The 270,680-nt window shown below is 53.4% G+C and overlaps 7 protein-coding genes and 1 non-coding gene across 10 annotated transcripts; 6 read left to right on the forward strand and 2 right to left on the reverse strand.

Annotated features, from left to right (window-relative positions):
* Positions 1 to 5,709: 5,709 nt before the first annotated feature.
* Positions 5,710 to 22,503, reverse strand: SERINC2 (serine incorporator 2). The gene is made up of 10 exons (XM_059488653.1): positions 22,386 to 22,503; positions 14,778 to 14,939; positions 13,389 to 13,576; positions 12,330 to 12,409; positions 11,294 to 11,431; positions 10,527 to 10,696; positions 10,349 to 10,439; positions 10,124 to 10,259; positions 8,114 to 8,329; positions 5,710 to 6,606 (listed from the first exon to the last, which is right to left on the reverse strand). The coding sequence occupies exons 1-10, from the start codon at positions 22,422 to 22,424 to the stop codon at positions 6,468 to 6,470; spliced, it is 1,359 nt and encodes a 452-aa protein (XP_059344636.1). The 5' UTR covers positions 22,425 to 22,503; the 3' UTR covers positions 5,710 to 6,467.
* Positions 22,504 to 37,256: 14,753 nt separating this feature from the next.
* LOC132083776 (cAMP-dependent protein kinase inhibitor beta-like) lies at positions 37,257 to 52,957 on the forward strand. Its single transcript, XM_059488660.1, has 5 exons — positions 37,257 to 37,447; positions 50,568 to 50,753; positions 51,798 to 51,902; positions 52,156 to 52,307; positions 52,849 to 52,957. The coding sequence occupies exons 4-5, from the start codon at positions 52,163 to 52,165 to the stop codon at positions 52,929 to 52,931; spliced, it is 228 nt and encodes a 75-aa protein (XP_059344643.1). The 5' UTR covers positions 37,257 to 37,447; positions 50,568 to 50,753; positions 51,798 to 51,902; positions 52,156 to 52,162; the 3' UTR covers positions 52,932 to 52,957.
* A 4,449-nt stretch (positions 52,958 to 57,406) lies between these two features.
* On the forward strand, positions 57,407 to 61,101 carry FABP3 (fatty acid binding protein 3). Its single transcript, XM_059488659.1, has 4 exons — positions 57,407 to 57,585; positions 58,300 to 58,472; positions 60,539 to 60,640; positions 60,815 to 61,101. The coding sequence occupies exons 1-4, from the start codon at positions 57,513 to 57,515 to the stop codon at positions 60,866 to 60,868; spliced, it is 402 nt and encodes a 133-aa protein (XP_059344642.1). The 5' UTR covers positions 57,407 to 57,512; the 3' UTR covers positions 60,869 to 61,101.
* A 704-nt stretch (positions 61,102 to 61,805) lies between these two features.
* ZCCHC17 (zinc finger CCHC-type containing 17) lies at positions 61,806 to 80,862 on the reverse strand. Of its 2 annotated transcripts, XM_059488656.1 has the most exons (9): positions 80,727 to 80,862; positions 80,455 to 80,563; positions 79,322 to 79,379; positions 77,713 to 77,813; positions 77,541 to 77,632; positions 74,669 to 74,769; positions 71,419 to 71,567; positions 62,304 to 62,475; positions 61,806 to 62,201 (listed from the first exon to the last, which is right to left on the reverse strand). In XM_059488656.1, exons 2-8 carry the CDS (start codon positions 80,494 to 80,496, stop codon positions 62,311 to 62,313), a joined length of 708 nt encoding a protein of 235 aa, XP_059344639.1. In that variant the 5' UTR covers positions 80,497 to 80,563; positions 80,727 to 80,862; the 3' UTR covers positions 61,806 to 62,201; positions 62,304 to 62,310. The 2 variants fall into 2 exon arrangements, with proteins under 2 accessions (XP_059344639.1, XP_059344638.1); XM_059488655.1 differs by having other exon boundaries at positions 61,806 to 62,475.
* A 273-nt stretch (positions 80,863 to 81,135) lies between these two features.
* On the forward strand, positions 81,136 to 98,529 carry SNRNP40 (small nuclear ribonucleoprotein U5 subunit 40). The gene is made up of 10 exons (XM_059488654.1): positions 81,136 to 81,357; positions 82,419 to 82,548; positions 83,841 to 83,934; positions 85,405 to 85,570; positions 86,771 to 86,893; positions 89,414 to 89,534; positions 90,477 to 90,559; positions 91,007 to 91,068; positions 94,796 to 94,899; positions 98,127 to 98,529. Exons 1-10 carry the CDS (start codon positions 81,136 to 81,138, stop codon positions 98,174 to 98,176), a joined length of 1,155 nt encoding a protein of 384 aa, XP_059344637.1. The 3' UTR covers positions 98,177 to 98,529.
* Positions 98,530 to 107,606: 9,077 nt separating this feature from the next.
* Positions 107,607 to 147,196, forward strand: NKAIN1 (sodium/potassium transporting ATPase interacting 1). Its single transcript, XM_059488658.1, has 7 exons — positions 107,607 to 107,660; positions 135,681 to 135,818; positions 136,380 to 136,460; positions 138,630 to 138,827; positions 141,331 to 141,391; positions 143,439 to 143,520; positions 147,010 to 147,196. Exons 1-7 carry the CDS (start codon positions 107,607 to 107,609, stop codon positions 147,017 to 147,019), a joined length of 624 nt encoding a protein of 207 aa, XP_059344641.1. The 3' UTR covers positions 147,020 to 147,196.
* Positions 147,197 to 164,034: 16,838 nt separating this feature from the next.
* On the forward strand, positions 164,035 to 265,861 carry PUM1 (pumilio RNA binding family member 1). Of its 2 annotated transcripts, none has more exons than XM_059488651.1 (22): positions 164,035 to 164,255; positions 168,508 to 168,881; positions 186,832 to 186,900; positions 195,702 to 195,810; positions 199,881 to 200,059; positions 202,555 to 202,721; positions 207,994 to 208,264; positions 216,015 to 216,108; positions 217,205 to 217,306; positions 226,328 to 226,479; positions 229,844 to 229,982; positions 231,347 to 231,490; positions 233,153 to 233,449; positions 240,263 to 240,499; positions 247,203 to 247,470; positions 249,392 to 249,521; positions 250,484 to 250,618; positions 252,011 to 252,148; positions 253,866 to 253,991; positions 255,573 to 255,694; positions 258,825 to 259,017; positions 264,002 to 265,861. In XM_059488651.1, the coding sequence occupies exons 2-22, from the start codon at positions 168,519 to 168,521 to the stop codon at positions 264,131 to 264,133; spliced, it is 3,567 nt and encodes a 1,188-aa protein (XP_059344634.1). In that variant the 5' UTR covers positions 164,035 to 164,255; positions 168,508 to 168,518; the 3' UTR covers positions 264,134 to 265,861. The 2 variants fall into 2 exon arrangements, with proteins under 2 accessions (XP_059344634.1, XP_059344635.1); XM_059488652.1 differs by having other exon boundaries at positions 250,484 to 250,612.
* LOC132083964 (small nucleolar RNA SNORD103/SNORD85) lies at positions 224,294 to 224,377 on the forward strand. Its single transcript, XR_009420022.1, has one exon. It is a non-coding gene; the product is annotated as a small nucleolar RNA SNORD103/SNORD85 (small nucleolar RNA).
* Positions 265,862 to 270,680: the final 4,819 nt, after the last annotated feature.

Genomic DNA, 270,680 nt, shown 5'->3' on the forward strand with positions numbered 1-270,680 from the left:
TTTTTTTTCTTTTTTTTTTTCCTCTCTGTCTTCCCATCCCTCCTTTGCTCTTCAAAGCGGTGCTGAAGGTAGAGACAGCAGCTCCGGGAGCAGTGGGAGGGCTGAGCCGTCAATCCCAGCCGCAGGGGGCTGCAGGTGAAGGTTGAGGTGTCCCCTGTGCAGGGCCGGGGGCTCCTTCTCAGTGCCCCCAAATCACCTTCAGCATCAGGGCTGGGTTTGGGGATGGAGCTGCCTCCGGGTGCTGCAGCTGGAGCGCCCCAGGGAGCGATTCCAGCCCCCGAGGGATCCCCAGGGAGCGATTCCAGCCCCTGAGGGATCCCCAGAGAGCGATTCCAGCCCCTGAGGGATCCCCAGAGAGCGATTCCAGCCCCCGAGGGATCCCCAGGGAGCGATTCCAACCCCTGAGGGATCCTCAGGGAGCCATTCCCGAGGGCAGGAGGGGCTGAGAGCGGGGCAGGGTCCCGGGGCACCCCCGGTGTCTCACAGGACCCACCCGCTTGGGGCAGGGGCTGCCGGATCCTACAGAACAGGGATGTTTGGGGCTGAGTGGGGCAGGGCCCTTTGCTCCCCACTGTAGGGGTGTTGTCCACTCCAAGGGGCGGTCCCTGTGTCCCCTCCGTGGGGTCCCTGTATCGCCCCCCTTACCGGGTTTTGTCCCCTCCGACGGGTCCCAGTGTCCCCTCCAAGAGGTCCCCGTGTCCCCTACCCACTGCAGGGTTTTGTCCCCTCCGAGGGGTCCCCGTGCCCCCTCCGAGGGGCCCCAATGTCCCCTCTGAGAAGTCCCTGTGTCCCCTCCCCACTGCAGGGGGGTTGTCCCCACGAGGGATCCCAGTGTCCCCTCCCAGAGGTCCCTGCGCCCCCCACCCCTGCAGGGTTTTGTCCTCTCCCCTTACAGGGTTTTGTCTCCTCCGAGGGGTCCCCGTGTCCACTCCCCACTGCAGGGAGGTTGTCCCCTCTAAGGGGTCCCAACGTCCCCTCCAAGTGTCCCTGTGTCCCCTTCGCGGGGACCCTGTGTCCCCTCCCCTTACAGGGATTTGTCCCCTCCGAGGGGTCCCCGTGTCCCCTTCGCGGGGTCCCTGTGCTCCCTTCCCTCCTGCAGGATTTTGTCCCCTCTGAGAGGTCCCTATGTCCCCTCTCCCTGCAGGGTTTTGCCCCCTCCGAGGGGTCTCCGTGTCCCCTCCACCCTGCAGGGGGGTTGCCCCCTCCAAGGGGTCCCAATGTCCCCTCTGAGACGTACCCGTGTCCCCTACCCGCTTCAGGGTTTTGTCCCCTCCCCCTGCAGGGTTTTGTCCCCTCCGAGAAGTCCCTGTGTCCCCCACCCCTGCAGGGTTTTGCCCCCTCCCTCTGCAGGATTTTATCCCCTCCAAGTGTCCCTGTGTCCCCTTCGCGAGGTCCCTCTGTCCCCTCCCCGCTTCAGGGTTTCGTGCCCTCCGTGGGGTCCCTGTGTCCCTTCCCCCTGCAGGGTTGTGCCCCCTCCCCTGCGGGGTTTTGTCCCCTCCAAGTGTCCCCGTGTCACCTCCCCGTGTTCCCTTCCCATTCAGGGTTTTGTCCCCTCCGAGGGTCCCTGTGTCCACTCCCCCTGAAGGATTTTGTCCCCTCCCCGTGTCCCCTCCCCGGGCAGGCTCAGCCCCATCATCACCCCCAGGAGCCCCCCCGGCTTCCTCCTCCCCTCAAACCCCTCCGGGCAGGGATTTTCCGGCCCATCCCACCCGTGCTTCCAACGCCAGCACCCGCAGCACCTTCAAGGAACATTTTGGGAATGAGAAAAGCCCCTGGAAATAAATCCCCCCACCCCAGGGGAGCAGCGCTCTCTTTGGGGGCTGGGCAAGGGCTCTGCTCCACAATTAATTAATTATCCATGCCCTGGGCTCCGTCTGGGAGGCATTAAGGGCTCCAGATGCGGATGGCGGAGCTCTGCGTGGCTCTGTAAACATGCTGCAAGTCCAATTTGGGTTTCCTCGGGTGCCTCATTTCAATGAATTATGTAAACGCTTTCCCCTCCTCTTTTGAGCGGGAGCCAGTCCGGCTGCTGCCCGATGTGTTAATCCCAGGAACGAAATAAAAAACAACGGAGGCCGTGCATTAAAGGGAATAAAAGATGCTGGGGAGCCCCTGGAAGCACCGGGATGGCCGGGGCCAGGGTGGCACCGCTGTCCCCAGACCTGGGTGGCACTGAGGGTCCTCCCTTCTCATGGTCCCGAAAGATTGGTGACCCCAGGAGGGTCCTGTGCCCAACCCTGGGATTAAATCCCGTTTAATTTGGGAACCCCGTGGTCACAGCCACCTTCTGTGAGTGCTGCTTGGCTTTTCCTGAGCTCCCCAAAGTCACCCCGAACCTCCCATCCATCCCTCTGGGGTGGCCCCCAGGGAGAGTAATTTGAGCAATTAAAGCAATCAAAGCCACCTGGGGAGATAATGGGGTTGTCCCCACTCTGATCCCACCCCAGGCTGGAGCTGTGGCTGTGGCAGGGACAGACAGGGAGGGGACCCAGCCCAGGGTGGCGTTTTCTGCTGAGCTGGAGGTGGCAGATGTTCACTGATGAATTATTCACCCGGAAAATTATCATGGAAATAGAAGGGGTTGGGTTGGAAGGGATCTTAAAGCTCAGCCAGTTTTATTCCTTGCCATGGCAGGGGCACCTCCCCAGTGCTCCAACACCATCCAGCCTGGCCTTGGGCACTGCCAGGGGCAGCCACAGCTGCTCTGGGCACCCTGGCACAGCCCAAACCTCTCTAACCAGGCCTTGCCAGCCTACAAACCCCCTGTGGCAAATGGCACTGGGGGCACCTGGAACCAGCCAGGCAATCATTCTTTCCTTTCCTTTCTCCATTGGCTGCAATGGGTTTTGGTGCTGGTTTCCATCCTTGGTTCAGGAATGTGAATGCCAGAGTGGTTTGGGTGGGAAGGGATCTTCAATGGCAGCTGATTGCAGCCCAGGGACACCTGCCACTGTGCCAGGTGCTGCCAGCCCCAATGCCCAGCCTGGCCTTGGGCACTGCCAGGGCTCCAGGGGCAGCCACAGCTGCTCTGGCAATTCCAGCCCAGCCCCTGCCCACCCTGCCAGGGAACAATTCCCAATTGCCAAGATCCCATCCAGCCCTGCCATTCCTCTGGCACTGGCAGCCATTCCCTGCCTCCTGTCCCTCCATCCTTGTCCCCAGTCCCTCTGCAGCTCTCCTGGAGCCCCTTCAGGCCCTGCAGGGGCTCTGAGCTCTGCCTGGAGCCTTCTCCTCTCCAGGGGAGCACCCCAGAAATGCAGCTGCTGCTGCTTGTGGGAATTCTCCCCTTTGGAGGTGACATCACCAGATAAAGGAAGTAGGAAGTTTTTAGTCCCTCATGGCTCCGTGCCTGTTCCCCTGTCCCAGATCTCTCGTGGTTCCTCCCTTTTCCATCAGCCCCATGATGCCCAGCCCTGGCTGAGGAACCCCTGGGGCAGTTCTAGGTGCCACCTCCAGGTGACATGGGACATCCCTGCAGCCTCTGCCTGACAGGCTGAGCTCAGGGTGGTGCCCAGGGAGCTGCTTCCCTCCCTCCTCCCCCTGCAGAACACAGCGTGTCTGGGCTCAGGCATGGATTGTAATTGCTGAGAGGCAAATGCAGAACAGCCACAGCCCTGTGGGGATTTCAGAACATTCCCAGAGAGGGAAATGGGGCTCGGACTGTGTGACCATGTTCACAGGGGTCTTAGGATGAGGGAAGAGAGAGGATCTGACTCCATGTTTCAGAAGGCTGATTTATTATTTTATGATATATATTATGTTAAAACTATACTAAAAGAATAGAAGAAGGGATTTCATCAGAAGGCTGGCTAAGCTAAGAATAGAATAAGAATGATAACAAAGGTTTGTGGCTCAGCTCTCTGTCCAAGCCAGCTGGGCTGTGATTGGCCATTAATTAGAAATAACCAACATGGACCAATCACAGATGCACCTGTTGCATTCAACAGCAGCAGATAACCATTGTTTGCATTTTGTTCCTGAGGCCTCCCAGCTCCTCAGGAGAAAAAATCCTAAGGAAAGGATTTTTCATAAAAGATGTCTGTGACAAGACTGCCCATGAGTCCCACTCACATCAGGCTTAGTTCTGGGGGATTTTGTGCCATCAATCCATCTTCTTTCTTTTCTCTTTCCTTTTTTTTTTTTTTTTTTAAAGATATTTTAACATATTCCCAAAATGCAGCCAGGAAGGCAAAAGCAGCCAGGCCTCCCCATGGCTGGAGCTCCTGGGGTGCCTTGCACAGCTCAGGATCACTGTGGGCAGAGAAATCCAGAGGGATGGCTCAGATGGCACCAGAACAACCTGCCCTGCTGGAATCCCAAACCCAGGGAAGGCACAGGCAGCACAGCCAGGGTCACCCCAGTGCCCTGCCTTGGTTTCCTGGTTTGTTTTGGGGTGCACAGAGCCTGGAATTGGGGTGGAACTGCCAGGGGCTTCCTGAAGAAAACAGAGCAAAGAACATTGACTATTCTCCTGGAAAGAAATTATGGAGGAAGGCATGATGGGGAAATAAATCTGGCAATCCCGTCCTTGCCAGAACCTTCCATGCAGGGACACAGGGGTGTAGGGTAAAGGGTGCAGGGTGAAAGGTACAGAGGGCAGGGTGTGGGGTGAGGGTTACAGGGAGCAGGATGGCATCACTGTATGCAGACTGGGAGTCCCTGGATGCTGGATGGGGTCACTTGGTGTAGGATGGGGCTGCTGGGTGAAGGCTGGGGTCACTGGGAGCAGACTGAGGGTCCCTGGGTGCAGGATGGTATCACTGGGGCCTGGATGGGATCCCTGGGTGCCAGATGGGGTCCCTGCATGCAGAATGGGGTCCCTGGTTGTAGGATGGAGTTACTGGGTGCAGGATGAGGTCACTGGGTGTACAATGAGGGTCCCTGGGTGCATGATGGGATCACAGGGAGCAGGATGGGGTCCCTGGTTGTAGGATGGAGTCACTGGGTGCACGATGGGGTCCCTGGGTGCCATATGGGGTTCACTGGGTGCACGCTGAGAGTCCCTGGGTGCAGCATGGGATCACAGGGAGCAGAATGGGGTCCCTGGTTGTAGGATGGAGTCACAGGGAGCAGGATGGAGTCACAGGGAGCAGGATGGGATCCCTGGGGGTCGGATCGGTGCCGGCTCGGTGCCGCTGTCGCTCCGCGGGCTCGCAGCGCCATCGCGCGGCTGGAGCCGCCCCGCTCGGGAACGGGAACGGGATGGGAATGGGAACAGGAACGGGATTGGAAATCAGAATGGGATTGGGGCGCAGCAGGACGGGCTGCACAGCCGGGGTCCCAGGGCTGCTTTGCACGGTGGGCAGCGGGCACTGCCCGGCCCGCGGCTCCCAGGGCAGCTCCCACCTGCACCAGTGCCCGCCCCTGCTGCCAGGGGCCACCCCTGCTCTGTGCCCCACACCGTGAGTGCCCCGCACGGAGCTCACCCCATCCCTGTGCCCATCCCCGGGCATGGTCTGCACACCGTGCTGGGCACCCCCCTTTGCTCACCACCACCCCGGCTCTGGGGGTGTCACAGGCTGGCAGTGGGATTCAGAGTTTCCATGCCCCAAAGCGATGCCAGCCCTGCCAGCTGTGCCCCCACCCTTTTAGTTTTAGTTTTAGTTTAAAACATCCCACTCCCTCCTCCTCCCGGGCACCCACCCACCAGGAAAGACTCCAAACGGACAAATCCAAATAAACTGTGTTTATTCCAAACGAGACTTTACTAACGAGGCAAAGAGCTGGGGCCAGGCCTGTGGGACCCTGTCCTGTGCCCCACAGAAGACAGGGAGCTGTGACACTGAGCTGTGTCCCACAGAGGACAGGGAGCTGTGACACTGAGCTGTGCCCAAGGAGCTGTGACACTGAGCTGTGCCCCACAGAGGACAGGGAGCTGTGACACTGAGCTGTGCCCTGCATGGACAGGGAGCTGTGACACTGAGCTGTGCCCAGGGAGCTGTGACACTGAGCTGTGCCCTGCAGAGGACAGGGAGCTGGGGCCACCACCAAGGCTGGCACACAGCAGGACCTGGCACACAGCAGGGCCTCTGCCCCAGCCACAAGTCTCTGGATTTGTTTGCCTCTTTGGGGACACAACACCGGCCAGGGCCTGGGTCCTGGGACCCCACCAGACCCCAGAGACCCCAAAAGGCACCAACAGGGACCCATCCCTGCAGCTGGGGAGAACCAAACCCTCCCAAGACAAGGCAGTGGTGTCTGCTGGGCAGAGAGGGTCTGGAGGCACTGCCCAAGGCACTACACAAACACGGAGATGCTGAGAGCTTTAAAACCACCCTCAGGTCTCTCCCAGCCCTTAATTTTCTCTGCTTGGCACTTCATCCCTTTCAAATTAAAACTAAAGAGCTGCAAGAAGGCACAACCCAGCACAGCAGCTCTGAGTGCAGAGCGGAGGCTGAGGCAGAGCTGGGGCTGTCCCCAGCCTCGAGGGACAGAGCCACGGTGGCAGCAGCACGGCCAGGGCCACCTCAGCTGAAGTCCCGGTCCGGCAGCAGCAGTGGAGCCACCAAGGTCCAGAGGTAGAGCAGGAGCCCGGCCCAGCTGGAGGAGATCTTCACCCACACGGCCGTCCAGGGGCTGCTCAGCACCTGCAGGCTCTCGTCCGGCCTGGAACAGCCACGGGAGGTGGCACCCATCACTGTGACACCCTGACGGTGCCACGGAGGGACGGGTGCCACCCCAGGGAACACCAGGATGCCCTGTGGCTGCTGCCACCCCTTGGTGTGACCCCACAGCTGCAGCCACCCCTTGGTGTGACCCCACAGCTGCAGCCACCCCTGGGTGTGACCCCAACACTGCAGCCACCCCTTGGTGTGACCCCACTGCTTCAGCCGCCCCTGGGTGTGACCCCAACACTGCAGCCACCCCTTGGTGTGACCCCAACACTGCAACCACCCCACTGTGTGACCCCACTGCTTCAGCCGCCCCTGGGTGTGATCCCAACACTGCAGCCACCCCAGGTGACCCCATTTCTGTAGCCACTCTGGGGTGTGATCCCATCACTACAGCCAGCCCTGGATGTGATCCCAACACTGTTGCCACCCCTGAGTGTGACCCCAACACTGCAGCCAGCCCAGGACTCTGACCTCATTGTTGCTGCCATCCCAAGTGACCCCACTGCTGCAGCCACTCCGGGGTGTGACCCCATCACTGCAGCCACCTGTGGGTGTGACCCCACTGCTTCAGCCACCCCATGGTGTGACCCCACTGCTGTGCCCCCCCCAGGTGTGACCCCATCACTTCAGCCACCCCTGGGTGTGACCCCACAACTGCTGCCACCCCACAGTGTGACCCCACAGCTGCAGCCACCCCAGGGCTCTGACCCCACTGCTGTGGCCACCCCAGGGTGTGACCCCAATACTGGAGCCATCCCATGGTGTGACCCCACAGCTGCAGGCAACCCAGGGTGTGACCCCACTACTGTGGCCACCCCACCGTGTAACCTCACTGCTTCAGCCACCAGGGGCTGTGACCCCACCACTGCAGCTATCCCAGGTGACTCCACTTCTGTAGCCACCCCAGGATGTGACCCCATTGCTGCAGCCATCCCTGGGTGTGACCCCAACACTGCAGCCACCCCAGGTGACCCCATCACGTCAGCCACTCCAGGACTCTGACCCCACTTCTGCAGCCACCCTGGGGTGTGACCCCATCACTTCAGCTACCCCGGGGTGTGACCCCAACACTGCAGTCACCTTGGAGCCGTGACCCCATTGCTTCAGCCACCCCTGGGTGTGACCCCACTTCTGTGACCACTCCGGGGTGTGACACCATAGCTGCAGCCATCCATGAGTGTGACCCCACTTCTGTGGCCACGCCGGGGTGTGACCCCACCACTGCAGCCACCCCATGGTGTGACCCCACTGCTTCAGCCCTCCCTGGGTGTGACCCCACCACTGCAGCCTCAGCCTCGGTCCCTGCTCCCCCTCCCAAGGGATCCCGGGCTGCAGCAGAGGACATTGGCAGGCCCAGGCACAACCCTAACAGTAATTAACGCCAATAAGGGAGCAGGTTCCTCACACACCTCAGCGGTGCCCAGCACACGGGCACAGCACCCGCGAGGAGGGGACCCGCAGGAACGGGAACAGCCCCGGGTGCCCACGGCCGCTCTCACCTGTACCAGTTGGTGAGGGTCATCATGATGTAGAGGGCGGCGAGCAGGAGGCACAGGTGGAAGAAGGTGTAGTTGTAGGAGACTCCGTCCTGCTCGTTGTCGTAGGCGCGGCGCACTCCGCCCTCCTCCGCCCCGCCCGGCCCGGCCCCGGCCCTGGCCCCGCTCTCCTCCGTCAGCATCAGCTTGTTCACCTGCGGGTGGTCCGAGGAGCGCAGGCTGCGGGCACAGCGGCAGCGGGGTCACCACCACCGCCCCCATGGCAGGGCTGCTCTCCCCGGGGCACTTTGGGGGGTGGAGGTGATAGTAAAATGTTTTAAAATTATAAAATTCGGGGAATTAGAAAGAAGCTAGACTTTGTGGGGCCCTGGAAAAATGTTAAAAATGGACTCTGAAAATGTTAGGCTTTAGTGTTTGCCAGATTGTGTGAAATTGCACCTGTGTAAGTAGTATATGATAAATTATATAATTGTTAGATGTGATGATTGTTTAGTAATTAAATATAATTATTGCTTAATCATAAGAAGAATCATGAGAAACTATGTTAGAAGTTTGAGGGGGACCACAAGGAGCCCATGCTTGGATGAAATCTATGTATACAATGGAACAATATAAGTTTAATAATTAACATGAAAGTTATATAACGATAGAACATAAAAACATGTTCATCCCAAACCCATATCGGAGTCAGATTTGGGTTTGTACCCCTGACACCCAGAGCTCTTCAATAAAAGCACCTGGATGTAATCATTCTCCTGATTATGTGTTTCTGAATGCTAACAGGCTGTGGGGAAACCATAAAAACTCTGCCTGTGGCCCTTCAGCAGCTCTGCAGCTCTCCTGGAGCCCCTTTGGGTATGGTACAGTCAGGGCAGTTTGGGGTAGGCAGGTTGTGGGGAACCCCAAAATCTCTGTCACCCTGGTCCAAAGCCTGTCACAGATGTCTTTTATTGGTCTCATGAGGTTGTTTCTAATTAATGGCCAATCACAGTCAGCTGGCTCAGACAGAGAGCCAAGCCACAAACCTTTGTTATCATTCTTTCCTTTTCTATTCTTAGCTAGTCTTCTGATAAAATCCTTTCTTCTATTCTTTTAGTATAGTTTTATTGTAATATATATCATAAAATAATAAATCAGCCTTCTGAAACATGGAGTCAGATCCTTGTCTCTTCCCTCACCCAAGAACCCCTGTGAACACTGTCACAAAAACCCCTCTCCAGCTCTCTCAGAACCCCTTTGGGCACTGAAGGCTAACTGGAACCATGTCCAGATCAACAAAGAGAATGAAGAGGGAGGTTTTGCCCCTGGGTAGAACAACCCCAGGCTCCAGTGTGGAATGAGAGCCACTCAGCTGGAAAAGAGCTCCAGGAAAGGCCCTGGGGGTGCTGCTGGGCACTGGGGGAACAGGAGGCAACAAATGTGAATGGCTGCAGAGGGTGAGAGTGTCCTGGGCTGTACAAGCAAGGCTCTGCCTGCAGGTTGAGGGAGGGCATCCAGTGATCTGCTCTGATAAGGCCACCCCATGGCAGGGGCTCTGTTCTCGGGGCCATCCCCAGGACAGGCAGAGCAATTTGGGGCTGTGGGGAAACCCTAAAGCTGTGACTGTGGTCAGGCCCGTGACCCTGCGGACAGGGATGGCTGGACAAAGAGCCTTGGTGACAAAAGCCCTGGTCCAAGGTGTGACCTTGCCCTAGTGGCCCCTCCCATGGCTCTGTGCTCATGGCTGGGGCTCAGGGCTGGGGCTGTTTGTGGGGCAGGGGGATGTGAGGGGCAGCAAGGACAAAAGCCATCAACCTGCAGCCCCTGCCAGCCTCCCCAGGGAGGCCGAGGGAGAACCAAAGTGCAGCCCCTGCCAGGAAAGTTCCTCCTGTGGGGCCTCCAGAGGCGCTGCCCAGCCCAGGGCACAAAGGCCTGGGTGCCTGTGGCCCTGCCAGCCCTGCCCAGCCCTTGGCCATCTGTCCTGCAGGCTGTGCCCCCTGTGGCTGCACACACGGACACAAACTAAGTGCTCACCTGATGAAGAGAGTGCAGAGGATGAAGATCACCAGCCCCACGATGCTCGGGGCATCCCACCAGGTTGTCAGGGGCTCGGTGGCCGTGGCTGAGCCAGTGCTGTTCCTCAGCAGCAGCGTGGGGTTACAGCGCTGGCCTGGGGGGGACACAGAGGGACAGACCCCAGTGCAGGGGGTGCTCCTGCCCCAACCAGCCCTCCCCAAAGCCCAGGCGGGTCTGGCTTACTCGGCACGTTGGCCAGGGCGGCCCAGGTGACGTAGATGGTGTAGAGGGTGATGAGGGATGCCTGCAGCAGCCCCGAGTGTGGCTGAGCCTCCTGCAAACACAACAGTGGGTGCTGGGGGTGCTCCTGTACCCCAGGGTGACATAGCCCCATTCCCCTGGGTGCCCCCCACTGCCTCACCTGGATTTTGGGGAGGATGGACACAACTGAGACGATGAGGCAGAGGATGAGGTTGATGCTGATGAAGGCCTTGCCCTCCGTGCAGCCCTCAGGCTTGGTGTAGTAGACGTAGAGCAGCACAATGGCTGTGATGGAGGCGGCGTAGAAGATGAAGGTGATGGTGCAGAGGGCTGGGGGAGGACACCAAAGAGACTGGAGCAGTGTCACAGACATATTTTATAAAAAATCCTTTCCTTAGGATTTTTCCTCCTGAGAAGCTGGAGGCCTCAGGAACAAAATGTAAACAATGATCATCTGCTGCTGTAGAATGCAACAGGTGCATCTGTGATTGGTCTCATGTGGTTGTTTCTAATTAATAGCCAATCACAGTCAGCTGGCTCAGACTCTCTGTCCAAGCCACAAACCTTTGTTATCATTCTTTCTTATTCTATTCTTAGCCAGCCTTCTGATGAAACCCTTTCTTCTATTCTTTTAGTATAGTTTTAACATAATATATATCATAAAATAAAAAATCAGCCTTCTGAAACATGGAGTCAGATCCTCGTCTCTTCCCTCATCCTAAGATCCCTGCGAACGAGGTCACAGAGCAGAGCCCCCGAGCCCTGGCCAGCTCAGCCTGACCCAGCCCTGGGATGAGCTGAGCCCCAGAACACGGGTGCCCACCAGACCCACAGGTACCCACCAGACCCACGGGTGCCCAGCAGACCCACGGGTACCCAGCAGACCCACGGGTACCCACCAGACCCACGGGTACCCACCAGACCCACCTGCGTACCAGCCCTTGGCGCTGCCCTCCTCCGCGTTGTGCAGCCACCGCTGGCTCCAGGAGTGCGCCAGGTCGATGAGCAGCACCAGCTGGATGAGGATGAACAGGAAGGAGCCGACCACACCGAAGTAAAACCAGACTTGAGGGGAGGAGAAAAACCATGGAAGAAGGTTTTGAATTAAGACCTTGGAATCGACAAGAGTTTTTCGAGCAATGGCTTGTAACTATTGTCAGGCGTAATTTATGCCCTTTCAACTGACTGGACTTTCACAGCATTAAATTGCTGTGTTGTAATATAGCAATGCTTAGTGCAAGCAAGAAAATGCTTTAAGCAGGTAATAAGCAGAAATATTATAATAAAGCTACAAAATGCAAGTAATAAACAACACAATTATGAACGTTTCTTTTTAGGTGAACAGAGAGGGGGAATTGTGGGAATCCACAAAATTAGGAGGGTTTTGGGAAAGCTGCAAAAGGCAGGCCTCAGAGACAGAAGAACTGTGATTAGAGCTAAGCAGCAGCCATGAGATAGGTTAGCAGAAAATTATTTAAACTGTAGAAAAGCAAGGACAAATAGAACAATGATCTGTGTATTAATGCTTGTCTAGAATAACTCTCTAAGCTACAGAAAAGTTTATCCAGCAAGATATTAGGAAGGTTGAAGCTTAATAATGGAGCTCTGTGCATTGCTTTAAGGCTTACAAGCAGGTATTGTATTTGAAAAAAGCAAGCATTGTTTTAACCAAAGGTACATGTACTTATGGTGATTGGATAGAACTACTGGCAATGTGCTTTTGCTTTGTGTGATTGGTCAAAAAACATATAAAGTAAGTTGTAACATTAAATTCTTGGTCTGCTGCCTGAGATTTGAGCTGCTGGCATCTTCCCATTGTCATAATCATATAATGAGACTGATGCTGGAAAATAAAACTCAAGGCACGCTCAAGGCACGTTCCACAGTAGCCCCATCCTGTTCATGATTTGTACAGAGCCCCCAGCCAGCGTCAGTGCCCAGCAGGGCGCGGGCAACTCCTCACCTGAGGTGAAGGTGCCGTCAGGGATGTAGAAGGCACCCACCGTGATCCCCACCAGCACCAGGAACTTGAAGAACCAGAAGCTGTGGGAGAAGAGAGGAGGCACAGTGTGCATGTGGCAGGGACAGGGATGGGGGTCCTGCCTGTCCCCACCCCAGGCTGTTGGACAGAAGTGGAAATAGGATGGGGGTGGAGAGGGTTGCTAGGGTTAGGAGTATGAACGTGTTTAGGACTAGTGAGAGGTCCATTACTTTCACCTGGATTTGCACCAAGGTGAGTGGCTCCAAAGACCATTGGATCACTATTATCCCTTGAAAGTAAGGAGATTGAGGTTTTATACTTGTTCCAGATTTCAATGCAAGATGTTTTCTATTACCATCTGTATGGCAGATTATATTTTGTCAAGTGGGCAGTTTGCCTTATCTCTCTCTATGAGTGACCACATTCACACCACCCTTGGAGGGGACATCTGCTGATAACAGCTATTGAATGTCCCTGCATGGCTGATAAGAACTACAGCATCCCACTGGGAGATGGGAGCCCAGAGGGAGGAGCCAAGCATTCCTACCCGGATAGAATCTGGAGATTCTGCAACACCAGCACGGCTTCTGCACTGCATTGCCCAGAGGAACAGCAGCTGCCTCTGCCCCTGGATCTTCAGAGGCAGAGACTGCACCTTTCTGCAGGATCCCTGCTCCAGCAGAACCAGCCCTGACACTGCAGGAGGGCTGAGCCACAATTCCAATGGCACTGCTGCCAACAGCCTGACCCACAGGGTGTCAGGTTGGGTTCTGACTCTGCCAGTGTTGTTCTACTGTACTGCATTGTTTATTTTATCCTTTTTTTTTTCTTCCCTATTAAAGAACTGTTATTTCCTGCTCCCATATTTTTTTTTGCCTGAGAGCCCCTTAATTTAAAATTTATAGCAATTTGGAGGGGTGGGGAGGGTTTACATTCTCCATTTCAGGGGAGGCTCCTGCCTTCCTCAGCAGACTCCTGTCTTTCCAAACCAAGACAATACTCAGACCCAAGAGTTACCCTTTGGTGTCCTCCCACACTCACCCGTTCTGCAGGGCAGCCCGTGGGTCCTTGCTGCTCCTCACGCACACCATGAGCACAGCAAAGAGGCAGAAGAAGGCGGCCATGGCGAAGCCCATGCGATACACGGCCTTGTGGCCCAGGAAGCTGCTGCAGTCCACCTTGGTCTGCACCCCCAGGACTGAGCCACTGCCTTCACAGAAACCAGGGAGCTGAAACAGGGATGGGAGTGTCAGCATCACCTCAGCACATCCTACGGGGAGTGATGGTTGTGGGAAGGTCTGGATGGAGATCTACTGCTTGGATTGGTGAAGCAGCCTCAGCTATGGCTGCCCCTGGACCTCTGGAACTGTCCCAGGCCTGGTTGGACAGTGTAGCCACATTTCTCTTCACAGAGAAAAGCAAGGCACAATTCTTCCCAAGAATATTTCTGGGTTTCACATTCTCTGAACCTCAGAGAAAGGAAAAACAATTCTTATCTCATTGATTGCTCCTGTGTTGTACACAAGTGGAATGCATTGTGGAAGATTGTTTACCTGAAGGGAATTGGTGATTGGATTCTGGTGTGAGTGTTGTGATTCACTGACCCATTGGTTCCAGGTGTGTGTGTGGGGACTGTCACTGACAGTCATGAGATTCTGTGCAATGGAGTTGAGTTGGGTGCTTGACAGATTCAGTTTAGTTGTATGCAATGTAATATAGATGCAATATAATATAGAATAATATAGTATAATAAAGTAATTAATTAGCCTTCTGATAAGATGGAGTCCTCCTCATCATTTCTCCCTTCATCAGGGCCAAATATATCTACAATAGGACAGGGCTTGGAGCAGCCTGGCACGGTGGAAGGTGTCCCTGCCCATGGCAGGGGGTGAAAGGTTTAAGGTTCCTTTCAACCCAAACCATTCTGTGATTCTACACTCACCATGAGCCCTGGTGCCACCAAGGATGGGTCAGACCATGACTGCTCCAATGCCACAGATAAAGCCACCCAGCTGGTCAGTGGAAAGCTGTCATGAACCAGCTCTTCCCTACAGCCCAGCTCAGCTGGCAGAGCTCTGCTCCTCCACCTGAAGTCCCTCCTCCCTGATGTGCACCCGTTGAACTCCAAAAAAAATAGTTGAACCTCAACGTTCATCCTCCAAGTCATCAGTTGAACCCCAAAAAATGGGATGTAGGAAACTTTCCAGGGAGACATCTGGGAAAACTAAAAATTGCATTAAATGATCCCACTGTGTTTCCCCTTGATGGAAAACTAGGGCTGATAATGGCTGCTCCCAGTGAGATGCTCAAAAAAAAAGGAACAAAAGCACATCATGACCCAAAAATTCCCTTTTTTGGTTCAGCCTCAAGTCCCCATCACAAGCTGGGTCGTTTCTTCCCAGGAGTTCCTGACCTCCAGGAGTTCTTTACCTTGTGCAACTCCTTCTCCACGCCCGGGATTATCATGATGATGGACACGAGGGTGCCGAGGAAGAGGAAGAAGGTGAAGAGGAGGCGGGAGATGGTGGAGTTCTTGGCCGAGGGGCAGCAGCCACAGAGCAGGCATGGGGCAGAGCCACAGAGACATGACACCTGCAAGGAGAACAGTGTTGAGGGGCAGAAACTGGCCCCAAAATCAGTTTGATCCTTATGGAGATCAGCCTGGGAATCCACACTGCTGCCTAGAGCTACTCACACCACAGCCCACAGGACCTCATGGAAATGGCACTAAATTCACCAAAAATGTTGCTGAAAACTGAAAGAACTGCAGGAACAACCAGCATGGAAAATGACACCCAGAGTCCGGCGACACCCTCATGTTTTTTGCTCCATCAAGGACCTGGTCAAAGCAAGCCCTGCCCTGCCTCCTTTTTGTACAAAAATGAGGTTTCCAACACAATTTCAGGCTGCCCTTTCAGTGAAATCCAGGATGGGAAGATATTGGTATCAGCACCATGGGGGAAGCAACTCATCCTGCCATCCTTCCCCTCTGCAAAGGCCACTTGACAGGTGGGGAAACTGAGGCACAGCAGCCCCAAGAGTCCCCTGGCACCCCAAATCCAGCACGGGCAGTGCTGCCAGGTGCACCCATTCCAGACACTCCCATTGCTGTGCCAGAGCAGGGAAATCCTGGCTGAGGACACCCAAAACATTGGTGGGAGTTTCCTGCGCAGGGACAGTGCAGGATAAACCTTGTTTCCTTGGAACAGCTCTTCCTCTCCTGGACTTCAGCACAGCAGGCAGGGGAAGGGCTCTGCTCTCTCCTCTGCTGAGGGATGTGCATGAGTTGTGTGTTTATTATTTGTGCTTCCAAATAAGGGCCTGTGCTCAGTGTTAATTAAAGATCGGTATTGACTCAAATATACGTTTCTCATTGTTGGAATCAGCGTAAAAAAATGGACATGGCAGAAAACAAAACCAGGTGTGGAGCTGCTCTGCGTGGCTCCCTCAGCACAAGTGACCACTTTGATGCCCCCAAATCACCAAAGGTGGCTTTGAATATTTTTTAAGCATAAGCACACCATTATTTGAGAAAAATCTACTCCTTCCTGACTTATTTCTCTTATCCCATGCCAGCCCCACATCCCTGCCCCGTTAACTGCTGTGTTGAGCTGATGGTACCCACAGGAGCTGGGGTGGGTGAGAGACCCAAGGGATCCCATGGAAATTCTCATCCTGCCTCTCCAGGAGCTGCTTAGAGGCATCACATCACGTTTTCAACTTGGAAGCATGAGAAAATGGCTTTCAATTAGAGATTGCTTCATTTCAGCCTCATTAAATGCAGCACGTGCACCAGAGTGCATTAAAATGCACCAGCGTTACTGCATTTCCCTTCCAATTAAAAAAATGCAGAGCAACAACAAAAATCCCTTTAAACGCAGAATTCCTGCATCATCTGATGCAGCAAAGCCCCTCAGTGCTCCATCCACACCTCCAGCTCCTCCTCCTTCAGTGCCAACTGAAACAAAAAGCACCAGTCCAAAAATCAGCAGATCTGGACAGGAAAATCAGGAGGTTTGGTGTTGTTTAGGAAGGTGTGGATTTGGGGGTTCAGACCATCCCATCCCATTCCCATGGCAGGTACACCTGCCACTGTGCCAGGTGCTGCCAGCCCCAATGCCCAGCCTGGCCTTGGGCACTGCCAGGGCTCCAGGGGCAGCCACAGCTGCTCTGGCAATTCCAGCCCAGCCCCTGCCCACCCTGCCAGGGAACAATTCCCAATTGCCAAGATCCCATCCAGCCCTGCCCTCTGGCACTGGCAGCCATTCCCTGCCTCCTGTCCCTCCATCCTTGTCCCCAGTCCCTCTGCAGCTCTCCTGGAGCCCCTTCAGGCCCTGCAAGGGCTCTGAGCTCTGCCTGGAGCCTTCTCCTCTCCAGGGCAGCACCCCCAGCTCTCCCAGCCTGGCTCCAGAGGGGCTCCAGCCCTGCAGCAGCTCCGTGGGCTCCTCTGGGCTCCCTCCAACAAGCACAAGGTTTTTGGGAGCCCACAGCATCCCTGGATGTTTGTTTTGCAGGATGACTCTCACACACCAAACTCCCTGTCTGTATCTCAGGTTTCATAGCTCTTGCAGCCGCTGAGGTAATGGGATACAGCATCTCCATCCCACTGCTCTGCTCCGTCACACGGGAATCCTCTGGATTCCTTTTGGGATCACTCCCTCAAAGCTCCTTCGCAGTGAAGCTGAGGAACCCTTTGTGCCCCACACTGACCCCTCCAGCTGCCCTGGCACTACTGATTCCAGTGTTTTTCTTTAAAAAACAATGGTTAACAGCACGGAACACACTCCCGGCAGTGCTGGGCACTCTGATTCTCCTTCCAAAGATTTTTAAAGCTGCCCCAAAATGCGAACGCGGTGAAGGGACAAAGAGCAGAATGGAAAAAGCCAGCGAGGGAAGTGGTTGCAGCAGCAGGAGAGAAGGGGGTTAATGAGGAAGTGTGGGTTTCAGCTGCTGGTGGATGATTAAACTCTCCGGTTTCACTGCTGACTTCCCCCTTGAGTGCAGCTCACCTCAGGCACGTCAGGGCTGCTCCCATCCCTCCTGCCCAGAGTGGGAGAGTGTGGAGAGAGTGGGACAAGGGACATGACACAAGGGCCCCAAATACACCATACAGTAACAGCACCCCAAAAATACTGAGACAGCAGCAACAACGGCACCCCAAATACACCCATACAGCAACAGCACCCCAAAAACAGCACCCAAAATTCACCTATACAAAAACAGCACCCCAAAAACAGCACCCTAAATACAGAGATAGCAACAGCACCCCAAATACACCCATACGGCAACAGCACCCCAAAAACAGCATCCCAAAAATACTGAGACAGCAACAGCATCCCAAAACCACCCATACAGCAACAGCATCCCAAAAACAGCACCCCAAATACACCCATACAGCAACAGCACCCCAAAACAGCACCCACAAATACACCCAAAAAACAGCACCCCAAATACACCCATACAGCAATAGCACCCCAAAAACAGTGTCCCAACAATTGCACCCCAATAACAGCACCCAAACTCTACCAGCCCAACTACACCAACACCAGCCCAACACAACTGATCAAACTACACGAGTCCAACACCACCATCCCAAAAATATCATCCAGCAACATCACCCCAAACCCACCAACCCAACAGCATCACCCCAACACCAATCCAAAAACAGCCACCTAACACCACACTAATGACACCAACCTACACCATCAGCACAATTACATCATCCCAACAACACAACAGCCCAACTACACCAACAGCAGATCAACTACAGCAACCCAACTACACCAATCCAACACACCAACCCAACTACACCTGCCCAACACCACGCCAACCACAGCCCAACTACACCGACACCAGACCAACAAGACTGACCAAGCTACACCAGTTCAACACCACCAGCCCAAAAACACCACCCCAATAACACCAAGCCAAATCACCAGCCCAACTACACCTGCCCAATTACATAATCCAAACTCTACCACCCCAACAAACCAACTACACCAACACCAGCCCAACACGACTGACCAAACTGCAACAAACACCAACCCAAAAACAGCCACCCAACATAACCCCAAGAACACTGACCCACACCACCAACCCCACTACACCATCCCAATTACATCATCCCAACAACAGCCCAACTACACCAGCCCAACATCACCCCAATAACTCCAACCCAGCTACACCACCCCAGCAATACCAACTCAAACACACCCACCCACCATCACCCCAAACCACCAAGCCACACCACCAACCCAACTACACCACCCTAACATGAACCCAACACAACCCACAAACTCCACCAGCCCAACATCAACTCAAAAACACCCACCCAACACCACCCCAACAACAGCAGCCCAACTACACCAACCAAACTACACCAGCCCAACAACATCACCCCAACAAATGCAACCCAAAAACACCCACCCAACATCACCCCAACAACGCTGACCCACAGCACCAACCACACTACACCACCTCAATTACATCATCCCAACAACAGCCCAATAACTCCAACCCAACACCAACCCAGCTACACCACCCCAACAATACCAACTCAAACACACCGACCCAACATCACCCCAAATCACCAAGCCACACCAACCCAACTACACCAACCAAACTACACCAGCCCAACATCACCCCAACAACTGCAATCCAAAACCACTCACCCAACAGCACTGACCCACAGCACCACCCCACTACAACCCAACTACACCACCTGAGTTACATCACCCCAACTACAGCACCCCAATTACACCACCCCATCTACACCATCCCAATAACGTCACCCCAATCACACCAACCCACTATAACCCAACTACACCATCTCAATTACACCACCTCACCACAACCCAATTATACCACACCACCACAACCCAACTACACCACCCCAATTACAGCACCCCATCTACACCATCCCAATTACACCATCCCAGTAACATTACCCCAATTACACCACCCCAACTATACCACCCCAGTTACATCACACCATCTACACCACCCCATCTACCCCACCACCACACCTTCAGCTGCCTTCATCCCAACAGTCCCAGGTACACCCAGAGTGAGTCAACCCAAAGCGATGCTGAGCAGCCAGTGTTTGTCTACTGCCAAATTAACGAGCAGCATGTCAATTAGCACCCATCCCACTTCATCCCATCCCCAGGTTAATCAGCACCAATCCCACCCCATCCACAGGTTAATCAATCAGCACCATCCCACCCCATCGCCACAGCCTGGGGAGCTGGTGGCCTTCCTGGCTGTCAGGTGGCCTTGGATTGGTGCCACCAGGTTGCGTGTCCCCAGGGGGTGTCTGAGGACTGCCCAAGGCTTTGCTCTGCCTGGGGCAGCCTTCTGCTGGTGACCCCAAGCCTGGCACCCAGAAAAGCAGCTCAGAATGACCTCACTGCTCATGGGCAGCCGTGGGCAAAGCCTGGAGAACCACAGGAGGCAGGGACAGAGAAATTCTCCTTTTGCGATTCAAGGTTTCACTCAGGAGCAGCTTGTAGTGGGAAAGCACTGAAGGAGGGGCTTGGCAATCTCGTGGTGCTGTGACTCAGGGGATGCAGGCAGAGCAGAAGGAGTTAGTCAGGATGTTCTTGTTAAAAATAACAATAAAAAAAAAAAAAAGGGCTGGGGGGATTGTTCAGTTTGGTTTGGGTTCTTTTCAGTGTTGTGGTTCTTCAGCTCAGACCGGTGCTAGAACAGCCCCACCAACCAGGCCCACTGGAAGGAACAACAAAATTAAACAAAAGCTTGTTAAAAGTGATTAGTTTTAATAATTACACAGACTAGGGGGAATGCTTCATTCAGTTTGGGGTTTTTTGTTCTTCAGCTCAGACCTGTACAAAACTAGCCCCTGCATCAACGACTTCCACAGGAAGGAACAGGAAAATTAAACCTATACAATGACTCTACTGTTACCACAGTCTGAGCCACAACAGTTTTTGGGGGAAAAAAAAACCAGAATTCATACAGAAACCTCTACAGGCCTGCTCTGGGGTAACTCCCTGCTTTCCCAACATCTGCTTTCCCAGTTCTCCATAAGGAGAAGCACAGGAAGGTGTTACAGAAGGGGGGCCTTGCAGACCCCCCTCCCACCCCTCATTTCCAAACATCCTGCTCGTTAAACCTCCAGCACTCAGAGGTCAGGTTACAAAACAGGTCCCATTCCCAGGTTTCCAGGCCAGCAGCTCCCAGGCTGGTTTCACAGCCCTGCCCTGGCACTGTGCCCACAGGTAAGGCAGTGCCAGGCCAGGAAGTGCTGCTGTGGGCAGGTGCCTGAGTCACCTGAACCACACACTCCACGTCACAAGGCACAGCACCCTGAACACACAGCCTGAGCCTTCCTTGGGCCGTGGCACCCCAAACACACAGCCTGAGCCTGCCCTGGGCCATGGCACCCCAAACACACAGCCTGAGCCTTCCTTGGGCCGTGGCACCCCAACACACAGCCTGAGCCTGCCCTGGGCCATGGTACCCCAAATCACACACTGTCTCCTGCCCTGGGCCATGGCACCCCAAACACACAGCCTGAGCCTCCCTTGGGCCATGGTACCCCAAGTCACACACTCCACACCTGCCCTGGGCCATGGCACCCCAAACACACAGCCTGAGCCTGTCCTGGGCCATGGCACCCCAAACACACAGCCTGAGCCTGCCCTGGGCCATGGCACCCCAAATTACACAGCCTGAGCCTGCCCTAGGCCATGGCACCCCAAACACACAGCCTGAGCCTGTCCTGGGCCATGGCACCCCAAACACACAGCCTGAGCCTGCCCTGGGCCATGGCACCCCAAACACACAGCCTGAGCCTGTCCTGGGCCATGGCACCCCAAACACACAGCCTGAGCCTCCCTTGGGCCATGGTACCCCAAGTCACACACTCCACACCTGCCCTGGGCCATGGCACCCCAAACACACAGCCTGAGCCTGTCCTGGGCCATGGCACCCCAAACACACAGCCTGAGCCTGCCCTGGGCCATGGCACCCCAAATTACACAGCCTGAGCCTGCCCTAGGCCATGGCACCCCAAACACACAGCCTGAGCCTGTCCTGGGCCATGGCACCCCAAACACACAGCCTGAGCCTGCCCTGGGCCATGGCACCCCAAATTACACAGCCTGAGCCTGCCCTAGGCCATGGCACCCCAAACACACAGCCTGAGCCTGTCCTGGGCCATGGCACCCCAAACACACAGCCTGAGCCTCCCTTGGGCCATGGTACCCCAAGTCACACACTCCACACCTGCCCTGGGCCATGGCACCCCAAACACACAGCCTGAGCCTGCCCTGGGCCATGGCACCCCAAACACACAGCCTGAGCCTGTCCTGGCACCCCACTCGCAGCCCCCTGCACCCCTGTCCCAGATCTTTCTCTTCCTCTATCCCCACTTTGGGGCTCCGCAGAGGAGCCAGGCAGGACCCCCAGCCTCTCATTGCATGGTGGGGCCAGGAGCCCCCACTCCTCCAGGGCCAGCAGGACATGGCTGCTCCGGTTTCCCACCTCCCCCAGGCATCCTGGGGTGCACCACCCACCCCATTCCCTCCCCATTCCCCTCACCACGGGCCCCAGAGCTCTCTGGAGTGAGCCCTCTGTGTCTCCCATGGATACCCCAGCTTTAGCGAGACCCCCTGCGCAAAGGATCCCCCACACCTCCCCAGCCACCGAGGAATGCACCCCCCTGAACCCCCCCATATCCAGGGGTGTAACCCCTGGCTGTGCCCCCTATCCCCCTTGTACACAGGGGAGTATCCTCCGGGTGTCCCCTCCATCCCCCTGGTTACACAAAGGTGCGTCCTGCCGGGGATCCCTCATAAGCCCTGTGTACACAGGGGTGCATCCCCCATGGATACCCTGCATGGCCCTCCCGACACCCCTTGGACCCTCCGCGCCCGGCTGTAGCGGGGCACAGACCCGGGGTGTCCCTCAGCCCCCTCAGCTCCCCCTGGACCCTGCTCCGCCCGCAGCCCGCGCAGGGCCGCGCCCGCCGCTGCGGCACCGGCACGGCTCCCCCCGCTCCAGGCGGGCACTCACGCAGCTGAGCAGGGAGCAGACCCCGAGACAGGCCCCCATGGTGCTGCCGCCGCTCCCGGTGCCGCTCCCGGCTCCCGGCTCCCTCCGCCGCCGCCGCCGCTGCCCTGGCTCCGCCCGGACCGGGAGCTCGGGCCGGCCGCGCCCGCTGCGCCTCCCCCGGGGCGGCCCCTACGGCGGCGGAGAGAGAGCGAGGGGGGGTTCGGGCCCCGTCCCGCCCGCAGGGGAGTGCCTCCATGGCTCCTGCATCCTCACTCCAGCGCCCTCTCCATCCTCTCCACAGCCCTCCCTGCCCTTTCATCCTCCTCCATCTCCCCTCAGTCCCCGTTACTGCCGAGGGGACCCCACCCCACCATGGGGACATCGCCAGGACTAGGGACATGGCCAGGAAACAGCCCGCGGGAAGGGGTCATGGAATTCCAGAAGGGTTTGGGTGGGAAGGGACCTGAAATCCCACCCAGTGCCACTCCAGAGACACCTGCCACTGTGCCAGGTGCTGCCAGCCCCAATGCCCAGCCTGGCCTTGGGCACTGCCAGGGCTCCAGGGGCAGCCACAGCTGCTCTGGCAATTCCAGCCCAGCCCCTGCCCACCCTGCCAGGGAACAATTCCCAATTGCCAAGATCCCATCCAGCCCTGCCATTCCTCTGGCACTGGCAGCCATTCCCTGCCTCCTGTCCCTCCATCCTTGTCCCCAGTCCCTCTCCAGCTCTCCTGGAGCCCCTTCAGGCCCTGCAGGCTGCCTGGAGCCTCAGGAAGTCCAACAAGCTGAAAGGACAAAGTTTTGGCCCTGGGGAGAACAATCCCAGGCTCCAGTGTGGAATGGGGTCACTCAGCTGGAAAAGAGCTCCAGGAAAGGCCCTGGGGGTGCTGCTGGGCCCTGGGGGCAGCCTGAGGCAGCAGCGAGTCCCTGCTGCAGAGGGTGAGAGTGTCCTGGGCTGGTCAGGCCGAGGGAGGGGATCCCGTGGTCAGCACTGGTAGGCCACCCCAGAGTGCTGTGTCCAGTTTTGGGCTCTCCAGAACAAGAGAGATGTTGGCATGCTGTAGAGACTCCAGCAAAGGCCATGAAGGTAATTCAGGGTCTGGAGTATCCCATGTGTGAGGGAAGGCTGGTAGGCTGGGCCTGATCGGCCTGGAGAGGGGTCTGGGGGATCTCGCCAATGTATAGGAACATCCACTGCTCACCCAAGGCCCTGGAGGAGTTTGTCAGGTTGGCTGAGCTTGGCTTCCCGTGATCTGTCATCCTTAATGTGCCCGGAAATGCTTCCCAGGATTAGCTCCAACACCTTCCTAGGGATCGAGGAGAGGCTGATGCCTGCACAGCTCCCTGGATCGTCCCTGCCCCTCTGGAGGGTGGTAGTGACATTTGGTTTCCTGCAGCCTTCCAGACTCCTCTCTCCATCCCCAGGAGCAGTGAAAGGTGGTGAGAGCGGCCTCACAATGCCACCAGTCCCTCCCTCAGCACTCAGGGCGTCCTAGCACGACTGAAATGGTTTCAGTTGCTGAAGCATGGCCTGATCTGAATCCTCTCCGATGGAGGATCTGCCTTCCTTGGTAAAGCCTTTCCCTGTGGGATTTCTGGATTCTCTGGAACCTGAGGATGAGGCTGGCAAGGGGCAAAGGCAGAATTCCTTTTCTCTGCCTCAGCCATTCCCCACTATTGGATTTGCAGGGAATGCCCTGACAAAGGCAGGAATGATGAGGAGGACTCCATGTTCTCAGAAGGCTAATTTATTACTTTATAATACTATAATTTATAACTTTAATTTATATTATTTAATATTTATATTGTAGTATTTAATTTAATTTGTATTTTAATTTATAACTTATTATTTATATTTTCATTTATAACTTTTTTTTATAATACTATATTATATTAAAGAATAATAAACTCTACTAAAGAATACAGAAAGGATACTTACACAAGGCTAAAAAGATAATAATGAAAACTCCTGACTCTCTCCAGAGTCCTGACACAGCTTGGCCCCAATTGGCCAAAGAGTGAAAACAACTCCCAGCAGAATCCAATGGAACAATCACCTGTGGGTAAACAATCTCCAAACACATTCCACATGAGCACAACACAGGAGAAGCAAATGAGATCAGAATTGTTTTCCTTTTCTCCGAGGCTTCTCAGGTTTCCAGGAGAAAAATCCTGGGCAAAGGGATTTTTCAGAGAATGTGAATGTCACACTCCACCTCATGGAGCAATGGATCTGTGTTTTACCTCATCTTGGCTTTTCCTCCTGCAGGAGCCCTTCTTGCTGAATTTTACACCAAAAATTCCAGCTCCAGCATTCCCAGCAGACCCAGCAGGGCCAGACCCGGGTTAAGGGGCTGAGGGTGGCACTGAGCAGGTTTTTCCTGCTCTTCCTGCCCAGCCAGAGCCTGGCATGACCTGCCAGGGCAGTGAGTGCTCTGCCGTGCATGATTCAGGGCTGGGATAAACCAGGAGGTGCCAGCCCACATCCAGAGCCTAAATTTAGACAGAGGAGAAAGTCCATGAGTGTGTGACAGCCGCAGCCTCGGGGGCACAGGGCTGGGGCCACATGTCATCTGTGTCCTTGAGGAAGAGAAGGGTGTCACACTTCTTCCTCCAGAGGTAAAGCTCCGGGGTTTGGCCCCTGATCAGCAGCTGGCACAAAGCAATGAAGGATTATCTGAGCCTTTGTGGGCTCCCAAAATCTGCTGGCAGGACACAGCCCTGCAACAGGAGAGGTCAGCACCCGAAAACTGCGCTCTGATCTCAGCTGCTCTCTGGTTTCTCCTTTCCGGAGGCGCTGGGTGGGTACATCCTGCCCCGGGCACGGGTCTGGCAGCTCCCGGGACACACGGGGCTGGCTCTGACACAGCCCCGGCACGGCTCGGGGGCTCTGGCAGCTCCTGCTGCTCCTGGCTGCGTGTCAGAGCCCTGTGACACCCGCAGCGGGAGTGTCCTTCAGTCCCTGTCCCCTCGGAAGGACGCGGTGGCCGCGCAGGTGTTTGTCCCCTCGCTCCCGCTGTCCTTGCAGGCACATGAGCTGGCTGGCACGCCCGGAGCCGGAATCCTTCCACGCACCCTGGAGGGACCAGTCCCTCCCCCGCCGCTGTCCCCTGGTCCCTTTGATGGTGCCAGCAGATGGCAGTGCCGGAGTGAGGCACGGCCGGACACCGGGACGGTCACCGCGCTCTGTCCCTGCCGCTCCCGGAGCGCCTGGCAGCGCTGTCCCCCACCAGAGGCCACCCGGCTGCCACCACCCCCAGCGTCAGCCCCTGTGACGGTGTGCACAGGGGTCCCAGGATGAGGGAAGAGACGAGGACCTGACTCCATGTTTCAGAAGGCTGATTTATTATTTTATGATATATATTACATTAAAACTATACTAAAAGAATAGAAGAAGGGATTTCCTCAGAAGGCTGGCTAAGAATAGAATATGAAGGAATGAATGATAACAAAGGTTTGTGGCTTGGACAGAGAGTCCGAGCCAGCTGACTGTGATTGGCCATGAATTACAAACATCCAACATGGGCCAATCACAGATGCACCTGTTGCATTCCTGTTGCAGCAGATAATCAATGTTTACATTTTGTTCCTGAGGCCTCCCAGCTTCTCAGGAGGAAAAATCCTAAAGAAAGAATTTTTCGTAAAAGATGTCTGTGACAAGCCCCCGGTGCCCCAGTGTCGATGTCCCCTCCCCGGGAGGGGCTCTGGGCAGCAAAGGCACCCTGGGCTGGGTGAGAGCAGCACTGTGACAGCCTGTGACAGCAGTGTCACAGGTGACAGAGCCGTGACGGGCCCAGTCTCACCTCATGCCTCAGGGAAATGTGGGGTGGCACCAGAGCTCAGGAACAGTGTTGGGGAGGATGAAACAGGAAAGCCTTATAAATGTGATTGCCTGGCAAAAGATTTTGAGAATATGGAAACTATAAGCGAGATTGAAATGAAAGCAAGCTTTGAGATCCCTCAGTTACTGAACAACTGGAAAACAATGGCATGGCCAGCTGAAGGTGATCCCCTTTGGATCAAACAATCCCCTCTGCTTGCAGACAGGCCCAAGGCTCAGAGCAGACCCTGCCAGCTTGGCAGAAGGGCCCAAAGAGGAGTTTTTAGGGTTTAAAATCTGGTAATGTAATGTGTGGGAATGTAATGATTCTTATAGGCTGTATGGAAATGCTGTAGGATTTGTATCTTGTACTAGATTGGTTAGTGAGAATGAGAATATTCAGCACAGAAGAAGATGCATGGTATTGTAATGGGAACCTCGCTTTCTTACCCCTTTTACTCTCTCACCCTCTCACCCTCTCTCCCCCTCTCTCTCTCAGCCTGCTCTGAGCTGTGGCTGGCAGCTCCCAGCAGGGCCCTGCACCCAGGCCCTTTGCAATAACCCACAAGTCCCCAGCCCTGGCTGCAGAGATCTCTGGTCTCTGTTTATCCTGATCATCCTACCCCCTGACACTACTACAGGACAGGGGGCTGCATTCAGCCATGCCTGCTGGGAGCATCCCTGGATCCAAGAAAACTCCTTTTTTTTCCCCTCTGCTTCTCCTGCATCCCTCAGCATCCCCCAGGCATCTTCCCCCCGGTGTGATTCATGAGGGCTCCCAAAACCTCAAATAAGGTTCATGAGGGCTCAGGTCCCCATTTCTGCCCCCATGGGGTTGTAGGGCTGGGGGAGCAGGGCCTGGAGCAGCCTGCCAGGGATGCCTGGAAAAACAAACCCTCTCATGTGACTGTATCTGGGACAATACCAGCTTAGCTGATGGTGCAGCCAGCAGGAATCCTGCTGCTCCCGAGCCCTGCTTGTCATGGATAAACCTATATTAGAGCAATTAATAATAATTAATCATTGGGACTGCATTTGAAGAAGCAGCTAAACCCAGAAATGCTCTCCAAAGCATTGGGCAGGCAGGGAAATGCAGCCAGGGCACAAGGAACAATTTTGGGGTGATGGGTTTGGGATGATGAACCCCTGCTCTGTGGGGCTGCCCTGCCTTTGGCATGCTGGGGGCTCTGGAGTGGCATTTAGGGCACACAGGACCCTCCCCCTCAGGGTCAGGCTGCAATCCCAGCCTTGGGGGTCCCCTCCCCATGCTGTGCTGCAAGGAGGGGCAGGAACGGAGCCCCCCAGGGGCCTTTGCTCACTCTGCTGCCCCCCCCCGGGGTCTGAAGCCCCCAGGTGAGAGTGGGGACAGGCACAAGGCCAGGCTGGCATGGGCAGGGTGGGTGCAAAGGGCTGAGATGGAAACACCCCCTGTCCCTGGCCCGAGGATGGCTCTGAGGCAGGCGGGGAATTGGTTTCCCACTAAGCTGCTGTGTGATAAACAGAGACACACACGGGAGAAACAGGCAACTGCTGGGCCTCTAATTACAGCCAGCCAGGGTGTTCAGGGTCACAGGAGCTGGGATTCACACCAGGGGAAATGAGGGGATGATTTTCAGGAGGAGCACTGCAGGAATCTGCAGAGCCTTCCCTGCTTGAGCTCCTTTGTTGTTCACTTCACCCACCAGGACCCTCCTGTCTTCCCAGCCCAGGACATCTTGTTGAGATTTTAGCTGACTAGAGATTAGAAAAGTACAAGGCTGTGGCTAGTTCCAAGTCCTGCACCTGCAAGATAGCGTGTCCTTGGGCCTAGCTAAGTATGATAACAAGTAGACAGAGAGCTGTGAGAAATAGAGAGTGTAAGCCCAAAAAATGAAGAAGAGTTGATGGTATAGTTTAACCAATAGATCGCTTGGCTTACAGAATATTCATAAACTTATTACTTGCTGTATAAGTGTCTGATGCTCTCTTCAATAAACGGAACTTGCTGATGTCTCATATTGAGCCCCGAGTTTTCCCTGCACCCAACAACATCTCAAATCCCAGAATCGTGGATAACAGAATATCCTGAGCTGGAAATCCACAAGGATCATCAATTCCAGCTCTGTTCCTGCCCAGACCCACAACAATCCCAGCCTGGAGCAGTGTCCAAAGGCTCCTGGAGCTCAGGCAGCCTCGGGGCTGTGCCCATTCCCTGGGGCACCAAGCCCTGCAGAGCCGCCCAGCACAGGAGCCTGATGGAGCCCCAAAAACCCCTCTGAGCCCTCTGACAGCCTTCCCACCCCCTGGCATTGCTCCGGGCAAACTCACTGAGCAACCATGGCCCTCTTCAAGGAACTTTTGCGGTTTGAGATGTCTCAAAGGCCACTGGGGTGACACAGAGGCTGAGGGGTTGTCACTAAACCTGTCCCTTCTCATGTGCTGGGGTCTTCTCCCCACAGCCCCTCCCATCCAGGGGGGTGAAGGGCTGGGAATGCTGTCCTTGAATCCTGTCACCCTGATCTTTTAAAAGATTTCTAAGCCTTCTGGTGTTTACAATCTTGTAATGAACTTTCTCACACCCTTTATGAAAATAATTTATTGTTTTGCATTCTTTTATGAAAGAGGAGAAATGTGATGGACTGTTGGTTTGTCCAGTGTCATTGGAGAGGTGGCACTGCCACCCTCCAATCCACTGTCACTTTTGGAAATCTATAAATGTTGGAGTCAGAAATTGAAATGTCCCTTTTACCTTGAAAAGAGCAGCGTGTCTGCATCGTGTTATTTGTGTCCTACAGTGACAGAATCCTGCTTTGTCCTGGGCTCCCAGACACAGGGACAGGCTGGGAAAGCCGCAGTGCCTCCCCGCTGAGCTCGGACAGATGCTGTTTGTCTTTCTGCTGGCGGTGCCCAGACGCCTGCCAGGTGATGGATGGCGGTGTCACAGCAGAGATTCTGGGCTGCCACAGCCACTGGGGCTCTCATGGGCTGGAAAATTTGGGGGATTACTCCACCATGAGATGATTTATTCCCCAAGGATCTGAGTCCCAGAGGTGGCGGGGTGGGGACCCTGCAGGAGGAAGCAGCAGGGTGAGACCTTGCTCTGAAGGTGTCCTTGGTCCACCTGACAGGAGGAGCTGCTTCTTCCCTTCCCTTCCCTTCCCTTCCCTTCCCTTCCCTTCCCTTCCCTTCCCTTCCCTTCCCTTCCCTTCCCTTCCCTTCCCTTCCCTTCCCTTCCCTTCCCTTCCCGCTCCTGCTTAGATCCTCAAGACCTGAGCCCCTCCATTTTCTTTCCTGGTGTCCAAAGCCACCCAAGTCACCCAAAGCCACCCAAAGCCACCCAAAGTCACCCAGAGTCACCCAATGTCACCCAACGTCACCCAATGGTCACCCAAAGCCACCCAACATCACCCAAAGCCACCCACAGCCACCCAACATCACCCAATGGTCACCCAAAGTGACCCAAAGCCACTCAGTGTCACCCAACATTGCCCCATATCACCCAAAGACACCCAAAGCCACTCAAAGCCACCCAAAGTCACCAGCCTTCCCCCAAGCTCCCTCCCCTGAGCCCCTCCCTACATTCCCCACGTCCCCTGGCTGACAGGACACCTCCATTGGGTGCACAGGGACCAGGGCAATGCCGTGGCGATGGAAATTTGGGAGAGCTTTGTGGGTTTTGAGCCTCTTCATCTGCAGCCTGAACGATTCTCCCTCTTGGAGAAGGGTTAATGAGCCATGGAGATCCAATTAGACTCCTCTGCTCGACCTTTCACCTCCTTCTTGCCAGTTAAAACCAAAAAGAGAAAATAAAAAGAAAACCCCACAAGTGGCGGCGTGCAGACAATTAGATCAGAGTCTACTTAATGAGCTCATGGATCCAGCAGGAACTGGTCAGGCAGGGAAATGCAGCCAGGGCACAAGGTACAATTTGGGGTGATGGGTTTGGGGTTGACAAACCCCTGCTCTGTGGGGCTGCCCTGCCTTTGGAATCATGGGGCTCTGGGGTGGCATTTAGGGCACACAGGACCCTTCCCCTCAGCCCCCAGCTGCAGTCAGGCCCATCCCAGCCTTGGGGATTAGGGGGTCCCCTCCCCACTGTTGAGGAAGGTGAAACAGGAAAGCCTTATAAATATGATTGTCTGGCAAAAGATTTTGAGAATATGGAAACTATAAGTGAGATTGAAATGAAAGCAAGCTTTGAGATCCCTCAGTTACTGAACAACTGGAAAACAATGACATGGCCAGCTGAAGGTGATCCCCTTTCGATCAAACAATCCCCTCTGCTTGCAGACAGGCCCAAGGCTCAGAGCAGACCCTGCCAGCTTGGCAGAAGGGCCCAAAGAGGAGTTTTTAGGGTTTAAAATGTAACCCAGTGTGGGAATGTAATGATTCTTCTAGGCTGTATGGAAATGCTGTAGGATTTGTATCTTGTACTAGATTGGTCAGTGAGAATGAGAATATTCAACAGAGAAGATGATTTATGGTATTGTAATGGGAACCTCGCTCTCTAACCCTTTTACTCTCTCATTCTCTCACCCTCTCTCCCCCTCTCTTCTCTCAGCCTGCTCTGAGCTGTGGCTGGCAGCTCCCAGCAGGGCCCTGCAATAAACCACAAGTTCCAGCCCTGGCTGCAGAGATCTCTGGTCTGTGTCCATCCTGACCATGCTACCCCCGATGCTCCTACACCCCACCCTGCGTCTGACAGAGCAGCAGGAGCCAAGCTGAGCCCATCCCCAGCCCTGTGCCTGCCCTGCAGAGCCTTTGTGGGGTGCAGATGATCCCCTGCATTTGGGGTTTGCTGCCTACACCCGATGGGCTCCCAGGGCTGTTCTTTGTTACCCACAGCAGTCAGCGGTGTTTCCCATCGTGTTTTTCCAGGATCAGGGATCCTAACCAGCTCCAGATGCTCCAGATGTGCAGGAGCACCAGGGTGGAAGCAGAACCCAGGGCGGGGAGAAGGGACTGAGAGCCGGCGGTCACCTGGGGCATTGCGGGGTGACAGATGCCACCAGCACGGGGTGACAGATGCCACTGGCGTGGGGCTGGCGCTGTCCCCCCGGTGCTGGCAGAGCCCCCCCGGCTCAGCCGAGCCCCACGTGGCCGCGCCGAGCAGATTTTGCTTGGCTGCCTGGGCTATATTTAGCCGCCTGTAAAAGGGGTTAGCGAGCAGCGCTGGAGCCAGTGGCACAGCTAAGAATGTCAACGTAAGAGCAGCCAGGGATAAAAAAAGCCCAGGCCGGGCGCTGGGAGCTTTGCACAAATCCCCGCGGCTGCGGGAGCTGGAGGAGGGCAGAGCTCATCTCCAGCACCACCCTGTCCCCACACCTGGAGGCTCCTCATGGTTTTTGGGACGGTTTGCAGCATCCCTGTGCTCAGCTGGGCTCTCAGGGGTCAGAATTGGACAGTCCAGGAGCAGGAATGTGGAGGAGTGAGTGCAGTGTCTGAAAACAAGCTGCAGCTTCTTCTTTCCCCGCTTCACTCTCTGCAACAAGGATTAAAGATGCAAAACTCATTATTCAGCATAAACAGAACAGACTGTTGGGGATAAAAGCATCATATAGCCAACCCAAGACTTTGGGTTTGGTGACACCCCCGAGCTCTGTCCCCTGTGTGCCCAGGCAGGAGGCACAAGGTGCTCCCCGAGCTGGGAGGTGTTTGTGAGGCTGCACATCCCCATCCAGGCATCTGCGAGTTACTGGAGCATGGAGAATGGATTTGAGCGCTCCTGGTTTTGCCCATGAACACATTTTTTTGGGGATGCTGCCTTTCTGCTCGGTTAACTCCAGCACACCTTTCCTCCCAACGCTCCCATCGCCGCCCTGATCTGGCCCCTTAAAGCAAGAACAGGGCAAATCCCATCACATCCCAGCTCTCCCCACAGCATCCCAGCTCTTCCTGCCTCATCCCAGCTCCTCCTAACCCCATCCCAGTTCTTCCCACCACACCCCAGCTCCTCCCACCCTATCCAAGTTCTTCCACCCCATCCCAGCTTTTCCCATCCCAGCTCTTCCTGCCTCATCCCAGCTCCTCCCAACCCCATCCTGGCCCTTCCTAGCCCTTTCCAGCTCCTCCCAGCTCTTCACATCCCATCCCAGCTGTTCCCAGCACATTCCAGCTTTTCCCACCCTATCCAAGTTCTTCCACTCCATCCCAGCTCCTCCCGTCCCAACTCTTCCTTCCCCATCCCAGCTCTTCCACCCCATCCCAGCTCTTCCTTCCCTATCCCAGATCATCCTGCCCCATCCCAGCTCCTCCCAGCCGCATCCCAGCTCTTCCCAGCACATCCCAGCTCTTCCAGCCCCATTCAAGTTCTTCCACCCCGTCTCAGCTCCTCCCACCCCATCCCAGCTCTATCTACCCCATCTCAGCTCTTCCCATCCCATCCCATCCCAGCCCCATCCCAGTTCTTCCCACCCCCTCCCAGCTCCTCCCAGCCCCATCCCAGCTCTTCCCACCCTATCCCACCCCATCCCAGCTCTTCCCACCCTATCCCACCCCATCCCAGCTCTTCCCACCCTATCCCACCCCATCCCAGCTCTTCCTGCCCCTCCCGTGCTGCTCTGAGCTGTCCTGACCTTGCCTGGGCTCGCTCCTGCCCGTGCAGCCCAGGCTGTGCCCAGAACTGTGGGATTCCAGCCAACCCCAGAGCCAATGCACAGGCGAGGTGCTTTCCTGAGCAAATTCCCAGAAATAATTTGCACGTTCTGCTGGTCCACCGGGGCAGGGGATGAATATTTTGGTGGCTGAGCCCCAAGAGAGGCACTTTGAGTCATTCAGTGCCCCTTTTTCCCCAGCTCCTGTGATGAGCTGGCAGCAGGATGAGCCTGGGGCTGGGTCGGGTCTGGCTCTGGGATCCACCTCACCTTTGGGTCAGGAGGGAGCCTCTGCTGCTGCAAAAACAGCAACAAATCATTCTTTTGGTTGAAATTTTCCATTCTGCCGGGGACAGCGAGGCTGCAGATGAGCAGCAAAGACCTGTGCAACTCACTGCAGATATTCCAGCTGCCCTGCCAGCCTGAACTAGGGGATAAATCAGGAAAAGCAGCTCGTGTGCTGTCCCCCAGCGGGGCAGGATGCTCTGGGCGGGGCTCACACTGAGGGGGGAGGATCTGCAGAAGCTCCCTGATGTCCTGGGGGCAGATGGAGCTGCAGAATCGCCGTGCCCTGTGAAGGACAGGGCGGAGCAGCACACGGGGATGCAGATGGCAGAGTCCTGGAGCACGGAGGGTGCCTGGGAAGGGCACTGCTGCAGTCTGACATGGCCAGACTCTGCTCAGTGTGACGCCCCAGCCTGCCTGGTGACAAATCCTCTCCCTGGGAGCTCTGTGCTGGCATTTTCCCTCTGCTTTGAAATCCTGCAGGCAAGGAAATGCTCTGGCTGCCTTTGCCCCCCAGATCTCACAGGCAGGAAGGTTTTCCCTGAGGCCTGAGGGTGTTTCCTGCAGGTCCATCCCTCAGGAGCCTCCTCCATCCCTCCAGGGTGGCCTCAGGGCCGTGTCCTGCTGCAGCTCATGGAAAGTCCCAGCCCCCAGCCAGGGAACAACTTGCAGGTCCCCAAACCCTGTGACCCACGTCCCAAAATAGCCCCTAAGGGAGGCACTGGCGCAGCCCCTGGGCTCAGGAGTGACCTTCCCTGCACGTCACCTTGTCCCCAGCAGGCACGCAGGGGCTCAGCTGTCACAGACATCTTTTATGGAAAATCCTTTCCTTAGGATTTTTCCTCCTGAGAAGCTGGGAGGCCTCAGGAACAAAATGTAAACAATGATTATCTGCTGCTGTGGGATGCAACAGGTGCATCTGTGATTGGTCTCATGTGGTTGTTTCTAATTAATGGCCAATCACAGTCAGCTGGCTCGGACTCTCTGTCTGAGACAGAAACCTTTATCATTCTTTCTTTTTCTATTCTTAGCCACCCTTCTGATGAAATCCTTTCTTCTATTCTTTGAGTATAGTTTTAATGTAATATATCTCATAAAATAATAAATCAGCCTTCTGAAACATGGAGTCAGATCCTCATCTCCTCCCTCATCCTCAGTCCCCTGTGAACACTGTCACACTCAGCGAGGCTGGAAATCACAAAGGTGCATCTAAAAGAGGAACAGCACAGGGCTGCTCTCCCCAGCAGTGACTTTTAGCCCAGATCAGAGCCCGCAGTGCAGGGCAGGGGAGTGGAGAACAGCTCTGCTCCCTCCCTGCTGCCTCCAGGAGCTGCCCCAGCCCTGCAGCAGCCCCAGGGTCCGTGGGGATCATTGACCATCCTGCCCCAGGGGCATAAAGCAGCTGGGCAGCAGCAGCAGCAGGAGGAGAATAGATTCTTCCAGACTGATGTTCTCCCAGTTCTGGATCCTGGGTTTTGGGGGAAATAGGATTTGGAGCAGAGCAGAGCAGGGAGCAGTCTGAGCCCATCCTTAGTGACTTCACATCCCTGATGGATCAATCAGGGCTCTCCCAAAGTTCAGGAGGGCACAAACGATTTTAGGCCCAGCTCATCCTTCTGGGAGCACCCTGGGCAGAAGATCCCAAGGTCTGCAAAGCCCCAGAGCAGCAGCTGGAGGAGCAGAGGGAGCACAGTGCAGCCAAGGGGCAGCACCAAGCACCACAGCCCTGCCCTGGGCCAGCTCCCAGTGGGAGCTGCCTGAGCAGGGAATCATTTTGGAATATTTTTTGAATATTTTTCCCTTCTCAGCCTCTGTCCTGGATCTCTGGGGTTTGTGCCCAAGTTCTGGGAGCTCCAGCTGGGTCTCTGGGCTGAATGCAGGAGGGTTGGGAGAGGTTATTCCATGTCAGCACCGCCCAGGCAGGATATGGAGGCACTGACACACCTCTGGTATGCCTCAGTTTCCCCAGCTCCCCCACCCCAGCCATCCCAAAGGATCACGGCAGGGGAATTGTTCAGCCTCGGATGAATGGATGCTCTGCCCTTCAGCTGTCCCGGGGCACAGCATCCACCAGGGACAGGGAGAACTCTCCAAGGTGCTCCGAAGCACAGCGGGCTCTCCTCCCGTCCCTTCTATGCCCGCATCATCCCCCCTCCCTCCCTCCGTCCCCTCAGCCCGCCACAGCGGTGTCACATCCGATCGGGTGCCAGGCAGGATAAACATCGCCGCTGCTCGGCCCGACACTGCTCCGGCGAGGGGAGACAGTCAAGGAGAAAGCGGAGCGCGAGCAGCTAAAAATAGCGGCTGGCGAAGGCTCCGCTCCCCGCCGGCCGCGCTGGAGCTGCCACAGCCCGGACCCGCCGTGAGCGGCCACCGCCACTGCCACCCGTGTCACCATACAGGGCATGGCACCGCCACCCGTGTCACCATCCTGACCGGGCACCGGCACCGCCACCCGTGTCACCATCCCGGGCATGGCACCGCCACCCCTGTCACCAACCTGACCGGGCACCGCCACTGCCACCCGTGTCACCAACCTGACCGGGCACCGCCACCACCACCCATTTCACCATCCCGGGCATGGCACCGCCACCCGTGTCACCAACCTGACTGGGCACCATCACCCCTGTCACCATCTCTGGCATGGCACCGCCACCCGTGTCCCCATCCCAGGCACGGCACCTCCACCCGTGTCCACACCCTGAGCGGGCACCGCCACCCATGTCACCATCCTGGGCATGGCACCTCCACCCGTGTCCGCACCCTGAGAGGGCACTGCCACCCGTGTCCCCACCGTGAGTGGCCACCTCCACCGGTGTCCCCACCATGAGCCGGCACTGCCACCCGTGTCGCCCCCCCGGGCCCTGCCACCCGTGTCCCCCTCCCCTGGCTGCCGGAGCCCCTGCCGAGGTTTTGGGGTTCGGGGGCACCAGATGCGAGCCCCGGCCGTGTCCTGGCGGCGCCTGTCGCTGTCCCCTGGCCCGCTGGTGACCGCGGGGCTCGGGGGAGCATCGCCCGTCCGGGGCAGCAGCACCGCTCCAGGGGAAGGGGCGGGATGGACACCGCGCTCCGGGCGTGAGCATCGCCCGTGGCCATCGGTGGCCAGAGGAGCTCGGCCAGAGACGGGAATTTGGGATCACGGCCCAGCCCCGCTCCTGCTGCGAGCAGCGTCCCCCTGCAGGGATGGGGACCCCATCACCAGCGGGGTCCCTCCCAAAGCACACCCCGCTCCCTCAGCCTCCTTAAGGGCCAGGAGGGACATTTGGAGCCTCTCACGCACCCCACGCGTTTCCCAGGGGCAGGGACGCCGATGGAAGCGCTGGGAGGGGGTCACTGCTCCTGGCTGGAATTCCAGGCGGTTTTAATTCCCGCTCTGCCTCCCGCACCTCTCTGCCCTGACCCAGGGGTTCTCACCCCCATCTCACACCCTCGGGGCTGGCCGTGTCCCCTGCTCAAGGTGGCACCGGAGTCAGGCCAGGAGCAGCTGGTGGCATCAGCTCCGTGCCCAGGCTGTGCCCAGCGGGGCCGTGCCGTGATCCGCTGCATTTCCAGCCGCAGTCAGGGTCTCCCAGCCCCCCGCCCCCTCCCCCACCCGCCACACGGGTGCAGCCACGGATTTTTTAATTCTTTTTCCCCCCCCCCCCCCAAAGATTGGGAGCCTGTCATTGATTCTGGCCGCACTAAATGGAGCTGTGTGGGTTGGGGTCAAATTGTCCCGGTGGGGGAGCTGAGCCCCCTCCACCCACCCCCATGGGGGGCTCTGGGGAGCCGAACCCAGAGGAAATCGGAGCGAAATTTCCCATTTCCCGAGCAGGGCTGGCGGCCACGCCGGGCTGGGGGTCCATGCGGAGCTGGGCACCCGAGGGATGTCACAGCGCTCCCTCCCTGCCGTGTGTGTGTGAGCGCGGGGGGACGCGGGGACACGGCAGCCCGGGGGGGGCGAGGGGCGGCCCCGGCGGCGGGGGGAGCGGGGGGGCGGCGGGCGGGGCCGCGCTGGGTCCCCCCCGCGCCGAGCGGGGGCCGGGCCGGGCGGGAGCGGCGGCGCTGGGCGGGCGGCGGCGGCGGCGGCTCGGCCCCGGTGCCCCAGGGCCGCCTGGAGCCGGAGGCGTCCCTGCGGCTGCTGCCGAGCGCAGAGCATCCTTCCCCCGGCGGCCGGGCTGGCACCGGCACCGATATCACCATCGGAACCGGCTCCGGCATCGCCACCGGCACCGGCATCACCACCGGCACTGACACCGGCATCAGCATCACCATCGGCACCGGCTCCGGCACCAGAATCGGCATCAACAGCGGCACCGGCATCGCCCCCGGCACCGACATCCCCATCGCCCCCGGCACCGGCGGCAGCATCACCTTCGGTGTCCCCGTCACCACCGGCCTCGGCACCGGGATCGCCGCCGGCACCAGGTGAGCGGCTGGGGACTGCTGGGTGCAGGTGACGAGGTGGCACCGAGGCTCTGGGCCTCCGTGGAGGGTGCCCTAGGCTCCCTGGGGTGAGGGATCTGGTGCCCACCCTGGGGTCTGGTGCCCACCCCTGAAAGGAGGTTCCCACCCCGGGCACCCCCCTGGGAAGGAGCAGAGGCCGGAGGGTCAGGGGTGGTGGTGGCCTCGGGGACAGATGGGGTTTTGGGGGGTGGAAGTTGGCAGCAGCTGCACTGGGGTTGGGGTGTCTCTCGAGGACTTGGGGTGTCTGTGCCGCCCTCCAGAGCCAGGGGGCTCAGGGGAGGATTTGGGGGGCAGTGCTGAGGCACCGAGCAAGGCTCGTCTGTTCCAGGGTGAGCACTGAGATAAGCCCATATGGTGGCATCTCTGTGGCAGCCTGGCACCCATCCCCTGCATGTCCTGGGCCACCGCTGCCCCTCCACCCTCCCCACGCCTTGTTCTCCTCTCAGCCACCGCTTCTACCCCACCCCAGCTCCAGCCTCAGCCCCCGGGTTGGAGCTTCCCAGGGGATTTGGGCCCGGGGAGCCCCCGGGGCTGAGCACCCCGAGCAGGGACAGGGACACGGCCACGCTCCTGTGGCGCTTCCCGGCGGGAGGAAAGGGCTTCCCCAGGGCCAGCCCCCCCTCCCCGCCCCGGGGCATCGCCTGGCAGATCGCCCCTGCAGATGCTTGGATCGGGTCCCTTTGGTCCCCGGAGCTGGCTGCTGTCCCCGGGCTGGTGGTGGTGCCACCGAGGAGGTGCCACAGGCAGGATGTCCCCTGCTCACCCCGACTGCTCCCAGCCCGTGACCTTGGGGTGTCCACCCCATCCTCGCTGTCACAAAGGGTCCCAGCCCCGCCACTGTCCCCTGTCCTCACCCTTCAGCTCAGCACCAATTTCCCCCAAAGCAGGAGATGGGGGAGGGGAAAGGTGGAGGCAGAGCCCGATCCTCACTTGGAACTGAGGGAATCCCAGCGTTTCTGCCCGGAATGGGATGCTGGAGGCAGAGTTGGGATGCTCTGGGGCTGCTTTGGGGGTTTGGCTGTGAGGATTCCTCGGGGTTCAGCTGCTGGGGCACCTGGAGGAGCCCTGGTGGTGCTCCAGACCTTGGGGGACCTGGAACCATGAACAGGAGGGGGACCCGGCCCTGCTCTGCCCTTGGCTCCTGGAACAGCAATTCCAGCTCCTGAAACAGCAATTTCAGCTCCTGGAAAGGAGAATTCCAGCTCCCTTGGCTCCTGGAATGGCAATTCCAGATCCTGGAATGGCAGCTCTAGATCCTGGAATGGCAATTCCAGCTCCCTTGGCTCCTGGAACAGCAGTTCCAGCTCCTAGAATGGCAATTCCAGCTCCTGGCTCAGCCCTGGCCCGTTGGGACTGGCTCTGCTCCATCCCAGATTTCCAGCCGTGCCTCTGATCCCAGAGCCCCTGCACGGATTTCTGCCCTCCTTGGCTGTTGGTGCCCTCCCTGCCAGCTCCCGGGGCTGGGGTTTTGTCACAGGGTGGTGGTGGCAGCTGGAGGCTCCTGGTGCTGCTCCCACCTCGGTGCAGGGAAACATCTGGATCACCGGGCTGGGGTTGCTGCCTCAGAGCTGGGTGCCCTGGAAGTTTCCCACCTCCCCTGGGCTGAGCTGCAGTGGGAAGGATCCACAGGCATCCAGGGGCTGGGAGAGCTGTGCCCAGGGCTCCCCAGACAGCCAGAGATCCCAGGGAAGCTCCAGCTCCTCTTCTCCCTGGAATTCTGGCTGCCTGCACTTATCCCGGTGCTCCAGCAGGGCTGGGAGCCTCCTCCATTCCCAGCTGGACCAGGGCGCTCTCCAGGGTCCTCCCCAGGTGCCACCAGGGGCAGATGGAGCAGAAGGAGCTCCTGCAGGGACATGAGGCCCCCATGGTGCCCGAGCTCCGGTGCCACCCAGCCCGTGGCACTCCCGGCATGGCACAGCCTGGGACGGGCTTGGTGGCACCCAGCTGGCTCCCTGTGACAGCCCACAGCTCCCTGGGTTTCCCCTGGCACCCATCCCGGTGCCACCCACGGCTCCACAGCCACAGAACCGGGGGTGTCCCCGTTCCATCCCTGGATGCTCCACCCGGGGCTGGGGCTGAAACCCCTCTGAGGGGAGGGAGCCTGAGCCTGGCCAGGAATGGAACTGCTGTGCATGTGGGTGACACCTTTATCGTGCTAAATTACCTGGTTGTGTTATGCAAAATTACAGTTTGTGGTGTGTCAGAGCAGGGAGCTGAGGGTTCTGCTGGGAGCTCCATTACCCAGGGCTCAATCACCCTAATTACCCTCATTAGATCCCTTCCTTCCCCACGGAGCTGCAGAGCTGCTGTTGGCTCCCCTGAGTCCCAGAGCAGGGATGGGTTATCCAGGTTAACCAGGCTGGGTTATCCCGGTTAACCAGGCTGGGTTAACCAGGTTAACCAGGCTGGGTTAACCAGGTTATCCAGGCTGGATTGTCCATGTTATCCAGGCTGGATTGTCCAGGCTGGGTTATCCAGGTTACCCAGGCTAGGTTAGCCAGGTTATCCAGGCTGGGTTAACGAAGTTATCCAGTGTGGGTTATCCAAGTTTACCAGGCTAGGTTAGCCAGGTTAACCAGGCTGGGTTAACCAGGTTATCCAGGCTGGATTATCCAGGTTGTCCAGGTTAACCAGGCTGGGTTAGCCAGGTTATCCAGGCTGGGTTAACCAGGCTGGGTTAACGAAGTTATCCAGTCTGGGTTATCCAAGTTTACCAGGCTAGGTTAGCCAGGTTAACCAGGCTGGATTGTCCAGGTTATCTAGGCTGGGTTATTCAGGCTGAGTTATCCAGGATGGGTTATGCAGGTTATCCAGGCTGGGTTGTCCAGGTTAACCAGGCTGGGTTATCCAGGTTAACCAGGCTGCATTATCCAGGCTGGGTTATCCAGGCTGGGTTATCCATGTTATCCAGGCTGGGTTACCCATGTTATTCAGGCTGGTTTGTCCAGGTTATCCAGGTTAACCAGGCTGGGTTAGCCATGTTATCCAGGCTGGGTTAACCAGGCTCCAGCTCCATCTCATGGGGCTGGGGTGGCTCCCACCCCCTCATGTCAAAGGGGCCGTGGTGTTTCTTCCTTGGACTCAAAAAGGAGCTGGATGCAGCTGATGGGACTGAGGAATGTGGGGAAGGGAAGCTCACCCAGCACCTTTGTAGGGTCTCTGATTGGCACCCAAACTCCCCAGCAGGAATTCCTGTGCTCCTCCCACCACTCCAGCTGATTACCTTTAATCAGTTAATTAAAGGGAATTAACTGATGAAGGTGGAGGATGGAATAGGAATAGCTCTGGAACAGGTCATGGCCTACAGGGTGGAGAACACTTGGCTGGGAGTGGCTGGAGCAGCTTTCCTTTCCTTTTTCCTTTTTCCTTTTTCCTTTTTCCTTTTTCCTTTTTCCTTTTTCCTTTTTCCTTTTTCCTTTCCTCCTCCAGAGACCCCAGTGCCCCCTGGCACAGGGACCTCACCCCTCAGAGCTCCCAGACCCTGCTCCATGTGCTGGGGAAAGCCAGAAATCCTCATTCTGAGCACAAAGAGATGGAAACATCCCCCAATGGAGAGCAGCAGTGATGTGTGCTGGGCTGGGGGCCTCAGGATGGGCAAGAGGAGCTGGGATTTGGCCATTCCCTCTCTGGGCAGCACAGCTGAGGTTCTCCAGGTTTTCCATGCCCTTCCCTGGAGGTTTGGGATGCAGGATGAAGCTGCAGTGTCAGCCCATGGCCTCGTGCCTCTGAGCCTTTGGTGCTTTGCTCTCTAATCAGGGCAGCTCAGGCCTGTCCAGGGCTGAATCCAGGTGCTCCAGAGGGAATCACACATCCAGCTCGGTTTCATCCCAGTGTGGGCTCGTGGGAGATGCTGAGCTCAGCAGGGCTGTGCCAGATTAAAATGCTGAGTCCTCTGGAGCGCTGCTCCTGGCCCAGCCCAGGCCTGCAGGATCCACAGGGGATTTTCTCTGGGGTCACTGCCCTGTGGGGAAACCAAGCCCTGGTGTGGGATGAGGTATGAGCACACCCAGTGTGGAAGCAGCTGGATTGTGATGGTGTTCACAGGGGTTCACGGATTGGGGAAGAGACGAGGATCTGACGCCATGTTTCAGAAGGCTGATTTATTATTTTATTATATATATTACATTAAAATTATACTAAAAGAATAGAAGAAAAGGTTTCATCAGAAGGCTGGCTAAGAATAGAATAGAATAGAATAGAATAGAATAGAATAGAATAGAATAGAATAGAATAGAATAGAATAGAATAGAATAGAATAGAATAGAATAATAACAAAGGTTTGTGGCTCGGCTCACTGTCCAAGCCAGCTGACTGTGGTTGGCCATTAATTAGAAACAACCACATGAGACCAATCACAGATGCACCTGTTGCATTCCACAGCAGCAGATAATCATTGTTTACATTTTGTTCCTGAGGCCTCCCAGCTTCTCAGGAGGAAAAATCCTAAGGAAAGGATTTTTCATAAAAGATGTCTGCGACACCGGATTTGGGTTGGCAGAATTTGGGTTTGCTCTGAGAAATTTAGGATTGAAATGTCTGGGAGCACAAGAGCTGGGTTCACTCCCACACTGGAGCAGGGCTTGCTCTGGTTTGTGTTTCCAGCACTAAAATCCGAAGGGACAGTTTATACAAACAGCCTGAAATCCCTTCTGGACAGACTCAGCTTGGATTTTAGGCACAGCTGAACTCTGCCATCCTCCCCGTGGGTGACAGCGAATCAGCAGAACCTCTGCTCTGCCGGCGGCTCCATCCCGGAGCAAACCCCTCCTTCCTCCCTGCACCCCGCCCTGCTGGGAGCCGGGAACCGCAGGGATGGAGATTACCGGGGTCCCATTTCAGAGCCCTTCCTTCTCCTTGCCTTCAGCAGGAATTTAGGTCTCAGTATCCCACAAGCCCAGCTGAGCCCCTGAAGAGAAGGGTTTGTGCTCTGCCTAGGCTGGTGTTAGCTGGGACACAGCTCAGGTTTTGTGTGGAAATAAAAATTCCGAGTGCTACAGCTGGAAAAAAAACCCTAAAAAATAAGTCATAGAATCCCTGGTTGGAAAGAACCTGAAAGTCCATCCAGTGCCACCCCTGCCATGGCAGGGACACCTCCCACTGTGCCAGGTGCTCCAGCCTGGCCTTGGGCACTGCCAGGGCTCCAGGGGCAGCCACAGCTGCTCTGGGCACCCTGGCACAGCCCAAACCTCTCTAACCAGGCCTTGCCAGCCTACAAACCCCCGGTGGCAAATGGCACTGGGGGCACCTGGAACCAGCCAGGCAATCATTCTTTCCTTTCCTTTCTCCATTTGCTGCAATGGGTTTTGGTGCTGGTTTCCATCCTTGATTGAGGAATGTGAATGCCAGAGTGGTTTGGGTGGGAAGGGATCTTCAATGGCAGCTGATTGCAGCCCAGGGACACCTGCCACTGTGCCAGGTGCTGCCAGCCCAATGCCCAGCCTGGCCTTGGGCACTGCCAGGGCTCCAGGGGCAGCCACAGCTGCTCTGGGTAGTGAGACCATGTATTGTGCAAAAGGAAGCAGAGGATGAAGGCTGATCTTTAAAAGGATCCCTGGGATCCAGGAGAGGCCTGGGTGGAATAATTCAGGGTTTGTGTGTGAGCAGGGGTGGGACTGAGCCTGAAGTTGGTCCTGCCCATCTGCAAGGCAGAGATGGGGACCAGGCAGGAAGCAGGGATGGGATGTGAGGGTGATGGAGGGGACAAAGAGACCCTTCAGCATCTCCCAAATCCTTGGGTGACCCAATCCAAGCACAAACAGGAGTGGTGGAGAAGAGGGAAAGCCACTCCAGCTGTGAGGATGAGTGTGCAAGAGCAAGAGGAAGGTCAGAGCTCAAGGCAGGACACAACAGGAGGGGGCTTAGAGGGTGATGGGGATTCCTCTGGAAGTGGAATTATCCCAACAAGGGGGATCTGCTGCTCCACAGAAAGGGAAGGAGTGGGAGCCATTTGTCCAAAGCCTTTGGAATGGGGAGGGTTTGCTGGGAAGGGAATCCTGGGGAAGAGCCAACCCTGAGGGTACCGGGATGTGCCAGAGCTTTGGGGAGCTGCCAGTGTCACCCCTGCTTAGAAACCCCACTGGAACAATTCCTCAGAGCTTTGGGAAAGAGCCAGGGAGGAAAAGAGCCAGAGGAAAACTGGGGGGACGCCAGTGGGAGACCTTGCTGGTGCTCCAAGCAGGATCCATGTTCACTTAGATACCTGACACTTCACTCCAGACCATCACTCCAAAGGTGCACAGCAAGATCCGAGCTGGCCCAAATTCCTGCCTGGCCCAAATTCCTGCCTGGCCCACCTGGAATCCTGGGGATTTAGGGATGAAAATGCCAGGCCATAGTTGGAGAGGTCCTGCTGCCCAGGGCAGGCAGGAGGGCGCCAGCATCCCATGGGAATCAGTCTGGAAGCTGCATCCCTGCCAGGAGGGACCATCATCCTCTCCAGACACTTCCCTGTGTGGAGCAAAACCTGTTCCAAAAGTTGTTCTGCACCTCTGTGTTCAATATTTGTCTTGGTTTGGAAAGACAGGAGTCTGCTGAGGAAGGCAGGAGAAATGGAAAATGTAAACCCTCCCCAACCCTCCAAATTGCTATAAATTTTAAGGAGCTCTCAGGCAAAAATATGGGAGCAGGAATAACAGTTCTTTAATAGGGAAAAGAAAAAAAATAAAAGGATGCAATAAACAATGCAGTGAACTAAACCAGCACTGGCAGAGTCAGAACCCAACCTGACACCCTGTGGGTCAGGCTGTTGGCAGCAGTGCCATTGGAATTGTGGCTCAGCCCTCCTGCAGTGTCAGGGCTGGTTCTGCTGGAGCAGGGATCCTGCAGAAAGGTGCAGTCTCTGCCTCTGAAGATCCAGGGGCAGAGGCAGCTGCTGTTCCTCTGGGCAATGCAGTGCAGAAGCCGTGCTGGTGTTGCAGAATCTCCAGATTCTATCCGGGTAGGAATGCTTGGCTCCTCCCTCTGGGCTCTCATCTCCCAATGGGATGCTGTAGTTCTTATCAGCCATGCAGGGACATTCCATAGCTGTTATCAGCAGGTGTCCCCTCCAAGGGAGGTGTGATTGTGGTCACTCAGAGAGAGAGATAAGGCAAACTGCCCACTTGACAAAGGTAATCTGCCATACAGATGGTAATGGAATACATGTTGCCTTGCAAAACGCTCATGCTCCCTGTGGGAGAGGAATCCAACATCCAGCCCTTCAGACACCCTCAGCTCCTGGCTGTGAAATTCCTGAGGAATTCCCAGGGCCCCATCCATCATGGAGAAACTCTGCCTGGTCGCCTTGCACAGATCCATGAGGATTTCACATAGGGACATGTAAATCCTCTTCCCACAGAGCCCTGCCCGGCACTGGAGGGTGGATCTAACCCCAAATCTGCCCCATTCCAACAGGATCATTCTAATCCATGAGGTGCCTCACCTTTATGGGAAGGCATTCCCTGATTCTGGCATGGCATTTATCCTTCTTCCCTCTCCCTGGGATCCTGAGCTGTCCCTGGCAGGTGACACAGCCCATTCCCACCTGGCTCAGCATCCCCAGGGCTCCAGCAGCCACTTCCCTGGAGAGGAGCTGAACCTGCTGCCTCCCTGGGGAGCTCCAGGCTCTCCAGATTTTATCCTGTGTTTAATTATTGCCATCTGCTCTCCCAGCTCCAGGGCTGCCTGCTGCCTCTCAGGCTCTGGTTGAGCCAAGCCCATTGGGTTTCCCTCCTGTGTGCACTCCTGGCTCATTTTCCTGGTGATGCTCCCATTCCCTTTTGACCTGGGGCATCTCTTTCCTTCCCATTCCACTCCATTTTACAGTTTCATCTCTCTAAATCCTTCCAATTTTTCATCCTGTTCATCAGCATTAAGGGGTTGCTGGTGGATTTTGATGGTTTGTTCCAGGCTGCAGCATTCCCAGCACAGATCCCATAAAATGTTGAATTAAACGAGCAGGAGGAACCCCCCAGAGAGAGGAAACCAAGATCATTAAATGCCCCAAAGCCCCTTCCAGAGGAGCTCCTGGCCCAATAACAACTCAGAAGCTGAAGAAGCAAATCCTTGTGGTTCAATGAATCCTCAGGATTCCTGTAACACCTCCCAGGCCCTGAATTCCTGGAGCATTCCTGGTTTGTTATTTCTGGTTTGGGGGAGAGTTCAGCCTGCTATCCCAGCACAGAAGTGTGTCCATGGTGGTTCCCATGCTCCAGGTGCAGTTTGGGGTCTCTGCCACCCCCAGCAACCCCAAAAATTTGTATTAGAGGGGACACACTGCTCCTGAGGGGATCATGGGTGTGTGTGACCCTGACCTGGGTTCCTGGTACTGCTCCAGCTCCAGGTGGGTCCTGTGGTGGTGTTTGAGGGTCCCAGGACGAGGGAAGAGATGGGAATCTTGACTCCATGTTTCAGAAGGCTGGTTTATTATTTTTTGATATGTATTATATTAAAAGAAAATTATATATTAAAACTATACTGAAAGAATAGAAGGAAGGAAAGGAAAGGAAAGGAAAGGAAAGGAAAGGAAAGGAAAGGAAAGGAAAGGAAAGGAAAGGAAAGGAAAGGAAAGGAAAGGAAAGGAAAGGAAAGGAAAGGAAAGGAAAGGAAAGGAAAGGAAAGGAAAGGAAAGGAAAGGAAAGGAAAGGAAAGGAAAGGAAAGGAAAGGAAAGGAAAGGAAAGGAAAGGAAAGGAAAGGAAAGGAAAGGAAAGGAAAGGAAAGGAAAGGAAAGGAAAGGAAAGGAAAGGAAAGGAAAGGAAAGGAAAGGAAAGGAAAGGAAAATCTTGCAACTGCTCACAGCCTCGACACAGGTGGCTGTCATTGGTCATCAAGTAAAACCAATTTCACATGCTGGGTAAATAATTCTCCAAATCACATTCCAAAGCAGCAAAACATGGAGAAGCTGAAGCTTCTCAGGAGAAAAGATCCTGGCAAAAGGATTTTTCATAAAATGTGTCTGTGACAGATTTCACCTTCCTCTGCCCCTTCAGCACCCTCCTGCCCTCCTGCAGGGCTCTGCTGTCCCAAGGAGCTCATCCATCCCTGGCCATCTCCTCCCTCCACCTCTCCCAGCACCTTCCCTGCCCATCTCCAGCGGGATAAGGTTTATTTCTGCCCTTCCCTCCTCTATCTCATTAGGGGCATTAAAGCAGGAGCCAGTGGCCCCGAGGACTTTCCATGTGACTCCAGGAGCGTTTTTAGGCTGAGACACTGCTAAGCCACCCAAAGTGTCCTTGCTTAGAGGGGGAAATCCTCCCTCACCAGGTTTATCCAGTGGGATTTGCCCCATTTGGGTTGGAATTGCCTGTGGGACCTGTATAGCTGTGCTATGAGGGCCCAATGAAGGAGGAATGATGAGGAGGACTCCATTGATATCAGAAGGCTAATTATTGCTGTATTATACTATATTATTCTATATCATATTATATTACATCTAAGCTGAATTTGCCAAGCACTCAACTCTGCACACACTGCACAGAATCTCGTGACTGTCACCCAACAGTCCCAACACTCACACACACACCTGGCCCTGACAGGCCAAGGAACCAAAACACCATCACTGTGGTTGAACAATTTCCATACTGCATTTTGCTTTTGCACAAATACAGGCACAACAAATGAGATAAGAATATTCTTGAGAAGAATTGTGCCTTGCTTTTCTTCTTGAAGAGAAATGTGGGGCTGCACACTTGGTCCTGACAGGCCAAAGACCAAAAACACCATCACTGTGGGTGAACAATCTCCATTTTGCATTCTGCTTTGGCACAAACACAGGCACAGCAAATGATAAGAATTGTGTTTTCTTTCTCTCAGAGAATGTGAAACCCAGAAATATTCTTGGGAAGAATTGTGCCTTGCTTTTCTCTGTGAGGAGAAATGTGGTGGTTACAGACCTGAGGTCGTAGCATGGGAAGGCGTTGGTGCTTGGCCTTTGTCCCCATGGCGCAGGGACAGCCCGGTGGGACAGCAGCGCTGCATCCCAGGAGAGCTCAGGGTGATGACAACGCCGGGTTTGGGTTCCCAGCCAGCCCCAGGGTCCTGGTCCCTGGTGGGGCTTTTCAGAGCAGGGTCTGATCCCATCCCCATGGCTGGGAGCCGCGAGAGGGGCTGGTACGGCCAGGGCTGGAGCTGGGCACTGCCGGGCTGGGCACTGCCAGGGTTAGGCACTGCCAGGCTGGGCACTGCCAGGGGTTGGGCACTGCCAGGCTGGGCACTGCCAGGCTGGGCACTGCCAGGGTTGGGCACTGCCAGGGTTGGGCACTGCCGGGCTGGGCACTGCCGGGCTGGGCACTGCCAGGGTTGGGCACTGCCAGGGTTGGGCACTCCAGGGCTGGGCACTGCCAGGCTGGGCACTGCTGGGCTGGGCACTCCAGGGCTGGGCACTCCAGGGTTGGGCACTGCCCGGGGCTGGGCACTGCCAGGGTTGGGCACTCCAGGGCTGGGGCACTCCAGGGTAGGGCACTGCCGGGCTGGGCACTGCCAGGGTTGGGCACTGCCAGGGTAGGGCACTGCCGGGCTGGGCACTGCCAGGGTTGGGCACTCCAGGGCTGGGCACTGCACAGGCTGGGCACTGCTGGGCTGGGCACTCCAGGGCTGGGCACTCCAGGGTTGGGCACTGCCGGGGCTGGGCACTGCCAGGGTTGGGCACTCCAGGGCTGGGCACTCCAGGGTAGGGCACTGCCGGGCTGGGGCACTGCCAGGCTGGGCACTGCTGGGCTGGGCACTCCAGGGCTGGGCACTCCAGGGTTGGGCACTGCCAGGGTTGGGCACTCCAGGGCTGGGCACTCCAGGGTTGGGCACTGCCGGGCTGGGCACTGCCAGGGTAGGGCACTGCCGGGCTGGGCACTGCCAGGGTTGGGCACTGCCAGGGTAGGGCACTGCCGGGCTGGGCACTGCCAGGGTTGGGCACTGCCAGGGTTGGGCACTCCAGGGCTGGGCACTCCAGGGCTTGGGCACTGCTGGGCTGGGCACTGCTGGGCTGGGCACTGCCAGGGCTGGGCACTGCTGGGCTGGGCACTGCCGGGCTGGGCACTGCTGGCAGGGCACTGCTGGGCTGGGCACTGCCAGGGCTGGGCACTGCCAGGGCTGGGCACTGCTGGGCTGGGCACTGCTGGCTGGGCACTGCCGGGCTGGGCACTCCCGGCTCCTGGCGTTGCAGGCGGCAACCGGGGGGAGCGGGGGGAGCTCTGATCCGGCCTGGGGCTGGGCTGGGGCAGGGAATGTGTGTGAGTGTGAGTGTGAACACGTGTGTGAGTGTGTGTGAGAACGTTGTGTGTGAGAACGTGTGTGTGTGTGTGTGTGTGTGTGTGTTAGAGTGTGTGTGAGTGTGAGTGTGAACACGTGTGTCTGAACGAGTGTGAGTGTGTGTGCACATGTGTTGTGTGAGTATGAACAACGTGTGTGTGCATGGGTGTGAACACATGGGGTGTGAGTGTGCGTGAGCCATGTGAGTGTGTGTGTGTGCGCACACGAGTGTGAACACGTGTATGAATGTGTGTGTGCACGTGTGTGTGAGCATGCATGACTGTGTATGAGTGTTCACAACGTGTGTGTGTGTGTGTGAGTGTGAACATGTGTGTGTGTGTGAGTGTATGTGTGTGTGAGGATGAACACGTGTGAGTGTGTGTGACTACATCTGTGAATGGTGTGTGTGTGTGTGTGTTGTGCGTGTGCGTGTGCGTGTGCGTGTGCGTGTGTGTACACGGCATCAGGGATCCGCAGGGCTCCACAGGGAATCTCGTCATCCTTCAGCCTGGAACCCCTGAGATCAGAGTCCGTCGTTCCCTCAGCACCCCCTGTCCCCAGGTGCCACATCCCTGTCGCTGCTCAGTCCCTCCCCTGTCCCCCAGGTGCCACATCCCTGTCGCTGCTCAGCTCCCTCCCCTGTCCCCAGGTGCCACATCCCTGTCGCTGCTCAGTCCCTCCCCTGTCCCCAGGTGCCACATCCCCTCGGTGGCTGCTCGGTCCCTCCTGGTGGCTCCTGCACAGCCCTTCCCGCGCAGGATTTCTCCCTGAAACACCCGGAGCCCCTGCAATGCGTGTGTCTCGTGTGCTCGTGTGCTCACACCGCCACCCACGGGTGTGTGATCCCCACATCCCGGGGACACGGCGGGGCACCCCGGGGATGGCACACGGGGACACGGCGGGGCACCCCGGGGATGGCACACGGGTCTCAGTGCCAGGCTCGGGCTGCCCCGGGTGCTGCTGTGGTGGCACAGGCGGTGGCCGGGGGGGGACGGGACCTTGAGCAGGTGGGGGCTGGGGACAAACTCTGGGACACGGAGGTGACACGGCTGTGGCACTGGGAGCCAGGAGGTGCCACACGAGCAGGCACGGTGACAGGGAGTGCCACACAGCGTGGCAGGGGTGTCACACTGCATCGATGTGCCAGGGAGTGTCACACTGTCACACAGACATGTCAGGGAGTGCCACATGTGCACAAAGTGTGACAGGGAATGTCACACACGCACACACCTGTATGGGCACATGGAACAGCCCAGCCAGAGGTGACACACACAGACACACACATCTGAGACAATGCACACACGTGTGACAATTCACACACCTATGACAATGCACATGACAGTGTACACACACGTGAAAATGTGACAATTCACACCTCTGACAATGCACACACCTGTGACAATTCACACACATGGCAATTCACACGTGTGACAGCTCACACACCTGTGACAACTCACACCTGTGACAATTCACACACGTGTGACAATTCAGAGCTGTGACAATGTACACACATGTAACAAATCATACACATGACAATTCCCACCTGTGACACTGCACACACATGACTGCACACACTTGTGACATTTCACACACCTGTGACAATTCACACCTGTGGCACTGCCCACACCCGTGCTGGAGCTGTGCAGGTGGCTCCAGAGGACAATGGCCGAGCAGGTGTAAAGGGAACCTTTGTCCCCATCCCTACCTCTGTCACTGCCAGCCCGGCCCCGTGCCTCAGTTTCCCCCTGAGCAGCACCCGGGTCCTGCCCCTCCTGGCACAGCCACCCCAGCACTGATCACTAATTAACGAATCACTAATCACCTCCCTGGTTAATCATTTATTTCTCTCTCTCTCCGCAGCTGTGGCCACTCCTCCCGTGCACACAGCGCCTGTGCCAAGGACCTTGGCCCGTCCTCCCTGCAGTGACTCCCAGCAGGAATTCCCAGTGATCCCCAGTGATTCCCAGTGACTCCCAGCAGGAATTCCCAGTGACTCCCAGTGACTCCCAGCACTGATTCCCAGCAGGAATTCCCAGCAGGACATTGGTGAGTTCACACCCCCACCGTCACCAGCTTGGGGGCACCGGGTCCCAGCATTGCCACCAACATCTGACCCAGAGGGGACAGGGCTGCTGGGGTGGTGGTTTGGGGTCCCTGTACTCTGTGGGGAGTGGAAGGGGTCTGGGGGGTGGTGGGCCCCCTGTCCCTGCCAGGTTCTGTGCCACCCCTGTGCCACCCTTGTGCCACCCCTTTGTCACCCTTGTCCCACCCCTGGGCGACTCCCACCTCCCATAGCAAAAGCCCAAAGTGTTTCCAGAGCTGAGCAAACACCTCAAGAAGGTCCCAGCAGTGCTGGCATCTGGATGGCTCCGTGCCAGTTGAAATTTCCTGGTTCCAGGGGTGTCCCAGGAGTGCCCCCATCCACCCAGGGCACCCCAGCTCCTGCTGCCAGCCTGGCTCAGCAAGAGCCACTCTGCAAGGGACACAGTGGTGTCCCCAGGCTGGGGACTCCATGCAGTTCCCTGGCAGTGCTCAGCCTCCATCCCTGTCACCTCTGCATCCATCCATCCCTGGTCTCCATCCATCCATCCATCCATCCATCCATCCATCCATCCATCCATCCATCCATCCATCCATCCATCCATCTATCCATCCATCCATCCATCCATCCATCCATCCATCCATTCATCCCCCATCCATCCATCCATCCATCCATCCATCCATCCATCCATCCATCATCCATCTATCCATCCATCCATCCATCCATCCATCATCCATCCATCCATCCATCCATCCATCCATCCATCCATCCATCCATCCATCCATCATCCATCTATCCATCCATCCATCCATCCATCCATCCATCCATCCATCCATCCATCATCCATCCATCCATCATCCATCCATCCATCCATCCATCCATCCATCCATCCATCCATCCATCCACCACCAATCCCACCATGAAGGAGGTTCTGGGGGTGCTGTGGTTGCTCCCATGGGATCACAGCCCATTGTCCCCCCCAGACTCACTCCCTGCTCTGTTTTCACCCCCCTTCCTGCCCCATTGGTGACCCCTCTCTGCTCCCCCAGGTCACAGCCAGAGGGGACCCAGCCAGGACGGATCCCTGTCCCCCGTGGTGTCCCTCACCTGGGCACGGGGCAGACGCGGTGCCAGGCCAGGCTGGAGGGTGCCCGGTAAGGCTGCCTGGGCTGGGGGGGCTGGTGGGACCCCCCCCCCTCCCAGCAGTGCCCAGCAGAGATCAGAGCACCCAAAGGTGCCAGGGTGGGGGTGGCAAGACCCAGGGGCTGCAGGGTGGCTCTGCCTTTGCTCCTGGGGGGCACAGGGAGTGCAGGGGGTGAAGGGCACCTGAGCACCCAGCCCGGAGCAGAGCCAGGTCCCTTTAGCTCGCTGTGCCCCGGGGGTGACGCAGGGGATGTCCCTCCCCAGGGTTAGAATGACCGAGGTGGAACCCGTGCTGGACTTCGCATCCTCGGGCAGGACGGGCCGGCGCAATGCCCTGCCCGACATCCTGGGCTCGCCCGCCGGCGTCAGCCCCGCCGACCTGCCCCTCAAACTGGCCGAGATGTCCCTGAGCGCAGGTGGGTGACCAGGAGGGGCGGGAGGATGTGGGGTGGGCAGGGACAGCGGCTCCCGTGTTCATCCCGTGCTGAGGGGCAGGGACACCGAGGGGCTGGAAGGGAATGGAGCTGGAAGGGTCTGGAGCCCCAGGAGAGGCTGAGGGAGCTGGGCAGGGGCTCAGCCTGGAGCAAAGGAGGCTCAGGGGGCCCTTGTGGCTCTGCACAGCTCCTGCCAGGAGGGCACAGCCGGGGGGGTCGGGCTGTGCCCCAGGGAACAGGGACAGGAGCAGAGGGAACGGCCATGGGAAGTCCACGTTGGATATTTGGGATAATTTCTCCATGGAAAGGGTGTCCAGGCATTGGAGCTGCCCAGGGGGGTTTGGGGTGCCCATCCCTGGAGGTGTCCAAGGTCACTGGGCTGGGGACAAGGTGGGCATCACGCACAGGTCGGACTCGATGCACAGGCTGCACTCGATGCTCTTGGAGCTCCTTTCCAGCCCCAATCACTCCCTGATCCCCTGCTCTGACCCCGCCCCATGACCTGTCCCGGTCTCTCCCGCAGGCAGTGCCCAGGACATGCAGTCGCCCTCGGCGGAGGCGCCCCCTCCGCAGCCGCCCAGCCCCGAGCTGAAGGACACGTCCTAACCCCGCCGGGGGGGGACATTTGTGACCGGCGGAGGAAGGAGGGGGCTGCGGGCACCAGCCCGGCTCTCCTGGCTCGGCCGGAGCCCGCTGGGATTTCCTCGGTGCTGCCGCAGCGGGACCCCGGAGCGTCCCCCCGGCCGTGCGCGTGGCGGGGACACGGAGGGGACACGGAGGGGACACGGAGGGGACCTGCCGTGACCGAGGGGCGATTCCCACCCACGCCCTGGGCCCGGACTCGGGGGTGGGGGGGATGTTTTGGCCTCCCCGGCGGGAGGAACATTTTTCTTCTGGGGCATTTGGCGGAGCCGAGCGCGGTCAGGGGTCCCGGGGGCCCTCCTGGCCGCAGGAGCAGCCACGGGTGTTTCTTGCTGAGTGTGGTGTTCACTGTGATGTTTTTGGGTATCCCCTCGTCTCCTGGCCTTTCTTCTGGATGACTCAGGAGCCATTCCCCGAGTTTTGGGGGGTGAGGTGGGAAACACAACCCGAGAGCCCCCCAGCCCTTAAGCAAAGGTCTCTGAGGGTTCCCCCTGAGGAGCAGAGACCCCAGCGTGGTCTCTGCTCCTGGGGTGGGGGATGCTGGTGAGTTTGGGGTGGGGAGCAGGGGATGCTGTTCAGAGCACCCCCGAGCCAGGTCACCCCTGTCCCCACACCGGATCCCCTCCCCAGCCCCGAGCAGGGCCAGCCGGGTCCTGCGGCCTTTGGGGACAGAGGGGACACGGAGTGCGGCTTTCCCAGGCTCTACCCGTCCTCCCCAAATCTCTGCTTCTGCCGGAGGGCAGGATGGGACCCTCCTGGCGGGCACTGAGGGCCTCAGGGAGGGCTCATCTGCCACCTCTGGGGGTCGCTGGCCTCTGGCCAAAGCTGGAACTCCTGGGAAGCCCCTGGAATCAGGAAAATCCGACTGGCACGGAGCCATCCAGAGCTCGCGCTGCTGGGACCTTCTTGAGGTGTTTGCTCAGCTCTGGAAACACTTTGGGCTTTTGCCACGAGAGGCGGGAGTGGCCCAAGAGTGGCGCAAGGGTGGCACAGGACCTGGCAAGGACTGGATGGTTGGACGTGGAGCTGGGCCCATCCCTCCATCCATCCCATCCCATCCCATCCCATCCCATCCCATCCCATCCCATCCCATCCCATCCCATCCCAGACGGTCACCTATAGCTGTCGCTGTAGGACCAGCAAAGGAGTCCCGCAGCCCAGGTCCCCTCTGGCCCTGGACCAGGAGAGCCGTGCGGGGCCAGGGCGGGGCCAGGGCGGGGTCACCATCCGTCCCCAGCGCCCCGCGGGGTCCCGGCCACCATCGGGCTCCCCCGGGCACCTTGGCGTGGGAGGGAGGCTTGGGTGTGAGTGCACATGCGGAGGGGCATCCCTGCCTGCGGGTATCTGTGAGTGTGGGCATCTCTGGGCTTGGGCACCCATTTACACTGGCATTCGTGGGTGTGGGTACCCGTGTGCGTGGGCATCCCTGTGTGTGTGCATCCATGTGCATGGGCACCCGTTTATATTGTCATGGGTTCTCGTGTGTGTGTGTGTGTGTCTGTTTGTCTGTGTGTGTGTGTGTTTGTGTGTGTGTGTGTGTGTGTGTGTGTGTATCTATGTGTGGTGTCGTGGGCACCCCCAGAGCCTGCAATCACTGTGCGGGGCCATGTGTGTGCTCATGGGCGCTGGTTTATGCAGGCATTCATGGGCATTCATGGGCATGGAGTCCCACGTGTGCACATCTGTGTGTGTGGGCACCCACGGGCACTCATGTGCACGGGCATTCATTTGTGTGTGCATCTGTGTGTGTGTGCACGTGTGTGTGTGTGCGCATCCGTGTGAGTGTGCACGTGTGCAGGGATATCTGTGTGTGTGTGCGTGCATCTGTGTGAGTGTGCACGTGTGCAGGGATATCTGTGTGTGTGCATGCATCTGTGCGAGTGTGCACGTGTGCAGGGATATCTGTGTGTGTGTGTGTGCATCTGTGTGTGTGCATCCCTCTGTGTGAATCCCTCTATGTGCACCCATGTGTGTGTGTATGCAGGGACACATCCATGTGTGTGTGCATCTATGTGTGTGTGCATCCATGTGTGTGTGCATCCATGTGTGTGTGTGCACATGTGCAAGGATATCTGTGTGTGTGTGTACACATCCATGTCTACATGCATCTGTGTGGGTGTGCATCCACGTGTGTGTGTGTATGCAGAGATATCTCTGTGTGTGCATCCATGTGTGCACATCCATGTGTGTATGCATCCATGTGCGTGTGCACCCATGTGTGTGAGCATCTGTGTGCACATGCATCCATGTGTATGTGCACATGTGTGCGTGTGCAGGGATATCTGTGTTTGTGTGCATCCATGAGTGTGTGCAGGGACATCTGTGTGTGTGTGTGCACCCATGTGTATGCAGGGACGCACGCGTGCATGTGTGTGTGTACGTGTGTGTGTGTGTGCATTTGTGTGTGTATGTGTGTGCGCGTGCATGTGTGTCTGTGTGTGGGTGGGAGGCCGTGTTCATGGGTGCTCCTGTGGCTGGGTGTGCAGGGGCAGCCCCGTGGATGTCCCTGTGCCAGGGTGTCCCTGTCAGTGAGTGTCCCTGTGCAGGGGTGTCCCTATGCTGGGGTGTCCCTGTCACTGAGTGTCCCTACATTGGAGTGTTCCCATGTCAGGGTGTCCCTGTGCCTGGATGTCCCTGTGTCAGTGGGTGTCCCCATGCCTACGTGTCCCTGTGCCTCAGTGTCTCTGTGCTGGGGTGTCCCTATGCCAGGATGTCCCTCTGTCAGTGGGTGTCCCCATGCCTACGTGTCCCTGTGCCTCAGTGTCTCTGTGCTGGGGTGTCCCTATGCCAGGATGTCCCTGTCAGTCCGTGTGCCTGTGCCAGGGTGTCCCTATGCCAGGATGTCCCTGTGCCTGTCTATCCCTGTCAGTCCGTGTCCCTATGCCAGGATGTCCCTATATTGGGGTGTCCCCATGCCAGGGTGTCCCTGTCAGTGAGTGTCCCTATATTGGGGTGTGCCTATGTCGAGGTGTCCCCATGCCGGGGTGTCCCTGTGCCAGGGCAGCCGCTCCTGCCAATGCCCCCATCTCACGGTCTCGTTGTGTGAAGGGGACAGGGCTGTGCAGGTTTGGGACACTGACACCCAGGTGAGGGGACAGAGGACACTCCTTGCCCTCTGTGCCCCCCCCCCCCCCCCCAGGCCATGGGGGCTGTGTCTCCCTGGGCAATAAATTGTCCTTGTCACCCTGGCCAGCAGAGTGTCCCAGCTGGGACAGGGGACACCCATCCCACGGGGACAGTCCTGTGCCCCCAGGGCACGAGGTGAGGGGTCCCGTTTGGTGGCAGTGTCAGCAGGAGGGCGCTGAACACGAGCTCTGGCTATTTTTGGGTGCCTGCGATGTCACACAGGGCCAGGCACAGGGAGGTGTCCCCGTCCCTCATGGCCCTGCTGCCTCTGACCCCAAAGTCTCCAGGACAAGGGACAGCCACCGGGCTGCAGCCACCGGGCTCAGGGACACCTGAGCCCCCAGCTGTGTCCCTCCATGACACGGGATGGGGACAGGAGCTGGCACTGTCCCCTGGAGTGCAGGGAACACCGAATGCCATGGTCAGGGGTGACCCCAGCCACGCTGGGAAGGGGACGGGGATGCGCTGGAGCCCAAAGCAATGGGGACATGGGGGGACCTGCTGGGGGTCCCACAGCCCCGTGCCTTGTCCCCAGTGTCCCCTGTGTCACCCAAAGCACCACTGGTGGCACAGGTGTGTGTCCCCAGGCACACAGGGAGGGGACAGGCTCACACACGCTCCCACACACACAGGCACACCGAGCAGGGAGCGGGTCATGTGTCCCCACAGACATACAGAACTGAGGAGGTGTCACACCTGTCCCCACACTCTCCTGGAGTCCCCACATATATTCCCACACCCCCCACCCCGGTGCTCCCTGCTCCTCGTGCCTCAGTTTCCCCAGATCATCTTTCCTGTCCCTGCCACTTGTGTCCTTTAAGGGCGTCCCCACTGTCGCTGTCCCCACGCCCTGACCGCGCCCAGGGGCAGCACCTGCCCCTCCCCACACACCCACAGGACCCCCTGGGCTGGGCACGCACCCCTGTGCCTACCTCGTCTCCCCTGTCCCCGTGCCTCAGTTTCCCCAGCTCAGGTCCTGTGTTCCTGTGCCTCAGTTTCCCCAGCTCAGCTCCCTGCTCCCCGCCACTCGTGTCCCTAAAGGGCATCCCCATTGTCGCACACTGTCGCGGGCCTGAGGTGGGCACACACCCCTGTGCCCGGGCACATCTCTCGCCCCGAGGGCCCCTGGGGCTGTGCCCGGCCTGTGCCGGGGGCTCGCTGTGGGGCCGGGGGCGGTGGCAGCGGGGCCGGGGCTCGGTGTGGGGCCGGGGGCGGTGGCAGCGGGGGCCGGGCTCGGTGTGGGGCCGGGGGCGGTGGCGGGGCCGGTGGCCGCTGGCAGCGCTGCCGGGTGTATTTCTGGAGCGCGCTCCGCTCTTTCCAATCATGTGATGGGGACATTATTTAAGGCGGCCGCGGGGCCGCGGCAGCTGCAGGCGGTGCCTCGCTCGCAGCCGGCCGGACCCCCCGAGCCCCCTCGCCATGGTGGACGCCTTCGTGGGCACCTGGAAGCTGGTGGACACCCAGAATTTCGATGAGTACATGAAGGCGCTGGGTGAGTGGGCGCGGCTGAGAGCGGGCTGCAGTCACATCACCTCCTTTTATTTTGTTTTTTGTTTTCTATGCCTCCCCAATTTGCCCGGCGAACGCCCTCCCCCACACGGGCTCTGGGGTGGGGGGCTGCAGGAGGAGGGGAGGGGGGGTCACTGCTGCCTCCGTGGGTGCTTTAGGGGGGCTCTGGGGCTTTGTGCACGTGGCGCTGGGCTGGGTGAGGGAGTCCCGGATTGGGTGAGGGGTCCCGGGCTGGGTGAGGGGTGCCAGGTGGGTGACGGGTTCCAGGCTGGGTGAAGGGGTCTGGGGCTGGGTGAGGGGGTCCCGGGGGTCGCGTCCTTCCCATGCCCACCCACTGGGCGCAGCCTTTGGCAGAGGATGGAGGGATGAGATGGCCCCCGTGGGTGCTGGGGGTCGCTCGGGAGCCCCCCAGCCCCCGAGCCCCCCAAAAGCCAGGGCGCCCCAGCCCAGAGCAGTGCGGGGAAGGGGGGACAGACACAGACACCCGCCCCCCTCACCCAGCTCAGGGTGCTGGTCCCGGATCCATCTCCCCTGGCCCCCCTCTCTGCTCCGGCCCCGGGGGCGCACGGAGCCCCCCAGGACAATGAACGAGCAGCAGTTTTGGGGTTCACCCTGCACCAGCACGGGGACGAGGAGCTCGGGGGCGATGCCGGGGCTGGGCGGCCGCACCGTGCCCTCCTCACCCCTCGCTCCCCAGGCGTGGGCTTCGCCACGCGGCAGGTGGCCGGCTTCACCAAGCCCACCACCATCATCGAGCTGAACGGCGACAAGGTCACCGTGAAGACCCAGAGCACCTTCAAGAACACCGAGATCACCTTCAAACTCGGCGAGGAGTTCGACGAGACCACGGCGGACGACAGGCACGTCAAGGTGAGCCCCGAGACCCCCTGCCCCGCGGCACCCCCAAAAGACTCTGTGGGCTCCGGGGCATTGCTCCATCACCCCGGGGCTCCAGGGGGATCGCTCCATCACCCCGGGGCTCCATCACCCCGGGGCTCCATCATCCCCGGGCCCCATCCCGGCTCCCTGAGCGAGGGCAGCCCCTCTGTGCCCGCCGGGGGTGCTGCTCGAGCCTGGTCCCGTCCCGGCAGCCCCCCCGAATCCGTTCTGCAGCGGGGCTGTCCCGGGGCAGGAGGAGCTGCCGGGAAGGTTGAGCAAGAGCCGGGCTGGCGAGTGCCAGCTTGCTCAAGAGGAGGCCGGTGGGGCGGTGAGAAGTGTCCCTGCTCCGGGGAAAGGAGGGCACCACCCCTGTTTTTGAGCCCACTGCCCTCTGTGCCTGCCTGCTCCAGGGATGGAGCTCCGGGACAATCCCAGTTCCAGGACAATCCCAGCTCCAGGACAATCCCATCGTGTCAGTGCCACTCCAAGGGCTCATCCCAGGCTGTCCCTCCACGGGGAGCTCAAACCTTCCCAGCCAGGCTGCTCCTCCCTGTAAGAGCAAGGGAAAAAATCACCTGAGAGAGGGCAATGACTTTCCTGGCCTCTCCCACCCTGCAGGGACATTTTCCCTCGAAGGAGTGGCCCAGCTGCTGATTTTTCCTAGATTCCAGCTGCAGCTCTGTGCCCCACACCCAGCCAGGGGGGCACTCTGGAGGAACCTGGGGGCTCTTTGGCCACAAACCCCTTTCCTGGCCCCAGAGCAGGGAGCACAAAGGGCTGGGCTGGGTGTGAGGCTGGGGGAAGGGGCTGAGTGTGAGTTCCCTCCCTCCAGCCCCAGCTCCTGGCCGCTGTTCAAGCAGCAGAACAGAACAGAACGTGTGACCGCCGTGGCTCCTGCCCAGCCCCGCCGTGCCCTTGGGGTGTCCCTGGCATGTGATGGGTCAAGGGGCCAGGACGGCTGCCTGAGAACAGGGCTGGACAGGAGGGGTCAGCCTTGGGGTGCAGGGAGTTGTGGGGCACCCATGGAATGGTTTGGGTTGGAATGGATCTAAAGTTCATCCAGTGCCAGCCCTGCCATGGCAGGGACACCTTCCAGGTGCCAGGTGCTGCCAGCCCCAATGTCCAGCCTGGCCTTGGGCACTGCCAGGGCTCCAGGGGCAACCCCACAGCTGTGCCAGGGCCTCACCCCCTCCAGGGAGGAATTTCTCCCCAGTGAATTCCATCCATCCATCCATCCATCTATCCATCCATCCATCCATCCATCCATCCATCCATCCATCCATCCATCCATCCATCCATCCATCCCTGCCTGACCTCTGGCTGTGGGGCACCCAAACCCTGCGGGTACCCAAACTTTTGCACAGCTGAGCAGTGGGGGGACCCATCTATGGGGGAATTGGGGTCTGAGGGAGCACCCAGAGCCTTGTGGGGATCTGGGGCTGGGGCACACCGGGACAGACCCCAGCCATGGAGGCACCGGGGGCAGCCCCGGCTCTGGAGGGGTGGGCTGGGGGCACAGGGCAGGATGGGGACAGGCAGGCGGTGCCAGCGCTGGTGCCCGCGGTTGTCCCGGCACGGCCCTGCCCTGCGTGCCGCTGTCACCGTAACCTTGGCACGGGCCGGGCTCTGGGGGCTGAGTCAGCAGCGGCGCTGTGCAAACAGCAGCGCGGCGAGCAGGGGCGCGTTTGCTGCAGCAGCCGATCCAAAACCCTCGGCGGGCCCTGCAGGGCAGGGAAGGTTCCATTCCAAACCACGATCCCTGCCCCGCCTCTCCGGTCGGGCCAGGTCCGGGCGGCCCCGGGGCACGGAGGGCACGGTGACCGTGCCGGTGGCACCTGGGGACACAGGGGGACACAGGGGACAGCCGAGGCTGTGACCTAGTGCAGGATCCAGGCTGGGCTGAGCGCAGCTGGCCCAGCCAGGCGGGGATGGTGCCAGGTGGGCACCCTCAGGTGGCACCCCCAGGCTGATCCCGAGCTCTGCGGGGCTCCAGGGTCCCCTCTGAGGAATAAACCCCGGAGAGGAAAATAACCGCGGCTCTCAATCCCTCCCTGCAGTCCTTGGTCAAACTGGATGGAGGCAAACTCGTCCACGTGCAGAAGTGGGACGGGAAGGAAACATCGCTGGTCCGGGAGCTGAAGGATGGGAAATTAGTTCTGGTAAGGAAATGGTTTCATTCTGAGTTCCCACCTCGGAACTGGTTTTATTCTGAGTTCCCACCTCGGAACTGGTTTTATTCTGACGTTCCCACCTCGGGAATGGTTTGAAGTGGGCAGAGCTCAGCTCGGAGCCGGGCAGGGCAGCACTAACTCCCCTCACCTCTCCGTCCCCAGACTCTCACCATGGGCAACGTCGTCTCCACCCGCACCTACGAGAAGGAGACATAGACGCTGTCGCAGGTGCCCTGCCTGTCACCCGGTGCCACATCGTCCCCACCTCCTGGCCCCGTGCCAGCCACGGCTTCCCGTGGGCTCGGAGCCCCAGCGGGGCCGCCCCTGCCCCACCAGGCGCCTGCAGGGGCTCCAGGGGCTCGGGTGGTGCTTTCGTGGTTCGTTGTTGGGTTCTTTTTTAATTGATAGTGGGAAAAGTCACATGGAAAAACAATAAAGGTGTTGTTACAGCTGTGTGCTCGGTTTACTCGGGAAAAGGCGTTTTGGGCACAGGGATGGCAGGGATGGGGTTAATGGGCACTGGTCCCAGTAGCCCTGCGGGGATCACTCTGGCTGGCTCTGGGAATGCCCCTCGCAGGGCAGGAGGGAGCCCCAGAGAGGGGCAGGCTCCCCTGGAGGGGCAGGAGGGACCCCCACAGCCCAGCAGAGGGGCAGGCTCCCCTGGAGGTGCAGGCTCCCCTGGAACAAAGCCCTGAGCTCTTGTCCGGGTTTGGGAAGGGAAGCGGCCCCAAAGGGGGAGGCAGCCATGGGGAGCTGGGTGGGAAGCACAGGGAGGGATAAGGGGAGGCTGCATCAGCACTCCCACCTCTCCTGCCACACCACCAGCTGCCAGTCCCAGCTCCCTGCAGAGCCAGAGGCCGCAGGGTTGGCTCCTTTCCCCCTTCACATCTGTCCCAGCAGGGCCGAGCTGCTCCTGGCACCCTCCCCTGCCGTCCCCTCCCCTGACCTTCAGCTCCAGTTACAAGATTTATGCTCCCTCCAGAAGGCTTCTCCTATGGGTTACCTCAGCACACACCCCCTTCCCAGCCCAGGGAACCTGGGGAAGCAGCCAGAACTTCCCAAAAAAACCCTCTCCCATCTCCTCCACACTGTTCTCCCCCTGCCCAAGATGAAGTGGAGGGCACAGAAGAAAGGAGCAGGTACAAAGTGCAGCTGCAGAGAGCAGATTTATTTTCCATCCCTTTCCAAGGCAGCAAACACTCCACAGTCCATGTTTACTCCCAGTATCTCCACTCCCCCATTTGCTCCTTGCTCCTCCACTCCTGGTGTTTGCAGAGAGGCTGAGGGAGCCGGGGCAGGTTTGCAGCCCTGAGCTCTGTGCCAGGGGCTGTGCTGCCACCAAACCTGTGCCCAGCACGATGGGGGCCTGGCTGTGCCACCCCAAGCTCTGCAGCTGTCCCAGGAGCTGGCAGCAGGACAGCAGGACACGAGGCTGTGGCACAGCAAAGGTGCCCTGCAGGCTGTCACGAGCCCGTGCTGGCAGCAGCTGTGGGACAAAGGGGCAGCCTGTGCCCAAGGTGACAGAGGACAGCTCGTACAAGGTCAGCACCTGTAACACCAAATGTTCCTTTGAAATCAACTCCTTGTCCTTGAAGCAGGAGCTGCTGGTCCCTGTTGCAGCCATGGCAGCAGCCAAGCCTGCCCTGCTCACCCCAGAGCTACTTCTTGTGCTTCTTCTTCTTCTTCTTGGGAGCCTTGCTGGCCTTCCTGGAGTGCCTGGGCCTCTTGCTGGAGGGCTGAGCTCCATCACTGTCCGAGGCTGAGCTGCCTGAGTCCGACTCCGAGGACGGCCTGGCCTTGTGCTTCTTCTTCTTCTTCTTCTCCTGGGAAAACACAGGAGAAACCTGGCAATGTGGGAATGTGGGAATGGCCTCCCTGGGGCTCAGCAGGGCAGCACGAGCCCTTCTGGGCCTGCTCCTGCATGGAAAGGGCACAGTGCCCCAGGAGGCAGGAGTTAGCTGAGGGCAGAGCACAGAGCACGGCAGGAGTCAGAGCAGAAGGGCAGCAATGTGGAAATCCATGGCTGGAAAACACTGGGTAAGTCATGGAAGGAGAATTCTTGCTCTTATTCCATTATTTCATTGTTCTTTATTAATAAAAGTTGGAAGGATGAAGCGTTTTTTGCCCAAAAATTAGATTTCTAAACCAGCCCACCCACCAGCCCCAGCCTGCCAGGACAGGAGCACCCAAACACTCCCAGCTCAGGCAGGAGAGCCCAGGGAAGAGCAGGACAAGGTCAGTGCCCTCCTGCAAGATGTGGCTCCTTGCACAACCTCCCTAAAGATTTCACCACCCCCTCCTCTTTCCCAACTTCCTCTGTGGCCCTTCCTGTTCATCAATTTCCTCTGCACCCCTTCCTGCTCCCCAATTTCTCCTGAACCCCATCCTGCTCCTCATCTTCTCCTTGCTCCTCATCTTCCTACTGCACCTTGTCCCGCTCCCCAACTTCCTCTGTGCCCCTTCACACTATTAATCATTAAAATATTAATGAAATCATTCTTTCCTTTCTCCATTTGCTGCAATGGGTTTTGGTGCAGGTTTCCATCCTTGATTGAGGAATGTGAATGCCAGAGTGGTTTGGGTGGGAAGGGATCTTCAATGGCAGCTGATTGCAGCCCAGGGACACCTGCCACTGTGCCAGGTGCTGCCAGCCCCAATGCCCAGCCTGGCCTTGGGCACTGCCAGGGCTCCAGGGGCAGCCACAGCTGCTCTGGCAATTCCAGCCCAGCCCCTGCCCACCCTGCCAGGGAACAATTCCCAATTGCCAAGATCCCATCCAGCCCTGCCCTCTGGCACTGGCAGCCATTCCCTGCCTCCTGTCCCTCCATCCTTGTCCCCAGTCCCTCTGCAGCTCTCCTGGAGCCCCTTCAGGCCCTGCAAGGGCTCTGAGCTCTCCTGGAGCCTTCTCCTCTCCAGGGCAGCACCCCCAGCTCTCCCAGCCTGGCTCCAGAGAGGCTGATCAGGAATTTTTGCCCTGTTTGAGGACTCAAGCAGAGGAGCCAAGGAAGGTTTCAGGATCAGAGATGGCCACTGAGGTGAACAAAGCCCTGGACAGGCTTGGACAGCCCCAGTGAGGAATGTGGCATGGCCAGCTCAGCTCAGGGCTCTGACTAACCTGAATTTAAGCACCTGTGCCCAAACTGGACTGGGTGTCCAAGCATCAGGCCCAGGGGGAAAAGGAAAGGAGCTGGCAGCTGATTTTTAATCAAACAGAACTTTTTTAGGGAGCTGGAAGAGCAAAGACAACACCCAGAGCTCAGCATCCAAAAGATCCCTCAGGGATTCCAGGGAAGGGAGCACAGGATGGAGTGGCTCCACACCCACCAGACCCTTGGCACATTTTGGCTCACTAACAGCAAATAATATCACCCAAAATTGGATCTGTTTTCCTGAGGGGTAACAACAGACTCAGCACAAAGTCCCTGAGCCACAGAGGAAAGGCAGAAGCAAATCCTCCCAGTCTAGGAGGATGGGAAGGAGTTAAACTCTTCAGAGAAGGGGGTGCAGCAAGGAGAATTTTCTCAAGCTTCTCCAGCCCGTGCACATGGTGAGAAAGTCTGACAGGACCTTCACAAGCAAGAGTTTCATTCCAGAGCTTGGGAAACTTTCTCAGGATGTGAGGGCTGCAGGCAGGACAGGATGTCACACACACTCCTGGGGATGGAGCAGGGGACAAAAAGCACACATGGGCATTGTGCTGGCTGGAAAGAATCAACAAAGCCTCACTCTCCCCTTTTGGGGAGTTCTAACAGCCAAGATCACTCCAAGAGAAACAAATCCCTTTTCTGGCACACAGTGGGGCTCTTGGGGTGTCCTGTGCAGGGCCAGGAGCTGAACTAAGAACTAAGTGATCCCTGTGTCTTTTCCAACCCTGGATATTCCAGGATTCTCAGATTCTTCCAGTGCAGAAGTGCAGGCAGAACAGCAAACACAGCCTGGGCTGGAAGTGCAGCAGGACACAAGGAGAGCTGAGCACTCCCAGAGGAATAAGTGTGGCTGCTCCATGGCTGGAAGGGCTTTGGAGCACCCTGGGACAGTGGAAGTGTCCCTGCCCATAGCACGGGTGGCACTGGATGGGATTTAAGGTCCTTCCAACCCAACCCATCCCATGATTTTATAATTTTCAGTAGCAGGAGGCAGCACTGCTGCACTGCAGGAGCAGCATCCTGTGCCAGACCTTTCCTTCAGTGCAGCATCCCAGCCCTGGAGATCAGCACTGGGGTCACCAGGGAGCTCAGGGAGCAGGGGATGGAGCACTGGGGTCACAGGGAACTGAGTGTGCAGGGGATGGAGCACTGAGGGCATCAGGGAACTCAAGAGAACAGGGGATGGAGCACTGGGGTCAGCAGGGAACTCTGAGCAGGGGATGGAGCACTGAGGGCACCAGGGAACTGAGTGAGCACAGGATGGAGCATTGGAGTCACAGGGAACTCAGTGAGCAGAGGATGGAGCACTGAGGGCACCAGGGAACTCAGGGAGCAGGGCATGGAACATTGGGGTCACCAGTGAGCACAGGATGGAGCACTGAGCTCACCAGGGAACTCTGAGCAGGGGATGGAGCACTGGGGTCAGCAGGGAACTCTGAGCAGGGGATGGAGCACTGGGGTCACCAGGGAACTCAGTTTGCAGGGGATGGAGCACTGGGGTCACCAGGGAACTCAATGTGCAGGAGATGGAGCACTGAGGGCACCAGTGAGCAGGGGATGGAGCACTGAGGGCACCAGTGAGCAGGGGATGGAGCACTGAGGGCACCAGGGAACTGAGTGAGCACAGGATGGAGCATTGGAGTCACAGGGAACTCAGTGAGCAGAGGATGGAGCACTGGGGTCACCAGGGAACTCAGGGAGAAGGGGATGGAACATTGGGGTCACCAGTGAGCACAGGATGGAGCACTGAGCTCACCAGGGAACTCTGAGCAGGCGATGGAGCACTGGGGTCACCAGGGAACTCTGAGCAGGGGATGGAGCACTGGGGTCACCAGGGAACTCAGTTTGCAGGGGATGGAGCACTGAGGGCACCAGTGAGCAGGGGATGGAGCACTGAGGGCACCAGGAACCTCAGTTTGCAGCCCAGCGATTGCCCACAGCCCAGGTTTGTGCCTGCAGGGACACCTGAGCTGCCAATGCCCTCCAGGCAGGCTGGATGGGGCTCAGCTCAGCTCTGGCACACCCAGCACCCCAACACTGCATTTTGGGGCAATGTTTGGAGAGGATTTGGCCAAGCAGCTCTCAGTCAGCCTCACACAGAGCTGCACTTCACGGTTCCCTGCACATCCTGCCCCACCTATGCAATCAGCACAGAGAACCCAACAAAAGTGCTCCAAAACCTCTCTCCAAGCCCCTGAGCAGGCTGGGCTGGAGCCTCAGTGCTGGTTTGCATGGAATTCCTTCCCTGCTGCTCCAGAAACTCCTCCAAGAGGGGCCCCTTCAGCACTGCAGGCTCCCTCCTGCCCTGTGCGAGCAAACTGCTCCAGGCTGTGCTCTCAGCTCACTCCCCCTGAAGGTATTTGGGGTTGAGATAAGAGGGGAGTGCCCAGAACTGTCCAAGAAGTTGAAATATTTTTCACCAGACCTTTCTGAGGAGTTAAAATCCCATTCCAAGACTTTGTGAAAAACAGCAATGGATTCCTAATGTCTGTCTGCATCCCCAGTGTGTGCCAGGAATCCTTCTGGGCTTCTTCATTTCATTCTTTTTCCTCATTCCAGCAGCCAATTTCACTCCAAACAAGATTCATTACACCAACCTAAAGGTGCTTTTGCATCATTTGTTGGAGGTGCAGTCAGATTGAAGCTGAGGAGAAGAACCCAGCCTGGAGTCAGTAAATAAACACAGCCAGATTCAGAAAAATTCCAATGCAGTCAATGTGTGAAGGGCTGTGGCCTCTTCATGCCATGGAAGAACCAGTAAAACCAGTAAAACTGAGGATGGACCACGGGTCACAGAACAAACACACTTAGGTGTGGTTTGAACATGAAGATCTGCAAATCTTCCACAAGGTGGGGAAAAGAGCAGCAAAATCATAAAAAAAGCCCCAATTTCAAAGGCCATCCAAAACCTCCTCAGGGATGAGCTGTTCAATGTGGAATAAAGCTCACAAGGAACTTTGAAATGGATCCAAACCCCCAAATTTGAGGTTATGTGAGCAGAAGATGGGATTAACATGGAGAATTTCAGTGCAAGGGTTATCCCTCAGTCAGCACTGCGGGTTTTTTCTTGCAGGATGAGAAGGGCTCAGCCATTCCCAGCCTCCTGCCTCCCACACAGCCCAGCAGGGACACTGCTGTTCCCACAGGAGCCACCTCACCCCCTGACCCCAGCAGGAGAAGGGACCCAGAGCCTGGGCCTGCCCTGCTGTCCCACACAGCCCCAGGGCTCCCCCCTGGCACAGCACCAGGGAATCCTGCAATTGTTCAGGGTGGAAAAGCCCCCCCAGATCAGCCAGTCCAAGCACAGCCCCAGGTGCCACCTCCATGGGGTTTAGGAGGGATGGGGACCCCACCACCAACCCTCTCTGTGAAGGGTTTGTCCCAAATACCTGCATGGGAGATGGGGTGTAAAAAGGGAAAAGCAGACAAGGGAGTGAAATCTTCAAAGAGAGTCAGAGGGGAGTGAGGAGAACCCCTCCATAAACCTTCAAACAGATTGCTGAGAGGGCAGGGAAGGCAGGATTTGGAGCAGATGTGGGGTCAGAGCAGGTGAAATGCCCTGGGCCAGGGGACATAAATATGGGGATCCTGCACCAGTGGCTCAGTGTTTGCTGGCTCTTCCTCTGCACTTCAGTCTTGCCCTGTTCTGAGAAAGGGGAGAAGGAGCAGCTGAACACTCCTGAGCTGAGGGTACAGGGATGGGGGAGAACAGCCATGGTGTTGCTCTGCCAGGCTGCACACATGGAAAACCTTTAAATTTATGTTTTTTCTAACTTGCCCTGGGCTGAGCAGCGGCAACCCTAAACCTCCCTCAGCACAACCTGAGGCTGTTTGCTCTCACCCCTCCCCTCATTCCCGGGGAGCATCCCCTGCTGTCCCCTCCTGGCAGGAGCTGTGCAGGGCCACAAGGACCCCCCTGACCCCCTTTGTCAGGCTGAGCCCCTGCCCAGCTCCCTCAGGATTCTCCAGCCCCTTCCCTGGACACCCTCCAGCCTCTCCCCTTCTCCCTCCATCACCCCTTTCCTCAGGGGTTACAGAAGACAGGACAGGGCTCACTGCTGCCACCCAGGATGTGGCACTGTCACACCAGTGCCACCCCCACACAGAGACCCGAACCCAGCTCCAGCCTGGGAATCCTGGGGGGCTCAGGCAGGAGGGAAATCAGGAGCTGGGAACCACTGGGAAGGCAAAGTGGAAAAAAGGAGCTGAGGATCCTGGAGGAATGTCTGGGAAGAGGAGAAAAACTCCAGAAGATGCAAGGAAACATCAGATCCAGGAAGAGGAGAAAAACCCCTCAGGAAGGAGGGAAAAGCAAGGTGAAAAAAAAAAAGGGGGTGAGGATCCTGGGGGAATCTCTGGAAAGAGCAGAAAAACCCCAGAAACTGCAATCAAACATCAGGCTCCAGCCTGGGAATACTGTGGGGCTCAGGCAGGAGGGAAATCAGGAGCTGGGAACCACTGGGAAGGCAAAGTGAAAAAAAGGGGGTGAAGATTCTGGAGGAATCTCAGGGAAGAGGAGAAAGACCCCAGAAACTGCAAAGAAACATCAGATCCAAGAAGAGGAGAAAAACCCCTCAGACAGGAGGGAAAAATAAGGTGAAAAAAAAGGAAGTGAGGATCCTGCAGAAATCTCTGGGAAAAGGAGAAAAATCCCAGAAACTCCAAGGAAACATCAAATCCAGGAAAAGGAGAAAAACCCTTCAGGGTAAGAGGGAAATCAGAAGCTGGGAACCACTGAGAAGACAAGATGAAAAAAAAAAAAGGGGGGTGAGGATCCTGGAGGAGTCTCTGGGAAGAGGAGAAAAACCCAGAAGCTCCAAGGAAACATCAGGCTCCAGCCTGGGAATACTGTGGGGCTCAGGCAGGAGGGAAATCAGGAGCTGGGGAATCACTGGGAAGACAAGGTGAGGGAAAAAAAAGGGGGGATGATCCTGGGGGAATCTCTGGGAAGAGGAAAAAACCCCAGAAACTGCAAAGAAACATCAGATCCAGGAAGAGGAGAAAAACACCTAGAGTAAGATGGAAATCAGGAGCTGGGAACCACTGGGAAGGCAAAGTGGAAAAAAGGGGATGAGGATCCTGGAGGAATGTCTGGGAAGAGGAGAAAAACCCCAGAAGATGCAAGGAAATATTAGATCCAGGAAGAGGAGAAAAACCCCTCAGGCAGGAGGGAAAAGTAAGGTGAAAAAAAAGGAAGTGAGGATCCTGGAGAAATCTCTGGGAAAAGGAGAAAAACCCCAGAAACTCCAAGGAAACATCAGATCCAGGAAGAGGAGAACAACACCTAGAGTAAGATGGAAATCAGGAGCTGGGAACCACTGGGAAGGCAAAGTGGAAAAAAGGGGATGAGGATCCTGGAGGAATGTCTGGGAAGAGGAGAAAAACCCCAGAAGATGCAAGGAAATATTAGATCCAGGAAGAGGAGAAAAACCCCTCAGGCAGGAGGGAAAAGTAAGGTGAAAAAAAAGGAAGTGAGGATCCTGGAGAAATCTCTGGGAAAAGGAGAAAAACCCCAGAAACTCCAAGGAAACATCAGATCCAGGAAGAGGAGAACAACACCTAGAGTAAGATGGAAATCAGGAGCTGGGAACCACTGGGAAGGCAAAGTGGAAAAAAGGGGATGAGGATCCTGGAGGAATCTCTGGGAAGAGGAGAAAAACTCCAGAAGATGCAAGGAAACATCAGATCCAGGAAGAGGAGAAAAACCCCTCAGGAAGGAGGGAAAAGCAAGGTGAAAAAAAGAAAGGGGGTGAGGATCCTGGGGGAATCTCTGGAAAGAGCAGAAAAACCCCAGAAACTGCAATCAAACATCAGGCTCCAGCCTGGGAATACTGTGGGGCTCAGGCAGGAGGGAAATCAGGAGCTGGGAACCACTGGGAAGGCAAAGTGGAAAAAAGGGGATGAGGATCCTGGAGGAATGTCTGGGAAGAGGAGAAAAACCCCAGAAGATGCAAGGAAATATTAGATCCAGGAAGAGGAGAAAAACTCCTCAGGCAGGAGGGAAATCAGGAGCTGGGAACCAATGGGAAGGCAAGGTGGAAAAAACAAAAAGAGATGAGGATCCTGGAGGAGTCTCTGGGAAGAGAAGAAAAATCCCAGAAAAGCACAAAATGCTGATCCTGAGCAATCACAAACATTAATTTTATGGCTCTGACACTCAGTGGAGAGGCAGCTCCCTCCTCTCATTTCAAAACCCCAGGGCCACACTGGTGTCACACACAAGGGAGGGGACAGGGCAGCAAGGAGATTGTCCCTGAATGCACAGAGCTGTTTCCATGTGCTGTAAATCCCTGCAGCTGCAGGCAAGCAGGGCAGCACATGGAGCTCCCAGACACGATCACAGCAGGCACTCCAGGCTACAAGGGAACCATTCATCCCCAGGATCCCACATCCTGCCTCCAAAAAAGCTCCAAGTTTTATTATTGCAGCTCTGGAAAACATCTGACAACTTTTGATGTCACCCTTGAGAAGGGAGGGAGATCAAAGGAACGAGGGAGATTTCAAGGAAAGCTATTAATCCACCAAGGCCAAAAAAATCAGGAACAAAGTGAGGACAGTGCCCCACATTTCCTGTAGGGTCAGCAGGGCAAGACTCCACTGGGAATCCCCATGCTGGATGGGCAGGGGTAGGATAACAAGTTGTTTGTGCACTTCTTTGTGTAATTTTTCCCCAAAACTTTTAAATAATTTGAGCTTTTTCTGCCTGTTGTCACTCTCCAGGATACAGAGAGGCCACAGAGCTGGAAAGAGGGGAAAAATAGAGAAAAGGCTTTGGAAGAGAAATTAAAAGTGGGAATGTGAAGGTGCTGATGGAAGAATTAATTTATTGAAGTGTTGAACTGGATTGTGGCTGCCCTGGATGTGTCCAAACCAGGCTGGAGCAACCTGGGAGCATGGCAGGGGTGGGGTGAGATGGGATTTAAGGTCCTTTCCACCCCAAACCCTCTGGGACTCTGTGAATACTCATCCCTGAACAACCCTGAGCACCAAAAGCTCCTGGCCTGAGTTCAGTCTCACCTGGGTTTGATTTTATCTCACCCTGCTCTGAGCCAGAGGTCAAACACAGCCTGGGAAATGTCTCTGATCTGGTGCCACTTTCACAGGGACAGAAATTGCTCTGCAGCCTGGGAATGCTCCCTGTGCAAACACAGCCAGGGATTTTCCCCCAGAGTGTGCAGATAACCCCAATTCCCACAGCCCTGGCAGGGTCAGGATACCCCTGCAGCCAGCAGGGCACTGGGAACAGAACAAAGAAGGAGAAAGGAGGAAAACAGGAGTCACAGGATTGAGGACACTGAAGCAATGCCTGCAGAGCCTCACAAAGACCAGGAAAAACAACAATCATCTTTTTCTCACTCTAAGAATATCTCTGAGGGCTGTGTGCTGGAACACAAAACCAGCTAGAAGGGAACTTGGCAATAAAAAGAGAAAACCCAAGAATTAATAAGAAATCTGCAGAGGAGTTTCCTGTTTTGTTACAGAATCTGCCCAAACCTGAGGCACCTTCTCAGCCCACACCTGGCTACTCACACCCACCTTGCTGGAGTAACTCAGTTGTAACCACAGAGCAAATTCCCATCCCCAGCTCCTTTTCCAGGCCAGCCAGATGCCACCTTGTACCTTTTTCCTCTTTTTGGAAGACTCCTCAGCCTGGCTGATCTTTTTGTCCCCTTCATGCCCTGCTGCTGCCCCCTCCTCTTCCTCCTCCTCTGGAATGAGGCTGTATTTGGTTCCTCCAGGCTGCATGAAGCACTCCTTGGCAAAGTGACCTGGAAATAAAAAATAAAATGTGTTTGAAGGAACAACCCAGACCCTTCTCCTTTTTTTTGTTCTTTTTTTTTAACAAATGCATTTCACACACCTGAAGTGCTGCCAAGGCTTTTTTGATTATCAATCTTTTTCAAGGAGAAAATCTACACTGGACATATTTTATCCTGAAATTTCAGCTGGTTGAACATGCCCTGATTAAACAGAGAGGGAACAAACATCACCCAGGTCATTCTGGAGGGATTAGTTAGGCAAAAGAGAAAATATTCTTGTCTCAACAAGTCAAAATCTGTCTCTGCAGGGGCTTAATCAGCCCAGAAAAGAATGGAGGAAAGGTAAATTGGTGTGATTGGCACCTGGAAAATGAGCTAAAGGTACAAAGAGAGAGAAATTCAGGTCTTGTGGTTCTGCCCTTTCTACTCTGGAGACATCAAAGTTGACCTACTAAGCTGCAGGGGGAATTTGGAGAGCTGGCACCTGCTGTTAGGAGGAGACACCATTATTAAAAAGCAGATTGGAAATAGGCATAATCCTGGTTTTGGGGTTCTTTAAAATAGTGTTTTATACATAAGAGGTCTTTAAATAGTAATAATTCTTTAAAATAATATTTTAAGGATATTTCTATATGACTACAGAGGCCACACTCAGCATTAACCTCCTCCAGAATAGCACAAGCCCCCATGAACCATTTCCTCCAAACAACACAAGTAGGGCACAGAAAAACTGCACAAAAAACCAACTTGGACTTCAGCAACTTGAATAAATCCCCTGAAAGGCACCACAAAATCATCTTGGCACTGCTGAACCAGGCAGGACATCATTTCAGAGGGCACAACTTGGTTTTAGCTCTGAGGCACAGCTCCAGTGTCCCAGCAGCTGTGCTGGAGCTTCCATGGATGGGGGTTCACAGGGGGATCCCCCCTGCAGAAGGTTTGTTTGTTTCTTAAAAACCAAAATCAGAGTAATTGCCCCAAATGGGGCTCAGCAGTGGGATGGTCCCTCCTGCACTTTGCTGAGCCCCAAAGATCAGCTCCATGCACAGCACAGGCTGTTCCTGTGCTCACCTGTCCCTTGGTGTGCCCTGTCACAGACAGATTTTATGGAAAATCCTTTCCTTAGGATTCTTCCTCCTGAGAAGCTGGGAGGCCTCAGGAACAAAATGTAAACATTGATTATCTGCTGCTGTGGAATGCAACAGGTGCATCTGGGATTGGTCTCATGTGGTTGTTTCTAATTAATGGCCAATCACAGTCAGCTGGCTTGGACAGAGAGCTGAGCCACAAACCTTTGTTATCATTCCTTCTTTTTCTATCCTCAGCCAGCCTTCTGACGAAATCCTTTCTTCTATTCTTTGAGTATAGTTTTATGTAATATATATCATAAAATAATAAATCAGCCTTCTAAAACATGGAGTCAGATCCTCATCTCCTCCCTCAAACTGAGAGCCCTGTGAGCACCATCACAGCCCCCCAGTGCTCTGGGGACTGTGACAGCTTTGCCACCCTGAAGGGACACAGCGGGGCTGTCATGGAGCTGCACTACAACACGGATGGCAGGTGAGGGCAGGGGCTCTGTGCTGCTCAGGGAACAGGGCTGGAGCCCCAGGAGGGGCTGAGGGAGCTGGGCAGGGGCTCAGCCTGGAGCAAAGGAGGCTCAGGGGGCCCTTGTGGCTCTGCACAGCTCCTGCCAGGAGGGCACAGCCGGGGGGGTCGGGCTGTGCCCCAGGGAACAGGGACAGGAGCAGAGGGAACGGCCTCAGGCTGGGCCAGGGCAGCTCAGGGTGGGCACAGCAGGAATTTCCCCATGCAAAGGGGGCTCAGGCCTTGCCAGGGGCTGCCCAGGGAGCTTTGCAGTGCCCATCCCTGCAGGTGCCCCAGCAATTCCTGGAGGTGGCACTCAGAGCTCTGGGCTGGGGACAAGGTGGCATCAGCTGGGACTCGATGTCCTTGGAGCTCTTTTCCCACCTCATCTCTGCATCCTGAACACCAGAACCCCAAAGGCTTTTCCCACAAGGGAATATCCATCCAGTGCAAGCCCAGCAGCAGAGGTGTCCCTGCCCCAGCCCCTTCTAGCAGGGAACATTTCCTGTTCCCCACAGCTCCAAACCCCTCACACCAACAACAGAACAGGAGCCCTGCAAGTCCTTAAAATCCCATTTTTGCATATTGGGGGGAAATTTCTTTCTGCACAGCGTGGCCAGGCCTTGGCAGGGGCTGCCCAGGGAGCTTTGCAGTGCCCATCCTTGGGGGTGTCCAATGAATTCCAATGGAGTGGCACTCAGAGCTCTGGGCTGGGGACAAGGTGGCATCAGCTGGGACTCGATGTCCTTGGAGCTCTTTTCCCACCTCAATGATCCCAGCAGGAGGCACAGAATGGTTGGGGCTGAAGGGATCACCTGGAGCAGGTGACACAGGGACACATCCAGGGGGCTGGGATGGCTCCACACTCCACTCCCTCCCTGTTCTCTGCCACTCCCCACAGACAGAAGTTCTTCCTCACAGTGAGGTGCAGCTCGTTGTGTTTCATTTTCTGGCCATCACTCCTTGTCCTGCCCCTGAGCAGAGTCTGCACCATCCTCTGACACCCTTGGGGATATCTGTGTGGATTTATGGATTCCCTCTCAGTTTTCTTCTCCACAATAATCAAAGCCAGCTCCCTCAGTCCCTCCTCATCTCTCCAATCCTTCATCACCTTTGTGATGAAGGCCCTCCACTGGCCCAAAGGAGCGTGATTTTAAGGAATAAACATTTTTTAATTTTTTGAAGGACTTGAATTAAATCTTTCGGTTTTGTAGCAAGTGATAAAACCTCCCTCCTCTAAAGGACATACACAGAACTAAAATTCAATCCTTACAAGCACATGTAACCATGTCAGCAGCTGTGGCTGCCCCTGGATCCCTGGCAGTGCCCAAGGCCAGGCTGGGCAGGGCTGGGAGCACCTGGGATGGTGGGAGGTGACCCTGGGGACTGGAATCAGGTGGGATTTAAGGTCCCTTCCGACCCAAACCATTCTGGGATTCCAACCATGAGACAGACACTGATAGAAGCCCACCAAGGCTCAGTGCCTGGCTGGGACAGGGCCAAAAGCAGCAGCCCAGCCCCACCTTTGCAGCCACACTTCTTGCACACCGTGTTCAGCACAGCCTCCAGGGTGATCTTCTGGCTCGTGTAGTCCCTGAAGGAGCGTTTCTTCCTCTCATCCTGCCTGGGGGGACAAGAACAGCTCCATTTTCACTCCATTCTCATCTTTAATCCCTCTTTTTTTACAAACAAAAGGCTTTCACATTTTTGTATGGCCCCAAGGCTTCTAAAGGTTATTTGGTGAGGTGATTTTGGTTTGCTAATTTGAGATTTTGCTAATTTCTTCACAGAGAGCAGCAGACACAAGCTCCCAAGGATTTCTCCTAGGGAAAGGCAGCGAGAAGCTCAGAGAAGAAGAGAAAACAATTCTTATTTCTATTCTCTGCTCCTGTTGTTTGGCACATGTGGAATGTGTTATGGAGATTGTTTACCCAAAGTGATTTGTTAATTGGACACTGATGAAGGTTGTTTTGATTCCTTGGATAATTGGGTCAAAGGTGTGTCCTGGCTGTCTCAGACACTCACAGGTTTTGCTTTGGTATCCCTTTGGTGTAGCACCTTTTAGTATAATATGTAATTTAGTACAGCATAGTATTTTAGTATGTAATTTAGCATAGTATTAGTGTAATAAATTACAGCTTAATAAAGCATTTGTTCAACCTTCTGAATCATGGACTCAGAGCACATTATTCCCTACATTAATAATGATTTTTATAAATGTCTCCTGTTGCAATGCACCTGCAGGGTTAGGCCATGGTGGGCACAGCCAGCCTGCTCCTGAGTTTGTTATCAAAGCCTCAGGGATTCCTCAAGGCTGTTGGAACATAAATTGTGGAAATTAAGAAAGAAGAGGCTGAGAAACCAAATACCAAGATGGCAAGAACAGGATAACAGAGGGCTGTGAAACACCTGCACTGTGACCAATCACACACTGTGAGAAATGCAGAGAGAGCAAGGCAAAGGCACCAATCAAGCAGTGTGCACTTAGCAGTTTGCAGAATCTATAAAAGTGTGTGTAAATGTAATAAAGGCTTCTGCTGGATCACATTGGTCAGTTGTGCAGGAGTCCTGGATTTCCTGCAATAGTTTCCCATGCAAAACCAGGACACTCTCAAAGTAAAACTTTCTAAACCCAAAGAGCAGAGCTGACCTGGCTTGGGCACTGCCAGGGATCCAGGGAAGCCACAGCTGCTCTGCGAATTCCATCCCAGAGAACAACTCCTTCCCAAATTCCCATCCATCCCTGTCCCCTGGCAGGGTGATAATTAGCATTGATTCCATGATTCACAGAATGTTGATCAATATCTATCTTTTTAAAGAAACCCGTTGCTTTTATAGACAGTTACAATACAGACAGACTTAATTGGTCCTGTAATCAAAACACCATCCCCACTGGTTAATTAAGAAACCACCCTCTGGTAAACAACACATAACACATTGCACATGTGCACAACAACAGGAGCAGCAAGTGAAGATAAAAATTGTTTCTCATTCTGTCTCTGATCTCTCAGCCTTTCTCAGCACAATGCCTGGGGAAGCTGTGCTGCTCTCTGTGACCAGAGAGCTGCTGCCACACAGCCCTGCCCTCTGGCAAGGGAAGCCATGCCCTGTGTGCCATGGGCAGCCATGCCCTGTGTTCCACAGGGAGCCATGCCAGGTGCCCTGTGGGTGCCCTGGGTCCTACAGGAAGCCATTCCATGTTCCCTGGGCAACCGTGCCCTGTGCCCCACAGGCAGCCATGCTCTGTGCCCCCTGGGCAGCCATTCCCAGGGAAGCCATGCCCAGTGTCCCATGGGCAGCCATGCCCTGTGTGCCACAGGATGCCATTCCCTGCGTCCTGTGGGCAGCCATGCCCTGTGTCCCATAGGAAGCCATTCCCTGTGTACCCTGGGCAGCCATGCTCTGTGCCCTGTGCCCCACAGGCAGCCGTGCCGTGTGCCCCATAGGATGCCATGCTGTGTGCCCCCTGGGCAGCCATGCCCTGTGCCCCATAGAAAACCATTCCCTGTGCCCCGTGGGCAGCCATGCCCTGCATTCCATAGGAAGCCATGCCCTGTGTTCCCTGGGCAGCCATGCCCTGTGCCCCACAGAAAACCATTCCCTGTGCCCTGTGGGCAGCCATGCCATGTGCCCCATGGGGAGTCATGCCCTGTGTCCCCCGGGCAGCCATGCCCTGTGTCCTGTAGGAAGCCATTCCATGTCCCCTGGGTAGCCACGCCCTGTGCCCCACAGGTAGTCATGCCCTGTGCCCCATAGGATGCCATGCCCTGTGTCCCTGTGGGTAGCCATGCCCTGTGCCCCACAGGTAGTCATGCCCTGTGCCCCATAGAAAACCATTCCCTGTGCCCTGTGGGCAGCCATGCCCTGTGCCCCATAGGATGCCATGCCCTGTGCCCCACAGAAAACCATTCCCTGTGCCCCGTGGGCAGCCATGCCCTGTGCCCCATAGGATGCCATGCCCTGTGTCCCTGTGGGTAGCCATGCCCTGTGCCCCACAGAAAACCATTCCCTGTGCCCTGTGGGCAGCCATGCCCTGTGCCCCATAGGATGCCATGCCCTGTGTCCCTGTGGGTAGCCATGCCCTGTGCCCCACAGAAAACCATTCCCTGTGCCCCATGGGCAGCCATGCCCTGTGTCCCTGTGGGTAGCCATGCCCTGTGCCCCATAGAAAACCATTCCCGGTGCCCCCTGGGCAGCCATGCCGTGTCCCACGGGCAACCATGCCCTGTGTTCCATAGGGACCCATGCCCTGTGCCCCATGGCAGGCCATTCCTTGTGCCCCCTGGGCAGCCATGCCCTGTGCCCCATAGAAAACCATTCCCTGTGTCCCCACAGGCAGCCATGCCCTGTGCCCCCTGGGCAGCCATGCCCTCTGTTCTGCTCAGATTTACCCACTCAAGGGAAACGTTGTTGGGATCCAGGTCCTTCCCCGTGCCTTGGTGAACAACCTTCATGGAGAGGGAGAGCTTCAGCTTGTCATCCTTCACCTGCAAAGCACACAAGGAGCAGGATGAACTGCCTACAAACATTAATGAACACCAGGGTATTTGATTTCAGTTAGGGTTACCTCTCTCCCAATGAGCTTCACCCACACCTTGTCCCCCACGTCGAGCATCTCTGCGGGTTTGTCCACGGGGCAGGAGGACATGTGGGACCTGTGCACCAGGCCTGGGGGGGGACACAGGGGACACAGTCAGCCCCAGGGGAGGGGACACAGGGGACACAGTCAGCCCCAGGGGATGGGACACAGGGGACAGAACAGCCCCAGGGGATGGGACAGAGGGGACACAGTCAGCCCCAGGGGAGGGGACACAGGGGACACAGTCAGGCCCAGGGGATGGGACAGAGGGGACACAGTCACCCCAGGGATGGGACACACACAGGGGACACAGTCAGGCCCAGGGGAGGGGACACAGGGGACACAGTCAGCCCCAGGGATGGGACAGAGGGGACACAGTCAGCCCCAGGGGAGGGGACACAGGGGACACAGTCAGCCCCAGGGGATGGGACAGAGGGGACACAGTCAGCCCCAAGGGAGGGGACACAGGGGACAGAGTCAGCCCCAGGGGAGGGGACACAGGGGACACAGTCAGCCCCAGGGGAGGGGACACAGGGGACACAGTCAGGCCCAGGGGATGGGACAGAGGGGACACAGTCAGCCCCAGGGGAGGGGACAGAGGGGACACAGGGGACAGAACAGCCCTAGGGGAGGGGACACAGGGGACACAGTCAGCCCCAGGGGAGGGGACACAGTCAGCCCCAGGGGAGGGGACACAGGGGACACAGTCAGCCCCAGGGGATGGGACAGAGGGGACACAGTCAAGCCCAGGGGATGGGACACAGGGGACACAGTCAGCCCCAGGGTGTCGCAGACATTTCTTCACAGAAATCCTTTCTTTCGGATTTCTGTGTCTTCTGGAGGGCAAAAGGCCTCAGAAACAAGGTAAACAATTATTATCAGATGCTGTGGAATGTAACAGGGGTTTTCTTGATTGGCTCATTTTCTATGTTTATAATTAAGGGCCAATCACCAGTGCAAGCCAGGGGACTGAGTCCTTGGGCACAACTTTGTTGGGGATTCTTTCTATCTATTCTAGCTAGCTTAGCTGCTCTGCAACCTCTCCCCTTATTCCTATTAGTACAGTTATAATGTATTCTATATAAGATATAATAAATCAGCCTTCTGATCAAGAAACAACATTCACCTTGTCTCTCTCACCACCAGCGCCCACTCAGGTGTGGTAATACCAGGGGATGTGAGAGGGGACACAGTCAGCCCAGGGATGGGACACAGGGGACACAGTCACCCCAGGGGATGGGAGAGAGGAGGAGGAAATTGGGCAAATTGCAGCATTTCTACAGTTCTGCCATAACCTTTAAATAAATCTCTAAAATATCCTCAAATTCCCAAAACCTCCACTGAAATCTGAAGGTAACAAAACCCCAAAATATCCACAATTTCCCAAAATTCCACCCCAAATATCCTGAAGTTACGAAAAACTCCTTTGAGTATTTTTTGGTAATCATGCAAAAGTCCATCATCTTCTAAATGCTTTCCAAATTCTTTCCTAATTTAGGAAAAATTCATTTTCTGAGCTTTTCCTGAAAGCCTTTAATTCCGAGCTGGCTGCTTGCCTGGGCCACAGCAACACTGAAATAATTTCACACACACCAACCTTGTTTCCTGCAGCCTGGGATTTTGATAAAGGCTCCATAATCTGTCACTGCAGCAACCTGGGGAGAAAACCCAGAGCAGAGATTGAGGAAATCCCTTCCCAAACAGGGGAGAATGTGCACAACAAACCTGCCCAGCTCACTGAGCTGGAGACTGGCACAGAATGAGGGTTAGGTTGGGCTGGAGGGACATTAAATCCCACCCAGTGCCACCTCAGGGACACCAACCACTGTGCCAGCCCAGCCTGGCCTTGGGCACTGCCAGGGCTCCAGGGGCAGCCACAGCTGCTCTGGGCACCCTGGCACAGCCCAAACCTCTCTAACCAGGCCTTGCCAGCCTACAAACCCCCTGTGGCAAATGGCACTGGGGGCACCTGGAACCAGCCAGGCAATCATTCTTTCCTTTCCTTTCTCCATTTGCTGCAATGGGTTTTGGTGCTGGTTTCCATCCTTGGTTCAGGAATGTGAATGCCAGAGTGGTTTGGGTGGGAAGGGATCTTCAATGGCAGCTGATTGCAGCCCAGGGACACCTGCCACTGTGCCAGGTGCTGCCAGCCCCAATGCCCAGCCTGGCCTTGGGCACTGCCAGGGCTCCAGGGGCAGCCACAGCTGCTCTGGCAATTCCAGCCCAGCCCCTGCCCACCCTGCCAGGGAACAATTCCCAATTGCCAAGATCCCATCCAGCCCTGCCCTCTGGCACTGGCAGCCATTCCCTGCCTCCTGTCCCTCCATCCTTGTCCCCAGCCCCTCTGCAGCTCTCCTGGAGCCCCTTCAGGCCCTGCAAGGGCTCTGAGCTCTGCCTGGAGCCTTCTCCTCTCCAGGGCAGCACCCCCAGCTCTCCCAGCCTGGCTCCAGAGGGGCTCCAGCCCTGCAGCAGCTCCGTGGGCTCCTCTGGGCTCTCTCCAGCAGCTCCAGGTGCTGCTGAGGTTGGAATTCTGAGCTCTGCAGGTGGAGAATCAGGTGACAGGACAGAATCGCCTCTCCCCTGCTGCCCTCACATCTGCACATAAACAACTCCACAGACACAGATGAGTGCACCTGTACAGAGCTCTCTGCCACCCAAACCTCCCCGCGCTAAACCCCGGCTGAACCAACAATGAATTCACCCAGAGCATGGCCCGGGCCGCTGCCGCACCTCGCCCTGGAAGATGGAGTAGAGCTCGGGGAGCGGCTCCATCTCCTCCCTGGGTGCCGTGACATCCAGCGGGATCCACGCCACGCTACCGCATCTCCTCTGCCGGATGCTGAGGAAAGAAACACTTCATTAATGCCTGAAAATCCAAAAGAGCCCTCAGAGAGCCGTCACAGAACCCTCAGAGAGCCCCCAGAGAGCCCTCGGGGTTCAGCGGCTGGAGCAGCGCGGGGATGGACCCGAGTGGAACCCGCAGCGCCCGGTGCAGGACTGACCCGAACCAGCGCGGTGGGACAGAACGGCTCTTCCCGGAGCCCACAGGGCGGTGAGGGTTCGTCAGTGCCGGCGGCAGCGACACCAGCCCGCCACCATCGCCTCAGCCGCCATCGCCTCAGCCACCCCCGCCATTCCTCCCTCACGCTGAGAGGCCGCGCTCCCCGCCAATCGCAGCGCGCAATGTTTCCGTGTAGCACCCCACAATCAATCAGCGTTACCCATGCTACCCAGCGCCCGCTCTCCACCAATCAAAGCCAGGCGCGCCAGAAGGCGCCGCGCTCCCCGCTCTATCCTCGGCGTGCCGGCACTGTGTCGGGGGGCGGAACATCCAGGGCGCTCCGCCAATCAGCGCGGCGGGCGCGGCGGCGGCGGCCAATGCGGCCCGGGGGGCGGGGCCCGGCGGCCGCCATGATCGAGCAGCAGAAGCGGAAGGTCCCGGGCCCCGGGCCTGGCCCCGGCCCCGCACCCGGCGCCCCCCCGGGCCCCGCCGCCCCCGGAGCCGCCCCCGCGCCCGGCCCCGACCTCCCGCTCGTCCCCGTGCCCGCCAAGCGGCCCCGCCATGACGTGCCGGGGGCGCCGGGCACGGGTGGCGCTGGGGGGCAGCCGGCGGCCGGGGCTCTGCTGCAGGCGGTAACGGGGGAACGTGAGGGGAGGGTGGGAGGAGATCCCAGTAGGGTGGAGAGCTGAGGGGAGAGGGCTGCGGGTCGCTCCAGGAGGAGGGAAAGCCACGAGGCGGTTTGATTGGACACTGCTGAGGCACCTCCGGTGCTGAGTGAGGGTCTGAGCCCCTCGGAGCGGGTCCGGGGTATGGGGAACGGGCTGGAGCCCCAGGAGAGGCTGAGGGAGCTGGGCAGGGGCTCAGCCTGGAGCAAAGGAGGCTCAGGGGGCCCTTGTGGCTCTGCACAGCTCCTGCCAGGAGGGCACAGCCGGGGGGGTCGGGCTGTGCCCCAGGGAACAGGGACAGGAGCAGAGGGAACGGCCTCAGGCTGGGCCAGGGCAGCTCAGGGTGGGCACAGCAGGAATTTCCCCATGCAAAGGGGGCTCAGGCTTTGCCAGGGGCTGCCCAGGGAGCTTTGCAGTGCCCATCCCTGCAGGTGCCCCAGCAATTCCTGGAGGTGGCACTCAGAGCTCTGGGCTGGGGACAAGGTGGCATCAGCTGGGACTCGATGTCCTTGGAGCTCTTTTCCCACCTCATCTCTGCATCCTGAACACCAGAATCCCAAAGGCTTTTCCCACAAGGGAATATCCATCCAGTGCAAGCCCAGCAGCAGAGGTGTCCCTGCCCCAGCCCCTTCTGGCAGGGAACATTTCCTGTTCCCCACAGCTCCAAACCCCTCACACCAACAACAGAACAGGAGCCGTGAAAATCCTTAAAATCTCAATTTTCCATATTGGGGGGAAAATTTCTGCATGGACAGGGGGCTCTGGCCTTGGCAGGGGCTGCCCAAGGAGGTTTGCAGTGCCCATCCATGGAGGTGCCCAAGGAATTCCTGAATGTGGCACTCAGTGCCCTGGGCTGGGGACAGGATGGGGATGGGGCACAGGATGGACTTGGTGACCTTGGAGCTCTTTTCTAGCCTCAGTAATGCTGGGATTCTGGTGGGAAGGTAAAGATGCTCAGCAGGGGTGGCAGGCTGGCCGTCCCCTGCCCTTGTCCCTTGTCCCCTCACGGTGTCCCCTCTGTCCCCCAGGGTCCCCCACGCTGCTCCTCGCTGCAGGCCCCCATCATGCTGCTCTCAGGACACGAGGGGGAGGTTTACTGCTGCAAGTTCCACCCCAATGGCAACACCCTGGCCTCAGCTGGCTTCGACAGGCTCATCTGTGAGTGGCACTGCTGTCCCCAGGCTCAGGCCCTGCTGCTGAGGGGTTTCAGCTCAGCCTCCCCTGCTCCTGGGGGTGAATTGCTTCCCCAGGAGGCTTTTCCCAGCTCCTCTGGCAGTGCCATCCTGCTGGGGCTGGAAATGTGCCTTGTGGTGTTATTGTTGTTGCACTAATTGAAGGGATGGGACTAAAATCAGGTTAAAACCCATTTATTGTTTAAATAAACATCAGCATCAGAGGCTGGGAGGTTTTGAGACAGCAGGCAGTGGCCATAGCTCAGGATAGTCACAAATTCTTTGTTACAGGACAGTAAATAACTTTCTAACTTTGTGGACAGTCACCACAGAGAATGTTTTGCTTTTTTAACCTGTCACCTTTACTTAATTTTACTGCAATGAAGATACTTTAACCAATAGGCTGTAATTCATATACACACATATACTTCTGTTATAACATGCAAAAAATTAGAATCTTTGCTATAAGAGGTTATAGCTGATAAGATGGTAAGCTATAGGTTTACAATGTAAGGGTGTAATTTTATAGAATAATTTCATTTATAATATACTTTAACCAATAGGCTGTTATTGCATGTGCACACATACTTCTGTTATAACATGTAAAAAATTATAATCTTTGATATAAGAGGTTATAGCTGATAAGATGGTAAGCTATAGGTTTATAATGCAAGGGTGTAATTGTATAGAATAATTTAAATCATTCTATACAATTACACCCTTACATTATAAACCTTTCACCATTTTATCAGTACAGTTTCTCACTTGCTTAAAGCATATTCTTATTTATAACTATAGAAGCATGAGTTTATGATTTTTCTACTTAATGTCTGCATACTTTATTTTCACATCAATCCAAGCTCCTTCCAAGGCTGCAAATCAAACCCTTCAGTGTCTGTGGCAGTTTTAACTTTCCATTTCCTACAGCTGGGGCAGGCTGTGATAGCCCTGTGTCCCTGTCACACAGCTTCCAGAGGTCTGCAGAAATGCAGGTTTTGATGCTTCCAGAGGTCTGCAGAAATGCAGGTTTTGGTGCTTAGGCTTGTTGAAGCAAAGATTATAATTTTTCTTAATAAATTCACCTTAACCAAGATCCCTGAATCTCCTGTACCCTGGGGCTCACCTGATGCTTTGTCACTGCTGTGAATGTCCCAGCTGGGGCTCAGCACTGGGGATGGTCCATCCTGCACTTTGCTGAGCCCCAAAGATCAGCTCCATGCACAGCACAGGCTGTTCCTGTGCCTTTCCTGTGCTCACCTGTCCCTTGGTGTCCCCCAGTGCTCTGGAACGTCTATGGGGACTGTGACAACTTTGCCACCCTGAAGGGACACAGCGGGGCTGTCATGGAGCTGCACTACAACACGGATGGCAGGTGAGGGCAGGGGCTCTGTGCTGCTCAGGGAACAGGGCTGGAGCCCCAGGAGGGGCTGAGGGAGCTGGGCAGGGGCTCAGCCTGGAGCAAAGGAGGCTCAGGGGCCCTTGTGGCTCTGCACAGCTCCTGCCAGGAGGGCACAGCCGGGGGGGTCGGGCTGTGCCCCAGGGAACAGGGACAGGAGCAGAGGGAACGGCCTCAGGCTGGGCCAGGGCAGCTCAGGGTGGGCACAGCAGGAATTTCCCCATGCAAAGGGGGCTCAGGCCTTGCCAGGGGCTGCCCAGGGAGCTTTGCAGTGCCCATCCCTGCAGGTGCCCCAGCAATTCCTGGAGGTGGCACTCAGAGCTCTGGGCCGGGGACAAGGTGGCATCAGCTGGGACTCGATGTCCTTGGAGCTCTTTTCCCACCTCAGTGATTCTGGGATTGTTGTCCTTGCTCACTCCATGGACACCAAGTCCTTGTAGTGTGGGCAAAGGATCTGGGGGCAGCTGTGACCACCCAGTGCCATTGATGCAGTTTTGGGGAGCAGAGGGAAGTTTGTGTGGGGTCACAGGGGAGCGGGAGAGAGACCAAGTGAGATACTGGTTAATTTAAAAGGCTGTTTCACCATCACTGCTGAGCTTTGCTGAGCTGTGCTTATCCCCGATGCTGCTTGAGGAGGAAGAAAACCAATTTCCAGCAGGGATTGAGGGGAGTTTGTCTGTGCAGCTGTTCCAGTGTCAGTCAGTGTTTCAGGCTCCTCCAAAACACCACTTCTCCATCTCGTTACTTTTTGTCTTAGTTTGGAAAGCCAGGTGTCTGCTAAGGCAGGAGCCTGCCCTGAAATGGAAAATGTAAATCTTCCCCTTCTCTCCAAACTGCTATAAATTTTAAATTAAGGGGCTCTCAGGCAAAAATATGGGAGCAAGAAATAACAGTTCTTTAATAGGGAAGGAAAAAAAAAAAGGATAAAATAAACAATGCAGTGAACTAAACCAACAGTGCCAGAGTCAGAACCCAACCTGACACCCTGTGGGTCAGGCTGGTGGCAGCAGTGCCATTGGAATTGTGGCTCAGCCCTCCTGCAGTGTCAGGGCTGGTTCTGCTGGAGCAGGGATCCTGCAGAAAGGTGCAGTCTCTGCCTCTGAAGATCCAGGGGCAGAGGCAGCTGCTGTTCCTCTGGGCAATGCAGTGCAGAAGCCGTGCTGGTGTTGCAGAATCTCCAGATTCTATCCGGGTAGGAATGCTTGGCTCCTCCCTCTGGGCTCCCATCTCCCAATGGGATGCTGTAGTTCTTATCAGCCATGCAGGGACATTCCATAGCTGTTAGCAGCAGGAGGAGTGGGTGTGGAAGAGATAAGGAAAGCTGCCCATGAACAGGAGACAACTGCCATAGAGATGGCAAAGGGATACAATTTGCTTGGCAATCCAGGACACAGGTAAAGAGAGATGGGAAGGGAGCAGAGCCCTCACTGTGGTTGTTGCCTGCAGCATGCTCTTCTCAGCATCCACGGACAAAACCGTGGCTGTGTGGGACAGTGAGACGGGAGAGAGGGTCAAGAGGCTCAAGGGCCACACGTCCTTTGTCAACTCCTGCTACCCTGCCCGGAGGGGACCCCAGCTCGTCTGCACCGGCAGCGATGACGGCACTGTCAAGGTCAGTGTGTGCTGGGTTTGTGGGTGCCCTGACAAAGGAAGGAATGATGAATCTGACTCCATGTTCTCACAAGGCTAATTTATTATTTTATGATACTATATTATATTAAAGAATGCCCTACTAAACTATACTAAAGAATACAGAAAGGATTTAGTAAGTACTAAATGCTAAAAAGATAATAATGAAAACTCCTGGCTCTCTCCAGAGTCCTGACACAGCTTAGCCCTGATTGGCCAAAGAGTGAAAACAACTCCCAGCAGAATCCAATGGAACAATCACCTGTGGGTAAACAATCTCCAAACACATTCCACATGAGCACAACACAGGAGAAGCAAATGAGATAAGAATTGTTTTCCTTTTCTCTGAGGCTTCTCAGCTTCCCAAGAGAAAAATCCTGGGCAAAGGGATTTTTCCAAAAAATGTGGATGCCCCACATGTGTGCCCTGGGCAAAACCTGCAGAAAAAAAGGTGGAAAAGTTTTAGGATCTTCCCATTTATCTGAGCTGAATTCAGCTTTTTCTTACAAGTTGCATTATCACTCTCGAGTTAGAGTCAAAAATGTGACAGCAAATTTCACTGCTCTCTTTTTTTCTGTACTTCTCAGGGGGCTGGGGAAGGTTGAGCTGCTCAGCTGGGATTTTTCTGCTGCTCTGGATCTGCACTGCTCCTGCCAGGAGGGGACAGCTGTGGGGGCTGGGAACAGGGACAGGAGCAGAGGGAACGGCCTCAGGCTGGGCCAGGGCAGCTCAGGGTGGGCACAGCAGGAATTTCCCCCTGGAAAGGGGGCTCAGGCCTTGGCAGGAGCTGCCCAGGGAGGTTTGCAGTGCCCATCCCTGCAGGTGCCCCAGGAATTCTTTCTGGACAGAAAATCAGAGACCAGAGTTTCTTTCTGGATTAGCAAAGCATGAGAAGACTCTTCTGAAATCTGGGCTGGCTCCTTCTTTCTGCTGTTATCTCCTGTACTGGCTCCTTTTTCTCTCTCCTGAAATCTCTGCTGGCCTCTTCTTCCTTCCCTTCATTCCTGTGCTCCAGACACAGCAAATTCAATGTTTTTTATAAAGATCTCCACATCTGATGTTTTTTATGAGACCCACAAAGGGATTTCAGGAGAGCAGGCTGAGTCTCTGCCAATATCTCTGCAATGATTTTGTTGTTAAATATCTGTGCCCACCTCTTACAAGTGCCACCATTTCTTTCCAGCTGTGGGACATCAGGAAAAAAGCTGCTGTCCAGACATTCCAGAACACCTACCAGGTCCTGGCTGTCACCTTCAATGACACCAGTGACCAGATCATCTCTGGAGGCATCGACAATGACATCAAGGTAGGACCCTGTGTCCCTTTCCCTCCTGTCACACCTTGTGGTGGTCAAGGACAGCTGTGGGTGCCACCTGCTGAATTTTACATCCCCAACCCCCCTGGGCCTGCTGTGTCCATCCCAGCCAGTAAAGTGGCAGGGAGCTGTGACAGCCTGGCAGGGACAGCCTGGCAGGGACAGCGTGGCACTCGGGTGTCCCAGCACTGCTGTCACTGCAGAGCCAGGCTGGAATGCTGGCAGTGCTGGCAGCCTGGGCCAGAGCCATGTGTGAGGTAAGCTGAGGAGGACATGGTGACGTCCCCTGTGTGCCCTCTGGCCCAGTTGGCAGCTGCCCTGGCACCTGATGCTGTGGAAAGTTCTCATTTACCAGTGAGCTCAGCGTTCATTCAGCTGATTGCCCTGGGGCTGCAGGGCTCAGCCTGTCCCCATGGCCTCAGCCTGTCCCCAACCTGTCACAGGCAGTGCTCAGTGTGACACTGCCACCAAAACTGCCCTCAGCCTGCCAGAGCTGTCCCCAACCTGTCATAGGCAGAGCTCAAGTGTGGCACTGCCACCCGAGCTGTCATCAGCCCCTCTCCAGCCTGTCCCCATCTTGTCACAGGCAGAGCTTGGTGTGGCACTGCCACCAGAGCTGTCCTCAGCCTGTCACAGGCAGTGCTCAACGTGACACTGCCACCAGAGCTGTCCCCAGCCTGTCACAGGCAGAGCTCAAGTGTGGCACTGCCACCCGAGCTGTCATCAGCCTGTCACAGCCAGAGCTTGGTGTGGCACTGCCACCAGAGCTGTCCCCAGCCTGTCACAGCCATAGCTCAATGTGACACTGCCACCAGAGCTGTCTCCAGCCTGCCAGAGCTGTCCCCAGTCTGTCACAGCCAGGCAGCTGGCAGTGCCCAGTGTGGTACTGCCACCAAAGCTGTCATCAGCCTGACAGAGCTGTCCCCAGCCTGTCACAGCCATAGCTTAACGTGACACTGCCACCAGAGCTGTCTCAAGTTTGTCATAGCCAGTGCTCAGTGTGGCACTGCCACCAGAGCTGTCCTCAGCCTGCCAGAGCTGTCCCCAGCTTGTCACAGCCAGTGCTCAGTGTGCCACTACCACCAGAGCTGCTCCCACTGCCCTCTTTGGGAAGAACAGCCTGGAACTGGGAACTGGGGAGTTCCTGCTCTGTGCCAGGGGCATTTGGGGGATTTTGGGGCCAGTTCAGGAGGAATTCTGCAGGCCTGGGGTTCTGGCGTTGAACTCCTTGGACATTGAACGGATCCACTTAGAAATGTTTTGAAAGGTAAATTCTGTCCTTCCAGAAACCCATAAACTTCCAGCCTCATGATTCCATAGAATCATGGAGTGGTTTGGATGGAAAGAATGAAACCCCACCCAGTGCCACCCCTGCCATGGCAGGGACACCTGCCACTGTGCCAGGTGCTGCCAGCCCCAATGCCCAGCCTGGCCTTGGGCACTGCCAGGGCTCCAGGGGCAGCCACAGCTGCTCTGGCAATTCCAGCCCAGCCCCTGCCCACCCTGCCAGGGAACAATTCCCAATCTCCCATCCAGCCCTGCCCTCTGGCACTGGCAGCCATTCCCTGGGTCATGTGTGTGGGGTTGCTGCCACATAACTCCTTGGACTTTGAACACCTCAGTTACCAATCTAAGGCACAAATCCCATTTGCCCACAACTCCCATCTGTGGTGGTGTTCACAGGGGTCCCAGGACGAGGGAAGAGATGAGAATCTTGACTCCATGTTTCAGAAGGCTGATATATTATATTATATTATATTATATTATATTATATTATATTATATTATATTATATTATATTATATTATATTATAGTATAGTATATTATAGTATATTATAGTATATTATAGTATATTATAGTATATTATAGTATATTATATTATAGTATATTATAGTATATTATAGTATATTATACTATACTATATTATAGTATATTATACTATACTATATTATAGTATATTATACTATACTATATTATAGTATACTATACTATACTATATTATAGTATACTATACTATACTATATTATACTGTACTATATTATACTATACTATACTATATTATACTGTACTATATTATACTATATTATATTATGAAATTGATATATTAAAACTATACTAAAAGAATACAAGAAAGGATTTCATCAGAAGGCTTGAAAGGAATTGAATGATAATAAAATCTTGTGACTGACCAGAGAGTCCGAGACACCTGGACTGTGATTGGCCATTAATTAAAAACAACCACATGAGACCAATCCCAGATGCACCTGTTGCATTCCACAGCAGCAGATAACCATTGTTTACATTTAATTTCTGCGGCCTCTCAGCTTCTCAGGAGAAAAAATCCTAAGGAAAGGATTTTTATAAAATATGTCTGTGACACCCATCAATCTCCAGCACTGCTGGCTTTGTTTGTGTGTTTGTTTGTGTGTTTGTTTGTGTGTTTGTTTGTGTGTTTGTTTGTGTGTTTGTTTGTGTGTTTCTGTGTTTATGTGTTTGTGGTTTGTGTGCCAGGTGTGGGACCTGCGGCAGAACAAGCTCACGTACACCATGCGGGGCCACGCTGACTCGGTGACAGGCCTGAGCCTCAGCTCTGAGGGCTCCTACCTGCTCTCCAACGCCATGGACAACACAGGTACAGCCTGCTGAGCTCCAGGGACACCTCTGCCTGCTCATCCTGGCACAGCTGAGCTGGGCTGGGCTGCAGGGAGCTGGGCTCCAGAGCTGAACCCTGAATTTGGGTCCTTGAGGGGAGAGCAGCTGCCTCAGGGCATTTGTCCCAGCTGGGAGGGAAATGGGGACAAGAGCCATGGCACAGGTTGTCCTGCAGGGCCTGGGGACAAGAGCCATGGCACAGGTTGTCCTGCAGGGCCTGGGGACAAGAGCCATGGCATAGGTTATCCTGCAGGGAGCCATGGCACAGGTTGTCCTGCAGGGCCTGGGGACAGGAGCCATGGCACAGGTTGTCCTGCAGGACACTGGGGACAGGAGCCATAGCATAGGTTATCCTGCAGGGCCTGGGGACAAGAGCAATGTCACAGATTTGTCCCCTCAGAAGAAGTGACAGCTCAGCCCCTGCAGGACATTGAGAATGAGAGCGATGGCACAGGTTATCCTGCAGGACACTGGGGACAAGAGCCATGGCACAGGTTTGTCCCCTCAGCAGAAGTGACAGCCCAGCTCCTGGAGGACACTGGGGACAAGAGCCATGGCACAGGTGATCCGTGCACTCTGGCTCATGTCAAGGTGACCTGGCTGTGTCCCCTCAGCAGGAGTGACAGCCCAGTTGCCACCCTGCTGTCCCTGTGTCCCTCCGTGAGGCTGAGCCCATCAGGGCTGTGCCCATGGGATGTGGCAGGGTGAGGAAAAGCCCCTTGTGAGGAGCTGGGCTCCATTTTGGGATGACAGCTTGGGAAGTTTTTGTATTTCCACATTGCAAAGCCTCCTGCAGGAGAAGCTGCTGGTTCCCCATGGCCTCTGGGGAGTGAGGGGTCAGGGAGCCTGTCCTGGGCATGGGGGCTTTGCCAGGGTTGCCTGTCCCTGTCCCCCTCAGCCTCTGTCCCTCCTTCTGCTGCAGTTCGGATCTGGGACGTGAGGCCCTTTGCCCCCAAGGAGAGATGTGTGAAGATTTTCCAGGGAAATGTTCATAATTTTGAGAAGGTGAGTGTGCTCCACTCCTTGTTCAATTCTGAGTGTGCTCCACTCCTTGTTCAATTCTGAGCGTGCTCCACTCCTGTTCAATTCCCTCTGCTATCAACTTTCCTCTGAATTGTTTTTTTTCAATTCAAGCTTAGGCCAGAAAGGCTTTAATAAGAACTCAAAGAAAGATGAATCCACAAAGTGGGTTCCAATTAAAGCCTCAGTAACAAGATTTCTTTGCTCAGTTCTTTTGTAATTAGTTGTAAATGAAGTGGTTTCTACACTTACCATCTACTTTATGTAAAATAACAAGGCACTGGCTGTTTCCAGCAATGAAATAAAATCTGTAATTACCATCTCATCTTCCAAGGGAGATCATTAAAGTGGTGCTGGTTAAAGTCTCGTGGTGATTTTAGTTCAAGGAAAAGGGGGAAACTAAATAGGTCTGTGCATTTTCTTTTGTTTTAGAACCTTCTGAGGTGCTCCTGGTCCCCAGATGGCAGCAAAATTGCAGGGGGCTCTGCTGACAGGTGAGTGCCACTGCATTCCTGTGTTCCCAGCAGCCCTGATGGATTTGCAGCATTCTCCAAGCTCAGGGCTGTGTGTAGAGGTGGGAAATCCCAAACAGCCCTCAGGAGTTTTCCTCATTTCCCTGAGCAAGGATGTGTTTCTGCTGCTTTGGGCTCTGTGGAGGAGCATCTGACTGTTGTAAAATCTGGTTATTATTGTCAAAAGCTGGCTGAGGCTCTGCCCTGTCCCACCACAGGATCCCCAGCAGGTGACAGGGACATCTTTGCCACTGGCTTGGACCCCTGGGTGTCCTGGCAGAAACTTGGGGGGTCTTTGAGCAGGGTCTGTGTGTGGGGTTGGAGGATGAGGAGCACAAATCCTGGTTAAATCCCTGCTCGGTGGGATTTCAGAGATCATTAATGACTCCTCCTTTAATTAAGGAGAAAAAATCAATTGGCACATCTCAGACTTGTAAATGAAAGATTCTGTAAAGTGAGCTGAGGAGTGAAAGGGCACAGGGAGGAAGCAGAGCAGGGTCTGAAGGTCCCTGTGAAGGACACCAATGTCCCCTGGAGCAAATCCAGGCCCAAAACCAGTGCCAAGGAGACAGGAATTCCTGCAGGCCAGGGGCCAGGCCATGGAGCAGCAGTAATCAACTGATTAATGAGCTTCTGATAGCACAGAGGCAGAACTTGAGCTCTCCCTGTCCAGATTTAGTGGGGCAGCTGTCCCAGCATGAGCTGGAGCTGTGACTGCCCCAGCCCTGCTGGGCTCTGAGTGGGGAGGGAGAATTCCTACCTGGGGAGAGCAGGGATCCCTGCCCTGGGGGGAAGAGGAGCAATTCCTGCCCTGGGAGAGCAGCAATCTCTACCTGGGGAGAACAGCTCCTGCTTTGGGAGAGAGCAGCTCTTTGCCCTGGGGGAGAGGGCAGCAATTCTTGCCTTGGGGGAGCAGCAGTTCCTACTTGGGGAGAGCAAGGATTCCTGCCTTGGTGGGGAGAGCAGCAATTCCTGCCTTTCTGCCTTTGAGAGCAGCAATTCCTACCTGGGGAGAGCAAGGATTCCTGCCCTGGTGGGGAGAGGAGCAATTCCTGCCTTCGAGAGCAAGAATCCCTGCCCTGGAAGAGCAGGAATCCCTGCCTTGGGGGGGAGAGCAGCAATCCCTGCCCTGAGGGGTGGGGAGAGCAGCAATTCCTGCCCTGAGGGGTGGGGAGAGCAGCAATTCCTGCTCTGGGAGAGCAGCTCCTGCCCTGGGAGAACAGCAATTCCTGCCTTTGGAGAGCAGCTCCTGCCCTGGGGAGAGCAAGGATTCCTGCCCTGGAGGGGAGAGCAGCAATTCCTGCCTTAGAGAGCAGGAATCCCTGCCCTGGGAGAGCAGCTTCTGCCTTGGAGGGAGAGCAGCAATTCCTGCCCTGGGGGGGAGAACAGCTCCTGCCTTGGGAGAGCAGCAATTCCTGCCCTGGAGAGAGCAGCAATTCCTGCCTTCGGGAGAGCAGCTCCTGCCATGGAGAGCAGGAATCCTACCCTGGGAGAGCAGCTCCTCTTTTGGGAGAGCAGCAATCCCTGCCCTGGGAGAGCAGCTCCTGCCTGGATCCCTGTGGCCAGGCTGAGCCCTGTTCTGGGCAGGTTTTCCTGGAGTTTGGGTCACTTTTGGTTCTTTTTGCAGGTGCTGCTGGAGCTCAGGGCTCTGACAGCTCCTGGGACAGGTCCCAGCAGAGCTCCCCACAGCACACACTGGGATTTTGGGGTTTTGGGCTCAGTTTCCCTGACTCTGAAACTGTTTTTAAGAGAAGTGTGAAAGGTGAGCTGTGCCTGGTGCTGCCAGGGGAGGATCCTGTGGGGTTCTTAACCCAGTAGGGGCTCAGGCAGGAGCCAGCAGAGGGTGATCAAAGGGCTCAGCATGATCCCATCACTCCCTGATGAACGCTGGTGAGTGCCTCATGTGGCACAGCAGGAAGAAATCCCATCTTAGAGCTGCTGGCAGGCAGGGATTGCAGTGCAGCAGGGGCTGGAGGCTCTGGGCTCCTCACTGCCAGCCCAGGGCATGCCTGGATGTGCACAGAGTGTGTGGGGCTGTTCGGGAGGGTGAGACCCCTCCTCCTCCTCAGATCAGCATTCCCAGTGCTGCTTTGCTCCCTGTCCCTACACTATGAAGGATTTTTTTTTGACCTCACAGCTTTCAAATCCATCTCTGTGCCGTGAGGGGCACTGCTGGCAGGGAGGTTTTTGCCACTCTTGATTCCTCCCTGCTCAGCCTCTCCTCTCCTGGGCCTGTCAGAGCAGCATTTTTCCATTTTTCTCCTGGAAGGTTCCTGTTTATCCTCACAAAGATCATTCCAGCTGCAGAGCTGTCACTATGGGACACAAAATAACACAAGCACACACTGCTGCTCTCAAGGTGAAGAAAAGGGAAGTTTATTTTCTGACACCAACATTTACAGATTTCCAAAGGTGACAGTGCTGTGACAGTGTTCACAGGGGTCTCAGGATGAGGGAAGAGACGAGGATCTGACTCCATGTTTCAGAAGGCTGATTTATTATTTTATGAGATATATTACATTAAAACTACACTAAAAGAATAGAAGAAAAGGTTTTATCAGAAGGCTGGCTAAGAATAGAATAAGAATCATAATAAAGGTTTGTGTCTCGGCTCTCTGTCTGAGCTCACTGTGATTGGCCATTAATTAGAAACAACCAACATGAGACCAATCACAGCTGCACCTGTTGCATTCCACAGCAGCAGATAATCATTGTTTACATTTTGTTCCTGAGGCCTCTCAGCTTCGCAGGAAAACTCCTAAGGAAGGGATTTTTCATGAAAAGATGTCTGTGACAACAGTGCCACCTCTCCAATGACACTGAACAAACCAACAGGCCATCAAATTTCTCCTCCTCCATAAAAGAATGCAAAACAATGAGTTATTTACAGAAAGTGTGTGAGAAAGTTTGTTACAAGAATGTGAACATCAGAAGGTTTAGAAAATCAAAAATCAGGGTGACACAGAACCACCTGGGGGCACAGGGCATTTTCCTTGGCCCATGCCTGCCCTCAGCAGCAGGACTCTGTGTCTTGGTTTGGAAAGAAAGGAGTCTGCTAAGGCAGGAGCCTCTCTTGAAATGGAGAATGTAAACTCTCTTTACTCCTCTGAATTGCTATAAATTTTAAATTAAGGGGCTCTCAGGCAAAAATTAATATGGGAGCAGGAAATAACAGTTATTTACAAGGGAAGAAAACAAAAGGATAAAATAAGCAATGCAGTGAACTAAACCAACACTGGCAGAGTCAGAACCCAACCTGACACCCTGTGGGTCAGGCTGGTGGCAGCAGTGCCATTGGAATTGTGGCTCAGCCCTCCTGCAGTGTCAGGGCTGGTTCTGCTGGAGCAGGGATCCTGCAGAAAGGTGCAGTCTCTGCCTCTGAAGATCCAGGGGCAGAGGCAGCTGCTGTTCCTCTGGGCAATGCAGTGCAGAAGCCGTGCTGGTGTTGCAGAATCTCCAGATTCTATCCGGGTAGGAATGCTTGGCTCCTCCCTCTGGGCTCCCATCTCCCAATGGGATGCTGTAGTTCTTATCAGCCATGCAGGGACATTCCATAGCTGTTATCAGCAGGGGTCTCCTCCGGAGGGAGGTGTGAATGTGGTCACTCAAAGAGAGAGATAAGGCAAACTGCCCACTTGACAAAGACAATCTGCCATACAGAGGGTAATGGAACACATCTTGCATTGCAATCTGGAACTCTCTGTTGCAGGTTTGTGTACGTGTGGGACACCACCTCCAGGAGGATCCTGTACAAGCTGCCTGGCCATGCTGGCTCTGTCAATGAGCTGGCCTTCCACCCTGAGGAACCCATCAGTAAGTGCTCCCCCCTGCCAGGGCAGCAGCTCCAGGGCTCACCGAGCTGCTGATCCTTTGGGAAGTGACTTCAAAATTGCCAGTTATCAGGTTTAGGGGTGGCAGAGCCTGGTTTGCTCATCTCCATTTGAGTGGAGGCACCCTGGGTTGAGCACAGGGACTCTGGGACTGGGCTGGGGACACCCAGAGGGCAGCAGGGTGGCTCTCGGGTGGCTGCCACTGCCCAGGGCTTGTCCTGCCTTCCCAGGGGCCATGAGGAACAGGTTGGGAATGGCTGGGATGCCAGAGGTACAACCATGTGTGGTGATTCCATCAGGACATGGATCACCTGGGAGCCTGGGGGGTCCTAACTGCCCCAAAAGCTGTAGGAAGCAAATCAGAGAATCACAAAACCACAATCCTAGAATAGTTTGGGTTGGAAGGGACCTGAAATCCCACCCAGTGCCACCCCTGCCATGGCAGGGACACTTCCCACTGTGCCAGGTGCTCCAGCCTGGCCTTGGGCACTGCCAGGGCTCCAGGGGCAGCCACAGCTGCTCTGGGCACCCTGGCACAGCCCAAACCTCTCTAACCAGGCCTTGCCAGCCTACAAACCCCCTGTGGCAAATGGCACTGGGGGCACCTGGAACCAGCCAGGCAATCATTCTTTCCTTTCCTTTCTCCATTGGCTGCAATGGGTTTTGGTGCTGGTTTCCATCCTTGGTTCAGGAATGTGAATGCCAGAGTGGTTTGGGTGGGAAGGGATCTTCAATGGCAGCTGATTGCAGCCCAGGGACACCTGCCACTGTGCCAGGTGCTGCCAGCCCCAATGCCCAGCCTGGCCTTGGGCACTGCCAGGGCTCCAGGGGCAGCCACAGCTGCTCTGGCAATTCCAGCCAGCCCCTGCCCACCCTCAATGGGAAAAATTCCTTCTCAAAATCCCACCAAAGGAAGCTCTGGCTGCAGTGGGTTTGGGTCCTGTTCTGGAGGTGGCACCACATTCAGGGCTGGCTGATACAAAGCTCAGGGTGGCTTTTCAGAGCCATCTGAAGCTGGGACCAGGCTCCATTCCCATCTCCTGGGGTGGGCAGGACTGCAGGGTGCTGGGTTTCCATGGAAATGCTCCCCTTGGCCTGGTCAGCAGCCAGAAATTCCCAGCAGTCACCCCCAAAGGCAAAGCAAGGGGCAGGGAGCTGGGTACCCTCAGCTTTGCTGGGCTGGGGCTGTGCTGGGGGAGCAGAGCGAGCTCCTCTCTGCGTGTGAGATCCTGTGCTCAGCTCCTCTTGGCTCATCAATCACAAATAACAATTAAAAAACTCTTACTAAAAACCCATTGAGTCATGCAGCTGCTGGCTGGGAGCTCCTGGTGATGTTAATCCATAAATCCCTGCAGGATTCTCACCAGGCTGTGCAGGGTGACAAACACTGGGCTGGGAATTGGTGCAGAAACCCCCAGAGCTCTCCTGGACAGGGATGAAACCACTGCTGGTGTCTTCTGGGTCATTCTTGGGAATTCCCTGAAGAGAGGAAGGGCTGGAGCCCCAGGAGGGTCTGAGGGAGCTGGGCAGGGGCTCAGCCTGGAGCAAAGGGGGCTCAGGGGGCCCTTGTGGCTCTGCACAGCTCCTGCCAGGAGGGCACAGCCGGGGGGGTCGGGCTGTGCCCCAGGGAACAGGGACAGGAGCAGAGGGAACGGCCTCAGGCTGGGCCAGGGCAGCTCAGGGGGGATTTTTGGGAAGAATTCCCCATGGAAAGGGTGTCCAGCCTGGCAGGGGTGGAGCCCCATCCCTGGAGGGATTTAGAAGCCCTGTGGATGTGGCACTTGGGGACATGGACGGGGCTGGGTTAAAGGTTGGACTCGATGATCTCAGAGGGATTTTCCAGCCTTGATGATTTTATAATTCCATAAAGGCATCATAATATGGCCCTTCTGACCCATGTCCAGCCCTGCTGGTGGAGTCCCCATCCCTGGAGGTGTTCAGGGCACCTGGGGATGTGGCACTGCTGGGCAGGGGTGACCTGGGCTGGTGCCAGGCTGGCGGGTGGGTTTGATGCTCTCGGGGGTGTTCCCCAAGCTCAAGGATTCCGTGGCTGTGGCTCAGGGTGACTCAGGGCCGGTGGGAGCCACTGGGTTTTCCCTGCTCCCAGGGAATCCTGTCCTGGGGACACTTTCCTGGCCACATGTGCCCTCTAGTGGCACCCGGAGCTGGCAGAGCCGGGGCGCGGTGACACAGAGCTGTTCATGGCTGCCTTGGGAAGCAGCTGAGACCCGGCTTGCAAAAAAATGAGGAGTTTGGGCTGTGCCCTCAGGGGGGTCACGAACCACTAGGGTCATTTTTGTATTCTATTTCAATTTTTATATTCTAATTTTTGTTTTCTTTTTCAGTTTTTATATTCCATTTTAATTTTTGTATTCTATTTCAGGTTTTGTATTTGAATTTTTGTATTTATTTCAGTTTTCATATTTTACTTTTTGTATTCTATTTCAGTTTTTATATTCTGTTTTAATTTTTGCATTCTATTCCAGTTTTCATATTCTAATTTTGTATTTTCATATTCTAATTTTTTGTATATTTCAGTTTTTGTATTCTATTTTAATTTTTGCATTCAATTTCAGTTTTTGTATTTTAATTTTTGCATTCTATTTCAGTTTTTATATTCTATTTTCATTTTTGCGTTCTATTTCAGTTTTTCTATTTTAATTTTTGTATTTTATTTCAGTTTCTATATTTTCATTTTTGTATTATATTTTGGTTTTTATATTCTGTTTCAATTTTTGCATTCTATTTCAGGTTTTGTATTTCAATTTTTGCATTCTATTTCAGTTTTTATATTCTATTTTCATTTTCGCATTCTATTTCATTTTATATATTCTCATTTTTATATTCTATTTCAGTTTTTGTATTTTAATTTTTGTATTTTATTTCAGTTTTTATATTCTATTTTCATTTTTGTATTCTATTTTGGTTTTTATATTCTGTTTCAATTTTTGCATTCTATTTCAGGTTTTGTATTTCAATTTTTGCATTCTATTTCAGTTTTTACATTCTATTTTAATTTTTGCATTCTATTTCAGTTTTTATATTCTATTTTAATTTTTGCATTCTATTTCAGTTTTTATACTCTTTAAATTTTTGCATTGTATTCCAGTTTTCATATTCTAATTTTTATATTCTATTTCAGTTTTTATATTCTGCTTTAATTTGTACATTGCTTTAATTTCTTTATTCCTTTCTTTCCTTGCCCCTCAGTTCTCTCTGCATCCAGTGACAAAAGGCTCTACATGGGGGAGATCCAGTGATGCCCCAGGAGCTGCAGGATCTGTGCCTGGGTGCTGCCCTGGCAGGAGCTGGGTGCTTCCCCTCCCAGTGCAGCAGGTGACAGAGCTCGGTGTGACAGCCCAGTGCAGGCTGTCCCCTCCCCACATCTCACTGGGCAGCTTTTTCCACCTCTCCTTTCTTTGGGAGGCAGGAAAACTTGGATCTCAAAGGAATTTCGTTCTGGCTGTGCCACTGACAGTGAAACCTTTCTCCAGATCCCTTGAAATTGAGAACTTTTGGTTCAGTTCCACACGTGGCCTGTATATCCCTGTCATGTTTCCTTTGGAGGTTTTTTGATACAGTTAAAACTGCAATAAATGGCTTTTTTTACACAGCTCAGTGCCTGGGGCTTATTGCTCTGTGTCTCAGTTTGGACTGGTGTCTGCTGAGGAAGGCAGGAGCCTCCCTTGGAATGGAAAATGTAACTCCCCTCCCTCTGAATTGTTATAAATTCGAAATTAAGGGGCTCTCAGGCAAAGATATGGGAGTAGCAATAACAGTTCTTCATTAGGGAAAAATAAAAATAAAATAAAAATGCAAAACAACCCTGCCAGAGTGAGAGCAGGCCCTGGCACGCTGTGGCTCAGGCTGGTGGCACAGCCCCATGCCATGGGGGCTCAGCCCTCCTGCAGTGCCAGCTGTGGCTCTGCTGCAGCAGGGATCCTGCACAAGGGGGGAGTTTTCCTCTGCAGCTCCAGGGCTGCTGCAGATGGGCCTGGGCTCCCTCTGGCCATGCAGGGCAGCAGAAAGCTGCTCCTCTGGCAATGCAGGGGGCAAAGGCTGCTGTGCTGTGCCAGGCTCAGATTGCATCCAGGCAGGAATGCTTGGCTCCTGCCCTGGGCGCAGCATCTGCCCATGGGATGCTGGAATTGGATCAGCCCTGCAGGGACACTCAGTGGCCATGGAGAGCAGAGATCTCCTGGAGGGAGGATTGGCTGTGGGAGAGATGAAGAAAACTGCCCCAAGGACAGCAGAGAACTGCCCCAGCTCTGACAGGTGGCACAGAACACACACACAGCCCCATTTCCAGCCTCAGACACTCTGGTTACTTTTCTGTTCTCCAGTTTTAAATCCAGGTCCTCACCTGTAGCTAACCAGGAAATGATTGAGCTGGAATGATGGAATCATTGGTGGAATCACCAAACTTATGGAATGGTTTGGGAAGGGACCTTAAATCCCACCCAATGCCACCCTTGCCATGGCAGGGACACCTGCCACTGTGCCAGGAGCTCCAGCCTGGCCTTGGGCACTGCCAGGGCTCCAGGGGCAGCCACAGCTGCTCTGGCAATTCCAGCCCAGCCCCTGCCCACCCTGCCAGGGAACAATTCCCAATTGCCAAGATCCCATCCAGCCCTGCCCTCTGGCACTGGCAGCCATTCCCTGGCTCCTGTCCCTCCATCCTTGTCCCCAGCCCCTCTCCCAAGTCCAGGATTCTTCAGCTCCTGGCAGCTGCCCACATCTCCTTCTCATCCTTCCCCTGGCCTCAGGGGCAATGGCAGGCAGGATCCCATGGGAATGGCTGCTGCAGCCCTGGGGCTGTCCCTGGAGCTGTCCCTGGTCCCCTGGGCTGTCCCATGGTCCCTGCCCTCCGTGGATGAGTGACAGGAGCCCTCAGGGAGGTGCTGCTCAGGCAGATCCATCTCCACATCCCAATGGGTGAGCAGCTCCAGGCAGACAAAGCCCTCCCTGGAGAGGGGCAGGCAGGGCTGGAGGCACAGGAGGGTTATTTTATTTACTTTTTAAAATTTTACTTACTTTTATTACTTTTTTATTTACTTTTATTTATTATTTTATTATTTCTTATTATTAATTTATTTTTTTATTTTATTTTATTATTTCTTGTGATTTATTAATTTATTTTATTATTTTATTATATATATATTATTCATTTACTTTATTATTTTAGGGGTTTTTTAGTGCCAGGAAGGACTGAGGCCCTTCCTCTGTCCCACAGATTTAGGGTTTAATTAGGTCCTGTTATTATCCCAAGGGTTTATGGGTTTATTGGGAGCTACACCCAAGTGCCAGAGGGAGAGACCCTTGGGGCTGATCTGTGACAGCAATCCCGACCCTTACCGGGTCCTGCTTCTTTAAAGGAACCAAAGAAGGGTTTTGTTCCTAATTCCCACCCCAGGAACCAGCAGGGAACTGAAGGAGGGGCGTCATTGCTCCCCTGCCCTGAGTGCTGGGCAGTCCTGGGGCTCCTGGTGCCAGGCGGGGGGTGGATGGATCCATACCCCAGTCTGGGGTCCCTGGGTGTCACCCTGGGTGTCACCCCCTGTGCCCAGACCCCCCCCTGGCCTGGGCACGAGGGACACAGAGCTGTGACCCAGATCGGGAAATGATCCGGATTAAGGGCAAATCCCTGAGCAGAGGGATGGGAGAGACCTGGATGGACAGAGCAGGGCTGGACAGACAGACGTGACCTGGATGGACAGAGCCCAGCCTGGATGGATGGATGGATGGAACCAGACCTGGATGGACAGAGCAGGGCTGGACAGACAGACGTGACCTGGATGGACAGAGCCCAGCCTGGATGGATGGATGGAACCAGACCTGGATGGACAGAGCAGGGCTGGACAGACAGACGTGACCTGGATGGACAGAGCCCAGCCTGGATGGATGGATGGATGGAACCAGACCTGGATGGACAGAGCAGGGCTGGACAGACAGACGTGACCTGGATGGACAGAGCCCAGCCTGGATGGACAGAACCATATCCTGAATGGACAGAGCAGGGCTGGATGGATGGAACCAGAACCGGGATGGACAGAACCTGATGAGGATGGACAGAGCCCGGTCTGGATGGACAGAATCACAACCAGAATGGACAGAGCCTGACCTGGATGGACAGAACCACACCCTGGATGGACAGAGCCACACTCAGGATGGACAGAGCCAGGGCAGGGCAGCCCTGTGGGCACTCCCTGCCCATGCCCAGCTGCCCCTGGCACGCTGCCCCCAGCACTGACCACCCAGCGCAGGGCCCTGTGCCCATCCCAGCTCTGTGACCCTTCCTCAGTGCCAAGGAATTAAACAATAATTCATAATGAGAAATTAACCCTTTGTTCCTGGTGGCAGTGAGGAAGGACACAGGGTGGGGCAGCTCAAGGTTCCAGTGCTCATTGCAGCCAGGGCTGGACAATGCCCATCCCTGGGACCATGGGGCCCTGTCCCAGCCCCTGGGAGGGAGGGAAGTTGATCTGGGAGAAACTGGAACCCACCATGGAGAGCTGGAACCCACCTTGGAGAACTGGAACCCACCACAGAGAGCTGGAACCCACCTTGGAGAGCTGGAACCCACCATGGAGAGCTGGAACCCACCATGGAGGGGTGGAACCCAACTTAGAGAGCTGGAACCCACCTTGGAGAGCTGGAGCCCACCACAGAGAGCTGGAACCCACCATGGAGAGCTGGAACCCACCACAGAGAGCTGGAACCCACCATGGAGGGGTGGAACCCAACTTAGAGAGCTGGAACCCACCTTGGAGAGCTAGAGCACCCCTTGGAGAGCTGGAACCCACCTTGGAGGGGTGGAACCCACCTTGCAGGGCTGGCACTGACCACCCAGAAGTACCAGGGCCAGCACTGCCACCACCCTTTGGGGACAGGACAATGCCCTGTGCTGGACAGCAGAGAATCCAGAGGGATTTGGGGCCAGTTTCCCCCATTCCCACTGGTTCTCAACAGCATTAAGGGGAATTTGGGGCCAGTCCCCCTGTTCTTACTAGTCCCAGCAGCATCCAGGAGGATTTGGGGCCAGTCCCCTCATTCCTGCTGGTTCCCAGATGCACCTAGGGGTATTTGGGTCCAGATTCCCCCATTTCCACTGGTTCTCAACAGCATTAAGGGGGATTTGGGGCCAGTCTCCCTATTCCCACTGGTTCCCAGCTGCACCTGAGGGGATTTGGGGGCAGTCCTCTCTGTTCCTACTAGTCCCAGATGCACCTAGGGGTATTTGGGTCCAGTTTCCTCCATTTCCACTTGTTCTCAACAGCATTAAGGGGGATTTGGGGCCAGTCCCCCCTGTTCCTGCTCCCAGCAGCATCCTGGGCGATTTGGGGCCAGTCCTCCTCTGTTCCCTCTGGTTCCCAGCTGCACCCAGGGAGATTTGGGGCCAGTTTCCCCCATTTCCACTGGTTCTCAGTAGCATTAAGGGGGATTTGGGGCCAGTCCCCCTGGTTCCCACTGGTTTCCAGCAGCATCTGGGGGGGTTGGGGCCAGTCCTCCTCTGGTCCCACTGGTCCCAGCTGCACCCAGAGGGACTTGGGACCAGTTTCCCCCATTTCCACTGCTTCTCAGTAGCATTAAGGGGGATTTGGGGTCAGTCCCCCTGCTCCCACTGGTTCCCAGCTGCACCTGAGGGGATTTGGGGTCAATCCAGGGCAGCCCAGGGCTCTCCTGGCAGATCTACAGCAGATCCAAGCCAGCCCTGGGCCGTGGCAGCAGCAAAGCGTTCGAGCTTCATCTGAGCGCAGAGCAAATTGTTTCCTTAACCAGGTTTATTCCTCCGAGGGAGGAATTTGCTTGAGAGATTTCCACTGGAAATTAAATCTTTCCTGGGATCCGGATAAACAGCACAGTTCCACGGAGCTGGGCTGGCAGGGGGGGCTGATCCCCGGCCTCGGGGGGCTGGAAGTGACCCTGAGGTGGCCCTGGGGAGTGTCCCCATCGCTGTCCCTGTCCCCATCCCGGTCCTTGACCCTTTGGCAATGCCAGCATCCCCAAGAGCTCCCAGGGGAGGGGTGGATGCAGCACCCAGAGCTCTGGGGGTGCAGGGGGATGGATCCAGCACCCCCTGTGGGGTCATTGGGGACATCCTGGGACATACTGGCACATCCTGGCACATCCCGGCTCAGCCAAAGGCAGCTCCGGCCCTGCCCCTCCCCTCTCATTCCGTCCTGTCCTTCCTGCAGCTTTTCCCTCCCTTTTCCCACTGCTGCTTCCTAATGAATTCAGAGAGTTCCAGCGATGGTTTCTAAGAGAATGGAAAACAATTATTCGCTCTGGTGGGGAATAGATGCTGTTTAGTCTGCGTTTAATGGGAAGCTAATTAAATTACATGAGCAAGTGAAGAGAAATTTTTTTGTTAATTGTGAATTTTGCAAGCTACAAAGGCGAAATGATGATGATGGATCCTGTGATGTGCTGCCCTTCTCCCCAGCACAGAGATAAGATAACAACAGAGAAGGAATGGTGGGAACTCATTTTAACTCATCCATCAATTCTCCAACAGCCGCCTGAGCCCGATCCATTACCTGGGATCCTCAGAGCTGCTGGTGAATGGCAGCTGGGGGCTAATTATCTTCAAATTGGGGAAAGGTTGCTTAAATAAATGTGTGCTTCTTCCTGGAGGTGGCTGGGGAGGTCACCACAGAATCCCAGAGTGGTTTGGTTGTGGGGATGTAAAGCTCATCCCATTCCACCCCTGCCCACCATCCCTGGGTGCTCCAAGCCCTGTCCTGGGCCTGGGACATCCCTGGAGTCAGGGCTGGAGCAGCCTGGACCCCAAGGATGGAATATCCTTGACCCTGGGGTCAGGGACATCCTGGAGCAACCCTGACCCCACAACCAAGGTCTCTATGACCCCAAGGATGGAGCATCTCTTACCGCAGAGCATCTACAACCCCAATTCCTGATCCTGGGCCTGGGACATCCCTGGAGTCAGGGCTGGAGCAGCCTTGAGCCCAGGGATGGAATATCCTTGATCCCAGGGCCAGGATGTCCCTGACCCCAGGGCTGGAGCAGCCCTGACCCCACATCCATGGACTCTACAACCCCAGGGATGGAGAATCCCTTACCCAGAACCTCTGTGACCCCAGGGATGGAGCATTCCTAATCCTGAGTCTGGGACATCCCTAACTCAGGGCTGGAGCATCTTTGACCCCAGGACTGGGACATCCCGAATCCCAAGTCTGGGACATCCCTGGTGTCCATGGCTGGAGTGTCATCGTCCCCAGGGATGGAGCATCCCTTACCCAAAGCCTCTCTGACCCCAGATAGGGTCAGTGGATGGAGCATCCCTTACCCAGGGCATCTGCGACCTCAGTGGTAGAGCATTCCTGATCCTGAGTCTGGGACATCCCTGAACTCAGGGCTGGAGCATCTTTAACCCCAAGTCTGGGACATCCCCAGTATCCATGGCTGGAGTGTCACTGTCCCCAGGGATGGAGGGTCCTTGATCCCACAACCACAGCCTCTGTGACCCCAGGGATGGAGAATTCCTGATCCCATGTCTGGGACATCCCTGGATCCTGGTCTGGAGCATCTTGGACCCCAGGACTGGGACATTTCTGCCCCTGGGGATGGAACATTGCTGACCTGACCCTGGAACACCCCAGGAGTCAGGGCTGGAGCAATGTGACCCCAGGAGTGGGATATCCCTGATCCCAAACCTGGGACATCCCTGGTACCCAGGGCTGGAGTGTCCCTGTCCCCATGGCTGGAGCACTCCTGACCCCAATCTGGGCCATCCTTTACCCCAGGGCTGGGACATCCCTGATCCCAAACCTGGGACATCCCTGGTACCCAAGGCTGCCCCCAGGGCTGGAGCATCCCTCACCCCATGGCTGGAGCACTCCTGACCCCAGTCTGGGCCATCCTTTACCCCAGGGCTAACCCTGACCCCAATCTGGGCTATCCTTTACCCCAGGGCTGGGCCATCCTTTACCCCATCCCTGGCCCCAAAGCCAGAGCACTCCTGGCCCTGGGACTGTGATGTCCCTGTCCCTGTCCCCAGGCTGCCCCAGCACTGCTCAAACAGACAAAAACCTGACTTTGGTGTAAAAATAGCAGTTTAGTGAAAACCCTGATGTCTCTGTGTTGTGTTTATACCCGTGGCAGGGAGAGCTCTCTCTGGCATAAAGATGCAGATGGTTTTTGACTTCAAACACTCGGGTGTAGTGGAAAGAGAGGATTTTGTGTACCTGGGGAAGAGATCCCATCTGGCTGCTCCTGCCCTGGGGGTGCAGAGCTCAGCTGGGTCAGACCCAGCCCTGCCAGAGCCAGGTGGCCATGGGGGACAGGGCACAGCCCTGTCACCTCACCACGGCACGTGGGGTGGCAGAGAAATGGAGTCTCAGCCTTGATGGGGTCGTTCCTCTCCCTTCTCCATCCTACAGGAGATTTGGGATGAGGCTCTGACCCCCTAGGTGTGTTGGGGAAACTGAGGCACAACAGGGCATGGTGAGGGCACAGCTGGGGATGAAAGCACAGATCCTGATGGCTCCCTCACATTTCCCAACCCCCCAGTTAATTACAGGACCCTTTTTGGATTTCCTCTGATATTTTCTCTGTCATTTTGGCCATTGGAGCTTTTTCTTTCACACAAACCCCAAGGTGGGTGTGGGGTGGCAGGTTCTGAGCAGAGCAAAGCACCAAGCCCTGGGCTTGTTCCCCACCCTCTCCTGGATGAAGTTGTCTCCTCTCCTTCCAGGGAAGCTCCATGACAGGGTTTATTGACCTTTTTTTAATCTAAAATTGATTCTTTGCAAAACTCCACCTGCTCGGGAGCCAGGCGGGATCTCGGTGCCATTGGGTGGGAATTTATGATTTCCCATCAGAGCATTTTGCCTTTCCCTGCTGTTTTGGGTGGCTGCAGGAGGGTTGGGCTGGGCAAATTTTCCTGGTCACGGCCAAAGAGATGCTGTGGGGTACTTTGGTCCTTATAATTTTTGACCTGTGAGGTGATCCCAACCCTTTTGTTCAGAGTTTCTGCTGTGTTTAAATCCCAGAGGAGCCCAAAAGGTGAATCCTGGAGCTGTGGCTGTCCCAGGATCACCCTCAGGAGCCTGGGACAGAACAAGATGAAGGTGATGGAACCTGTCCCAGGTGAAACCTGGGGATCCCAGAGCCAGGAGAGCTGGGAGGGATGGCCCAGCCCACGGTGGGGTGTCCCAGCTCCACAGCTTGGCAGCCTGCAGGGAGGTGTGGGGATACTCAGGGCTGCTGGAGGTCGCTCAGCCAGGCCAGGGGAGAATAAACCACGTCTGAGTCTGCTCCTGCTCCCAGAGCCCGGTCCAGAGCATCCCTCGAGGAGCCCGCTGCATCTTTGCCCTGTGTGTGTGAATGCACAAAAGCCAAGCGTCTCCTGCAGAGCCCCCTCCTTCAGCCCCAGCCTCCCCAAACGCCCCCGGGAGCACGGAACAGCCCCGGGGGCACAGAAATCCCCATCGTGGAGGATGAAGGAGAAGCTCCAGGTGTGGGAGGGATGAGCCCAGGCAAGCTTGGCTGGGCTTGGACCACACACACAAATGCAGCTTCATCCCCCGGATGCCGTGTGGATGCTCTGACACCTAAGGCTGTGTGGGGCGGGTTTGGGAGATGCCTCCTTCTCAACATCGGCGCTGAGGATTAAGAAATCATGGAAATTAAAAGCAACAAACTGTTTCCAAGTGCTTCTGCCAGGCGGCATTTCAGCCAGAGGCTTCTAAAGCGCCGGGGAAGCAGCACGCCGGTGATCGCTCGCGCTCTGCCATGTCCCCGAAGGTGTGCTGTGAAAACAGAACAAAGGCGAGCGGGCGGGTGGCGGTGAGGGGCCGTGTCAGCCCTGAGTGCGCCCACCCCCTGCCCAGGCACTCTGCCCCGGCCCCGGCCGCGTGTGCCGAGCGGGCTCTGCGGAGCGGGGCTCTGCGGGGGGATGCGGGGCGCTCCCGCGGGGCTCGGCCATCTGTCCTCCCCGCAAGCGCAGCTGCTGCGGGGGCACGGCCACCCCGGGGGAGGCGGCGGGGTCCCCGTGCTGCGGGTCCAGGCGCCGTCCAAGGGCCGCAGGGCCGGGGGATGCGGGGGGGATACACGGGGAGCACTCGCAGCCCTTCCCCAAGGTCTCACCCAGCCGCACCCGGCTCCGGAGGCGGAAAAAGAATTAATAACAAACATCTGAGATTTAAAAGACAAACGCGTCTTTCTGATGATTAAGGATAAGCACAAGGCCAGGCGGCAGCCGCGGTGCGGCGGAGGGGCCGCGCTGCCCGCGCCCCCGGAGGCCGCCAAGGGCTCGGCGCTCCCGCCCGGCCGCCCCCCGCCCGCCCCGCCCGGCCCCGCCGCGCCCGCCGCGTCCCGCCTTGTTCCGGCCGCGCCGCCCGGCCCCGCCCGCCCGGGGCGCGGAGCGCGGCTGTGCGGGAGACAATAGCGGAGCGCTCGGCTCCGCGCCGCGCCGGGCATGGGCGGCCAGGGCTGCGCGGCCCCGCGGCCCCCGCGCCGCCCCAGCGGGCTGTAGCGGGCGGGGGGCGGAGGGAGAAGGGGGCGATGCCCCGCGCCGAGCCCAGCCCGCTGTGCTGAGCCGGCGGGGCTGGCCGAGCGGGACATGGTGCTGGAGCCCCCCGTGACGCTGCCCGGGTGGCCGAGGGGCGGCTGCTGAGGAGCTGGAGCGAGGCCGCGGTGAGGGAGCCCCGAGGATCCGGCTGGGGAGCCATGGGGAGATGCAACGGGCGATGCACGCTGGTGGGATTCTGCTGCCTGCAGCTGGTAAGGCTCATCGGCATGCCGGGGGTGCTTTGTGCGAGATGCCGCCTGTCACCGCTCCCCACGCCGCCTCGGCGGTGACCTTGTGCTGGGACCAGCTCGGGGATGGCTCATCATCACCCAAAAAAAGCCCACAGCAAAGGAAAAATGCTGATCTGAAGGACCGGCAGTGCCACCCTCATCTCCTGCCTCAAGCCGGCGCTGGCCGGGAGGTGGATGGGGACCCCATCCCTGCGCTGTCAGTGCCCGAGGTTGCGTCTCCAGCAGGTGTGAGCTTTGTTTCCAACTGCAATCTCTTCCCTCCGAGTTCACTCCCGCCCGCGGTTTCCCATTCTGGTGACTCCACGGATGAATCTCGGGGTGCTGCTCCCCTGAGTCGGGGCGAGAGGGAAACTTGGAGCCGCCGGCAGCACTTTGGAAACTCCGCTGCTCCTGAGCGGGACCCACCTGCCCGCGGTGTGGGGCACGGGCTGTGGCAGCAAGGAGAAACGAGAGGGTTGATTTCCACGGGATTGTGGGGTTTCATTTGTAAGGTTTCGTGACAATTCCGTGCCGCGCTTGCCGCCGCCCGCGAATCAATCTTCATCAGGCTGTGCCCGAGGAGCGGCGAAGGGAGCCCGGGGGGGATCCGGGGGGTTCTGCTCAAACCAGCGAGGTTGCGATTAATTATCCCGGCAGGGTGGTGCGTTAATGGAGAATCAGCCGCCTCCTGCTTGCCCCCGCGGCCGTGCCGGGCGAGGAGAGCACGGAGGGACGGCTGAAATCTGTGGGGTCAGCTCGCGGTGTCCCCGGGGACGGGGGTGATGGGTGGATGGGTGGATGGGTGGATGGGTGGATGGACGCGGCGATGGAAGCGGGCTCAGAGCCCGCTGGAGATGATGGTGGCATCCTGCTGACAGGCACTTTCTTCCCGGCTCTTGCTCATCCTTCATCCTCCAGAAGGCAGCGGGTGGGGAGGGCTCCCCGCGTTTGGATGGGGGTACACGAGGGGAGGGTGGGGAAGGTTTGAAGCCGGTGCTCAGCGCTGGGATCATCCCCAGGCTGGAGTCCCCCATGCCCAGCAGGAATGGCCTCCGTGTCCCCAGCTGTCCCCTCGCTTTGGGCTGTGCAGTCTCGCTTGGCATTTCGCTCACCTGATCCAGGATAAATCCAGCGGGGCTTTTCCAGGTGGGCAGGAGTTTCCTGGCTGTTGGTCACATTCCTTTTCACCACTCGGCTCCCGGGCAGGTTGGGTGGTGATTATTCCCCGAGATATCCCAAATCTGAGAGGTTTTAATCTGTGCATTTCGGGGAAGGCTGAATGGGTGTGAGCTCCTGGGCTGGGAGAGCAGCTCCTGCTCACAGCCAGAGGAACTTTGTGCTGCTAATTGGGGTCAGGCTGTCCCCTCCACCTTCCCCCCGTGTGTCCTGGTGCTGTTGGCATTTCCAAAGGCTCCAATCCCTTCCCAGGGACCTTCCCCTTCCCTCTCCAGGCTCACCGTGACCCAGCTCATCCTTTGGGATGCTCCCCAGAGCTCCTTCCTGGGTTTGGAGGCAGCAGCTTCCACCCCCTATGGGGAGATGCCCCCAGCCCTCAGCTCCTCACCCCGGGGTGAGGGGTCTGGGTGCCCACCCATGGCCTGTGCTGAGCCAGCCCCAGGAGACTGCAGGTGGCAGTGCCACCCAGGTGTCCCCTAGGGTGACCAAGGCCACCCTGAGGTGACACAGCACCTGGGCCAGGCAGAGCTGAGGTTTGGGATGGAGCCTCAGGGAGGGAGGATGATCCCCGACCCCATCCCTGCTCCCCTCCTCTGCTCCACCCCAACATGGGGATGGCATGGCAGGCTCATGTCCCCTCACCCAGCTGGCCCTGGCACCTGTCCTGGGCCCTCTGTCCTGTGGGTGGGGACAGCTGTGCCCCCAGTGTGCCCAGTCAGGGCCAGCCTGGGCCCTGCTGTCCCTTCAACAGCAGTGTGGTGACATCCTGAGGTGATGCCACCATTTCTGGCTGATCCTCCCTGCCCACCCCAGACACCTTCCCATGGCTCCCTGTGTGCCACTGTCACCTTCCCATGGCTCCCTGTGTGCCACTGTCACCCCCTGGGCACCTTCCCATGGCTCCCTGTGTGCCACTGCCCCCTCGTGTGCACCTTTCACACCCAGCTGGTTCCCAATATCCATGCCCTGCTCCCTCAGCCCCTGGTCCCAGGGATGCTCTAGATGTCCCCAGGTGCAGGTGGCACCCACTGGGCACCAGGTCCCTGATCCAGAGGGGCCCTGCCCAGCCCTGCCCGCTCCAGCCCACCCCTGAGCCAGGTTGGGAAGCTGCTTTGCTCCTTTTGGGGCTGTGACACCACAGGAGCTGCTTTGGAGCACTCAAACACCCCCCAAGCTCCTTCCCCCTGTCGTGGCCATGCTGTGAGTGCTGGCTGACCCCGGTCCTGGAGACAGGCACCACGTGCCACATTTTGCCTCCATTTATGGCTTTTCCCTGAAAAATCCTCCTGCCAAACCCCCACCGGCCGTGCCCCGCCTCGGGAGGAGCCACCTGCAGATGTTGGTGATAATGAGGTGGGATCAAAGCCAAACCCCGGAGTGTTCCCAGCAGCTGCGAGACACCAAACCCCTGCCTGTGCCCCGCGTTTGTGGGATTAACCCTCTCTGTGGGAAATGGGAATGCTGAGGGGTGGGATGGGGCAGGGACCCGGGGTGGGGCTGCCCTGCTCGGGCAGGGGCGTGGGAGCCACAGCGTTTGTGCCTCTGCAGGGGAGGGGACAGCTGTGCTGCTCCTGGGGCTGGGCCAGCGCTGGTGATACAGGACATCGGGATATCGGGAAATTGGGGTATGAGGACATCGGCACATTGGGATATTGGGATATTGGAACATTGGGATATTGGTGTACCAGGACATTGGGATATCAGGATATTGGGATATTGGGACATTGGGATATGGGGACATCGGGACATTGGGATATCAGGATATTGGGACATTGGGATATTGGTGTATCAGGACATTGGGATATCAGGATATCAGGACATCAGGACATTGGGACATTAGATATTGGGACATTGGGATATCTGGATATCATGACATTGGGATATTGGGACATTGGGATATCAGGATATTGGGATATCAGGACATCAGGATATCAGGATTTTGGGATATTGGGATATTGTCACATGGAGACATAGGGATGTTGCGATATCGGGATATTGGGACATCGGGACATCAGGATGTTGGGATATTAGGATATTTGAATATCGAGATATCAGGATATTGGGATATCAGGACACCAGGATATCAGAATATCGGGACATCAGGATGTCAGGATATGGGGACACCAGGACATCGGGACATGCACTGCTGGCAGCTGTCATGCCGGCTCTGTCCAGCTGCCGTCCCGTGTCCCTTGGCCACCCCTCTCCGTGCCCCGCGGCCGCGCTCAGGCTCTGGTCCGGGATGGTTTTCCTGGAGCTCCTTCTCCATCCCAGACCGGCGACCGCAGCGCCCCCTCCGTGCTCAGCCCCGCAGCGGGACGGGGACAGGGACGGGTCAGGGTCGCTCCGTGGTCCCCACCGCCTGCCAGAGCCGGCACCGCTTCCAGCCGGGCTCCCGTTTCCTTCTTTGTTTCTCTCCTTCTCCTTTAATTGGCTGGAAAAGCAGAGCTGGCTTGGCACCTCCCGCCTGCCGGAGCCTGCCAGGCTGGCGGGGTGCGGTGCGGGGCCGTGCGGTGCCATGCCATGCCATGCCATACCGTGCCATGCCATGCCCAGTCCCTGCGGGGGCCGTGGGTCCATCCCAGCCTCTCCCCGATCCTCCGGGTTCCGGGGATGACACCCCCGGTTCCAAGGCTGGAGAAGGATCAGGAGTTCTGCTTAGCGAGGGATGGGTGGAGGGAGAGGATGATCCTTCATGCCTGGGTGTCATCCCTGTGCCACAGCGTGTCCCTCTGCACCCCTGTGGGCTCCGTGGCCCTTCTGTCCCGTTCCATCCTCCCTTCCTGCTCTGATTTCCCTGGTTTGGCCACGGCCGCTGGGAACCACCCTCCTCCCACCTCTGCCGGCATCTTTTGTCCTCGCCCGGCTCCGGGGCTGGCCCGGGCACCGCGGGGCTGGGGCGGCCCCGGCCGCATCCCCCCGCCTGGCAAGGGGGAAAGGAGCCCGGGCTGAACTCGGGCTGGAGGTCTTCAATTACACAATTAAATGCACAATTAGGTGTAATTACCAGCGCTCAGAAGGTGCGACTGTTCATAATGGGCTTGTAATCTACTGCCGCCGCTGTTTGTACTGCTCCGCTCCGCTCCCTGATGATTATGGAAAGCTTTCCCATTTGCATGGTTGCCATGGCAATGGGGGGATGGCGAGGGGAGCCCCTCGGTTCCCCGAGCCCCCTCGCTGCCCCACATCCCCTCTCCGTGATGGGGGTGATGGGGGCGCTGATACCCGCACCACTGTGGGGTCATGGAGGGATGAGGACGCTCCAGTGATCCAGAGGGTCCAGAGCCGGCCCCAAGGTGTGTTTGAAATGTGTTTGAAAAGCCTGAAAATCCCACCCCATCCCTTCACGTCCCCGGGTGAGCGCCCTGCGGGTGGCCGTGCAGAGGCATCAGAGCTCCGTGTGGGTGGGAGAGCATCCTCCGGCACATCCACATTCCAGGCAGGGCTGTAAAGGTTTATTGACGTGTGTTTGGGAAGGCAGAGCCTCGCAGCTCGCAATTAAAACCGCGATTAAAGCGCCGTACGTCTAAATTTGCAGGACCAGCTAATGTGCACCCAAGAGGATTAACGAGGCCGCCTGAAGAACTCCCTAAATCATTCATGGCGGTTCTTAACAGAGCTGGCAGCGAGGGGGGCTGGAAAATAAATGTCTCAGGGGGCTGGGTTGTAGAGAAAATAAAGAGGATGAGGCTGAAACCAGCCTGGCCGACAGTGGAACTGTCAGAGCCCGGGAAGGAAAGGTTGATGTGAGCAGAAAAGCCTGAAGCAGATGTGCTCATGGAGAGCTGGGAAATGTGTCTGGCCCAGCCAAACCTGGCTCTTGTTTCTCCTTGAGCTCCCAGCCTTGGCTGCTGGAAGGGGCTGAGCTGCCCCAGCAATGGTTGGGATAAGGAATTTGATTTAATCCCAGGTGGCTCCTGTTAGGAAAAAATTAGTGCTATGAAAAATCAATGGTGCTCATTTCAGCACTGGGCAGAAAGAAGAGAAGGAATGAAATCATCACTGGAGAAAAGGTGTGGGATGAGGGGATGGTGCTGAGCAGAGCCTGGCATGGGAGAGTCCCCCTGGAGGTGCATCCTGGGCAGCCCAAGGGGCAGGAGCTGTCCATCCCAAAATCCATCGCCAAGCCATCGGGAGGGGGTGGGGAGAGAAACCCCAGGATGGGAGGTGTGGCCAAAGAGCCTCTGGAGAGGCTCGGGGTCTGTGACTGCTCTGAGGGAAGATCACAGAACACTGAAATGCTTTGGATGGGAAAGGAACCTTAAATCCCCCCCAGTGCCACCCCTGCCATGGCACGGACACCTCCCACTGTGCCAGGTGCTCCAGCCTGGCCTTGGGCACTGCCAGGGGCAGCCACAGCTGCTCTGGGCACCCTGGCACAGCCCAAACCTCTCTAACCAGGCCTTGCCAGGCTACAAACCCCCTGTGGCAAATGGCACTGGGGGCACCTGGAACCAGCCAGGCAATCATTCTTTCCTTTCCTTTCTCCATTTGCTGCAATGGGTTTTGGTGCTGGTTTCCATCCTTGGTTCAGGAATGTGAATGCCAGAGTGGTTTGGGTGGGAAGGGATCTTCAATGGCAGCTGATTGCAGCCCAGGGACACCTGCCACTGTGCCAGGTGCTGCCACCCCAATGCCCAGCCTGGCCTTGGGCACTGCCAGGGCTCCAGGGGCAGCCACAGCTGCTCTGGCAATTCCAGCCCAGCCCCTGCCCACCCTGCCAGGGAACAATTCCCAATATTCCACCTGAATCCATCCTCATTTAGTTTTAAATCATCTCCCCTTGAAGATTCCCAGTATTCCCAGAATCACTGGGTTGGAAGAGACCTTCAAGACCATCGAGTCCAACCCAGCCCCAACCCCTCAACTCAACCCTGGCACCCAGTGCCACATCCAGGCTTTGTTAAACACACCCAGGGATGGCGACTCCACCACCTCCCCGGGCAGAACATTCCAGAACTTTATCACCCTTTCTGTAAAAACCTTTTCCTAATATGCAACCAAGGTGGGGAGGGGGAAGAGATTGCCAGTCCCAACAGCCCTTAATGCAGGAGAAATGAGGCAAAGTGAGTGGGTTTTGGGGAGAAAAGGGTTTTTTCAGCCCTGAAGGTGATTAACCACAGCCAGAAATGAGCTCTGGGTGCCTTGGTCTTTCCCTGCTGCCTTTGGCTTGGGCCATGTTTGGTAGGACAGCAGGGACATCCCCACACAGTGGCAGCACTGGGGGTGCTGAGCACCCTGGGTTGTTATTCCAGCAGAAGTTGGGTTTGTTCGGGAATCCACTAGTGGAGGATCCAGGAGCACCTTGTGAACTCCTCATGATGTTTTTTATTCATGGAATGCTCTCCCTGCCCGAGGCTCTGATGGCTCTGATGCCTTGGGAAGGCTGACCTAGGACAGAGGCTGGACAGAGTTAAAGAATAAAGCAGGGATTTATTAAAAGGATCTCCTCAATGGATCCACCTTGGGCAGCACCAGAGACCAGCCAGGGCTGCACCCAAGATGAACCAAAATGGTCCCAAAATGCACGACCGGGCACAGGGTCTCTCACTTTGATCAGTTCTGCTCCATTTTCATCTTGCAGTTCATTGCCCAATTCCAGCTTTAGCCCATGCAGTCCCATCCTGGGACTGAGATTTGGATCATTTGTCCTTGGTACCCAGCTGGAGCAGGAATTGTTTTGTCTCCCTGCTCTGTGCACAGAGATCACCATCCCCTAATATGAAGCCCAGACCCACACGCCAAAGCAGAATCTGAAAAATATAAAATCTAAACCTGAGGCATCAGCTTCCACCACTTTTTCCTTCTGCAGTGGTGCTCTTGGCTCCTCTCTGCTCAGTTCCTCCAGAGAGAAACCCCAGGGAAGCCCTGGAAGATGGTTTGGGGCTCAACCAGCCCAAACTCCCTGTGCAGGAATTCAGTTCCCAAAGGGAAACCCACATCCCCCTCTGGGACACAGACCCAGCTCTGAGCTCCCAGCCCTGCCCCACAAAGGTGGCACAGGGGTGGGTTGGGCAGGTGGGAGGATGCTGGGGTGGGAACCTATTGGATTTGTGGGGTGCCCCGATGAAGGCAGGAATGATGCATCTGACTCCATGTTCTCAGAAGGCTGATTTATTACTTTATTATACTGTATTATATTAAAGAATACCATACTATACTATACTATACTATACTATACTACACTAAAGAATACAGGAAGGATACTTACAGAAGGCTAAAAAGATAATAATGAAAACTCCTGACTCTCTCCAGAGTCCTGACACAGCTTGGCCCCAATTGGCCAAAGAGTGAAAACAACTCCCAGCAGAATCCAATGGAACAATCACCTGTGGGTAAACAATCTCCAAACACATTCCACATGAGCACAGCACAGGAGAAGCAAATGAGATCAGAATTGTTTTCCTTTTCTCTTTGGCTTCTCAGCTTCCCAGGAGAAAAACACTGGGCAAAGGGATTTTTCAGAGGATGTGAATGCCACAGGTACCAGGACACCCTCCCAGCCTCGTGCCCATTCCCAGGGCTGGGAAGGGCTCTGTGTCCCACTGCAGGAACGGGATCCTGCTGGAACCAACTCCCCCCTGAGCCAGGAGCCCTTGGGGTGCTGCAGCCGTTCCCTGGGGTTATCCCATCCTTTGGGAAAAGGTCAGGGATGGAAACCCCACAAATCCCTCACTCCTGCCTGCTTTAACAGCCTGCTCTGGGGTGCAGGGGGTTCTGTATCCATCTCTGCCATCCTGGGTGAGCAGTATCAGGGGTGGGAGCCTTCCCAGCCCCATCCCAGTGCTCCAGGCTGTGTCCCCACTGCTCCTGCTCCTGGAATGCCCTGGGATGTCCCTGTCCCTACCACAGCCAGTGTGGCTGGAATTGATGATCACTGGGGGCTGAGTAGGGAGAGAACATTCATCCCAAATCCTGGGGGGTGCTTGGAGCAGCTCAGAATGGCCCCCTTGGCACTGATTTTTTTCCCCTTTCCCCCATTTGAAAGTGGCTATTTATTTCAATTTCCAAAATTCGGATGTAACGGGCTGGAAAAGTGGGAATGCAAAGCGGGCAGAGAGCAGCCCAGGCTGTGTTTAACCAGGACGTTAAACCCCGAGAGGTTTTTAATAAGATTAATAACAGCTCCCATGTGCGTGGGGGAAATTCCCCCTCCTTTGGGTCTCATTGGTGGTAGAAGGAGATTTTGGGGAGGAAAAACAAGGCCCAAGTGGAGCAGTGGGACAGGATGTGACCCCTCTGTCCCTGTGAGGTTACATTATTTAATGGAGGTTACATTGTTTAATTATTTAATGGGTGTGGAAGGTTACATTATTTAATGGGTGTGGAGGATGAGAGGCGCTGTAGTGTAGGAGCATTGCAGGGTGGCATGGTTGGGATGGACAGAGAGCAGAGATCTCTGCAGCCAGGGCTGGGAACTTGTGGGTTATTGCAAAGGGCCTGGGTGCAGGGCCCTGCTGGGAGCTGCCAGCCACAGCTCAGAGCAGGCTGAGAGAAGAGAGGGGGAGAGAGGGTGAGAGAGTGAGAGAGTAAAAGGGGTAAGAGAGCGAGGTTCCCGTTACAATACCATCAATCTTCTCCTGTGCTGAATATTCTCATTCTCACTAACCAATCTAGTCCAAGATACAAATCCTACAGCATTTACACACAGCCTAGAAGAATCATTACATTACCACACTGGGTTACATTTTAAACCCTAAAAACTCCTCTTTGGGCCTTTCTGCCAAGCTGGCAGGGTCTGCTCTGAGCCTTGGGCCTGTCTGCAAGCAGAGGGGATTGTTTGATCCAAAGGGGATCACCTTCAGCTGGCCATGCCATTGTTTTCCAGTTGTTCAGTAACTGAGGGATCTCAAAGCTTGCTTTCATTTCAATCTCGCTTACAGTTTCCATATTCTCAAAATCTTTTGCCAGACAATCATTTTATAAGGCTTTCCTGTTTCATCTCCCCCAACATCACAGGATCTGCTTTGGGGTGCTGGTTCCCTGCTCCCCCTCAGGGATCAGCCCCTGGCCGCTGCAGGGAGCAGGGGGTCAGCACACCCCGGCAGCTCCAGGGTTTGGGAAGCAGGAGCAGCAGGAAGGGAGGGATGGATGCAGGAGGGCATGGGGGGGGGTTTAGGGGTGCCTGGGTGTGAACACTGGGACCTCTGAGCTGAGCTGGGCTGGGAACCCCCCAGAGGGGATTTCTCACACCCTGGTGCCATCTCCTGCCTCTGTCCTGGCAGAGGGCACCGATGTGCCTTGGGGGTGCTGGGGGAGGTCCTGGGGTACCCAGGGGCTGGCAGTGACAATGACACTGCAGAGCCATTGGCGCTGTGTCCCGTGTCCTGTCAAGGGTGTCCTGTCACCTTCGTCACCCTCCCTGCCCACACTGCTCTGCCTGGCCGGGTCGCAGCTGTGCTGTCACACGCAGGGGACACAGCCACACTCGGGGCTGCCCCGCTGCTCGGTTCATAAGCTAATTACCTTGATTAGGGCTAATTAGCACCCCGGGGCACTGTGGTCTCTTCCCACGGCCGGATCGATGGCGAGGCCGTTTCCCAGCAGGGAGGTGTGTCCTAGAACCCCGGCAATGGAGCACAGGGTGGATTTGCCTCACCTGGCCTGGTGCAGGTGCAGGAAAATGTGGAACCTTCGGTGGATGCGACTGGGGATACCAAAGGGCCACTGGGGGTGGCCTCAGTGACCGTCCCAGTTTGGGAATTGGGGCTGCAGGGAGCGGTGGGAATGTCATTGGAACGGTGCCACACTGGTGCCACCCCTCAGGGACTCCCGGGTACAAACCCTGAGTGGGAAATGTCCCAGGGGAAGGGAGGAGAGGGAGCTCAGGGTGGGAGTGTGGGAGCGGAGGGTGCTGGGTCATGGGGAGGATGCTCAGGTGGGAATCAGGGGTGCTCAGGGTGCTTGGGGTGGGAATGGAGGGTGCTTGGGGTCAGAGTGGAGGGGTTTTGGGATGGGAATGGAGAGTCCTCAGGGAGTGGAGGATGCTTGAGGTGGTTGGGGTGAGCATGGAGGGTGCTCAGATGGGAGCAGAGGGTACTTGGGATGAGTGAAGGGTGCTCTGGGTGATGCTCAGAGTGCGACTGGAGGGTTCAGGGAGCCCCAGGGCAGCCCTGGCCGTGCTCTGATTCCGTGCAGGCACAGCTCGGATTAATGGAGGTGCTCAGGCACTGCCTGCAAGTGTCACACTGAGAGTCCTTGTCCCTCCTGGGCTCTGTCCCCCTCCTCTCCACCCATGGATCCCAGGAGTGGTGGGGTCCAGCTGGGTCCCCCCACCCTGATTTGTGTCCCCACCCCCAGGAAAGGTTCCAGGTCCCCCCTGTGGGTGCAGCAGCCGGGCTCAGGGTCGGCAGCTCTGCACAAACCTTTGCAGGCTCAGATTTGTGTTTGCTCTGCTCTTCCCTGCCCTGCTTTGGCTCAGGAGCCATCCCCATCCCTCTCACCCACCCTGGGGACACCTGGCATCTCCATCTGTGCCTGTGGGACCCCCTCAGCTCGTGTCCCCTGCTGTCCCCTCCTCTGCTGCCACTTCCAGCCCGTCACCAGCGATGGCCAGTTCCTCTGGGGCGGGTCTGTCCTTCCCTGGCCTTGTCTGCAGCCCCGGGCACCGGGGGTGGGGGCACAGCCAGGGCCATGGGATGGGCACGGGTGGCACAGGGCTGGCACCAAGTCCCCATGACCACAGACAGAGCCCTGGGATGGGCAGGGGTAGCACAGGGCTGGCACCGGGGGTGGGGCACAGCCAGGGCCGTGGGATGGGCATGGGTGCCACAGGGCTGGCACCGAGTCCCCATGGCCATGTGGGGACCACCGGGGTGGTCGCAGAGCAGCTGGGGGGTCTGAGGGAGCCCAGGGCTGGATGTGACACTGGAGGTGGCACCTGTGGGTGGGAGGTGGCATCCCCTGATCACTGACTGTGTGATGGGCAGCCCTGGGGCCATGGGTGGCACTGCCAGGCGTTGGTGGGGACACCCAGGGGACGATGCTGTGGGGATGGGAGTCCCTGGGACTGGGGGTCCCTGTGCCCACCCTGGCTGTGCCTCAATCTCCTCCAGCTCCCAGCCCTGCCACTGCCTGTGGTCACCGGGGGACACCCAGGATGTCCCCCCATCCCCCTGGGAGGGACTGGAGCGATGGGAATCTCAGGGCTGTGTTTCATTCCCTGTTTTGTTCCTCCTGGGAATTTGCCTCTTGTCTCGGATTCGCTGGCTCCCCCAGGGATTCCATTTAGCAGCACAGCCTGGTGCTGCTGTGACCAGGAAACACCCACGGGGGTGGGTTATTAAACGTTTTATTTCTATTTTTTAGATCTTTTTTTCCTCCCAGAGCTCAGCAGTTGTGGGGCAGTGGCCTGTGGAGAGGTGCAGGTTCCCCAGTTCCTCTGGGGGTGAGGATATCCCTGTCCCCTTCCCACCCTCCCAGGGCTGCATCCCACCTGGATTTTGGGCTGCTGGTCCTGGGGCTGAGCCTGCTCCAGCACCACCAGGAGCTGAGGGTGTCTGGGGAATTTGGGGTGACTTGAGGGTGTCTGGTGGTGTCAGGAGCTGTATTTAGGGACGCCCTCACCCATTTGGGGCTGGTTTATGCCCCATTGGTGCAGTTCCTCTCCACCACCCATCCAGAACATGGGTGCTGTCCTCACCTTTGGTACCCACAGGCCCCAAACCCGAACCTTGGGGTGCACCCACAGCAAGGATGAGGATTTCCACCTCAAAATGTGGGGGCAAGTCCATCCCAGCAGCACCCACAGCCTGGACACTCCCACCACCTTTTGGGGTCCCCCTGTGGCTCCTTCCATGGGAAATGGTGCTCTGGGCTGTCCCCACATCCCCCTGCCCCATCCCCTCCTCCATGAGGGGGATGCCGACTCCACTAATGACCCCAACCCCACTAATGACCCCAACCCCCTAATGACCCCATCCCCACTAATGACCCCAACCCCACTAATGACCCCAACCCCCTAATGACCCCAACCCCACTAATGACCCCAACCCCCTAATGACCCCAACCCCACTAATGACCCCAACCCCACTAATGACCCCAACCCCACTAATGACCCCATCCCCCACCTCCCAGCAGCCCCAGGCCCCAATTGTTTTGACTCCATCCCCTCCCCCAGGAGGAGCTGTGTGGCTCAGGGTGTCTGGGTGGGTGGGTGGCACTTCCCAGACAAAGCAAACCGGGCCCTAACAAAGGCCTTGAATTATACATGGGGCGAGGGCTCGCAATTAACACACCCTCATTAGCGGGGTCCAGGCCTTGGTGGGGTTTCCCTAAATATTTTCAGATGGAAAAACTCATCCCTGCCATGAGGGGGATAATGGGGTGGGGCAGCACCCGTCACCCAGCTGGCAAAGCCGTGCCAGTGGAAAACCAGTTCTGGGGGAAATCCCCATTATGGGGCTGGCCCTGATGCTGGGGGATGGCTCACATCCCTGCAGGGCCCGGGACGTCACCTGTCACGACATCCCCGTGTCACATCTTGTCCTTCAGGGATGCAGAGGGGCGAGGGGAGGCCCCGGGATGGATCCAGCCCCGGAGCTGCTCACCCACGATCCCTACCCAAGAAAGGGGCTGGGAAATCCCATCCCAAACCCCTCCCGCAGGGTGGGGAGGGAAGGAGGGTGAAGCAATTAATAAAAGCAATTTTTTACGGCTGTTTGGGGAGTCCCTAATGAGCTCCCGAGCTGCCGATGGCTGTGGTTAATGAGGAGCCGGGGGCTGCGGCACCGCCCGGCACATCCTGCCCGGATAAACGGGAACGGGAGAGGGGATCCGCAGGGAAGGGACTGTGGGATCCATAGCACGGGGATTGTGGGATCCATAGCATGGGGATTGTGGGATCCACGGCACGGGGATTGTGGGATCCATGGCACAGGGATTGTGGGATCCATAGCACAGGGACTGTGGGATCCACGGCACGGGGATTGTGGGATCCACGGCACGGGGATTGTGGCATCCACGGCACGGGGATTGTGGGATCCACAGTGAAGGGATCATTGGGATCTACAGTGATGGGATCCTGGGATCCATAGCACAGGGATTGTGGGATCCACAGTGAAGGGATCATTGGGATCCACAGCACGGGGATTGTGGGATCCACGGCATGGGGATTGTGGGATCCACAGTGAAGGGATCATTGGGATCCACAGCACGGGGATTGTGGGATCCACGGCACAGGGATTGTGGGATCCACGGCATGGGGATTGTGGGATCCATGGCACAGGGACTGTGGGATCCACAGCACGGGGATTGTGGGATCCACAGTGAAGGGATCATTGGGATCTACAGTGATGGGATCCAGGGATCCATAGCACAGGGATTGTGGGATCCACAGTGAAGGGATCATTGGGATCCACGGCACAGGGATCCTGAGATCTTCAGTGAAGAGATTTGGGATCCACAATGAAGGGATTGTGGGATCCACAGCACAGGGATTGTGGGATTCATAGAAGGGATCATTTGGATCTACAGTACGGAGATTGTGGGATCCATGGCACGGGGATTGTGGGATCAACAGTGAAGGGATCCTGGGATTTACAGCACAGGGATCATGGGATCCACAGTTAAGAGATTGTGGGATCCATGGCAGAGGGATCCTGGGATCCACAGGGAAGGGATCATTGGGATCCAAAGCACAGGGATCCTTGGGATTGACAGTGAAGGGATCATTGGGATCTACAGCACAGGGATCCTGGGATCCACGGTGAAGGGATTGGGGGATCCACAGCACAGGGATTGTGGGACCCATAGTGAAAGGATTGTGGGATCAATGGCACAGGGATCATTGGGATCCACGGCACAGGGATCATTGGGATCCACAGTGAAAGGATTGTGGGATCCACAGTGAAAGGATTGTGGGATCCACAGTGAAGGATCCTGGGATCCACAGAACAGAGATAATTGGGATCTACAGGGAAGGCATTGTGGGATCCAATGTGAAGGATCCTGGGATCCATGGCACAGAGATCATGGAATCTACGGCAGAGGGATTGTGGAATCCACAGTGAAGAGATTGTGGGATCCACAGCACAGGGATTCTGGGATCTACAGCAGAGGGATCTTGGGATCTGCAGCACGGGGATTGTGGGATCTACAGCACAGGGGTTGTGGGATAAACAGTGAAGGCATCATTGGGATCTACACCACAGGGATCATCGGGTTCTACAGCAGAAGGGTCATTGGGATCAACAGCAAAGGGATCATTGGGATCAGCCCCACTGGCTCCTTCACTGAAGGAGTTACTCCAAACATTCCGGGTTTATTAGGATGGTACTTCCTTTTGGGTGCCTCTCCCGCTCCTGTAGTTTGGAAAGCCCTGGGATGCAGGTGCAGGGGTGGTGGGAATGGTGGGATGCTCTGGTCCTGTGGGATCACAGGGATGCCAGGGCAGGGGGGCTCCACCCTCACCCCTGGGAGCAGTGACAGGGATGGGGATGGAGATTTCAGGAAGAATGTTGATGGGATTGTTATTGAATTCCTCAGTGGGTACTGAGACGTCCTGGGCAGACTTTTGTACCCCAAAAAGCTGCTTTAGGGCTCAGGAAACATCCCAGCCTCTTCCCTACCACCCACCTCTCCCACCTCCCATCATTCCCTTACAGCCCATGGGAATTTCTAAACGAGCACCTTCTCCTTACAGGGTGCTCATCCAGCCAGGAAGAGACCTGGAGACCCCAAACCCTCCAGCTCCCATTACTCAATGGAGAATTAAGACTTAATCTCCAATTCTCCAAGAAATTCTCACCCATGGTGGGGGGTTGCTCCCATATTTAAGCCCAAGATCCCCCACATTTAAAATACAAATCCCCCAAATTTAAACCAAAGCTTTCCCATATTTAAGCCCAAACTCTCCCAAATTTAAGCCCCAATTTCCCCGTATTTAAAATATAAATCCTCCAAATTTAAACCAAAGGTTTCCCATGTTTAAGCCCAAACTCTCCCAATTTTAAGCCCCAAATTCCCCATATTTAAAATACAAATCTCCCATATTTAAACCAAATGTTCCCCATATTTAAGCCCAAACTGTCCCATATTTACACCCCAAATTTCCCATATTTAAAATACAAATCCCCCAAATTTAAACTAAAGCTTTCCCATATTTAAGGCCAAACTCTCCTATATTTTAGCCCCAATTGTAAGCCCAAATTCTCTCAAATTTAAGCACAAAAATCCACCAGATCCAAGACCAAGATCCCTTAATTCCAGCCCCAACCCCCCCAAGATTTTAGCCCAGAATGGGAGTGGGCAGTGGGGGTGATGCTCCCCACCCGAAGCCACGGGTGCCCGTGGGTTGTGGAATTACCCCGAGGAGAGGGAAACCCCATAAATCCATTTGGGGCCATCCCATAAATCCCATTATTACGCCGGCAGCTCCCACCTCGCCGTGCAGGCGAATCCCTCAGACCTGCGTGCTTTGATCCGGGGTTTTAAAGCTAAAAAATTGGATAAACGCTGCAAGAAACACCCACACCCGCCGGGCTGGGTGGGAGCGCACGGGAACCACCTCCAGATGTCCGCTCATCCCTCCAGGATGTGGGAGCGTCCCCTCCTCCTTAAAACAATCCCAGAAAAAAAAAATAAAATAAAATCAATATTTTGGGAGCCGTTTCGCCTCCCCACCGGCTGCCGCCGGCTGCTCCTTTGGCGGCGCCAGCGCTCGCAGGGATTATTTTTGCTCCCCGGCTCATTAACGGGGTTGTTACCAGGCAGATTTCCTCAGCCCAGCTTCTCCTTCGCAGCCCGCGGGCCGTGGGAGGAGGGAATGCCGGTTTCCATAGCGATGCGCTTGGCTTTAATCAGGGCTCTTCCCTGCGAGAATTGATTACGGAAAGTGCCGCTAAATAAGTCAGTAAATTGGATTTTTTTCCCCTCTATATATGTGTATATTATATATTCATTTTTTTCCTCTCCTCTATCAGATTATATTAACGGTGTCTTTGAGGCATCGGTTGAGATTTGGGGGAAAATACCTCTGGCTTCTCCCAGATGTCAGGATAAAGAACAGCACGGGAGAATTAGCATGGAAATTGCCTGCGGCTTAATCCGTGTCCACCGCGGGCTGCTGGGGCATCTCCTCCAGCATCCATCCTGCCCCATCCTGCTGGAATTGGCAAAATTTTGGAGCAGGTTGTCCCATTCCTTTGCTTTTCCCTGCCCAGTCCCCTCCCACGTCCAGCCCCAGCCTTTGTCTGTGTCTCATTCCCGGAATTTGTGATTTAGGGACTCAGGCTCCCCACATCTCTCCTGGTTTCCTATTTTATTCCCTCTGGCTGTGCAGTGCCCCAAAGTTAAACCCAAGATTCCCAAATTTGAGCCCTAAATCCCTCAAATTTAAGCCCCAAATGTAAGCCCAAGATCCCCCAAATATAAGAACAAAATCCCCCAAAGTTAAACCTAAGATTCCCAAATTTGAGCCCTAAATCCCCCACGTTTAAGCCTAAGATCCCCCAAATTTAAGTCTCAAATCCCCCAAATTTAAGGGAAAAATACCCCAAAGTCAAATACAAGTTTCTCAAATTTGAGCCCAAGGTCCCCCGTATTTAAGACCCAAATCCTCCAAATTTAAGCCCCTAATTCCCCAAATATAAGGACAAAATCCCCCAAAATTAAACCCAAGATTCCCAAAATTGAGCCCAAAATCGCACCATATTTAAGCCCCAAATCTCTCAAATGTCGGGACGAAATCCCCCAAATTTAAACCTAAGATTCCCAAAATTGAGCCCAAAATCCCCCATATTTAAGCCCCAAATTCCCCAAATATAAGGACAAAATCCCCCAAAGTTAAACCCAAGATTCCCAAGTTTGAGCCCCAAATCCCCCATATTTAAGCCCCAAATCCTCTATATTTAAATCCCAAATCTCTCAAATGTAGGGACAAAATCCCCAAATTTAAACCTAAGATTCCCAAAATTGAGGCCAAAATCCCCCATATTTAAGCCCAAGATCCCCCAAATTTAAGACTCAAATCCCCCAAATTTAAGGACAAAATCCCTGAAAGTTAAACCCAAGATTTCCCAAATTTAAGCACAAAATCCCCCAAATTTAAACCTAAGATTCCCAAAATTGAGCCCAAAATCCCCCATATTTAAGCCCAAGATCCCCCAAATTTAAAACTCAAATCCCCCAAATTTAAGGAAAAAATACCCCAAAGTTAAACTCAAGGTTCTCAAATTTGAGCCCAAGATCCCCATATTTAAGCCCCAAATCCCCCAAATTTAAGCCCCAAATCTCCCAAATTTAAGCACAAAATCCTCTAAATTTAAGCCCAAGATTGCCCAAACATAAGGACAAAATCCCCCGAAGTTGAACCCAAGATTGCCAAATTTGAGCCCAAGATCCCCCATATTTAAGTTCCAAATCCCCCAAATTTAAGGACAAAATCCCTGAAAGTTAAACCCAAGATTTCCCAAATTTAAGCACAAAACCCCCCAAAATTTAAACCCCAAATCCACCAGATCTAAGACCAAGATCCCCAAATCCAAACCCTAAACCCAGATTAAAGCACAAACTGTCCTAAATCTTAGATCCCAAAATTAAGCCCCAGCCCCCCCCAGATCTCAGCCAATGATTCCCCAAATTTCAGCCCAAAACCTCTCAAATTTAAACCCTAGTTTGCTCAGACCCAGGCCCAAGATCAGCCTGGTTTAAACCCACATTTCCCTACATTTCATCCCCAATCCCACAGATTAAAACCCAACTTCCCCCAGCTTTCAGCCCTGAGTTATTCCCCATTTGTTTGTGGGGTTTTTTAGGGATTTTTTCCTTAGTTTTTAATTCATTCTCCACCTCTCAGTAGCTTCTGCTGGGACTCTCCAAGGGGATGCCTGGCTGAGATCCGGATTAATCCCGATTTTCTTTATGGGGTTTGGGGGCCAGTGTCCCTGGGGATGACAAATTGTGCAGGGCTGAGCCAGGGCTCAGAGATCCATGTGGGAGTGGGACAGGGATTTATTTATTTGGGATGGGATACAATGGGATACAATGGGACATGTGGGATGCATAGAATGGATGGAATGGGGTGGAATGGGACTGGCATGAATGGGATTGGGAATGGGTGGGTGGTATGGGATACAATGGGATACAGTGGGAGGGGTGGGATGGGATGGGATGGGATGGGATATGTGGGATGTGTAAAATGGATGGGATACAATGGGACATGTGGGATGCATAGAATGGATGGAATGGGGTGGAATGGGACTGGCATGAATGGGATTGGGAATGGGGGGGATGGTATGGGATGCAATGAGATACAGTGGGGTACAGGGGGATATGATGAGATGGGATGGGATATGTGGGATGCATATGTGGATGGAATGGGATTGGGAATGGGTGGGATAAAATGGGGTACAGTGGGATAAAATGGGATAAAATGGGATGAGAAGGGATGGGATGCATAGAATGGATGGAATGGGGTGGGATGGGATTGGCATGAATGGGATTGGGATGGGTATGAGATACAATGGGATACAATGTGATACAGTGGGATGGAATAGGATGGGATATGAGGGATGCATAGAATGGGTGAAATGGGACGGGATGGGATGGGCTTGGGAATGGGTGGCTGGTATGGGATACAATGGGATATGGTGGGATGGGATGGGATGGGGTGGGATATGTGGGATGTGTAAAATGGATGGGATACAATGCGATATGCAGGATGCATAGAATGGATGGAACGGCATGGGAAGGGATTGGCATGAATGGGATTGGGAACAGATGGGTGGCATGGGATAAAATGGGATACAGTGGGGTACAATGGGATACAGTGGGATACAGGGGGATATGATGAGATGGGATGGGATATGTGGGATGCATATGTGGATGGAATGGGATTGGGAATGGATGGGATAAAATGGGATAAAATGGGATAAAATGGGAAGGGTGGAATAGGATGGGATGGGAAGAGATGGGATGCATAAAATGGATGGAATGGGGTGGGATGGAATTGGCATGAATGGGATTGGGAATGGGTGGGTGGTATGGGATACAATGAGATACAATGGGATACAGTGGGATGGGATGGAATACAGTGGAATAAAATGGGGTACAGTGGGATACGATGGGATGGGATATGTGGGATCCATATATGGATGGAATGGGATTGGGAATGGATGGGATACAATGGGATACAGTGGGATAAAATGGGAACGGTGGGAGAGGATGGGATGGTAAGAGATGGGATGGGATACATGAGATGCATAGAATGGATGTAATGGGGCAGAATGGGATTGGCGTAAATGGGATTGGGAAAGGACAGATGGTATGGGATACAAGGGGATACAGCGGGATATGTGGGATGGATGAAATATGATGGGATTAGCATGAATGGCATTGGGAATGGATGGGTGGTGTGGGGTACAATGAGATACAATGGGATATGATGGGATACAATGGGATACAATAGAATATGATGGGGTACGATGTGGTAAATGGGATGGGATGGGATGGATGGATGGATGGATGGATGGATGGATGGATGGATGGATGGATGGATGGATGGATGGATGAATGGATGGCTGGCTGAGGGGACAGCAGGCTGTCTGGCCACCCCAGAGGTCCCAACCCTGCTCCCACAGGTTTGGAGCAGCTCCCAGCTTGGTGTTCCCAAGGCACAGCCTTTCTGCAGGGCTGGAGCTTCCCTCCACTCTGCTGTGCCTGTTTCCCTGAGGCCCTGCTCCATGGAGCTGCTTCTCCTGGCCAGGAGAGTGGATGCTGAGCAGGAATCAGGCTGTTTTCCAGGGAAACTGAGGCACAGCAGCACAGGTTCAGCCTCACTGGAATGCTGGGTCCTACTGTGGTCACAGCCCCGTGCCTCAGTTTCCCCCATGGCTCTTCCCACAGCACATTCCCCTCTCCGGGGAGACTCCTGGCACCCTCTCACCACTTCCACAAGTGCCACCACCCTGTGTCCCCCCACCAGGGCACCCTGGGCTTGCCAAGGTCGCTGCAAGGTGATGTTGGGGGATGCTGAGCCCCAGCCTGGGATGAACGGGAGCACCCCGGCTCCCTCCCGCGGGAGCAGCAGCAGCTCCTGAGGGAATGGATGGAGCAATTCCCGGCAGGAACATTCCCCTCCCATGGGCGGGAGGAGAATTGAGCTGCTTCGATCGCCTCGGCTTTCCCTCGGCATGGAAGAGTTTCCTGGCTGGGAGGCAGGAGGGGAAAGGGATCTCAGGACAGCATTTGTGGGATGCTGCCAACAGGAGCTGGGGCGTTGTGCTAAAGCTCACCGAAATATAAATGTGATATCGTGTCAGAGTTAAGGAGATATTTTGTCAGAGGTAAATCAGAGCAGCCTGCTCCTGGGGAAATTGGAAATTTGTGGTATTTTCAGGGAAAAAAACCCAAACTATCAAAATTCCCGGGTTCTTGTGGGGATATTGGAGCCAAATGCACCCAGACTCCACAGCTTGGGAGCTGAGGGGGCTCAGGGCTTTGTTTTAGGGATGGAAATGAGGAGGGGCTTTCTCCTGATGAGAATCATTGGGAGGTGGTTATGGAGCATCCATCCCCCTCTCCATGGGGGAACACTAAATTCCCTGGATTTCAGCATTCCCAGAAGGTTTTGGGAGGGTTGGGTTTCCCTCTCCTGTGGTGGAGCCAGAACAGGATCAGCCTGGTTTCATCAGCTACATTTAGGGGAAATAATTGTAATAATTGTAATAATAGTAGTAGTAGTAGTAGTAATAATAATAATAATAATAATAATAATAATAATATTTATGGCCATTAGCCCCCCCAAGGCTGCATTTCCCAGCCCTCCCTGATAGAACCCTCAGGGATGGATGGAGCCAGGGGCATGGATGTGGGAGCAGGGCTTGGAGGGCACCCAAGGGTGGCACCCCAGGGGTTCCCAGTGGTGGGGACGCCCCCAGGGCTCATCCCATGGGGCAGATTCCATCAGGATCCCGGGGTGCAGCGTCCAGACAGGCGCATCCAGCCGGGGCTCTGTTCCCATGGCAACGCCGCTGGATGAGGGGGAATGAAATAAATAAATAACTGGGAAAGGGGAGGGGGCATCCAATGGGAGAGAGGAGGGGAAGCCGTGGGGTGGGCAGTGGATGCTGGGGGGCCCTGGGCACACCAAGTGTCCCCAGCGCCACATCCCAGGACCAGGATGCGTTGAGAGCTCCCATCTGGGGGGTTCAAAGGGGTCCTAAAACCTGCAGCATCCACCAAGGATTATCCCAGCAGGGGAAGGACCCCATTTGTGCCTCTTTCACCCCAATTTTCAGTGCTGGCATGGTTTTGCTCCTGCATCAGGGCCTCTTTACAGCTGCGGCCGCTGGATCCTGCTCCTCCCCACCCAATGCTGGAGAGGGATTGGCGCCTTTCATTTCTTTCCATCTGTGATTTTATGAAGGCTTTTGCAGATGGAAGTAGGTCAGGAACTTGTTTCCAAGCCATTAAATGAAGTCCCTGGGTTCACAGCACTGTTTGCACCTCCCTAATAACCAACCATGTTCTCATCTCATTTAAATCACGACCGATTCCCCTTCCTGGGCCGAGGCTGTGGGGTGAAGCTGCTTCCCACAGCCCCTGGGGCCCCTCACAGGCAAGGGAGGGCATTGGCAGAGACAAAATGCCCTAAATGGCCTCAAACAGAGGGGCTGGGGGAGGGGGGAAGCCTGTTAGGGGGTCGGGGTGGGGATGTGAGGTTGTCTTGGTTTGGAAAGACAGGTGCCTGCTGGGGAAGGCAGGAGCCTCCCCTGAAATGGAAAATGTAAATCTTCCCCTTCTCTCCAAACTGCTATAAATTTTAAATTAAGGGGCTCTCAGGCAAAAATATGGGAGCAAGAAATAACAGTTCTTTAATAGGGAAGGAAAAAAAAAAAGGATAAAATAAACAATGCAGTGAACTAAACCAACAGTGCCAGAGTCAGAACCCAACCTGACACCCTGTGGGTCAGGCTGGTGGCAGCAGTGCCATTGGAATTGTGGCTCAGCCCTCCTGCAGTGTCAGGGCTGGTTCTGCTGGAGCAGGGATCCTGCAGAAAGGTGCAGTCTCTGCCTCTGAAGATCCAGGGGCAGAGGCAGCTGCTGTTCCTCTGGGCAATGCAGTGCAGAAGCCGTGCTGGTGTTGCAGAATCTCCAGATTCTATCCGGGTAGGAATGCTTGGCTCCTCCCTCTGGGCTCCCATCTCCCAATGGGATGCTGTAGTTCTTATCAGCCATGCAGGGACATTCCATAGCTGTTAGCAGCAGGGGTCTCCTCCGGAGGGAGGTGTGAATGTGGTCACTCAAAGAGAGAGATAAGGCAAACTGCCCACTTGACAAAGGTAATCTGCCATACAGAGGGTAATGGAAAACATCTTGCATTGCAATCTGGAGCAGGGGTCCTGGAGAACATTTGGGGTGTCCCCGGGGCTGGGGTGAGTTCCAGGGATGCTCCATCAGCCCTGGGGCTGGGGAGAACATTCCTTATGGATCGGGGATCCCGCTGTCCTGCCAAAGGCTGCCATGGGGGGTTCCTCTCCGAACCCTGATGGTTTTTGGGGCCCAGAAGCCCCAGAGATGGCGGTGGCTCAGGGATGGGGCGAGCAAGGCTCTTGCAGCATCTTCGGCTGCGGCACATGATGAGGAGTCAGAACCGGCAAATCCCCTCCAAACGCGACGAAATGAAAAGTTAAATCCCTGGCGAGCCTCTGGCATATGGTGTGCGGGAGGAAATCACCCATCTGCGGGATAATGACCCATCATGGGGCCAGGAGCCCTGCCCGGCCCAGAGGGGAGCTCAGAGCTCAACCTGGGGTGCAGATGCTGCTGTGGGGCTGAAGAGCAGCAGGAGCCAGGAGCAGCTCCAGGATCCCGCCCAGCGCCAGCTCCAGGATCAGAGAGAGAAGAGCCCAGGGAGAGCTCAGAGCCCTTGCAGGGCCTGAAGGGGCTCCAGGAGAGCTGCAGAGGGACTGGGGACAAGGATGGAGGGACAGGAGCCAGGGAATGGCTGCCAGTGCCAGAGGGCAGGGCTGGATGGGATCTTGGCAATTGGGAATTGTTCCCTGGCAGGGTGGGCAGGGGCTGGGCTGGAATTGCCAGAGCAGCTGTGGCTGCCCCTGGAGCCCTGGCAGTGCCCAAGGCCAGGCTGGACATTGGGCTGGCAGCACCTGGCACAGTGGCAGGTGTCCCTGGGCTGCAATCAGCTGCCATTGAAGATCCCTTCCCACCCAAACCACTCTGGCATTCACATTCCTCAATCAAGGATGGAAACCAGCACCAAAACCCATTGCAGCCAATGGAGAAAGGAAAGGAAAGAATGATTGCCTGGCTGGTTCCAGGTGCCCCCAGTGCCATTTGCCACAGGGGGTTTGTAGGCTGGCAAGGCCTGGTTAGAGAGGTTTGGGCTGTGCCAGGGTGCCCAGAGCAGCTGTGGCTGCCCCTGGAGCCCTGGCAGTGCCCAAGTCCAGGCTGGAGCACCTGGTGCAGCGAGAGGTGTCCCTGCCATGGCAATGGGATGGGATTTAAGGTCATTTAAGGTCCTTTCCAACTTAACCTTGGATTCTCTGGTTCCAGGAGGAGCTGCTGGGCAGGAAGGTTCCTGCTTTCCCAGGGTGTTGGGTCTGGGGTGCTCACCCAGCACTCCCCGCCCTTGCAGTCTGATTTCCAAGCTGGGTTTCTCAGGAAAAGAAACCTGGGAAGGGGTGGGGAAGGGGCTCCCTAGTGGGGAAGGGGCTCCTGGTGACCCTGCAATGCTCCCAGCACAGCCAGAGCCGGATCCAGCTCTCCCACCCTCCATGTGGGGATTAACGACTGGGAAAACTTGGGGTGGGTCTGAAGAAGGTGAGGGCACCAAAACCAGCGGGTGATTCAGGGACAGAGAAACTCCTTCCCTCTTACATTTGGTGTCAGCACGCTGGAAAAATCCCATTTTCCTCCAGCTCTGCCTCCCTGGTGCCACCTCCCTGAGCCCCAGCTGAGATTGTGTCCCCACGGGTGTCCCCTCCCCACTCGTGTCCCCTCACCCCCTGATGGAGTTCGCCCTCCTGCTCCCATTCCCGGTGCACAAAAATCCCTTCCAGGCCGGGATGAGCGGGACCAGCCCCCGCCCCCAGCCAATCGCTGTGATTTGCTGCCGAGCGAAGTTTTGGGGCCGATCGATGAATTCGTGTTTAATTAAGAGGGAGCCCTAAATCTCATTGCATTGATCAGCCGAGGTTTGTCTTAATTAGCGATGGGACGGCGTTTGCATCCCGGCTCCGGCGGCGCTGGGAGGGGAGCGGGGTGTGAATGGGGTTGGGAGCAGCGGGAATTCCCATTCCAGGGCAGGGAGGATGCTCTGAGCCCACGGAACAATTTTGGCTGTGTTGGACGCTGCTGGGAAGTTTCTTGGGATGATGCTGAGCCCCGAAGAGCTGGGGGTCCTGAAGGTCCCTCCCAGGGACATTTTACACCCACAGGATCGGGGATGATGCTCCGGGGGCTGGACCAACCTGAGGAGCAGCTCTGAGCTGAGAGTGCTCACTCAGCTCCACAATTCCCTGGGCAGGGGCACCAAACCTGGACTTTCTTGCTGGAGGCTGTGCCTCAGTTTCCCCACTCATGAAACACGTGGGGCTGGCCTTGGGATGCCCCCTGCCCTTGGGATGCCCTTGGGATGCCCCTGGGATGTCCTCGGGATCCTTGGGATGCCACTGGGGCCCTTGGGATGCCCCTGAGTTGCCCCTGGTATGTCCTTGGGATTCTTGGGATGCCCTTGGTGGCCCCTGAGAGCTGGGAGTGCAGCCACACTGCCTTTGTGAGTCTGTTTGTCCCTTAACCTTCAGCTGCATCCCACAAGGATGGAAAATCCCAGATCTGCTCTTCCCATGGAAGGAAAAAGCTGGGCTAACACAGCCAGGGAGCAGGGCTGGAGCTGCTCTGTGGTGCAATTAGCAGCCCCTAATTAGCTCATCCATGGTGAACTGGGGTGTTTATCCCAAATTCTGCCTCTTTGGGATGGAGAAGGGTTTGCTTCAAGCAGGGTCTTCCCAGCTCCTCCTCTTTCAGGCTGGAATTAAGGAGCCACCGGGTGTGATGCCTTCACTCCAGCTCCATGGGATGCCCTCAGAGGCTCTCCCCTATTGGATTTGTGGGCGCCCCAATGAAGGAAGGAATTGAGAATCTGACTCCATGTACTCAGAGGGCTAATTTATTATTTTATGATACTATATTATATTAAAAAATGCTACTCTAAACTATACTAAGGAATATAGAAAGGATACTTACAGAAGGCTGAAAAGATAATAATGAAAACTGGTGACTGTCCAGAGTCCTGACACAGCTTGGCCCTGCTTGGCCAAAGAGTGAAAACAACTCCCAGCAGAATCCAATGGAACAATCCCCTGTGGGTAAACAATCTCCAAACACATTCCACATGTGAGCACAACACAGGAGAAGCAAATGAGACAAGAATTGTTTTCCTTTTTTCTGAGACTTCTCAGCTTCCCCAGGAGAAAAATCCTGGGCAGGGGGATTTTTCAGAGAATGTGAATGCCACACTCCCCAGCCCCATCCCTGGTACCCAAAGCTCCATCCAGCTCTGCTGACAGCCCCCAGAGGGATGGGTGCCCACAAACCCCCAGCACTGCACTCCCTGTATCATTCATCATTTCCATTCCTCAACTGAGGAGATTTACAGCCTGGCTGTCACTATTTCCTGAGGCTGTTTCCTCAGAGAGCTGAACCAGCAGGGAAGTGAATTCAGTTTCAGTGCAAACAGCTTTGTCCCAGCCCCACAGACCCAGGGGCTGCTGCTCCAAGGGTTTGCATCACCTTTAATTGAAATCAGGGTCCTGCTGGCTCTGATCCAGCAGATCCTACCCCAGGGGTAGGGTAGGAGATGGGATATCACAGCCCTAGGGTGGGGCTGGGCTGAAATCAGTGGGAATTAGAGCTCTCACGAAGGAAATTCAATGAGTATTTGGAGTTTTATGGGTGGGGAAACTGAGGCACAGCTGGTGGATGCCCATCCTCAGGAACAACTCAGGCAAGCACCTTCCCCACCTCATTAATTCTCCCGTGTAATTAGGGCTCACTAGCTCAGCCTGGGATGATGCCTGGGCCCCCCCATGGGCTCTCCCCTCATTCCAGATCCCTTTGGGAGCTGCTGGGCAATGGAGGGGGGATGCAAACCCCTTTTCCCTGTGGTTTTCAGGATAAACACCCCCTTTTTCAGGCAGAAAATTGGAGAATGGTGCTGTGAGGAGAACAGAGGGCCCTAAAGCTCTCAGGGTGAATCTGAGGCACCTCAAAAAATGACAGGACAGGGCTGAGTTAGACAAATGTAAAAAAAAATTGGGTTTTCCAGGCTGCTGTTGACCTGTCCCTGCACCTTGTTCCCTAAAACTCCCTTAAAAGTTCTCAAAAAAACCATGGCCCCATCCAAAATGCCCATTTTTTGAATTAAACCCATGGCTGAATGTTCCAGCACTCCCACCTTGCCTTTGCTCACCCCTTCCTTGGAGCTAATCCTGTGATTAGGAGCAATGGAGCCATAAATAAGTGCTGGGATCAGGGCTGGATCCCCTCAGATGCCAGCTCTGACGGGGGATTTACCCCCTGCAGCACAGCCCTGTTTGTGGATTGCAGATGGTAACGGTGACCAGAGCCCCATGGATCCATGGAGGATGGGCTGGAAATCAAAATACAGGAGCTGGAAATCAAAATACAGGAGCTGGAGGTGTAAATCATCCTCTGGGATGGGTTTTCAGCACTGCCCGAGCTCTGAGTGATGGGAAAGTGAGGCACAGAGTGGGGTCACATCTCCTTGGGTTCCCCTTTGGAACTCAAGGAGATATGACCTAATAGAATAGAATAGAATACATATTAATACATTATTTTTATTATATTTTATTTTATTATATATTAATATAATAATAGATAATTTTATATATTGTATTAATATAATATATGTAAAATAATATTCCCAATTATTGATATTACCAATATTGGGGATGGGACATGCCTTGGCTTGTCTGGCCCTGCTGCTGAACCAAACAGCAGCACTGTGGTGTTTCACCCCACAGACACTTTGGGCTGGCTGGGTGTGTGGTGTTTCACCCCACAGACACTTTGGGCTGGCTGGGTGTGTGGTGTTTCACCCCACAGACACTTTGGGCTGCCTGGGTGTGTGGTGTTTCACCCCACAGACACTTTGGGCTGGCTGGGTGCTGCAGCTGGGCCCGTGGGGACAAGTCCAGGCCTGCAGGAGCTCTGGTGGTGCTGGGATGGAGCTTCCCCCCATAACAGGGGCTGCTCCTCAGGTTTCCCTCTGGCAGAGAAGCTTTAAGGCGCTGGTGAAGGAAAGGAGTCGGTTCTGATGGAGGGTTTGGATGCAGAGCTTTATTCTGGCCCACAGGCCTCTGAATGCAGCACCAGCTCCAGCAGAACTCCCTGAGCCCGTGGTTGCTGCTCCTTTGAACCCCAGGAGAGGGGCAGGGAAGGGGCAGGGAGCCACCAAGCAGGGACAGGAGGGGAGGGACAAAGGGACAAAGGACACCTGGATGGCCCAGTGCCCCCAGGGGTAGAGGGCATCCTTTGGATCTGCCAATCACTCGACACCTTCTGGAATGCCAGGAGTGACAGACAGTGCTGGGAGGAGAAAGGAGAGGGGACTGACACACCTGGGAGGGAATCGTCAGGGGAGGGACCCGGGGTTCTGAGGTAAACCCTGAAATCACAGCACAACACCCAATAACCCCAGTCCTGCTGGCCAGTGCACCACACAGACATTCCAGCCAACCCCAACCCGTCATCCATGGAATTCCCAGCCATTCCCAGCTGCTCCTTGCCCTCAGCACCCCGGGGGTGCCCAGCCCTGATCCCTGTCCCCTCCCTGCTCTGTTGCAGGTCGCTGCTCTGGAGAGGCAGATCTTTGATTTCCTGGGATACCAGTGGGCCCCCATCCTGGCCAACTTCCTGCACATCATGGCTGTGATTTTGGGGATTTTTGGGACCATCCAGTACAGATCCAGATACCTCATGATGGTAGGTACCACCCTGGGGGTGCAGGAGTGTCAGCCCCAGGGGCTCAGCCCCAGATCCCTCCTGTATCCCTGGGATCACAGAAGCTGTGGCTGCTCCATCCCTGCCAGTGCCCAAGGCCCGGCTGGACAGGGCTTGGAGTAGGACAGAGGGATCTGGGAGGGGTCCCTGCCATGGCAGGGGTGGGAATTAGAGCCCTCACAAAAGAAATCCAATGAGTATTTGGAGTTTTATGGGTGGGGAAACTGAGGCACAGCTAGTGGATGCACATCTTTGGGAACAACTCAGGCAAGCACCTTCCCCACCTCATTAATTCTGCCCTGCAATTAACACTCAACTCAGCCTGGGATGATGCCTGGGGCCCCCAGGGGTTCTCCCCTGATTGATGAACTTTAAGGTCCCTCCCAGCCAAAAAGTGCTGTGATTTTGGGATTCCACCATCCCAACCCGGAGCCCCTGGACGGGCTGGGCAGGGCCGGGCTGGAGGGGGAGCAGCGGGAATGGAGGGGCGTGCAGTGGGGCTGGAGGGGGAGTGCCCGTGCCCTGACCCCTCTCGTCCCGCAGTACGCCGTGTGGTTGGTGCTGTGGGTCGGCTGGAACGCCTTCATCATCTGCTTCTACCTGGAGGTCGGGCGCTTGTCACAGGTAACGCCCCCACCTTCCTCCTCTTCCTCCCTGCATCCTCCTGCCCTCTTGCTGGCTCCCCCTTGCCCTCATCCTCATCCTCCTCCTCCCCTCCCTTCTCCCCCAAAAGTGCCCCCCCCCCGAGGCCAGGGGTGCCCCAGCCCCACAGAAAAGCGATGCCGGGGGCACCTCCCCGGAGCACAGAATTCCCGTGGGATGGGATGGGATGGGATGGGATGGGATGGGATGGGATGGGATGGGATGGGATGGGATGGGATGGGATGGGATGGGATGGGATGGGATGGGATGGGATGGGATGGGATGGGATGGGATGGGATGGACAAACCGACCGCTCAGAGTGGAGAGAGCGGCCATTTCCGAACCCAAACCGAATTTCATTTATCTCCACTGAAGGGACAGAGAGGCGATCCCCGGGAACGGGATGAGCAGGGACAGGAAGCTCGGGGCAGGGTCTGGGGCAGGGATGGGGAGGGCAGAGGTAGGAGACCCCCCCTGCTGTAAATTCCCAATTTCCCCGGGATTTCTGGGGATCAGCATTCCCAGCTTTGGGACATCACCCTTTGGCCATGGGGTGAGGATGTGATGGGGCTGTGCCTCCACCACACCTGCGCTGTTCAAGCTTAATTTTTACACCACAAAGAGCAAAATCTCCCGCGGGGATGGGGCAGCCCCGGGTGCTCCGAGGGAACCTTTGAGGCCAGGCTCGGGGTCCCTGCGCGTCCCTGCCCGGCTCTGGGGACATCACGGGGGGCTGGGGACAGCCAGCTCCGCTCTCTCCGTGCTGCCCCAAGCAGAAGAAGCCTCTGGGGGTGTTCCATGGCTGGAACCTCTCCCCGAGCAGCTCCAGGTCATTTGAGGCTCTCCCGGAGCGCTGAGTGTGCAGCACGATGGGGAGAGGGGGAGGATTCCCTCCCACCGCGGGTTTTTGTGGAAATCCCGGTGCCCGTCACAGCTCCCCCTCGTCCCTGTGCCTCAGCCGCATCCTGCAGCTTCACAAACCCAAACCCACTCGCTCCCTATTGGGGTTTTTGCTGCCCCCAGAAGCAAAAATCGTTTAATCCCAGATTGGTGATTTCCTGCGGGGGATGCTCGGCCCCAGCACAGCCCGGGGGGGGGGGGGGGGGGGCACAGAGGGGCTGGGGGGGCTCTCTGGGGGATGGGGGATCCCCAGGGGTACCAAGGGGATTCTCATGGGGTGAGGGCTCAGCCAGAGATACCAGTGGGACCCTCATGGAGTGGGAAGGGGCAGCCAGGGGCTGGGGATTCTCCCCTTGCAGGGGGATGCAGCCTGCCCAAGGCCACTCCACAGCTGCTGGAGAGGACCCAGGCAGAGCCCCAAAGCTTGGGAGGGGCTGGCAAGGAGGGGACATGCTCCAGGGTGACCCTGCAAGGCTCCCTGGGAGTGGGATGAAGGCAGGGCAGCCCAAAAGCCCAGGGGAAGCAGCAGGGGCTGCCCTGCATCCCTGGAACACGCAGATGGGGTGCTGCCAATCACAAACACCCTCCCTGCACTCTGGTCCCGCTCTGTGGCACCCACCCTGTCACTGGGCACCCCTGGGTGCTGCCTGAGCCGATGCCCACGGTGCCAGCACGGGAGGGAGCCCCAAACCCGGGGCTGGGCTCAGGGGATGCCCTGCTCTGACCTCAGGGAGCATCCTTGCCTTGGAAAACCCATTTACTGTCCAGCCATCCTGCGAAGAGCTTTGGTCCACCAATATTATTATTATTATTATTATTATTATTATTATTATTATTATTATTATTATTATTATTATTATTATTATTATTTCTTCTTCTCTTTTCTTCTTCTTCTTTCTTCTCTTTTCTTCTCTTTTCTTCTTTCTTCTTCTTTCCTTTCTTCTTCTTCTTTCCTTTCTTCTTCTTCTTTCCTTTCTTCTTTATTTCTTTTCATCTTCTTTCTTCTTCTTCTTCCTTTTCTTCTTCTTCTTCTTCTTTCTTCTTTCTTTCTTTTCTTCTTTCTTCTTTCTTTCTTTTCTTCTTTCTTCTTTCTTTCTTTTCTTCTCCTTTCTTCTTTCTTTCTTTCTTCTTTTCTTCTCCTTTCTTATTTCTTTCTTCTTTTCTTCTTTCTTTTCTTCTTCTTCTTTCTTTTCTTCTTCTTTTTTTCTTCTTCTTCTTCTTCTCCACCTTCTCCTCCTCCTCCTCCTGCAGGACCGGGATTTCATCATGACCTTCAACACGTCCCTGCACCGCTCGTGGTGGATGGAGAACGGCCCTGGCTGTTTGGTGACGCCGGTGCTCAACTCCCCGCTGGCGCCCGAGGATCACCATGTCATCACGGTCAGCGGCTGCCTGCTGGACTACCAGTACATCGAGGTGGTGAGCAGCGCCACACAGATCTTCCTGGCGGTAAGGGCGCCCTACTCTCCTCATCCCACACTGGGAACGGGACACAGGGCTTGCAAGGGTTGCAGGATGAAGAGAGAGGCGAGAATGTTGACTTCATGTTCAGAGGGCTTGATTTATTATTTTATTATATATATATTGCATTATAACTATACTAAAAAGAATAGAGAGAAAAGTTCTCAGAAGGCTAGCTAAGCTAAGAATAGAAAAGGAATGAATAACAAAGGGCTGTGTCTCAGCAGAGAGTGAGACTCAGCTCTGCCGTGAGTGGTCAGTAAATCCAAACATCCACCCAAGACCAATCACGGATTCACCTCTTGCATTCCACAGCAGCAGATAACCATTGTTTACATTTTGTTGCTGAGGCCACAGCTTCTCAGAAAGGAGAAAAATCCTAAAGAAAGGATTTTTATGAAAAGATGTTTGAGACAGGAATGGGACATGCAGGGTTGTAAGAATCTGTGTGTCTTGGGGCTGTTGTATGAGTCCAACCCCACTAGCTCTGGACTCTGGCCCACACAGTCTGATATAGTAGTAGTCCTAGTAAAATCTATGTATTGTATAAGTGGCCTTGCCCCAATCCTAGTTGTTCTAAATGGGCTGCAGCTGTGATGTCCTTAACTGGGTGGCAGCTGTGGCTAATGAAGATAACTGGGAAAAAAGGGGTGGGTTGGCCAGTCAGGGAGAGCCTTGGAGGAGGCCTGATGAAGAAGCAGGAACAACACTGCTGTGAAGAGCTGCTTGTGAGAAAACCACCCAGAAGGTATGGGACTCTAGAAATATGATACCAACAAGCGGTGACCCCGACGTGACTGAAGATAGGACAGCCAAGAGCTGTGGAAGAGATTAGGCAGCCTGAGAGTTGCAGAAAATAAGACAGCCAAGAGCTGTGAGGCAGCCTGAGAGCTGTGGAGGTTAAGACAGCCAAGAGCTGTGAAGAAACAGGGCCTTTGATTCAAGGAGCTGTGGAGGTACATGGCCTTTGAGTCATGGTAGGTTATATGTGTTGTAATTGTATAATTGTTAAAAGAAAAGGGGGAAATATAGGTGGCCATTGAGTCTTAGTATGTATTGTATAGGTGGCCTTTGAGCCATAGTAAAACCTATGCATTGTATAAGTGGCCTATGAGTCTTGGTAAAATCTACGTATTGTATAAGTGGCCTTGCCCCAATCCTAGTTGTTCTAAATGGGCTGCAGCTGTGATGTCCTTAATTGGGCAGCAGCTCTGGCTAATGAAGATAACTGGGATAAAAGGGGGTGGGTTGGCCAGTCAGGGAGAGCCTTGGAGGAGCCCTGATGAAGAAGCAGGAGCAACACTGCTGTGAAGAGCTGTGTGTGAGAAAACCACTCAGAAGGTATGGGACTGTAGAAATCAGATAACAAAAATATGAATACAACAGTCTGACATGAGCAAAGTCAAAGACGAGAAGCGCTCTTCTCCACGTGGGGACAAGTGTTCTGTTTATTGTCCATTGGGAATGGACACTTCTGGCTCCTGTCACCACCCAGGTGTAACAAAAGGGTGTAACCGCCTTGCAGTGAGGTTTTATACCTCAGGATGGGGGCAGTGAAAGAGGACCCCAGCCAATGGGATACCACTGGGGAGGGGTAACCAGGGGCCAGACCACCATGGGGGTACAGCAGAGGGGTGCTTGAGGGACAGACCATGGGATGGGAGAGGGGAAATAATCTATGTGACATACCATACTCAGTACAAATTTCCCATCACCTAGTGCAAACAGCACCTAAATAAACTATTTAGTGCAATACAACACGGGGTGGAGGGGCTGGGGTGGGCAGAGGAGCTGTGGTGTCTCCATCATGCATTTCTGTCACCCTGAGAGGAGCAGACAGAGCCCTGCCACCACCTCAGGGGTGTGTCCCACCCCAAAACTTGTCATGTAGAGGGCTGGATGCTGCAGGGATGGAGGAATCACTCCCTGGGAATGAGCTGCTGGAATGTGCTGCCTGCCAGGAGGGAGGGTCCCCCCTCACAGGTGACTGTCACCTGCTGTGACAGGGAGGTGGCAATGGGACACACCGGGAGGCAGAGCTCCCTAAAATGGAGTTTTAAGGGGAATTGGGGTCCCCAAAGGTGCTTCCAGCACTGTATGGGGCTCAGCACCCTCTGTGGGGTGCCAGCTCCAGCCCCACCTTGTGCAGCTGAATCCACCCAATGCTGCTGCGCCCCAAACTGCCCTGGGATGGGCTCTGGCTGCTCTTAGCCCCCAGGTCACTGACAGGACTCCATGGTCACCTGCAGTGACCCCCAGTTCACTCCCAAGACCCCCAGTTCATTCCCAGGGCCCCTGGGTCACCCCCAGTGCCCCCCAGTTCACTCCCAGGACCCCCAGTTCATGCCCATGGTGACTCCCAGTGCCCCCAATTCACTCCCAGTGCCCCCCAGGTCACTCCCAGGCCCCCAGCCATGCCCCCACTGGCACTGTGCCCATTGTGCTGCCCATGCCCCCATAACCAGCCTCTCCCTGCCCTGTTTCTCCCCAGCTCTTCGGCTTCGTCTACGCCTGCTACGTCAGCAAAGTGTTCCTGGAGGAGGAGGACAGCTGTGAGTGCCTTGGCTGGGGTGACAGGGGGACAATGTCCTTGCTGGTGCCACCCTGAGCGGGATGGCAGCTCCCAGCGGGGTCTGGGGAAACAATGCCCTGGTCCCAGCAGCTGAGGAAATCCCTTTAGTTGGGTTTTTGCCCCGTTTTCCCATCCCTGGTGAGGCAGAGCTGCTGGGGTGTGATGGGGCCGCTGTCACCTCCCTCCTCCCTTGGCAGCCACAGCGTCTTGGGGACACTGTGTCCCCTGGGCTGTGTCCCCGCTCCCAGGATTTCACCCCAAACCAGGAGAAAACAGCATTTTAGGCAAAGTGAAGGCTGACTTTATCCAGTCTGTGCTGCTCCCCCTGATCCCACGCCAATCCTTGCAAACCCCCCTCGGGGAGTACTCCAGCCCCTGAACCAGGTGGTCGAGGCTGAGGCTGTCCAAGGGCATTAAAAGCTCATCTGCCGTTAATTAATTCCCACCAGCTGGCAGATCCCTGCAGGGCTGGGCCACAACCACAGGGATGTTCTCCTTCCCTGGGCTCAGCACTGGGCTCAGACCAGGATCAGCACCAGGATCAGCACTGGGATCAGAGCCAGGCTTAGACTGGGATCAGCACTGGGATAAGACCAGGCTCAGCACCAGGCTCAGTACTGGGATGAGACCAGGCTCAGCCCCGGGATAAGATCAGGCTCAGCACTGGGATAAGACCAGGATCAGACCAGGCTCAGCACTGGGGTCAGACCAGGATCAGACCAGGCTCAGCACTGGGGTCAGACCAGGATCAGACCAGGCTCAGCACTGGGATCAGACCAGGCTCAGCACTGGGATCAGACCAGGCTCAACATGGGGCTTAGACTGGGCTCAGCACAAGGCTCAGACCAGGCTCAGCACCGGGGTCAGCACCAGGCTCAGACCAGGATCAGACTGAGCTCAGCACCAGGATCAGCCCCGGGATCAGACCGGGCTCAGCACCCCCCCATGCCCACAGGTGGTCCCAGCCCAGCCTGGGGTGCAGCATCCCGGTGTTTCCCCTCCTTTCCCATGGAAATAAAACATCTCCATGAGGAATTGGCCTCTGCCTGAGGGAACAGCTGCTTTCCAAAGGGTTTATCCAGCGCTGGCGGCTCTGGAGCACGTTTGCACTCCCACAAACTCTGCATCCAACACAATTTTAATATTAATGCTGCCTCAGCCCAGGATGCAAATGCATCTTTTTAATGGAATATCTTATTAGATTTGAAATGGATGGATGGTGTTAAAATTAAGAGCTGCTGGAATATTGAGTCAGGAAGGGAAATATCCTGGGAGAGGGGGGCTCTGCCCTGGAGCTCTCAGCTCTTGGACACCCATGGATAAACCACCCCAGTGTGGGATTTAAGAACTTGGGTGCTGCTGGGGATACTGGAAAGGTTGGAATTCCCAGCCTGGCTGCACCTGGAGTCCATTCCTGTGCTGGCTGTGCTGGGGAGAGGGGTCAGGTCTGGGGAAACACGGTGACACCCAGTGATCCCTTCTGATCTTATCCAGTTTGCGATTCTGATTTATTCCCTCGGGAATGCAGCACTGGGATTCCCTGGGATGCTGGGGTGGGTCAGGATCACCGAATCTTGGGATGGTTTGTGTGGGAAGGGACCTGAAACCTCAGCCAGTGCCACCCTTGCTATGGCAGGGACACCTCCCACTGTGCCAGGAGCTCCAGCCTGGCCTTGGGCACTGCCAGGGCTCCAGGGGCAGCCACAGCTGCTCTGGCAATTCCAGCCCAGCCCCTGCCCACCCTCAATGGGAACAATTCCCAATTGCCAAGATCCCATCCAGCCCTGCCCTCTGGCACTGGCAGCCATTCCCTGCCTCCTGTCCCTCCATCCTTGTCCCCAGTCCCTCTGCAGCTCTCCTGGAGCCCCTTCAGGCCCTGCAGGGGCTCTGAGGGTTTCCCAATTTCCCACTGAGCAGTCGCATTTCCCTGGGGTGTCACATTTTGACGGGATGCAGCTGCAGCCTGGGATGTTCCCATCCCACCGGGACCTCCCAGCTCACCCTGTTTCTCTCCCGGCTCTCCCCAGTTGATTTCATCGGTGGCTTTGACTCCTACGGCTACCAGGCACCCCAGAAGACGTCGCACCTGCAGCTACAGCCGCTCTACACGTGAGTGCCGGGGTGCTCAGGGGTGCGGGACCCTCGGTGTGCCCAGACTTGGGGCTGTGCATCCTCCCTGCAAGTGCCCAGGCTCCACCCGGGCAGGGCTGGGCGCTCTGGGGAGGATCCGCTTGTGGTACATGTTCGCTGGGTTTGGTTTTATTCGCTGGGTTTTGTTTGCTGGGTTTGGGTTTGGTCGCTGGGTTTTGGTCGCTGGGTTTGTGTTCACAGGGTTTTGTTTGCTGGGTTTGGGTTTGCTCGCTGGGTTTGGTTTTGCTTGCTGGGTTTGGTTTTGCTCCCTGGGTTTTGCTCGCTGGGTTCTGTTTGCTGGATTTTGCTCATTGGGTTCTGTTTGCTGGATTTTGCCTGCTGGGCTGGCTGGGTTTTGCTCGCTGGGTTTTGTTCATTGGGTTTTGCTCACTGGGTTTTGTTTTGCTCGCTGGGTTTCCTTCGCTGGGTTTGGTTTTGCTCACTGGGTTTGGTTCACTGGGTTTTGCTCGCTGGGTTTGGTTTTGCTCGCTGGGTTCTGCTCACTGAGCTCCCCCGCCATGCCCAGGGACCATCCCTCCCTCCCTCCCTCCCTCCCTCCCTCCCTCCCTCCCTCCCTCCCTCCCTCCCTCCCTCCCTCCCCTGTTAAGCGCTGCCGACTCCTCCTCGCTCTCCGTTCCCCGCTAAGCCGAGCTCGATAAACGCCCCAGCGAGATAAGGCTCGCAAATCTAAAGGGATTAACCTCGAGCAGGCTCTGCCCGCTGCCAAAAATTAATTATGTTTTAAGCCTTGTATGCAAATTGAAGGGCAGGCGATGCCACTGGGGAGGCAGAGAGGGGCTGGGGGGGGACAAATCCATCTGTGACACTGCTGGGCCCTGCCTGGGGACACTGCTGGGGTGGGGGGAGCACCCATGGGTGCTGTGCCCCCTTCACGGGGCTGGGAGCCCCCCAGGTGTGGGTGGGACACGGATGGGGACATCGATGGTGGCATTGGCACATCCTGGGGCTTACTGGGGTGTCCTCCCTCACCTTGGGGGTCCTAGGAGTGTTGTCCCATGGATGGGACACGTCCCCTGTGTCCCTTCAGCCCTGCCTGGGTGGGACTGGGCAAAGCCACCATGGGCAGAGGGACAGGAGAGCCCACCCTGACCCCCATGTCACCCCCAGGGCACAGGGGAGCCCACCCTGACCCCCATGTCATCTCCAGGGCACAGGGGAGCTCACCCTGACCCCCATGTCACCCCCAGGGCACAGGGGACTCTGTCCTGTCCCCATGTCACCCCCAGGGGCACAGGGGACTCTGTCCTGTCCCCATGTCATCCCCCAGGGCACAGGGGGTGCCAGGGGGTGCTGCAGGCCCAGCACACCCCGATGGCCGCGTGGTCAGGGCTGACAGCTGCAGGATTCGGGGAAATCAGCTCAAAATTGGGTTTGAAGTGCTGGGGACAGCAGCTTTGGACACAGGGGACAGAGAAGGTGCTGGCACAGAAGGCTGGGGCTGTGTCACCAGGTGGGGGCACCTCAGTTCCTGGGGGTCCCTGTCCCTGTCCTGGGGGTTGTTCCCTCCCTGTGCCCTCTGTCCCTCCCAGTGTCCCCCTGGCACTGCTCCAGCTGCCAGGGACCTGGCTGGGGCGTTGGGTGACACCAGGACACTGCCACCACCCTGTCCCCAGCAGCTCGTTAATGACCCACTGATTAATTAATTAATGCAGTCGTCATTTCCGTGTCCCCTCCATCCCCCTGTCAGCAGGGGCAGCTCAGGGACTCGGGGGTGCCCCTGTCCCCAAAGGAGGGGACAGGGAGGGGACATTGGGGTCCCACTGCTCCTCTCACCAGCCAGGGGACAAACAAGGGCTGGCCTGGCTCTGTGGGGCAGGTCACTCATGTCCCCAGGGTCATTCATGTCCCCAGGGCCAGCCGGGCTGCAGCAATTACAGCTCATTCTGCAGCTTCTAATTAGCTGTGATTGAATTAACGGACATGTGGGGAGGTCCAGGAATAATTACATCATCATCATCATCATCATCATCATCATCATCATCATCATCATCATCATCATCATCATCATCATCATTCTCAATAATCAATAGTCAATATTAATTATCATTATTTTATGTTATATATATTAAATATATATTTATTTGTTGGGTTTATTTTTATTTTTATTATGGGGGGTTTTATTATGGGGGTTTTTGTTGGTTTTATTTTTATTTTTATTCTATTGCTGTTGTTAACAATAAGGAAAACCTGTGCTATAACAACGGTTTAATAATTGAAATTGAGCAAAATATAATAACAAGAATAACAGCAGTAGTAATAGTGGTAATAGTTGTAGTAGCAAGTGTATTATTATTATTAATAAAAATAAAAATAGATACGACAATAATAGGGAGAACTTGTGGGGTAACAACAGTTTAATAATTGAAGTTAAGAAAAAGATAACAAGAATAATAGTAGGAGGAAGAGCTGTATTATTATTATTATTAAGAAGAAAAATATCAACAATAACAGGGAAAACCTGTGTGGTTATAACAGTTTAATAACTGAAATTAAAGAATATATAATAACAGGAATAATAGTAATAGTAGCAGTCATAATAGTTGTAGGAGGAGCTGTATTATTATCAATAAAGACCAAAATAGCAACAACAATAACAGGGAGAACCTGTGCAGCAACAACAGTTTAATAACTGAAATTAAGCAAAAGATAACAATAATAATAATACTAGCAATAGTAGTAGTAGCAACTGTATTATTAGTAGTATTAATAATAACAACAATAAAATTAGTAATGATAACAACGATTGCAATGCTGATTGTAACAACAATAATAAAAATAAAATCCAAAATCAAAAATAAAAATAAAATTTAAAAAAAAATGAAATCATAATAGACACACCAAGAAGAGAGAGTAATGAACCCCAGGAACAACAATAAAATTATTAATAATAACAACAATAACAATGCTGATTATAATAACAATAATAAAAATAAAACCCAAAACAAAAATAAAAATAAAATAAAAATTAAAATAAATTAAAAATTATAATAGACACACCACGAAGAGAGAGGGATGAACCCCAGGAGCACAGTGTCCCCATGTGAGGGGACACCTGCCCTGCTCCCCAGCCACTCTGTGACATTTTTACGGGTGCAAGAGAGCAGTGACCCCATGAGAGGTCCCTGTCCCCTTCTGGCCGCGGCTCTTTGTCCCATGGGGACACGCCAGGGGTCTCTCCCAACCCTTTTTGTCCCCTCTTTGTCCCTTTGTGCCTCTTTGTCCCCAGCTGGGGACAGTCCATGGGCTCTCTCCCAGCCCCTGCTGTCCCCTCTTTGTCCCCACATGGGGACACTCCATGGGTTCTCTCCCAACCCCTGCTGTCCCCTCTTTGTCCCCAGCTGGGGACACTCCATGGGTTCTCTCCCAGCCCCTGCTGTCCCCTCTTTGTCCCCAGCTGGGGACACTCCATGGGTTCTCTCCCAGCCCCTGCTGTCCCCTCTTTTCCAGTTCGGGATAACCGGAGCCAGCGGCGCCAGGACCCCGCGGTGCCACCACCCTCTGATGCCACCACCCCGGGCACGACGGGGCCACGATGGCGATCACCCGGGACACGGCGGGGGCTGTGCCACCCCCTGGGCACCCCCTGCCCGCCGTGGGGACGCGGGGACAGTGCGGAGGTGGCAGCGCTCACGGACACCGCTGGATGTGTTTGTCCCAGCCTGGCTTTTCCTTGGAGCAGCAGAGTTTGGGACAAGGACAAGGACAGGGACAGCACCGTCCTGGGGACAGGCAGGGTTGGGACAATGTCCTGCCACTCCGGATCTGGCTCAGACTGGCTCCGAGCACGGGATTTGTGCTCCAGCAGGAATTCTCCCACCGGGATGAAGCAGCAGCGCCAGGACTCGCCCTGGGACGCTCCGAGCAGTCGGATCCGGCCCCTGATTTGGGGACACAGGGGACACACGGGACCCTGAACCCCCTGCACCCCTCCCTGCCACGTTTTGGGGCCTTGCTCCGAGCTGGGAGCCCCGAGGCTGCTGTGGTCCCTCCCCGGCCCTTGGAACGATCTGATGAATGTTTTGGGTTTTGCTTTGGGATTGTTTTTTCTTCCAATCATTTCTTTGGGTTTTTATTTAATTTAAAGTGCCTGAGTAGACTCTGGCTGAGCAGCCCCACCCCCTCCAAGGCTGACACCGTGCCTTCAGCAGGGCTGGGACACCCAGGGCCCCCCAAACCTCACCCAGGGCTGGGGGTCCCACCCTGGTCCCTTCATCCGTAGGGGGCTCGGTGCCAAATTCATCCATCAGCTCCAGTGGCACAGGGACACCGGCACTGGGGGAGGATTTTGGGGGGTGTGAGGTGGGCTGGGCAGGGATTGCTTTGCAGGAGGAAGATCAGCTGGGAAGGAAAAGCCTTGAAAGAACTGGAAGGAAAAAAAGGAGTTTCCTGGAGTGGCCCAGCTCCCCAGAAGCTCCTCGCTCTCCTTTCCGTGGGATGAGGCTCCTCCAGGATCCTGGATCTGCTCCCAAGCCCACCCTGCCCCCCTGGGAGGGAGCTGGGGAATTAGGGTGGATGTCACCTCCCAGCTGTTTCTCCTCCAGTGCCAGGGCAGTTTTGTACACCCTGGAATGGTTTTTGGCCCTTCCCAAGAGGGAGCCCTGGAAGCGTCAGGGCCCAGAGCTGGGATGGGCTGAGCCACCTCCAGCCAAGCTGTGAACTCTACAGGCAATAATTTTCCACCCTTTGCCCCTCTTTTTTCCCTGGAAAATCGTGTTTTTTTCAGGCAGTGATCCCCCTCATCCCCCAGAACACATCCCCATCCCCAAGCCCTGGGGCCAGCAGCATCTCTGGGGTTTATTTTCCTCTCCAGGACCGAGGATGCTGCACTGACCTGCTCTGGGATGGGGTGGGACGGGATGGACAGACAGACACTCCCCATGTCCCAACCCTTCCCAAAGCCAGCAGGAAGAGCTCACTGCATTAAAGCTCTTGGGAAGAGCCTCCCTCCCTGCCCTGGGCTCCACAGGGGCCGGGCACGGCGCTCCAGGACCTTGGGTGTTTCTGTTCTGTTGGCTTGGTTTTCTATGAGCCCGTCTTTGTAACGTGAATCGAGGATTTCTTTTCTATTCTGTAATTATAAAAGTCAAAGGAAAGTTTCAGCTGGTGCTGTTCTGCTTTGGGGCACTTCCCTTCCCCGGGCAGTTCAGGTGATTAAGGTGGGGGTGGGTTTTAATTTTTTTTTTTTAATTCTTTTCTCTTTTTCCCTTCCCTAACACTGCCACCTCCCTCCTCAGGGCTCTGAATGCCCCACATTTCCCCATCTTATATCATGGGATGGTTTGGTTTGGGAAGAGAGCTTAAACTCCACCCAGTGCCACCCCTGCCATGGCAGGGACACCTGCCACTGTGCCAGGTGCTGCCAGCCCCAATGCCCAGCCTGGCCTTGGGCACTGCCAGGGCTCCAGGGGCAGCCACAGCTGCTCTGGCAATTCCAGCCCAGCCCCTGCCCACCCTGCCAGGGAACAATTCCCAATTGCCAAGATCCCATCCAGCCCTGCCATTCCTCTGGCACTGGCAGCCATTCCCTGCCTCCTGTCCCTCCATCCTTGTCCCCAGTCCCTCTGCAGCTCTCCTGGAGCCCCTTCAGGCCCTGCAAGGGCTCTGAGCTCTGCCTGGAGCCTTCTCCTCTCCAGGGCAGCACCCCCAGCTCTCCCAGCCTGGCTCCAGAGGGGCTCCAGCCCTGCAGCAGCTCTGTAGGCTCCTTGATTTTGGAGGCTTCAGGGCTGGGGCAGCACTTCAGGTCGGTTCATTCCATGGCCAAAGCACTCCAGCATCTCACGGACCCCCAGCTGGGGCTTCCATCCCTCTGAGCTCTTCCCCAGCCAGGTGGGAGGGTTGAATCCTTCTCCTGCCCTACCACGGATCTGCCTCTTCCCCAGCAACTTCCCATGCCATCCCATCCCGGCCCAGCCCAGCCCGGCCCAGCCCGGCCCATCCAGGCTCCGCAGCCGGGCCATCCTCCAGAGGTGGCGGAGCTGCGGCTTCGCCCTCCTGGGAAGGGCGGGAGAGCATCAAACTGGCGGCTGGGATAGGCTCCTTAACGTGGTTTTCCATTAAAACTTTAATTTTGGGACACAAGTCCGAGTTTATAACCACAGGTTTGGTTTTACAGCCAGAATGGTTTTTGAGAGCAGCAGGTAGAATTCTTGGGGCAAAAGCTGTCCCAAATGTCACCGTGTGATGTCCCCACCCTGCCCTCGGCAAAGCCTATAGCCGGGACAAGGGTGCAGCATCCCAAAAAACCATGGGGACACCCCAGATTTAAAATCCAGTGAGTGTGGGCATTGTATTTATACAGACACGGGGGAGTCTGGGGGGGTCCCTCTGAACCCCTCCCACCCTGGCCCCAGCCGGTCCCTCTGCACAGCCCGGGTCCCATTCTCATAGCCCCTGTCCCCTTCCCTACAGCCCCTGTCCCATTCCCACAGCTCCTGTCTCCTCACCAAAGCCCTGTTCACTCCCAAAACCCCTGTCCCCTCCCCACAGCCCCTGTCCCCTCCCCACAGCCCCTGTCCCATTCCCACAGTCCCTGTCCCGTCCCCAAACTCCTGTCTCCTCCCCCAACTCCTGTCCTCTCCCCAGCCTCTGTCCCCTCCCAGCCCTGTCCCCTTCTTACAGTCCCTGTCTCCTCCTCAGCCCTGTCCCCTCTCCATAGCCCCTGTCCCATTCCCACAGCTCCTGTCCCCTCTCTCGAAACCCTCGCCCCCTCACACAGTCCTTGTTCCCTCTCCAAGTCCCTGTCCCATTCCCACAGCCCCTGTCCTGTCCCCTCTCCAAACCCTTGTTCCCTCCCAGCCCTGAGCCCTCCTCAAATCCCTGTCCCATTCCCACAGCCCCTGTCCTCTCCCAGCGGTGTCCCCTCCCAGCGCTGTCCCCTCACACAGTCCCTTGTCCCCTCCCCAAATCCCTGTCCCCTCACACAGCCCCTGTCCCCTCCCCAAATCCCTGTCCCCTCACACAGCCCCTGTCCCCTCCCCTCGGGGCCGCGCTGGCATTACCGAGTCCCAGCATTGCCCGGGCTCCGTGCAGAGCCCCGAGTGGGCCGTGCCCGGCAAGGGCAGCAGAAACACGAGCAGATTTCCTTCCATCCCCAGCCCGGCAAGGGCAGCAGACACACGAGCAGATTTCCTTCCATCCCCAGCCCGGCAAAGAAACGGCAGAGGAGCAACAAAGGAGGAATTTTGCCTCGCGCAGCCGCCGGGGCCCGGCGAGGCCCAGATGTTCAGGAGGAAAAAAGGCGCTTTCAGAGCCTCCAACAAAGGCACAGAGCCGCTTTTCAGGGCTCGGGGATGTGGGGAGCCAGCTGGGAGCTCCAAGGTGTGCTGGGACCCGGGCAACGCAGCTCTGAGGTACTCTCACCAAGCTAAACCATCAAGGGACACGTTCGGGGTTTGATCCTTCCTGCTTGGGCTCAGGAGCAAGGAGGGATGGAGAGAACATCCCTGAGCAAGGAGGGATGGAGAGAACATCCCTGAGTGAGGAGGGATGGAACAAACATCCCTGAGCAAGTCGGGATGGCGTGAGCATCCCTGAGTAAGCAGGAATGGAGTGAGCATCCCTGAGCAAGGAGGGATGGAGTGAACATCCCTGAGCGAGGAGGGATGGAGAGAACATCCCTCAGTGAGGAGGGAACGGAATGAGCATCCCTGAGTAAGCAGGAATGGAGTGAGCATCCCTCAGCAAGGAGGGATGGAGAGAACATCCCTATTGTATTTGCAGGGTGCCCCATGGCAGGAAGGAATGATGCATCTGACTCCATGTTCTCAGAAGGCTAATTTATTATTTTATGATACTATATTACATTAAATACTATACTAAACTATACTAAAGAAAACAGAAAGGATATTTACTAAATGCTAAAAAGATAATAATGAAAACTCCTGACTCTCTCCAGAGTCCTGACACAGCTTGGCCCCAATTGGCCAAAGAGTGAAAACAACTCCCAGCAGAATCCAATGGAACAATCACCTGTGGGTAAACAATCTCCAAACACATTCCACATGAGCACAGCACAGGAGAAGCAAATAAGATAAGAATTGTTTTCCTTTTCTCTGAGGCTTTTTCAGCTTCCCAGGAGAAAAATCCTGGGCAAAGAGATTTTTCAGAGAATGTGAATGAGACACATAACTGAGCAAGGAGGGATGGAGTAAACTGTTGTGGTGTTGTGAGGGTCCCCATGACAAGGTGAGAGGTGAGAATTTGACTCCAAGTTCTCAGAAGGCTGATTTATTATTTTATGATATTACATTAAAGAAATGATATACTAAAATTATAGTAAAGAAAGAGAAAGGAGACATCAGAAGGTTAGAAAAGAATGAATAATAAAAACCCGTGACTCCTCAGAGTCTGACACAGCTGGCTGTGATTGGTCATTAAGAACACACAATTCACATGGAACCAATGAAAGAATCACCTACCACATTCCAAAGCAGCAAAACACAAGGAGAAGCAATCAGATAATTATTATTGACATTTTTCTCTGAGGCTTCTCAGCTTCCCAGGAGAAGAAATCCTGGCAAAGGGATTTTTCAGAAAACATCATGGTGACAGAGGAAAAAACATCCCTGAGCAAGCAGGGATGGTTCTCCAGGAGTCCCAGCCAAGTGGAGATGTGACAGTCCCAAGGACACCCTCCTAAAACCACATCACCCACGACATGACATGGGTTGGGTGTCCCCAAAATTCCCGACTTTTCATCCCCAGTGAAATGCCCTTTCAGGTCTCCCATGATCTCCGGTCCTGGCTGGAAGGTGACACCTGGACGGGCACTGCATGGATGTGACACCTGCCTTGGGGACAGATCTGGGGCTTTTTCTGCTGCCTGCGGTGCAGCCACAGCACGGGCACAATATTTCACTCTCGAGATCTCTATCTGTCTTTATCTATATCTATAGCAAATATATATTATATATTTTTATGGAAATTTAAGTAAATATAAATATATAGAAATCAAAATTATAGAAATAGATACAAATATAAATATATAAAATAAAATTACATAAATAAATATAAATATAAAATTTATAAATAATATATAGAAATATAAATATATAGAAATCAAAATCATAGAAATATATATAACTATAAATATATAGAAAAAATTATACAAATAAATATAAATATAAAATGTATAAATAGTATATGTAAATATAAATATATAGAAGTCCAAACTATTAAAAAATAAATATAAATGTAAAATTATAGATAATATAGATAAATATAACTATAAATATATAGAAATCAAAATAATATAAATAAATATAAACATAAAATATAAATAGTATAGATAAATATAAATATAAATATAAATATAAATATAAATATAAATATAAATATAAATATAAATATAAATATAAATATAAATATAATTTTGTGGCCCCATCAGTCCCCAGGATGAGCAGCCAGGATCCCTCACTGGAGCTCAGCAAGGTCCTGCTCTGGTCCTGCCCCAGATCCAGCTCAGATTCAGCCGGGTTTGGCCCCAGAGCCTGAGGATGGGGCGGGGGCAGCTGGAGCTCGGAGCGGGCAGGGAGGGTGGATTTGGCCGGGATTTGGTGCCAGAGCCACCGTGAGCAGGGCAGGGGACACTGCTGGGAGCAGGGGCAGGTGGCAGCTGGCACAGATGGCAGGAGAAGCTCCAGGGTGTTCCTGCACCATTCCAGGGGATTCCCTGTGCTGATCCTGGCTCCAGAGCTTTGGTCACAGCTCTGGGCTCTCCAGGATTCCCAAACTCGCCCTGCAGACCCCACTCACCTCTGTGGGCTCTGTCCTGCTCCTGCCACAGCAGCCAGGGGGGCTTGCAGGTGGAGCGAGAGGGAAGGGAAGGGAAGGGAAGGGAAGGGAAGGGAAGGGAAGGGAAGGGAAGGGAAGGGAAGGGAAGGGAAGGGAAGGGAAGGGCTCAGAAGTGGCAGAAAGATTCACATCTCTTTGCCACCACAAGTGCAAGACCCGAGTGTGAGCTGGAGTAAATCCCTCGGTTACAGCCTGGATGGCTGCAAGAACAGGGAAAATCACGCAAATTCCCACCTGGGACTGGCTGAACAAACCCTCCCAGCCAGGCTGTGTTGTCCCTCTGTGTGAGCAAAGCTTGGCTCCTGCTGACCGTCAAAATTATAAATTGTAACAATGATCTGCAAGTGGAACCCCCGGCTGGTGCCACCACCACCCCAAAGCGTCACCTGGGGTCAGCTCTCAATGCTCCCTGCCCTCCTCCCTCTCCGGCCGCACAGCAGGGCCAGGGCAGCTCCAGAGGGTGCCTCAGCCCTGCCCAGCACGGATCTGGGATTTGCTGCCTCCAGATCACACCGAGGCGATTTGGCTCCCGAGCCAGGGGTACCTGAGCTCCAGCAGGAGCAGGGAGGAGCTGGGAGCTCCAGGGGGGGATGAGGGAGCTGAGGGATGTGGGGCAGGGCAGAAGGGTCGGGATAAATCATTCCTGGCCTCAGGGAGCTGCATCTCTCTCCTTTCTGCAAAAACCAGTGAAACCATCGAGCTCCAGCTGCTCCCGGGCAGCTCCTTGGGGCTGGGAGGGACAGGAGGTGTCCGGGCTGTGCCCTGAGCTGTGCCCCGGGCTGTGCCCTGGGCTGGGTGCAGCAGGAGGGAGAAGCAGCAGCCCCAGGCACAGCCGGGAGCAAGGAAAGGTGGAATGAAACAGCCTCCACCTGCCCCGAGGCACAGCTGTGCCCAAAGTCCAGGTGTGTGCATGGCACAGGGATGGCACAGCCCAGGTGTGTGTGTGTGGCACAGGGATGGCAGGAGGCACAGCTGTGCCCAAAGCTGAGATGTGTGTGAGAGTGGCACAGGGATGGCAAGAGGCACAGCCCAGGTGTGTGTGTGTGGCACAGGGATGGCAGGGATGGCACAGGTGTGCCCAAAGCCCAGGTGTGAATGGGCACAGGGATGGCAGGGATGGCACAGCCCGTGCCCAAAGCCCAGGTGTGAATGGGCACAGGGATGGCGGGGATGCACAGCTCCTGTGCAAAACCCAGGTGTGTGTGTGACAGAGGGATGTCAGGGATGGCACAGCCTGTGCCCAAAGCCCAGCTGTGCCTGGCACAGGGATGTCAGGGATGGCACAGCCCAGGTGTGTGTGGGCACAGGGATGGCAGGAGGCACAGCCCAGGTGTGCATGGCACAGGGATGGCAGGGATGGCACAGCCCAGGTGTGTGTGGGCACAGGGATGGCAGGAGGCACAGCCTGTGCCCAAAGGCCACCTGTTTGTGTGGCACAGGGATGGCACAGCCCGTGCCCAAAGCCCAGGTGTGTGGGCACAGGAATGGCAGGAGGCACAGCCCAGGTGTGCATGGCACAGGGATGGCAGGGATGGTACAGCCTGTGCCCAAAGCCCAGCTGTGCACGGCACAGGGATGGCAGGGATGGCACAGCCCAGCTGTGCATGGCACAGGGATGGCAGGGATGGCACAGCCCAGCTGTGCATGGCACAGGGATGGCACAACCCATCTGTGTGTGTCACAGGGATGGCAGGGATGGCACAGCCCAGCTGTGTGTGTCACAGGGCTGGCAGGAGCTCTGCTGGGCCAGAGGAGAGGCAGGAGGCCCCAGGGAGCCCTGGGCAGCACAGGAGGTGCTGGGGAGGGCTCTGGGGGGACCCTGGTGGCAGCAGGGTTGGGTTTGGGAGCAGATAGGCTCAGCCTCCCCCCCTCACCCTGCACTGCCCAGCAAACCCTCCTGGCTTTCTGCAGAATGGCTCAGACACAGGAAAAGCAAAAACATTTCAAACACCAAAATTCTGCTCTTTAAGCTCCTTCCAGCTTGGCCAGGAGTGGACACATGGAGTGGACAGGAAGGTCCCCTTGTCCCTCTCTGCCCAGGGACAGAGCCAGCCCCACCTGGGCCAGGGGTGTCACACAAACCCCCTCATTTGTGAGCCTGTAATTAAGGAGTGCACAGCCTGAGGGGGCTGAATTAAGGTTACAGGCAAATGTAACACTGCTGTTTCCTAAATTTGAGCCCAGGAGGCTGCAGCTGGCAGGGTGGGGGCCTTTGAAACCTGACAGTTTTGGGGCCGTTGGTTTCTCTGAGCTGGGAACACAACAGGAAACGTCTGGAAGGTGCAGGGAGCAGATAGCTGTGCCCTGGGGAGGGCCCCATGGCCACCCCAGCAGCACCAGCTCCTTGTCACCCCATCCAGTGTGACAAGGATGAGAGCAATTTGGAGAAACTAAACACCAAAAAAAAGGTCTGGGGAGCCAGAAGCAAAGAGTGGGGTTGGGGACTAGGAAAACCCAGCTGCCAGAACAATATTGTAAAATTAGAGAGTCACAGAATGTCCTGAGCTGAAGGGACCCCCAGGGATCATCCAGTCCAACCCCAGGCCCTGCCCAGACCCCCAACAACCCCACCCTGGGCATGCCTGGAGCCCTGTCCAAAGGCTCCTGGAGCTCTGGCAGGTTTGGGGCTGTGCCCATTCCTGGGGAGCCTGGGCAGTGCCAGCACCTCGTGAGTCCTGTGTGAGCTTTGCTGCTCTGTGCCTCTGCTCCAGGAATGGTAAATATTGTCCAATATACACAGAAATTTTAATAAATATTTCTGGCTGCAGGGGGAGGGTCCCCTGGTCTCAGTGCTGTGCTCCAGCCCAGCTTGGCTCTGGAGATGTTGGTAAAAAAGAGGAAGAGTGACTTTCTGCAAAGAGAGAGAGAGTGGAAGAACAAAGGGGAATGGTTTTTAACTGAGAGAGATTGAGATTAGATATTAGGAGGAAATTCTTCCCTGGGACAGGTTCCAGAGCAGCTGTGGCTGCCCCTGGAGCCCTGGCAGTGCCCAAGGCCAGGCTGCACATTGGGGCTGGCAGCACCTGGCACAGTGGCAGGTGGCCCTGGGCTGCAATCAGCTGCCATTGAAGATCCCTTCCCACCCAAACCACTCTGGCATTCACATTCCTCAATCAAGGATGGAAACCAGCACCAAAACCCATTGCAGCAAATGGAGAAAGGAAAGGAAAGAATGATTGCCTGGCTGGTTCCAGGTGCCCCCAGTGCCATTTGCCACAGGGGGTTTGTAGGCTGGCAAGGCCTGGTTAGAGAGGTTTGGGCTGTGCCAGGGTGCCCAGAGCAGCTGTGGCTGCCCCTGGAGCCCTGGCAGTGCCCAAGGCCAGGCTGGACACTGGGACAGGGGAAGGTGTCCCTGGGGTGGCACCTGATGAGCTTTGAGGTCCTTTCCAACCCAACCCATTCCAGGATTCCATGATCCTGTCAGAGCATCCCCTCTCCAGATTTCCAGGGAAGGGCTGATGCAATGCAAATGAGGAGCAGGGAGCTGGCAGAGGGAAATCACTCCCCAGAAATGCAATCAGGCCGTGGGGCTGTGAGGAGAAGTCATGTGGACACGAGGGCAGGAGGCTTCCAAAGGGCTGAGTCACGTAATTGCCTGCTGAGAAAAGCCAGCCTCCGTGTCCTTAACGATAACAAACGAGCTGGAAACCTTAATCAGCCTCCTGTTCACAGCGTTAATGACAGAACCTGGGACAAGGAACGGGCTGGGGGATGATCCCCAAGGAGGGCAGCCCCAGCAGGCCCTCTGAGGAGCTGCTGTCACTCCAACCACGGCAGCGTTTGGGGACAAGGTGGCAGCAGTGGGTGGGAAATGGCCCCAGGCAGTGTCTGTGTCCCTGGGGCAGCCCCCCTGTCCCAGCCACCCCTCCTGGTGCCCACAGAGCAGGTGGGTGGGGGAAGGATCCAGCTTGGATTTTGGGGTTAATGCCTCAGATTTTTGCTTTTTTTTTTTTTTATTTTCAGATTTGCTTTGGTGTGTGGGTCTGGGCTTCACATTATGGGATGGTTAGCTCTGTGCACAGAGCAGGGAGACAAAACAATTCCTGGTCTAGCTGGGGACCAAGGAGAAATTGTGACGGTGGTCACAAGGGTTTTGAGGGTGAGAGAGGGACGAGAATGTTGATTCCATGTTCAGAAGGCTTGATTTATTATTTTATGATATATATACTACATTTTACCTATACTAAAAAGAATAGAAGGAAAAGTTCTCAGAAGCTAGCTAAGCTAAGAATAGACAAGAATGAATAACAAAGATCTGTGTCTCAGCAGAGAGCAAGAGCAGCTCTGCCGTGAATGGTCAGTAAATCCAAACATCCACCCGAGACCAATCACAGATGCACCTGTTACATTCCACAGCAGCAAATAACCATTGTTTACATTTGTTGCTGAGGCCACAGCTTCTCACAAGGGAGAAAAATCCCAAGAAAGGATTTTTCACAAAAGATGTCTGTGACAAGAAACGATCCAAATCTCAGGCCCAAGAGCACAAACACCGTGGGCTGAAGAGAGAAAAACAAGCAGGATGGGACTGCACGGGCTAAAGCTGGAATGGGACAATAAACTCCAATATGCAAATGGACCAAAACTCATAAAAATGTGAATTCTCGTGATCAAACTCTCTTTTGCTTCCATCTTGGAGCCATCTGGGCAGAGTCCCGACTGTGGCTCTGGTACTGCTGGGGTGTGGCCTTTGAAGGCTCTGCAATAAATATTCACTTTATTCCCCTTAACGCCATCTGGCCTCTGTTCCAGCTCGGAGGGCATCAGGGTGACCCTGCAAGGCCACACAAAGGGCCAGCCTCGTGGAGGGACAGGTGCTACAGGTGACATGTCCTGAGCAGGGACAAGGCTCCTCCAGGCCCTGGAAGTGCTGCCCATGGATCCTGCAGCTCCTTCCCAGCTGGATCTCAGCCACAGGGACAGCAGTGTCACTCTGCAGGGACACCACAGAGTGCTGGGAGGACATCAGTCACCCCCCTGGAGGTCCCACCACAGCCACCTGCGCCCGGGGTGAAGCTGCCACCACCTGATCTCTCCTGCCTGAATTTTCAGCTCCCAGCAGCTCCCAGCTCTGTGCTCCATCCCCTGTGTGCAGGGAGCAGCTCTGGCACCCCAGCTCTCACCTTTTAACCCTTCAGCCTCTCTCCCTGCTCCTGTTCCCTCTCCCCAGATCCCTGCAGGTTTTGGCAGCTGCTTCAAAGGGCTGCTGGGAGGTGGGAACGTGAGCAGGGCTGTGACACGTCTCAGCAGCAGGAGCAGGGGGGAAAACCCAGGTGGTTTTTAAACCAAACACGAATTTCCTTTTTCCTGGTTTAGAGCTCTGTCAGGTGTTTGTGTGGCTGCTGTTCCTGCAGGTTTCTGAACTGTATCCTCATTTTCAGTGTGGCAGGGGATGCAGAGGGGCACTCGGGGTTCCCTTCCAGTGGCCCTTGACCCCTGTGCCTGTAAAACAAAAAAACTTTTGTCTACAAAGCATTTTCCTGACCAAAACACTCCTTGCTGCCTGGGCTCTGGGGAAAACCTTCCTGACCCTACAGAGTGAGAAGCCCTGTGTGCCTCTTATCCTGGATTTAGACTATTATGGATTCCATAAATCCATCCTGGGTTTATCTGCTCTACCCCAGGGCATTTCTCACTGCCAGCCTCTGGCTGTCTCCTGCAGGGGCTCCATGAGCTGGGACAAACTGGAGGAGGGACAGCAGAGGACATGGCTGGGATCACAGAAACATGGAATGGTTTATGTTGGAAGGGACCTTAAAATCTAAATCCGACCCTCAGCCATGGCAGGGACACCTCCCACTGTGCCAGGTGCTGCCAGCCTGGCCTTGGGCACTGCCAGGGCTCCAGGGGCAGCCACAGCTGCTCTGGCAATTCCAGCCCAGCCTCTGCCCACCCTGCCAGGGAACAATTCCCAATTGCCAAGATCCCATCCAGCCCTGCCCTCTGGCACTGGCAGCCATTCCCTGCCTCCTGTCCCTCCAAACCCCTCATTAATAATCTCTCTCCAGTTTTCGTGTAGCTCCTTCAGGCACTGGAAGGTGACAATTTGGCCACAATTTGGTCACAATTTGGAAGATGCTTCTCTTCCAGGCTGAACAATCCCACCTTTTCCTCTCAGCAGAGCTGCTCCATCCCTCTGTCCATCCTGGTGTCCTCTTCTGGACTCTCCAGTGGCTCCATGCCCATCTGTGCTGGAAGCCCATTCCCCTGGGAAGCAGAGGCATTGCCATGGCTCTTTCCTCACCATGGGATGTGGCACAGCTTTGCCAGCAGCTTCCCTGAGAGGAAACAGTGGGATCTGAGCAGTCTCAGGACATCCCCCAGAGCAGCTTTGTCCTTGCACGGGGACTGGGGACACCATGCACAGCCCTAAGCCCAGCTGGTGGGTGGGAGCTGCTCAAAAACCTTAATCTTGGGGGCTGTATTTTCACAAGAAAAAGCAGCTCTGCAGCCAACACCAAACTCTCAGACCCTGCTGCTGCAAGGTGGGTCCTCAGCCAGAACTCCCTGCAGCTTCCCATAACCACAACAGTTCAGCAGCCACTTTTAGACACTTGGCTGGGACTCCTGAAGGAAAAACAAAAATCCCATCTGCTCTGGGTGTCTCAACACAAGCGTGGAAAGAAACCTGTGGGTGAGAGGTGTCGGTGGAAAGCAGAGGGCTCAGAGCTGCTGCAGAGCCCAGAGACCTTCCCTGGTCACTGCTGATGACAGGTCCAGCTCAGGAAGGGTTTCCATGGAGGTGGCACTGGGAAGGGTCCTGATTTCAGGGCTCTGGAGCAGTGGATGTGCTCAGGAGCTGGAGCTGCCCAGCTCAGGGCTGGTCATTGTTTTGTGTCTCAAGGCTCCAGGTTTGACGAAATGCTGCCCCAGTGATGTAAATCAATGATGCACTTGGCTCTGCAAGGGTTTTTTGGTCAAGCCAGCACACTCTGAAAGTATTCTGCATAAAGACCTCAGCAGTTTTTGGCTTGGCTTTGGAAAAATTGAGTCAGTCAGTGAATTTTTTAATTTTTTATTTTCTGGTGGCCAAGGAAATGTTGGTGCCCCACACAGAGGGAGATCCTCTTTCTTTCAATTTAGCTTTTAATTGCAGGCATCAAGTTGTCATTGAAATAAAAATATTGGATATCCCAAGGCTGGGGCCAGCCAGGCCTCCCTGGGGCAGCACTGAAGCCACTTTTAGGAGCTCCTCAAGCTGTTTTTTCTCCCAGGTGAGCCCCCTGTCCCGTGCAGGTGTCTCCATGGTGGAGCTGTGGGAAGCTCTGCTCCCAGGAGGATGAATCATGCAGCAGAGATGGGTTTGTTTGCTCTTAGACTCCTTCAAAGAGAAGATTCTGTGGTGTTGGGCATCGTGCCACCGGGCACAGTGTCTGGGCAGAGCAGGGAGGGAGGGTCTGGATTTGGCCATTTGGTGAGGATGTGGAATTTTGATGTTCAATGTGGATTGAAGCCCCTTCCGTGGGGCAGAGAGGGAGAAGACATTTGGAGGTGGGAGGACACAGTCACCCCCTGTAGGTCCCTTTTTCCCTCAGCAGATGAAGATGCATCCCAGGATAGCTTCTGTCACACTGCTATGGGGTCAGGCAGGGTCAGGCAGCTGGGGCACCTCTTGGTGGCCAACGGTGCAAGGAGGATCAGAAGGACATTTCCACCCCCAGAAGGTTTTTCCTGTGGAGGTGGAAGTTATTTCACTGCCTGTTCCTCTCGCTCTGGCTCTGAAGCTTTTGGAGCAGCATGTTCTCCCAGTGGGAGACTTTTCCATGGATGGCAACCAGCTGGGAGCTTGGGCAAGGTCTGAGGCAGAAGAGAGGATGGCAGTGGTGGGAGGCAGGAGAGGCTGTGGGAGGGATGGAAGTGCTGGAGATGAGACCCAAACTCCCCTCAGCCTCACAGATGCAGGACTTCTCCCTAAATTCGGCAAAATTCACTGGAAATCAGGGTTTGAACCCCTCACATTTCATCCCCAGCAGGACTCCTTCCCTCCCCCTCTCATTACACCGGCATAACTGTAATTATCCCAGGTATAATTAACAGAAAGCACGTTCCCAGTGTCAGCAAGCAGCCTGGGTGTGTGCTGAGCCCACCTGGCAGAGCTCTTATCTCTGCCTCACAGCTCAGGGACAGCCTGGTGGGGACATCAGGGCCACCACCAGCAGGACAGCTCAGGGACAGCCTGGTGGGGAGCTGAGGGTGGCAGCTGGCAGGCACAACACCCCAAAAGTGGCCAGAAGAAGTGCAGAACTGCAGGGACACCCCAGTAAAAGTGCAGAACTGCAGGGACACCCCAGCCCCCTGTCCCCAGTGAGGACATGGTTTTGGGAAAGAACTCGTGACCTCCCAGGCTTTGCAGCCCAAATCTTTGGCAGCCAGGAGCCATCTCTGGTGCCTTGTACCAGCCCAGGGTGCCCAGGAGATGGGTGGAACCAGAGGAGAAGGGTGTGCAGGCAGATTGAGTTGGTGCAGTGCCCAGATGACACAGCTCCACCACTCACATTTCCACCCCAGCCAGAGGCTGGCCTTGCCCACACAGTTGGCGTCTTGGGGACACTGCATGGGCCCCCACAGAATCATGGAAATATTTGGGCTTCTGGAAAGCACCTCTAAGATCATCCAGTCCAACCATTAACCCAGCACTGCCACGTTCACCACTAACCACATCCTCAAATGCCACATTCACATATTTTTTTTACACTTTCAGGGGTTATGGTTTCACTTTCTGTGCCAATGCCTGATATCCAATTTTTTCCTGATTCAAACTTCCATTGGCACAACTTGAGTTTATTTCCTGCCATGTTGTTCCTGGGAGCAGAGCCTGACCTCCCCCCTGCAGTCCCCTCCTAGCAAGAGCTGTGCAGAGCCACAAGGTCCCTCCTGAGCCTCCTTTTCTCCAGGCTGAGCCCCTTCCCAGCTCCCTCAGCCTCTCCTGGGGCTCCAGACCCTTCCCAGCTCCCTCAGCCTCTTCTCCTCCAGCCCCTTCCCCTCTCCAGGGAATTCAAGACACTGGAGCCACAGGGATGACCCAGCAGAGCCATGTCTACTTCTCAGCCACGGGTGGGTGCGTGCCCAGTGTCACAGCAGAGCCGAGCCCAGCAAAGCCGAGCCCAGCAGAGCCAAGTTTATCCCAGCAGAACCGAGTTTATCCCAGCAGAGCCGAGTTTATCCCAGCCAGGCCACACAAGCCAGGCTGCTGGTGGCCAAAGCCACCTCTGGGTGTCTGCACAAGGCTCGGCTCCAAACCCACCCTGAGCAGGGAAAACCTCTGCTCGCTGTTTATCTTGACTGTCCTGTCACACCCGGCCTGGGGCACCCACCCCAAACCCTTCAAGCCGTGTTTCCCCAGGTTTTGGGGGTCGGGGTTCGGCCCTGCTGCCCCACAAGGGAGTGCACGCTGGAGGAGGCGGTGAGGTGATGGAAACACCCATCAGTCACCCCGGCAGCCCATCGAGCAGAAAATGGAAGCAAGGCACGGCTGGATCCAGCTTTGCACGTGTTTTAATGACCGAGAACCCGGGCTTGAAATGATTTCTTGCACCCTCATAACCCACAAAAGCGGCGGCTGCGGGACCCGCCCGTGCCGCGGGCTCTGTGTGCCCCAGGCCGGCCGGAGCCCTTGGGAGCAGCTGCCGCTTCTCTCTCCGTGCAAGTGCGGGCACGTCCCGAGCTTTCCCCAGCACCGGCTCTTCCCTCCTGGCTCCCTGCGTGCCCCGCCAAGACGGGGAGAAAATATTCCATGAGCGCATTAAGGGCTCAGCCTCCCCTCAGGGCCCCGGGAGCGAAACACGGCGGGGCAGGAGGGGCAGAGGTGCAGGAGGGGCAGAGGGCACAAAGGCGATACCCACGGGCTGCCCCTTTAACATGGAGGAGCCGGGGCAGAACTACCGCTCCCAGCGGCCAGCGCCGCCCGCCCTGCCCTGCCCGGGCTCCGCACGCCGGGGGCTGTAGTTCCCTCGCAGCCCCGGCATTGTGGGCAGGGGGAGGCACCAAGGGAGAAGCGCCCCAAAATTGTGTTTGTGTTGGTGGTGGAGGGTGAGGAGGCGCCGGTGTGCAGCCGGCGCTCGGTGCCCCCGGTGCGGCTCTGGGGCAGGAGGGGAATCAGCGCTGTTGGGGGCTCGGGGGGACCGGGCTGGGGGGGCTCGGGGTGTCCGAGCTTGGGAAGCTCGGTGTGCACGAGTTGGGAGTGCCAAGGCTGGGGAGGATTCCGGGAGCCCGGGCTGGGGGGCTCAGGGTGCCCAGGCTGGGGCGGGGGTCTCGTACGGGGAGCACTCGGGGTGCCCAGGTTTAGGGGGCTCAGGGTGCACAGGTGGGGAGGCTTGGGGTGTCCAGGTTGCCCAGCATGGGGGTCTCAGGGTGTCCCGACTTGCAGGGGCTCGCTGTGCACAAATCGGGAGTGCCAAGGCTCGGGGGGCTCGGGGGCTGCGGGATGTCCAGGCAGAGGGGTGCAGAGCGTTCAGGATGCCCGGACTAGGGGGGAAATCAGGATGCCCAGGCTGGGGGCGCTCGGGCGCATCCCCGCCAGCCCGGCGAGCGGTGCCAGCGGCAGCGCGGGGCTGAAGGCGGGGCTGTGCCCGCACCCCGGCCGGGCAGGGGCCACGCTGGGAGGGCGCTGCGGGCTGACCCCAGCCTGGGCAGTGTGGCAGGGTCGGGGAACAGCCCGGGCACGTCGCGGCCGGGTCGGGTTCGGTCCGGTCCATCCCGATCCGATCCGATCCGTCCCGTCCCGGCCCTTCCCGGTCCCTCCCGCCCCGTCCCGGCGGCGCTGGAGCGGCCTCGCCTTCCCGTGGTGCAGCGCGGCCGCGGCCCCGCCGCGCCGCCATGTTGTCGGAGTGAGCGGCCGGGGAGAGGCAGCGGCGAGCGGCCGGGGGGGGCCCGGCATCCGTCTGCATCCGAGCGCTCCGCCCGTGAGTACCGGCCCGGGGCCGGCCCCGCCGCGCCGCGGACCCCCGCGGACCCGCCGGTGGGCGCATATTGGCGGGGGGAGCGGGAGGAGAGGCCCCAGGCCGCCCCGAAGGCGAGCGGCGGCGGGGGCGCTGCGCCGGCGCTCCCGCCCGGCTCCCTGTCGGGGCCGCGGCCTGGGCCCATTGTTAGCGGGGAGGGGGCGCGGGGGGACCCCCGGGCCCCGAGCGCGGCCCCGCGGGCGCTCCGGTAACGGGGACGGGGGTTATTGTTGGGGGGGCGCGGGCCCATCGCAGCCCTCAGCCGCCTTGCCCCGGGCCCGGCCCGCCGGGGGCTGCCCCTCGGTCTGTGGGGCTCCCCCTTCTCCTGGGGAGGGTCCCCCTATTCTCCGGGACGGGTTTGATCCCGGGGGGGCTCCCCCTTGTCCCGGGCCTTCAATCCCGGGCGGCTCTGTCGCTCCGGCCGAGGCCCCGCTTTGTTGCCCCCAGGGCTCCGGGGGGTGCTTGGGTTCCGTCCCCCCGGTTTTGGGGGGGTTTCGGGGGCTCTGGGGGTCCCTGGAAGAGGGGAGGGTCGGGGCTGGCAGAGGGAGAGAAAGAAAAAGCAGACAATCCTTTCCGATGTGCTGGGTGACCCTGGGGGTTTTGTGTTTGTGTGGGGTTTTTCTCCCCCCCTTGTTTTTATCTCGTGCTCGCGTAACGACAGGCTCGGCCCTTGTGAGCTGCAAAGTTGGAATTTTAAGAGCCTCTCGGCCCAACCTGAGAAATGCTCTGATTTTTTTGTTGTTGTTGTTATTGTTGTTGTTTGCTTTGGTCAATGTTTAATAACTTTGTTCGGAGCAGAGATTTTATTAGGCAGATCATGAGTAAGGAATTTCCTTTATTAAGAGGGATGGAGGTGGGGGAAAGGGGGACCGTGGGTCCTTTTGGGTTTTAATGTTGGTTTTGGGAATCCGATGGGTCAGGAATTCAGTGCTGCGGCTCCCCAGGTTTTCAGGAAAACACAGGGATAACGTTAAAAGTTCTGCTAGGCCACACAGCTCTCAAACAATGGCTCTGCTTTCATTTCCAGTGGAACTTTCCAAAAAAAAACCCACCCAACCCAAACTCCTCCGCTTTGGGGTTGAACTTTTTTGGAACGCTCGTTTTACACCGGGTTAATTTTGTAATAATCCGTGATTTTTGAGGGTAATACGGAACCAGAGCCGGGAGGATCTGGCTGTGGAGCCGGGCTCTGTGTGGATTAAAGCTCCTTTATTCAGTGTTGTCACCAGCGGTACTTCAGACTCGCAGGGAGATTGCTCCGAAGTTTTTTGTTGTTTGTGGAACGTCCCATAATCTGCGGTGACAACACGGAGCAGCTCATTTCACGCAGGGAAGAGCAGAGCCGCCTGCCCTGAGCGCGGCAGAGCAGCGTGGAAGCCTTTGTTTGCCAAGCCGGGGTTTCACCTGGGAAAAGTTGATCCTCTGTGCTCAGGAAGAGTTTGGGAATGCGAGAGGCTCTGGAGGCCCCGAGCAGCTGCGGCTCTGCAGTGCCTGTGTAGGTGACTGCCCGTGCTCCGGCAGCTTTGAATGACAGGATTCAGCTGTCCCGCTGCTGCCTCGATCGCGGCATTCGCAGAAAAACACGGCTTGGAACTAAACTTGAACTACCCACAATGCTCCCTTCCCCTTTGCTCCCTTGCAAAATGTCGCCTTTGCCAAGTTTTCCGCTCGTGTTTGGAGCAGCCCGGAGAGGAAGTGCCTGGGAGCAGCCTCTCCTTAATCCATTGACTGAGATTTTCTGGACCCTCCTGATTTTTATGATAACACCTTTATTAACTCAGGAATTAATTAGCGTCTGCAGCCTTTTGAAGGAGCAAAGAGTGTGGCAGTGCGACTTTGTACCTTGTTTCTCACTGGAAATGGGCTTGTCACAGTCTATAGATACTGGGGATTTTTTGGTAGGGATTCATAGTATCTTCCTTTGTTTGTTTATTTTTTTTACAGTCTGCCCTGAGATAACTTGTAACTTCCTTTCAAGGGGCCGCTCAGATTTCATTGCTGCAGTTTTTACACACTTCAGTTTAATGATAAATGAATTTCTTACAGTTAATTACTTATTTTTTTTTCTTTTTGCATGGAGGAGCTTGAGTGCTTCATGTGATGTTACTGATGGATTTTGATATTGTTTGCTAAAGGGAAATTAAGAGGAAAATGCCATTAAACTGAATTGTAGTTTCAAAATCAGTCAAGATTTAGTCATATCGTGTTTTCAGTGCTTTTTCAAGTATGTGGGGAAGGTGGTGATTTCCAGACTCTTTGAAAGCTGGAGGAGTGAGTCCTGTTGGATGTCCTGGTATTTAAGTTGTGAGCGCATAAAAAGCCCTGCAGAGTGGCCCTGGGGGCTGTGTGTGTGCAACACCGAATTATGTTGGAGGTGCAATTAAAACAACCTGATCTCTGCACTTTCCAGAGTCATTTTCCTCTCAGTATTAACCCCGTGCTGGACTCGTGGGGCAAACCTGACAAAATTTAATCAAAGACAGGACTCAGATTTTTTTATTTTGGTCTCCCCACCGTTAGTAAATTGTTCTTGGAAGTTGTTTGTAGTAGAGTGTTGTTCAGGGCTACTACGAGGAGCAGGGAGGGAACAGAGCTGCCTTTCAGGCCTTGGAGCCGCCGGCAGGAGCAGGGCCAAGCTCTGCAGCCACCAAGGTACAGCAGTGGAACGTCCTGGGGCTGCTCTGCCAGGAGCTTCTCAGGGCTCCACCCCCACAATTTCATCCTCAGAACTCTCTGTGGGGCTGCATTTAGATACCTCAAGTTGATCTTTTTAATGAAGATTAATTCAGACTATTCCATGCCTTTAAAAATGAATTTGGCTTGTTGTGTGAGCATTGCATAATGGGGGAAGCACTTTGCTGTTCACACCTGTAGTGTCTCTATTGCTCTGATAGTCCTGCCTTAAAATAACAAACAAACTTCTGTGGTTTTGTGCTGCTGGAATGTTATCAAAATATTTGGGGACTAGGAAGTTAGTGAGTTGCTGTCAGCTTAATGTGCAGGTTTTCCTCCTGCTCACAGATCATTTGGGTGCATGCAAAGCATATGGGGTATTTCATTTATTGGGGTGATCAGTGCTCTGGGCACTGAAAGTCCTTTGGAGTTGTCCAAATTTCCCCCAGTGCCATCGACAGCAGGACCAGCAGTGCTGGCTGTGCCTGCTCTGGAAAGTTCTGCTGAGATCCCAGGTTTGCTGTTCTTTCTCCAGGGAATTCCACAAAGCATGTCCGTGGGTTTCACTGCCTCCTGAGCACACTCCTGAGTTACAGGGAGGGCACAGGCTGTGTTTGGGTTTCATGAACTGTACAAGCAGAAATTTGGGATTTTAACTTTGCATTGAAAAACAAAAACCAAAAGCAAACCAAACTGTTGCTTTGCTGCTTTGCATGACTGAGGGGATACTTTGGGATACAGTGTGATACAGGGGGCCTTGAGTGTTATATGGATGGGGGACCAGGCCCCTTTTGCCTGGTGTGAATGGACACAGCAGGTTTTGGTGTCACTGCCTTCCATGGTTTTTTTGGGGGCTTTTTCCCAGCAGTTTTCCAGTCAGTGTGTTGTCCCTGGCAGAAATTGCCATTGTGCTGCTGCTTCACAGGCGTCCTGTGCATCCTGCTAAGCCCGTGCTGCACAGAAAGTGGGCTCCCTGTGGGTTTTTGGTGGGATCCCTGTGGGTTTTTGGTGGGATCCCTGTGGGTTTTCGGTGGGATCTCTGTGGGTTTTTGGTGGGTGCATTATCAGTGAGATCCCTGTGGATTTCTAGTGGGATCCCTGTGGGTTTTTGATGGGATCCCTGTGCATTTTCAGTGGGATCTGTGGATTTCTGGTGGGATCCCCGTGGGTTTTCGGTGGGATCTCTCTGCATTTTCAGCGGGATCCCTGTGGATTTTTGGTGGGATCCCTGTGGATTTTTGGTGGGATCCCTGTGGATTTTCATTGAGATCCCTGTGGGTTTCCAGTGCGATCTCTGTGCGTTACCCAGTGCGATCTGTGGATTTCCAGTGGGATCCCTGTGCATTTTCAGTGGGATCTCTGTGCACTTTCAGTGCTGTTCTGGCTGCTGGGTTCACGGGGTGAGTGAATATTGGAGGAGTCACTTTTGCCACAGCGGTGTTCCCCTGTCAGTCACAAGATGGGTGTGTTACTAAAGCTCAGAGCTGCAGCTGGGAGGATTTCATGTCTCTTTCCCCTCTCTTTCCCCCATGTCCCCCTGCAGGTGTTGGTGGAATGAGCGTAGCGTGCGTTTTGAAGAGAAAAGCAGTTCTGTGGCAGGACTCGTTCAGCCCCCACCTGAAGCAGCACGCTCAAGACACAGCCAACCCCACCATGCCTGTGGTACTGACATCTGGCACAGGCTCGCAGGCTCAGCCACAGCCAGCTGCAAACCAGGCCCTTGCAGCAGGGACACACTCCAGCCCCGTGCCCGGGTCCATAGGAGTGGCGGGGCGCTCCCAGGACGACGCCATGGTGGATTATTTCTTCCAGAGGCAGCACGGGGAGCAGCTCGGGGGAGGAGGCAGCGGCGGCGGCGGCTACAACAACAGCAAACACCGCTGGCCCACCGGGGACAACATCCATGCAGAGCATCAGGTAGAAAACCACTCCCAGCTTTCCCAACTCAGCCCTGCAGCCTTCTCAGAGGTGCTTTTCGTGGTGCTCTTCTAAAGCTGGAGCTGGTTCTGGTGGAGTGGCCACAGTGGTGCTGTTTGTTTTCTCTTTTCAGGGTGGCGGTGCCCTGGTAGCTCTGAGTTGAAAGGTTTCTGCTCTTGAGGGTGTTGAAATCCCAAATCCCAATCCACTCCTGGTCGCAGTCGAATGCATGTTTACAAAATTCATCACTCCCTTTATTGATTTTTTTTTTCTGATGTGTGAACCAGCATAGCCGTGACTGCTGCTGCTGCTGCTGCTTTTCAAATCTGTTGCTGTAGTTAAATAATTCTTATGTAATGGTATTACAAAACTGCCAATGCATGTAGGTTGGGCTTTTACCATTCCCAATATTGGAAAACACAGGAGTGGAAGGTGTTGGTGGTATGTTTGACTGGGTTTCTTTGCTTTGGGGTTGGGTTTTTATTGTTGTCATATACAGGGGAAGGTGGTGATGATGAGAAGAGCAGCTTTAAGAGTGTCACCAAGCAGTGGTTTTAGGAACTTGTTAGAGCCACTCAGTCTCTAGAGGGGTGGTGGGCCAGGCTGTATGCTAGTGCTGTTTACTAGAATTCTTTTCAGCAGTTGCATTGTCACTCGTGCTGCAGTGAAATGAGTGGCTGACTCACTCCACTCTGGCTGTGACCTGTAGCTCACTCATCAAAGACACACGAGTGCTTCCTCTCCCAGGCAGCAGAACCCAAGTGTAAGCACATTTTAAAGCAGAATGATCCCCACAAATATTGCCAGGGCAGCAGACACAAAGCTTTTGCAACCTTTGTGAACATCTCCTGCCTCCAGTTTCTGGAATCAGAGTGGCCAAGCCCTGGCTCCTCTGCTGTGCCTCCCCAGGGGATGTGTTGCCCACCAGAGCATTTAAAAGCAAACATTGCAGGGAATTTTGCAGCCTCACCAAAGGCAGTGTGTACATTAACAAAGAAATAAACCCAAGTGCCCTGTCAATTTGTTCTGGAAGAAAAATCACATAAAGTACTGCAATATGAGCTAAAGAGTTAGATAAATATTGTTGATAAATGTTAGATAAATATTGTTGTCCTTATGGAGAAACGTAGTGTTTAGGTATCAATTCAGAAGAAATAACTTCATTGAAACAGATACAATTTTTCTGTTTATTATCCAAGTTTTCAGTCACTAACTGTAAAACTTGCTTCCAGAGACATCAGTGCCAGAGATCTTAATGTTCTAAGTTCTGAAGGAAACCATAAGCAAGAATTTCTTCCTGCAAACTTGGAGGTTTTTCAAATCAAAGCAGTCAAAGAGTCTTGGGGTGGAGATGCCTGGGCAGGGCCTGCTATTGTTTGGGCATTTTGTGGCAAGATGACTTCATGAATTAAAATGATGTCATAAATTCTCAATCCTCTTTTCCTCCAGCTCACACTTTCATCCTCCTTTTACTGCAAATCCCTGAAAGCAAAGACAACAAAACTCTCTGGAGATAAGGGGGGTGGGGACAGGGCACTCCAAGCTTGCAGTCATTAAAAACTCTGCTGCTATTTGAACTTTTATTTATTTAATAATGGAAAGACTTAAACTTTCACTCAAACAAAAGAATCCTGCCTGTTCCAGAGGCTTGTCCTGTTGTCAGCAGAAGTGTTGCTCAGCTTGATTTTCTTCAGTAACTTGTGGAATGAAATGCTCCTAATAAATAAACCACTTAATGAAAGGAAAGCTCATTAACTTCTGCTAGTTTAAATGAACTTTTCAAATGCAGTTCCTGTGGTGAGAGTGGACAGTGGAGAGAAGGTTGTGTGGACAGATCCCACCTGCAGGATGGAGCTCACAGATGATTCTGTGTGGTGCTCTCAGTTTCCCCTGTGATTCTGTGAGCTGAGGCTCAGGAAATTACCCACCAGGCCAGAATTAACATTTGGGTTTTTATCTGCTCTGCTTCCTGCTGCTTTTACACTCTGATAAATGGGGTACAGCTGTAGTTCCAGTGTTTCTGCATTCAGTGCTCATCTCCAAAGCAATCTTTGTGTCTAATTTTTTCCAGGCCAGCTCTGAGGTGGGGCACTACTCCTGTTCTCAGTCTTGTTTGATATTGGTGCTCCAGTGATTGATGGGCACTTCTATCAGAGTTTGGTGCTCCATCCCTCTTTTTCCATGGTTCTCTGCTTGCCTCAGGGTTTGGCTCCTGGGAAGCAGAATGCAGGATGTGTAATCCTAGCACTGCCATTCTTCTTGACTTCTTGGCCACCTCCACATCTGCTGCTTAAATTATAAATTCCTTGGAGCAAGAACTAATCTTATGCATGCAAAATGATTTAATTCAGTTTGGGTTTAGCTGGGGTAGAATTGAATTTGGCCTGCAAGAGCACAAGTGGAGGAAGTGCTGGGACATGCAGGGAGGTAGGGAATCATTAGGGATGTCTCCTGACTCTGTTTTTTATGGGTGCACTTTTATTACTGTATTTTCATTTTAGACAGTCAGAGATGGTTCAGTGAGGGCCCAGCCTTGAAGACTGGTTAGGAAACTGAGTAGCTAAAAGATAATGGGAAGTCAGAAAAAAATAATTATAGGCTAATATAGGTTAATGTGTGCCTAGAGCTTGGGAGGTCTTATTAAAGGTAGAAAGATTTTAATTGTTGAATCCCAGATTCTCTTTGTTGCATGTGTAGACAGACGTGTGTCTGTTGGTGATAACTCTGCAGTGGCTTTTACCAAATGCTGACATTTCATGGTGGCATTAAAACAGCCAGGAGAGCTGTGAGTCACACCTGAGCTGCAGCACCCTGGCTTTCCATGGGTTTCATTGTGCTCTTCCTCCTGGTCACTTTTCCTCCTGGAAGCTCTGGGAATTGGGCTGAGAGTGGCTTTAGCAGGGATGGCTCAAGGAAAAGTTCCCCCCAAGGAAGGGAGGAGAGGAGCTCCTTCAGGTGGTGTCCTCTCCTTGTGAGCAGCAGGAAAAGGCTGTGTCTGTTTGTGTTTTGCTTAGGGGAAATGCCACAGGAAAAGAAAGTTTCTTTCTACTTTGGAAGGTGGGTTTAGGGCCAGGTTTTTATATAAAATCAAACAAAGATGTCCCTGTCATTTCGCAAATTTAGGTGTAAAAGCTTCACCATCCACACAAAAAACTTTTGGTGATAATGTCTTCTTTGTCCCTGCAGATGCTGGGATCAGACTTCTGATTTCTTAACTTTTACTCAGATCTCTTGAGCAAAATCCCAGCTGTTTGCAGCTCCAAATCCTTAATCACCAAACCTCCATGGAAAACACTTAACTGCAAATTTTTCTCTTTTTATCCACCAACAGCAGCAGGATGAGGCTGAGGTTCAGGGTCCCCAGTAATTTGAATATTGGAGTGAGCAGGTTTGGGCTGTCTGATGCCTGGGCAGAGAGAGTGTTTGAGTGTTTGTTTATCCTGCAAAACCATGGGCAGGGATCAGGACATCACAGGATGGCTCCAGGTGAGGAATGGCCTGCCTTGGGTCTGCCTTAACCTGCAGACACTGAAGTGATGCTGGGATCAGACTTTTGATTTCCTAACTTGGTCTCTCAGATCTCCTGAGCAGAATCCCAGGTGTTTGCAGCTCCAAATCCTTAATCACCAAACCTCCATGGAAAACACTTAACTGCAAATTTTTCTCTTTTTATCCCCCAAAAGCAGCAGGATGAGGCTGAGTGTCAGGCCTCAATTAATTTGAATATTGGAGTGAGCAAGTTTGGGCTGTCTGATGCCTGGTTGGTGTTGGGCACAGAGAGTGTTTGAGTGTTTGTTTATCCATCACGTAGGGAGGGCACAAGATGGCTCCAGGTGAGGAATGGTCTGCCTTGGTTATGAAAGGTTGCACAGATCTCCTCACAAACACAAACAGCCTCTGCTGCTCCTGGGGGCAGGGAAAAGACACTCAGGATATTCAGCTGGGACAAGTTATCAACACTGAGCAGGTTTTTAGGAAAATTGGCTGGGTTTTCCTGGCTGGGGTCTCCTGTGGCTGGTGTGTGTGTGTGCCTGAGCTGGAGTGAAGGGAGAGTTCTGTGGTGTGTCCCTCTGGAATTGCAGGCACTGGATGTGCTCAGGCTGTCAGAATTGCACTCTGGTAGTGTGGGAGTTGCTTGATAGAAGCAAATGATTTTAGGCATTTGCTTTCTCTCAGAGCATGTTTAATTAATAATTGGAGACAATAGAACTCTGCAGGGATGGTCTTGTTGAATGTGGGGAATTTTTCACATGGAGTTGGTGAAGAATAGTCAGCACAACAGGGCTGGGACTGGGGTTTCTGCTCAGTTTTGCCTTTTGGCAGTGTGACCATGTGAGTTCTGCACTGGGAGCTGGATTCAGGCAGAGGCAGGAGGTAATTCTGGGAATTCTGCCCTCGTGGGTCACAGCTCCAGCCAGGCTCCTTCCTGCCCTGGGAGCAGAGTCCTTTTCCTCTCAGTGTTAACCCATGCTGGACTCATGGGGCAAACTTGACAAAAATTGATCAAAGACAGGACTCAGTTTTTTTATTTTGGTCTAACCTTTTTTTTTGAGGGATCTGAGCACATTGACAATGCTGACTGCTGCTGGCAGCTACTGTGGCCACAGCTTGTCTAAAATTTGTGGCAAGAGCCTCTAAAAAGGTCCTGGAAGCAAAGGCAGTCCTGTGTTTGTTCTTCCAAAGGGAAGTCCTGGCTAAGTGATGCTTTACTCCTTAGGACAGAGATTTTGCCTGGCCCTGGAAGTGTCCAAGGCCAGGTTGGAGCAGCCTGGGACAGTGGAAGGGGTCCCTGCCCATGGCAGGGGTGGAATGAGCTGGGATTTGGGGTCTCTTCCAGCCCAAACATTCCATGATTTCTGATGTGCCTGTGGGTATGTGCTCCACATAACTGGATGTGTTATCTCACAGCATGGAGTGAGTCCCTTGTCACACAAACCATGTGGCAGCACCTGTGCCTCAGCTCTGGAAGGTGATTTCTGACCTCTGTTTCATTAAAGCTGTTGGGTTTTCATGGGAACTTCCCTTGTGTCCCAGTGAGCTGCTCAGGGCTTTCCTTTCCCTGACACTGACAGGGCTGTGCTAATTTGATACCCAGCTAATTGGAAACACAGTTCCTTGCTGAAATGAAATGTCTGGTTTGGCTGATCTGTTTCACAGAGGTTACTCCATAGTGGAGGGGTGGCTTGAGAGGGGAACTGGAACTTTGAATTTGGTTTTCTGCTTTGTGTTGCTCCCTGAAAATGTCTCCTGAGGTAGAAGGGGCACGAGTAGATTGGAAATTTCAGGTTGGAAAATCCTTGTGATATGCAGGGGACAGAAAACACTCTGAAACATTCAGAAAGATACTCTGAGACTCTGCTTCTTCCAAATCCATGGATTTTACTGTTCCTGATGGGCAGCTGCAGATGAGATTGTCCAGCTGGGATTGCCCAAGTGACTGACTGGGTGTGCTGGTGTTGGGATTTCTCCGTGGTTGTTGCTGTTCTGCTCTGTTTCCTTGTCATGGTGCTCACTCAGGAGGAGCAAAACCACTTTCACATTACTGAATGTGCAAATTCAGTGCTTCCAGAAGACTTCAGGTATTTCAGTGGATATCTTGTATAAGTGTGCTTTGAAAAGAGGTTTATTACAGAACTTGTCCTGCTTGTTTTCTCCTCCCCTCTCCCCAATTTTGCTCTCTTAGCAACTCATTTGTGGTTTGCTGAGTTGCTGTGACCTCCTTGTGCTTCTGCAGAGCAGGTTGTGATCCTGGGAGCATTTTTGCAAATGAGTGAAGCTTTACAGTGGATCTGAGCCCCACAGTCCCTCCCTAAGCACCCCAACCCATCCCCAGTCCCTGTTCCTCATGAACTGCCACAGATTCCAGCTGCTGATAGAAATCTCAATGAGGAGCTGTTGCAGGGCATTGTCTCTGGCCTGCCTGGCTCAGAACTCCTCCTTAGGTGTATCAGGGCCGATTTCCAGGCTCTTTTCCCTGAGTGCTGATGTCAGGCTGAACAAACGCTCCTTTGTGCTGCTGCCATGTGATGCTGCTCCCACCCGGCCAGGAGCTGCTCTGGGCTCTCCTGTTACTCCTGCCTTTGGTAGGGATAACTTCTGTTCCAGGACAGTTGTTTTTATTGGGAACATCTGCCTTTGCTTCTTACCCTGTTCACATTTCATTCTGGGGTGAAACTTGGCTGGTGCTGAACCCTCAGTGAGTCCCTGTCAGGGTGGTGTGAGGCCACTCTAATCTTTTCTGACAGAGGTGCAGTTAAACAAAGAAATAAAACAATCTGGCATACAGGAGGGAAAAAAAAAAAACCCAGAAAACGAATTAAAAATTAATTTGGAAAAGTTTGAATCCCTTCTCCACATATTTTCCCTCTGAATTTAAACCTGGGAAGGTCACAGTGGGGCTGGGAGTAAATTAAAAGCCCCCCAAGGTCAGATCTTAGCATGGCCCCAAGCTCTTGTGCAAACCCATGGATCCAGGCACACACCTGGGTGCAGAAGATGCTTTTCCCAAGGGATTGCCAGCTCCAGCAGGACCAAACTCAGGTTGTTTCTTACCTAATCCAATATTTTTGAACACTGCACCTCAATATGTGTCTGAGACATGGCAGGGTAACCTAAATTCCACATTAATGAAGCGCTTCCCTGGGTGGATAAAATGGGAGGAAAACATAATTAGCTGAGGAAGGAGAGCCCCTGTGCAAGGCTGCCTCTGCTGCAGTTATTTCTGTCCCCTGAATCATTAATCAGCCTGGCCCCATGCCAGGGAAGGCATTAGCCAATCTGCAATTTCACTGGCTTTTTGCTTCCAGTGCTAATGGTAGTAGCAATTCTACCCATGAATCCTTTACTACAAAAATAGTAGTTCAACCACCTAATCCTGTCTAATACTTGGGACTTCACATTCTTTCTTTACCCACTATTGTTATGGGAGAAGGCTAAAAATAGGGCAGTAATCAGTTGATGGAACAAGGTATTTTAACCCTGCTCTGGTTGTCAGTGCAAACCTGGTGTGCAGTGTGTGATGCTTCCCTTGCTGTCAGCTGGGAATGCATTTCCCCTCTCCTGGATGCTATAAATTGTCTGACTGCACTCAGATCTGGCATTTTTTTTGAAATAACCTCCTCTGTGAGCTGTTCAAACTCAAGCAGCCTCCCCCAGCTGAAGGAGGATTTGTTTCCATGTGAAATTTGTAAACCTTTAGTTCATATCAAGAGTTTTAACAATTGTGAGTGTATAAATCAAAGTATTCAGCTGGAGCTTTTGGTTTTCCCCTCTCCATTCTAAGGATGTTTCTCGGTTGTGATTTTCTCCTCTCCATTCTAAGTTTTGGTTTTGCCCTCTCTATTCTAAGGATGTTTCTTAGTTTTGATTTCTCCTCTCCATTCTGAGGATGTTTCTTGGTTGTGATTTTCTCCTCTCCATTTTGAGGATGTTTCTTGGTTGTGATTTTCTCCTCTCCATTCTGAGGATGTTTCTTGGTTGTGATTTTCTCCTCTCCATTCTGAGGATGTTTCTTGGTTGTGATTTTCTCCTCTCCATTCTGAGGATGTTTCTTGGTTGTGATTTTCTCCTCTCCATTCTGAGGATGTTTCTTGGTTGTGATTTTCTCCTCTCCATTCTGAGGATGTTTCTTGGTTGTGATTTTCTCCTCTCCATTCTGAGGATGTTTCTTGGTTCTGGTTTTCTCCTCTCCAATCTAAGGACGTTTCTTAGTTTTGATGATTTTTCTTCTTCCTGTCTCAATTCTGGTGTTCTTGTAGTAATGTTGCCTTTTTTTTTTTAGGGGTGTTTTACTAGAGAAGTATTTGGTTGGAGTTTTTTTTGTTGGTTTTTTTCATTGTAAATTGAGCAAATCTTAAAATATAGAGGCCAAATGGATATAAATGTTATATTCCCGCTTGCAGAGTGCACAGGAGTTAAAAATAAATATCCAAGGAATAATCACACTCTGGCATGTACAAATAGGGAGAACTTGGGGTCTCATCTTGTTTTCTCACAAACAAAACAAATGCTGTTGGATCTGCAGGTTGGAAAGAGACTGGAGCAGCCTGGGACAGTGGGAGGGGTCCCTGCCAAAGGCAGGGGTGGGATGAGAGGGACTTTAAGGTCCTTTCCAGCCCAAATCAGTCTGGAATTCTGGGATCTTCGAGCTGAGAAATCAGGACATTTGTCTCTGCAGAGAAATACAGTAATGATATAATTTCCCACATTTCTCTGCAGCAAGAGAGATCCCCCAGCAGAGCTGGAATCCTGGGAGGCTCCTCAGGCCCTGCAGGAGCTCAGGCAGCAGCAGGAGAATCCTTGCCACCATTTGTGGTCCCAGCAGCCATCCCTGGCCAGGTGTGGGATCTCAGCACCTCAGGATGGAGGTGCAGAGTGGTCGAGACCACCCTTGGGGGGCTCGGGAGTCCTGGAATGTTGCCAGAAGTGTCTGGTGGCAGGGCTTTGATCCTACACAGGAGACGACGCCTGTATGAGGATGGGAGGAATTCACTGGGTGAATGGTGAAGGGATAAGTTAGTTAGAGTGTAAAACACAGGGTTTAGGATTTTGGTACAGGGGGGTCTAAAGAAGTAAGATGGAGGAATTGGGGCGTGTCCTGTCCTTCTTCTTCTTCTTCTTGGCCTCCATCTTCTGTGGTGATGGTGGCACTTTGGGATTGGTCATTACTAGAAGTGCACCGGTTAATAAGGGTAGAAGGTATTGGGGAAAAATGATAAATATTGTACACGTAACTTCGGGTATAAAGATAAGTGACCGCCCGGGGGCTTGCAGAGTGTGCCCATGGCTGACTTGCTGTGCAGACCTCTGTCGGGCTGAAAGAAAATCTTTTAGATAAACAATTAATAAACACCGAGACCGAGACAAGATCAGAAGTCTCTCCTCGTCCTTTGAAGCGCCGGGCTCTTCAAGGCCATCCCTGGGCCTTTCCAGGCCACCTAAACAGCACAGAAAACTTACAAGCCTAAACAGCCGAGAAACCGAGCAAGTGGCATCCCTGAGCTATCTCACAGAGCATAAATCAGGCAAAGAGAAGAAAAACCCGAAAATTTACAGCCAGGCCTTTGTTTGCCAGGGTGGCAGAGAGAGGAGCTGAGGGCAGAATTCCTTGTGGGAGTGTCTGTGGGATTCCCTGGGTTGGTGTGCAGGGCTGAGGGCAGCACTGGGCTCTGTCACAGTGCAGATCAAAGGGATATTGAAATGATCCATTTGCATGGTCCAGCTCCGGGTGTTGTGGCTTTGCAGATGCCTCCTGGCCAGGAGGGGAACTGGGGGAATGAATGTTCCATCTGGGGGAGAGGAGGTGGATCCTGGGCTGGGAGCAGGGAACTTCCTGAAGGGTGGCTGTGGTGAGCTGGGGGTCAGCCTCTTTCTCCGGGCGACAACTGAGGACACAGTCTCAAGCTGCGTCAAGCGAGATGTAAGTTAGAATTAAGAAGGAAATATTTCACAGAAAGAGTGGTCAGATACTGGAATCATTTACCCAGTGAGGTGGTGGAGTCATCATCCCTTGAAGAATTCAAAAAAAGACTGGATGTGGCACTTGCTGCCATGATCTAGTGAACAGTTAGAACATCGGCTGGACTTGATGATCTTATAGGTCTCTTCCAGTCTTGAACTTCTGTGATTCTGTGATTCTGTGAATGGGGCCAGGTGAGGAGCAGGAGTGGGAATGGGAACCTGAAGAGCTGGGCTGGCAGAGCTTTGCTTTGCTTCCCCTCTAAGAGAATTGGCTAGATATTCAATATTGGCTAAATTCAAACCCTCTTCAGTCACTGCCACCCCCAGTAAATACAGGTATTTTATCTATTTAATGTTCAACATTTAAATAAAGATTCATAAATCCAGCTTCACAGTGCACTTTTAGAGGCACTTTAGATCATCACTAGAATATTTCTTAGCTCAAATATTTCTTAGCAAGTATTTTTAATGTTCTTTTTCTCCAAAGAAATTTCTAATTAGTTTTCTGTGTTTTTTTCCCTCCTCTATGCCAGATTGTTTTAGTTCTATGTTTAATTTCACTTGCCTTTTGCTTCCTGTGAAACAGCTCTTGGATAAGGAGAAAGAAAAAGAATCCTTTGGGGCTGAGAGTGAAATTTAGCCTTGGATAGTTTGGCTGCCTGTCTGCCCAGGTGAATGTAAATTCTACATAAATGAGGATTCCTTAATATATAAAAAACTGGTGTAAAATCCCCTGGGATAGCTGAAATGTGATACAGCCCTGCACTTGGAATTTGTATGTAAAGGTCATTTTAGCAACCATATTTGCTTAATATAAGGTGCAGTATTAACACACACTGTTGACAGTAATATTTACCTAAAATTACAATTCACATGCTTTGCTGGTCGCTCTCAGGGCATGAAAAACCCCTTTGGATTATTCTAGAATAAAAAATACAGTCCTGGAAATCTGCAAGGTAAATTCCCTGTTGTTTTCATGCTAATTTGTTGGGTCTTCAGCTCGGTGTTTAGTAATCAAAAGGACAGTTTGGGGCCCTGGCTGCTGTTAATTGACCGGAGTGCAGAATCCCTTTTGACAAGTGCCATTCCCCGGGGCCGGGCTGTGCTGGGCTCCAGTGAGCTGCAGTTGGCAGCACCAGCAGTGCCCTGGATCCTGAGCTCTGGGGCTGCTGCAGGTTTGGGGTCCTGGCAGTCTGTGCTTTCATGGAGTCTCAGGTGGTTTCAGGGTTCAGAAGGGACCTTGAAGCTCATCCCACCCCACCCCTGCCATGGCAGGGACACCTCCCATTGTCCCAGCCCAGCCTGGCCTTGGGCACTGCCAGGGCTCCAGGGGCAGCCACAGCTGCTCTGGGCACCCTGGCACAGCCCAAACCTCTCTAACCAGGCCTTGCCAGCCTACAAACCCCCTGTGGCAAATGGCACTGGGGGCACCTGGAACCAGCCAGGCAATCATTCTTTCCTTTCCTTTCTCCATTTGCTGCAATGAGTTTTGGTGCTGGTTTCCATCCTTGATTGAGGAATGTGAATGCCAGAGTGGTTTGGGTGGGAAGGGATCTTCAATGGCAGCTGATTGCAGCCCAGGGACACCTGCCACTGTGCCAGGTGCTGCCAGCCCCAATGCCCAGCCTGGCCTTGGGCACTGCCAGGGCTCCAGGGGCAGCCACAGCTGCTCTGGCAATTCCAGCCCAGCCCCTGCCCACCCTGCCAGGGAACAATTCCCAATGGCCAAGATCCCATCCAGCCCTGCCATTCCTGTGGCACTGGCAGCCATTCCCTGCCTCCTGTCCCTCCATCCTTGTCCCCAGTCCCTCTGCAGCTCTCCTGGAGCCCCTTCAGGCCCTGCAGGGGCTCTGAGCTCTCCTGGAGCCTTCTCCTCTCCAGGGCAGCACCCCCAGCTCTCCCAGCCTGGCTCCAGAGGGGCTCCAGCCCTGGAACATTTTTATGACCCCTGTGCTGTGTTGCAGTTTTTTACCCCAGGGGACAGCAGGGCATGTTTGGGGTGCAGAGCTGGAGCAGGAGTGGCTCAGTCCCTGTCACTGTGTAGGGGTTGTTCCTCCATTCTCTCTCCAGGGTGATCCAGACCTGTGGATCTTTGGTGATGTCTGTTGATGACATCCGAGTCTTTGCTCTTCTGCATGAGATAACTTGGAGAACTTAAATTCATGACAGGATGTGTTCAGGGGGCTTGGAGACAGGGAATATTGTCCTCCTGGGTTTGTGGGGTGCTGGGTGAGCAGCAGGTCCCAGCACATCCCCACCTCCTGGACTTGTGCTTGGTGCCTGTCTGGTACAGCTCCATCCAATGTTCCAGACACAGACAGGGGTTGGTGTCTGGGCAGCTTTGGGACAAGGAAAACATTTGCTTCTGAGTTGTTGTCACTGAGTTTTGCGATGCTGAGGCTGTCTGATCGTGTTTAAAAGGAAAGGAAGTGCAGGTGCCCTGTGTGAGGTGGCTGCCTGACATGAATGAGCTGCTCCAGGGGCTGGAAAATCCCGGTGAGTGTGTTTGGTTCAGAGCTGCTGAGAGGCTCCTCTGCAGTGTGTGAGGTGTGGAGTGGCCACTGACCACGGGAGAAACGGCTTTGGGCTGTTGCAGTGTGCAGTACAGGAGAGCTGGAAGCATTCCATGCTTTTTGTCCTCTGGAGTAGGATTGGGTTGCTGCTCTTGGAGTTGTGAAAGGCCCCTGGAGCACCTGTGCAAGGCCAGGGGGGTTGGGAGCATCAGCAGGGTGAAATGCAGGGTCCTGCCTTGGGTCACCACAGCCCCAGCAGCTCCAGGCTGGGACAGGGCCTGGAAAGCTGTGAAAGGCCCTGAGGGTGCTGGTGACAGTCTGAGCATGGACCCAGGTGTGCCCAGGTGTGCAAGAGGCCACTGCCACCTGGGTGTGTCAGCAGGAGCAGGGCAGTGACTGTCCCTGTGCTGCCACTGCTGGGGCACCTCGTGACAGCAGAGACACTGAGGGGCTGAGAGTGTCTGGGGAAGGGTCTGGAGCCCCAGGAGAGGCTGAGGGAGCTGGGCAGGGGCTCAGCCTGGAGCAAAGGAGGCTCAGGGGCCCTTGTGGCTCTGCACAGCTCCTGCCAGGAGGGCACAGCCGGGGGGGTCGGGCTGTGCCCCAGGGAACAGGGACAGGAGCAGAGGGAACGGCCTCAGGCTGGGCCAGGGCAGCTCAGGTGGGCACAGCAGGAATTTCCCCATGCAAAGGGGGCTCGGGCCTTGCCAGGGGCTGCCCAGGGAGCTTTGCAGTGCCCATCCCTGCAGGTGCCCCAGCAATTCCTGGAGGTGGCACTCAGAGCTCTGGGCTGGGGACAGGGTGGCATCAGCTGGGACTCGATGTCCTTGGAGACCTCAGTGATCTGGGAGAATGAATGAAGTTTGGAGGTCTGACAGAAAAGAATTTGCAGGGAGCAATCCAGCTGTGCCTCAGGGATGTGCATTAGGAATCCAGCTGTGTCTGTTGGGTGTACAATGGGAATCCAGCTGTGCCTGGTGGGTGTGCACTGGGAATCCAGCTGTGTCCTGGTGTGCAGTGAGGAATCCAGCTGTGCCTCAGGGATGTGAATGAAGAAATCCAGCTGGGCCTCAGGGATGTGCACTGGGAATCCAGCTGTGCCTCAGGGATGTGCAGTGAGGAATCCAGCTGTGTCTCTTGGGTGTACAATGGGAATCCAGCTGTGTCTGGTGGGTGAGCAGTGGGAACCCAGCTGTGTCAGGGTGTGCAGTGGGAATCCAGCTGTGTCTTGCTTTGCCCCGTGTTTTTCAGCAGAGAGGTGGAGCTGGTGCAGAGCAGGGGCTGCATTCCCCCAGCCTCGGGAGATGCAGTGATCCCGTGGTTGATCCTGTGATTTTGCCCCAGTTTCTCAGCATGGCTGGTGCTGAATCCCACTTTGGGATGTGTGCTCCCATGGGGCAGGCAGGGAATGTTTCTGAGTCAGTGGAGTGGCTGGAGCTGGAGTGTGTTACAGTGACACACATTCCTGTGTTAGTGTGGAAATTGTTCTTCTTGAATGACGTTTACATAACTGCTGAGTGCATGCACACGTTCATGGCGAGGGGAGGGATGTTTTGTGCAGTGAACTCCTTCCAGAGCGTGGTGCTCGTGTCCAGAGCCTCCATTTAGTGGAGTGGGGTGCCATGGTGTTGTGAGCAGAGGGGAGGAGCTCTCTCCTCCTCAGGAAGGCAGCAGCTCCTGTGGGACGTGCACTCTGCATCCCCTCCCAGAGCCTTGGGGTGCTGCTGGCTGAGAGCAGAGGGAGTCAGCTTTGCTTGGATCACTTCCCAAGGGATTGGGATTCCAGCTGTCCTCTCCTTGTGTGATTCCTGAAGGTTGTGGGGCTCACCTCTCCCTGCCAGGATGTCACAGCAGCTCCAGGTGTCAGGGCATCGCTGCCTCGTGCAGCCGATTGATCCTGGCGTTGTCTTCTGGATTTCTTTCCAATCTCTGCTTCAGTGCTGAGCCACATTTTCTGCTAATCAAATCCAATCATTGTCAGTGCTCATCTGGAGAGAAGTTCTGTCTCTGTGCACCTCCTTGTTTCTTGTGTTGACACCACCCTGGCTCTGCTCTGTGCTCAGAGCTCAGGGATCAGTACCAGGAACAGATCCTGATGAGGTGGAAGAGCAGCTCTGTTGTTTAATGGCCATTGCAGAGGAATCCCTGACTTTGGAATGCAGAAATGTTGGAATGGAAGTCATGGCTTTGTGTTCTGCTGTTTCAGACACTTTGTTCTTGAAGGAGCCCGGTGATATTTGTGTGCTGTGAGGTGAAAATGTGTTGCTGTTTAACATTACAGGCACTGAGAAATGGGAAAAGGATCCTTTGGGTGCAGTCTTTGAAAATCAAATAAATAGATCTAATGATCAATGAAGGTAAAGAAAATGTGTGAGTGAAAGAGCTGGATAATTGCTGTTTATGGACACTTTGAGCACAGAGTGGCCAAAATCAGGCACAACGACCTGATTTGCAAAATGCTTTTATCCATATTTGTTAAGATTCTTGAAAGAGATATTATAAGGCATGTGAAATATCTGTGAATGAATAATTTCTTCATTTCCTCACATCTGGTAGCTGATAGAAAAAGCAATTTTTATTTTCTGCTTTTCATCATGGCTGGGGTGAGGGATACTGGGGAAGGGATGGGGACAGCCTGTCCCTCCTGTGACATTGTCCAGGAGCCACCAAGTCATCTGCAGGGCTGGAGCACCTCTGCTGAGAGAATTGGGATTGTTCAGCCTGGGAAAGGGAAGGTTTGGGGTGATTTCATTGTGGCTTTCCAGTGCCTGCAGAGAACAATGGAGAAGGGGCTGGGGGAGATGGCTTCAAACTGACGGAGGATAGATTTAAATTGGATACCTGGGAGAAATTATTCCCTGGCAGGGTGGGGAGGGCCTGGGATAGAATTCCCAGAGCAGCTGTCCAGGGCTGGGTTGGACAGGGCTTGGAGCACATGAGACAGTGGGAGGTGTCCCTGCCATGCCAGGGGTGGGATTTAATGTCCCTTCCTACCCAAACCATTCCATGTTGACCAAATCAGATAAAAATATCACTTAACATCCTTTTGGATTTAGCTGGGAATGCAGTGATTGGATCTTTGTAGCAGCTCTGTTTTGAGGTTCCCCCAGCTCAGCTCCAGTCCTGGGAGAGGATTTGTTTTGGGGAAGCTGCTGGGCACACTCTGATACTGCAGCACCACTTCCAGCAGGACCAGGACCTTGGGATTATTTTTATTTCTATTCTAAAATAATATTCTGTAGATCTCAAGTAAGAAAATATTCTATAGATCTCATCTAAGATAATATTCTATAGATCTCAGATAATATTCTATAGATCTCAACTAAGACAATATTCTGTAGATCTCAACTAAGACAATATTTTAGAGAAGTCAACTAAGACAGTATTCTGCACATCTCAACTAAGATAATATTCTGGAGATCTAAACTAAAACAGTATTTTATAGATCTCAACCTAAACAATATTCTATAGATCTCAACTAAGACAATATTCTGCCTTTGTGTGGCTTCTGAGGTTTGCTGGGACAGCTGTGAGTTCACATCACCTTCTGAATCTCTCTGTGCAGCTTCTCCATTCCTCAGATGTCTGATGGAAATAATAATTTGCTGTGTGCCAGTTTTGTGGTTTGGCACATCTGGAGGTTGCAGCGCTTTCCATGAGTTCAGCTTGAAGTGCTCCATGGAAGAATTTGGTCCCAGTGACGTTGGTGTGGCAGGAGGCAGCTGAGCTGTGTTCCTGCAGGGCAGGGGAGCCCCTGTGGCTGCAGTTTTGGGAAGGGTTTCACTTGGTGTCACTGCCCGACGTGACAAATGTCACTGCAGAAGGTGGCAAGGCTGAGGCAGAACTGAAAATAACTGAGGTACAGTAACAAGAGGTTTTTAAACTGGGATTCTGAGTGAGTGACCCCTGAGGATTTGCAAATCATGTAAATATCTACTAAATAATTCACTAATATACCGCTAATCTTCTGCAAAGTGTGATGGCCACAAAATAGAAGAATTTAGACTGGAGGGGATTTCTAGAGGTTAATGTGGTGCTTTCTTCTGTCTGATTCTTAGATGAGATCTATAAAATACTATCTTCGTTGAGATCTCCAGAATATTCTCTTAGTTGAGATGTGCAGAATATTCTTTTAGTTGAAATCTCCAGATTATTGTCAGTTGAAATCTCCAGAATATTGTCTTAGTTGAAGTCTCCAGAATATTGTCTTAGTTGAGATCTATAGAATATTGTTTAGGTTGAGATCTATAAAATACTGTTTTAGTTTAGATCTCCAGAATATTATCTTAGTTGAGATGTGCAGAATATTGTCTTAGTTGAGATCTATAGAATATTGTCTTAGTTGAGATCTATAGAATATTATCTTAGATGAGATCTATAGAATATTTTCTTACTTGAGATCTACAGAATATTATTTTAGAATAGAAATAAAAATAATCCCAAGGTCCTGGTCCTGCTGGAAGTGGTGCTGCAGTATCAGAAGTCATGGTGGAGGTCAGTGATGGTGGTGTGACATTCCAGTGCTGGTCACTGGTGGGCCACGAGCATCTGGACAATTTTTGGGATTTTTTTGTCCTGTAATTCACTCAGCAGGGATTGCTGAGCCCCTTGCTCAGCCTGGCAGGGCTCTGTGCAGAGCCACGACTGAACCCTGGGTGTAAACCTGCAGCATGCTGCAAGGAGCCTGGATCAGTGTGGGCATTACTCATTAAAAACTTGATAAACTCCTTTTTAAAAGCTTGATAAATTCCTCCCTTCTGAGCACAGAGGTGCCTCAGCCCTGCTGGGCTGCAGGGAGTGTGTAAACACTGAGTAGGAGGGGAGTTAGTGCTGTTGTGCAGGGTGTTGGTGGTGCTGGGACACTGCAGTGGGACAGGGGAGGGCAGTCACCTGCTCCATGCCAGCACGTGCCTCAGCTGCTGGGCTTTGGCCTCGAGTCCAGAGTTGGGGTTTCTTTTTGAGTTTGCTTCCTCCTGTGTGCTCAGCAGCTGAGATTTGACAATGAGAAGCAGGAGAAGGATTTTCCCGCAGTTTCAGCATTTCCAGTCCATGTCAGATACTGATCCCTGCTCTGGGGCAGGGACAGCAGCCAGGGCACGGCTGGGGCTGGGCCAGGGCAGCTCAGGCTGAGATCAGGGCAAGGCTCTTCCCCCAGAGGGTGCTGGCACTGCCCAGGCTGCCCAGGCAATGGGCACGGCCCCGAGGCTGCCAGAGCTCCAGGGATGCCCAGGCTGGGGTTGGTGGGTTCAGGAGCTGGATCAGTGATCCCTGTGGATATTCCAGCCCAGGCTGGGATTGTTGGGGGGCCCAGGAGCTGGATCAGTGATCCTGTGGATATTCCAGCCCAGGATGCCCAGGGTGGGATTGCTGAGGGTCTGGGCAAGGACAGGAGCTGGACTTAGATCATCCTTGTGATCCATTCTGTGCTTCTGTCAATTTATTTATCCAACAGTTTCAAGTTTATGCTTTATTTTTCTGTTCTAAATGACTCAGTTTTCATCAAATTAAAGTGTTGTTTTTTTCTGCCTCGTGTCATTGTAACCTGTAAATTTGTAAAGGTAATTTACATTGTAAATTTGCCAGGTTTATACAGGAGATTTTCCTTGATTCCCACCTGAAACGATGCTGGCTCCTCATGCCTCGAGTCCCTCACCTGAAACCACTGTGAAATATGAGCAGAAACAGTTGTGTTAAGGCTTTGTGTGTCTTAAAAGTAATTGCTGGTTGTTCCTTTCCTGTGCATGTATAAATCTAACACACAGGAATAAATCTGTGTGTAATAATACATGTGTGTGTATAATAATGAAAGTATAGAAATGTTGTAACTGCTGACAGCGTTAAAGGTAAGTCATCCTTGGAGCTCCATAACCTTGTTACAGGCTCTTAGTCTGGAGCAAATAAATGGCTCTAAACTGTGATTATAATAAAAATAGCAGCACAGAAAAGCATTTCTCATGGCCTGTTCTCCCCTCTGTGGACAGGTGCGTTCCATGGATGAGCTGAATCACGACTTCCAAGCGCTGGCTCTGGAGGGACGGGCTATGGGAGAGGTAAGTGAGAGGCCTGGGGAAAAAAATCTGTGTTTTGGGAGGGGGAAAAATGAAATAGCAGCTTTTGGAGGCTGCTGGGTGAGTGTGATGCTGAGGGCTCTCTGTTCTGTCTGTGTATGTGTGAGTGTGAGTCTGTGTGTGCTTGATCCAACTCCAAACCTGCCAGGCCCCAAACCTGCCGGGCCCCAAACCTGCCAGGCCCCAAACCTGCCAGGCTGGAATCCATCTCAGAGGGAGGAACAGTTCAACTTGCACCTCTTGGCTCATCCAGCAGGAGAGAGTGGCTGCACAACAACAGCTCGAAATCCAGCTAGGGACAGGTGTCCCAAGCCTTGAGCAGGTTTATTTTGGGATTCACTGAACTCAGACCTCGTTGGGCTGTGGGGCATTGTCTGCTGCTCTGTTTCCAGTCCTGGCCACCTTTTTTTGGCTCTTACAGAAAGGCCAGGGCTGTGTTTAATGTTTGGAGTAACTGGGCAGGGTGAGCCCAGGAGGGATAAGAGCAGGGCACAGATAATGGCCCTGCAGCTGGAACTTCACAGATTCCCAGCCAGAGTTAATTTAATCTCTCACAGTAGCAAGGAGGTGGCAGACTTAGGGGGAAATCCCCACTGGTGTTCTTGGAAAAAAGGGAATTTATCTGTTTTTGGAGTGACCTGAAAGAGTAGCTTGTTCCTGTAGGTTCCTGGAAGTTGGATGGAAAGACTTCCTTGCCTTGCCTGGTTCCTTCTGCCTTTAGTGAGTCCCTTGTGGAAGGACAGAGGAGAAAATCATGGCTGGTAGGAGGATGTTCATGTGTGGCAGCTCAGCTTGATGCAAGTCTGATGCTCCTTTTAAGCTCAGACCAGTTTATTTCCTCAATGTTTAATTCATCCTGTGCATGAGCCAGGTGTAAAAAATAAAAACCTTGGAACCCTGAAGTTGCTGTTTTGGAGAAAAAGAGCAAACCGGGACTGTGGTGTGGTGGGATTCATAGGGAAGTTCCCTCTCTCAGGTCAAAGACTTCCTTCCTTCCTTCCTTGCTTTCCCTGTTTCTTCCTTCCATCCTTGCTTTCCTTCTCTTCCCCCTTTCCTTATTTTCTCTTCCCCCTTTCCTTATTTCCTCTTCCCCCTTTCCTTATTTTCTCTTCCCCCTTTCCTTATTTTCTCTTCCCCCTTTCCTTTTTTCTCTTCACCCTTTCCTTTTTTCTCTCTCCCTTTTCTTCTTTTTCTTCCCCCTTTCCTTCTTTTCTCTCCCCTTTTCCCCCTTTCCTCCTTCCCCCTTTCCTCCTTCCCCCTTGCCTTTTTTTCTCTTCCCCCTTGCCTTTTTTTCTCTTCCCCCTTGCCTTTTTTTCTCTTCCCCCTTGCCTTTTTTCTCTTCCCCCTTGCCTTTTTTTCTCTTCCCCCTTGCCTTCCTTCTCTTTCCCCTTGCCTTCTCTCCCCTTTCTTCTGTAGAAAACCATAATCCAGGGTTGGATTTTGATGTGACTTGAGAACAAAATCCATTTCTCCAGGTTGGGTTAATTTACCCTAAGACCATTGACTAAGAGGAGGTGAAAATGATTTTCAAAGCAGCAAACCTGACATTACAAACCTGCCTGAAGCTGCTGCACAGCAGCTGCTGTGCTCCATGTGCAGCTTGCCTGTGGAATGCTGGGGGTGGGAATGTTCTGAGTTGGTGACACCTCATTTGGGCAGGAGGTTCATTCCCAGGCTGGCTGGGAGCAGGTTCACAATGAGCACAGAACTCGTTTGCTTGTCAGGACACAAGGTCACAGGGCTGGAATGCCTGAAGGAATTCCTAAAAATGCTGAGTTCTCCCAGCTTTTGGTTTATTTAGGCATTTCTGAGAGGAGCCAGTTTGGGTTTGTGTTTTGGAGCTTTGCCTCCCAGTGATGACTCATTTTTTTCTCCCTTCTTGTAACTGTGATGCAGAAAGTTTTGGCAATGACATTTTTTTTTGTCACTGGGCTTTTCCACATGCTGGGTTTTTTGGGAAAGGTGACATCTCACCCTTCTCTTTCAGCTAAACCACTATTTCTTGTTTCTTTTGGGACTTTTCTCCCTCAGTCTCACAGTTTCCATTCTTTACCCATTGAATTTTCTCTGTATTTCTCCAAGGGTGATTTCAGGAGATCCCACAGGATCTGTTTTGGCTTTCAGGACCATGGTCCTCACCTGGATTTTGTGCAGTTTGGATGCCTTAACAAGGCACTTGTGGTTTCCACCCCTTCTGCTCCTGGAATGAGAAGGAAACTTGGGGAGAAAGTCAGAGAGTCTGAAATAAATGACAGTGGAATAAATTGATAGTGGAGAAAGATGAGGAAGAGCATTTCTGCATTTAATGTTAGATTTCTTTTATCTTCTCATTTCCTTGCTCCTTGTTAAGCACAGTCATGATTTCAGTGATGGAAGGAGTTTGTGAACACATCAGAGCAGTTTGTTAAAGAGCACTGTCAAACAGTGAAATCTCTTATCTATCCTGCTCTCAAAATGTAGATAATGCTTGGAGATCAACAGATATCCTTATCTGGGAGCATTAAGAATAATTTAAAGCACCCACAACTTTCTTCTCTCTTGGGGCTGTTTCCATCCTCAGACTCCCAGCCTCACATTCCTGAATTTCCAATGAATGGAAGTGCAATATTTTCTCAAGCAGGGATTGAAAAGGGTCCCAGAGCCCCCTTTCCTCCACTCTGACCTGTGAAAGCTTTGTGCTGTTGGTAATGACTGCTCAGTAATGCTGAAAGCAGCTCTGGGGCAGGGGATGTTGTCCCTCTGTTCCAGCACCATGTCCAGGCTGTTCTGTGGGATGAAGAACTCACCTTGGAGCTTTGTCTGGCAGCTCCATGTGGGGTTTTGGTGCTGTGGCTCAGCCCAGCACATCTGGCCCTTGATCCCACAGCACTGACCCTTATCTTTGCCTTAACACAAGTTCCTTTTCTCCCCAGCTCCAGGATGGGAGCTGCATGTCTGCTTTTCCTCGCTGAAATCCCTTGGGTTTCATTGTCCCTTTGCAGCAGGGAATGTGGCTGCAGTGTCTGTGGGGACACAGAGGGGCTCTGGGTGCAGCTGGGTTTGTCCCCAACCCTCTCAGGCATTTGGAGTAGGTTGTGCAAAGTCTGTCTGGAGTCGGGAGCAGCTGGGTGAGGTGCTGGTGAAACTTAATCCGAGGGTGGGAGGAGGATGGGGACACAGAGCCATGAGGCAACCGGAGGTGCTTGACTTAAACTGGAGTGCTGGGGTAGCAGGGAATTGCAGCCTGCCCTGGAACAGAAATGCTGGTAAGAAATAATTGTGCATTTCACTGAAAGTGTTGAATTCCTGCTGGGCTGCTGCCCTTGCAGTGCTGGGATCACTGAGTGTGGCAGTGAAATTCCTGCAGCCCCTGGGGATCCTTGTAGGGGAACTGTGGGACATCAGAACCTGGAGAGGCAGGGACAGGGATAGGGGACAGCAGCCAGGGAGCTGGGCCAGGGCTGCTCAGGCTGAGATCAGGGCAAGGTTCTTCCCCCAGAGGGTGCTGGCACTGCCCAGGGAATGGGCACGGCCCTGAGGCTGCCAGAGCTCCAGGGATGCCCTGGCTGGGGGTGTTGGGGTCCAGGAGCTGGATAAATCCTCCCTGTGGATATTCCAGCCCAGGATATTCCATGATTCTGTGCCCATGTCCATGGTTAATGCCACATTGGTGCAGCTGGGCAGGTTCTGGAGAAGCCCCTTGAGAGGGACACAGTCCCAGTGGTGCTGAGACTGGGGCTGGACACTTCTGCACCTGGATTAAAGAAAACAATCACAAACCAAACAAAAATGAAGGAAAAAACCACTCCAAACTAAACTCCTGTACCTCTGCTTTCCATGCTACTGATGTGCTGCGTTCCCATAAATTTATGATTTAGTGGCCCCATAAATTGATGATTCATTGGCAGCTGGGGAGTCCTGGCAGTTGGGAATAATGTTTGGGTTGGATTTTCCAGTTTCCCAGCACTGGCAGTGCTGAAAATGGGAGTGGAGCCAGGATGGAGATGAGAACTGTGGGATGGGGGTAGAGATGGGAACAGGATGGAGATGGGAACAGTGGGGTTGGGATGGAGATGGGATCAGTGGGACTGGGATGGAGATGGGAGCTGTGGGGTTGGGATGGAGATGGGAACAGTGGGGCCAGGATGGAGATGGGAGCTGTGGGGTTGGGATGGAAATGGGAACAGTAGAGCAAGGCTGGTGATGGTGCAACAGCAGCTCCCCTGGCACTTCAGGAAAGCTCAGGGCAGGGCTGGGAGCAGATGGAGCAGAAGGAATGGTCAGACATTCCCAATCCTGTGCTCCCTTTCCTGTTCTGTCCCCAGAGCTGTGAGCAGTGTGAGTCTCAGAGCAGGCAGGGAATGCCAGTTCCTTGCAGGGCAGTGCCAGGGGCTGTCCTGGGGCAGTGCCAGGGATGTGCAGGGCAGTGCAGGGCTGGCACTGCTGCTGGGTTCTCTCCTCCCCTTGCAGGGCTGGCACAGCTGGCACTGCTGCCAGGTGCTCCCCTCCCTGCCCGAGCTGCTGATAACATCTGCAGTACAAAGCAGGACCTGCACACATCTTGAACACCCTCTCTGCCTTCCCTACCTGTTGCTGCAGACAAACCCAGCCAGCTCTGCGCTGCACAGATGGCTGCTTTTATCTTAATATTTGCTTTGTCTGAAGGGGATCAGTTTTCTTAATTTGTCTAATTCATAATCCCATCTCAGTGGGATCTCTGTGCCCTGGCTGCTGGAAGAATTGCTTTTGTTGATGATGGGTAAGTCCTCCCCTCCTCCCTGCTCTGCCAAATTGAATATTGGCCTAACTGGTAAGTCCTTTGTAAGAGGGCTTAGCAGGATTATTTTCATACTGGATAGGGTCAATTTTAATAAAAACCAGGGAATGAATAAACCACTCTGATTCTAAACCACTGCTTGTTCTTTTGAAATGTCCAACCTGCACAACTGCATGAGAGTCACTTGAAATACCCTTTTTTTTTTTTCTTTCTTCCCTTGCAACTGACAACTTTCCCTGAGGAAAAATTCATTATCTTAGCAGCCTGTTGCATAATTGCAGCTGATTGCTGCTTGCTAATGCTCTGTGTTAGTTGGAGCAGCACTTGACAGAACAAAGCCCCCTCCCCTGTTAGCATCTGTTAATACTGGATTTGGGGTTTCCCTGATATCTGGAATCTCAGTGTGAGGTGAAATTCTCTCCTCTGTTTGTTTCTGCTGATGCAGAAGTTCCAGTTGGAAATTTGGTGCTTCTGGAGGGGAAAGGTTAAACTGGAGGGGACAGGGCTGGGGTTTGTGCAGAACACAGTGAGAATGAAAATGTTTTGTGACCCTTGGGTGTGATTCACTGCAAAATTCAGAAGGTGTTGGGGTGCAGTTCTGCAGGTAAAGGTTTTGTTTTCCTTAGGAAAGGTGTAGAGGAGAGCAGGGCAGAGAGGGCAGGGCTGGATTAGCTGCAGATCCCTCTCCAGCAGGAAATGCTGGTGCAGCCCTGGGTGTGCTGGAGAATCCCAGAGTGCTGTGGGTGGGGAGGGGTCTCAGAGCCCACCCAGTGCCACCCCAGGGACACCTCCCACTGTGCCAATGTCCAGCCTGGCCTTGGGCACTGCCAGGGCTCCAGGGGCAGCCACAGCTGCTCTGGCAATTCCAGCCCAGCCCCTGCCCACCCTGCCAGGGAGGGATTTCTTCCCAAGTCGAAATAAAGGATGAGAGGGGTTTGGGCCCTGCAGGACAGGGCAGAGGCAGGAAAAGAATGAGCAGAACAATAATTTCCAACCTTAGCAATTCCATGATTTTCTTTCCAGGGATACAGGAGAGGGACTGGGGATAAGGATGGAGGGACAGGAGGCAGGGAATGGCTGCCAGTGCCAGAGGGCAGGGCTGGATGGGATCTTGGGAACTGGGAATTGTTCCCTGGCAGGGTGGGCAGGGGCTGGGCTGGAATTGCCAGAGCAGCTGTGGCTGCCCCTGGAGCCCTGGCAGTGCCCAAGGCCAGGCTGGGCATTGGGGCTGGCAGCACCTGGCACAGTGGCAGGTGTCCCTGGGCTGCAATCAGCTGCCATTGAAGATCCCTTCCCACCCAAACCACTCTGGCATTCACATTCCTGAACCAAGGATGGAAACCAGCACCAAAACCCATTGCAGCAAATGGAGAAAGGAAAGGAAAGAATGATTGCCTGGCTGGTTCCAGGTGCCCCCAGTGCCATTTGCCACAGGGGGTTTGTAGGCTGGCAAGGCCTGGTTAGAGAGGTTTGGGCTGTGCCAGGGTGCCCAGAGCAGCTGTGGCTGCCCCTGGAGCCCTGGCAGTGCCCAAGGCCAGGCTGGAGCACCTGGCACAGTGGGAGGAGTCCTTGCCATGGCAGGGGTGGCACTGGAGGGGATTTAAGGTCCTTCCCATCCAAACCATTCTGGGATTCATTGATTTTGAGCTGTGGCTGCAGAACATTTTGTGTCCTGCACTGTGAGGTGTTGTCAGGGGAAATAGGAAGTGTTTAATTGCAGCTAAAATTCAGTTGAATCAGTTTGTGCTGCTTTCTGTTCAAAATTCCTTGCAGTGCCATGAGCAGAGTTGTTATTTCTGCACTGTGGCAGGAGCAGGAATAAAAATAGCTGTGTTTGAAGAAGTATGGGAATGACAGAAGCTTAAAAGAATTTGCAGGACACCTGAGGTGTGCTGGTGTTTATAAATACTGGAGAGCAGTGCCTTGGCTTGTCCCCCCCTCCTGGTGCAGATGGAGGAGCAGGTTCAGCTGTGTTTGGGAATGATTGTTGTTCATGGCAGCCCCCTGCCCTCCCATTGGGGTTATTTTGGGATGGCAGGAAGGGGAGCATGGGGCAGGGTCCCTGCTTTTATCCTGGAGCAGCCTGAAACATGCTGAGGGTGTGAGGAGAAATCCTGCCTGGAATCACTGCAGACTGATTGGTTTTGTAAACAAACAGCTTTGTTGAGTTGGGGAGGAAAGGAGAGCACAACTTTGTGATTGTGCTTTAAACCAGCTCAGGAGAGCTGTGAAATCAATTCTTGCTGCTTCCTCTGCATCCAGCAGCTGATTTACTCCTCAAGTTCAGCCTTAGATCTGCACTTCTGCTGCTGGAGTTATCAGCAGGAGTTGGTATCAGTCTGGATATTGAATTTGATATCAATCAGGGGATGGAATTTGATATCAAATCAAGATATTGAAGTGGTTATCAGGATATTTAATTTGCTATCAGTCAGGGTATTGAAACAGATAGCAATCAGGATTTATCAGCACTCCTGATCCAGAGGGGAGATCCCCAGGGCTGATGATTCTTGTTTGTTCCACGGTAATTTCAGGCACATTCAGGTTCTTTTCATCTTCAGTGCCTTGAGTTTTATCCCAGCTTGAGGCAGGGCTCATTTCATGGTTAATTTGCTGGGAATTCCATCCATCCCATCCAGAGGATTTCCTGGGATATTGTCCCCTTGTCACCTCAGGGCTGGAAATTCCCGGTGTGGAGGTGATCCCTGGTGAAGCTGTTCCTAAATCCCCTAAAGAACAGGAGGAAGGGTCAGGAGAGGGATGGAGGGACAGGAGGCAGGGAATGGCTGCCAGTGCCAGAGGGCAGGGCTGGATGGGAGATTGGGAATTGGGAATTGTTCCCTGGCAGGGTGGGCAGGGGCTGGGATGGAAATCCCAGAGCAGCTGTTCTCTCTGTCACCTCCAGAGCCAGCACCCCTGGGCTGTCCCAGCTCAGGGTGCCTCTGTGCCATTCCCAGGAGCTTTTCCTGGTCTATCCCAGCTCAGGGTGCTTCTGTCCCATTCCCAGGAGCTTTTCCTGGTCTATCCGAGCTCAGGGTGCCTCTGTCCCATTCCACACGTGGCAGGTGCTGCCCTCCCTCCCATCAGTGTTTCCAAAGAACCCCTGCAGCTCCAGAGTCCCCAGCAGAAGGAGAAATGGGAGTTACTGAGCTTTCTTGTCCCTCCAGCATAAGGAGTAGTGGGGATTCTGAGCTTTCTTATCCCTGATTTTCTGTCCCTCCAACAGAAGGAGAAATGGGAATTCCTGAGCTTTCCTGTCCCCCGAGCAAAAGGAGAAATGGGAACTCCTGAGCTTTCCTATCCTTGATTTCCTGTCCCTCCAGCATAAGGAGAAATGGGACCTCCTGAGGTTTTTCTATCCCTGATTTCCTGTCCCTCCAGCAGAAGGAGAAATGAAAATGACTGGGTTTTCCTATCCCTGATTTCCTGTCCCTCCAGCAGAAGGAGAAATGGGAGCTCCTGAGCTTTCCTGTCCCCGATTTCCTGTCCCTCCAGCATAAGGAGAAATGGGAATTCCTGAGCTTTCCTGTCCCTCCAGCAGAAGGAGAAATGGAAATTCCCAAGCTTTCCTATCCTTGATTTCCTGTCTCCCCAGCAAAAGGAGAAGTGGGAATCCCTGAGCTTTCCCATCCCTGATTCCCTGTCCCTCCAGCAGCAGCTCCCATTGGCAGGCAGGAATTTATTCCCACGTGATCTCAGGAAAACTCTCAATATTTTCCCCTCTTTATTTCCCCTGTGAGTGCAGAGAGGCTGCAGAGTGTCTGTGAGTGTGTCTGATGTGTGGGGGCTCCTGGAGCTGGGAGGAACATCAGGAATGGGGAGATGCAATTGTTCCTTTAGCTTTGGGAATGTCAATATTTCAATATTTGATTATCTCAGTTGTGTTTAATGGTTGATACCTGATAGAAAGGAGATGCTTATGGGGTTTATGTTTGCATTTTATACTTACTTTAATCATGCTTTGCTTTGTTTTGTTCTTTTTTTTTTGTTTGTTTTTTTGTTTTGTGTTGTTTTTTTTTAATTGCAGCAGCTGTTGCCGGGTAAAAAGTTTTGGGAATCTGATGATTCCAGCAAAGATGGACCAAAAGGGATATTTCTGGGAGATCAGTGGAGAGACAGTGCTTGGGGAACATCAGGTAGCTCAATTATTTCCTTCATTTAGTTGGGGTTGAATACAGAAATGTGCAATTTATTTACTCAAATCCATGGCCTGGTGACACAGCTTTAAATTAAAAACCCAGCTGGCTTATGTAATAAAAACAAATAGAAAACCTCACTCTACTTTGTGATAAAATTAGGATATCCATGGATATCAGAACATTGTCTAATGTGAAAATGTATAAATTCATGTTCATCTGCTTAAAATCTTAAATTACCCTGAGAATTCCAGTTGCTGATGTTTTCTGCCTTGGGATGGATCAGCTGAAAGTTTGAACAAAGGTTTTGGACAAGATGAATTAAAAAAGAAATCCCTTCATTTTTAAAATACTAAACCAACCAACCAAAACCTATCATTCAGTTAAAAAAAATAAAATAATGTTTTGAATTAGTGTTGAGTTAAATCTGCCAAAGATTTTGTTCTTGCATCAGATACTGTCCCTGATTTTGGACTTGATGGGAGAGCAACATTCAGATTAAAAAGAAAAAAAAAGGAGATTTTGAATTAATATTGATTTTATCTGCCAAAGATTTTGTTCTTGGCTCAGCGACTCCCTGATTTTGAACTTTGGGGGAGAATATTCAGGGAAAAAAAAAAAAAAACAAAAAAAAACCAAAACAACAACCTGCAAGTGCTGGGTTTGAAATACTGACCTTTGATTTGTTCTGTCCATGGTTTCTGTGTCATGAATCTGCTCCTGGAACTCAGCTGGGGTTTGGTGCAGCTCCCAAAACCTGCAGCTCCCAGGAAATGGCAATTACACCTTCCAGGAAATTGCAGTTACAGCTCCCAGGAAATTGCAATTACAGCTCCCAGGAAATGACATTTACAGCTCCCAGGAAATGACATTTACAGCTCCCAGGAAATGGCATTACCTCACTGTTGTGTGGGGTTTTCCCTGATGAAAATACCCATTTTTACATTGCTGATAAGGCCTTGTTTTATTATTTCCATGGAAAAATGGCCATGAAAAGGAGGCAGAGCTTCTCTCGACGTGCCTGGCTGGGTCACTCTGGGCCCTGGGGGGTTTTGGGTGCTGCTGCCTGTCCCAGCCTGGGGCTGAGGGGGATTAGGGCTGGGCCAGGCTTTGGGACCAGCTGGGCTTGGCATTTTCTCCCCCAGCCCCTTCTCATCCCTCCCTGTGCTGGATCCCACTCATCTCACAGCTCTGAGTGTCTGGAAGTTTCCCTTTGGCTCCCCAAAATAAACAAGGGAGCAGCACCTGAGGGCTCTGCTCCCAAAGCCCCCAGTCCATGCAGCCCCCATGGGATGGTGAGGCTGGATCCTCCCTGGCTCCATCCTTCGTGCAGGGTTCACTGCTGGATTTGGGGTTTTGCCTTTCCTTCCACTCCTGGGGCAGCAGTGCTGGGTTAAAATCAACTTTTCCCCTTTTATTTTTTGAAGGTTTTTTCCCCCCACAATTCCCCCAGTCCATGAAACCCCCATGGGATGGTGCAGCTGGATCCTCCCTGGCTCCATCCCTGCCCACAGACTGCACTGCTGGGTTTGAGGTGTCACTCCTCTGCCTCAGAGTTGGGGATTTAGGACCTTTAAAGGCTTTTCAGAATTTAAAAAAACTAAAAGTTCTAGTCCTGCCCTTCCTTCTCCTCCTGGGACATGGAGTTGGGCAGCAGTGCTGGATTAAAATCAACTTCTCCCTTTCTTTAAAGCTTTTTGCCCCCACAATCCCTCCATGGGATGGTGCAGCTGGATCCACCCTGGCTCCATCCTTCGCGCAGGATTCACTGCTGGATTTGGGGTTTTGCCCTTCCTTCCACTCCTGGAGCAGCAGTCCTGCATTAAAACCAACTTTTCCCTTTTTATAGAAGTTTTTTCCCCCCACAATTCCCCCAGTCCATGAAACCCCCATGGGATGGTGCAGCTGGATCCTCCCTGGCTCCATCCCTGCCCACAGACTGCACTGCTGGGTTTGGGGTTTCACTCCTCTGCCTCAGAGTTGAGGATTTAGGACCTTTAAAGGCTTTTCAGAACCTTTAAAATCTAAAAGTTCTAGTCCTGCCCTTCCTTCCACTCCTGAAACATGGAGTTGGGCAGCAGTGCTGGATTAAAATCAATTTTTCCCCCTTTTTTTTTTTGAAGCTTTTCCCCCTACAATCCCTGCAGTCTATGCAACCCCCATGGGATGGTGAGGCTGGATCCCCCCTGGCTCCATCCTTCCTGCAGGATTCACTGCTGGATTTGGGGTTTTGCCTTTCCTTCCACTCCTGGGGCAGCAGTGCTGGGTTAAAACCAACTTTTCCCATTTTTTGGAAGCTTTTCACCCCCACAATCCCCTCAGTCCATCCAGGTGATCTGGATCTCCCTTGGCTCATCCCTTTTCCATCCCTGCCCACAGGATGCACTGCAGGCCTCCCACGTGGATTTGGGGTTTTGCTCTTCCCCAAAGTTGTGGATTTAGACCCTTCAAAGCCAGCCCAGCTCAAAGCTGCAGTCCTGCCCTTCCTTCCCCTCCTGGGACACAGAGTTGGGCAGCAGTGCTGGGTTAAAACTGGCTTTTCCCCTTTTTTGGAAGCTTTATCCCCAAAAAATGTCCCCAGCCCAAGTCCCTCTGAGGCCACACTGGTGGGGAAAGGAAAGGAATTCAGCCAGGAGCAGTGAGAGGATGGAATTCCCTTCACCTGCTTCAGGAGGAAGCTGCAGTGTCAATGTCCTTGGGTATTGGTGGTCCTTCCACATCCCACCAGCCCCTGGCAATTCCCAGCCCTGCTGCTTTTCACTCCCTGCCTGCTGCCAGGAGCAGAGAACCCCCTTTCCCCCCCCCTTTTTCCCCCCTTTTTCCCCCCCTTTTCCCCCTTTCCCCCACACTTTTCCCCCCCTTTTCCCCCTTTCCCCTTTTTTTCCTCCTTCCCTCCCCTTTTTTCTCTCTCCTTTTTTCCCTCCCCTTTTATCCCCCCTCTTATCCCTCCCTCTTTTCCCCCCTTTCCCCCCTTTTTCCCCCCTTTTCCCCCCTTTTTCTCCTTTTCCTCCTTTTTTCCCCCTTTCCCCCCCTTTTTCCCCTTTTTTCCTTTTTCCCCTTTTCCCCCTCTTTCTCCCCCCTCTTTCCTTCCCCCCTTTCCCCCCCTCTTTCCCCCCCATGCCCCCCTTTTTCCCCCCTTTCCTCCCCTTTTCCCCTCTTTCCCCCCCCTTTCCCCCTCTTTCCCTCCCCTATCCCCCCCTTTTCCCCCCCTTTTCCCCCCTTACCCCCATTTTCCCCACTTTTCTTCCCCCCATTGTTCCTCCCCCATTGTTGCCCCCATTTTCCCTCCATTTCCCCCCCCTCACCCTCTTTTTTCTTCCCCCTTTTTCTCCCTTTTCCCCCCTTCTCTTCCCCTTCTCTTCCCCCTCTCTTCCCCTTTTCTTCCCCTTCTCTTCCCCTTCTCTTCCTTTTTCCCTCCCCCTTTTTCCCCCCCTTTTTCCCTCCCCCTTTCCCCCCTTTCCCCTCCCCTTTTGGGGTCTCTCCCCTCCCCAGGCAGGGATTTTTGCAGATCCCAGCAGGGTTTGGAGCCCCTGAGCCTGCCCTGGTTGGATCTCAAAGCCTCAGAGGGCTGGGCTGGTGCAGGAGGACTGGAGGATGAGGAGGGAGAAATGAACTCCTCAGAAACCTTTCCTTGAGGAAAAAGCAGCCAAAAAAATCTCTGATCCTGACATGAACACAACAATTGGTGCAACAAAGGACACAGGGCTGGTGGAGCAGCAGGATCATGTTTTAAATGACAAGCCAGAACTTGTTTTCACTGTGCTGATGCAAGAATTATACTAAAACTAAAAACTAAACCTTTGGTTTTTAATTGCAACCTTTAATTAGTCTTACATTTCTGACATTTTATGAGTTTAGATTTTCAACCTAGCTCTCACTTGCAGGTTTACACGTTGTAGTATTTAAAAAATGAGAAAGCCATCCTGGTTTAACAAATGGCCACCAGCAGAATCACAGAGTTGGCACTTCTGAGTGCAAATCAGCCCCTGGGGAGTACATATTGAATGATTTAATTTGCCTCCTTTGAGTAGTTGGATGTGCTTGTGAGAGTTTGCCATGTTTTGTTCCAGATCACTCAGTTTCCCAGCCAATTATGGTGCAGAGAAGACCTGGGCAGGGCTTCCATGTGAACAGTGAAGTGAACTCAGTGCTGTCCCCACGCTCGGAGAGCGGAGGGCTGGGGGTCAGCATGGTGGAGTACGTGCTGAGCTCATCTCCTGGAGACTCCTGCCTAAGGAAAGGAGCATTTGTAAGTGTCTCATTGCCTCATCTCTGTTCTTTCCTCCCTTTGCTGCTTGGCTTGGCTGGGAATCATTTCTAGGGCAGGGGTTTCTCTCTTTGCTCTCAGTTCAGCTCTTCCCTCAAACAGGGCAGGTTTAGTCCTTGGCTTGGGGGTGTGGGGTGGGAGATGGGAAGGTGCTGGATTCCCTGGATCCTTGGAAAGCCCCCAGCAGAACCAGCCCATCCCAGCTAATCCTTGGGAAAGGTCCCACAAAGCTGCCCTGAGCCTGTGGCTGCCATGGTCTGTGATGGTGTTCTTGGATGAGGGAATAGAAGAGAATCTGACTCCATGTTTCAGAAGGCTGATTTATTATTTTATGATATATATTACATTAAAACTATACTAAAATAATAAAAGATTTCATCAGAAGGCTGGATAAGAATAGAATAAGAATAGAATAACAAAAGCTTGTGTCTCAGACAGTCTGAGCCAGCTGACTGTGATTGGCCATTAATTAGGAACAACCACATGAGACCAATCACAGATGCACCTGTTGCATTCCACAGCAGCAGATAATCATTGTTTACATTTTGTTCCTGAGGCTTCTCAACTTCTCAGGAGAAAAAAATCCAAAAAAAAAGGGATATATTTTTTCAGAAAATATCATGGCTACATTGATGCTGATCCCAGAAATGGGATTCCAGCTCCAAACCCTTCACATGATGATAATGTCATGGCATAGGGCTCATCCTTGTCCTGGAGGTTTTCCTCATGCTGTTTTTTGGGATAAAACCTCCCTGACAAATAGATTGGTGTCAGGCACCCTTCCCTGAGCTCCTGCTTGTGGCTGGGTGTGTTTCCCAGCTGGGGCAGGTTGTTTCCCAGGGGGAATGGCACCCCCCTTTTGTGGGGTGAGGAAGGGACACAGCCTGCAGTTCATGGAAGTGGGGAGAGCTGACATCAAACCCAGCCTGGAATGGGAAAAGGGCTCCAGAAATGTGGGAGAGCTCCTTTGGCTGCTGCCCTCAGCCCTGCTGGGGCTGCTGGCCCTCAGTGAGGCTGCCCAAGGAGCTGGGGGAGCCCTGGGAGAGCAGGGAGGATTTTTGGGATGTGAGCACTCAGAGCAGGGAGGATTTTTGGGATGTGAGCACTCAGAGCAGGGAGGATTTTTGGGATGTGAGCACTCAGGACAAGGAGAGCAGGGAGGATTTCTGGGATGTGAGCACTCAGGACAAGGAGGATTTTTGGGATGTGAGCACTCAGGACAAGGAGGATTTTTGGGATGTGAGCATTCAGGACAAGGAGGATTTTTGGGATGTGAGTACTCAGAGCAGGGAGGATTTTTGGGATGTGAGCACTCAGGACAAGGAGGATTTTTGGGATGTGAGCACTCAGGACAAGGAGCCAGTTTATCCCAGCTGGGGGCCAGGGAGGGGTGTCACCACAATCAGAGTGACACTGGTGACACAGCTGTCACTGCTGAGCACCCCCTTTTTTGGGGTTGGATTTAGAGGTGGCTTTTCCAAGGAATATTAAGGAAACACAATTTTATTTTCTTTCAGAAGCAACACCAAAAGATTTTTGCTTTCAGAACAATTTTTTTTCTCTGAATATAAGGGGAAAATCCCTCCCTCCAATCAGAGAGTGTGGGAAAAGGGTTCAGTGGGTAGAGGCACAAATGCTGTGTGCCCAGCACTTCTCCCTGCAGTCAAGTGGAAGGCAGGCTTTGCATGTCTGTCCCTGTGACAGCACCAAAGCTGCCTCTGATAAATATGTTTATATGCCCCTTGCTGGTTTTTATCGTAAATTATGTTGTTTTTCCTCTCCCTTTTGTTGTTCAAAACACTGCCCCAGGCATCACCACCCTTTATTCTCCTCCCAAGTGCAATAAAATGCAGACACGCTGCAGATGTAACAGCACTCATGGAATGCTCAACAGAACAGAAATCCTTTTTTTCCCTCTTTTTTTTTCCCCTTTTCTCCCAGAGAAATGTGCTTCAGGATTACAGGGGCTAATGATTGAGGCAGTGATTTATTTGAGTGTTTCTAAATGAGCTGTGCTTTGGAATTCACTGTTGATGCCTCCAAAACTGAGGTGATTTTCAAACACTTGTCCAGTCAAGAGCTGTGTCTGACACTGAGCCAGGCACTTCAGAGAGGCTCTGATTCACTTTGTGCCCCTGCAGCATTTGCTGGTGTTGATTTTGAAGTGCTTAAGTCCCATCTAGAAAGAGAATTCCTTAAACTTATTTTGGGATGGGATTTTTAGAGCCTATAAAAGCAAACCTTGAGTTACTAAATGAAGAAACCTGAAGAGATGAAACACCTCTTGGAAGAGTGAGAGCTAATTCCCTTATTTCTTTGATTATTATTGAATATTTTGCATTTTTAGTGATATTTTTGGTAGGAATGAATGTTTACTTCTTTTCTGGTGACACGTGTCTTTGATTTGTTACCATTTGGGGTAACAGGAGAATTGATCTGAAAACTCACCTCATTAAAACAATGTCTCTTTTGCCCAGGGGCCAAGGGATGCAGAGAGTGATGAGAATGACAAAGGGGATAAGAAAAGCAAGGGCACGTTTGATGGAGATAAATTGGGAGATCTGAAGGAGGAGGGGGATGTGATGGATAAATCCAATGGTTTGCCTGTCCAGAACGGCATCGACGCCGACGTCAAAGACTTCAGGTACGTGCTCAGTAATTAATCAATTAATAATAATCACTGCTGGGGTCTAAGTTCATTAATCAATTAATAATAATCACTGTTGAGGTCTAAGCATATTAATCAATTAATAAGAATCACTGCTGGGGTCTAAGCTCAGCCCTTCCAGGTTCTCACTCCCTGCAGTGCCATGAGGGGAGAATCAGAAGGGGAAAAGTGAAAATTGGAACATTTGAATGGGGAAAGGAAAAACTGGGCCTGGGAGTGAAGCTAAGGGAGGAATTGATGGAGCACAGCCCAGGGGAGGTGTCAGGGATCCATTCCCAGGGAAGCTGGGCTCTGTGGGGTCACTGGAGCATCTCCCTGGCCAAGAAAGGCTGAGGGAGCTGGGGCTGCTCAGCCTCAAGGGGAACCCCAGCTGAGAGGAGCCCTCAGCCCTGGTGTCCCTGTCTGTCTGTCCCTGTGTGTCTGTCCCTGTGTGCAGAGGTCAGAGCCACTCCAGGCCCAGCCATGGCCCCAGAGCCACAGGCAGGGCCTGAGCCCAGGAACTGCCCTGGGCAGTGCCAGCCCTGAGCAGAGCCCAGAGAGGGGCTGGAGTCTCCTCCCTGGGACATTCCAGAGGCACAGGGACACTGTGCTGTGCCCTGAGCTCTGGGATGGCCCTGCTGGAGCAGGGAGTGCCACCAGTGACCCTGGGGTCCCTCCAGCCTGACCAACTCTGGCACTCTGTGACAGGGACTGGTGAGGACCGAACACATCCCTGCAAACTCCCTCACTTTCCCTGTTCCCTCAGCTCTGGGTGCTGGGTGGGCTGGGATATCACAGAATCCCAGTGTGGGTTGGGTTGGAAGGGATCTTAAATCCCATCCAGGGACACCTGCCACTGTGCCAGGTGCTGCCAGCCCCAATGCCCAGCCTGGCCTTGGGCACTGCCAGGGCTCCAGGGGCAGCCACAGCTGCTCTGGCAATTCCAGCCCAGCCCCTGCCCACCCTCGCTGTGACAAACTTCTTTTATCTGATCCAGATGATTTGATAAATGAATGATAAAATCTCTTTTATAAAAGGATCAGTTGGGATCAGCTGTCCCAGCTGTGTCACCCTCCCTGTGTCCCCAGCCCCTCCCTGGTGGGGTGAGGAGCAGAGCAGCTCCTGGCTCTGGGCATCCCTGTGGTGGTGTTTGAGGGTCCCCAGGATGAGGGAAGAGATGAGAATCTTGACTCCATGTTTCAGAAGATTGATTTATTATTTTATTATATCTGTTATATTAAAAGAAAATGAGATACTAAAACTATACTAAAGAAAGAGAAAGGAGACATCAGAAAGCTGGAAAGGAACGATAATAAAACCTTGTGACTGACCAGAGAGTCCAGCACAGCTGGACTGGGATTGGGCATCAAGTAAAAACAATCCACATGAAGCAATCAAAGATGCACCTGTTGTAAACCATCCCCAGACCACATCCCACACATAATTATTTTTTGCATTTCTTTTCCGAGGCTTCTCAGGAGAAAAATCCTAACAAAAGGATTGTTATAAAACATGTCAGTGACATCCCTGTGCAGTCAGCCCAGTGCCAAACCTGCCCATGCACTCTGTGGCTTTGGGAAGGTTTTTCCATCCTGTAGTGTCCCCAGGATGTTCTGAATGTCCTCAGGGGGAGAGGGTGGGAGCACCTGAGAGCTCAGGGCTGGTGTGTCCTGATCCCTTAGCCATGAGTCCTGATCCTGAGCCCTGGGATCCTGGTGATTTTCACACCCATTTTTAATTCCTCTGTGTGGGATTCCCATGGGAAGTGTTGGCTCTGCTCCTGTCCTGTCCCCACCACAGCTGGGCTCTGGGTTTGTTCCTTGCTGCTCTGGGCTGAAAACCTCGTGAAATTGTGGCCCTTGATGCCATTGGTGTTCCTTGCTCATTTCTGCATCTCCTGTGGTTCCTCATGGCCTGTAGGAAAACTGGAGAAGCCAAAGAAATGGTAAAATAAAATGTAAAAGCCAAACAGATGGTGGGAAATGCCCATTCCTGGCTCTTCCATGGATATGAAGCATTCCCACGAAGTCCAGTCCCTATTTTGGGTGGTCAGGAGCCAATGGCAGCTGCCTTAGGGTGGTGTTGAGTGAGATTTGGTGCCAGAGCTCCACAGTTAAAAATCACCAAATACTCCATTAAATATAAGTATTTGGGGAGATTATGGCTTGCTGTCTCTGACTCTCAATTGAGCAGAAAACAGAAATTTTTTACATTTTTACTATAACAGGTGTTTGAGGCTGGGACTAGGGTTTGTGGGTTATTTTTTGTTTGTTTTAAAAATCCATCACTTTCTTTGCAGAATTAACTCAGGGAGCTATTTCAGCCCATGTTTTTTACTTTCCCCCCTTTATTGCACCACCTGCAGGCCCTTCTGGTGGCTCTGATGCTGGGCTGGAACATTCCAGCTTTTGTTTTTTTTAAATTCGTCAACTTCTGTGTAGAATTAACTTAGGGAACTATTTCAGGCCTCTCTTTATTTTTTTTTCTTGTCTTCTACAACACTTCTCCAACTTCCAGGGGATTCTGCTGGGGCTGGGGTGTATTGCTGCTGCAATGCTGGGCTGGAGCAGTCCTGGTTTTATTTTTGTTTATTTTTTTAGATACATCAATTTCTCTGTAGAATTCACTCCGGGAACTATTTCAGATAATATTTTTTATTTTTTCCCCTCTTTACTCCAACACCTCCAAGCAGTTCTGGTGTGTTTAGGGCTGTGATGTTGGGATGGAGTATTCCTGGTTTTATTTTTTAAAATACACCAATTTCTCAGTAGAATTAACTACTTCAGACCATCTATATTTATTTTTTCCACTTTATTCTACAACACCTCCAAAGAGTTCTGGTGGGTCTGGAGGTGTCATGGAGCATTCTTGGTTTTAATTTTTATTTTTTTAAATACAGCAATTCTCCACAGAATTTATTTGGAGAACTATTTCGGACCATGTCTTTATTTTTCCCTCCTGTACTCCCCCACCTCTGGGCAGTTCTGGAGGTGTGATGGAGCATGCCTGCTTTAAATTTTTATTTTTTTAAATTCATCAATTTTTCATAGAATTTATTTGGAGAACTGTTTCAGGCCATTTTATTTTCTCTCCTGTACTCCAGCACCTCTGGACAGTTCTGGAGGTGTGATGGAGCATTCCTGGTTTTAGTTTTTATTTTTTTTTAATACCTCAGTTTCTCCATAGAATTAATTTGGAGAACTGTTCCAGACCATTTCTTTATTTCTCCATATAATTAATTTGGAGAACTATTTCAGGCCAATTTTTTATATTCCATCCTGTACTCCACCACCTCTGGACAGTTCTGGTGGGTCCATGGATGTGATGGAGCATACCTGGTTTTAATTTTAATTTTTTTAAATACCTCCATTTCTCCATAGAATTAATTTGGAGAACTATTTCAGACCATTTTTTTATTTTCCATCCTGTACTCCACCACCTCTGGGCAGTTCTGGTGGGTCCATGGATGTGATGGTGCATTTGTGCTTTTAGTTTTTATTTTATTTAAATACAGCAGTTTCTCCATAGAATCAATTTGGAGAACTATTTCAGACCATGTCTTTATTTTTCCCTTCTGTACTCCCCCACCTCTGGGCAGTTCTGGTGGGTCCGTGGATGTGATGGAGCATACCTGGTTTTAATTTTTTTTTTTTTAAATACATCAATTCTTCATAGAATTGATTTGGTGAACTATTTCAGATCATGTCTTTTTTTCCCTCCTGTACCCCAGCAGCCCTGGGCAGTTCTGGTGGATCTGTGGGTGTGATGGAGCATACCTTGTTTTAACTTTTATTTTTTTAATACATCAGTTCTTCATAAAATTAATTTGGAGAACTATTTCAGACCATGTCTTTTTTTTTCCCCCTTCTGTACTCCATCACCTTTTGGCAGTTCTGGAAGGTTTGGGGATGTGATGGAGCATTTCTGCTTTTGGTTTTTATTTTTTTAAATACATAAATTCTTTGTAAAATAAATTTGGAGAACTATTTCAGACCATTTCTTTATTTTCCCTCCTATAGTCCACCACCTCTGGGCAGTTCTGGAGGTGTGATGGAGCATACCTGGTTTGAGTTTGTATTTTATTTAAATACATCAGTTTCTCCAGAGGATTAACTTGGAGAACTATTTCAGGCCAATTTTTTATATTCCATCCTGTACTCCACCACCTCTGGGCAGTTCTGGTGGGTCCATGGACGTGATGGCGCATTCCTGCTTTTAGTTTTTATTTTATTTTAAATACATCAATTTCTCCACAGAATTAATTTGCTGAACTGTTTCAAACCATGACTTTATTTTCCCTCTTGTACTCCAGCACCTGCTGCAGGGTGGGATGCTGGGCTGGAGCTCTCCTGCCCTGTTTCCCTGCAGGAGAATTCCCCCAAGAGGGGTTGGAGCTCTCCTGCCCTCTCCCTGACCCGTTTTTCCCCCCAGGAAGGGCTGGAGCTCTCCTGCCTTGTTTCCCTGCACAGGAGCATTCCCCAGGAAGGGCTGGAGCTCTCCTGTGCTTTTCCTGACCTGTTTTCCCCCCTGGAAAGGCTGGAGCATCCTGCCCTGTTTCCCTGCAGGAGCATTCCCCCAACAAGGGCTGGAGCTCTCCTGCCCTGTTTCCCTGCACAGGAGCATTCCCCAGGAAGGGCTGGAGCTCTCCTATGCTTTTCCTGACCTGTTTTTCCCCCTGGAAGAGCTGGAGCTCTCCTGCCTTGTTTCCCTGCACAGGAGCATTCCCCAGGAAGGACTGGAGCTCTCCTGTGCTTTTCCTGACCTGTTTTCCCCCCTGGAAGGGCTGGAGCATCCTGCCCTGTTTCCCTGCAGGAGCATTCCCCCAACAAGGGTTGGAGCTCTCCTGCCCTGTCCCTGATCTGTTTTGCCCCCAGGAAGGGCTGCAGCTCTCCTGCTCTGTTTCCCTGACCTGTTTTCCCCCCTAAGAGGGGCTGGAGCTCTCCTGCTCTCTTTCCCTGACCTCTTTTGCCCCCAGGAAGGGCTGCAGCTCTCCTGCCCTTTCCCTGACCCGTTTTCCCCCCAAAGAGGGGCTGCAGCTCTCCTGCCCTATCCCTGACCAGTTTTTCCCCCCAGGAAGGGCTGCAGCTCTCCTGCCCTATCCCTGACCAGTTTTTCCCCCCAGGAAGGGCTGCAGCTCTCCTGTCCTATCCCTGACCAGTTTTTCCCCCCAGGAAGGGCTGCAGCTCTCCTGCCCTATCCCTGACCCGTTTTCCCCCCAGGAAGGGCTGCAGCTCTCCTGCCCTGTTCCTGACCCGTTTTCCCCCCACAGCCGCACACCTGGGAACTGCCAGAACTCAGCGAGCGAGGTGGATCTGCTGGGCCCCAACCAGAACGGCTCCGAGGGCCTGGCCCAGCTGGCCAGCACCAACGGGGCCAAGCCTGTGGAGGATTTCTCCAACATGGAATCCCAGAGCGTGCCCCTGGATGCCATGGAGCACGTGGGCATGGAGCCGCTGCAGTTCGACTACTCCGGCACGCAGGTCCCCGTGGACTCGGCCGCCGCCACCGTGGGGCTCTTTGACTACAACTCCCAGCAGCAGGTACAGAGCTGAGTCTTGAGACTGATCCCTGGTCCTGATCCTGAGCCCTGAGCCTGATCCTGAGCCCTGATTCTGATCATTGGTCCCTCAGCCCTCCCTGATCCCAATCCCGTAGCCTTGAGCCCTGAGCCTGATCTTTGATCCTGATCCTGAGCCCTGATCCTGATCCTAAGCTCTGATCCCTGATCCTGATCCCGATCTTTGATCCTGATCCTGAGCCCTGATCCTGATCCTAAGCTCTGATCCCTGATCCTGATCCCGATCTTTGATCCTGATCCTGAGCCCTGATCCTGATCCTAAGCTCTGATCCCTGATCCTGATCCCAATCCCCAAATCCTGAGCCCTGATTGTGATCCCTGATCCCTGAGCCTGGATCCCTGAGCCCTGATCCCTTTGCCCTGAGCCTTGATCCTGATCTCTGATCCCTGATCCTGAGTCCTGATGATCCCTGAGCCCTGATCCTGGGCCATGATCCCTGAGCCCTGATCCTGGGCCATGATCCCTGAGCCCTGATGATCCCTCAGCCCTGATCCTGATCTCTCATCCCTGAGCCCTGATCCCTCATCCAGCCCTGTGGCTCCAAAGGGGTTGGTGTGGGGTGGGATGAACTCAGGATCCTGTCCTGGGAGAAGGGATGGAGGAAGGTTGGACATGTTGTCATTGTCTTTGTGCTGTGTGTGTCCTCCCTGGGAGCTGAGCAGATCAGCCTCCCATGGCAGCTGGAATAACCAGAATTACCCCAGCAGTTCCCACAGCTGTGCCCTCTCTGGTGATCCTGGCTGTCTCAAGGCATTGAAAAAAAGCTTTAAAGTAGCAAAAAGTGCTAAAAAACCCCCAAACACCCACCCAGGAGCCCAGGCAGGGACTGAGAGCCAACACCTGTTCAGCCCAGCTGTGAGCCCTGCACTGGGCTTTGCTGAGCCCCGCACTGGGTTTTGTTAAGCTCCACATTGGGCCCTCCTGGTGACCACATTGGGCCCCACACTGGGCTTGCCTGAGCCCCGCTTTGAGCCCAGCTGAGCCCCACACTGAGTTTTGTTAAACCCCAAATTGGGCCCTCCTGGTCTCTACATTGGGCCCTGCTGAGCCCCATGTTGGGCTTGGCTGAGCCCAGGTGTGAGCCCTGCTGAGCCCTACCTTAGGCCCTGCTGAGCCCCACACTGTGCTTTACTGAGCCCCACCTTAGGCCCTGCTGAGTCCCAGCTTGGGCCCTGCTGAGCCCCACACTGTGCTTTACTGAGCCCCACACTGTGCTTTACTGAGCCCCATCTTGGGCCCTGCTGAGCCCCACACTGTGCTTTGCTGACCCCCACACTGTGCTTTACTGGGCCCCACACTCAGCTTTACTGAGCCCCACACTGTGCTTTACTGACCCCCACACTCAGCTTTACTGAGCCCCACAATGAGCTTTACTGAGCCCCACAATGAGCTTTACTGACCCCCACACTCAGCTTTACTGAGCCCCACACTGTGCTTTACTGAGCCCCACACTCAGCTTTACTGACCCCCACACTCAGCTTTACTGAGCCCCACACTGTGCTTTACTGAGCCCCACAATGAGCTTTACTGAGCCCCACACTCAGCTTTACTGAGCCCCACAATGAGCTTTACTGGGCCCCACACTCAGCTTTACTGGGCCCCACACTCAGCTTTACTGAGCCCCACACTCAGCTTTGCTCAGCCAGAGGCAATTACAAGTTCAAACTTTCTTCTCCCTGAGCCTGGTTTAAGCCCTAAGGGCAGAGTCCACTACTACAAACCTTTATCTGAGCCTGGCTTGGGTTTGTTTGACCTTTCTCCCACACAAGCCCAGACTCCCTTGGCTCCTGCTGAATGCTGGGCCTGGCTCCAGCAATCGACTCCTGCTCTGCTCCTGTTCCTGCTCGTTTGGGTAATGATTGGAAACAAACTTTATTGCTCTCCCTTTGCAAGTCTGATATCCCTCAGAGTGGAAGGGAATCCTTTGTTGGAGCTGATTGCCGGGATATATAACTCTCCCTGGCTTCCCTGCAATATCTGATTTTTTTAGCAGAAGAGCCTCTGGCACTGTGGAGTGAGGGAAAGCATTGCCAAGTTTGTGCTGAGTTATCACAGCCTTAAAAGCAGTGTAAATATCTGGGTGGGAGCTCAATTGGCTGCTCTGTTCTACAGCATCTTTGGGAGGTTAATGATGGAAAATTTAATGATTAAACTAAATAGCTGCTGTAGAGTTCAAAAAGGAGAAAAAAGCAAATAGTTCCAAGCCTTTGTCTTGCTCTGGTGCACGGCCTGGGATGCTCCAGAATTATCTCTAAACCAGGAAAGTTGGGTGTTTTTTAAAACATGAGGGCTCCACAAGTGAGCTGCTTCTGGAGAAGCATTAGAGATGGGACTGGAAAAGCGCAAGTGGGAAGCCTGGAGTTTGCATTTTGTCAGGGTTTTCTATTTAAGTGAAGGCTCATTTACAAGTTTGAGGAATGTTTATTTGTTTCCTTCAGCCTTAAAAAATTAGGATTTCAAATTTGGCACGTCTGGCACCTCACTGGTGGAAATAAACCCTCCCAAAGGGAGGCAGAGCAGGACAGGGTCCCTGTTTCAGGGGAGATGCAGTGAGGATTTCAGGGTGGGTTTGCATTTTTTATTTCATACCAAGCGTATGGGTGCTGTCCATGTGGACCTGATGTCATCTCTGTGTCACCAACTGGGAATTACAGAATCACTGAGCCTGGAAAACCCTCCCAGAGCATCAAATCTCAGCTGTGCCCCATCCCCACCCTGTCCCCAGCCCAGAGAACTCAGTGCCACCTCCAGGAATTGCTGGGGCACCTGCAGGGATGGGCACTGCAAAGCTCCCTGGGCAGCCCCTGGCAAGGCCTGAGCCCCCTTGGCATGGGGAAATTCCTGCTGTGCCCACCCTGAGCTGCCCTGGCCCAGCCTGAGGCCGTTCCCTCTGCTCCTGTCCCTGTTCCCTGGGGCACAGCCCGACCCCCCCGGCTGTGCCCTCCTGGCAGGAGCTGTGCAGAGCCACAAGGGCCCCTGAGCCTCCTTTGCTCCAGGCTGAGCCCCTGCCCAGCTCCCTCAGCCCCTCCTGGGGCTCCAGACCCTTCTGAGCTTGCTGTGAAGCGCAAATCCCCTCAGGTCTCTCCCTGATTTTCGGGGAGCAGTGAGGACACAGCTGCTGCCCCTCAGTCCCACCCAGGCCCTGCTGGGCTGTCAGACAAATCTGTTATTTTCAGTTTTCAGCCTTGCTGCAGCTTCCACCTGCAGTGAAAGCAAACAGGAGCCTTCAGTCAGCCTGAGGTGCTGTAGTGAAGGTCAGGAATCACTCCCAGCCAGATGTGCCCGCCCAGGGCAGGTTTGTGTAAATCCAGGGGTCTTGTACCCATTCCCTTAATTCCCAGGGGTCCTTGCTGCCCACTGCCACTCTCAGCCTGCATGAAAGGAATCTGACTTGTGCCATTCTCCTGGCAGCAGGAAATCTGTCCTGAGCAAGGCATCTCATCCCTGAAAGTGCCTTTTGGGGCTGTGGGGAAGTGTCCCATCCTTGGAAGGGATTACAGGTGAGCACAGCAGCAGGCAGTGTGAGGAAGAGGAAGGTTTTACAAAACCACATCTGGTCTGATTAGGGATGTCAGATGTTGATATTGCTGAGGGAAATCTGATCTTCCAGAATTCCCCTAACTCTGGGGTTCTGCTCCCTTGGAATTGCCTCAGGGAGCTCCTCCACGTGCTGGAAATCATTCTTCATTTGTCTGACATGGAGCAGCCTCACTGAAATGTTGGATGATCTCCCTGAATTTCTCCAGATCCGTGTCAGGCCTTTGTAGCTTTTCATTCCCAATGCATTTCCCAGCAGCCTGAAACACCCCACGTGCTCTTTCCTGATTCCTTTGTCCATTCAGGTTAATATTCCAGTGCAGAGGTTCCTGTCCTTTATCTGCTCCCCAGTGCCACCTTTGAGCACTGATCTCTGGGGTTGGAGTGTGGGGCTGTGCCCTCAGCAAATGGACACAGCCCAGCAAGGCTTCAGCAGCTCTCCCTGAATAAATGGAACTGATGATTCCCAGAGCTCCCCTGGTTTATCTGCCTCAGGAGGGGCTGCACTTGGGATGGTTTTTCTTGGCTCTGCTTCCTTGGACAGGCTGCAGGGTGAAATCTGCAGCTGAGATCGTTCTGAGGGAGCTGAGCAAGGCTGTGAATTCAAGGGGAGAGGGAGAGGTCACAGAATCCTGGAATGGTTTGGGTGGGAAGGGACTCAAAACTCATCCAATTCCAACCCCTGCCATGGCAGGAACACCTCCCACTGTGCCAGGTGCTCCAGCCTGGCCTTGGGCACTGCCAGGGCTCCAGGGGCAGCCACAGCTGCTCTGGCAATTCCCTCCCCACCCTGCCAGGGAGCAATTCCTTCCTAAGATCCCATCTAAATCCCTCCTCTCTTAGTTTAAGGCCATTTCCCCTTGTCCTATACTGTAAAATGTTCCTCTCCAGCTTTCTTGCAGACCTTTTATGTCTGGAAGTCAGATTTTGCAGGGACTGGATGAGCCCCCAGAGCAGGCAGACAACAAAAAGAGCCAAGAGCAGCAGGTGAAATATTGATGGTGAAGTACTGAGGCTCTGAGTGAGTGTGGATTCTGTTCTCCCAGTTTTGCTGATTCCCAGGGGGTTCATTGAGTTGTATTTGGGAGGTGTGCAAGTCCTCACATGTGTAAAGTGAGCAGAAGTGTTTTTAGGAAGGAAAAATGCTTTTTGTGCCCTCAAGACAAGGAAATAATGCAGCCATTTTCCTCTCTGCTTCATGTTGATGGAATCCACATCAGCAGGATGGAAAAGCATGTGAGAACTCCAAGGTTTGGTGAAATTTTGCAGCTGAAGAAAGCTAAAAAGCTGAAATTGCTGAGCTGATACAGCACATCCCAACCCTGAGGATGCTGCAGAGGAATCCACACTTCAGGAGGAAGCAGTTTAGGGTTATAGGATTTTTATAGGATTTTTTTTTTTCATATTTGCTGAGAGTATAGGATGTTGCTGGTCACTCCCACAGAGCCACTGTCCCTCATTCCATGTTCTGCTCCTGTTGTCCATCACCTCCTTGGTGTTTTGCACTGAGGGATGTTCACAGAATTCCCAGAATCACTGGGATGGAGGAGACCTTCAAGGTCATCGAGTCCAACCCAGCCCCAACAGCTCAACTCAACCCTGGCCCCCAGTGCCACATCCAGGCTTTGTTAAACACCCCCAGGGATGGTGACTCCACCACCTCTGGGCTGAAGCTCAGGGTTCCAAAGTCTCTCCTCTCTCCTCACAGGTCCTCAAGATCAGATTAAAATGTGTGGGTGCACAGGGGTGTCAGCACAAACCCTGTGGGTGCATCACAAATCACAGAAATCCGGAATGGTTTGGGTTGGAAGGGCCCCCTCACTTCCTGTGAGGCTACCTGGGCATGGCCACAGCCACTGGCCTGGAAAAAACCTGGAAATTTCCCTTTCCATCCGCTATTGGAGCTGTTTGAACTGAAACTTCCCCTTCACAGAATTCCCAGAATCTCTGGGTTGGAAGAGACCTTCAAGCTCATCAAGTCCAACCCAGCCCCAACCCCTCAACTCAACCCTGGCACCCAGTGCCACATCCAGGCTTTGTTAAACACCCCAGGGATGGGGACTCCACCACCTCCCCGGGCAGAACATTCCAGAACTTTATCACCTTTCTGTAAAATCCTGTTCCTGATATCCAACCTGTATTTCCCTTGGGGCAGCTCGAGGCTGTGTGCTCTGGTTCTGTCAGTGCCTGCAGACAGAGCCCAGCCCCAGCTGAGCACAGGCACCTTTCAGGAGCTGTGACAGTGATGGGGGCACCCCTGAGTCTCCTTTTCTCCAGGCTGAGCACCCCCAGCTTGCTCAGGGGTTCCTCACAGGGTTTGTGTTCCAAGATGTCACTGGAGCTTTGCCCAATCTCCTGGTGACCAGAGCAGAGCTGCCACCCAGCTTTGTGTGACCACAAAAAACACCTTAAAACAACAAAAAGGGCAGGAAAAGCAGGTGTGCTGTGCACCCTGCCTGCTCAGGGTGTTTTATGGCCCAGGAGGCAATAAAGGAACTGTAAATCAGATATTTTCCTCCACAAGGAAAGTTCTGATAGCCCCTGAGGGATGAGCAAACAAAGCTGTTGTGAGGGGCAGGGTTTGGCACACAGCAGGTTAATTCTGACTGCCCTAACTGCTGCATTTCCACCTCATAAACCCAATGCTCATCCCTCAGATGTGTTTTCTCCACCTGAATTTGTAAAAAGACAAAAATAAAGGTGGATTTTCTCACACAGCTTTGCTCACTCTGCTCTCAGGAGAAGCAATGCCAATTTTTGCCTCTAAATAATAGTAATAATAATAATAATAAATAATAAGTAATAGAGTTTTCTTGATGTTTCTGGGCTTCTTCTTGATGGTTGTGGGTTTCTGCCAAAATTTTGGGCAGAGTTATTGCTGTGTCTGCCAGCAGTTCACTTGTCTGAAAGGAGGGCAGGATAATAGGTGTGAAAATCGGAGGCATTTGGGCATTCAAGTCTGTTCTGAGGGAGGGGAGGGAGAAAATATTTCTCACAGTGCTTTGTGAAGTCATTCCCACCTAGAAATGATCCCTGGAAGTGAGGGGGGGTGGACATGCTGGATAATTTCAGAGGAGATATTCAGCTGATGTGTCCTAAATGTTTTAATTAGAGCTGAACATGGTGAATACAGGGATTTCCTTTAGAGAGAGGCAAAAGAAGCTGGGAAGGAAACTTTTACTAAGACCCTGAAGAAAGAAAAATAAACGCCAAACCCTCAGCAAAAATACTTCAAGGGAATCCTATTATTTTTATTTAGTGAGGAATAAATTCTCAATAACCTTGAGCAGTGAGCAGGTAAGGGAAGTGTTTGGTCTGGGATTTGTGATCCTGGGGCTGTGTCCCCTCTCTGGCTCTGAGGGCATTTTGGGTTTCCCAAACTTGGCTCTGCATCCCTTGGCCATCCCATTTCCCATTTCAGCCAAACTGGGAGGGCACACTGGTGGCACTCCCAACACCTGGCAGTGCTCCTGGGGACCTCCAGGCTGCAGCTGGGGCTGAGCAGGGCTGGGATAAATCCTTTGGGATTGAGGGGACAGCAGAGGGAAAAGCTGGGCCGGGGCTGGCTGTGCTGCAGCAGTGTGGGGTTTTGTCAGGTGGAGTATTTTCAGGTGGGGTTTTTTCAGCTGGGTTACCACAGGCATTGATTCCAGAGGAGTTCAGGCCCTTGGAGATGTGGAGTGGAGAATCTGTGGGGTTAAAGGAAATGTGGTGGGAAGGGATTGCTGGAAAAGGAAGGAGTTGCTGCTTTTTGTGTGCGAGTTCAGCACTGTTGGTGTGTTTGTGCCCCATTTCAGCAGTGTTGGTGTGTTTGTGTGTGAGTTCAGCACTCTTGGTGTGCTTGTGCCTGATTTAAGGACACTGTTTGTGCTCCTTGCCTGATTAAGGGCTCTTTGTACCCAGTTTCAGGGCTGTTTGTGCCCACTTTCAGGGCAGTTTGTGCCCGGTTTCAGGGCAGTCTGTGCCCACTTTCAGGGCTGTTTGTACCCACTTTCAGGGCAGTCTGTGCCCACTTTCAGGGCAGTTTGTACCCACTTTCAGGGCAGTTTGTGCCCGGTTTAAGGGCTGTTTGTACCCACTTTCAGGGCAGTTTGTGCCCACATTAAGGGCTGTTTGTGCCTGGTTTCAGGGCAGTTTGTGCCCACATTAAGGGCTGTTTGTGCTCTCCCCACAGCTGTTCCAGAGGCCCAATGCACTGGCAGTGCAGCAGCTGACAGCAGCCCAGCAGCAGCAGTACGCCCTGGCTGCTGCCCACCAGCCACACATAGGTGAGTCTGCCTCTCCCCAGCCCTTCTGATCCATGGGGAAACTTCAGGGAAAAGGATTGTGTATTTTACAGCTGATAATCAATGCATGAACAGAAGTGCATTTTTACAGATTTGCTTCTTGCACACTTAGCCTTTTAAAGGATTTCCCTGTGTGGCAGAACTGACACTCTCACTCTCCTGAGGGTGCTGTCAGTCAGGAGAGGCTTTGGAAGCTTCTGAGTGAAACATAAATCAGGGTGACAGCACAGAGAAGTGAGGGGAAATGCATTATTTAATATCAGCTAAATGTGCTGCCAGGGGTCTTAGCAGTTAAAAATGTAATTTATGCAAAGACATTATTGATATTAATAAAAATTATTCATAAAATATACACATCTATATGTGTGTGTGTGTTTAAAAAATGTATTTTTATTAACTGGGAATAAAGCACTCGATCATGTGTAGAAACCCAGGAAAACAATGCATTAATTTTTTTTGCACAATAAGCAATTTGTGGTAGTTTTTCCTGCCCAAAACCCCAATATAAATGTGTTGGGGCTCTGTGCTGTGCCCCTGTGTGCTCAGTGCAGTTCAGGGATTGAAATTATTCAGCTTTTTAACTTCCTCCCCTTCACCTTCACCTCCCCTGCACACCCCTCTCCCACCCACCTGGGCTTTCTCTAATGATTTTAAACTGTTTTTCTCTAAACTGTTTTTCCTCTCTGAGCCTTTTCCAGACTGACCAGCTGGAATGCTGGGATGCTGTGGGAGCTCAGGATGGGGTGGTTTGGGTCCTGATTTACTCACTGTAGGAAATACAGAGTAGTACCAAGCTCCAGTCTCCTGAACAGGGTCTGCAGAAGCACTTGAGCTGTTGGATAGAAAGGATTTTACTTCCTGAGGAGCACTGAATCCTTAGAATTGAGTTTTTTAATGCCAGATCTCTCCTCTGCCCATCAACACTCACAGGTTGTCACTCCCTATAGAAAACCACCCACAAAAAGCTTCAAACCACGGAACCAGCCTGAGTTTGGTGTTGTCCAGGCAGCACAGGGGGGTTGTGCTGGGGCTGCAGTCCTGCTGAGTTTGTTTTCACTGACAGGAATGTTTTCAGCAGGTCTAGCTCCTGCTGCCTTCGTTCCCAACCCCTACATCATCAGCGCGGCGCCTCCGGGGACGGATCCGTACGCGGCCGGGCTGGCGGCAGCTGCCACGTTAGGTGAGAGCTCCCAGCTCCCTCTGCATCCCCAACCCTCCCTGCTCTGCCTCTGCAGGGCAAACAGCAGCATCCTGGGCTGGGAGAACTGCTATGGTGGTGTGGCTGTGAGTAAAACCAGAATTTGTCCTTAAAACCAGAGATGAAATGGGATAATTTTTGTTTAAGGCTTGCAGAGTAAATGGGAAGGGAGCAAACACGGATATTGCTCTGTTTTTGGGGTGTTTTGGTGACAGGGAAAACCTCTGGAACTAACCCAGCAGGGAAAACCTCTGAAAACAGATTTCTTAAAGGCTGGAAAGATGCAGGATGTGTTTCCTGGCAGGAAAGTTGTGTCTCCTGTTCAGCTTGTGGTGCACCATGCAAACGGGCTCTTCCCTGAAATTCTGCTGGGAATTTCCAGTTCCCAGGAGGTGAACACATCTATTTCTGCTGGGGCTCCCAGAGCAAATGGGAATGGAACAGACACAAATATTGCTCTGTTTTGGGGTGTTTTGATGGCTAGCAGAGCAAGTAAAACCTCTGAAAACAGATTTTTGAAAGGCTGGAAAGATGCAGGATGTGTTCAGCTTGTGGTGCATCCTGCAAAGGAGCTCTTCCCTAAAATTCTGCTTGGAATTTCCACTTCCCAGGAGGTGAACGCATCCATTTCTGCTGGGGCTCCCAGAGCAAATGGGAAAGGAGCAGACACAAATATGGCTCCATTTTTGGGGTGTTTTGATGGCTGACAGTAGCAAGTAAAACCTCTGAAAACAAATTTCTGAAAGGCTGGAAAGATGCAGGATGTGTTCAGCTTGTGGTGCATCCTGCAAACGAGCTCTTCCCTGAAGTTCTGCTGGGAATTTCCACTTTCTAGGAGGTGAACACATCCAGATCTGCTGGGGCTCCCAAAGCAAATGGGAATGGAACAGACACAAATATTGCTCCTGTTTTGGGGTGTTTTAGTGACTGACAGTAGCAGGGAAAACCTCTGAAAACAAATTTCTGAAAGGCTGGAAAGATGCAGGATGTGTTTCCTGCCAGGAAAGTTGTGTCTCTTTTCTGTTCAGCTTCTGATGCACCATGCAAACGAGCTCTTCCCTGAAATTCTGTTGGGAATTTCCACTTCCCAGCAGGTGAACACATCCAGATCTGCTGGGGCTTCCAGAGCAAATGGGAAAGGAACAGACACAAATATTGCTCCGTTTTTGGGGTGTATTGGTGACTAACAGTAGCAGGGAAAACCTGAAAACAAACTTTGAAAGGCTGGAAAGATGCAGGATGTGTTCAGCTTGTGGTGCACCCTGCAAATGAGCTCTTCCCTGAAATTCTGTTGGGAATTTCCACTTCCCAGCAGGTGAACACATCCAGATCTGCTGGGGCTCACACTGGCACTGTGCCCTTTCCCAGATGGCAGCAAAGATGGAGCCTCTGCTCTTTCTGCAGGATCCTCCTCCAGCCATTCATGTATCAGTTCCCAAATCCCTCCCAGCTGTCACAGCCAGAGCTGCTGCTTCTGGAGGTGCCAGCTCTGTGTCACAGCGTGTCAGGCACTGTGGGGGACACAGTGAGCATGGAACTGCTGCTGGGGGGCCAAAAATTCTTGCCCAGGCCCTGGGAACAAAGCAGGAATGTGCTTGTAGAGGAGAGGATTTTCAAAGGAAGAACATGATTTTAGGAAGAGCATGATTTTTAGAGGAAGAACATGATTTTAGGAAGAACATGATTTTTAGAGGAAGAACATGATTTTAGGAAGAACATGATTTTTAGAGGAAGAACATGATTTTAGGAAGAACATGATTTTTAGAGGAAGAACATGATTTTAGGAGAGGATTTTCAAAGAAGGAACATTTTAGGAGAGGATTTTTAGAGGAAGAACATGATTTTAGAGAAAGAACGTGATTTTTAGAGGAAGAACATGATTTTAGAGAAAGAACGTGATTTTTAGAGGAAGAACATGATTTTAGGAGAGGATTTTTAGAGGAAGAACATGATTTTAGGAGAGGATTTTTAAAGGAAGAACATGGTTTTAGGAGAGGATTTTCAAAGGAGGAACATTTTAGGAGAGGATATTTAGAGGAATTTTTGAGGGGATTTTTAAAGGAAGAGCATGATTTTAAGAGGATTTTTAGAGGAAGAACATGATTTTAGGAAGAACATGATTTTTAGAGGAAGAACATGATTTTAGGAAGAACATGATTTTAGGAAGAACATGATTTTTAGAGGAAGAACATGATTTTAGGAGAGGATTTTTAAAGGAAGAACATGATTTTAGGAGAGGATTTTTAAAGGAAGAACATTTTAGGAGAGGATTTTTAGAGGAAGAACATGATTTTAGAGAAAGAACGTGATTTTTAGAGGAAGAACATGATTTTAGGAAGAAACATGATTTTTAGAGGAAGAACATGATTTTAGGAGAGGATTTTAAAAGGAAGAACATGATTTTAGGAGAGGATTTTCAAAGGAGGAACATTTTAGGAGAGGATATTTAGAGGAATTTTTGAGGGGATTTTTAAAGGAAGAGCATGATTTTAAGAGGATTTTTAGGGGAAGAACATGATTTTAGGAAGAACATGATTTTTAGAGGAAGAACATGATTTTAGGAAGAACATGATTTTTAGAGGAAGAACATGATTTTAGGAGAGGAGAGGATTTTTAAAGGAAGAACATGATTTTAGGAGAGGATTTTTAAAGGAAGAACATTTTAGGAGAGGATTTTTAGAGGAAGAACATGATTTTAGAGAAAGAACGTGATTTTTAGAGGAAGAACATGATTTTAGGAGAGGATTTTTAGAGGAAGAACATGATTTTAGGAGAGGATTTTTAAAGGAAGAACATGGTTTTAGGAGAGGATTTTCAAAGGAGGAACATTTTAGGAGAGGATATTTAGAGGAATTTTTGAGGGGATTTTTAAAGGAAGAGCATGATTTTAAGAGGATTTTTAGAGGAAGAACATGATTTTAGGAAGAACATGATTTTTAGAGGAAGAACATGATTTTAGGAAGAACATGATTTTTAGAGGAAGAACATGATTTTAGGAAGAACATGATTTTTAGAGGAAGAACATGATTTTAGGAGAGGATTTTTAAAGGAAGAACATGATTTTAGGAGAGGATTTTTAGAGGAAGAACATGATTTTAGAGAAAGAACGTGATTTTTAGAGGAAGAACATGATTTTAGGAGAGGATTTTTAGAGGAACAACATGATTTTAGGAGAGGATTTTTAAAGGAAGAACATGGTTTTAGGAGAGGATTTTTAAAGGAGGAACATGATTTTAGAGGATTTTCAAAGGAGGAACATTTTAGGAGAGGATTTTTAGAGGAAGAACATGATTTTAGGAAGAACATGATTTTTAGATGAAGAGCATGATTTTAGGAGAGGATTTTCAGAGGAGGATCATTTTAGGAGAGGGTTTTCAAAGGAGGAACTTAATTTTAGGAGAGGATTTTTAGAGGAAGAACATGCTTCTTGGAGGGGAATTTTAAACAAAGAACGTGATTTTAGGAGAGGATTTTCAAAGGAGGAACATTTTAGGAGAGGATTTTTAGAGGAATTTTTGAGGGGATTTTTAAAGGAAGAGCATGATTTTAAGAGGATTTTTAGAGGAAGAACATGATTTTAGGAGAGGATTTTTAAAGGAAGAACATGATTTTAGGAGAGGATTTTTAAAGGAACAACATGCTTCTGGGAGGGGATTTTTAAAGGAAGAATGTGCTTTTAGAGGAGGATTTTTCTAACCATGCCTGCCTTCCCTTGGGCAGGGCAGAGGGAATGTTGTGTGCTGCAATGAGCACACTCTGGTTGGGCTGGGCTGTTTGTGGGGGCTCTCACTGCTGCCACTCTCCACTTACAGCTTGTAAACTCACTTCAGTCCTCTGGTTTTGGGTGGCTTGTCCCAGATCAAACCCAGATCTGTGCTGTGTGTGAATGTGACACTCTGTGGTTTGGGACACAACTTGGTCCAGCTCTTCCCAAACCCCTGCTGAGCTTTTCAGCTTTGAGGCCATCGTGGGGTCAGCTCTGAAATGGGAATTCAGCAACTGCTGCCCACTTGGATGGAGGTTTTAGTGCATCATGCAGATGTGTGTGAAGAGTTTGGGTTATGATCTGGGCTTTGGCCTGGGCTGCTGGGAGTTCCATGCTGGATTGTGCAATGCCATGGGGACATTGGGTGGAGGCAGCACCCGCCTTGGCAGAGGGTGACACTGTGTTCTGTGGGACAGAGCCAAGGGCAGGGACACAAGGACATGACCCTGATAACCCTCTGGGGTGGTGAGTGGAGCAGGCAGTGAATGAATGGGCTGAGCTGCTGCTGCCCAGTGCAGTCAGGAGGAGCTCCAGGGCTCCGCTCCAGGCAGAGGAGGAGATTTGTGAATGATTCCTGTACAGAGGGGCTCCTGCTTGGCCTTTCTGCATCACCCCAGGGCCTCCAGAGCTCCTTGCTGGGCAGCAGCAGAGTGCAGAGAGCAGCAGGTCAGCAGCTTGATTTCATAGAAACACCACATGGAGCTGGGCCACGTTTCCAGGAAATACCAAGTGTTGGCCACAAGGGTTTTTGCTGTTCTCAGCTCTACTGAAGCTGAGCTGCCTGAGCTTTTATAGCCTTCAACCAGGAGAAAACCCCATCTATGCTGTGTTTAACTCAGGTTTTAGACATTTGAACTGGAAATAATCCAAGGAATAGCTAAAGCAATAGGTATTAATAACCTCAGGAATACCTAAAGCATCCCAAACTTGGCATCAGGGCCTCTACTTGGAGTAATTGTAAATTTATGACTCTTGAAAGAAACAAAACAATGTGTGATGTGCTGGGTGTATTTATGGTGTTACACCACTGAGAAAAGGAGTTATTTTAACCCTCTCATCACCCTACAAATGACACGATAAACTCCATACTGATGATTTCAGAAAAGCATCTTTCCTGTCTAGGCCTGAGCAGGTTTGAGAACAGTTTTCCTGTCATGACTGAGAGCAGCACTGGAGGAACAGGAGGCAATTTAAATGTTTATACAAAGCCAAAAAGCCTCCTTGATGTGCCCGGGAGTGTTAAATTGGGAGAACTTGGAGGAGCTTCTGAGATGGAAGAAATGAGTTTGGAGTTTATTGCTCCCAGTTCCTCTCAGAGCAGAGAGGAGACTTTGGTGTGTGTTTTATGGCAGAGATAATCTGTCAAATAAAGTTCTGCCATTATGGCAGGTTTGTCATGATTGTGAGACTGGCAGCTCCAGGATAATGCTCTTCTCTTCCCAACAATAGCAGCATTTTAAAGAGCAAATTTGAATGCAGAGAGAAGAACTTCCTAAAAAAACCCCTCATTTTAAACTGTGGGGAAGATACTGCTGCCTTTGAATTGCCTTCCATCATTTGAGAAAGATGTCACTCAAAAAACTGAAAACTTGTCTTTTTTAGGCCAGTTGGGAAATGATTCCCTCTGGGGTGGAGTGTTGCAGGTAGAAAAGTGTTCCTGTTCTTTGTGGGGAGGTGGATGAATGCTGGGATAAAACTGCTGGGATAACCTGGATGCAGGGAAAGCAAAGGCTCCCACAGCAGTTCTGGGGTTTTCAGCCTTGGGGGTAGGAAATGATTCCCTCTGATGTGAGGGATTCAAGATAGAAAAGTGTTCTGTTCTTTGTGGGGAGGTGGATAAATGCTGGGATAGCCTGGATACAGGAAAAGCAGAGGCTCCCACCTGGTTCTGGGGTTTTCACCCTTGGGGTTGGAAATGATTCCCTCTGAGATGGAGTCAAAGTGTTCTGTTCTCTGTGAGGAGGTGGGTGAATGCTGGGGTGACCTGGGCACAGGAGAAGCAGAGGCTCCCACAGCAGGCTCTGGGGTTTTCAGCATTGGAGGTAGGAAATGATTCCCTCTGAGGTGAAGTCAAAGTGTTCCTGTTCTTTGTGGGGAGGTGGATGAATGTTGGGATAACCTGGGCACAGGGAAAGCAGAGGCTCCCACCTGGTTCTGGGGTTTTCACCCTTGGGGTTGGAAATAATTCCCTGTGAGGTGGAGTCAAAGTGTTCCTGTTCTTTATGGAGAGGTGGGTGAATGCTGGGATAGCCTGGATGCAGGGAAAGCAGAGGCTCCCACTGCAGCTCTGGGGTTTTTCAGCCTGGGTGAGAGGATCAGGCCCTTGGTGCTGAGCTGGAGCAGAGGAGGGTGTGGGCACACCCTGCCAGGACTGAGATTTGGGAGCCCCTGCAGCTGGGTCTGTGCTGGGTACTGAGCAGTGCCAGCCTGGGCAGGGCTGGGGCAGCAGCTCTGGGCTCAGCTGCTCCCTGCCACCCCTAAAGCAGCACCCATCAGTGGGAATTTGAAGGGATCACCCCTAAAGCAGCACCCATCAGTGGGAATTTGAAGGGATCAGCCCACAAACCCCTGGGAATTCCACGGGATCACCCCACAGATCACTGGGAGTTCCACAGGGATCACCCGACAGATCAGTGGGAATTACATAAGGATCACCCCACAGATCAGTGGGAATTTAAAGGGATCACTCCACAGATCAATGGGAATTTGAAGGGATCACTCCACAGATCCCTGGGAATTCTGAAGAAATCACACCACAAATTAGTGGGAATTTTAAAGGGATCACCCCCCAGATCCCTGGGAATTCCACAGGGATCACCCCACAGATCATTGGCAGTTCTACAGGGATCACCCCACAGACCCTGGGGTTGCTGCCTGCAGCCTCTCTGAGCTCCTGTCACTGCTGTCACTGCTGTCCCTGCTGCTCAGCCTGGCTGCCCTGTAAGGAGAGGCTGGGCTGGGCAGGCTGAGATGGAAGCACACCCCCTGAGTGCTCTCACACATCTCAGTGATGCTCTGAGCACATGCCCAGCTGGATTTGCTGCTGTTCCCTGCCAGGATCAGCTCTGTGTGTGACACAGCATAGGCAATATTCAATATTCACCTCCAGAAGTGCTGGAATTTCTCTTTTCCCAGGAATGCCCAGCTGTGATGAGAGCAGAGCAGCATCTCCTGGAGGGGGAGCAGCTCTGGGTGCTGCTGGCTCTGGCAGTGATGCCACACTTGCCCTCACTGAGAACTCTGTTCAATAATGAGCCTCTCTCTGTGCTCGGAGCAGCTGAGCCAGACCCGCAGCCCTTTCAATCCCAGCTGCTGCAAACTTCAAAGCCTCCTCTGCTTTTGTGCACCCACAGCTTTGGCAGCAGCCTCTGCCTAAGAGAAAAGCCCATCTAGGCTGTGCTTGGTTGGTAATTAGAGCTGAGACTAATACATCGCAGAGAGATGCCCAAATTTTGCCCAGATGAAGGGATTGCAGCAGCTTCCAGCAGCCTGAGGGCACATGCAGGTTAATGACTTGCATTAAAAGGGACCAGTTGCAGCTCTTGCCCTCTTGGGTGCAGGAGAACCCTGGGAGTTGGGGTGTGATGTGCATCCAGTGATTATAAACAGGTTAAAATCACTCCCTGCCTCCCTGTCTGTGCCTGCTGAGGCACCACAGGCACCACCTTTGTGGCACTGTTCATTTGCTGCAGGTTTTTTTCCATTTTAGCTGGCACTGCTCATGAATTTCCAGGGTGGAAGGTAAGAAATGAGTGGTTGCTGCTGCAGATCTGAGTAGGAGAAGCAGATCAGCCTCTCTGATTCTGTAAATCCAGCAAGGATGGCCTTCGGGGTGAGATACAAATCCAGGTGTTCAGCATCTGCGTGGAATTAGCCAGCACCTCCCTGCTGAGCACAGAGCTGGGCACCTCACTCCTAAATCTGGGGAAAGCAGAGTAGTTAAAACCAGAATAATGTAATGAGAGTAACTCTTACATGTTTGAAACATGAATTTAATATTTGGCACAAAGCATGGATGAATGTTCTGAAGTGTGGATGTGGGAGCAGGAGCTCATCCAGCTCCTTGACATCCTGCAGGATTCAGCTGAGCCTGGTACTGTCAAAATCAAGCAGAAAGGAACAAAAACCAAAAGGAAAAGAGACTTGAAGGATTTCCCCCATTGTCACAGCCAGGCTAACACTGAACACTGCTTACATTTCCCTTTTTGTGTCATCCCTCATTTTCCATGGAATCACAGATTTGGGCAGAACCCAAGTGCTGAGATTCTCTCTTTAAAAATAAAAAATCCTCTTTTTACTGCAGACATGACCAAGGTTCTCTAAAGATTTATTTATTCCAGTGTCACACCTGACCTGGCTGTGCCTGAGCTATTCCTGCTGTGGGGAGGGAGCCTTGGAATGGGGATGTATTTGGGAATCAAAGGGAACACTTTTGCTTTTCTGCTGACCTTTCCCAAAGATATCAAACAGTCATATTAAAAATATTATTGGATTCCCATTTGTGTTATTGGGTGGGAAGGGCTCCTCCCTCCAGCCCTAAGAGTTTCCTCAGCATTATTCTAACTGGGATTATTTAAGGAGAGAGGCTGCCATTCTGCTATCTCCAAATTTCTGTGCTGTCCTGAGACCTGATAAACACAAGGAATCTTCAAAAGTGAGGCTTTTTCTGCTGCTCTCCAGGATCATTATTATTATCATTACTATTTTTATTTTTAAGCCTCTTAAGTTTAAGGGAGGGGATGTGAAGTTTGAGGAGGGAATGTGGGAAGGGACAGGATGGTGCAGCCTCTTTTAGGGGAGATTTGCAAATGCAAAGCAGGGCTGGAAAAAGCATTTTAATACTTGAGGGTTGATGCACTCCAGCTGTGAAGAGGTTTGGTAATTTGTTGAGGAGCTGAAGGTGGCTGGCAGTGAGCTGTGAATGTCAGCTGGGATGAGAAGTTATCTCTGTGCTTCAAACAAGGTTCCTCTGTTGGGATTGGAGATTTTTGTTCCTTCTCTGTAAAACCAGGGCACACCAATAAAAACATGGAATCACTGCTGGCAGAGTTTGACCTGGTGCAGTGATGAAATTCCAGGTCTGACTTGAAACTATATAAAATGTGTGCCCCAAATGCCAAATCCCTCTGTGTTTGCAGAGGGTTTCACACAGATGCCATCAAAGCAGCCATGATAAGCAGTGTTTTTGGGGTGCCCCTTGCCCCCCCAGGAGCTCACCCTGCCCTGCTGTGTTCCAGGTCCAGCTGTGGTGCCTCACCAGTACTATGGAGTCACTCCCTGGGGAGTTTATCCTGCCAGCCTCTTCCAGCAGCAGGCGGCCGCCGCCGCCGCCGCCACCAACTCGGCCAGCCAGCAGAGCACGCAGCAAACGCAGCAGGGCCAGCAGCAGGTAAGGCTGGCACCTCCTGGCACCTCCTGGGCAGGGACACCTGGGCTCTGCATGGGGAATGATCCCAGGGATGGGGGATTGCAGCCCCTGGCCCTGCACAGAGCCCCAGCAATCCCAGCCTGGGCATCCCTGGGAGTGCTGTCCAAACTCTGCAGCCTCTGGGCCATCTGTGCCCATGCCCATGTCCATTTGCATTCCCACTTGCATTCCCATGCCCATTCCTGTGCCCCTTTCCATTCCCATACCCATTCTCATGCCCCCGTTCCCATACCTATTCCCCTGCCCATTCCATTGTCATGTCCATGCCCATTCCCATGCCCCCATTTGCATTCTGATTCCCATGCCCATTCCTGTGCCCCTTTCCATTCCCATACCCATTCCCATGCCCTTATTCTTGTGCCCATTCCCATTCCTGTGGCCCTTTCCATGCCCATTTCCTTTCCCACGCCCATTTCCATTCCCATGCCCACTCCCATGCCCATTCCCATTGCCATGCTCATTTCCATGTCCATTCCCATGCCCACTCCCATTCCCATTCCTGTGCCCATTCCCATGCCCATTCCCTTGCTCATGCCCATTCCCCTACCCATCACTATTCCCATGCCCATTTCCATGCCCACTCCCATTCCTGTGCCCACTCCCATGCTCATTTCCATTCCCATTCCTGTGTCCATGCCCATGCCCGTTCCCATGCCCATTCCCATGCCCATGCTCACTCTCATGCCCACTCCCATGCCCATTCCCATGCCCACTCCCATGCCCCTGCCCATTCCCATGCTCATTTCCATGTCCATTCCCATGCCCACTCCCATTCCCATTCCTGTGCCCATTCCTGTGCCCCTTTCCATTCCCACTCCCATGCCCATTCCCGTGCCCATTCCCATGCCCATTCCCTCTGGGGAGCAGCGTCAGGGAGAATTTCTTCCCAGGAAGGCTGTTGGGTCAGTGTAAGGGATTGCCCACTGGAATGGAGTCCCTGTGCCTGGAGGTGTTTAAGGAGAGCCTGGGTGTCACTTTGTCACTCAGTGCCATGTTCTGGGTGACAGGGTGGTGCCAGCTCACAGGTTGGACTCGGTGATCTCAAAGGTCTTCTCCAGCCCAGCTGATTCTGTGGAAAACCCAACCCCAGCCTCCCCTGACACAGCTGCAGCCATTCAAAACCCTGATGTTTTCCATCACTGATCCTGACCTCAGCTCTGGGTAGTTTTAAATGTGCAGAAAACAAAACCCTTTGGCCTCTCCTAAAGACAAAGGGACGGGAGCCACCTGTACATCTGTAATTTGATTTATCCATCATGCCCATGGAGAGAGGCACATGAGCATGGGTGGTGATGAATTATTATCAGTACTCTGGGGAGGCTGGAAGGGCCTGAGCTGTGCAGCAGCAAACCCCTGGTGCTGTTGGTGTGTGAGGGGAATCACCAGGAGCCAGAGCTGGGTTCTGTCCCCTCAGCAGCTCTCCTGTCTCCTCCTTGGTTATGGCAGAATAAAGAGCTACTGGCAGCTGAATTTCTCAGCTCAGAAGCTGAAAACCCTTTGAAAACCAAACCCCAGTGTCAGGAGGTGCTCTAAGGCCTTTACAGATGCAGCAGGCATGAGCTGAGAGGCTATTAAAATAAAATATCTCAGTGCCAGTGGCCTTTATGGGATGTTTCATTACTTTTATGGCCGTGGAGCAGGTGTGAGTGGGGTCAGGAGCGGGGTTTGGAATGCAAACCTTGCTCTGAGGGGATGCAGCAGGGATTGTTTGCATTAAAAGTGCTGAGGCAGAGGCTTTGGGAACCTGGAGCACTGAGTGTGGACACTTGATTTGTCACCCTTGTGACATCTTAACAGTGTGTTAATAAACCCAGCAGCATTCCAGTGCTGCAGTCTGCACCCCCTGGAATTCTTGGCTCCCAGAGATTCCCTGGGCTGGAGGGTTCCTGTCAGCGATGGAGAGAGCCAGGGAGACTGATTCAGTGATCAGAATCTGATTTTATTGTGGGATACAAACACATGGGTACCATTTTAGGGATACTGGTAATGTGTACTGCCGTGATTAGGTTAAAATCACACAAACTTACGCATATAACATCTCTTACTTGCACAGTTTGTTAGGATTTTCTTTTTCTGGTAAATCCATCTGATTGAATCTTCTTGCAATCCAGGTCTAATTTTCAAAGTTCCATTTGCTTTGACCAAGGCTTCCTGTTATCAAATCTCTTCTGTCAGCCAGGTCCAAAGTCCATCATTTCTCTCATGTTCCCCAACATTCCAGTGGTTTCCTGTGCAGGCTCTGGCAGGCTGGGGGGCACCTCCCAGTCAGTGAGCCTGGGCATCCTCCCCAGCTTCACTGTGCACAGTTGCTGTTTCCTGTTAGTAAATCCAGCAGGTGGCACCCAGGATGTCACCTCTGCAGCAGGATGTGCTGGGGACACGGGGCTGGCTCCTTTCATAAGCTGAGCTTGCAGGTTCCTGCTCCAGCTCTGAGTGAAGCTCTGCCAAACTAGGTCATTGAAGGGTGGCCACTCTGCCATTGTCCCTTCTGAGGGACACCACCACAGCAGCTTGTCCCTGCAAACCCCACTGTGGGCTCTCTGGTCATGGTTTCCTGTGGTTTAAGTCTTGTGTCACCAGGTCTGTGCCCTCCACAGGGACTGGTGGCTTGGGGACGCCCAGGTCACCTCCTGTCACCCACTCCCACCTCCTGAACTGGGCTGTATAAGGTTTCTGCTCAGAGGGATTTTAGTGGGGCTGTGGTGACAGGGGCCATGTGTTAGCTGGGATGGGCAGGTGGCTGGTGCACACTTCTGGCACAGGGTGAGTGTGGGAGGTGGGATCAGGGAGTTGAAAGGTTGGAGAATCTCTCTAAAGATCATTGAGCCCAAGCATTAACCCAGCACTGACCCGTGATCCAGGCACCACTGTGTGTGTTGTGCACACTTCAGGGATGGGGACTCCACCACTGCCCTGGGCACCCAAAGCCTGAACACCCTTCAGTGAAGGAATTCTCCTGGTGCCCACCCTGAGCTGCCCTGGCCCAGCCTGAGGCCGTTCCCTCTGCTCCTGTCCCTGTTCCCTGGGGCACAGCCCGACCCCCCCGGCTGTGCCCTCCTGGCAGGAGCTGTGCAGAGCCACAAGGGCCCCCTGAGCCTCCTTTGCTCCAGGCTGAGCCCCTGCCCAGCTCCCTCAGCCTCTCCTGGGGCTCCAGCCCTTCCCAGCTCCATTCCCAGCCCCTCCATGTCCTTTTTGAATGTGAAGAAAAGTGAATTAAGAGCAAAGGAGAGAAGTTTTCCCCCCTGGTGCTGCTCCTGCTCCTGCCTGGTGACAGTGGCTGTCTCCTGGCTCCAGAATAACCCAGTGGCTGTTGTGTCCTGTGCAGGTGCTCCGTGGAGGGGCCAGCCAGCGTCCCCTGACTCCCAACCAGAACCAGCAGGGCCAGCAGACGGATCCTCTGGTGGCCGCCGCCGCCGTCAACTCCGCACTCGCCTTCGGCCAGGGGCTGGCAGCAGGAATGCCAGGTACCAGCACTGCCAGGCCAGGGGAGCCTGGGAAATGCCATCTGCCAGGGCTGCCCGTGCCTGGCACCAGCACTGCCTGCTTGTCTTGGTTTGGGGGTTCATTCTGGCGTTGGGTGTGTCCCCAGCTGGCAGCACTGAGGGCTCACAGGTGACAGCAGTGTTATCTCCCTGTGCCTGCATTGGACTCCAAGAATTGATGGCTCCTGTGGAAAATCACCTCCAGATTTTTCTGTGGATCTTTCAAGCTTATGGGATCTGTATTTTAAACCTCATAGGTTTCTTAGTCCCATTCATTCATCTCAGTTCTACATCCCTGCCAGGTGCTTGACTTAACAGGGGCTTCCTTCCGTGATTGCTCTTCCAAGAGGCTTAAAATCAGGGAAAGAAAAGGGATAAAAGGGAGCAGGGTTTAGTTCTCATTTCTAGCTCTTCACTGGAGGAGCTGCTGTAGGAATTCTGACTCTGATCCCTGAGGTTTTGGGGTAAAGTGCTGCTGAAATTCAGTTATCAGGATATTATTGTGATGGCAAAGGACAGTCCTGAGCCCATTAGAATAATGTGCAGATATATCCTGCTGGTCAAATGTAAGGAAAAAAGGATTATTTGGGTTTCAGGTCTCCTTGCTGACACTGTTACGTCATTGTTAATTCGTTTTTTTAAATTTTATTCTTCAGAAGAATGTTGCAGTATTAAGTTACAAAGTGAATTGTGCAGATTTCCTTTAATCTCTGTTATTTGGGCTGTATTTACAAAGCAAATACACGCATATATACAATTATAGATATATGTTTGTTCCTGCATTTGCAAAGCAAATATTTCCAGGGAACATTCTCTTAGTGCCCTTACACCTTAGACAGTCACTCCATTTCATTTTATTGTTTTCATTTAATGTAAATTCCCTAATGAGGTGCCTAAATCACTGTATTCTGTCAGTCTGCTGCTGTGTGTATCACCAGCATTTATGAGAGTTTATTTACATGCATTAAAAAATATTTTATGGTACCAACCATCCAAAATACAGAAGTGGAAGTTCCCTGTGGGTGCACCCTGGCAGCCCCAGCTCTGAGCAATCCCAGCATATTTGTACATATCGTGGAGCAGAAATGGTGCTTTTGTGTATTAAACCCTTTTTTTGCTGAATTTGCACTGGGGACAGTGTAATAGAAAAGATTCAGGGTGCAAAAAGTCTTTTCTATGTGAAATTGTTAATGTAACATTGCGTACATTTTGGGGAAAGCAGGGCTGTACTTGCTTCTTTTTTTTTTCCATTCATCTTTTCCTTTAAAAGCCCTCTTGCACTGCACTCCCCTGGACGTGGCTGATGTGTTTGTCACCCGCCCTGTCACCTGTGCTTGCCTCTGCAGGTTACCCAGTGCTGGCTCCTGCTGCTTATTATGACCAAACAGGAGCCCTCGTGGTCAATGCCGGGGCCAGGAATGGCCTGGGGGCTCCCGTGCGCCTGGTGGCCCCTGCCCCTGTCATCATCAGCTCCTCTGCAGCCCAGGCAGGTGAGTCCTGTATCCCCTCCTGCTCAGGCAGGTGAGTTCTGCCTCCCCAGTGGTTCAGGCAGGTGACTCCAGGTCCCTCCAAGTGCCTGCTGTGTCCCCAGTGTCCCCACCCCTCCGTGCTCTGCTGGCCGTGATGACAAACTTGCCCTCACTGAGATCCATCAGGGATTGTTGTTGAGAAACATCCTCTGTGCTCAACTTGGGCTGAGCCTCCGGAGAGCCACGGAGAGGGGCAGCAGCAGGAACCTGAATGATTTTCTAGAGTTTCATGGCAGATATTTAAATTTGTCCCCTGGTGCCAGCTTTCCAACCTGCTGGAGCCTTCAGAATTCCCACTGGCTCCAGGGAGAGCTCAGAGTTCAGTTCTCTCCAGGAGAACTGGAGAGGGACTGGGGACAAGGATGGAGGGACAGGAGGCAGGGAATGGCTGCCAGTGCCAGAGGGCAGGGCTGGATGGGATCTTGGCAATTGGGAATTGTTCCCTGGCAGGGTGGGCAGGGGCTGGGCTGGAATTGCCAGAGCAGCTGTGGCTGCCCCTGGAGCCCTGGCAGTGCCCAAGGCCAGGCTGGATGGGGTTTGGGGCACCCTGGTACAGTGGGAGGTGTCCCTGGGGTGGAACAGGATGAGTTTAAGGTCCTTTCCATCCCAAGCCATCCCAGGGTTTATCCTTTATGACGCCACTGTACCTTAAATGGCCTTTGCCATGAGTTGCTTTGTCATTTATTTGGGTTCCTTGGGAGTTCAAGGCTTTTAAAAGGATTTTTCAATCTGTTGGTGTGAGCAGCCCCTGCCAGCACTGGGCTCAGATTATGAAATGGGCGTTTTAATTGTTTTCTCATAGCTCTTGTTTATTTTGTTTTTTCTTTAACTTTGGAACTGGCTGAAAACCAAAAGTCCTCGGGTTCGATGTTCTTGGCACCAAGGCTCATGTTTCATGTGCTGAAGGATCATTTCAATTATTTCAAAACTCTGGTTTCTTAACTGGCCCTTGCAAGTATGAGGCTGCACTCATTGGACTCTTGGGTCTTTGGAGAAAAAGCCATTCCTGGTTTTGATCTGTGCAGCTCCAACAGCACAAGAGCAGCAAGAACAGCTGGGCATGGCTGGAGTCTGGGGACTGTGGGCAGCTCAGATACAATAAACAGAGATTTATGCAGAGTTTGGTCCTGAAAGAAAAAAACTGTAGGAATTCAAAGTGACCTGCTAAGTTTTAACTTCCAGAGCTGTGACAGTGTTCGCAGGGAAGAGACGAGGATCTGACTCCGTGGTTCAGAGGGCTGATTTATTATTTTATGATATATATTACATTAAAACTATACTCAAAGAATAGAAGAAAGGATTTCATCAGAAGGCTGGCTAAGAATAGAATAAGAAAGAATGATAACAAAGGTTTGTGGCTCAGACAGAGAGTCTGAGACAGCTGGGCTGTGATTGGCCATTAATTAGGAACAACCAACAAGGGCCAATCACAGATGCACCTGTTACATCCCACAGCAGCAGATAACCATTGTTTACATTTTGTTCCTGAGACGTCTCAGCTTCTCAGGAGGAAAAATCCTAAGGAAAGGATTTTCCATAAAAGACATCTGTGACACAGAACTGTGAAGTAAATAGATTTTCTCAGTGGCTTTTCCATTTTTCTCCCATTTCTGTGTCCCACAGCCGTGGCGGCGGCCGCGGCGTCGGCCAACGGAGCAGCCGGGGGGCTGGCAGGGACCACCAATGGCCCCTTCCGGCCCCTGGGCACGCAGCAGCCGCAGCCCCAGCCCCAGCAGCAGCCCACCAACAACCTGGCCTCCAGCTCCTTCTACGGCAACAACTCCCTGAGCAGCAACTCGCAGAGCAGCTCGCTGTTCTCGCAGGGCTCGGCCCAGCCCGCCAACACCTCGCTGGGCTTCGGCAGCAGCAGCTCCCTGGGGGCCACGCTGGGCTCGGCCCTGGGCGGCTTTGGCACCGCAGGTGAGAGGAGTGGGGCTGTGCCAGCGCTGCCAGCCAGGGTGGGGACACATCAGCTGTGGCACAGCATTGATATCACCAATGCTGGGGACGCGGTGTGCTTTGGGTTGTCTGGCCCTGCTGCTGAACCAAACAGCAGCACTGTGGTGTTTCACCCCACAGACACTTTTGGCCAGATGGGTGTGTGGTATTTCACCCTACATGTTGTATTCATATAGTTGTTATCATATTTCTACAGTCCCATATCTTCTGGGTGGTTTTCTCACAAGCAGCTCTTCACAGCAGTGTTGCTCCTACTTCTTCATCAGGACTCCTCCAAGGCTCTCCCTGACCCACCCCCTTTTATCCCAGTTATCTTCATTAGCCACAGCTGCCACCCAATTAAGGACATCACAGCTGCAGCCCATTTAGAACAACTAGGATTGGGGCAAGGCCACTTATACAATACATAGATTTTACTAGGACTCCTACTATACACACAGATACTTTGGGCTGTGGGATGTGTGGTGTTTCACCCCAGAGACACTTTGGGCTGCCTGGGTGTGTGGTGTTTCACCCCACAGACACTTTGGGCTGCCTGGGTGTGTGGTGTTTCACCCCACAGACACTTTGGGCTGGCTGGGTGTGTGGTGTTTCACCCCACAGACACTTTGGGCTGGCTGGGTGTGTGGTGTTTCACCCCACAGACACTTTGGGCTGCCTGGGTGCTGCAGTTGGGCCCGTGGGGACAAGTCCAGGCCTGCAGGAGCTCTGGTGGTGCTGGGATGGAGCTTCCCCCCATAACAGGGGCTGCTCCTCAGGTTTCCCTCTGGCAGAGAAGCTTTAAGGCGCTGGTGAAGGAAAGGAGTCGGTTCTGATGGAGGGTTTGGATGCAGAGCTTTATTCTGGCCCACAGGCCTCTGAATGCAGCACCAGCTCCAACAGAACTCCCTGAGCCCGTGGTTGCTGCTCCTTTGAACCCGGGGAGAGGGGCAGGGAAGGGGCAGGGAGCCACCAAGCAGGGACAGGAGGGGAGGGACAAAGGGACAAAGGACACCTGGATGGCCCAGTGCCCCCAGGGGTAGAGGGCATCCTTTGCATCTGCCAATCACTCGAGGCCTTCTGGAATGCCAGGAGTGACAGACAGTGCTGGGAGGGGAAAGGGAGAGGTGACTGACACACATGGGAGGGAATCTTCAGGGGAGGAACCTGGGTTTCTGAGGTAAACCCTGAAATCACACTGGAACACCCCTGGTTCCTCAGAGGCTGCAGGTTAGATGATTTGTTCCAAGAATGGAGCTTGGCACTGTAGCTAAGGGAACTTCATAAATAGGTTTATGTGTGTTGGGTGTTTTAGTGGTGGTACTGGTAGTGTTACCTTGCATGCTTCGGTGTGTGACAAATGATGAACAAAACTATCAAAGAAGTTTTTATCATGCAAGAGAGAGAGATAGGAAATGGATTCACAGAGAGTTCTTGAAATCTTACAGAGATGGTGGATGAAGGTATAGACACTGAGGAAGGTTTTGAATTAAAACCTTGGAACCGGTGAGACTTTTTTGAGCAATGACTTGTAATTGATGTCAGACATGACTTACTCCCTTTGAACTGACTGGACTTTCACAGCATTAAAACTGCTCTGTTGTAATACAGCAATGCTTAATGCAAGCAAAAAAAGATGCTTTAAGCAAGTAATAAGCAGATATATTCTAGTAAAGCTATGGAACACAAGGTAGTTAATGAAGGACACAGTTACAAAGGTTTCTTTTTAGTTGAACCGAGGGGGAATTGTGGGAATCACCAACAGGACAGGACTGCTGGGGAATACCTCTCGAGCTGTTGGTTTTCCAGCATCAGCCCCATGACATGGTTATGGCAGTGGGAAGATTCCAGCAGCTCACATCTCCAACAGCTCACATCCCCCAGAACTCAATGTTACAGCTCACTTTAAAGTTGGGATATGGATGTGGGAGAGGGAGCCATGTGCAAGGACCCCTTGGGGATCTGAAAGTGCCCACAGTGTGCCCCCACCTGGGACCACAACAGCATTGGGGGGAACATTGATTCACAGTACAGAACATTGATTATAGGAGGTGTCAAAGAGGCAGCTCCACATAATCAAAATGTCTTCAAGACTTTGAATGAGCAGCACAAGAGGGAAGAAACCCCAAAAGAGTGGTTGGAAAGGTTGGGGGAAAATTTGAGGCAATATTCAGGGGTTGATCCTGACATGGTGGCTGGACAGATCTTACTAAAGATAAATTTTGACCAATCACACAAAGCAGAAGCACATTGACAGTAGTGCCATCCAACCACTATAAGCGCAGGTACCTGTGGTTAAAACAATGCTTTACTTATTTCAAATACAATACCTGCTTGTAAGCCTTAAAACACAAGGCACAGAGCTTCATTGTTAAGCTTCAACCTTCCTAATATCTCACTGGATAAACTTTTCTGTAGCTTAGGGAGTTATTCTAGACAAGTGTTAATACACAGACCATTGTTCTATGTGCCCTTACTTTCTACATCTTACATAACGTATCTGCTGACAAATCTTAAGGCTGATGCTTAGGTCTCATTGCATTTCTGCTGTCTCTGAGCCCTGCCTTTTGCAGCTTTCCCAAAACCTCTGATTTTAAGGTTTCCCACACCTGGGGAGCGGAGCACAAGGAGAACCCCAGATTCCAGTACTTTGTGCTCTGAGCTGAGCCCTCCTCATCCATCCCGGCCTAACTGGGAATTTTCCTTTAGGGACCACTTCAGGCTTTAAAATCTGCAGCAGTTCTTGGCAAAAATGCTTTTAGTAGGTGATAATTAGCAGTAGCAGAGTAATTAACTTGGAAGTGATTTTCCCTGCATGTGGAGTACTGGCTGACAGGAATTGGTACCAGAGTGTTTCAACCCCTCTCACCTCAGAGTAAAGGCTGAGGAACTCCTCATGCCTTTAAAAAAGCTGATCTGAGGTGGTTTCTGTGCTTTATTCTGGGAATTGTTCCCATCACACACCAAAATAATCACTCTGTGGTTGTAGACACCTCCCATCCATGCTTTGATGGTGTTGGGCAGCTGGAGACCAAGGCTCCTTTAAGAGTCAAACCCATCCAGAGATGTCTTTGGTTTTTTAGGTTTTTTTTCCCTGAGGTTTGGGGTTTTTTTGAAGTGGAACAATTGTTTTAATTACTGCTCAGTCTCAGGGGAGTAATTATGTCCTGAACTTTGCTGCTCTCATCAGAGTGAAGGGCAGGTTCCAACCTGGCTCCATCAGAATAGGCTCAGGGAGGGGTTGTTACCTCACAAAAGAACAGTTTGCAATAAAAAGTTATTGTAAATATTTCTCTTTAACCCAGCCTTGAGATTGGAACCATCTTGGTTCCAGGTAAACAAAGCATTTGCTTCTCTCACCTCAGTTTATTTAACTAATTGAATTCCATGAGTGGTTTGCTCAGTGCCAAGATTCACAAAGTTGTTTTCCCTCAATCAATGAATAAAACTCTGATCCCGCTGCTTCTGGAGCCCGTGTGCACTCACCAAAAATGATCAGTTCATTGCAGTTAACAATTTCACTGTTTATTAAACAAGATTTTAATGCAAAATTGATTTTTCCCCCTGCAAGTTGACAGTGCATTTAAAGAGTTTATGTTTGCCTATTGAGACAGCTCTTAAAAGCTGTGGGGGTTAGGAGTGCAATTGAATTCTGATTTCCAGCTCCGTGGAGCTGGGGGCAAACAGGAGCTGATTGCTCACCTGCTGCAGGGTGAGCACAGGGATTGCAGGGAGCTGTGCACCAGGCTGGGCTCGCTCCTGAGCCGGCACAGGGAGGGAAACCTGCTGGGGCTGGGGCTGGGGCTCAGCTCTGAACAAAAGGAGGGGAGCTCAGATCTGCCCCGTCCCGGGAATGGGGGACAGGGAGCCCTGGGCAGCTCAGACCTTCTCCTGAAGGGCCAGAGCAAGGGCTCAGCGTGTCCCCAAAGGTCTCAGTATGTCCCCAAAGTGCTTGGGGTGTCCCTAAGTGCTTGGGGTGTCCCCAAAGTGCTTGGTGTGTCCCCAAGCTCTGAGTGTATCCCCAAAGTGCTCGGTGTGTCCCCAAGTGCTCAGTGTGTCCCCAGAGTGCTCAATGTGTCCCCAAGGGCTCAGCATGTCCCCAAAGGTCTCAGTGTGTCCCCAAAGGTCTCAGCCTGTTCCCAAGTGCTCAGTGTGTCCCCAAAGTGCTCAGTGTGTCCCCAAAGGTCTCAGCCTGTTCCCAAGTGCTCAGTGTGTCCCCAAAGTGCTCAGTGTGTCCCCAAGTGCTCAGTATGTCCCCGAAGGTCTCAGCCTGTCCCCAAAGATCTCAGTGTGTCCCCAAGTGCTCAGCATGTCCTGAGAGTGCTCAGTGTGTCCCCAAAGGTCTCAGTGTGTCCTGAGAGTGCTCAGTGTGTCCCCAAAGGTCTCAGCAGGTCATCAAGTGCTCAGTGTGTCCCCAACTGCTCAGCATGTCCTGAGAATGCTCATCGTGTCCCCAAAGGTCTCAGCATGTTCCCAAGTGCTCAGTGTGTCCCCAAGTGCTTGGTGTGCCCCCAAAAGTCTGAGTGTGTCCCCAAATGCTCAGCGTGTCCCCTGAGTGTGTCCCCGAGAGTGCTCAGCATGTCCCCAAGTGCTCAGTGTGTTCCCAAAGGTGTCAGGGTGTCCCCAAAGGTCTCAGTGTGTCCCCAAAGTGCTCGGGGTGTCCCCAAGTGCTTGGGGTGTCCTCAAATGCTCAGCGTGTCCCCAAAGGTTTCAGTGTGTCCCCAGAGGTCTCAGTGTGTACCCAAAGTGCTCAGAGTGTGTCCCCAAGTGTTCAGCGTGTCCCCAAAGGACTGAGCATGTCCCCAAGTATTCAGAATGTCCCCAAAGTGCTCAGTGTGTCCCCAAAGGGCTCAGTGTGTCCCAAAATGTCTCAGTGTGTCCCCAAGTGCTCAGCCTGTCTCCAAAGATATCAGTGTGTCTGTAAGTGCTCAGTGTGTCCCCAAATATCTCAGCGTGTCCCCAAAGTGTTCAGCGTGTCCCCAAAGGTCCCAGTGTGTCTCCAAGTGCTCAGCCTGTCCCCAAGTGCTCAGTTTGTCCTCAAAGGTCTCAGCCTGTCCCCAAAGGTGTCAGTGTGTCCCCAAGTGCTCAGCATGCCCCCAAAGTACTCAGCATGTCCCCAAGGGCTCAGTGTGTCCCCAAAGGTCTCAGCGTGTCCCCAGAGTGCTCAGCATGTCCCCAAAATGCTCGTCATGTCCCCAGAGATCTCAGCGTGTCCCCAAAGGTCTCAAAGTGTCCCCAGGTGCTCAGTGTGTCCCCAAAGCATGGTCCCTTCCTTTAGGGAGGTTTTTATCCTTTGACCTTTCTGCTCAGGGGTTTTTGGAGCTGTTTCTCCATGTGCTGTGTCACAGAAATCCTCCAAGGCACTGAAGGCAAAGACAAGATCCCAGATAATTTGTTTGGCCGTTTTATCGTTAACAGCGTGGTTTTAATGATTTTAACTGGTTTTAATGATTTTAACTGGTTTTAATGACTCTGACTGGTTTTAATGAATGTATCTGATCACTTCCCCAAGCACCAGCCCAGGGCAGTGGAGCTGTGGCTCTCCAGTGTTGGGGCTGGTGGCATCTCCCATTTTCCCCATTTTCTCATTTTCCCCGTTTTCCTGTTTTCCCCATTTTACCATTTTTTCCAATTGCCCCATTTTCCCCAATATTCCCATTTTCCCTGTTTGCCCCATTTTTCCCATTTTCCCCAATATTCCCATTTTCCCCATTTCCCCTTTCCCCCATTTCCCATTTTCCGCATTTCCCTCATTTTCCCTATTTTCCTATTTCCCCTCATTTCTCCCATTTTCCCATTTTTCCTGTTTCTCCCATTCCCCCATTTCCCCCATTTTCCCATTTTCCCCAATTTTCCAATTTCCCCATTTTCCAATTATCCCTGTTTTCCCATTTCCCCTGTTTTCCCATTATTCCTGTTTTCCCATTTTCCCCCATTTCCCCCATTTTTCCCATTTTCCCCATTTATCCTAATATCCCCATTTCCCCTTTTTTCCCAACTTTCTCTGTTTTCCCTGTTTTCCCCCAATTTCCCCATTTCCCCCATTTTTCCATTTCCCCTGTTTTTGCATTTCCCCTATTTTCCCATTTTTCCCATTTCCCCTGTTTTCCCCATTCTCCCATTTTACCCATTTCCCCAATATTCCCATTTTACCCATTTCCCCATTTCCTGCATTTCCCCTATTTTCCCATTTCCCCATTTTCCCATGTTTCCCATTTCCCGTGTTCCCTGTTTTCCCCATTTTCCCCCTTTTCCTATTTTTCCCATTCCCCCAATTTTTTCCATTCCCCAATTTTTCCCATTCCCCAATTTTTACCATTCCCCAATTTTTCCCATTTTCTCATTTTCCTGTTTTTCTGTTTTCCTCCATTTTCCCCATTTCCCATTTTTCCTCATTTTTCCCATTTTCCTCATTCCCCCATTTTCCCATGCCCCCAATTTCCCCTTTTCTCCCATTTCCCCATTTCCCCCATTTTACCGTTTCCCCAATATTCCCATTTCCCCAAATCCCCCATTTTCACCATTTCCCCAATATTCCCATTTCCCCCATTTCCCCATTTTCCCCAATATTCCCATTTCCCCCATTTCCCCATTTCCCCATTTCCCAATATTCCCATTTCCCCAATATTCCCATTTTCCCCATTTCCCCAATATTCCCATTTTCCCCATTTCCCCAATATTCCCATTTCCCCCATTTCCCAATATTCCCATTTTCCCCATTTCCGCAATATTCCCATTTCCCCATTTCCCAATATTCCCATTTGACCCATTTATCCCATTTTCCCGTTTCCGCAGTGGCGAACTCCACCACGGGCAGCGGTTCCCGCCGTGACTCGCTGACGGGCAGCAGCGAGCTGTACAAGAGGACCTCGAGCAGCCTGACCCCCATCGGGCACAGCTTCTACAACGGCCTGGGCTTCTCCTCGTCCCCCGGGCCCGTGGGCATGCCCCTGCCCAGCCAGGGCCCCGGGCACTCGCAGACTCCTCCTCCCTCCCTGTCCTCACACGGATCCTCCTCCAGCCTCAACCTGGGTAAGAGCCCTGCTCTGCTCTGCTGCAGCACCCCTGGTCCCCCAGGCAGGAGTTCTGAGGGTCACACAATGATTTAGGTGGAGAACAATCTTTAATTCAGGTCCATCCCTCCTGGAGTGTGTGTGTGTCATGCAGGGTACAGCTGGGAGCAGGTTTCCATCTTTCCTCCTCTTTCCTGTCTTGGTTTGAACAGCCAGGTGTCTGCTAAGGAAAGCAAGAGCCTCCTCTGAAATGGAAAATGCAAACCCCCTCCTTCTGAGTTACTTTCATTTTGAAATCAAGGGGCTCTCAGGAAAAGATATGGGAATAGGAATAGTAGTTCTCGGAAAATGCAAACCCCCTCCCTCTGAATTATTATAATTTTGAAATTAACAGGCTCTCAGGCAAAGATATGGGAATAGGAATAGGAATAGTAGTTGTTTATTAGGGAAAAAATAAAAATAAAATAAAAGCTGATTTTTGCCCAGGAGCCTTCTAGGCTTTGGCTCTGCTGAGCTCTGGCCCAGCCGTGCTGATTTTTCATCCTTTTGGGTTCCTGGAAGAGCTGCGGGACATGGAATGAGTTCCTGTCTTGGTTTGAAAAGAGGTGTCTGCTGAGGAAGGCAGGAGCCTGCCCTGAAATGGAAAATGCAAACCCCCTCCCTCTGAATTATTGTGATTTGGGAATGAAAAAGCTCTCAGGAAAAGATATGAGAATAGGAATAGAAGTTTTGCACTAGGAAATTAAAAATACAAATGCAATAGCACAAACAAATCCCTGCCAGAGTGAGAGCAGGCCCTGGCACGCTGTGGCTCAGGCTGGTGGCACAGCCCCATGCCATGGGGGCTCAGCCCTCCTGCAGTGCCAGCTGTGGCTCTGCTGCAGCAGGGATCCTGCACAAGGGGGGAGTTTTCCTCTGCAGCTCCAGGGCTGCTGCAGATGGGCCTGGGCTCCCTCTGGCCATGCAGGGCAGCAGAAAGCTGCTCCTCTGGCAATGCAGGGGGCAAAGGCTGCTGTGCTGTGCCAGGCTCAGATTGCATCCAGGCAGGAATGCTTGGCTCCTGCCCTGGGCGCAGCATCTGCCCATGGGATGCTGGAATTGGATCAGCCCTGCAGGGACACTCAGTGGCCATGGAGAGCAGAGATCTCCTGGAGGGAGGGTTGGCTGTGGGAGAGATGAAGAAAACTGCCCCAAGGACAGCAGAGAGCTGCCTCATCAGATAGGGATAGGACACAAACCCCCATTTCCAGACTGAGACATTTCCTCAGCTCAAAATTAGGGATAATATTCCCAAGTGTTTATAAACCAGGATTTTCTTGTGCTGGTCTTGGTAAAAGCAGCAATGGTTTGTGGAGTAAAATAGATAAGGAGAGTTGATCTTCAATTTAAATGGTTTTAAAGGGGATGTTTTAAAATACCCATTAAATTGGGAATAATGAGCTTGGAGTACAATTCCTCCTTTTAATCAATGTTCCCTGGAGCAGTGCTCAGCTTTGAGCTGAGGATTTGGTGAGTTTACCTTGGAAAATTTCCCATCAGTGTGGCCTTATCAAAAGCACAGGAGAAATCATTTTGAGAAGATCCATGACTTTGTGCAGCTGAAGCTTCTCAAAGAGCTTCTGCCTGGCCCACAATAAAATAAATCTTAAAAATAAAGAAAGCAAATATTAAATAATAAAACAGTGCCCATCTGAACCTCCTGCAGTGTTCATTCCCTCATAAACAAACCAAAGAGATTATTTGTTGCACCTGCAGCAGGTAATTTAATATTTCCTCCAAAAATTCACTTGGTTTTGGTTGTGTCATGAATCTGCTGGGTTTAAGGAAACTTCTGCTTCTCAGAGCAGTTCTCCCCCCTCAGCAGACTGTGTATTTATTATGTGTGTTCCATGCATGTGTGATAAATCCAGTGCTGGCTCTAGGTTAGCTGGAATAGCCATAAATATGATTCTTGGAGATCAAGTTTAGATTTACCATCGTGGCTTGTTCAGAGCTTTAATAGAACTGGGAGGGTTTTGACTTTATTTATGCAGCTGTGGAGGCCTTGGCTGACAGTTAAATGGCCACAATAAATTAGTGCTGAGGAGGAAGCTGATTCCAAACCTGGGAAAAAGCTGGTTGCCCTTTGCAGAAAAAAAGAATCCTAAAAATTCTTTGGAATCAAAGAATCCTAAGAATTCCTCTGGATCAGAAGAGGGTAGATCTGTCTGGGAACAAACTCTGGAAAGAAATTGGAATTAGCACCCCCGGAAATGGGTTATGCTGCAGAGGATCAGTGTGAGGCTTCCCATCTTCCCAAAATATTCCTGTCATTGTGGCTTTGTCCCCTCCATGGCTGGTTCCATGCTGGGTGATGCTGTAGGTCAGATGTCACCTGGGATAGCTCTGATTTTGGGGGATTTGACCTTGAAATCCATGAAAAGTGATTTTATTTTTTCAAGTTTCTCTTTCATTGGTAGTGGAGGGCAGTGGGAAGGGGAGGTCTGATTTCTTTTGTTATAAAATCAGTTCTGATGGAGAGGAGAAGCTCCAGGGAGAGCTCAGAGCCCCTGCAGGGCCTGAAGGGGCTCCAGGAGAGCTGCAGAGGAACTGGGGACAAGGATGGAGGACAGGAGGCAGGGAATGGCTGCCAGTGCCAGAGGGCAGGGCTGGATGGGATCTTGGCAATTGGGAATTGTTCCCTGGCAGGGTGGGCAGGGGCTGGGCTGGAATTGCCAGAGCAGCTGTGGCTGCCCCTGGAGCCCTGAAGTCCTGGATCCCTGCTTGTGGGACTACAGAGAAATCAGGGAATGGTTTGGGCTGGGAGTGACCTTAAATCCCATCCAGTGCCACCCCTGCCATGGCAGGGACACCTCCCACTGTGCCAATGTCCAGCCTGGCCTTGGGCACTGCCAGGGCTCCAGGGGCAGCCACAGCTGCTCTGGCAATTCCAGCCCAGCCCCTGCCCACCCTGCCAGGGAACAATTCCCAATTGCCAAGATCCCATCCAGCCCTGCCCTCTGGCACTGGCAGCCATTCCCTGCCTCCTGTCCCTCCATCCTTGTCCCCAGTCCCTCTGCAGCTCTCCTGGAGCCCCTTCAGGCCCTGCAAGGGCTCTGAGCTCTGCCTGGAGCCTTCTCCTCTCCAGGGCAGCACCCCCAGCTCTCCCAGCCTGGCTCCAGAGGAAGAAGGAGCTGTTTTGTCACTGAAGTCTGGGATCTGACCCAGTCCTGGCACAGAGGAGCTGGAGGCACCCTGAGGTTTCAGGCCTTTGGTGAGGTTCAGAGTTGTGTTTTAGGGAGCTTGTTCCCCACAGGATCTCTGTGTTCCCAGGATGATGTGTGGCATCCTGGGGAAACCTGCACTCAGCATTCCCATCAGGAGAGACATCCAGGGGAAAAAGTGGAGTCACTCTTAATCCCCAAGTGATTGGGGCTCTCTCAGAAAACCTCTGGCACATTTTCTGTACTGATTGTGCTCCTAACTCAGAGATAGCAGCCTGAGTGTCAAACCTCCCCTTTCCCATCAGGAACCATTTTCCACTTCAGTCCCAACTCTGAACTTTGCTCCAGGTGTTGAAACAGCAAGTGGGAATTTTGAGAATTCCAGCTGTGTGGGAAGCATTGGTGCCCCATTGCTCAACTTGTCCCACCCGAGTTTCCTCACCTGGGAAGTGCTTTACTCATCCTGTGGCAGTCCTGCTCCTTCCAGGAGACAGGAATATCAGGAATGTCAGGAATATCACCTGCTGGCTTTTGGGAGTTGTTGCTCAGTGTGGGAGTTGGGGTGCAGGAGGTGCTGGGCACTCCTTTGCGAGGCAGCACAAGGATCTCTCAGCTCTCCTTTTCCTTGGGATAAACAGGAGGAAAAAGAGTGTCCCCCTTCCTTGGGCAAGGAGAGTTCTGGCACCAGCTCCAGAGATGTAGAATCACAAAATATTCTGAGCTGGAAGTGAGCCACAGAGGTCATAATTAATAATTAATTAGGCTGTTATCAGATACAGAGTTCTCATCCAGTTTCCTGCATGGCTGCTTCCTCCAGGTGTCCATGGCTGAGGAGTGCAGCTCCCTCAGCTCTGTTTTTATGGAATATTTTAATTCCAGCCCAGCTGCCAGGAGCTGCCCCTCTTCAGCCAGCCCTGCCAAGGTTTCCTTGGAGCTCTCCCCTCCATGGCCCAGATTCCTGCAGCTCATTTCTCTGGGATTCCCCCTGCCTCACCTGGGCCCTGCAGGTCCCTGTGTGATCAGGATGTGTTCCCTGGACTTCGTTCCACCCAGGAAAATCCGTGCAGGCTCCTCCTGCACCAGCAGAGGGATCCCAAGCCCTGCAGGAAAGGCAGGAATCAAATCCTCTGCCACAGTGCCGAGCCACATCCTGAAAAATTGCAGGGAAACAGCACTGGAAGGTTTAAATTTGTTCCTATCAAAGCTTCTCTTTGTGGGATGAAGCATCACCTGTCCCCATATTCCTGTTTTGGGTCACACAGCAACTCTGTTAATGTGGCTGCACATATTTCAGCCATTTGTGAAAGCACAAGGGTTTAAAACCTTTCTTTGTTTTAATTTATAGGTATTTACCTGTGTTTAAAAGTGATAGATTTGTGCTTTTATATCCACATTTTTTATACTTTTATATATATTCCCCACCCCGAATACACTTCTTTAAACTCAGTCTTTGCCAGGGCAGCAGGAAAAGTGAGAAAAAAACCTAAAAATGGAGGCAAAGGCAGTGGAAAGAGCAAAAAAGCTGAAATTTGGGAGTGTTGGGATTGCCACTGGTCTGGTTCAGACATTTTGGACACAGGAGGAGGAACAGAAGTTGTTACACCCTGTCAGAAAGACACAGTCGGAGATGTGATGTCATTGGATAGAGTCAGAATCACAGAATATCCTGGTTTAGAAGGGATCATGAGAGTTCTTTGCTGGAGTCTGTAGCTGTTCCCAGCCTAATCCAGCAGTGCCACAGATGCTTGGACACATCCCCATCTCAATTCCTTGGTGAGCAGCTCAGTCAGGAATCACAAAATGGGATCATGGAGGTTGGAAAAGCCCTCTGGGGTCATTGGGTCCCTCCTGTGACTGATCAGCTCAGCCCAGCCATGCCCAGGAATTCCTTGGACACCTCCAGGGATGGGGAATCCAAACCTCCTTGGGCAGTTCCAAGGCCTGACCATCATAAAACAGGATCCTCAAGGTTGGAGAAGCTCTCCAGGTTGTTCAGGTCCAACCTGTGACCAGTCTCCACTGGGGCACTGAGTGCCACATGTTCATTCCTTTGGCATCTCCAGGGGTGGGGATTCCAAACCTCCCTGGGTGGTTCCAGTGCCTGAACACCCTTTCAGTGAGGAAATCCTGCCTAGAAATTCTTCTTAGAAATCTCACCTCAAAATCCTGCTTAGCTGAATGTCAGACCTGCCCCCATATTGGAACAGAACTCGGGGATCCAGTGTCACATCTGTGTCCCTATGAGGCCCATCTGTGCCTTGTTCCTTTGTCCCCATAAGGCCCATGCTTGCCTTGTTCCCTTATCCCCATCCATGCCCTGTTCTCTTATCCCCATCCATGCCTTGTTCCCTTGTCCCACGAGGCCCATGCCCATCCATGCCTTGTTCCCTTTGTCCCATCCATGCCCCATTCCCTTATCCCATCCCTGCCCTGTTCCCTTATCCCATCTGTGCCCTGTTCCCTTATCCCATCCATTCCCTTATCCCATCCATGCCCCGTTTCCTCATCCCATCCCTGCCCTTATCCCATCTGTGCCCTGTTCCCTTATCGCATCCCTACCCCATTCCCTGATCCCATTCCTGCCCTGTTCCCTGATCCCATCCATGCTCTGTTCCCTTATTCAGTCCATTCCCTGATTCCATCTGTGCCGTGTTCCTTATCCCATCCATTCCCTGATCCCATCCCTGCCCCATTCCCTTATCCTATCCCTGCCCCATTCCCTTATCCATCCATGCCCTGTTCCCCTATTCAGTCCATTCCCTGATCCCATCTGTGCCCTGTTCCTTATCCCATCCCTGCCCTGATCCCATCCCTGCTGCATTCCCTTATCCTATCCCTGCCCCATTCCCTGATCCCATCCGTGCCCTGTTCCCTTATCCCATCCGTGCCCTGTTCCCTGATCCCACCCCTGCCCCATTCCCTGATCCCATCCATGCCCTGATCCGATCCATGCCCCGTTCCCTGATCCCATCCGTGCCCCATTCCCTGATCCCATCCATGCCCCATTCCCTGATCCCATCCCTGCCCCGTTCCCTGATCCCATCCGTGCCCCATTCCCTGATCCCATCCATGCCCCATTCCCTGATCCCATCCCTGCCCCGTTCCCTGATCCCATCCCTGCCCCATTCCCTGATCCCATCCCTGCCCCGTTCCCTGATCCCATCCCTGCCCCATTCCCTGATCCCATCCCTGCCCCGTTCCCTGATCCCATCCATGCCCCATTCCATGCTCCATTCCCTGATCCCATCCGTGCCCCATTCCCTGATCCCATCCATGCCCCATTCCCTGATCCCATCCCTGCCCCGTTCCCTGATCCCATCCCTGCCCCATTCCCTGATCCCATCCCTGCCCCGTTCCCTGATCCCATCCCTGCCCCGTTCCCTGATCCCATCCCTGCCCCATTCCCTGATCCCATCCATGCCCCGTTCCCTGATCCCATCCCTGCCCCATTCCCTGATCCCATCCCTGCCCCGTTCCGTGCCCCATTCCCTGATGCCACACGCGCCCTGTCCCTCGCAGGGGGGCTGACGAACGGCAGTGGCCGTTACATCTCGGCGGCGCCGGGGGCGGAGGCCAAGTACCGCAGCGCGAGCAGCGCCTCCAGCCTGTTCAGCCCCAGCAGCACGCTGTTCCCGTCCTCGCGCCTGCGCTACGGCATGTCCGACGTCATGCCCTCGGGCCGCAGCCGCCTCCTCGAGGACTTCCGCAACAACCGCTACCCCAACCTGCAGCTGCGCGAGATCGCCGGCCACATCATGGAGTTCTCCCAGGACCAGCACGGATCCAGGTGGGCTGGGCAGCCTGGGCATGGCTGCTCCTAGGGGAGTATCCATTGGGTTTTGTGGCTGTGTTTCGTGATTGTGTTTCGTGGTTGTTTTTCGTGGTTATGTCTCATGGTTGTGTTTTGTGGCTGTGTTTCATGGTTATGTCTCATGGTTGTGTTTTGTTGGTTGTGTTTTGTGGCTGTGTTTCATGGTTATGTCTCATGGTTGTGTTTTGTGGCTGTGTTTCATGGTTATGTTTCACAGTTGTGTTTTGTTGGTTGTGTTTTGTGGTTGTGTTTTGTGGCTGTGTTTCATGGTTATGTCTCATGGTTGTGTTTTGTTGGTTGTGTTTTGTGGTTGTGTTTCGTTGGTTCCATTTCGCAGTTGTGTTTTGTGCTTGTTGTTTGGTTGGTTCCGTTTTGCCAGTTGAGTTTGGCAGTTGTGTTTTGTTGGTTCCATTTTGCGATTGTGTTTTGTGGCTGTTGCTTTGCTGGTTCCATTTCATGGTTGTTGTTTTGCGGTTGTGTTTTCTTGGTTGCGTTTCACAGTTTAGTTTCGCAGTTGTGTTTTGTTGGTTGTGTTTTGTGCTTGTTATTTTGTTGGTTCCGTTTTGCCGGTTATGGTTTGTGGTTGTGTTTTGTTGGTTGTGTTTTGTGGTTATTCCTTTGTTGGTTCCATTTTGCGGTTGTTATTTTGTTGGTCCCATTTTGCCAGTTGTGTTTTGTTGGTTCCATTTTGCTGGTTGAGTTTTGCGGTTGTTGCTTTGTTGGTTCCATTTCGCAGTAGTTGTTTTGCAGTTGTGTTTTGTTGGTTGCATTTCACAGTTGAGTTTCACAGTTGTGTTTTGTGTCACTTCCCCAAGCTGAGGCACATCAGGGAATAAGCAGGAACAGCCAAGCCAGTGTCAGGCTCAGAATCCCCAGGGATTGTCCAGTCCAGGGACATGGGCATCTCCAGGGATGGCGACTCCAAACCTCCCTGGGTGGTTCCAATGCCTGAACACCCTTCCAGTAGGGAATCCTGCCTAGAAATCCCACCTTGAAATTCTTCTTAGAAATCCCACCTCAGAATCCTGTCCAATTCCTGGCCCTGCCCAGACACCCCAGATCCCACCCTGTGCATGCCTGGGGTTGTTGTCCAGGGTTGGGGGCAAGTGCTGGTCGCAGGAATTCCTCCTCAAATTTAGCCTGGAGAAAAGGAGACTCAGGGGTGATCTCATCACCCTCTGCAGCTCCTGAAAGGTGCCTGGCTCAGGTGGGGTTGGGCTTTTTTCTCCAGGCACTGACACAACCAGAGCACACAGCCTGGAGCTGCCCCAAGGGAAATACAGGTTGGATATTAGGAAAAAGTTTTTTACAGAAAGAGTGATAAAGTTCTGGAATGTTCTGCCTGGGGAGGTGGTGGAGTCACCATCCCTGGGGGTGTTTAACAAAGCCTGGATGTGGCACTGGGTGCCAGGGTTTGGTTGAGGTGTTGGGGCTGGGTTGGACTCGATGGTCTTGAAGGTCTCTTCCAACCCAGTGATTCTCTGAAAAGGAGCTTCCCTGCTGTGTGGTTTGCTCACTCACCCTGCTGGCACAGCTAAATCCATTTCAAAGGCCATCTGGACACGAGGCCATTCTCCATTACTCCATTGAGATCTGCTTTGCTTGGAATGAAGATTCCAGCATGTGGCCATGGACCTCATGGCTGTGACCACCCCAAGCTTTCAGATGGCTGGATGAAATAGCTGTGTTTGCAAGAGCTTTGCAAGTTGTGGATGACTAAAATGTCTTAAATTTGAATATTTAACTTGTGATAGGAAGCTTAGGTTAATGAAAGTGCTTAATCTTCACGGTGTAATGGGATTTTTCATGGTCCTTTCTGGAACACACGGGTGAGGCTTTGGGAAGGGGTTGAATGAGCAGATGTGCCCATGGCATCACTCCAAGACCTCCTTTTCAGATTTATTCAGCTGAAACTGGAGCGTGCCACCCCAGCAGAGCGTCAGCTGGTGTTCAACGAGATCCTGCAGGCAGCCTATCAGCTCATGGTGGATGTGTTTGGGAATTACGTCATTCAGAAGTTCTTCGAGGTGAGTGTGCCCTCCCCTGCAGCTCCTCCTGCTGTGCTGAGGTGTTGGATGAGCCTGGCAAACCCTGCCTTGAGGCTGAACCCCTTCAGCACTGGCACCATCTCCTCCCCACAAGCTGTTGGATCTTCACTGCTGGGGTGACTGAGGGGTGGGACTCAGATTAATCTGAAAAGTGACACTTGGAGAAGCACAATGTGTCACAATAAAGAGCAACGTTCAGGAGATGTAAATTTCCAGTGGAAGGTGGATGGGGGTTGGAATGGGCTGAGCCTTAAGGTCCCTTCCAGCCCAAACCTCCCTGGCATTCTGTGAGTGCAGATCCAGCACAGCTTGTCCAGGGTGCTGCACTGAGCTGTCACTGCTCCTGGGCTTGGGAACAAGGGAGAAACTTCTGCAGTAACAGCAGCTGCTGGAAAGGTGTTGTGTCCCTCCACCCCTCTCTCTGGACACTGGTCTGCTCCTTCTCCAGGTGTTCTGGTGCTTCTGCCCAGTAATTGAGAATGAGAATCACAGAACCTCCTGAGCTGGAAGGGACCCACAAGGCTCAAATCCAGCCCCACCCACACACCCCAGCATTCCCACCCTGGGCACGCCTGAGCCCTTGTCCAGCACTTCTGGAACTCAGCAGCCCTGGGGCTGTGACCTGTCCAGGGTTGGTTGGTGACCCTGGTGGCCCCAGCCCCTTTGGGGTGTGCAGGCAGACACAGAACCCATCTGGCTGTGCCAGTTCACCCCTTTCCCATGGTGACCTGCCCAGGGTTGGTTGGTGACCCTGGTGGCCCCAGCCCCTTTGGGGTGTGCAGGCAGACACAGAACCCATCTGGCTGTGCCAGTTCACCCCTTTCCCATGGGGCTGATCTTTGATCTTCTCAGTGGGCAGCTCCTGCCCCTCCAGGGTGGGAGGGCAGTGCCAGTGCCTGCACAGGGGTCTGTCCTGGCAGTGACTGTTTCTCCTGTCCCAGTTTGGCAGCCTGGAGCAGAAGCTGGCGCTGGCAGAGCGCATCCGTGGGCACGTGCTGTCCCTGGCCCTGCAGATGTACGGCTGCAGGGTCATCCAGAAGGCCCTGGAGTTCATCCCCCCAGACCAGCAGGTAATTGTAAGTTTCAATTTTAACTTTCTTCTTGATGTTTGATGTTCCTGAACTGTCCCTCTTGTGCCTGCTGTTCCCTTGGTTTGGTCCCTGGCATGTTTGTGTGTGACGAGTCCGTGCCACTGTCCTTGGTTGTCATTGTCACCTCCTTGTTCCCCTTCCCTGGCCATGGGGCTGCTTCTCTGTTAATTCCCTGGAAGCAGATCATGTGTGTAGGGAAAACTGAAAATGAGAGTGAATTAAAAGAGATTTTTAAATCCCTTGAAGGAGGAGTTTTGCCTTTAATATTCACTGAGTTACTGCTATGTGGGTCAGCATCCTGTGCTCCTGCAGGGAGATGGATGAGGAGCTCCTTGTCCTGGCTTTGGAGAGATGTGGCTGATAGCCCCACTCAGAGCTCATTAATAAAGCACTTCCTCAAGGGCTTTAGGAACAATGAATTGAGATGAAAAATATGCTGGGCAGAAAGGGTTGGGAATGGTTGTAACAGGAATCTCAATGTAGGTTATGAAATTAGAAATATGAAAATGGCTTTAGGAATGGTCCCTCTCTTTAGGCTGAGCCTGAGCCAAGTGTGTCAGCAGGGCTGTGCCCAGGCTCCAGCTCTGCTGCTCCAAGGATTCACTGTCTCCTCCAGAGGGGCATTTTTCAGTACTCAGTGCTCCCCAAATTCCCGGGTTTGATTCAGTTACAAAACTAAATTCACCCAGATCTTGTCAAAGCATTAAAATGCTCCAAAATGTCATTTCTGTTTGTGAGTGAGGCTTCCACCCTGCATGGGCGGTACATCAGTCTTGTCTAAACTTCATTAATTCCTTAACTATCACCTGTGTAAAATCCCAGCAAGTTCTGAGCCCAGAGCTGACCCTGTTTAGTGACAGGTGACCCTGATAACCCAAAGAGTTTGTGAACTTCGTGCATTTTAGATTTGCTTCTCCTTGAGGGGAGCAGAGAGGAAAATGGGGGATACAGAGGAAAGCAGTGGCTCAGTCAGGATTTCTTTAATTTGGATTCTTGGAAGAGGATGCTCATCAGAAAGGAGGGCTTCATCTTCCTAGAGTCCCAGGGTGGTTTGGGTTGGAATGGAGCTCCAAGCTCCCGTTCCAGGGCCCTCCCTGCAGGCCAGGCTGCCAACAGGGTGTCAGAGCAGGATTTTTCCTGCTGGTTTGTGTCCAGCCAAGCCTCACCTCCTGGCCATGGGAGCACCCCTCACTCCTGTGCCATTCCTGCCCATGCCAGCAGTGCCAGCTGTGCCCTCTGAGCTGGGGATGCTGGTGGTGCTTTCTGTTTGTGCTGTGCCCTCTGAGCTGGGGATGCTGGTGGTGCTTTCTGTTTGTGCTGTGCCCTCTGAGCTGGGGATGCTGGTGGTGCTTTCTGTTTGTGCTGTGCCCTCTGTAGAACGAGATGGTTCGGGAGCTGGACGGGCACGTGCTCAAGTGCGTCAAGGACCAGAACGGGAACCACGTGGTGCAGAAGTGCATCGAGTGTGTGCAGCCCCAGTCCCTGCAGTTCATCATTGATGCCTTCAAGGGACAGGTGAGGCCCTGGCCAGCTCCTGCTGCCAGCTTGGAACAGCCTCAGAGTGGCTGGGACTTCATCTCCTGCGAATTCTCAGTTTTAGCAGCTGGTGCTTGCAGGGTTGGTTCAGCCACGTGAGGGTCCAGAAACTCCTTGGTCACATCTGTGTTATCATTTCTGGGCAGAGCTGTCAGAGTAAAACCTCCTTGCACGAGTCTGTTCTCCTGGAATATTGAGTATGTTTGAGTGATGAGGGAATACAAGGCTCTCTCTAATCCATCTTCCAGTGAAGGTGGTGAGTAGAGTTTTGTGCTGCTGAGGTACCTTAGCCATGTCTAAACTTCATTAATTCCTTAATTATCACCTCACTTGTGTAAAATCCCAGCAAGTTGTGAGCCCAGAGCTGATCCCCTTTTAGTGACAGGTGACCCTTGATAACCCAAATAATTGGTGAATTTTGGCATTTCAGATTTGTTTCTCTTTGAAGGGAGCAGAGAGGAAAATGGAGGATGCACAGGAAGGCAAAGTTTTATTATGATCCATCCCTGTCTGTGCAGGTGGCTTAGAGGAATGCTGAATGCTGTTTCCCAGGGGCCACAGAGCAGGGAAAATGCAGGAGTTTCATCTAGAAATGGACAGTTGTCCTTGACTCTCTTAGTTCTTTGCTTTTTTATTGGTGTCCTCTCCTGAATTGATCATTGGGTGTCAGTTGTGGCTGGCTTTACTCTGCCTGCCTCAAGCCCCAGTACAAAAGTGCTGCTTTTGGGGTGTTCCCAACCTCAAATTAATTGGCTTTGCAGGGGCACTTTGAAGTTTTGAGGACTTTACCCAGGGATGTGAGGACAGCCAGGTGCTGTTATAGCAGGAACCAGGAGCTGGGAGTCTGGGGAAAGTCAGGATTTGGTTGGTTGGTCAGAACAAGCAGGATTCTGCCTGGAAACTTGCTCCTGATTAGAGTTTAGGTTTGGATTTTCCACTGGGGAGTTTACCAGGCAGAAACATCTCTGGGAGCTCAGCTGATGGCGCTGACATTTCCTTGACCAGTTGCCGCAGTTTTATCTGAACCTTCACACAGCAGATTAAACTTAGCACCTCCAGATGATTTTCCTGCAGTTAATTGCACTCCAAGCCCTGTTTCCCTGCAGGGTTTACTCACCAGTTATTAAAAATGTGTGACTGTTGATTTAAACTTCAGTGCTTGGATTTGCTGCTGTTGTTAAATCAAAGCAACCAAACGGGACTTTGTGCTTCAGACAGAAAACGGAGCAGCAATAACAGAATGTGTCATGTTCTCACCCACAGATCTGCTAATCCATTAGAAATGAGAAAGATTCTTTGTTGTCACTTCTCCTAAGCACTGTTAAGGCTTTTAAACAAATCCAAACAAGTTGAGGAAAATCCTTTGCTGGGCATTTTTAACTTTTCTGGCTCATAGCATTTCTTAAATAGCTTAAAATTTGTGCTGGCAAACAATGTGCTGGAATAATTTGGAAAGAATAACCAAGCTTCCAGCAATGCCTGGTTGTTCCAGGGGTGGTTTTTTTATGAATGAAGAGGTTTTACTGTTTGGTTTTTTATAGTGGGGAAGCTGAGGCTTCCCCAGGTGGGGATGGGATGTGCCTGTGATCCCAGTGGGTGTTTCCCAGCTGGTGCTGGCATTCCCTGCAGGAATGCTGGCAGGTTTCTGGGATTCCCAAGGATTAATGGCACGTGTCTGGCTGTCCTTTGTCCCCAGGTGTTTGCTCTGTCCACGCACCCCTACGGCTGCCGGGTGATCCAGCGGATCCTGGAGCACTGCCTGCCCGAGCAGACCCTGCCCATCCTGGAGGAGCTCCACCAGCACACGGAGCAGCTGGTGCAGGTCAGTGGGTGCCCAGGTCACTGCTGAGTGCTGGGACAGCTCCTGCAGGGAGATTCCCACCTGGCAAAGGGATGGCAGTGAGCACAGCAGGCAGGAATTTCATCAGAACCGCCTGCTTTGGCCATGGGCACAGGTCCAGGGTGCCAGGGGTGTTGGCACCTCCCTGCATGAGGAGGCCCCATGTCCTGGTGTGTCACAGACATCTTTTCATGAAAAATCTTTTCCTTAAGATTTTACCTCCTGAGAAGCTGAGAGGCCTCAGGAACAAAATGTAAACAATGATTATCTGCTGCTGTGGGATGCAACAGGTGCATCTGGGATTGGTCTCATGTGGTTGTTTATAATTAATGGCCAGTCACAGTCAGCTGGCTTGGACTCTCTGTCTGAGTCACAAACCTTTGTTATCATTCTTTGCTATTCTATTCTTAGCCAGCCTTCTGATGAAATCCTTTCTTCTATTCTTTGAGTATAGTTTTAATGTAATATATATCATAAAATAAAAAATCAGCCTTCTGAAGCATGGAGTCAGATCCTCATCTCTTCCCTCATCCTCAGACCCCTGTGAACACCGTCACACTGGGGCTTCTCTCCAGTGCAGGGAAGAGCCAGGAGCTGTTCCAGGAGCCCCAGTGCAGGAGAGATGCCAGGAGCTGATCACTGCAAGGAAAAGGAGTGAATCAGCTCCTGGCATCCCTCCTGGCTTTAAGAATTCAGAGTCACTGAGATTCTTAAAAAGAGTTGGTTCTGTGCTCAGCCCCTCCTGGCTGCCTTCTCTCCTCCCTGCAGTCCCTGGGAGAGCCTGATGTGCCAGGTTTTTACACGGATTCTGCTCTTGGAGTCTGTGGAGAAAGCAGCAAACCCAGTTCTAATCCAGTTCCCAAATTGTCACTCAGATCCTAAGGCACAAACTGGTGAAATACAAGCTAAAAAATGGCAAATCCAGTTCTGGTTCAGAACCCAAACTCCCATTCAGATCCCAAGGCACAAACTGGTGAAATACTAGCTAAAAAATGGCAAACCCAGTTCTGATCCAGTTCCCAAATTGCCACTCAGATCCCAAGGCACAAACTGGTGAAATATGAGCTGGTCCAGTGCCAAGTCCTGTGTGCTCAGCATTGGGAAGAGGGAAGAGGCTGGGCATGGGCATCAGGCCATGCCTGTGGTACCCTGAACTAGAAAATAAATATCCTGTGGTCTGAAAATCCCCAAATTCAGAACAGTGTCCCATAGCTAGACCCATGGCACACCCCTCCAGGACATGGGATTTGGTAGGTTTGCACCTGGAGAGAGGGGGAAAAACCTGGGAATAAGCAGAATATGGATATTCCCTGTGCAAGGTCATCATTTTGAGTTCTATAAATAAGGAAATTTCTACAAAAATGCATCATTTTACCACCTGGTACCACCCTAGAATGCACATTCTTGCAGAAATAGAAAGTATTGATCTGATTTGTACAGTAAACATTATAATTAATCTTTAGTTGAACTTTTAACTCTGAATACACTTTGGGAATCAGTTTGCTGGGAATGCTTCTAGTCCCTTACCCACCTTTTGTGGCCATTTGTGCTGTCTCCCCCCAGGATCAGTATGGGAATTACGTTATCCAGCACGTCCTGGAGCACGGCCGGCCCGAGGACAAGAGCAAGATCGTAGCAGAAATCAGAGGCAACGTGCTTGTGTTGAGTCAACATAAATTTGCCAGGTAGTGATTCCTTCCTTAAATTCTCCCTCTGGGAGCATGGGCACATGGAGGAGCTGCAGAAGGCTTAGGGGTGGGTGTAGGGGAGGTGAAAGGGACTTTTGCTTCATAAAAAATGTTATTTATAATAGTTATAAAGTGAGGTGTGTCATGGAGGAAGATGGAGATGTGGAAGGGTAGCTCTAATCCAAGCTCCTGAATTTAACCAGGAATTCTTGTGTGATTTAGGTCATCTGATTTATTTTCATGGGGTTTAAGTTGTCACTACCCCTTGGATTTTAAGAACATTCACTGCCCCGGGATGCTCTGTCCAGCTATGGGGAGATTTGGGAAATCAGTGCAGCACAATCCCACTTTTCCCAGAGGAATTTCCACCCACAGAGTCATTCCCAGCTCTTTGCTGTGTCCCTTTGGAGTCACACCCAGGGACCCCTCCAAGGGGAGCTGCAGCATTCCCAGATGCAGCAGAGCCACACGTGAGTGAGGCAGGATCCAGGTATTTGTGATGTCAGGACAAAGCACTGCTTCCCACGTGTGTGAATCCCTGCTGGATGAGCTTCCAGCCCTCAGAACATGAGTGCTGAGCTCTTCAAAGGCTCAAAACTCCCCTTCCTCTGATGAGAGTACCCATGGACACGAGGGAATTGGAACATTAATGAGAATTAGGAGAGCGTGGTCTTCACGTTGTTATTTCAGGTTCTTCCTCCCTACTTTGCCTGGTTCTTTTTTCCCAAACTTCTTTCCAGCTCCATTAATTAGGGGAGGGTCCCCTGAGCTGAGCAAACCCGCTGGGTGATGCTGTGAGTCAGGCAGGGGTGTGGGATGAGCCCAGCACAGCTCGTGGTCCCCTTTCATGTACCCTACTTCTGGCTCTCCAGAGAGCTCAGGCTGCTCATTAATATATTCAGGAATTCTGGAAATCCTCTGCTTGGCTGAGAGTTTTCATTCCTGAACCAGCATTTCTGTGTTGTTCTAACCTTGGATGTCCATTCCCACCACGTTCCAATGGGGAGAAAATCAAAACAACAACTGGGCTTCTCTAGTGAGAGTGGACATTGACCTCACAGAGCATCACTGGACACTGGTCTGAACTGGTCCAGTTCCCAAATTCCCACTCAGATCCCAAGGCACAAATTGGGGCTAAATAGGAGCTGGTCCAGATCCCAAATTCCCAAATCTTGTTTGACATTGCTGAGCTCTGCCAGCACAAATCCCCTGCCCTTGTAGCAGCACATGAGATCTTCTTAGGGCTGGGTGAAAAGGTTCGAGGAGACATCCTGTGCTCAGGTCCCTGCTCCATTCCCAGTTCCCTATTCTATTCCCAGTTCCCTGCTTCCGTTCCCAGTTCCCTGCCCCATTCCCTGTTCCCATTCCCAGTTCCCGCTCCCAGTTCCCTTTCCCCATTCTCATTCCCAGTTCCGATTGCCAGTTCCCTGCTCCATTCCCAGTTCCCATTCCCAGTTCCTTGCTCCCATTCCCATTCCCAGTTCCTTGCTCCCATTCCCATTCTCATCCCCATTCCCAGTTCCCATTCCCGTCGCTTCCCCGTTCCCCATCCCCATTCTCAGTTCCCGCTCCCATTCCCAATTCCCAGTTCCCGCTCCCATTCCCCATCCCCATCCCTGTTCCCATTCCCCATCCCTTCCCCATTCCCGATCCCCATTCCCTATTCCCATTCTCATCCCCATTCCCCATTCCCGTTCCCCATCCCCATTCCCCATCCCCATTCCCGTTCCTCATTCCCCATCCCATCCCCATTCCCATCCCCATTCCCCATTCCCATTCCCCATTTCCATTCCCATCCCTGCTCCATTCCCTGTTCCAGTTCCCATTTCCAGTTCCCTGCTCCGTTCCCAGATCCCTGCTCCATTCCCAGTTCTCTGCTCCATTCCCAGTTCCCCTTCCTAGTTCCCACTCCCAGTTCCCATTCCCATTCCTATTCCCTGTTCCCATTCCCAGTTCCCATTTCCCAGTTCACATTCGCATTCCCAGTTCCCATTCCCAGTTTCCGTTCCCACTCCCATTTCCCAGTTCCCATTCCTATTCCCTGTTCCCATTCCTGTTCCCATTCCCAGTTCCCATTTCCCAGTTCCCATTCCCATTCCTCAGTTCTCATTCCCAGTTCCTATTCCCTGTTCCCATTCCCAATTCCCACTCCCATTCACCATTCCCATCCCCATTCCCCATCCCCTTTCCTCATTCCCATCCCCATTCCCCATCCCCCGTTCCCCATTCCTCATTCCCCATTCCCCATTCCCATCCCTGTTCCCCTTCCCCATTTCCCATCCCCATCCCCATCCCCATTCCCATTCCCCATTCCCATCCCTATTCCCCATTCCCATCCCCATCCCCATTCCCCATCCCCATTCCCCATCCCCATTCCCATCCCCATTCCCATCCTCATTCCCATCCCTATTCCCATCCCCATTCCCCATCCCCATTCCCCATCCCCATTCCCCATCCCCATTCCCCATCCCCATCCCCATTCCCCATCCCCATTCCCCATCCCCATTCCCCATCCCCATTCCCCATTCCCATCCCCATTCCCCATCCCCATTCCCCATCCCCATCCCCATCCCCATTCCCCATTCCCATCCCCATTCCCCATCCCCATCCCCATCCCCATTCCCATCCCTATTCCCATCCCCATTCCTCATCCCCATTCCCATCCCCATTCCCATCCCCATTCCCAGTCCCATTCCCCATCCCCATTCCCATTCCCCATCCCCATTCCCATCCCCATTCCCATCCCTATTCCCATCCCCATTCCCCATCCCCATCCCCATTCCCAGTCCCATTCCCATCCCCATTCCCCATCCCCATCCCCATTCCCATCCCCATTCCCATCCCTATTCCCATCCCCATTCCCCATCCCCATCCCCATTCCCAGTCCCATTCCCATCCCCATTCCCCATCCCCATCCCCATCCCCATTCCCATCCCTATTCCCATCCCCATTCCTCATCCCCATTCCCATCCCCATTCCCATCCCCATTCCCAGTCCCATTCCCCATCCCCATTCCCCATCCCCATCCCCATCCCCATTCCCGTCCCATTCCCCATCCCCATTCCCCATCCCCATCCCCATCCCCATTCCCATTCCCATTCCCGCTGACGCGGCCGTGTCCCCGCAGCAATGTGGTGGAGAAGTGTGTGACGCACGCGTCGCGCACGGAGCGCGCCATGCTCATCGACGAGGTGTGCACCATGAACGACGGCCCCCACAGTGCCTTATACACCATGATGAAGGATCAGTATGCCAACTACGTGGTGCAGAAGATGATCGACGTGGCAGAGCCGGCCCAGAGGAAGATTGTCATGCACAAGGTGGGCACTGGGGCTGGGAGGGACAGCCTGGCACTGCTGGGCATGGAGGGATGTGATGGCAGAGGGGTTGGGGTGTTTCAGTGGCTGGGAGGTGGAAATTATGGAAGGTTTGGGTCGGAAGAGACCTCAAGACTCATCCTGCTCCACCTCAGGGACACTTCTACTGTCTCAGGTGCTCCAGCCTGGCCTTGGGCACTGCCAGGGCTCCAGGGGCAGCCACAGCTGCTCTGGGCACCCTGGCACAGCCCAAACCTCTCTAACCAGGCCTTGCCAGCCTACAAACCCCCTGTGGCAAATGGCACTGGGGGCACCTGGAACCAGCCAGGCAATCATTCTTTCCTTTCCTTTCTCCATTTGCTGCAATGGGTTTTGGTGCTGGTTTCCATCCTTGGTTCAGGAATGTGAATGCCAGAGTGGTTTGGGTGGGAAGGGATCTTCAATGGCAGCTGATTGCAGCCCAGGGACACCTGCCACTGTGCCAGGTGCTGCCAGCCCAATGTCCAGCCTGGCCTTGGGCACTGCCAGGGCTCCAGGGGCAGCCACAGCTGCTCTGGCAATTCCAGCCCAGCCCCTGCCCACCCTGCCAGGGAACAATTCCCAATTGCCAAGATCCCATCCAGCCCTGCCATTCCTCTGGCACTGGCAGCCATTCCCTGCCTCCTGTCCCTCCATCCTTGTCCCCAGTCCCTCTGCAGCTCTCCTGGAGCCCCTTCAGGCCCTGCAAGGGCTCTGAGCTCTCCTGGAGCCTTCTCCTCTCCAGGGCAGCACCCCCAGCTCTCCCAGCCTGGCTCCAGAGGGGCTCCAGACCTGGAGCAGCTCCAGGAGCCCCTGGACTCTGTCTGGCAGCTCCAGGTGCTGCTGGTGTTGGGGGCCCAGGGAACAATTCCATCCCAGTCCCATCTGTCCCTGCCCTGTGTCAGAGTGCAGCCATTCCCCGTGTGCTGTCACTCCATTCCTGTGTCACAAATCCCTCTCCAGCTTTCTGGAGGAGTGCAGAGCTGCCCTGGGCTGGAGCTGAGCTGGCAGCAGTGCCCGTGTCCCAGTGACCCAGTTCTGCACCGAGCAGGCGCCGCGCTCCTGCCAGCCAGGCTGGGCCTGTGCTCCCGGGCTGGGGACATCGGAGTGACACCGGGAGCCACCCGGGCCTGGGGCTGTGTCCCTGCCTGTGTCCCCTGTCTCTGTCCCCCTGTGTTCCCTGCCTGTGTCCCCTGTCTCTGTCCCCCTGTGTCCCCCGGCTGTGTCTCCTGCCTGTGTCCCCCATCTTTGTCCCTCTGTGTCCCTGGGGCTGTGTCCCTCTGTCTGTGTCCCAGTGTGTCCCCCTGCCTGTGTGCCCCACCTGTGTCCCTGCAAGCTGTCCCTCTCTGTCCCTGTGCTCCTCTGCCCCGCTGCTTGTGTCCCTCTCTGTCCCTGTGGGCTGTGTCCCTTGGGCTCTGTCCCCTTGGCTCTGTCCCTCTTGCTCCATCCCTGTGGGCTGTGTCCATCTGTGTCCCTCAGGCTGTGTCCCATTGTGTCCCTATGGCCGTGTCCCTGCTGGATCTGTCCCTCTGCTGTGGCTGTGTCCCTGTCACTGTGTCCCTGCTGGATCTGTCGCTGTGCCTGTGGCTGCCAGCCCCACCTGTCCCTCCATGTCCCTCCAAGGCCACTGGCCTTGCCTGGTGCCACCGTGCTGGTGCCGCCTCAGAGCCCACAGCCATTCATCAAATGCTCTGTTTCTCACTTTAAAATGATTTTGATGTGACACTTCCCAGTGTCCTGGGATCCCTGAGGCTGGAAAAGTCCCCCAAGGCCACCAAGCCCAGCCTGTGCCTTGTCCCCAGCAGAGCCCTGAGTGCCACCTCCAGGAATTCTTTGGACACCTCCAGGGATGGGCACTCCAAACCTCCCTGGGCAGTTCCAGTGCCTGACCACCCTTTCCATGGAGGAGAATCCTCCTGATATCCCAGACTCCCGTGGTTTAGCACTGCCCTGCAGTGTGTGGATGCACAGCCAGCCCAGGAGCTCAGCTTTATCCAAATGAAGCCATTTGGAATGAATTCTGCCTCGCTGCCATCCCCTGTGCCCGCTGCTCCAGGGGCAGGGAGCCCTGGAACAGGGAATATCTTCATTTTCCTGCTTTTAAAGGTCACATTTGCAGGGCTGCAGAATGGCAGTGCACGGAGAATAACAGGCTTTAGATGGGGGTGGGGCTGAGGGGATTTTAATTTCCTTCAGTGACATTTGTTGGGGTTACTTGATGAAAAAGCCCAGGTACAGCCAGAGAAATGAAATCCCGACTGACCCAGGCATGGAAAAGCTGAGATTTATTTATTTTGAATAATGTCAGGTATTCAAATGCTGATGAAGCTTTTTTTAAATTATATTTAAGCATCCTTGACTAAACCAGACTGATTTTTCTGTAAGCAATGGGAATTTGTGTGAGGGAGCTGCTTTGACCTCCACATGCACAGAATCAACACAAACAGCTGGAATAATCCTCAGGGATGGTAATTCTTAGGTTTAGGAGCCACTCAGAGTCATTCTTTTAACCCCAAATCTGTTTTAGTGCACAAGAAATGCTAAAGATAATTAAATAAAGATATCTGGCAAGGGATACACCCAATTTATCTGTGGCAGCAGAAGGGCCCTGGAATTGTAAATCCATAACAGAGAGTCGTGTATTAAAAAAAATACAAATTATTGTTCCTAACATTTCTTACTTTCTTTTTCCCATGGAGCAAATCCTTTGGATAAAATGCAAATTAGAGTATCAGTGGGGCTGTCAAAAATAGCTCAGGGTTGACAGCTAAGTGGGCCTGAGTGAATGTGATTTCAGCTGTGATCCCAGGCTGCAGGAAAGCCTGGAAAAATGGAGCCAGGGGCTGTGGGAATGGCTCCTGGTTGTGGAAAACAGCAGCTTGGGATGGGGCTAAAAATGGGATTTTTTTTAAAGTTTTTATTTTAAAAATGAAATTGAAAAGTGATTTTAACAGTTGTGTCCGTAAAGGGAGAAAGTGAAAGGAATGAAGCTGGACAGAGAAGGAATTGTAGGAATTGGAGCTTCTCTGCTCCTGCTGGGCACAGGAGTCATTCCTGCTGGGAATGGGGGGCCAGGTTGGATTTGTGCTTTGGGAATGGGGTCCCTGCAGAGGAACAGGAATGTCAGGGACTGTGAGGTGCTGAGCCAGGGGCAGTTGGAGGTGAGGTCCCTGGTTAGGGGCAGTGGTGGGATGTGGCCACCCTTGGAGCAGGGAATGCTGCACATCCACTTGGAGAGGAGAAAATGGTGAAAGCATGGAATCCTGGAATGCTTTGGGTTGGAAAACCCTTAAATCCCACCCAGTGCCACCCCTGCCGTGGCAGAGACACCTCCCACTGTCCCAGGAGCTCCAGCCTGGCCTTGGGCACTGCCAGGGCTCCAGGGGCAGCCACAGCTGCTCTGGCAATTCCAGCCCAGCCCCTGCCCACCCTGCCAGGGAACAATTCCCAGTATCCCATCCATATCCTATCTATACTCCCTCTCAGTTTGGATCAATTTCCCTTCTCCTGTCACTCTCCTGAAGACCCTGCAGAGCAGCTGGAATTCCAGAGGTCACAGCCATTCTTTCCCAATATCCCACCTGACCCTTCCCAGGCAGTGGGAATCCATTTAATCCAAAGCCCCAGTGTCTGCCTTGTGCAGAATCCCACTGGCAATTGGGGAACGTGGCCTGGATTCCAGAATTGTGTGATGCTGATGCCTTGTGGAGGCTGCCCTAGAACAGAGACCAGACTGAGCTAAAGAATAAAGCAGGGATTTATGGAAAGCATCTCCTCAATGGATCCACCTTGAGCGGCACAAGAGCCCAGCCAGGGCTGCACACAAGATGAACCAAAATGGTCCCAAAATGCACGACCGGGCACAGGGTCTGTCCCTGGGATCAGTTCTGCTCCATTTGCACCTTGCAGTTCATTGTCCAATTCCAGCTTTAGCCCTTGCAGTCCCATCCTGCTTGTTTTTCTCTCTCCAGCCCACGGTGTTTGTGCTCTTGGGCTGAGATTTGGATCATTTGTCCTTGGTGCGCAGCTGGAGCAGGAATTGTTTTGTCTCCCTGCTCATCATCCCATAATGTGAAGCCCAGACCCACACACCAAAGCAGAATCTGAAAAATACAAAATCTAAACCTGAGGCATCAGTGCCAGCCAAGACCTCTGGGGTCTGGGGGAGTTGGTTTGACCCAGGGGATGGGTGTGACCCCACTCAGGTTCCTAAATCCTGAGAGGGGCAGGACATGGGGAAGAGCTGGGGCTGTGCTGTTCATGGAACGCTGAATTGGAGTTTGGAGCTTCACTGTGGGACCAGGACACAGGGAAGGGTTGGAGGACATCTGTTCATGGGATGTTAAATTGGAATTTGGAGCAGGACACAGGGAAGGGTTGGAGCTGTGCTGGTCATGGAATTGGAGCCTCAGTCCAAGGCCAGGACACAGGGAAGAGATGGGGCTGTGTTGTTCATGGAACATTGAAATGGAATTTGGAGCTTCCATTTTGGAGCAGGACATGGGGAAGAGCTGGAGCTCTGCTTTTCATGGAATGTTATGTTGGAGTTTGGAACTTCAGTGTGGGACCAGGAGACAGGGAAGGCTTGGAGGAGAGCTCTTCATGGAACATTGAATTGGAATTTGGAGCTTCCATGTGGGAGCAGGACAGAGGGAAGAGTTGGAACTGTGCTTTTATGGAATTGGAGCTGCAATCCAGAGACAGGACACGGGGAAGGGCTGGGGCTCTGCTTTTCATGGAATATTTAGTTGGAATTTGGAGCTTCAGTGTGGGACCAGGGCACAGGGAAGACTTGAAGCTGTGCTGTTCACAGAATGTTGAATTGGAATTTGGAGCTTCACTGTGGGAGCAGGACACTGGGAAGGGCTGGAGCTGTGCTGGAGGGCTGGGATGGGCAGCAGGGGAAGGGACATTTTTAATGGCATTATTTCTGTATTAAATCCCTTTTTTTTTTTGCTGTTTTTCCCAGATCCGGCCCCACATCGCCACGCTGCGCAAGTACACCTACGGCAAGCACATCCTGGCCAAGCTGGAGAAATACTACATGAAAAATGGGGTGGATTTGGGGCCCATCTGTGGCCCCCCCAACGGCATCATCTGAGCAGGGGCTGCTCCAGAGGCACTCCAGGATCCCAGGAATCCACCAGGAATCCAGCCCAGAACCCACCCACACCACCCGCCACGGTTGCTAAAAAAACACAAACAAACAAAACCCACAAAAAAAAAAAAAAAAAAAAAAAAAAAAAAAAAAAAAAGCAAAGAAAAGCAGAAAAAAAAACACAAAAAAAAAAAGAGAAGCCTTTGTAAATTTCTTTAATTTTATTATGCATAACATGTACTAATTATTTTTTTTAATTAACTAATTGCCCTGCTGTTTTACTGGTGTATAGAATTCTTGTACATAGGTCTCAGATGTACATGGAAGGCCACATTTTTGTTCACTGTTGTATCTATATTCCAAATGTGGAGACTTTCAGGGTGGTTGGTTCGAAGACAACAAACGAAACAGGAAAAACCCCTGTTTTTAATTCATCCTTTTTTGCAAATACCTTTTTTTGGGGTTTGTTTTCCTCCTTTTAGCCCAAAAATCAGCAAGAAGTTGGAATTTTAATTCAGTGACACCACTGGTAGAAATACTAAAAAGAGAAAAATTCAACTTGCTAAAGTTTGGTTTTAAACAAAGACACCAAAATTCCAGTTTTGGGACTTTTTAATGGCTTTATTTCTATTTTATTTGTGACTGACATGCTGAAGGAGGGAGCTTAGCTGGCATTTTGAGAAAACACCCAGAGATGATCTAAAAGTGGAGGATTTTTGGGGTTTTTTATGCCCACTCCTCTGTTCACCTGGAGAGACGCAATTTGATTATTTAGCATGAGGAAAAACAAAAAAATCCAACTCGGCTTTGGTCTTGCTTCTATAAATATATAGTGTATACTTGGTGTAGACTTTACATATATAAAAATTTGTAGTATTTTCTTGTTTTGATGTCTGATCTGTATCTATAATGTACCCTAGTAGTGGAACATACTTCTGACTGTACAATTGTACATTTGTAAACCTCTGTAATGTAAATGTGGAGAAGTTTGAATCGACATAAAACCCGTTTTTTGGTAAGAAAACAGGAAAAAAAAAAGAATTTAGCAAAACCTGTGCATTTCAGTGTATATTCACACCTTTTATGGTCGTAGCATATAGTGTTGTATATTGTAAATTGTAATTTCAACCAGAAGTAAATTTTTTCTTTTGAAGGAAATGTTCTCTTTATACAGCCTAGTTAATGTTTAAAAACAAAAAAGGAAGAAAAATAAACTGCTTGGTTTTATTTGTCACCTAGTTGGACGGTAGAGATCCTTTCTAAATGTTCTACAGACCTGATTCAGTTCCAAATAGTGTTTTTTTGAATCTTACAAAGTAATGTTTTGCTTCTTTTGTGACAGTAAGAAACAAAAAGTGCAAAAGTACAGCCCCCTCCTAGTTTTCCTTACAATCAGAGCCCCTTTTCACCTTGTAAAGTGTGAATCACCTCCCCCTTTTTTGTACAGAAGATGAACTGTATTTTGCATTTTGTCTACTTGTAAGTGAATGTAACATACTGTCAATTTTCCTCGTTTGAATATAGAATTGTAACACTACACGGTGTACATTTACAGAGCCTTGTGTATATTTCCAATGAACTTTTTTGCAAGCACACTTGTAACCATATGTGTATAATTAACAAACCTGTGTATGCTTCTGCCTGGGCGACTATTTTTTGTAACTCTTGTGTAGATTGTCTCTAAACAACGTGTGATCTTTATTTTGAAAAATACAGAACTTTGGAATCTGGCTCGGGGTTTCATGGAATTGTTTCTTGGAAGTTTGGAGCCTCAATCCAGGGGACAAGGGAAGAGCTGGAGCTCTGCCTGTCATGGAGTGTTAAATTGGAATTTGGAGCAGGAGCAGGACACAGGGAAGAGCTGGGGCTGTGCTGTTGATGGAATTCGAGCTGCAATCCAGGGCCAGGACACAGGGAAGAGCTGGGGCTATGCTGTTCGTGCAATGTTGAACTGGAATTTGGAGTTTCGTGTGGGAGCAGGACACAAGGAAGATCTGGGGCTCTGCTGTTCATGGAATGTTGGAGTTTAGAGCTTCATTCCAAAGGCAGGAGCAGGACACAGGGAAGAGCTGGGACTGGGCTGTTCATGGAATTGGAGCCTCCGTCCAGGGACAAGACACAGGGAAGAGCTGGAGCTCTGTTTTTTATGGAATTTTTATTCAGTTTTGTTGGAGTTTGGAGCTTCAGTCTAGGGGCAGGAGCTGGAGCTGTGCTTTTCATGGAGTGTTATTTTGGAGTTGTGAGGTTTGCTGTAGGACCAGGACACAGGGAAGGCTTGGAGGAGAGCTGTTCATGGAATGTTGAATTGGAATTTAGAGCTTCTGTGTGGGAGCAGGATACAGGGAAGGGTTGGAGCTGTGCTGTTCATGAAACTGGAGCCTCCATCCAGGGCCACAGGGAAGAGTTGGGGCTGTGTTTTTCATGGAATGTTGGAGTTTGGAGCTTCACTCCAAGGCTAGGAGCAGCACACAGTGAAGGCTTGGAGCTGTGCTTTTCATGGAATGTTGAATTTGAGTTTGGAGCTTCCCTGTGGGACCAGGACACAGGGAAGAGCTGGGGCTGTGCTGTTCATAGAACTGGAGCTCCAATACAGTGGCAGGACACCGTGAAAGCTTGGAGCTGTGCTGTTCATGGAATTGTGAATTTGAGCTTGGAGCTTCAGTGTGGGAGCAGGACACAGGGAAGGCTTGGAGCTGTTCAGGAGGGCTGGGATGGAGAGCAGGGGAAAGGGACATTTTTCATGGCTTTATTTCTGTCTTTGCAAGTCTGACGTGCTGAAGGAGGGAGCCGAGTTGGTGTTTTTGGAGGGAGAAAACACCCAGAGATGATTTTGAAGTGCAGGACTGGGAGCCCAACCTGAACAGGCTCCTTGCAGCACAGGGATGGGGGATTCTTCTGAGACCCCACCTGCAGAGCTGCCCCAGCCCTGGAGCCCCCAAAATCAAGGACCTGGAGCTGCTGCAGAGAGCCCAGAGGAGCCCACGGAGCTGCTGCAGGGCTGGAGCCCCTCTGGAGCCAGGCTGGGTGAGCTGGGGGTGCTCCCCTGGAGAGGAGAAGGCTCCAGGCAGAGCTCAGAGCCCCTGCAGGGCCTGAAGGGGCTCCAGGAGAGCTGCAGAGGGACTGGGGACAAGGATGGAGGGACAGGAGCCAGGGAATGGCTGCCAGTGCCAGAGGAATGGCAGGGCTGGATGGGATCTTGGCAATTGGGAATTCTTTCCCTGGTGTTTCTCCAGGCTGCTCCATGGAGCTGATGGCTCTACCCACACTCACCCCTGCTGCTCCCATGATGTCCTGGTCTCCCTTATTCCCCCAATTCCTTACTTAGGAAGATCCAGCTCCCCGTTTCTTTCCCTGTGTGAACAGAACCCCAAATCAGCCTCTCCTTCCCACCAGCTCCCCCCGTTTGCAGCATCCAGGACCTTCCCTATCCCTTTGCTGCCCTTTGCTGCATTTAAAATCCCTTTTCCAGAGGGACATTTGGGGAATGCTGACCAATCTGGGAACTTGTGGAGGCAGAGTCACATGCAGCCAAGTGATGGAGGGCAAGAAAATGCCCATTTTACAGGAAATTATTTATTTTGGCTTAGCACGTGGAAAGGCTGGGTTTGAAGCCCAGACTCTTCCCATGTCCCATTCCCACCTCTCAGCAGGGCCAGCACCCCTGGGACCCCACTCTGGGATTGATCTGGGACTCACACTGGGATTGATATGGGATCCTGTACTGGGATTGATCTCTTCCCACACTGGAATTGATCTGAGACTCCATACTGGGATTGATCTGGGACCCTGTACTGAGATTGATCTGGGATCCCCACACTGGGATCAATCTGTTCTCACGCTGGGATCGATCTCTTCCCACAGCAAGATTGATCTGTTGCCACCCTGGGATTTATCTGTTCCTACACTGGGATTGATCTGGGATCCTGTACTGGGATTGATCTGGATTCCCCACACTGGGATCGATCTGGGAACCTGTACTGGGATTGATCTGGGACCCCACACTGGGACTGACCTTTTCCCACCCCCTTGCTGTTAAATTCAGCAGATTTGGGTTTTCACTCAGTTTCTGCCCAGCGTTTGAGGCCACCCCGTGCCCCAGCCTGGCCACCAGGGCCACAGGCACTCGAACTTTGGGGCTTTAGAGCTCTTTTTTAGAGCTCTTCACCACCTCGTTCACCTGGTGGTGCCTGTGGAGCTCAGTCAGCCACAGGTTTGGAGATAAACACGGTGAAAACGAGGGAGATAAATCTAGTTTTTAATGTTCAATTTAGCATTTAGTGTTCCATTCAGGCTGCAGAGGAAGGGTGTGAGCCCAGGCTCTGTGTTTGTTCCCCAGATTCCTGCGGGTCCGGGGCCAGCCCTGGCACCGCTCCCACCCTGAGGAGCTGGGGAATGGGATTGGAGCTGCTGGCCCTGCCGGGGGACAGGGGGGACACGGCCGGGAAGGACACGGGGGCTCCGTGCTGGCCGTGCCTCGGTCCTTCCTGAGCACGGCTGGTGATTGCGGCTGGACAAGGGATGTGAAGGGACCTGTCCCCTCAGCCAGACCTGTCACCCCAACCGGGACCTGTCCCCTCAGCCAGACCTGTCCCCTCAGCTGGACCTGTCCCCTCAGCTGGATCTGTCTCCTCAGCCAGGACCTGTCCCCTCAGCCAGGACCTGTACCCTCAGCCGGATCTGTCCCCTCAGCTGGGATCCCCTGTGCCACCCCCTTTCCCATCGCACTGCCCAGACCCGAAGGGACATGAAGGGACAGGAGCTCCCGCTGTCGCCGCGGCCGCGGGGTGACAAGGCCCCGCTGGCAGCGCCCCCCGCCCGCCCCCAGCTCCTCCTGTGGGGTCCCACAAAGCCCCGCCACCCTTCAGGAGCCACCCCTGGGGTTCCACCTCTCGCTGGGGACCCGCGGGGACCCTGCGGGCCTGGCCCAGTCCCTGCAGGGGTGGCGGCGGCCACGGCGGGGCGGTGCAGGCCCAGCAACGGGCCCGGGCCGGGCGGGGCCTGAGCCCTTGCGGGGACAGCGGAGCCCGTGTGGGGACACCCCCGGCACCAGACCCTGTGTGGGGACAGCGGAGCCCGTGTGGGGACAACGGCCCTGCCTGGGGAAACCGCCCTGCCTGAGGACATCCCGGAACCGGGACCCTCTGTGTGGGGACACCTCCCTGCCTGGGGACCCTGTGTGGGGACAGCGGCCCTGCCTGGGGACACCCCGGCACCGGGACCCACTGTGTGGTGACAGCAGCCCTGTGTGGGGACATCCCCGGCACCAGGACCCCCGTACCTGGGACCCCCAGCACCGGTGGCCCCCTGCTCCACGATCCCCCCTGCGTGGCACCCACCTGTGTCCCTGGGACCCCTCTGCCTTGTGACACCCCCGGCTCGGTGTCCCCACTGTCCCTGAGCCCCCTCGGTGTCCCCAGGACTCCCCCACCCCAAAGCCGCCCCCTGTCCCCGGACCCCCCGTGGCCCCAGGGACACCCCCGGAACCCCTCTCTGGGACCCCCCTGCTCCGGGGCCACCCCACTGTCCCGGGGATGCCCCCACTCTGGGACCCCCCCGGCGTCCCTGGGATGCCCTCGGGTCCCCTTTTCACCCCCTGCCCCAGGGACCCCTCCCCACCTTTCCCTGGGTTTTGCCCCCACCTTCCCACTTCTCACTCCTCTATAAATGCACTTTAAAAAAATTAATTTGTATTCTGCTAATTACAGGACAATTAAAACCCAGCGGAGTCACTCAGGCACCCCCAGAGCCCCCCGATGTTTCCCACTCCCCCTGGGTGTTCCCTGGGTTCCCAGTCCCGGGGCAGAGGGAGGATCCTTGGGGGGATTTGTGGGGAGCCGAGTCCCTGCTCTCCCAGCCTGAGGGGGTTTAGCTCCATTTTTGGTTGAATTTTGTTGATTTTCCCTCCTTTGTCCCAGTAATCCCCCTGCCCCTCCCAGCCTCTCCCGAGCTGTATTTTGGTGGTAAATGAGGAGGTTTAGGAGAGTGTGAGTATATATTTTAGGCCTCTGACAGGAAAGGAGGAATTCCACGTGTGGAAGTGGCTCATTCCCATCCCATCCCATCCCATCCCATCCCATCCCATCCCATCCCATCCCATCCCATCCCATCCCATCCCAGCTCACCCGCAGCCTCACTACCCCCAGGGGGGACCAAACCCTCAAATTCAGAGCAGAGCCACTCCCGGGACACCCGGCAGGTGTGGGGGTGTCACCGTCATGGTCCCGCCCTCTGATTCCATCCCGGCCTCTGAGCAGGGAAACTGAGGCTGGTTCAGCTGTTGGCCCCGGAGTGACTCCAGGAATGCCCGAAGGTTTCTCCCTCCCATCCATCCCTGGGTACCCCCCGGGTGTCCCAAACACCATCTTGGGCTCCCCCATCTAATCCTGGGTGCTTCCAGCTGCCCCCACACCCTCCCACCTCCCCCTGGATCTCTCTGATCTGCCCCAGATCCCCCCCCCTCACACCCTGGGCTGCCCCCAGTTTGCCCCAGTGCATTCCTTCACCCATCCCAGTGCACCCCATCTGCCCAAGCCCCTTCCACCTGCCCCAC

This window comes from Ammospiza nelsoni, chromosome 25 (assembly GCF_027579445.1).
Source record: "Ammospiza nelsoni isolate bAmmNel1 chromosome 25, bAmmNel1.pri, whole genome shotgun sequence".
Taxonomy (NCBI): domain Eukaryota; kingdom Metazoa; phylum Chordata; class Aves; order Passeriformes; family Passerellidae; genus Ammospiza; species Ammospiza nelsoni.

What these genes read in the sequence shown, in the direction of transcription:
- SERINC2 (XM_059488653.1), bottom strand. Translation starts at nt 22,424, where the DNA reads ATGGGGGCCTGTCTCGGGGTCTGCTCCCTGCTCAGCTGC. An exon ending in CTCTGCACTCTCTTCATCAG is followed by an intron (nt 8,330 to 10,123) that starts GTGAGCACTTAG and finishes CTGTGCCCGCAG; the next exon opens with CCTGCGCTCCTCGGACCACC. An exon ending in ACCCTCACCAACTGGTACAG is followed by an intron (nt 6,607 to 8,113) that starts GTGAGAGCGGCC and finishes TGGCTGTTCCAG; the next exon opens with GCCGGACGAGAGCCTGCAGG.
- LOC132083776 (XM_059488660.1), top strand. Translation starts at nt 52,163, where the DNA reads ATGACCGAGGTGGAACCCGTGCTGGACTTCGCATCCTCGGGCAGGACG. An exon ending in CGAGATGTCCCTGAGCGCAG is followed by an intron (nt 52,308 to 52,848) that starts GTGGGTGACCAG and finishes TCTCTCCCGCAG; the next exon opens with GCAGTGCCCAGGACATGCAG.
- FABP3 (XM_059488659.1), top strand. Translation starts at nt 57,513, where the DNA reads ATGGTGGACGCCTTCGTGGGCACCTGGAAGCTGGTGGACACCCAGAAT. An exon ending in TGAGTACATGAAGGCGCTGG is followed by an intron (nt 57,586 to 58,299) that starts GTGAGTGGGCGC and finishes CTCGCTCCCCAG; the next exon opens with GCGTGGGCTTCGCCACGCGG. An exon ending in CGGACGACAGGCACGTCAAG is followed by an intron (nt 58,473 to 60,538) that starts GTGAGCCCCGAG and finishes CCCTCCCTGCAG; the next exon opens with TCCTTGGTCAAACTGGATGG.
- ZCCHC17 (XM_059488656.1), bottom strand. Translation starts at nt 80,496, where the DNA reads ATGGAGCCGCTCCCCGAGCTCTACTCCATCTTCCAGGGCGAG. An exon ending in ACTCCATCTTCCAGGGCGAG is followed by an intron (nt 79,380 to 80,454) that starts GTGCGGCAGCGG and finishes TTTTCTCCCCAG; the next exon opens with GTTGCTGCAGTGACAGATTA. An exon ending in CCCAGGCTGCAGGAAACAAG is followed by an intron (nt 77,814 to 79,321) that starts GTTGGTGTGTGT and finishes GTCCCCCCCCAG; the next exon opens with GCCTGGTGCACAGGTCCCAC.
- SNRNP40 (XM_059488654.1), top strand. Translation starts at nt 81,136, where the DNA reads ATGATCGAGCAGCAGAAGCGGAAGGTCCCGGGCCCCGGGCCTGGCCCC. An exon ending in CACTACAACACGGATGGCAG is followed by an intron (nt 83,935 to 85,404) that starts GTGAGGGCAGGG and finishes TGTTGCCTGCAG; the next exon opens with CATGCTCTTCTCAGCATCCA. An exon ending in ATGTTCATAATTTTGAGAAG is followed by an intron (nt 90,560 to 91,006) that starts GTGAGTGTGCTC and finishes CTTTTGTTTTAG; the next exon opens with AACCTTCTGAGGTGCTCCTG.
- NKAIN1 (XM_059488658.1), top strand. Translation starts at nt 107,607, where the DNA reads ATGGGGAGATGCAACGGGCGATGCACGCTGGTGGGATTCTGCTGCCTG. An exon ending in GATTCTGCTGCCTGCAGCTG is followed by an intron (nt 107,661 to 135,680) that starts GTAAGGCTCATC and finishes GCTCTGTTGCAG; the next exon opens with GTCGCTGCTCTGGAGAGGCA. An exon ending in GATCCAGATACCTCATGATG is followed by an intron (nt 135,819 to 136,379) that starts GTAGGTACCACC and finishes CTCGTCCCGCAG; the next exon opens with TACGCCGTGTGGTTGGTGCT.
- PUM1 (XM_059488651.1), top strand. Translation starts at nt 168,519, where the DNA reads ATGAGCGTAGCGTGCGTTTTGAAGAGAAAAGCAGTTCTGTGGCAGGAC. An exon ending in AGGGACGGGCTATGGGAGAG is followed by an intron (nt 186,901 to 195,701) that starts GTAAGTGAGAGG and finishes TTTTAATTGCAG; the next exon opens with CAGCTGTTGCCGGGTAAAAA. An exon ending in ACTACAACTCCCAGCAGCAG is followed by an intron (nt 208,265 to 216,014) that starts GTACAGAGCTGA and finishes CTCTCCCCACAG; the next exon opens with CTGTTCCAGAGGCCCAATGC.